Below are 287733 nucleotides of genomic sequence, written 5' to 3' on the forward strand. Positions count from 1 at the left end.
GAGCACTCCATGCTGCCCCAGCGCTGGGCTTCCCCCCACCAGTGCTGACTCCGCCTGCTCCCCCCTCGCCTCCAGCCGGTCCGGTGCTGGCAGGGTCGGGGGAAGCAGTGGGGCTCCCGGGCCGCGCCTCAGCCCAGGGTCCCATCTGGGATCCGGGAGGGCAGAGCCGGGGGACCGCTCGGCAGAGGGCTGAGGAGCCGGGGCAGGGCACCCCCAGAGGGAGCGGAGCCCCGGAGAGCGGGACGTGGGTCCCGCATGGCAGCGCCCTGGGCACCGGTCCCCACTATGGCCCCGCTGCTCCTCCTGGCTGCCCTGCTGCAGTCCCTGGGTGGCTTGGGCTGCTTCGCCCAGCCCCGGCTGCGGCACTGGGGGGCAGCCACCCTGCGGCACCTGCAGGCACTCCGTACACCCCGTGGGGCGGCCCCCAGCCTGAGAGTCCCAAGCTTGGAGCCCGCCTGGTCACAAGGTGCAGGCGCTGCTCCCTGACGGGAACCACAGCGGCCCCAGGGCGCCCCCCGTGCAGGACGCGCTGCTGCTGCCAGGGCCGGCTCTAGGCTTTTCCCACCCCAAGTGCAAAAAAAAAAAAAAAAAAAGGCTGGTTGGAATGCCGCCCCTGAAAATGTGCCACCCCAAGCACCTGCTTGGTTTGCTGGTGCCTGGAGCCGGCCCTGCGGGCGGGAAGGCATGCAAGCACACACGTACACACAAGCGCGCACATACACACGTGCGCACGTAGAAATCAGAAAATGCTTAAGGCTGGAAAAGAAGGAAGAGATGGACACTTCCTGGCTGCCTATTCAAATCAATGCCAAGTACCTGGGGGCTGCAGATCAGTCCAACCTCTGCAGGTGTCTATAGCAAGAGAGAGCTGGAGAAGGAATAATAAGAGCAAGGAAATTACTCCAATGACCTTCAGGAAGTCGCTCCCTCTTGCTTAGCGCAGGCACAACCACCACAGGCATGTGCATGCCCAAGGGAAAGGGCAGCTCTCCACCGCAGACACTGTAAAAATGGCCTCTTCTTACCCTGCGGATCTGTTCCCTATGAGTAGCAGAGTTGGAGCTGATTAGTTTGCTGATGGATACGTCCTCCCTGCTTGGTATCACAGGAGCCCTGCGGGCCGGCCACGCCACAGGGGAGGGAGCCAGCGTCTGTCTCCATGGGCCCTGCAGGCTGGCCTGGCCACGGGGGAGGGAGCCGGAGCCTGTCCCCACGGGCCCTGCGGGGCTGGGCTGGCCATGGGGGAGGGAGTTGGAGCCTGTCCCTGGGGGCCCTGGGGGCCGGCCTGGCCATGGGGGAGGGAGCTGGAGCCTGTCCCCATGGGCCCTGCGGGGCTGGGCTGGCCATGGGGGAGGGAGTTGGAGCCTGTCTCCGTGGGCCCTGCGGGGCTGGGCTGGCCATGGGGGAGGGAGTTGGAGCCTGTCTCCGTGGGTTCTGCGGGGTCGGCCTGGCCATGCGGGAGTGAGCTGGAGCCTGTCCCCATGGGCCCTGCGGGGCTGGGCTGGCCATGAGGGAGGGAGTTGGAGCCTGTCCCTGGGGGCCCTGGGGGCCGGCCTGGCCATGGGGGAGGGAGCTGGAGCTTGTCCCCATGGGCCCTGCGGGGCTGGGCTGGCCATGGGGGAGGGAGTTGGAGCCTGTCTCCGTGGGTTCTGCGGGGTCGGCCTGGCCATGCGGGAGTGAGCCGGAGCCTGTGCAGGTTCACACATCACCGACAGAACCGTTGGAGTCTGTTTGCAGACTCTCTACTGCTGATGCCGTCTGAAAAGGGATAGGCCCAGCCTGACACTCAGATCCCAGCTGAGTCTGCCGGGCTGGCAGCTACACAAAAAGCATCTTTTTATTTGCAGACTGAGCCTATTTCCTCTGGAGTCACCGAGAGACGATGAAACCCGCCAGTCATCTAGCGGAGAAGCATGGTACCTTTGGGGTCCCCCCTGCACGTGAGGAGCATTCTGGCCCCAATGCAGCACAGCCTATTGGATGCCAGTGCAGCTATTCACCTGCTTAAAGTTAAGCACATGCTGTGGTGCGTTGCGGGATCAGGGCCAGAATGCTCAGGATCAAGCCCCCGAATGCTGGGTGCTGCTGGCAATTGGGTAGAGCTCCTGGGAGGATCAAGACATCAGCATTTTTCAGTTTGGCCCAATAGGAGCACTTAAAAAGGTTTACTGGGCCCCGAAAGCATCTGTAGGGAGTTGGGGCAAAGACCATGTGTGTCCTGCTCTGCTGAGACGCATCGGAGCTCACAGCATGAGTGTTACCTGTTCTGTCTCATCCCCTCAACAGGCTAATCGGATCCAAGTTTCACAAAATCCGTCGTATTGGTCCCTAATGGTTCTTTTGCCCAGCAAAGTCTGAGAGGTCCCTTTGAGCCTCTTCCAGCTGCTGCCACCCCCAGGCAATCCCCAACGCCTACAAAATGCCGATAAGAGAATATCAAGTGTAAAAAGTTATTGACATCAGCTGAGGACCTCAGCACAGCCGGGGACCTCCCGTCTCAGTTCATCCAAAGTATTTGGATGCCTGGGTGAGGATCGGGGCCAAAATGTCTCATAGACTTGGCCGGGGGAAGGAACCAGCTGGAGTGGCCAGTGTTGAGCCTGTGTGTAAATATTACATCATTAATATTTAGGACCCACCTCCAGCGATGTCACAAAGGAGATGATGGGAAATCAGGCCCTTTTCATTCCTCTCTTATGCCCTCCTGCCCCAGCAGCCAGACTCCTCACCAGCTCCCAGATGTTGATGCTTTGGACACAGGGGCTGCAGGCTGACAGCTGAGCAGGCAGGTGGCACTGCTTCCTGGGCTGCCTCGCACGACTTCCCTGCTTGGCAGCGCTCCCTCCGGCCGCCTGCTGCATTGCAGGGGAGAAAGAAGAGTAGCACTGGGAGCACCAGGGAAAGCAGGGTAGGAGCTGGATTGACTCTACCTCAGCCTAGGACAGCCCTGAGCAAAGGACAGGTCCCCTCACATAGCAACCCAGGGCAGGGAAAAAGAAGCTGAGAATCCACAGCAGTTACAGTTCCCATAGTCTACACCCTAGACCAGCCTGGGGGCTGCTCTAATTTGCGCCATCGGACAGGATTTTTAAGGTCTTATATCTGGGAAACCTCCAAGGCTAGGAAAACCTCCCATAACCCTTTGGGAAGGAATGCTTCCCAGAGGCATACAGAACAAGTTCCTTTCCTCAGTGGTTCATTAGCTCTCATACTTAACATGCTCCCTGCGTTTTCCAGCTAGTGGTGGGCACAGCTGGGAGGGGCCCCCCATAACAGAAAAAGTCCAGCTATAAAAGCCTGGCTGCGATGGCTGGATGCAGGGGTTTTTAAAGTGTGGACCAGGAATGGTTTGAAACAGTATCCCTGGGAGAACAGCCGTGTTCTGCTGGGGAACAAAGCGCTCATTTCTTTGCTTGTTTATTTTGGATGCGCTCTGCTGTCACAAAGTTGACTACATGTCATGGCCTGTCCTGGCGCCTGCCAGGAACCACCTGACCGTCTTCAGAACCAGCCCCTCCCTCTGTGTGCCTCGTCCTACCCAAATCTAGCTTGCTCAATCCCGCAAGCCGGCAAAGGTTCTGCTGCTTCGCATCCTCCCTCTCCTCTACCCCCCAATGACAGCGCCAGCATTCGTAGCGGGTGTGAACTCGATGCAGGTCTCACAAAGCTCTAACCTGACCCGATTAAAAGAAGTGTTTGTTCTCCCCACGGGTGTGACACAAACACACTTGGCAAATGCACCATCGTATCTAGAGTGCGCTGGAAAAAACGGATTCAACAAGTATCAGTTCTAGAGCAACCCCCCAACCCTCTTATGCTTTATACGCCTCCACCACAACTTCTGCTCCACCCCAAGGCCTGGATCAGTCCCTCTTTGGCCCTGGGATTCATAGGTTGGACAGAGAGGCTATTCTTACTTCTGGCCAAATGGGGTGTATGCTGTGGAGTGACTGCCAACCAGACAGTGGTTAGAGTCAGGTAGCCAGGACTCAGTTCTGTTGCCATTTTAGGGAGATGAGTCTGATCTAGTGGTTAGAGCAGTGGGCTGGAGCCAGGAGTCCTGGGCTCTAGTCCTGCTCCCAGGAGGGAAGTGTGATCTAGTGGTTAGAGCAGTGGGTTGGGCCCAGGAGTCCTGGGTTCCAGTCCTGCTCCTGGGAGGGGAGTGTGGCCTAGTGGTTGTTTCATTCATAACATGCAAAGCTGGTTGCAGTTTAAGTCAAATTGATGACACCCTGTGGACTGTTCTGTCCATGCGGCTGGGTTGCTTCCAGCCCAGCTCTCTGCATTCCCTGTTCCACTGGTGTTCCCTCAATAACAGTGTCTCCAGGGAGCATTGGTCCTCTGATTCCAGCTTCACTGATCAGGATGCAGTGGTTAAAGCTGGAGATTAGAAGCAGGATTCCAGGAGAGGAGTATGATCAAGTCGTTAAAGCAGAGGGGTGGGAGCCTGTATTTTTGGCTCGGGGAGGGGAGTGTGGTCTAGTGGTCAGAGCAGAGGAACAGCGAGGCAGGACTGGTGGATTCTGTCCCCAACCCTGATCCAGATTTGCCAGGTGATTTGGAACCAAATCCCAGGCTGAGGGGAAGTCTGCCTGCTAGCAATCACTGGAACGTGTGTGCTCACTGAGACACAAGATGCTCTCGTTTTCCTTGCCAGCTCCCTCCCCCACCAGATGCCTTGACAAGCAAACTGGGACCATACAATCATAGAATATCAGGGTTGGAAGGGACCTCAAGAGTGTTGTCAGTAGCTACTGGTGTGGTGCTCTGCTCTTGTTCGATGATGATAACAGTCGGCTGCGTGCGTGTTCCCTCTGTGTGCTGCCCCAGCTCTGCGCGGATCGCTGACACAGCAGACCCCGAGAGAACCCCCAAAGACCACAGACTCTGATAAGGTACGAAGGAACCCGGCCAGGTTTATTGTCAAACGAAGCACAGTAAGAGTTCCCCGTAGTCTCTACAAGACATACTACGCTGTGCCCCCTGGCAATGGACCGGCTCAGTCAGTGGCGGGACTTTCCACTGCCCCCTAGGCCAGACAAAGATGCGCACTCCGGGACCTACTTTTATACAGTTACAGGACAGATTACTCATCCCTACTGACGTATTGAAGTACAGCCCCGTGGCTCATTGGGAGCTGTCTCCCTCTTTGATCATGTCGGTTCAAACAAATCTATCCATCATGTTATCCTTTTGACCCTGTCTTTAATATGCACCTGCTGTTCTTTGTTATCCCTGTGGAGTGTTCTGATGCTAGCTTGGCACAAGTTTCTCTTATTAGCACTTATGTGTGGATGCACCTGCTTCTAGCAGCCCTCTTCTCGACAACTTCTGTGAGTGGGGCCTGCCTCTGGCTCACAGCCCAGCTTTTGCTTAGCAATGCCTGGAAGTACTTTGGTTCAGGCTTCAGGCCTCACACTGGGCCTTTGACACAAGAGTTTATGTTTCAGGGCCTCATCTTACTACAAGGAGGTCATCTAGTCCAACCCCCTGCTCAAAGCTCGACCAATTCCCAACTACATCATCCCAGCCAGGGCATTGTCAAGCCTGACCTTAAAAACCTCCAAGGAAGGAGATTCCACTACCTCCCTAGGTAACCCATTCCAGTGCTTTACCACCCTCCTAGTGAAAAAGTTTTTCCTAATATCCAACCTAAACCTCCCCCACTGCAACTTGAGACCATTACTCCTTGTTCTGTCATCTGCTACCACTGAGAACAGTCTAGATCCATCCTCTTTGGAACCCCCCCCTTCAGGTAGTTGAAAGCAGCTATCAAATCCCCCCTCATTGTTCTCTTCTGCAGACTAAACAATCCCAGTTCCCTCAGTCTCTCCTCATAAGTCATGTGCTCCAACCCCCTAATCATTTTTGTTGCCCTCCATTGGACTCTTTCCAGTTTTTCCACATCCTTCTTGTAGTATGGGGCCCAAAACTGGACACAGTACTCCAGATGAGGCCTCACCAATGTTGAATAGAGGGGAATGATCATGTTCCTCGATCTGCTGGCAATGCCCCAACTTATACAGCTCAAAATGCCGTTAGCCTTCTTGGCAACAAGGGCACACTGTTGACTCATATCCAGCTTCTTGTCCACTGTAACCCCTAGGTCCTTTTCTGCACCTCTATTGCTTGGCCTGCTCCACATTTCCAACGTGTCTGGCCTTTGGCTCTGGGCCTAGGCTGCACAATGCCCCAGCCCCAGTGCAACCAGATCCCAATCCAGCCCCTGCTGAGGCCAGTGAGACATCTGTCACCGGGAGCAGGACTGGGCCCTTCATGTGCCCCCAGGGAAAGCTGCCCCCAGCAAACAGCAGGGAGGACATGTGTTGGGGTTGGTTGTTCTATCCACCCCTGCAAGCGCCTGTCCCTTTCCTCCTCTTGGGTTTGTATAAATGTGGGGCTCTCGCTCCCTCCCCTGGACCCAAAGCCTCTCACAGGTTGGCTTTTGCTGGCTACATCACACTGGGAGGATCCTTGGGACGGGCTCATCCAGACAGGGGCCAGTGGTCAGCGGTCAGCCTTCTCCATGTAAGGCATCGGAGGAAAGTGGGGGTCACTCATCAGCCAGGGGTTTCCCCAGTTCAAGCACAGCAGGTAAGAAGGGGCTAGGTACAGGAGGTCTGCCACAATGGATCAAACCATTGGGCCATCAAACCCAGCGTCCTGCCGCCACCAGCTGTCAGCGCCTGCTGCACGCAGTGCATTCCAGAGCTGCATGGTGCGAGCCCTGGTCTCTTTTCAAAGCAACTGAACAATAAGTCTCCGCTGCTTTCTACTGGCATCTCTCCCACTAGTTGGAGGCTGCTCAGGCGCTAGGCCTTCTGGGGACAAAGCCATCCCCACTGCAACCCTTTGTCTCCTGGCCATCACACCCATGGGCAGATCATCGCATGGATCTCAGCACACTGAGAGGGGAGCAAATCCCCTTTGGCTCAGGAGAGGTGGCAGCTGGGGGCGGTGGCCTGACCTGCCATGGAGGGTCCAATTGCTCACCATCCTGGAGCAAGTCTTTTATGTTTAAGACATTCCTGGGCAGTTCTGTGCTCAGAAGCCTGACTGCACCATTCTCACGGCACTGGTCCCCACAAGCTGGGAACCCAAACCCTCTCTAGCCTGGCATTCCCAGACGATCTTTGGTATTAGCTACAGCACAGAGGGTCACTGCTTAGCCTGGGGGAAGCTATTTGTTAGGAAATAGGGGAATGGGGCAGCTGAGACCCGGGGGAGTCAAGTCCTGTGGGTCTAGCAAAGATTTTGATCCAAGAGCCTCTGGATCTGGCTCTGGTTACGAAGTGCTGCTAGCCTGGGCTGATGGGAGCAACAGACGGTGCCCCGAGCCGTCACAGTGCAGAGTGCAGGCTTGAGCTGCCAAGTTTATACTTTGTTTTTCCAGAGGGTCAAGTTACTTCCAAGGTTTCAAAATTTCCACGTTTGCTCAGTGAGCTTTAACAACAACAACAAAAAAAAGTTGAGGCATTTCTGGCAACCAGAGCTGGAACTGCAGCCCGGAGGTTTCTGTCCAGGGCCCGGAGCCTGATCCTCCAAACAGGGAGGATCTGGAATCCTTTTCCAAGGGATGTGGTGCATTGTCCCTCACTTGGAGTCTTGAAAAGGAGCCTGGACGTTTGTCTAAGAGAGAGACTCTGGTCCAGCCACAGGTTGCTGAGCTCAGTGCAGGCACTGCTGGACGATCTGTGGCTTGTGTTACATGGGAAGCCAGACTGGATGATCACACCGGTCCCTTCTGGCCTTCAGCTCTGAAATGCACGAATATGGATGTGAATAATACACGTAGCAACTGGGGGCAGATCACCACAGGAGTCAAAATGGTCTGGAACAGCCACTGAACAGCTATGGCCAAGAAGTTCATCTAACCTTTCCTTGGCACAGAAAGGTGACGGGTCCACACCTGGCTTCTGCAGGCGTCTCCTCCTGACTCTTGCTGAGCGGGCCAGGGATGAGCCCACATGGATGGGAAGTTACAATGTGGCCCTGCTGGCTATCACAGTCCTGGGGTGTTATTCTACACCTGACACTACCCCTGTGCTCCCAGCCAGGGGTGTGAGCAAGTCCTGGCTTCGGACAGTTGGGGGCTGGCAGGCCAACATAGATTCTGCCAGTTAAACCAGGGTAAACTTGGAGAAATGTAATTGACTTCCAGGGAGTTAGTCTGAGCTTGAAGCTGCTCTGGGGTATTTTCCATGGCAGGCCCTCGGTTCCACAACTTTCCCCCCTGCTTCCTCCAAGCCCCTTGGAGCCTGCTGGGAGGCTTCTCGGTCGTCTCCCCCCCCCCCCCCCCCAACTGCAGGGAAGTCAGAGTGTTTGCATTCAGTGACCTAGTGCAGCGGTTCTCAACAGCGGGCTGCTGGAGGTAGTATTTAAGGGGTGGGGGATCAAGGTCCCTCACCAAAGGCTCTTACACAAAATAAGCAGTCATAGGATAAGAGGGAAGGTTCTCTCATGGATTGGTAACTGGTTAAAAGATAGGAAACAAAGCGTAGGTATAAATGGTCAGTTTTCAGAATGGAGAGAGGTAAATAGTGGTGTCCCCCAGGCTGTACTGGGACCAGTCCTATTCAACATATTCATAAATGGTCTGGAAAAAGGGGTAAACAGTGAGGTGGCAAAATCTGCAGATGATACAAAATTACTAAAAAAGAACAGGAGTACTTGTGGCACCTTAGAGACTAACAAATTTATTAGAGCATAAGCTTTCGTGGGCTACTGCCCACTTCTTCAGATGCATATAGAATGGAACATATATTGAGGGGATATATATATACACATACAGAGAGCATGAAAAGGTGGGAGTTGTCTTACCACCTCTGAGAGGCAAATTAAGTAAGAGAAAAAAACACTTTTGAAGTGATGATCAAGCTAGCCCAGTACAGACAGTTTGATAAGAAGTGTGAGAATACTTACAAGGGGAGATAGATTCAATGTTTGTAATGGCTCAGCCATTTCCAGTCCTTATTCAATCCTGAATTGATTGTGTCTAGTTTGCATATCAATTCCAGCTCAGCAGTCTCTCGTTGGAGTCTGTTTTTGAAGTTTTTCTGTTGTAATATAGCCACCCGCAGGTCTGTCATTAAATGGCCAGACAGGTTAAAGTGTTCTCCCACTGGTTTTTGAGTATTATGATTCCTGATGTCAGATTTGTGTCCATTAATTCTTTTGCGTAGAGACTGTCCGGTTTGACCAATGTACATGGCAGAGGGGCATTGCTGGCACATGATGGCATATATCACATTGGTAGATGTGCAGGTGAACGAGACCCTAATGGTATGGCTGATGTGATTAGGTCCTATGATGATGTCACTTGAATAGATATGTGGACAGAGTTGGCATCGGGCTTTGTTACAAGGATAGGTTCCTGGGTCAGTGTTTTTGTTCAGTGATGTGTGGTTGCTGGTGAGTATTTGCTTTAGGTTGGGGGTTGTCTGTAAGCGAGGACAGGTCTGTCTCCCAAGATCTGTGAGAGTGAGGGATCATCTTTCAGGATACGTTGATGATGCGCTGGAGAGGTTTTAGTTGGGGGCTGAAGGTGACAGCTAGTGGTGTTCTGTTATTTTCTTTGTTGGGCCTGTCTTGTAGGAGGTGACTTCTGGGTACTCATCTGGCTCTGTCAATCTGTTTTTTCACTTCAGCAGGTGGGTATTGTAGTTTTAAGACTGCTTGATAGAGATCTTGTAGGTGCTTGTCTCTGTCTGAGGGATTGGAGCAAATGCCGTTATATCTTAGAGCTTGGCTGTAGACAATGGAACGTGTGGTGTGTCCTGGATGGAAGCTGGAGGCATGTAGGTAAGTGTAGCGGTCAGTAGGTTTCCGGTATAGGGTGGTATTTATGTGACCATCGCTTATTAGCACAGTAGTGTCCAGGAAATGGACCGCTTGTGTGGATTGAGCTAGGCTGAGGTTGATGGTGGGATGGAAATTATTGAAATCATGGTGGAATTCCTCAAGGGCTTCTTTTCCATGGGTCCAGATGATGAAGATGTCATCTACTTGCGCTACATTGATATGATAGAGGTCTACAAAATCATGACTGGTGTAGAAAAAGTAGATAAGGAAGTGTTGTTTACTACGTCTCTGTAACGGGTTGGATCACAGAAACCCCCTTGGGAGCTGTCACCTGATGTACCAAGACTACCCCTGCTCCTGTTTTCCCTGCCAGCTCAGGACTCCAGCACCCTGTCTTGCTGAGCCAGACACTCCCGTCTGCTCCAACACAGACCCAGGGTCTGAATCACTTGCCCCAAAGCTGCAAGTTTACCTGAAAACAGCTCACAGAAGTGTGCTTGTTTTTAGCACTCAGATGCCCAACTCCCAATGGGGTCTAAACCCAAATAAATCCGTTTTACCCTGCATAAAGCTAATGCAGGGCAAACTCATAAATTGTTCGCCCTCTATAACACTGATAGAGAGAGATGCACAGTTGTTTGCTCCCCCAGGTATTAATACATACTCTGAGTTAATTAATAAGTAAAAAGTGATTTTATTAAATACAGAAAGTGGGATTTAAGTGGTTCCAAGTAGTAACAGACAGAACAAAGTAAGCCACCAAGCAAAATAAAATAAAACGGGCAAATCTATGTCTAATCAAACTGAATACAGATAATCTCACCCTCAGAGATGCTTCAGTAATTTGAAAGTCTCAGGCTGGACACAATTCCAGGCCTGGGCACAATTCTTTCCCCTGGTACAGCTCGTTGCAGCTCAGGTGATAGCTAGGGGATTCTTCATGATGGCTCCTCTCCCGCTTTGTTCTTTTCCACCCCCCCTCATTGGAAAAGCACCAGGTTAAAGATGGATTCCAGTTCAGGTGACATGATCATGTCACTGCAAGACTTCATTGCCCACTTGCCAGCACACACATATACAGGAAGACTCACAGGTAAACACAGCCATCTGCAGACAATGGTCCTGGTTAATGGGAGTCATCAAGATTCTAAACCATCATTAATGGCCCAGACTTTACATAATTACAACAAAAAGAAGAACAGGAGTACTTGTGGCACCTTAGAGACTAACAAATTTATTAGAGCATAAGCTTTCGTGGACTACAGCCCACTTCTTCGGATGCATATAGAATGGAACATATAATGAGGAGATATATATACACACATACAGAGAGCATAAACAGGTGGGAGTTGTCTTACCAACTCTGAGAGGCCAATTAATTAAGAGGAAAAAAAAAAAAAAACTTTTGAAGTGATAATCAAGCTAGCCGAGTACAGACAGTGTGATAAGAAGTGTGAGAGTACTTACAAGGGGAGATAGTCAACGTTTGTAATGGCTCAGCCATTCCCAGTCCTTATTCAAACCGGAGTTGATTGTGTCTAGTTTGCATATCAATTCTAGCTCTGTAGTCTCTCTTTGGAGTCTGTTTTTGAAGTTTTTCTGTTGTAATATAGCCACCCGCAGGTCTGTCACTGAATGACCAGACAGGTTAAAGTGTTCTCCCACTGGTTTTTGAGTATTTTGATTCCTGATGTCAGATTTGTGTCCATTAATTCTTTTGCGTAGAGACTGTCCGGTTTGGCCAATGTACATGGCAGAGGGGCATTGCTGGCACATGATGGCATAGATCACATTGGTAGATGTGCAGGTGAACGAGCCCCTGATGGTATGGCTGATGTGATTAGGTCCTATGATGATGTCACTTGAATAGATATGTGGACAGAGTTGGCATCGGGGTTTGTTACAAGGATAGGTTCCTGGGTTAGTGGTTTTGTTCAGTGATGTGTGGTTGCTGGTGAGTATTTGCTTTAGGTTGGGGGGTTGTCTGTAAGCGAGGACAGGTCTGTCTCCCAAGATCTGTGAGAGTAAAGGAGAGTAACACCACATTCTACAGGCCATTATCCTCTGATCCCACTGAGGATTACCTAAAGAAACTACACCATCTGCTAAAAAAACTCCCTGACAAAGCACAGGAACAAATCCGTACAGACACATGCCTAGAACCCCGACCAGGGGTATTCTATTTGCTACCCAAGATCCATAAACCTGGATATCCTGGACGCCCCATCATCTCAGGCATTGGCACCCTAACATCAGGCTTGTCTGGTTATGTAGACTCTGTCCTAAGACCCTACGCTACCAGCACTCCCAGCTATCTTCGAGACACCACTGACTTCCTGAGGAAACTACAATCCATCGGTGATCTTCCAGAAAACACCATCCTGGCCACTATGGACGTAGAAGCCCTCTACACCAATATTCCACACAAAGATGGACTACAAGCTATCAGGAACAGTATCCCTGATAATGTCACAGCTAACCTGGTGGCTGAACTTTGTGATTTTGTCCTCACCCACAACTATTTCACATTTGGGGACAATATATACCTTCAAGTCAGCGGCACTGCTATGGGTACCCGCATGGCCCCACAATATGCCAACATTTTTATGGCTGACTTAGAACAACGCTTCCTTAGCTCTCGTCCCCTAACGCCCCTACTCTACTTGCGCTACATTGATGACATCTTCATCATCTGGACCCATGGAAAAGAAGCCCTTGAGGAATTTCACCATGATTTCAATAATTTCCATCCCACCATCAACCTCAGCCTAGATCAATCCACACAAGCGGTCCATTTCCTGGACACTACTGTGCTAATAAGCGATGGTCACATCAATACCACCCTATACCGGAAACCTACTGACCGCTACACTTACCTACATGCCTCCAGCTTCCATCCAGGACACACCACACGATCCATTGTCTACAGCCAAGCTCTAAGATATAACCGCATTTGCTCCAATCCCTCGGATAGAGACAAGCACCTACAAGATCTCTATCAAGCATTCTTAAAACTACAATACCCACCTGCTGAAGTGAAAAAACAGATTGACAGAGCCAGACGAGTACCCAGAAGTCACCTCCTACAAGACAGGCCCAACAAAGAAAATAACAGAACACCACTAGCTGTCACCTTCAGCCCCCAACTAAAACCTCTCCAGCGCATCATCAGAGATCTACAACCTATCCTGAAAGATGATCCTTTACTCTCACAGATCTTGGGAGACAGACCTGTCCTCGCTTACAGACAACCCCCCAACCTAAAGCAAATACTCACCAGCAACCACACATCACTGAACAAAACCACTAACCCAGGAACCTATCCTTGTAACAAACCCCGATGCCAACTCTGTCCACATATCTATTCAAGTGACATCATCATAGGACCTAATCACATCAGCCATACCATCAGGGGCTCGTTCACCTGCACATCTACCAATGTGATCTATGCCATCATGTGCCAGCAATGCCCCTCTGCCATGTACATTGGCCAAACCGGACAGTCTCTACGCAAAAGAATTAATGGACACAAATCTGACATCAGGAATCAAAATACTCAAAAACCAGTGGGAGAACACTTTAACCTGTCTGGTCATTCAGTGACAGACCTGCGGGTGGCTATATTACAACAGAAAAACTTCAAAAACAGACTCCAAAGAGAGACTACAGAGCTAGAATTGATATGCAAACTAGACACAATCAACTCCGGTTTGAATAAGGACTGGGAATGGCTGAGCCATTACAAACGTTGACTATCTCCCCTTGTAAGTACTCTCACACTTCTTATCACACTGTCTGTACTCGGCTAGCTTGATTATCACTTCAAAAGTTTTTTTTTTTTTTTTTCCTCTTAATTAATTGGCCTCTCAGAGTTGGTAAGACAACTCCCACCTGTTTATGCTCTCTGTATGTGTGTATATATATCTCCTCATTATATGTTCCATTCTATATGCATCCGAAGAAGTGGGCTGTAGTCCACGAAAGCTTATGCTCTAATAAATTTGTTAGTCTCTAAGGTGCCACAAGTACTCCTGTTCTTCTTTTTGCGGATACAGACTAACACGGCTGTTACTCTGAAACTTATAATTACAACAGGCCCTCAGAGTTATGTTTTATATTTCTAGTTTTAGATACAAGAGTGGTACATTTCTACAAACAGGATGATCACACATAATCAGCTCAGTAGATTATGAGCTTTGTAATGATACCTTACAAGAAGACCTTTTGCATGAAGCATATCCCAGTTGCATTATATTCACTTATTATCAAAACTTTATAAAACTATCCCAGGTATATTATATTCACTTATTATCATGTTTTTATAAAACCACATAGACTACACAATGGCACAGTCTCATAACACAAGAACTAGGGGTTACCAAATAAAATTAATAGGCAGCAGGTTTAAAACAAATTAAAGGAAGTATTTCTTCACACAGCGCACAGTCAATCTGTGGAACTCCTTGCTGGAGGATGTTGTGAAGGCCAAGACCATAACAGGGTTCAAAAAAGAACTAGATAAATTCATGGAGGATAGGTCCATCAATGGCTATTAGCCAGGATGGGCAGGAATGGTGTCTCTAGTCTCTATTTGCCAGAAGCTGGGAATGAGCGACAGGGGATAGATCATTTGATGATTATCTGTTCTGTTCATTCCCTCTGGGGCACCTGGCATTGGCCACTGTCGGAAGACAGGATACTAGGCTAGATGGACCTTTGGTCTGACCCAGTAGGGCCATTCTTATGTGTGTGTGCACTGGGAAGGGTATTTGCGATGCTGGAGGAATTTGGGGGTGCTACAGGGTGTGTGCACACTGGGAGGGGTATTTGGGGGTGCTGCAGGGTGTGTGTGCACTGGGAAGGGTATTTGGGGTGCTGGAGGAGGTATTGGGGGGGGTGCTGGAGTTGGTACCTGTGGCCTCACACCCTAGGTAGGGGGCAGTCTCGCACTCCCTGTCACGGTGGCAGAGTGGCTGGTGCAGGCCCAGGACACAGCACCAGCCTGTCAGTCAGTGTCTCCCTGTGGGGCTCGCCTCCTCCCCAGGGTGGGGAGCCAGGGCCTGGTCCTGTCACCCTTCCCGGCTGGGCTCTGGGACTCCGCGGCGGGGCAGGTGGCCCAGCCGAGAGGCACTTGGCAGCTCCGCTAACCTGGTGGGGCGGGTGGGATCCGGCAGCCGCAGATGCAGGGGAGGGACCAACTGGGGCATGGAGATGGCTCTTTCTGAGCTACAACAAGTAAGGAAAAATCCTGGACATTTCCCATTGAAAAATCCTCCTGGGTGGAGATCAGTAGACCAAAAGAGAGGCAATGTCCAGGAAACCCAATTCCGGTGCGACCTTCGGCACAGATCCTCAGAGGTATTTAGGCACTAACGCACAATAATTTCAGGGAGATTTAGGTGCCTAAATACTTTTGAGGATCAAGGCCTTGGTTGCTCCTTGCCTCAGTTTCCCTACCTATACAATGGGGAGAATAGTGCTGCCCTGCCTCACATGGCATTACAGACTGTGAGATGTTCAGACGCTACCATGCAAGTGGGGAGCTGGTGTAAATGCTGCACTTCTATACCCTCTCGGTATGCAGACAGAAAGATAACACTTCTCCTCTAGGCTGGCAGCTGTCAGTGAAAATAGAAATGTCACCATAAATTGCAGCTCCCTTCCTGCGGCCCCCTCCTTCCCCCTCACAAGCCAGTCACGCGGCTGAAGGAGTCACATTAGCGATCTGCCCAAGGCTTCCTTCGACGGGGCTCCAGCACAATGCTGTGCAATTCCATGCTTAGTGCGGGCTTCTCAGGGAAGTGGGCCCAGCCCGGAGAGAAAGCAGGACCTTTGCCAAGGCAGGCAGATGTATGGTGGGAAGCCAGGCTGAACAGAGCATGGGTGTGAAACAGACCGAAAAGAGAGGAGGTGCAATACAGGAAACACGTGTGTGACAGCAATTCTATTACTTACTCGCCGTGTGAAATACAGAACCCATTCAGTCTATGCCTGGCGAATACAGTAGCTCTTATTCACCAATGGTATCACAAGCGTGGTTGAGGTTCCATTGTGTTGGCACTGTGTATACACACTGAGTGCGAGACAGGCACAAGAAGAGAGAGAGAGGCCCAGTGAGGGAAGTGACTTGCCAAAGGAAGAGGACTCAGGGCCCTTCCTCCTAGCCCACTGTGCCACTCGTCCGGCACACGGCCTCACAACGGGCCCAGGTCTATGGCCTGTTCTCATGCTCAGTTGGCCTTTCCCAGGGAGGTTGCACCACAAACTCCACTGGGGCTACTCGCTCAGGGAGTGCTACCCTGGGTTGTGGAATCAGGCCCTTTGCTGGCTTCATTACCACAATGCACTGGGGCAGTAGTTTGATTTAGGGTCTGACCACACTGGAGTGGGCGGGGTCATTTCAGGGGTTCTCCTGCAGCTCTGGGACTCTTCTGTTACCCTCCACATGTGCTGCCTTCCCCAGACATCTGCCCTGTATCACAGGCGGTTGGAATGGCAGAGAAAATTCTTTGGTACACCAGCAATGGGGTGGTTAAAGGGTCTGGCCCTGACACGCTCTCGGGACACCTGTACCGCTCCACTGGGCTGTTTTCTGAATATTTGAACAGTTAAATAAAACAAGCTTTAAAAGAAGAGAGAGTGTGGGGTAGTGGGTAGAGAATTGGTGTGGGACTCTGGAAACGTAGGTGCTATTCCCAGCTCTGCTCTGTGACCTCAGGCATGGCACTTTCCCTCTCTGTGCCTCAGTTGACCAGCCTACCATTTGCCTATCTTGTCTGTTTAGACTGTAGGCCTGTCATAGCAGGGATTAGGCGTCTGTACAGTACCTAGCATAGTGGGACCCTGATCTTAGTTATGGCCTCTAGGTGCGACTGGAAGGCAAATAGTAGTGATAGTTCAGGTTATCAGATGGCCTTTTAGCAGCTTCTCCCCACAGATGCAATCCCAGCACTTGCTCAGTTACCCCCATGGTGACCTGCGGCTCCTGAAATCACCTGCTTTGCTAAGTGATCTTTCACCCCTGAAGTGGAATCCTGTCCCCCGCCCTTGAAGTGCAGCTGCCTCTGGTGTCCGGTACACTGTGAAGACTAAGGTCAGTGGCCCGAGTGGGAAGTTAGCCAGATCTAAGACGGCTGTCGTGGCCGCACAGGGGTGACAAAGTGCCCGGTTATGAATTGCCTCTGAAAGGTGCCCCCTCCCCCACATATCACAGCCCCGCTTGGCACAGCTCACTCCCGCCTCCCCACCAGCACTTCCCTCAGCACCGAGCCTCCCACCTGCGCCCCTGACCAACATGCCCCACCGGCAGGTGCGGGCACACAGCCCTTTCCCTACATAGCACTAGCTCCCCCTGTCCCTGGGGCTGCTAGAAAAGGGGGCAGAGATCTCCCCAAGCTCGGTGGGATTCCATTACACTCAAGTGTAAAACAGGTGAACAATCTCGGCACCTCAGCTTATTTCTATTGGCGAGGGTGTCCTGTCCCTTTAACAGCTTGCTGGACAGAGAGACAGAGTGCGTGTATGTGCACGCGGGCTCTCACACACCCTGTGTGTGTGTGGGGGCGGGATAATGGGTACACACGGTTGCACTGTCTGACCTGGGTATGCACGGCTGCCCCTACCCAGAGTTCAGTTTTACAGCCCGGCTGCGCGTCTGGCTTTGGCCCATTTGCAGATGAGCTGCCCGACTTGGTTTAGTTGCCATGTGCGTCTTGCCCCCTGTTACAGGCTGGCTGCAGAGCCAGCCCGCATCGTCTGGTTTCCTTTCTGTTCCTCAGCGGGAAATGCTGCGGTTGCTCTCACTGAACGCTGGTAGCAGGGCATGAGCCAGACACCACTGCAGTGCACCGAGTGGCCCTTCATTGCAGCCACATTACAGGAGGGGGGAATTACAGTTTTGCCAATAGATTTGGTGTCCTTATTTGCCTTCTGCCTTTTGAGCCTTAAGGGTGCACTGGGGTCACATTTTGAAGCTTCCTCCACACCCTAGAAGTGGAGCAGGATTATTGTCCTGGCTAGCTTGGGTCTCTTTTCAGCAACGAGCAGGCGTCTCCATTTCTTTGATGGGGTGACTGGCTGAGTGCATGGGGGGAAGCAGGAGACGTGATGTATCTTGATGTTAGTACGGCTTTTGACAAAGTCCCACATGACATTCTCACAAGGAAACACGGTCCAGAGGAAATAACTATAACTGTACTATACACAACTGGTTGAAAGACTACTCAGAGTAGTTATCAATTGTTTGCTGTCAAACAGGGAGAGAGGATCTGGTGGGGTCCTACAGCAGTCTGTCCCAGGTCTGGTATTAGTCAACATGTTCATTAATAACTTAGATAACGGAGTGGAGCGAGTGCTTATCAAATTCGCAGATGATACCACACTCGGAGGGGTCGCAAGCACTCTGGAGGACGGGATTAGAATTCAAAATGGCTTTGACCAATTGAAGAATTGGTCTGAAATCACCAAGATGTAATTCAATAGAGGCAAGTGCAAAGTACTGCACTTAGAGGGAAAAATCTGATGCACAACTACACCACAGGAAATAACTGGGGCGGCGGCAGAACTGCTGCAAAGCCTCTGGGGGTTCTAGTGGCTCACAATTGAAATATGAGATGTGAGGCAACTGTGAAAAAGGCTCATATCCTTCCCGGGTATTAACAGGTGTGTTGTATGTAAGGCACAGGAGGGGCGTGTCCCACTCAGCACTGGGAGAACTCAGAAAGAGCACTGTGTCCAGTTCTGGGAGTCAGGAGTTAGGGAAGACGTGGACGAATTGGAAAGAGTCCAGAAGAGAACAAAAATGATCAAAGATTTAGAGACCCTGACCTGTGAGGAAGGTTAAAAACCTGGGCATGTCTAGTCTGGAGAAAAGAGGACTGAGGGGGTAGGTGATGACAGTCTTCAAATAAGGACCTTTCTAAAGAGAATGGGGATCAATTGCGCTCATTGTCCACTGAAGGTAGGACAAGATGTAATGGGCTTAATCTGCAGCAAGGGAGATTCAGGTTAGGTATTAGGAAAACCCTTTCTAACTCTCAGGGCAGGCTTGGACCAGGCTTCCCAGGGAGGTTGTGGAATCCCTATTGCTAGAGGTTTTTAAGAACAGATGGGAAAACACCTGTCAGGGCTGGTGTAGGTTGTACTTGGCCCTGCTTCAGCACAGGGGCTGGACTTGATGACCTCTTGAGGTCCCTTCTAGCCCTACGTTTCTGTGATTATCTCTGCTGCCCTGCTGTTCCAAAGCCAGAGAGCCCAAGTGAGAGCCTAGGAAGTGCTGGGTAGCCATTTCCCTGCAGCTCTGAGCCACTATTTGGCCCGAATGAGATGCTTTTCTTCCTTGTACTCCCTGAGGCGGCACTGTGACGCTCTGTACCTCAGGGGAACACCCTGCATCCCCATGTTCATCCTTATAATATGAGTGTGTGGTATCCAATGCAAAGTTTGTCATGTCGGGTGTCTCATAGACTCATAGACTTTAAGGTCAGAAGGGACCATTATGATCATCTGGTCTGACCTCCCGCATGATGCAGGCCACAAAGCCGTCCCTACCCTTTTCCTTGACTCTGCTGTTGAAGTCCCCAAATCCATTGGCTTAGAGACTTCAATTAGCAGAGAATCCTCCTGCCATCGATCCCTGCCCCATGCTGCGGAGGAAGGCGAAAAACCTCCAGGGCTTCTGCCAATCTACCCTGGAGGAAAATTCCTTCCCGACCCCAAATATGGCGATCAGTAACACCCCGAGCATGTAGGCAAGATTCTCCAGCCTCACCCTCATTTGCCATTATACTATTTACCTGCCATGGCACGCTGTTCCTTTGACTAAAATCACGTTATCCCCTTAAACCATTCCTTCCATAAACTTATCTAACAATCTTAAAACCAGACAGGTCCTTCGCCCCCACCGTTCCCCTCGGAAGGCCGTTCCAATATTTCACCCCTCTGACGGTCAGAAACCTTCGTCTAATTTCAAGCCTAAACTTCCCCACGGCCAGTTTATATCCATTCGGTCTCGTGTCCACATTAGTACTGAGCTGGAATAATTCCTCTCCCTCCCTGGTATTTATCCCTCTGATATATTTAAAAAGAGCAATCATATCCCCCCTCAGCCTTCGTTTGGTCAGGCTAAACAACCCGAGCTCCTCTAGTCTCCTTTCATACGACAGGTTTTCCATTCCTCTGATCATCCTAGTGGCCCTTCTCTGTACCCGCTCTAGTTTAAGTTCATCTTTTTTAAACATGTCTTCGGAAGGCTCATGATGCACTGAGCATTGTTATAGTAATGTTATAGGTTGTAATTTCATGTATATAGTTATGAGGCTGAAAATGTCTCCACATGGCTTAAAACAGGCCCAGGCAAAACTCTCCAGGAACAGAGGGGCAGTTCACACCTCATCAGGGCATGCATGGGACAAACCCAGCCCAGCCTCACAGGAACAAAGGACGCTGGCCTAGGCAGCACCAAAGGATCTGTTGGACTCTCGAGTGAGTCACCCCCCTTCCCTTGGTCAGTTTGGAACTGCAATGAGAGAATGCTCACCTGACCCTGAAGCGGGGGGGAGGGGGGGGGGAAAGAGGCGGCAAAGCCAAGAGGGAAAAAAAAACCTGATAAAAGGAAAAGACGTTTGCCAGGCTCTTCCACCTCCATTTACAGACACCACCACCAAGTGACAAGCGCTAATCAAAGGGGAGAGCCTGGTTGAAGGGCAGCCAGCCAGCCTGTGGTGAGAAGCATCTACGTTTGTAAGGGCAAAGAAAGTGTAAAGATCAGCTTAGAATGTGTTTTGCTTTTATTTCATTTGACCAAATCTGACTTCTTGTGTTTTGACTTATAATCACTTAAAACCTATCATTGTAGTTAATAAATCTGTTTGTTTGTTCTACCTGAAGCAGTGCGTTTGGTTTGAAGCATGTCAGAGACTCCCCTTGGTATAACAAGCCTGGTACATATCAATTTCTTTGTTAAATCGATTAAGTCATATAAGCTTGCAGCGTCCCGGGGGCATAACTGGACACTGCAAGACGGAGGTTCCTAGGGTTGTGTCTGGGACTGGAGATATTGGCTAGTATCATTTGGTTGCACAATCCAAGCAGCAGCTGGCCAAAAGTGCTCTCTCACGTAACTGGGAGCAGCTTACATGCCAGAGACTGTGCGTGAACAGCCTGGGAGTGGGGGTTCTCACAGCAGAGCAGGGTAAGGCTGGCTCCCAGAGTAGAGGATTGGAATGACCTAGCAGATCACCGGTCCAGATAGCACCAGAGGAATGTCACAGGCACCCTACCAGCGCACACATTCACAGAGTCCTGCACACCTGGGAGCTCCCGCACATGCTGCAGCTTATACTCTCCCTACAGCAATGGAAGAGACTCCTCCCTCACGCTAGTCAATCCACCTCTCCGAAAGGCAGGAGTGAGGTCGATGGAGGGAATGCTTCCGCCGACCCAGTGCTGTCTACATTGGGGCTCAGGTCAGCTTAACTACATCTCTCAGGGGTGTAAAATTTTCACATCCCACATGACGCAGCTGGGTCAACCTACATTTTAGGTGTCAATCAGCCCTTAGCCTAATATCCCACCCCTCTGAGCAGCTTCAAACTGCTGCTTTGGAAATGAAATAGCCTGCCACAAACATTCCCTCCTCCTCTTTCCCCCAGATTTCCCCACCCCTCAAAGGACAGTGGCCGCAGGACAATTGACATTCAGTCTGGGGACGGTGACAGCTTTGACTCAAAATGTCATGTATCAGAGGGGTAGCCGTGTTAGTCTGAATCTGTAAAAAGTAACAGAGGGTCCTGTGGCACCTTTAAGACTAACAGGAGTATTGGGCGCATAAGCTTTCATGGGTAAGAACCTCACTTGCATTTGAAGTGAGGTTCTTACCCACGAAAGCTTATGCTCCCAATACTTCTGTTAGTCTTAAAGGTGCCACAGGACCCTCTGTTACTTTTCTCAAAATGTCATGGCATTAAAGTCTATGAATTCTCCCCTCCGCGGGACTAGAACCAGGAGTTCTCCAGAACTGGAAAAGCAGGGAGCCTCCAGATTTGGCAGCGGGCCCAGTACTGAGGGCCAGAGATAGGGGTTATGGGATTTGGGAGAGAGGGGGGTTCTGTTTAGAAGGTTTTATGGTTCCCTCTGCGTTCTGTACCATAGAACGCATAGTCATAAAGGCTTCTGGCTTTACAGGCGGCAGGACACAAAAAATAATCCCAAGAACAAGTCTGACAACTCTACACAGCATTGCCATCCATGCAGTTTTTCGGTAGCAGCTGGCGGGTGGGATATCCGGGGGCAGGGCAGCGTGATGTGGCATCAAGGTGTTACTGGCTCTCATCTAGGATGACTTGCCCTGCCTATGGCTCCCTGCTCACCACACGCCACCCAGACCTGCATTCCCGGTGGCGGGGTCTGGGAAAGCACGCAGCACTAGCAGAGCCTTGCTCCCACTGACTCCTGTGGGAGGAGAGTTAGGCCAACACAGAGTGTTTTTGAAACCCCCTCCCTCTGTATGCACGGCCTCTGAAAGGACCATGGGACACAATGCATTTGTTACACTCCTTTGATGGCTTCTCCTGAGCTCTACTTCTTGATCCAGCTGTACTCCCCTTCAAAGAGCTACTGGTTTGACTTCCAATGAGGGGAGTGGAGCAGGATAATCGGTCAGAAATATTTGCTGCTTTTCCAATTTTCCCTCCCAAACACATCAGGGCTGAAGCGCATCCCACTCTGCAGCAGGGACACACTGGTCTCACAGTGATCAGCTCTCCACATGAGTGAATGCTTTCTACCATTGGAGAGGAACTCAGACTCTCTGCCCCTTTGCAACGGCCAAATGCTTTTGCCTCCACCGCTGGCAGACCAGGGCACTGGCCCCTCGCAGGATCAGTTTTTATAGCCCGAGGAGCTATGATTTAGAGATCATTTGTAGAACTTGATTCATTACATTGTCCTTCCTCTCCTGGCACCCGAGCAATTAAACTCAGGGCATCAAGAAGCTTGAGTTACAAGGAAGGGGTGTGAAAATAGCACCCCAAACTCTCCAGCCCATTTACAGAACAATTGTATGGTGTAAGCACCAGGATGGTGCAGGATGCTAGAGAGTCTTTGTTGGCACAAACCCAGGGCGGCTGCATTACCGAGGGGCATAAAGCCAGGAGCAAGCTATGTGAGCCATTCATAATGACTGCGGATCAAATGATTATGCCATAAGACAATGTCGTCTGTATAGGACTTGTATGCAACAGGAAAGAGAGCCTAGAAATCTAGCTGTGGTACTTAGCTGGACCCCTTACACAGTAGCCGAGCACCTCACACCTCCCTGTGAGGTAGAGCGATACTGTCATCGCTGTTCTTCGGATGGGAAACCAAGGCACAGAGAGACTAAGGCTATGTCTACACAGGGCTCTGTCATGGGTTTAAGCACAAGCCGCACCTTCCAACCACACACAAATCCATCTGACGGGGGTCAGCAAGCAGGACCAGCACTAGGGGGGTGGGTCTGAGCCCACATCCTGCTGTGACTCAGGTCCAAGCCCTGTCATTTTGCAGTGTGGATGCAGCTCAAGCCACACACCTGAGTCAGAAGGTCTGCGCAGTGCAGACATGTTAGCACAGCTGTGAGACCCGGGTTTACAGTGCAGTGTGGATGCTCATGCTCAGACTTGGAAACACTGAGTCCAGAAACCCGGGTCCCATGACCTGGGTTTACAGTGCAGTGTAGACATATCCTCAGTGACTTACTCCAAGGCACACAGGAAGGCTGTAGCAGAGCAGAGAACTGAACCCAGGTCCCCTGAACCCTAGGTTAGCACTGTAACCGCTGAGCCATCCTTCCCCTCAATATTAGAGTCCCATATGTGCAGACAGCATCCTGCTGATCTTACAGTGGAGGCACTGCAGCGGGACCCAGCAGAACTGGGTTCACTTTCCGGTTCTGCCCCAGACTCTTTGTTGCACCTTTCACCAGCTCCGCACCTCTGAAATGGTGTCTGCCTTGTCTGCTTCTACTGTAAGCTGCTTGGGGCAGAGACTGCATCTCCCTAAGCATATGGAGTGCCCAGCCTGGGACAGAAATGATGAGACACACCAAGCACACGAGAGTGCAGGGATTGACTCCTTTATTAGTATGACCGGCTGGATGTGAGCCCTCCCCCACCTGCCGCCTGCTGTTGCTCTCACCTTCCTGGGGAGACTGAATGGAAACCAGACAGAGGGAGGTTTTCTTGTGTAAAAAAAATAAAATCACAAAAACACCCAGACGAGTCAGTCGTGTGGGGGAAGGCCCAGCACGGAGGGGCTGGGACCCAGCTGGGTCCACAGGAAGAGTGGAGCGAAGGGCTACAATCCGAATTCCACAGCCCGGAGCACCCTCAAAAAGAGGCTTTGTCAGCAAAACTGCTGGGGCGTCAGCAGGAGTCCAGTTTGTGCTCAGCGCGTGGGGTGAACCTTGATCCCCTCATCCGCTTTCCCAGGCTGCCGGGCGCTGGTGCCCTGAGACCACCCACAGGCAGGGCAAGGCCTTATCTTTAGGCAGGAAGTGGGCAGCTCCGGCAGCCCATGCCTGCTCCATCTGATTCCTCTCACTGCCAGCAGCATAAGGGGCTGGGAGAGGGACACTGCCCATTGGGATCATGCCAGTAGAGAGATATGCTACTGCCATCGGCTAGGCAATACTACCCCCAAAGTGCCCCCACCTGCTGACAAACCCCCTCCCTGCCTTTACAGTAAAAGGAAAAACCCCGCAGGACGTACAGGTTGAGTCTTGGAGAGAAAAACTGTTTCTGCGTCTTGTTTTCAGCAGCTGCCAGCCACTGGCCGGTTCTTGGACATGCAGGGAGGAGCGGGATGCCCTCGTGCCAGTCTCACGGCTTGGTCTTGCTCAGTCTGATGTCACGCTCGATTTCAAACTGCCTGTGATCGACACGCTCCAGAAATGCTTTCCTGTCGACGTACCTGCAGGGGAGAGGGAGTCCAAGAGAAGCAGGGTCAGCACAGACTTGCCCTGGAGGGATGCTAGGCCTGGAGCCTGTAGCGTGGAACGCTGCCTTGACTGAAACATCCTGGGAGCATCCCAGAGCAACTCCCACATGTCCCCAAGTGGCCAAAGTGAGCAGCTGGGGGCGAGCAGTGTACGCTACACGACAAACCCTCCTGTCTATGTCTTTATCCAGCCTCCATTACTGAGCACTTCGCATTCTCTCCTCACCCCCCCTGGGAGGCAGGGCAGGCCTGTTCTCCGCATTGTACAGAGGGGGAACTCAAGCACAGCCAGACTAAGTGACTTGCCCAAGGTTGCCCAGGCAATCTGTGGCTGAGCAGGTAACGGACCCCAGTCTACCAACCTAGTGCCCTATCCACGCCCCGCCCCGCCCTCCAGATTATTTCCCCATCTCCTGAAGCTCTCACAGAAGTGCCTGAGAACACTGCCAGGCAGAGACAATGTCTACAAAGCACTTTGCCATTTGTTAATAAGCTGCAGCTGTATTATAATACACTCTGCCACAAACCGTACTACAGCTAGCCTGGGGGCTGCCCTACTCATTAACCTATTGCCGGAGCGAAGCGGGAGCTGTAATTGACTCATCACACTCATTTGCCTTTTGTTCCACCATGGAACATGTTCAGCGCTCAGCACAAGGTCACTGCACTCAGTATAGGGATGCCAAGACATGCCCAAGCCCCAGGCCACAGAGGAGTGGATTTGCTTAGGTTCTCTCTCACTGCCACCCCAGATATGCCTGGCACACAGAGTGGGCACAGAGTGCTAACCACTTGCAGAAAGTCCAGCTCCAAAGCAGTGGTGAAGGCTGCAGCTGAGCCAGCCACACGGCAGTGAGGGGATAAATATCCCAAGCCTCCACCTGGTTTAGAAGCTATTGGCTGGCTGAGCTGGCTCTGTCAGTCCTCTTCCCAGAGCAGCTGGCTAGCAAGCAAAGTGGCACAGCTGGCATCCTGGGTGACAGTGAAGGCAGGGACTGAATGGGCTACAGAGGCTAAGCCATTCACTTGCCTCTAGGATGGTCCCTCCAGGACAAGAGGTGGCACATCGGCAGAGGGCTGGGGGTGGGAAGCTCGCTCTGCCGCTGCCCCAGCTGTGCCTGCTTTCAGACTGCAGGGATACTTGGCTGGCACCCCCCTTTCACAAGCACTCAAGCTGCGATAAAAGATTTCTCTCCCCTCTTCCAGTGACTGGCCAGCATCAGACCTTCCTACTCAGAAGGTTTGGTGAGCAGCTTCTCCAAATGCAGTGCTATCTGGCCTGCCACCAAGCCTGCACATTGGGATGCGTCTTTGCCCCTTCCAGCCCTGCCCCAAAGACAGAAGTGCTGTGCTGCACCCGGGGCTGTCCTACATGATTCTACCCTGCGCCATCTCATGATGACAGACGCGGGTCAGCTCTGGGTGAATGCTACCGAGGGGTAGCGGTCCAGCGTGCTAGTCCTGGCCTCTCTCCTGGGGGAACCTGCACGCAGAGCCCGCTTCAGTTCACAAGTGCCCAGCAGTTGGGTTGCTTCGCACAAGTTCCTGTTTCTCACCAGTCACAACCTGCCACTCAGCTTGATCCTCCTCGCAGTGTCTGCTTAGCCAAGGCCTGGTCCTGGCCTAGCAGAGGGTGGGGGCTGAGAGTCAGGGGTGAGGCGCATGGCACAGCTTGCTGGGTGGGGGTAGGAACCCACACTGGGTGCTGCAGACTATGAACAGGGGTGCACAGCAATGGAGTGTGGGAAAACTTGCAAAAGAGCCCCCGGGCACTGTCCCCACCCTATGCCAATGGCACTAGCCCTTCACTTCCGAGAGAATGACCCTCCAATCACAGCAAACAATTCTGCGGGGCGAAGCTGGGAGGGCTCAGAGCAAAAGAAAAACCAGGGGCACCTGAGAGTGAGCCATTTTGCCCTGACAGAGCTTAACTACTCCTGGGCTGGGCTCTCCACAGCTAAAGAGAGAGGTCAGAGGCCCTTGTGGATCAAGTGCCTGCGAACACTCCAGTAGGCAGGAAGAATGGTGCTGCAATGGCTGCGAGAACTTCTGCTGAGTCAGGCTGGCCCTGGGGTGGGAACGGTACCAGCCGTGGGGTTAGCCAGATGACATGGCACAGAGCTGAGCGAGCCAAGGGGGGGGGGGGGGGGGCAGGCCCAATGCAATTCTAGGAGCTTGTCAGACTCTCCCCTGACTGCTGCCCGTGGCTCTGGCGTGCACCTTCTCACCTGAGAGCTGAACAGCAGTGCCAGTCACTGAGCGGGCCAGCCATAGCTTGTGAGGGAGGTTCATGGGGGCCAAGAGTTACGTGGGTGTGGACAGATACTAGAGGCACTTCTAGACCAATCACCCTCACTGGTGTCCACACCCCAACACGGGCACGCCTGGGGGTCAGCATGGCATGTTGGCGTCTGCACTGAGACACCTGGACAAGGGCCACATTTGCAGAGGCAGCTCAGTGGGCTTCACCTCCCCTAAACCACCTCTGGAAAATCAGCTCTATCCAGGTGCCTAACATGAGGCCTCCGTGCCTGGAAATACTGGTGGCAGTGCGGTCTTCCGGCTTAGACATGAACTAACTACCCCTCCCAACCTTCCTGTGAGGTGGGGTTCAGGTTACCCCTTGCTGCCATGGGGTAATGGATACAGAGCAAGGTCCTGCAAGAGTGGGGATTCACACTCAGAGCATCCTGGTTCCTGGTCATGTACCCAGCCAGCTCCATTTCCTGTGATGTGCAACCCCCCCCGGGGGAACGTGCCAGTCCATAATGAAGCACTTGGTTGGCCTGGCTTGGCAGCTCAACGAGAGGCATCGGCTGGGGTTGTCCAGATATGCGTTCTCCACCAGGCTCCTCGCTCTCATCTGCATCTCCTTCCCCCTCCTCTAACGTGTGTGGGAAATGAACGGGGTGAACCCTGCTGCCTTTCTCCCTGGCTTTCTTGGCTGGCCTGCTTAGTTGTAAGCCTAGCTGTGGATCCAGCCTGGCGTATCTGAGCATCTCCGAGCCAGTAAGGGATGGGAGGCAGGGCAGCGCTAGCCCCATTCACAGCTAGGGAGGCCCAGGTAGCCTTGCCCCAGGCCACAGAGAGGCGGTGGTGGAACTAGGCACTGAACCGAGGTCTCCCGCTCCAGTGCCCTACACAAGAGTCAAGGTAGCTAAAGAGGGTCAGCAAGTCTCAGAACCTGGGTCAACTGACTCCAGTATGCCAGGCTCATGCTACTGGGTTAAAAACAGCCGTGTAGATGTTCCTGCACAGACTGGGGCCTGGGTTCTGACACCTGGCAAGGGGAGGTGGGTCTCAGAGACCGAGCAGGAACGGCGACACAGTGATTTTTAGCCCAGCAGCATGAGCCCGAGTCAGTTGGGGTGGGGTGAGAGTTTGCAGAGTAGATGTTCCCGGAGCTGGAATAATAGAATCATAGATTAGGGTTGGAAGAGACCTCACAAGGTATCTAGTCCAACCTCCTCCTCAAAGCAGGACCAACACCAACTAAATCATCCCAGCCAAGCTTTGTCAAGCTGGGCCTTAAAAACCTCTGAGGATGGAGATTCCACCACCTCCCTAGGTAACAAATTCCCATGCTTCACCACCCTCCTAGTGAAATAGTTTTTCCTAATATCCAACCTAGACCTCCCCCACTGCAACTTGAGACCATTGTTCCTTGTTCTGTCATCTGCCACCACTGAGAACAGCCAAGCTCCATCCTCTTTGGAACCCCCCTTCAGGTAGTTGAAGGCTGTTATCAAATCCCCCTTCACTCTTCTCTTCTGCAGTCTAAATAACCCCAGTTCCCTCAGCCTCTCCTCGTAAGTCATGTGTTCCAGCCCCTGATCATTTTTGTTGCCCTCTGCTGGACTCTCTCCAATTTGTCCACATCCTTTCTGTAGTGAGGGGCCCAAAACTGGATGCAATACTCCAGATGTGGCCTCACCAGTGCCGAATAGAGGGGAATAATCACTTCCCTCAATCTGCTGGCAGTGCTCCTACTAATGCAGCCCAATATGCCGTTAGCCTTCTCGGCAACAAGGGCACACTGCCGACTCATATCCAGCTTCTCGTCCACTGTAATCCCCAGGTCCTTTTCTGCAGAACTGCTGCTTAGCCAGTCGGTCCCCAGGCTGTAGCAGTGCATGGGATTCTTCCTTCCGAAGTGGAGGACTCTGCACTTGTCCTTGTTGAACCTCATCAGATTTCTTTTGGCCCAATCCTCTAATTTGTCCAGGTCACTCTGGACCCTATCCCTACCCTCCAGCATATCTACCACTCCTCCCAGCTTAGTGTCATCTGCAAACTTGCTGAGGGTGCAATTCATCCCATCATCCAGATCATTAATAAAGATGTTGAACAAAACCGACCCCAGGAATGACCCTGGGGTACTCTGCTTGATACCAGCTGCCAACTAGACATTGAGCCATTGATCACTACCTGTTGAGCCCGACGATCTAGCCAGCTTTCTATCCACCTTATAGTCCATTCATCCAATCCATACTTTTTTAACTTGCTGGCAAGAATACTGTGGGAGACCAAATCAAAAACTTTGCTAAAGTCAAGATATATCATGTCCACTGTTTTCCCCATATCCACAGAGCCAGTTATCTCATCATAGAAGTGAATCAGGTAGGTCGCCCTTGGTGAATCCATGTTGACTGCTCCTGATCACCTTCCTCTTCTCCAAGTGCTTCAAAATGGTTTCCTTGAGGACCTGCACCATGATTTTTCTAGGGACTGATGTGAGGCTGACCAGTCTGTAGTTCCCCGGGTTCTCCTTCTTCCCTTTTTAAAAGATGGACACTATATTTGACTTTTTCAATCATCCGGGACCTCCCCCGATCGCCACGAGTTTACGAAGATAATGTCCAATGGCTCTGCAATCACATCAGCCAATTCCCTCAGCACCCTCACTCATGCATTAGATCTTGACCTATGGAGTTGTGCACGTCCAGCTTTTCTAAATAGTCTGTAACCTGTTCTTTCACCACTGAGGGCTGCTCAACTCCTTCCCATATTGTGTTGCCCAGTGCAGCAGTCTGGGAGCTGACCTTGTCTGTGAAGATGGAGGCAAAAAAAGCATTGACTACTTCAGCTTTTTCCACATCATCTGTCACTGGGTTGCCTCCCCCATTCAGTAAGGGTTCCACACTTTCCCTGACCTTTTTCTTGTTGCTAACATACCTGTAGAAACCCTTCTTGTTTCCCTTCACATCCCTTGCTAGCTGCAACTCCAGATGTGTTTTGGTCTTCCTGATTACACCCCTGCATGTTCGAGCAATATTTTTATACTCCTCCCTAGTCATCTGTCCAAGTTTCCACATCTTGTACGCTTCCTTTTTGTGTTTAAGCTCACCAAAGATTTCACTGTTAAGCCAAGCTGGTCGCCTACCATATTTGCTATTCTTTCTGCACACCGGGATGGTTTGTTCCTGCGCCCTCAATAAGGCTTCTTTAAAAAACGGCCAGCTCTCCTGGACTCTTTTCCCCATATATTATCCTATTCCTTCTTGTGCAGCAGCAGGATTGATTAGAATAGTCCAAACAGTCGCACCCGTAGACACCTAATGAAAGCTATGGGACTGTGCATCGGTCACTCAGCACAGCAGTGGGCCTGAGAACCCTTTGGGAACTGTCAGCCCAGCCTGACTCTGATTCTGGACTAAGTTTGCATGGCTGGCAGCGAGGGGGGAAAAAAAAAAGCCAACACGTTGCCTGTAAACAGAACACGTCTGATCTGGAGTCTCTGAAAGATGAACACGGAACCCCACACACCCATTTGTCCACAGCTGCTTTTTGGAGCATATGCATGCAAAACAAGAAACTACAGGAACTAACAGCTCCCAGCCTGCCACAGTGCAAGTTGGGCAAAGACCTCAGAGCAGGAATACAATGAGATATAGCGCTGGAAACTCACAATGACACAGAATTACTCATTCTAGGGAAGGGTTGTTTTTTAAAAAAAAATAACCTACATTGCCCAATTCATTATTAGCTATAAATAACCTGCAATAATGGAAGTGGGGTAACTATGAGCTATCTCAGATGAAGGTACATTTGCTGTAAAAGAAGTCTCTGCTAATGAGGAGAGCTGATAGTTCCCTTTGGGAGGATTTTTACTGGCACTTTGGGTCCCCTGCCAGTCATTTGCAATCACACAGTGTGACAGCCCCAGTTTTGACTGGGACAAGGAGAGGAGAAGAGATTTAGTGCAGATCCCCCGCTGGAGTTGCCCTACATAACATGGCACAGTTAAGAAGCTGTGCCACACGTTCAAGTTTCTAAAATATGATAGAGCGACAGATTTACAGCAAAAGAGATGTCTCCTTCCCCACTCCCTGTCTCAATGTCTCCTTTTCAAAAGCAGGACAGGCCCATAGGATCTGACAGAATTTGGGTTGCACACAAACCCAGATTCCATTGCTGATAAAAAATAAACCCATGGATTGAAAATTGATGACGAGGGGAGGAAAGAGACAAGGGCAAGTTAGTTGTAGCTAGAGGGTACCATTTGTCCCCTTTAGCTTTGGGATTACAGCAGCCCATGCTGTGGAGGGCAGAACAAACTGTGTTATGAAAGGGCACATCTTCACTACCAGCCGGATTGGTGGGTAGTGATTGCTCTATCAGGGATCGATTTATCGCGTCTAGAGTAGACGTGATAAAATCGATCCCTGATCGCTCTGCCGTTGATTCTGGAACTCCACCGCAGCGAGAGGCGGCAGTGGAGTCGGCAGGGGAGCAGCAGCGGTCAATTCGCCGCCGTCCCCACAGCCAAGTAAGTCGACCTAAAATACACAACTTCAGCTACGCTATTTGCGTAGCTGAAGTTGCGTATCTTAGGTCGACCCCCCCCGCCGCCCATAGTGTAGACCTAGCCTCAGCCAGAACATGAGTGCTGATGGAGCAACTTCTAACATCTTGAGAAAGCAAGCGAAGGACCAAGGCGCTGCCCTGAGATGTGAATAGCGACTTTGACAAGTCGCTGTTTTTTCTAAAGGAAGAATTTCTTCCCCCTGGCCATAAGACATACGATTACTATTTCTATAGCGTCTCGGGTTTGTCAGATGCTTAACAATCTGAGCCTTGGCTTGCCATGGGTGACTGGCTGCTTTCCTAACCATCTTCAGTTTCACAGCGAGATCTACAGAGCCTGCCCATGTGACAAATGGCAGCAGAAAGATTTGTAAAAGACACGTGAAGCATGGTTCATCAGCGCCAGGCAGGCACCAGGTACAGGCACCATTCCTCATCCTAATTGTTCTTGTTCGGATTTTTATAATGAGACATGTCAATTACTACCCATTGAATTGTGGAGAAAGGCCACTTGACAAATATCTGAGGGGATGGAGAGGATAGTAAAAGAAAAATTGGCTCATAGAAAATGGCCGGGTCACAAAAGCAGCCAATGAAAATGGTGTTTGCGTGATCTCATGGTGCCAGGCTAACAGCTGCAGTTTCACCCCCTTACCCCTCCATCATTTACTAGTAGCTTTGGCTCACTTATATGCTTGGACTCCCTGCCTTTCTGCCTTGGAGGTGAATGTGATTAAAGGTGAGCCGGTTGTCTGGCGACCCCCTGATGTTACGCATTTGACTAGTATCGATTTTTTTTAAAGAAGAGTCCCGTGTTTTCATGGCACCATGTTTCTCTTCTGTGTAATGACAAAGCCACCTGCTGATAGCTCAGTGGACCTGAGATCTGCTTGGGCAGTTAATAAGCAAGGCTAGAACCAAGCAATTAAAGAGGCTGAAGGATCTTCATGATTTCCCATAAGATTCTTTGTCCCCATGCTGCTAAACTAGTATATTTAATGCAATGATACTGAAACTGCAGGGGCCCTGGTCAGCCTGGATGTAAGCAGGTGCAGCGTCACTGCAGTCAATGGAGCTGAGCTACACCCACATACACCAAGGATGCATTTCTGGGTAAGAAGAATGTCTAAGGGTTGATAGAAGGTTGCAGAGCCTTTCATTTTATGCCATTGGTTTGAATAGGCTGCTATTGATCTGGCTGTAAAGTCCTGATGGCTGCTCAGTTGTCCATGTGAAATGAATTCTCAGGTGGGTTGTTAGTCCAGCTCCTGGTAAAAAAGTGTCCACCGCATGGACACTGGCACTACTAGAGGCAGCTACAGAGAGCTCAAAGGCTGATGGGCATGGAGATTCAACTTCCATCTATATCTTCTTGAAGGCAAGACCCTGCAAAGCCAAGCTAAGGGACGCTGGCACTGCTTGTTGTCTACCCATTCTGGGGAGCGGAGCCCATCAGAGAGCAGAGGGATCTGGCACAGACTTGCTTGCAGACATCTGTCACTCCTGGTGATGCTGACATATGCCATCTGAACTGTAAGCCTTCCTCAGAGGGGCTTTTCCCCAGAGAAGAAGTCCAGCTCTGAGCACTAACGGAGTTCGCTGCATTGAGATGACTCATCAGGTCTTGCACAAAAGCCCCTTCCCCATCCTGGTCTAACATCGCCAAAGCCTGATAAATAAGCATCTTAACCTGGAGGGCCAGATCCACAGCTGGTGTAAATCAATGCAGCTCCTTTGACTTATTCTGGCTTATATAATGGAGATATCCCATCTCCTAGAACTGGAAGGGACCTTGAAAGGTCATCGAGTCCAGCCCCCTGCCTTCACTAGCAGGACCAAGTACTGATTTTGCCCCAGATCCGTAAGTGGCCCCCTCAAGGATTGAACTCACAACCCTGGGTTTAGCAGACCAATGCTCAAACCACTGAGCTATCCCTCCCCCTTGATGGAGTGCCACCCACCCCCATCCTGCTCTATTGGCACCCACCTGTCTATGCTGGAGAGGCCAACAGGGGAGATCTAATAGGATGAATGGTACATTAGAGGCCAGGCAGCAAAGAGAAAAGACAAGGGTAATAAAATATCCATTTGAAACAGAAAATCAGATTTGTGGAGCACTGAGGCTGCGAGGTCTCCTGCAGGCAAAGCGTAAGAACAGCTTAGCATAGGGTTACATTTTATGAGCAGTCCACTAAGCTGGGGAGATTTTCCCATAGACTAGAGAAGCATTTGCGGGGGGGAAGCTATGTCTGATCTTATTTCCCTTACCCACGGCGCGTGTTATGAACTGTTTTATCTACAGCACTGCTACTTACTATTATGACGCCTCCGTTAACTGCATTGGAGTGAGCACTGCTAGACACACACAATCAATACACAACGCTGTCATAAACAGCAATACGCTCTGACAGCTGTTCTGCATTTGTATGTATCTGTACTGAAGAGGAGGAAAGCCTGAGGAGGCTGTATGGTGCCCCTGGGTGATGTTAAGAAGGAAAAAAATGTGCCTATGAAAGTGGGATATTTTAGAGCAAGCAGTAAAGGGGGCCACCATCTTTCGTCAGTAGATTGCTGGACTGGCTACTCAAAGAACCTGGTCAAGCTGCATTTGCCACCCTATCAGGAGCCATGCCAGCCAGAATCCATAAGGGTGGGCCTGAAAATCCTGCTGACGGCTTAGAGGACTGTGGGAGCGCTCAGGATAGCCAGACATCCTTCAACAGTCTATTCCTAGGACCCTTAGAGAGAGATCATCTGGTGAGCTCTCAACAGCTGCCTAGTGCTTTGGGGTTCGGTTACTTCTCTGCAGGAAGTGACAGGTTTCCTGGGTGCTTGGCAGACCCCAACTGCTACTAAATAAAGCCCTGTCTTACCCTTCTTTCCCTCGGTTGAAAATGGCCAGATCTTCCCCGATCCCCTCCTCCTCCTTGAAGTTCTCCCAGTCCAGTTTGGATTTCTCCAGCGTGCTCATCTTCTGCTTTTTGGAGCCAATCTTTCCCAGGAGGCTGCTCATGCCACTTGACCTCTTCACCCTGACAGAGACGACGAAACAGACACTCATTATTTACTGGGAGAAGACGTGATTACTGTGACGTCGCAAGTCTATATGGTTTTATAAAAATATGCTAATGCGTGAATATAATGTAACTGGAATATACTTCATGCAAAAGGTCTCTTGTAAGGTATCATTACACAGCTTATAATCTACTGAGTGTGATCATCCTATTTGTATAAATGTACCACTCTTGTATCTGAAACTAGAAATATGAAATATAACTCGGAGGGCCTATTGTAATTATGCAAAGTCTGGGCCATTAATGGTGGTTTGGAATCTTGATTACTCCCATTAACCAGGACAATTGACTGCAAATGGCTCTGTTTTACCTGTAAGTCTTCCTGTATACTTACTTGTGTGCTGGCAAGTGGGCAATTAAGTCTTGCACATGTGATCACGTCACCTGAACTATATGTTCTATATGCATCCGAAGAAGTGGGCTGTAGTCCACGAAAGCTTACGCTCTAATAAATTTGTTAGTCTCTAAGGTGCCACAAGTACTCCTGTTCTTTTTGCGGATACAGACTAACACGGCTGCTACTCTGAAACCTGTCACCTGAACTAGAATCCATCTTTAACCTGGTGTCTTTCCATTGAGAAGGAGGGGTGGGAACCCAGAGAGGGACAAAGGATTCCTGTCTTTGCAAAAGATATATAAAGGATGGAACAGATGAAAGGGGAGAGGAGCCATCATGAAGAATCCCCAAGCTACCACCTGAGCTGGAACAGGAGCTGTACCAGGGGAAAGAATTGTGCCCAGGCCTGGAAGGTGTCCAGTCTGAGGAAAAAACTTACTGAAGCATCTCTGAGGGTGAGATTATCTGTATTCAGTTTGATTAGACATTGATTTGCCCGTTTTATTTTATTTTGCGTGGTGGCTTACTTTGTTCTGTCTGTTACTACTTGGAACCACTTAAATCCCACTTTCTGTATTTAATAAAATCACTTTTTACTTATTAACTCAGAGTATGTATTAATACCTGGGGGAGCAAACAACTGTGCATATCTCTCTATCAGTGTTATAGAGGGCGAACAATTTATGAGTTTACCCTGTATAAGCTTTATACAGGGTAAAACGGATTTATTTGGGTTTAGACCCCATTGGGAGTTGGGCATCTGAGTGTTAAAGGCAGGAACACTTCTGTTAGCTGCTTTCAGGTAAACCTGCAGCTTTGGGGCAAGTAATTCAGACCCTGGTCTGTGTTGGAGTAGACGGGTGTGTCTGGCTCAGCAAGACAGGGTACTGGAGTCCTGAGCTGGCAGGAAAAGCAGGGGTAGAAGTAGTCTTGGCACATCGAGTGGCAGCTCCCAAGAGGGTTTCTGTGATCCAACCCGTCACAATTACCACCTCAAATCAAAACAGAGATGAGAAATGCTGTGTGTGAAACAGGTGGCCCCAGCTAAGGAGAACTGTTTCCTTTGCTCAGATCAACCCCATGCGTCAGAGACACTCCAGCCAACAAGCCACATTTCCTTGGAGCCTCTCATCCCATGCAGATCTGATGGGCAGAAGCTCTTTGAGGTGAAAAGAGCTTCTGCCCTGCAAGCTCACAATGCACAGCAAACATCAAGGAGGGGAGGGGCGGGCTCAGCTTGGCTCCTTACCCTGCTTTAAGGGGCTAATGGTATTAGGAGACCCATACACAACCTGGGGCAGACACAGAGCTTAAGAGTCCCCTTCTAATACATGAGGGTAAATGAAAAAGCAGGGTCTGTTGATTTGTGAGGAGCAGGGGGGAAAGAAAAACATGGAGACTGGGATGCCCTTTGAGGCTTCCACAGCAGTGGCACTCACAGTGGCCTGAATCATATCAGCCATAGCCACTTCTGCAGGGCTACCAAAGCAAGGAGGCTGCTGGTCACGTAAGTACAACAAAGGGGAAGCATGGGGGAAGGGATAGCTCAGTGGTTTGAGCATTGGCCTGCTAAACCCAGGGTTATGAGTTCAATCCTTGAGGGGGGCATTTAGGGATCTGGGGCAAAATCCGTACTTGGTCTTGCTAGTGAAGGCAGGGGGCTGGACTCAATGACCTTTCAGGGTCCCTTCCAGTTCTATGAGATAGGTATAGCTCCATATATAACAATACTAGGAAGGAGCAGCTGGCCAGCTCCCTGTAAACCAGTGATCTCCTCCTGGGTGCCCCCTTGTGGCCTCATGGCAGCCCTGCAAGTGGCCCCTCACTTCAGTTTCCTTTTGAGACCCCAGTAAGTCCATGGAAGCAGATCTAGTCCATCAACATAGTTTATTAACAATACATAGTGCAGATAGTCCCGAAGTATAATCTATATCACCCCAGTGCAAGCAGTCCTTGTTCTCACCATACCCCAGGGTCTTCCATCACAGATAGGCTCCTTATGCATCCTCTTCCACCCCAGCCCTTCCTTTTAGGGTGCAACCCCACTCGACCTTACAGGAACTCCCGCAGCCTCTCCCCTGGGAGAGCATCTTTACCAGGGAAGCATCCCTCCACCCCCAGCCCTCTCACGGTTATTCTGGGCCAGCTCTCCAGCAAGGAGACATCAGCCGGTCAGCTCCTCTGCTGCTCCCCCTTCCTTCAGCCCTCTCTGGGCCTCTCCAGCTCAGAGCCAACCAGCATCTACTTCTGCTGCTTCTCTGGTCCTGGCTCTCTGGCTTGAGGACATCAGCCAGCTAACTCCTCTTGCTGTTCCCCTGCCTTCAGCCTTCTCCCGGGAGCTGTCTTGTCTCTCTGGCAGCTCTCATCTCCTGCCTACCCTTTTTATAATCCCCCAGGTGCTGCCTTGCCCTCTTAATTGGCTCAACTAGAAGCACCTACAATGGAGCAAGAGAGCTTAGCCCAGATACACGAGGGGAGGGATAGCTCAGTGGTTGGAGCATTGGTCTGCTAAACCCAGGGTTGTGAGTTCAGTCCTTGAGGGGGCCATTTAGGGATCTGGGGCAAAAATCTGTCTGGGGATTGGTCCTGCTTTGAGCAGCGGGTGGGACTAGATGACCTCCTGAGGTCCCTTCCAACCCTGATATTCTATGAATTGCCAGCCATCCTGTTACACTTCTTGTGATGCACTATTGCCACCGCAATAAGAACTCCCCACTAGACCTCTAGACTAGCATGGGCTTAATAGAGAGGGTGAAAACATTGATTACTTTCCCCCACCAGAACACTAGAGGCTTGGATAATATGGTGTTGGAAGCAGCAGGAATTCCCAGTCAGCCAGGCAAAACTCACCCTCCATGCTCTCATCAACACATCAGCACCTCTGACTCTGCCCCCTGGGATCCTAGACCATGGCTTGCCTCAGGCTGGATCTCTGGGATCTCAGAGGTGTCTGATGGACATAAGCAAGCCAATGTGTATGGTTATGAGCAGAGGACATCTTCCCACAGACACCGGATCTGTTCCTGATGCGAGATGCTTAGTCCACCATGCTGTACCAGCAGAGGCACCCAAAGCATCTATCCAACAAGGGAAAGTGGCGCTGCTGGTTTGGCTTAGAAAATTCTGAAAAGCTTCCTGGTTGAATCAATTGTGGGAAATTCTGATCCAATCCCAAGTGTGAGTTATCCAGGATTCTTTGTGAAACGGTCTCTACTGGGTTCTCTCTCGCTCTCATGCTTCCTGGTGCTCCCTTCCCCCCGTATGTTACAGGAGGGGGTGCAGCAGGTGTTCTTCAGAGTCCAGCAAGGCCCAGCCCCTTGCTGGCGTCAGGCGGAGAGCAGCTGTTACAGCAGTGAACAGTGAAGAAAAAAAACAAGAAATCACAAATCTGTTTCTTCTCTCTCCTCTTCTTGGTAGTCCATCGAATCCGATGATGACAAATCTGTGCAGATCATCACAGATGTTGTGATGATGTTTGATGATTTGCACAGGACCTGTGCGTGAAAGCTTTTGAGTGGTAGAGCCGTTGCACGGGAGCAATCCCACTCTCTCGACCTTAGAAGCCAGACACCAATGGTACGAAAAATCGTCACAACTGGTAACTTCTTTGGTTGCAGTGGCTGGCCTTGACGTCTTTCATGCCTCATCAAGTCCTTCGCTTTCCACAAAGCGTTGCAGAACTGCCTTCTTGGCCGTTGGATCTTAGTGATCTCTTTCGCCCAGTCCGCTGGAGCTGACGTCGCATGCGGGGTCACAAATCTGTGACTCTTGGGATAAAACACTAACCTTGGTGACCAACATCATCCCCATTGTCCAGGGGAAACCAAGGCACCAAACAGGGAATAACCTGCCCTAGGTCATAAAGGGAACAGGTCTCCTGATTCCCATTCCCTTGCTCTGTACCACCAGGCCTCATTCTCTCTCTTGGCAGATTAAAGATCTGTCAGCATATCATAACTCCACTGGCTGCGAGTTGTCAGTCTCATAGCATGGGGCAATATAGCAGAAAGCACTCCCACCTGTTCAATGCAAAAAGGAGCTGAAATTCGAACCCAAGCAGTGCTGCACAGTGTGGCCCCACCACCTCCAGTCTGGGCTGGGAAATACACCTATGGTGTGAATGAGCCAGGCCAACAGGCTCAGTGTCAGAAGCAGTCAATCCTTGAAGCCAGGAATGGCAATGCGTGCTCATGTTAACCCAGCCTGCAATCGTCAGCACCCCAACCCTGTTGCACTCCTTATTTAAAAGCATTCTCCAGTCCTTCATTTCTGCACAGTTGTGAAAAGCCTGAGAGGAAACAATTTGCTTTCCAGAGCAATGGGAGTGGGATGGAGGGGGGTGCAGTGCATGCAAGAGATTGCTCCGATCCACACTGAACACCCAAACTCAAGCATATGCTTCACGTGCGTTGCTGTTCCTTGGGAAAGCATCCAAATTTGTCCTTATCAATTTATGTTTCCCTAATTTGCAAGCTTCTGAAGAAAAATAACTCAATAGTTTCTATGAGACTAAATTAGGAAGATGGATTTTTACAGGCTTCAGCCAGAAGACTCTCAAGACAAGCACAGCTTGCCACAGTACCTGCCATTTCCTGACACTGACACTGGCTGGTCTATTGGGGAGCAATGCTGCTCGGGGATCTGAATCCGGATCAGACTGCGTTTGCACGACAGCTACGGCATGTGAAGGACAGGCTCACTGTGGCAGGTGTGCATTAGAGGCCACTCCTGTTCAGACTGGTCTGGTCCACGGTAGGTGAGCTGCCCCCCAGTTCTCCTTGTCCATCGCTAGGGTACCATTTCGGCAGCAGATGCTTTTCACCTTGGATGGACACTGCTCGGTCCTTGATTGTTTTGTTCTCTCTTTCCAGCCCCAAGTCTCCTCAATGACCCATGCAGCTACTGGCAGTACTGGGGAGCCCAACCTGCACCTTCCTGAAGACCTCCTTTTCCCCTTCCCCCTCTCATTACACAGACCCCAGATTGCTACAATTCTCCTCCCATGTGGGAGGGCCTAGTTCATTTTGCCTTGATTGGCTAGCCAGGTGTCCCAGTGGAGCACAGCCAGACTAACCCTGGCCTCTGGCGCGGAGTACAGTGGCTCCACTGAGCCCTCATCCTCAGCTGGCTTGAGGAACGAGAAACCAAGGACCGGTCAAACCTGGGGGAGGAGCACACAGTGTAATCCTTCTCACCACAGAGCCCACCAGCCTCCATGTACGTGCCAATGGGACTGGGCTGAATGCACTGTGAAGGAAGGCACCCAGAGCAGGCAGTCACATCCCTACCAGGAATACATCCCAGCTGAAAAGCTTCTATCCACTTCATAACACGCACTCTTCTACTCTTAATAACCAACCTCGCTCTTACCGCCAGAGACTCAGAGCCTGCTCCCTTCTGACCCGTCTCAGTCTCTACCTTTGCAGTTTTCAAAGTACTGCAGACGTCTGTACAGATGAAAGAGACTGTAGGAGTTTTGGGAGGAGGATTTGGCAGATTGGGTTCTGGTACCTGCAAAGGCACAGGATACAGTTTGGGGCTGCAGCTGGATGTTTTGGCTTAAATGACCAGCAGTGACAGACTTGACATGTCAAACTGAGTCAATGATGCATCGAGGTGTATGGAGCAACCATTGTTTCGGGCTGCCTCAGGAAGACAGCTCTGCACCAGTTCACATTCAGTCCAGTTTGAAAGTTATCTTGACAACCATGCGGGCTTACAAGCACTATCATTAAATGGAAGCACAATTCCACAGCAAATTGAATCCTGGAACTCACTGGGTGCTGTCTAACTGGGCTGATGGCTCAGTTCTGAGCCCAGCTTAAAGCAGGGACATGAACACTAACATTCCCATTACTGGAAACATTCCTGAGCAAAGCTACAGTATTCTCCTATGTCTCTAGGGTGCCGCTGTACCTTTCTGGATGCCTCTGACATCATGCAAAAAAACCTTCCCACAGGAATACAAGGGCAAAGGAAGCAGCTACTGGCACTCTGCTTGCAAGAGAGAACACCCAGGAGCACACGATTGTGAGTTTGCCTTGCAGAAGTGCCAATTCTAATATCAGATGTCTGCTTAAATTGTGGAAAAAAAACCACAAGATGACAAAATAAGAGGAAAAGAAACAAACAAAATATTGGGCTAGTGCCCCCCACAGCATTCCCTGAACTAAATACAACTGAGTAACTCTGTATTCACACACAGCAGCTTGATACATTGAATCATGAGAATGCTTTAAACCCCTTGCTCCTGCACAAGCGAAGGGAAGAATATACATAAACACACATGCATTCCGTAGGACAGGAGGTAACTCCAGGGTGCGTAGAAACATGGATACCATGGCAACGGGCGTGAGCTGAAGAACAAAGGGCTGGTCCACACTAATCCCCCACTTCGAACTAAGATACGCAACTTCAGGTACCAAGTATCAGGGGGTAGCCGTGTTAGTCTGTATCTACAAAAACAACAAGGAGTCTGGTGGCACTTTAAAGACTAACAGATTTATTTGGGCATAAGCTTTCGTGAGTAAAAACCTCACTTCTTCGGATGCACGTAGCTGAAGTTGAACTATCTTAGTTCGAACTTACCGCGGGTCCATAGGCGGCAGGCAGGCTCCCCTGTCGACTCCGCATACTCCTCTCGCGGAGCAGGAGTACTGGCGTCGACGGCGAGCACTTCCGGGATCGATCCCAGAAGATTGATTGCTTACCGCCGGACCCGGAGGTAAGTACAGACGTACCCCTAGACAGACAGATGTTTCCAATCACCTTAGTCTCATTATTTGATTCTGCTCATCGGTGCTAGGCAGGCAGCCACGTGCAAGTTGGACAGGGTATGAGACAGGAGATGGTACATGCCAAGAGGTGTCCAGTTATTGTGATTTGTTACATGCTGATGTGCTAGGTTCTGACCAAGGTGCACAGTGAACATGCTCACTGCCCCAGCAGCTTACAAGACAAGATGCATCGTGAGACCCAGCTTATTTTTTAAGTCTTCTTCTCTTCTCCTCATTTCTAGAATGGGATGCAAAGGCAAGATTAGAGTTAACACGATGCTATGCATATGTGTAACTTGCTGGACCAATATTTAGTACAATTTCACCTGCCTTTAAAGTGGGAACTGGATGGAAAGGGTGTCTGTAAATTCCTCTGTCTTCTTTGGAAATGTTCTGTCCCTCGTACGTCCTCAGTGACACATCACAGATATCACTACACCGCTGAGAACAATCAGCCACCAGAAGGTACTACTTTCTCTTCCCTGCCCATTCTTCAGCAGATGGGCAACTACAGTGAAATCCAGCTGGGGGTTCTCTTGATGCAGACACCTAAGAAGCCTGTCTGAGATGACTTTCCCCTAATTCTGATCAATTGCAGCAGGCCGTTTAGTGCTCCAGATGCACGGCCCACAGCAACACAGCTTGGGATATGTTCGCCTTAAAGCATCAAATGCCTGCCCCACCCAACTTCCATCCATTTCCAAGAGCGGAGGGGGTCAAAAAGAAATGGATCTGGGCTGGAGAGATGAGGACACTACTGGCTCTGCAGGTCGGGCGAGGGCACTGATTGGGGAAAGCAGCTTTTCATCTCCTTGTCCCCACCCCATGGGAATTCCTGGCCATTCCCCTGCCATGATGTGCAGCCCACGTCCCACCAAGCAGGGTGTTTTTTGGAGTGGGAAAGTGAAGGGCTGTGGACAGGTGGCAGAGAACATCACAGGAACAAAACTCCTGCGGGAGCCACATGCCACGCGTGGTGCAGGGGGCTGAGAGAGAGCACACGGGAACAAGGACTCTGTAAAAGGCCCTGTCCTTGGCAGGATCTGGGAATAACCAAGGAAGAGCAAAACCCAGAGCTATAGCAGTAAATGCTACTGGAAGGCAGATAAAACCTCATGCCTCGGGGCATAAGTCAAGCACTTTAAGCACTAGGCATTAGGATGAAACCATCAGGGGAGGCAGATCTTCCCACATCTGCCTACTGAGGGGCTTCTTGCATCTTCCTGTTCAGCACCTGGTGCCGACCACACTGGAGATGGGATGCTGGTGAGCTGGGCTGGGAGTCCGAGGCAAGCTGGCTACTCCTATGTTCCTTGCGACTGGGTATGCAGGAGATGCCGTTGGACGGAGTCAGTCACCATTCTGAAGGACACATGTGAGATCTTCTCGCTCTGTGCAGCAGCTTTGAACTCCCAAAATAAATCCAACAGCAAACCCCCACAGTGGATGGGAGCTGTTGAGCTTGTGCCAAAATGGAGTAACTGAAGGCCATTAAAGTCTAATTAGGGAGTCGTACGGCATTATATGACTTGTCGGTTTGAACAGCAGGAAAAGGGGATAGATTAGCTGCGTCGTGTGCCAACTTGAGGAATTTATTACTCTTTTTATAGTCATTAAGGGTATCTGCTGTGGCATCTTTAATCATTCTTACACTTAACGGAGAGAAGGCAATTTGCTTAGGTGCAAAGGGATCATTCCATGTCTGCGTGGATTCCTGGGATCATCGTCATGACAGCAGAATAATAATCACCTACTTAGTTAGACAAGCCCTAAATTTCCATGCTTAAAACCCGGAGAGACAGTGCAGTCCCGATCCAGCAATCAGATTTGTGTAAGGAAACTCAGGTTGGTTCTGCCTGGATGTAAGGGGCCATCTGCTCACAGCCAACTGCAAGCCCTTCGGGGCGGAGGTTGGGTCTCCCAGTGTGTTTGTGCCCAGCACAGTGTGGGATCCTGATCCCTGGTAGGACGTCTAGGAACTATCACAGTGCAAATAGTAAACAATAGTGATAACACTACGCTCTGCGTTACAAGGGCGTACTGATCTGCGGCAAGGCCGATCCCAGGCATTCAAAAATCATGAGCTTGTCTCAGAAATCCCACAAAGAAAAGTACATTTGGGGTTCCTTTTGTTTGCCTTTAAGTTTCCACCAGCACCGGGGATGAAATGGAATGAAAGCTGCTCGGCAATCAATTCCCAATCCCTGCCCAGTTTCCAGTTGCTCCCAGGCTGAGTTGGGATCTTGGGACACTTTGGCTCAGCCCCCATCCCCTTCTCCCCACTGTGCATCACATGGTGGGTTACGCTCCTAAAACCAGACAGGATCTCTTCTGGCCTGCAGCAATGCAGATGACGAAGGGCTTGCTGGCCTTCGATTCATAAGCAGCAAACCCTGGATGATAAAATCTGATGCTGCTGAAACTTGGCCAGTGCGGGGCTGCCAAGTGACACTTCCCTGCCCCCCTCGATGCTCAAATTGGGAGAAGCAGCATAATCAGATGCACCTGAGAGGAATTGTTAGTGATGTGCATAGACAAACTATTCACAGGCCAAGACTTGGCCTTCTTCCTCCTTTCAAGAAGTGGTAATTAAGCATAGCTGCTAGTAACCCACCTATAATTGTATTTTTGTCAATTAACATCTTGTGAATGAATAAGTGGCCGCTGCAGTGTGGGAGAGCCCGCGCAGGCATCCAGCTTATTTTACAGCCGCTGGTTCCTGCAGGGTGCCAAGTGTGCCACAGCGGCTGAAGAACGGAGAAGAACATAAGATGACAAAGCTAGACGTTTTTCTTTGAACCCGCTTTAGGAGAGATCTTTGTGCTGCTGCATCCTCAGCGATTTGGAGAAGCCCATCAAGCCCTAGCAAGTCTTTAAAAGCGCGGCATTGCCCTGGCAAAGAGAGCAAGAGAGCCAATGGGGAATTACACTCTGTGCCAGAACACAGTGCAATCCTTCTAGCTCACCTGAGACACGGTTGGCCGAGCCAGGTTGGTTCACTGGACGCCACTGGAAGGGTGGGCGGGGGTTTCCGAGGACTCGGGTGAAGTCGCGTGAATCCATGTTATGAAGCATGGAGCCACAGTAGTTTTGTTAAAATCCCATTATAATTATAGACCTGTTGTCCATGTGTTTTTCACCAGCTTCCTTCCAGCACAAGACCTGTCCAGCCCCACACCAAGTGTTTTGGGAGCTATCCCTTCTCCATCCCACATGCAGAGGGAGCACAAGATAAAACATAGGATTTGGGAAGCAGCACAGGTGTGTACATATTCACCCTAGACCAATGCAGCTCTAGCCTATGGCCTCCTTCATACCTCTGACAGTCGCTCCACCATGGGCCCTCTTCCAGCTCACCAGGACTTTCCTATAAGCACATAATGGAGCACACCAGCATGGGATGCTGTTGAGCTACATTCAGCTCAGGCCCTAGGGTGGCACTTTGATACCAAGGTGATGGGCACCTTACATCCCCCACAAAGCACTCCCAGGCTCCTCTCCACCTCCTGCAGCAGAAAGAACACTGCATCCCTCCCTAGCACCTTCAATCGAAGATGTCCAGGCGTGGCTAGACTGACGGTTGCGGTGTAAATCTCCCAGCTCCACTGTAATGGAGGGTTTTCTCCCCTTTTCACACAGGGCAGAACTGCCCAGAGAGATTCAGTGATTTTCCCAAGGTCACCAAGGGAACCTGTGCCAGAGCCAGGCACAGAACCTCCCCCTGGCCCTGTGCCATTCTGTACCCACAAGACCCCCGGAAGTGAGTTTACCTGGAGATTTACCACTAAAAATGCTGGTTTGTAACTGCGCTCTAAACTTGGCTTTCAAGGGAAGGTGCGGGCCAAGTTCCCATTTTTTAAGAAAACACTTCAATCAAGTAATTCTGGGGGTCAGTTTTGTAACAGTCTAGGCAGTGAGAGAGCTGTAACAGGCAGGAGCGTGGCGCTACCCAGGCACAAGAGAGGGCATCCCACCCTCAGTTCCCCGTTTGCTGTGGACGGCACGCTGCACAATTCAAGCCCTCCCAGAAGACCCGTTACCTTGCTGTTGCATGGGATGGTAGGCACATGACTCTTGGGGAAATGCAAAGGGACTGCACAGCTCAAGGCTTTGCAGAGTCCCAACCATGAGAAACCTGACCCCAAACTGCCAGATTAACCCGTTTCCTGCTGGCTGCTTGTGGGGCAGAGGAAGGCTTTGAAGGCATCCCATATTGATGGTCTATACAGGGACATTGGCAATCAAAAGTGAAGGGGAGCAACGGGATGGCACTTTGCGCCACATCACAGCTACGTCAGGCGGCTCCACAGAGGCTATGTGTATTATCAGACCTTAGACCCGCTGCTACGCTCCTCACCAGCCCTCCGCCGAACTAGTGTCTGCAATGTTATTCCCATGCAGTGCAGCCAAGGAAGCTGTGTGCCTGGTCTCCACACACTGAGGTACTTGCCAATGGCACAGACCAGTTTAATGAAGTGCAATCACTTGCCTTTTCTCCCCCTTAGCTTTCACAGAGCAGGCTTGTCCCAGTACTTGCTACAGAGCACCTCTGCGGGAGCAGTGGCGGAGAGAGGCTCTGTTCCCTGGCTCTCTCACAGATGCAGGTACGCCAGGCGATGGCAGGCCATCTGTGATCAGCGGAACAAGCAGGCAATCCCTAAATGTGGGGGGAAAGGTGGGCGAGGCGAGGAACGACTTCATCTTGCAAGGAGAAGGGCGCCGAGGGGTTAATAAATAGAAATATTTGTGCCTAGCAGGGGCTGCTGTGAAGCTGAATAGTTTCCTTAACTGCAGGAAATGGTTCTCATTAGACACTAACCACAGCTGGGCAAGCTATGCAGCCAGTAAATACTTTCTCTGTCCTAAATAGAAGATTCTTACCCAATGCATCACAGACCACCAAGCCCACCCCCTCCTGTCCCAGGACAATGCGCCTGCGTGTGAGAGGCAGTCTCAGCAACACCACAAAGAGAGAAGTTGTGTAGAAATCCTCAGTTCTGGCTCACAGCCTAGACACCAGCGCCGGTTCTTGGTTGGCGATGTCTCTGAATCCTCCTCTTTCAAATGGAGCACTAGGGCCTTGGTCACCGTGGGGACAGAGCACGAGTGGGGCGTTACTCACCACAGGGCAGCCGCTCCCCGCCCAGGGATGTGGGATGGCTGGGTTACCCTCTCAGAGAAAAGCCCTGTTTTCCCAGTCCTGGGCTAGGAACTTGTGCAAATGAACCAGGCTTGGGTTACTCCAGCTTGGATAGTGACTAATCTCAAAGGTAATGGCAGGCTGAGCTCAGCTGGACGCAAAGGGCTCTGTGACTCATTCACAGTGCAGGCTACGAGTAACAATGCCACTCACGATGCAACATCCCAGTGCTACCCCTAGCGATGGCTGACACGGATCAGTGGGGGACACATTGATTGCTATTGGTTTTAATACAATAAACTCCCCATTTCGTCTCCCCCACCCCCTGGCTTCCCCGCCCAGACTCACCTACCACCTGGTCCCATCCTCTCCTGGAGATTCTTGCCTGATGGTGGGTCCAGTGCTATAGCTAGCAGCAGCTCCAGGCTCCTCTTTCACGGCCACTCCTGCTGGTGGCTGGCCGTTCTACTCCCACAGGTGGCTCAAGGTGCCAATATCTGAGAGCAGCTTCCATAGCCTTTTCTCCTCGTCTATGTGGCAGAGGATCCTTGTGGGGAGAGGGCCTGGATTTTGGTGGGTGGGCATCTCAGTGGGCTCCGATATGAGGCGGTTGATTCTACTGAGGACTGGCTCTTTGCTTGGGGAAGGGGTGAAGGAAAAGGATGGGGAGGCGGTCAGCCGGTATTTGCATTGATTGTAGTTTTAATTCTCTTCCCAGGCACCGACAGCCTTAGTTTAGGTGGATTTTTAAGACTAATTAAATAAATTTTCTAGCTCAGATTAGCAGTGACCCAGCCTCACCATCTGGGGGCTGAGCAGTGGCCTGTATGAAAGAGCAAAGTCTCCATCCAGTTCTAGCTTTGCTAAATTCACCTCGAGTAGAGGGCAGGACAGAAGGGCCACATGAGGGATCTTTCCTCTTGCCTAGAGCAGTGGCCCTGGGAGCCCCTGGGTGGCATAGTGCGGAGATGTGTGCACTGCCACTGCCCAGCCTGTGCCCATGGGTGGGCAGACAGAGCTACTTGGTCTTCAGAGCTGCCACCCAGCACCTTTGCCCAGTCCTAAATTCCCCCGAGAGCTGCAGCCAGTGAAATGAATTGTTTGACCATATGCTTGGGGAGCGGTGGGGATGGGACAGTTTTAACATGTCACATTCCTTTCTGGAAAGGACTAGCTCTAGAGTCCCATTCGCGCTGCTGGGAGGATTGGAATGGCAGGGCAGTGGCTCCAGGCCAACGTTCAAGAGTTTCCCTTAATATTTATTAAACGTCTAAGTCCCATCACCAAGAGTTGGCAATTGCTTCCCACGCTCCACTGGGCTGCTCCCCTGCCCGACTCACACTAATGTACCAGCTTCGTCTGTAGCACCCTCTGTGGGCTTTCCCTAGAGAAGGTGAGAGACATGTTATTACAACAGACCTGGGGGCTCTCCTGCAGCTCAGCTAGGACCGGCCTGTGTTTTTCGAGCTGAAGCCTATCTTCCAGTGGGAGTTGGGGATTTATACAGCGAGTGTGTCCATTTCTGGCAGTTCGGGGATTTGGTTACACCATCAGACTTCAAGAGGAAATGTGTGCTCACCATCAGATGATGGGGATAGACACAAATGGCCCCTACCGAGCAGGTCAGTGAATTCAGAAGCTCTCGGGAAAGCAGGACAGGGATTTTGAGGCCCCGAAACACGAGTCACATGCTTTCTAAAAACAACCTAGAGCGAGAGTTAGGAGTGTCTCTATGCTCCCTGGAAGCTGAAAGAAAGGGAGTATGAATGGACATACTCGTTGTCCTTGGTGTAAGCACACAGCACGCTGGAAGTCTTGCGACAGCTTGTCAGAGCATCACCTGCCACAGCAATTTCTTCAGATGTGCAGAGCACAGCCCCAGTGCACACTGCAGTGGGGAGGCGGCAGCAGTTACTTCCAGCCTGGGAGGGTAAATCACACTTCGCACAGTCGCTATATTTCTTCAGTCAAGAGGCAGCCAGGCATCTCTGTAGGGGAGGCAGAAGAAGCACTGGAAAGGGAGCTGTCACCTTTACAGAGAAAATCAAGTTGCCTTGGATTTGCTACTCCCCCATGCCTCCAGGACAGTGGGCCAAGTCTGTCTGCTCTCATAGCACCAAGTCACCATCCTCAGTGCGTCAATTCGGCTTTCCGATAAGCAGCACAGGTGCAAGCGAACGGTTATCCAGCAGCCTGGTCCTCACCTCCTCTGCCTGCATGGTTCTCCGCAGAAACCCCTCCAGATTCACCACTCCACATACGAAGCAAAAAATCTATGTACCCTGGAGACCCACCTCTCCTGCCTCCCAGAGCCACACTGCCACCTCCCCACCCCCAATGCCTCCCACTAGAACCAGCCACTTTCCTTTCCTCTCACCTGATTAAAGCCCTCCCAGGGCCAATCACTTTGGCACCCACTAGAGCACCCCCTACAGCCAGCTACTACAACACCTGCCACCCCCCCACCCAATAAGTGCCTCCAGGAGCTCCGTGCACCCTCCCTGTGCCAGGCGCCTCCCCTTGGCAGTGCACAGGGCACGTTTCGGCGCAGCTCTCCTGCTGGTACAGACAGATGTAGCTCCATTAAAGCTAACGGGTGGCAATGGAGATAGGCTGATTTTCACCAGCTGAGGATCTGGCCTCTCACATTCTGCACTTAGGACGGAAGAAGACCCATGCACTGCTCTAGGGTGGGGACCAACTGGCTAAGCAACAGTTCTGCAGAAAAGGACCTGGGGATTACAGTGGACGAGAAGCTGGATGAGAGTCAGCAGTGTACCCTCATTGCCAAGAAGGCTAACGGCATATTGGGCTGCATTAGTAGGAGCATTGCCAGCAGATTGAGGGAAGTGATTATTCCCCTCTATTTGGCACTGGTGAGGCCACGTCTGGAGTATTGTGTCCAGTTTTGGGCCCCCCACTGGAAAGGATGTGGGCAAATTGGAGAGAGTCCAGCAGAGGGCAACGAAAATGATCAGGGGGCTGAGGCACATGACTTACAAGGAGAGGCTGAGGGAACTGGGCTTGTTTAGTCTGCAGAACGGAAGAGTGAGGGGGGATTTGATAGCAGCCTTCAACTACCTGAAGGGGGGTTCCAAAGAGGTTCAATCTAGACTGTTCTCAGTGGTGGCAGATGACAGAACAAGGAGTAATGGTCTCAAGTTACAGTGGGGGAGGTTTAGGTTGGATATTAGGAAACACTATTTCATTAGGAGGGTGGTGAAGCACTGGAATGGGTTACCTAGGGAAGTGGTGGAATCTCCATCCTTAGAGGTTTTTAAGGCCCAGCTTGACAAAGCCCTGGCTGGGATGATGTAGTTGGTGTTGGTCCTGCCTTGAACAGGGAGTTGGACTAGATGACCTCCTGAGGTCTCTTCCAACCCTAATCTTCTATGATTCTATTCAAACCCCGCCCCGCACAAGTCTGGCACAAGTGACAGCAAATGTTCCTTTGTTCTGCCCACACCAGTTCAAGTTTCGATGCGCCCCATAGCAGCGAGGGATGCAGCAGAAAGGTGCCAGGCCAGTGTGGCAAAGTGCAGGCTTCTACTGCTCTGCGAGGTGCAACAGGTGCAAAGAGTACTTCTCTGCCAGGATGGCAAATCCCCACGTACTGCCCTGGTGATGGATCGAGCCCGTCAAGTGCAGCTTAGGACTGCGTTTCCAGGCCGAAGTGATAAGCACATTGTACGTGCGCCAACCCAGAGACTCATAGAGACAGACAAAACTGGCTGGCATTTCTTTTCCCTGCTTGGCACTGTTTCCCAAACTGGCACTGGATGGGGGCGGGAGGAGGGGTTAGCATGTTCTCCGACCAGCAGGTGTTTAAAAAGCCCCAAACCCCAAACGTGCCCTTAAGTGGTGGGTGGAGATGGAATACTTCAGAGGGAAATTGAGATAAAAGAGAGAGGGTGGATGCAGTTACATAGTTGGCACCAGGCTCGTTTGGAACGCAGACTCCAGGATAACAGAGATGCAGGCCAAGCCTGGCAGCAAGAAAAGGGTTGGTCAGGGCAGCATAGTGACAGGAAAACCCTGACAAGTCCGATATCTGTGCCTTTCCACACACTACTTGCCCAGGCAGGAGCAGGTGTCGAGTGTTTATATCCTGACAGTGCCGACAGATCAAGCCAAGGAACATGCTCAGAACCCAGTGGGTGCAATTCTGTGCCTGTAATCCTGCCAACGGAGTAACTTTACTTCTACTGACAGTCCACTGAGGTCTCTGGCGACTGATGTGCTTAGCATTTCCCATTGACAAGCCTGCATTGCCACTGGGACAGTGCCCTCCAAAGCAGCATGGTGGAGCACTGGCTCGAGATGGAAGATTGCCACCTAGTGATGCATCAGCTCCTCCTGCAGTCCCAGTGCACTCCTCGGAAGTCTTTCACGCAAGAGCTGACCTGACCTGCTTAGCTTAGGGGATAATCTGGGATCACAGCACAAGGCGGGATAGCTGCAGGACAAAATGAACGTTTAAGTCAGACAGCTATTGGGGCAAGAGAGGCCATAACCTCCGCAAAGCGTGGGGAAGTCCCCTGCACCAATTAAGGAGAAGGGGAGACATCTGCTTTGCCTTGTGGCCCAGATGTGTCGTGTCTGCACGCCCACACATTTGCATTCAGTTCCATTACTTTAATAGCCCCCCCGTCTACTCATGCTAAAAGATCAAAACAAAAAATTAGCAGCCTTTTATGGCATTAGCCATGAAGGGCTCATCTGACCCCCCCCGTACTCCTGCTGGGAACGCCAATCACGGACGGCACTTTTTGATCCCACCGAAAAGCGCTTTGGGTGATGCACAATCACCTGAACAATTCAACAGCAGTGGCAAAGACCCGAGTACCACTTCAAAAACAGTCACGTACTTGAGGGCAGGTTTTTTAGAAACACCTGTAACACAATTTGTTTGCCTGATTACTGAGATGCCAGGCAGACAGTCGACTGGTCATTTGAGCGTGCCGTTATCTCAAGGGTGGGCATGTCTCTAAACACCTGGGCTCAGAGCTTCAGTTGACTTCAGAGAATCAACACTGACTTACTGAAGATCTGGACTTTGCACACTAAGAATTCAAGAGAAAAAGGAATTTACATTGCTTCTGTCACAGTTCAGGGCAACTGCACCTCTATTGCTCCTCTCATGGTCCAGCATGGTCCTGGCTCCTTAACTGTCACCTCTCTAGGGCAGAGACCCGCGTCTCTCTCCCTCCCGAATGGGGTTTTTCCAGGCTGCACAGTTCTCTGTCCACACTGTGACCTCCGCAGCAAGCTAGACGACCTTTGCTTTCTCCTCAGAGGCTACAAACAGCACAATTGCCTGGAGCTACAAGTTATCACACAGCTCTTTCTAAAGCAAGCACATTTATTTGTCAGTACTGCAGAGAAAACACATTAAAAACAATAAAAGAACCTACACACATGCTGATAAGCTCACTAGATATCATCCCAACTCCAACAAAGGCAGGTGAACAGTCCATCCAACCCCACCATGGGGTTTTTCTGTGGTTACAAGTTTGTAACAGCTGTTAGAACAAACACACCCATTCATAGATTAGCCTTTCCTTCATACAGTGGGGGTAATCAGTGAGACAATGTTTCTCTCCTCAGGACGTAGCTTCAAAAGTTTGGGTCCAGGTGAGAATTTGCATTTGCCTCCCCCCCGGGTATTTCCTAGGAAACCCACTTACCGTGGTTTGTCCCAAAAGTTCCTTCTTGTCTGGCACATTGTTTAAAAGCAAGCTTTGAAGCTCACAATACATGCAAGGTTTCCAGGGGCCACATCTCTTCCCTAGAGGAGTTACACACAATCCCACAATAACACATGCACTTTGCATTTGGAATACAATGGACTCCAAAGCTATTTAAACTCAATTCACTCGCATCTCCCAAAGATACTGCAGGAAATTGCCGTATGTGTCATAGCTGCTATAAAGAGACACTTAATTCTGACTACTGCAACCACAGCCATGCTACTCCCCATGCAAGTCCTGGCTCCATCAAAGTCAGTAGCAAACCTCCCACTGAATTTAACCCAAGGGGAGCCTTGCTATTTACTTCAACAGGAAAAGAAATTGCCTCCTTTCCCCTGTTCTGCTAATGACACCAGCCTCGGTGAGTTCTGTGCAAGGCATTGGAGCCTATCTCCACGCTGCCCCCCACACATGCTCACCCCATCAGAACCACTTGCCACTACCACGACACACTCAGGATGGGAGCTGGCAAAGACAACTTCCTCGTAGGTCATTTATTTGATAGGTCTGTGTGGTTTGTTTTTAAGGGGGAGATATTGAAAAGTACAGGGTAGTTCTGACTTTTGATGGGACTTGGGCACTGAACTGCCCTGTGCTCTTGAAAACGTCCTCTTACATCCACTGTGCTATGCACACACGGATAATTAACTGTACAGTCTTGTTACTGTCCTCTCTTCCTCCCCACCCGATTCCTATCCCCCGTTTTCTCTCTCTTCCATCATGTAATTTACTAGACTGAAAACTCGTTGCGCCAGGGACTTATTTTAAGCATCTGCATGCTGCCAGGCTCCCTTTTCAGCACTCAATGAATAAAAAAGATTACATTTAATTTTTTTTAAGACTATAATAGGCAACATGTGCTAGGTACTGTGCAGACATATAGGAAAACACGGCTGCTGTGCTCTAAGCAGTTGCAATTGAAAAAGACAAAAAGGAGCAGGACATGGATGCAGTGTCCAAGCCTAGCGATCAGAGCAAGGTGGATAAAAATTGAAGATTTTTTTAAAGTTTTTTTTTAATTTGAATCGGATTTTTTTATTTTATTTCAATTAGAATCAGTTTTTCTTTTTTAAAATAAACCTGTTTAAAATGAAATCTGAATTTAATAGAAAAATGTTAAGACCTAAACTTATAATTCGGTTGTATATCTGAAACATGTTTTGATCAGAGATGTTTATGTATTCAAAACACTTAAGGTCGTTATATTTAATAAAAACAAATTGTATATGCTGTTTTGTGCGTTTGTTTCAATTCCAGTTACCATCCTAATGCAGCTTGACACAAATCATACGCAAAAAGTTATCTAGTAAATAAGCAATATCTCATTCACCATTTTCTAACGTGCTAAAAATGCACAATTAATAAGAATCTGAAAATATTAAATTATATTATTACCTAAATAAGCCTACATAGTTATAGTGAACCCTCCCAGGAAGCAAACAGATGTACCAAATATAGCATAAAAGCTCTACTTACTTGTAAATCAACATGTTTTAATGATTATATCAATCAATGAGAGTGCACACCTTTCTTTAGAAAAAAACTGAAGTACAAATGGAAAAGTTGATTAAAAAAATTGATGATTTAAATTGCCTTGGTTTAAATCAATCCACCCTGGCTTGGGGACTGAATGGCACATACCATGGAAATCCCAGGAGGGATTCTGGGTATGAGATATGTACAATTTTATTTTATACATGTATGTGTTTGTATAGAGCTTTGCATAGTGAGGTCCAACCTGGTTGAGGCTACTAGGGGCTACTGCAATATATTAAACAGCGGTGATAGCCTGTGCAGGCATACACACCCATCTCCCTAGACCAGGGATCTCAAACACACGGACATAGGCCCCGAGCGTGCCGCATCCCCGCTCCTCTGCCTACTTCCCAGCACTTCCTGCTGCTAAACAGCTGTTTGGCGGCGCTTAGGCCTTTCCAGGAGGGAGAGGGAGGAGCAGGGACGTAGCGCACTCAGGGGAAGAGGCGGAGAAGAGGTGGGGCTGGGGCGGGGATTTGGGGAAGGGGTTGGATTAGGGGCAGAGGGGGGTGGAGTTGGGGTGGTGACTTTGGGGAAGGGGTTGGAATGGGGATGGGGAAGGGGCGGGAAGATGTGGGGCGGGGGGGCCTCATGGACTAGATGAGCAGTCTGAGGTATGAAGTTCAGTATGTGAGCTCTGGTCAAGTGAAAAAATTCTTTGCTGTGAGTGAGTAGTTGGGAAGATTGTTTGTTAAAAGTGGCAACTTATTTTGTATGAATAGTTACTTTAAAAAGTTCCTACCATTACAGCTATGTTGATAGACTGTTAGTGTAGATCATCATCAGTGTTACTGACCACATAAGGAATAGTTACAGGTGTTTATATTTTATTAAAACCCCTCTTCGCATTTCAGTTTTAAAAAAGTTAATACATTGACTTTTAATAGCATACTATAGTACTCTTCATTTTTTTCATTTTAGACTATACTTTTGTATCATTGTATGAAAAGGTTTCAATGATGTGGCCCTTGGGCCAATGTACTAGTCCTCATGTGGCCCTCGTGGTGATTTGAGTTTGAGATCCCTGCCCTAGACGGTGTCAGTTATCGAATGAATGCTCCTCTCCAAATGAATAATGATAGTAACAAAAATGAATGTGCAATACTGAAAACCCTAGTGGATTACCAGTCTCAGAGAAAGGAATGTTTGTATAACCATCAAAACCACACAGACTTCTTTCCCTTGGGTTAAGCCTCACCAGGGCCCCTAAAAGAAGTACAAAAGTAGCAGTCTAACCAGTGATTAGTATAGAGAACTGGGAATCAATATCTCCTTACCCTCCTTCCCACAGCCTGGAACCTGTCACCTCTGCGAGGAAGAGAGTTTAGTTCTTTCACCATCATTACAATAATAAAGGGGCTGCCAGAAGGTGGCTGTGACAGGTGGACTGCTACACCTGGAGAGCCCAGTGGCCAGGCTCCTGACAAGATGACATGTGGGCTCCATAAGCACAGAGACCTAAGGAAGGATGTGACAGGCCAAGCGCAAGGCTGTCATCGACACGGTGAGGACTGCTCGAGGCAGTGGGAGAGCTTGCTAATGGCACAGTCAGAGCTGGATGTATTTTTGTCTAAGTCAAGTCAGCGGGGAATAAAGATTTGCTACAGGAAGACAAAATGTCATTCCAGCTTCCTGGTGGTAGCAATTGACAGAAGGTCAAACTCTGCCACGCTAAGATTCGGACTTGTATTTTATTGCTATATTTATATATTAATCCAGTGCATGGGATTTACATGGTACTTTTCAAGATATACAATGCACCCTAGCTATTCTATATTCTATTTTCTTCTGTGATCTCAAACCATTTCACAAGGGGGATAAACAGCATGATCCCCATTGACATGATGGGGAAACTGAGGCAGAGAGGGGTGAACTACCTAGCTCTTATACAGTGTTTTTCATCAGTAGATCTCAAAAGCGCTTTAAAAAGGTCAGCATCAGCACCCTCAATTTACAGATGGGGAAACTGAGGCAGAGAGGAGCAACATGACTTGCCAAAGGTCACATAGAAAGCAAATGGCAGAGATCCCCGGTCTCAACTCCCAGTCCAGTGATCCCTATGAGCGCGGACGACTATTCAAGCTTTATAAACGCTTTACAAAAGTCCCCCTCCATCTTTGATTTGCCTTTCAGAAGCATAGTTCTGGAAAGCTATGGGGCAAACACATTGCTCAAACTACAGCCATAGTTGGGGGTGGGAAGGCATTTCCCCCAGATCAGATTGGCAGAGACCCGTTTTTTTTTTTGCCTTCCTCTGCAGTGTGGGACATGGGTCACTTGCTGGGTTGAACGACAGTAAATGATGGATTCTCTGCAACTAGAAGCCTTTGAATCATGATCTGAAGACTTCAGCAACTCAGCCAGAGGTTAGGGGCCTATTACAGGAGTGGGTGGGTGAGGTTCTGTGGCCTGCGATGTGCAGGTCAGACTAGATGATCATGATGGTCCCTTCTGACCTTAAAGTTTGTGAGTCTCTGACCCGCAAGTTTCCTTTCTCAGCAGGAAAACCTCATCAGGGAATGGACGGGAGTTTCCTGCCCAGCTCAGAATGTTTTGGGAAGGGAGTGCTGCCATGGAGAGCGCACTTCCTGCCAGCGGGATGAAGGAAAATATTTCCCTGGAGCCTTTTAAAGATAGTTGCTAAGGGCTTGTCTATACAGTCAAAGTGCCCCAGCACAGTTAAACCCTTGTGTGGACGCAGCTAGAGTGGCAAGAAGGTGTTCCCAGCGGTGTAGGGGAATAAGTTATCCTGGTAGCAGGCCCCTTTATACCAGTATAACTGCATCCACACTAGGGGCATTATACTGGTATAATTATATTGGTGCAAAATCACCCCGCCTTTAGGCCTTGTCTACACTGCCACTTTACAGCACTGAAACTTTCTTGCTCAGGGGTGTGACAAAACACCCCCCTGAGCGATGCAAGTTTCAGTGCTGTAAAGTGGCAGTGTAGACAGTGCACCAGCACTGGGAGTGCAGCTGGTAGCTACTCCCCTTGTGGGGATGTTTTTTTTTACAGCGCTGGGAGAGCTGCTGTGACTACACAGCCACATTAAAGGTGTTGCCGCGGCAGCACTTTAAAGTTGGTAGTGAAGACGTAGCCGCAGTTACACCAGTACAAAAACTGCACATAGGCCAGGCCCAACTCTGGCTCCTTTACAGGATAGTGTGTGAGGCTGTTATAGCCTGCGTTCTCACTGCAAAGTAGACAGGTGGCCAGCTGAGCCGAAGAGAAACCCAGCTCAAGCCTAGGATAGAGATTTTCCAGTGTGGATGAAAGAGGGGATAAGGGGCAACACCTAGCAAACAAATTCACAGAGCAGCCCAGCTTCATATGCTGCTAAGAACGATGGGATACCCCATCAGTCATCAATCCTAGCCCACGAGCTAGTCCAGAGACGCTGTGGGTGTGGTTATATGGATCTGGCCCAGGTAGGGCTTTGCAGTGGGGACACCCCACCCAGGCTAGGCTAGCCCAGGCTAACACTACAGTGAAGACATACTCTGATTGGCAGAGATTTCTAAAGCAGTCACAATAGGCAAGCTAATTACGTTATACCAAGTGTGCATGGACCACAATGGGGGTTTAAGTGAAACAGCCCCGGCTTTTGATACTGTGAGGACAGAATGATTCCAACCCACTAGTAACCACCTATTCCTCCTCTCACACCTGACCACGGGTTCTAGGGTCTGCCCTGTACACACCGCTGCGCCCCTTTAACTAAATCAGCGAAACATCACACCTTGCATCAATGCAACTTCTGGGTGGAGACCAGCCACTTTAAATAAAAGGGAAATAAATAATCCTCTGATTTATTATGTTATATGCAAAGATGGGGTGAGGTTGAACATTGGTGTACCCACAACCTTTATATTTTTATGATGTATTTAAAACATTTATAAAAATAAACTGTGAAAAAAAACCCCTCTAAATTAATGGCACATGTCAAATAGAAGTGCTGAATTTCATTGCTTTCATCATTTGTGGGATAATTTCACCATCAAGGTGCTTTTCTTCTTTTTAGTCTGTAAACTCTTTGGGTTGGTCAACACACCAGTTTTGTACTGATTTAACTATACCAGTTTAGAAAACGGATACAGTTATATCAGACCCCCAATATGGATGTATTGCTTTAAAGGTGCTTGCATTGGCATATTAACTCAATAAGCTATCTGTATAAGCATCTTCATATGGCTATAACTTTGTCCATGCTAGTGCGTGTTCTGAATTAACTAGATCTGTTTCTAAACTAACAGTTAAATCGGTATAAAAACTTGTGTTTACACAATGGGTCAGACAACTGGTATTCTTACATGGCTGTCCATATAAGAATGGCATGCCAATGGCAGATAGAAAGAAAGGACAGATTCAGTGGTATTTTGTTGCCTGTAAAGATGAGTGAATTATCGATTTTTTGGTAAGGGGGCAGGGGAACCGAAATATCAAAAAAATATTTTTTTTTGGTTCAGTTTGAGCTGTAATTGCATGTTTTGGGGTTTTTTCTCACCGTAATCTAATCCCTCCCCACCCCAAATTTCATTGTGGTTGAACAAATGTTTTATTTGATCCGAAAAAACAATAAATCAATCATTGTGTTTTGTTTCCAGGTGTTTGTTTCCTTTTGTTTGGGTTTTTAATATAAATCTAGCTAAAGTTCAAGAGGACACATTTTGAAATGAAAAGTCATCGTGTTTTATTTTGAAATGGTCAAAACACACCCCATCAACTTTAAAAACAAATCTTTTTTGGGCTGAAACCATTTGCCAAATTCCCAATGTTTCTGTGCCCCCAAAAATGCATTTTTGGAAAATTTATTATTTGCTGAAAAAACTTCCCCCGGCTCTAATTACATGGTCCAATCTGGCATATATACCACAAGGTAGCAGTGGACTCTGTTGGTGGCTTATATTCTGCATAATTGTGGGGCTAAATTCAGCTCACTAACATTGGTGACAATTTGGAGTAACACCCTTCAGAGACGTCTATAGCTAGGCAAGGAAATAAACGCGACTTGACTTTCAAAGCTACTAAGCGCTCAGCTCCTACTGACCAATGGAGGTTGGTCAAATGTTTAAAATCAAACCATGAGCCACCACAGCTCTAGGCTGAAATTAAGCTTGGAATAAAATGTACTTAAAAGGAATTTGCCTGAGAAAGGTAGGAGCAGCAATTTTCATCTGCACAAAATTACTCCACTTTGCTACCTTAAAAACATCTAAGTTCCTTCTTGCCAAACTATTCAGATTTTAATTGGTAATTGAGTTTATATAAAAAAAAAAAATTTTTTTTGCTGGCGCACAGAACAGAAATTCTTCCCCTCTTTTCATGGAGGCAAACTCCATCCTCTTCTGTTTAATAGCAGCTCCTTTGTTTAGAATTCCAGTTCTAAGCAGCCTTGAAGTACTCCAGGAATGTCTTGGTTATGATATCCCCTCCAGACTGATGCGTTGATTCATTTCTAGCCAGCCGAGAAGCTGCTTCAAATCGCGTATAAAAAGTAACGGTAATGGAATTGTTCCAAGACTAAAGGGATTTCAAAGTGAATGACTTTGGATGATACAGCAATTGGTGTAATTCCCACACTGCTTTTTTTTTTTTTAGCCCTATGTGCCTTACAGTAGTATAACTGCATGGAGGTTGTAACATCCTACTCAGCCGAGCCTGAGAACGTGCCCTGCGCTCATCTTCCAGGGAACGGGTGCCAGGCTTCATCAGTGTGCCTGCATAAAATGACAGAGGTGGTTTGATAGATGCCTGAGCTTCAATTTTGATCAGCTTCCCACTGTGTCAGTTTAATGCCATACTCTGATCAAAACGAGGCAAGAGAGCCAAGATGGGGGCAGGGCAGAAAGGGACTGAAAGAACAATGCATCTGGCAGGCTTGTGAATGTTCAGTTTCAAAACAAAACATGCTGCTTCCCATCAGCAGATGTTTGCAAAGTCCAGCGAAAAAGGAAAAGAACTAGAAGAGAAAGACCCCCAAAATTAAAGCAGGCCTCTCCAGCCTAGCACAACTGTTTCTCTATAACAAGAAATAAGTGAGGGTTTCTTGAAACCCAATAGACCAATTGCTTCGCCATTCCACGGAAAGACATAAATTGTGCAGACTCTACACAATCTAGTGTGAGCTAGTGGTGAGCTCGCGCTGGCAGCATGTGGGACTTTGGGGGCCGATAAACATTTGTACATTGCTACAGCAGACATAAAACCTGAATTGGGAGTCAAATATGCTTAACTGCTTTGGGGGCGGGAGTACATCACCACTGCGGGCGTAAGAATTTCATTTCTTTTTACAAGATGGTTCCATTCAAAGATTAAGAAATTGCCAAATGAGAGACACCCTAGTATTTGAAGGGTGAATGTAAGCAGGAAAAGCCCTAAAGCTCCAAAAAGGGGACACAGCCCAAACAACACAGTCCAACTCAAGCGAAAGAAAGAAGTCAGGGCTAGCTACTGAAAGCGTCTTATAGGAGAAAGTGTACAGTGGGGCCGAACTTCCAGCTCCTTGCTAGCTGCAGTGCTATCAACTCTCTTATTTTATCACGAGCCTCATGATACCTGGTGTTCTTCTGGAAGCCCCCAGCTCCTGGAGTCATGTGATTAGGAGAAACTCTTGGCTTGCATTTGTTTTTGAAAGTGAGTTTCTAAGCCTCATGGTTGTAGAGAAAGGTCCTTTTTTCAAGCCTGAGTGCTCCCCAAAGGCTCCCAAACCAGAAAGCAGAGAAAAAAGCCCCAGTTTTTTTTTTTTTAAGTTCTCATTTTAAGCCAAATCTCATGAATTTTTCAGGGCGTGACTCATGGTTTCTGAATGCTCTGGGTGTGCAGTCCTGAAAGTGGATCTGTTCTCCTCCCTGGCTTGACAGCAGCTGTTCAGAAGGGTGTGTCCCTGCAGAGACCAATCACATTGGGAATATATTTATTGTAACTCCCCAGAGGAAGATGATAGAAAGAACTGAGCTTTCCTTTGCCATCTGGAGAGGTAGAAATGCAGAGAAAACGGTTACCTACCTCTTGTAACTGTTGTTCTTAGAGATGTGTTGTTCACATCCATTACACATTAGGTGTGCGAACGTCGCGTGCACGGATGTCAGAAACTTTTCCCCTTAGTGGCTCCCGTTGGGCCGGCAAGGGAATCCCCGCCAGAGTGGCGCCTACACGCTGGTGCATATATACCCCTGCCGAACCGACCCCCCTTCAGTTCCTTCTTGCCAGTGAGTCCAACAGAGGGGAAGGAGGGTGGGAAGTGTAATGGACGTGAACAACACATCTCGAAGAACAAAAGTTACGAGAGGTAGGTAACCGTTTTTTCTTCTTCGAGTGATTGTTCACGTCCATTACACATTAGGTGACTGTGATGGGGCAAGGCCAGATGGCTACAGTAAAGTAGTGAGGAACAGGTATGTTAGCCCTGGGCTAAACAAATCCCTGGTACCATGGTAACCAAATGGCAGTTGCTCCAGGTTAATCAAGACACCTGGGGCCAATTAAGATCCTTCTAGAAGGCAGGAGAGACAGCTAGATTGATTGGGACACCTGAAGCCAATCAAGGACTGGTTGGAACTAGTTAAAAGCCTCCCAGTTAGTCAGTGCAATGTGGGTGTCAGGAGCTATAGGAGGGAGCTGTGCTGTCGGAGGAACGAAGTAGTACGAATCCATATCAGGTGCAAGGAAGGAGGCCCTGAGGAGAAGGTATTGAGTGGGGGCTGCTGTGGGGAAGTAGCCCAGGGAATTGTACATGCCCTATTTCCAAAAAGTCAGCTTCCATAGCTGCTAAGTTTAGGGTCCCTGGGCTGGAGCCCGGAGTAGAGGGCGGGCCCAGGCTCCCTCCCTCCCCTCCCTGATTAATCACTGATACTGGGAGACAACAGAGACTGTGTGAGGGAGGGTTGTTTCTCCTCACCTCCTTTGCTAGCTTATGATGAAAATGGCTCAGTAGACTGTGACCCTTGCCTCTAGAGAGAGAAGGGCTATGTGGAGGGTCACAGTGAGCCTCTGAGGCTAGCAAAATCCGTCAGGAAACGCAGGACCCACGGAGTCAAGGACAGAACTTTGTCACGACTGGTGCCAGGAGTTGGTACCCTCAACTCATCTAACAACATTGTCAATTTTTCCAACCACACACTTAGCCCAGCAGAAGAATCTGTCCTATCTTGGGGACTCTCTTTCTGTCCCACCATCCCCACGAACACGATACAGTTCTGCAGTGATCTGGAAGCCTACTTTCGTCGTCTCCGACTCAAGGAATATTTTCAACGCACCACTGAACAGTGCACTGACCCACAGGAACTCTCCTACCAACACTACAAGAAGAAGAACTCTGCATGGACTCCTCCTGACGGTCGAAATGACAGACTGGACCTCTACATAGAGTGCTTCCGCAGACGTGCACAGGCTGAAATTGTGGACAAACAACATCACTTGTCCCATAACCTCAGCCATACAGAACGCAATGCCATCCACAGCCTCAGAAACAACTCTGACATCATCATCAAAGGGGCTGACAAAGGAGGTGCTGTAGTCATAATGAACAGATTGGATTATGAACAGGAGGCTGCCAGGCAACTCTCCAAGACCACATTCTACAGGCCACTATCCTCTGATCCCACCGAGGAATACCAAAAGAAACTACACCATCTGCTCAAGAAATTCCCAGCTACAGTATGGGAACAAATCTACATGGACACACACCCAGAACCCCGACCAGGAGTATTCTATCTGCTACCCAAGATCCATAAACCCGGAAACCCTGGATGCTCCATCATCTCAGGCATTGGCACTCTTACAGCAGGATTATCTGGCTATTTGGACTCTCCTCAGACCCTACGCTACCATCACTCCCAGCTATCTTCGAGACACCACCGACTTCCTGAGGAAACTACAATGCATTGGTGTTCTTCCTGAAAACACCATCCTGGCCACCATGGATGTAGAAGCACTTTAAAACAATATTCCACATGAGAATGGACTACAAGCTGTATCAGGAACAGTATCCCTGATGAGGCCACAGCACGCCTGGTGGCTGAGCTTTGTGACTTTGTCCTCACCCACAACCACTTCAGATTTGGGGACAACTTATATCTTCAAGTCAGTGGCACTGCTATGGGTACCCGCATGGCCCCACACTTTTATGGCTGACTTAGAACAACACTTCCTCAGCTCTCGTCCCCTAGTGCCCCTCCTCTACTTGCGCTACAGTGATGACATCTTCATCATATGGACCCACGGAAAGGAGGCCCCTGAAGAATTCCACCTGGACTTCAACAATTTCCACCCCACCATCAACCTTAGCCTGGACCAGTCCACACAAGAGATCCACTTCCTGGACACTACAGTGCAAATAAGTGACGGTCACATAAACACCACCCTATACCGGAAACCTACTGACCGCTATACATACCTACATGCCTCCAGCTTCCATCCAAGACACATCACACGATCCATTGTCTACAGCCAAGCCCTAAGATACAACTGAATTTGCTCCAACCCCTCAGACAGAGACAAACACTTACAAGATCTTTATCAAGCATTCGTAGAACTACAATACCCACCTGGGGAAGTGAGGAAACAGATTGACAGAGCAAGATGGGTACCCAGAAATCACCTACTACAGGACAGGCCCAACAAGGACAATAACAGAACACCACTGGCCATCACATACAGCCCCCAGCTAAAACCTCTCCAGCGTATTATCCACGATCTACAACCTATCCTGGAAAATGATCCTTCACTCTCACAGACCTTGGGAGGCAGGCCAGTCCTCGCTTACAGACAACCCCCCAACTTGAAGCAAATACTCACCAGCAACTACACACTACACCACAGAAACACCAACCCAGGAACCAATCCCTGTAGCAAACCTTGTTGCCTACTCTGTCCCCATATCTACTCTGGTGACACCATCAGAGGACCCAACCACATCAGCCACACCATCAAGGGCTCATTCCCTTGCACATCCACTAATGTTATATATGCCATCATGTGCCAGCAATGCCCCTCTGCCATGTACATTAGCTAAACCGGACAGTCCCTCCACAAAAAAATAAATGGACACAAATCGGACATCAGGAATGGTAACATACATAAGCCAGTAAGTGAACACTTCAATCTCCCTGGTCATTCTAAATTATAGATTTAAAAGTCACTATCATTGAACAAAAAAACTTCAGAAACAGACTTCAAAGAGAAACAGCAGAACTAAAATTCGTTTGCAAATTTAACACCATTAATCTGGGCTTGAATAGGGACTGGGAGTGGCTGGCTCATTACAGAAGCAGCTTTTCCTCTCCTGGAATTGACACCTCCTCATCTATTTTTGGGAGTGGACTACATCCACCCTGATTGAATTGGCCCTGTCAACACTGGTTCTCCACTTGCGAAGTAACTCCCTGCTCTCCATGTGTCAGTATATAATGCCTGCATCTGTAACTTTCACTCTATGCATCTGAAGAAGTGAGGTTTTTACCCACGAAAGCTTATGCCCAAATAAATCTGTTAGTCTTTAAGGTGTCACCAGACTCCCTGTTGTTTTTGTAGATACAGACTAACACGGCTACCCCCTGATACTTATAAAAAACCATATACGGAGGCTCCGAGGTGAAGGCCCTCAACTCAGACACCCTCCTCACAGACGTAATGGCCACTAGGAATGCCACCTTCCAGGAGAGAGCAAGAGGCATGGGGCTCGAAAGGGGGTCCCATAAGTTTGGCCAGAACCAGGTTAAGTTTCCAGGGACGGACCGGTGGGTGTGAGTAGGGAAACACCCTTTCTAGTCCCGTAAGGAATCGGGCTACCATGGGGTTAGAAAACACAGAATGTCCCGATACCCCCGAGTGGAATGTTGAAATGGCGGCTAGATGCATTCTGATTGAGGAAGGAGTGAGACCTTGATGTCTGAGGTACAGGAGGTATTCTAGGATGACTTGAATAGTGGCCTGAAGTGGCTGTATTTGCTTTGGCTCACACCAGCAGGAGAATCTTTTCCACTTGGCTAAGTAGGTCGCCCTAGTGGAAGGTTTCCTACTGCCAAGGAGAATTTGCTGTACCGGAAGGGAGCACTGGCTCGCCACAGTGTTCAACCACAGAGTTTCCACGCCATGAGGTTGAGCGACTGTAGATCCGGGTGGAGCTGGCGCCCGCCGTCCTGTGTGATGAGATCTCGGGGCAGGGGCAGGGCAATTGGGCCAGCCACTGACAGCTCCAGCAGAGCCGTAAACCAGTGCTGGCGAGGCCAACCTGGGTCGATCAGAATTATTACCGCTTTATCCCTGCAAACTTTGATGAGGACTCTGTGGATGAGTGGAAGCGGTGGAAAGACGTACTTCAGACTCCCGCTCCAAGGGATCGTGAAGGCATCTGTGACCAAGCCCGGACTGTGGTTCTGGAAGGAGCAAAACAGTGGACATTGGCTGTTGTCCTTGGTGGCAAAGAGCTCCATTTGGGGAAACCCCCACTTTCGGAAGATCGATTGCAAGACATCCGGTCTCATCGACCACTTGTGTATGCAGTACGACCTGCTGAGGCGGTCCGCCAGCTCGTTTCTCTCTCCCGGGAGGTATGACGCTATGAGATGGATGGAGCAGGCTATACAAAAGTCCCACAGGAGAAGAGCCTCTCGGCAGAGGGGAGAGAAACAGGCTCCGCCCTGCTTGTTTATATAAAACATGGCGATAGTGTTGTCTGTCAGAACTGTCATGCTGTGCCCTTCTAAAGCAGTGTCAAAGGTTTGGCACGCTGGCAAACTGCCCTGAGCTCCTTCACGTTGATGTGGAGCAGCCTTTCGTCTCTGGACCACAAGCCTTGCGTCCTTAGATCCCCTAAGTGGGCTCTCCAGCCGAGGTCTGACTGGTCTGTCACCAGCGTCAGAGCCGGCTGCAGTGCTGCGAAGGGGATACCCTCGCATACTACCGGTTGGTTGAGCCACCACAGCAGGGAGTCCAATACTTGGGCAGGAACTGTCATGACAAGGTCTAGGGGATCTCTTCCCAGGCGATACAGTCGGGCTAGCCACGCCTGTAAAGTCCTGAGCCGCAGCCGAGCGTACTTGTGCACGCCGCCATGTGTCCCAGGAGCTGCAGGCAGCATCTGGCCCTGGTTGTGGGGAACCTTAGTATCGAGTCTATGACACGCTGGATGGCCAGAAATCTGGATTGCGGGAGGCTCGCTCGTGACTGTACCGAGTCCAGCACTGCCCCGATGAACTCCAGCCTTTGTGTGGGTATCAAGGAGGACTTGGGCACATTGACTAGAAGACCCAGCCTGTGGATTATGTCACATGGGAATGGACCTCCTCCTTGGACCGATCCGTGAGGAGCCAATCGTCGAGGTACGGGTATACTCGTATTCTCCTCTTTCGCAGAAAGGCTGCCACTACTGACACGCATTTTGTGAGCTTGTGGGGGGCTGCTGCCAGGCCGAAAGGGAGAACCGTAAACTGGTAGTGGTGCTGGTTTATGGTGAACCGCAGGAACCGCCGGTGAGCAGGATGAATAGCGACATGAAAGTATGTGTCTTTCATGTCGAGGGCAGCGTACCAATCCCCCGGATCCAGGGACGGAATGATAGTGCCAAGGGAGACCATGCGGAAGCAGACCTTGACTAAGAACTTGTTGAGCCCGCGCAGGTCTAAAATGGGCCAAAGGTCCCCCTTTGCTTCGGGAATGAGAAAATAACAGGAATAAAACCCTTTCCCCCTTAGTTCTCAAGGGACTTCCTCCACTGCCCCCCATCGAGGAGCGTCTGTATCTCCTGCATGAGGAGGTGCTCATGAGAGGGGTCCCTGAAGAGGGACGAGGAATGGGGGGGGAAGGAGGAGAACTGAAACGTGTATCCCACTTGTACCGTGCGTAAGACCCAACGGTCCAATGTTATGCAGGACCACACGTGGTAGAAGCAGGTCAAGAAACATCGGGAAGGATCCGGGAGTTGGTTTGGTATGCTGTCCTTGAGCGCACCTTCAAAACATGCATCCGACGAAGTGGGCATTCACCCACGAAAGCTTATGCTCCAATACATCTGTTAGTCTTAAAGGTGCCACAGGACCTTCTGTTGCTTTTTACAGATCTAGACTAACACGGCTACCCCTCTGATCCTTCAAAACCCTTGCTTGTTGCCGGGTTGGGCTTTGCCCTGGCTCTGGCCTTGGCTAGGCGTGTTGTTCCACCTACGCCCGTTGTCTCTGCCTCTCCTACGGTAAGACTAGGACGAGGCTGGTAGTGCCGTTGCTGCGGCGGCTGGAGCTTGAAAGGCTTCCTCTGAGTGCCGGGGTGTGCATCCCCAACGACTTGAGGGTTGCCCGGGAGTCTCTGAGGCTATGCAGCCTGGCATCCATTTGGTCCAAAAAGAGACCCGACCCTTCAAAGGGGAGGTCTTGAAGGGTATTCTGGACCTCTGGTGGAAGGCCCAAAGCCTGGAGCCACGCCGAGCGCCTCATCACCACACCTGAGACGACTGTTCTGGCTGCTGCATCTGCCAAGTCCAGAGAGGCCTGCAAAGAGGTCTTGGCTACTTTCCCTCATCCACAAGGACCGTAAACTCAGGCTGAGAGCCCCGGGGTAAGGTATCTTTAAATTTAGAAACTGCCATCCAGGAATTAAAATTGTGCCTGTTCAGGATCACCTGCTGATTGGCAATCCTCAGTTGGAGGCTCCCAGAGGAACAGACCTTTCTCCCGAACAGGTCTAGGCATTTAGCTTCCTTGGCCTTGGGAGCCGGGGCTTGCTGACCATGATGTTCCCGCTCATTGACAGCGGAGATGACCAGCGAGCAGGGGGCCGGATGACAAAAGAGAAAGTCGTATCCCTTGGAAGGGACAAAGTACTTCCTCTCCACACCCTTTGCCGTCGGTGCGCTAGAAGCTGGGGTCTGCTAGACCATCTTGTAATTGGACTGGATTGTCTTTATGAGCGGGAGCACAATTCTAGAGGGGTCTTCGGGGCTTAAGATGTCCACCATAGGATCCTCCTGCTCTACCGCCTCCTCCGTCTGTAGGCCCAAATTTTGGGCAACCCTGCGGAGCAGCTCCTGGTACGCTCTGTGGTCAATTGGGAGAGGCCCTGACACTGCCATGCCAGCCACAGCTTTGTCCGGGGATGACGAGGAGGTGAGGGCTTGCTGTAACTCCTCCGCCAGACCTTCTTGCCCTTCCCCGTATGCCGGGGGCTCGTTCAGGTCCTGTCTAACTGATTGATCCTGGGACGGCACCAGGCTTGGTGCTGCTTCCGTTCTCCGGTGCTCTGGAGAAGCGTCTGGTGGCCTGGATGCCATGGCCTCCTTGGATGCGGAGGGGTGCCCGCCCGGGGACCGGGACCGATGCACCGAGTAGCCAAACCTCAAGGCTCTGGAGGACGGCCCTTGCTGCTGGTGATAGGCCCATGGTGTCCAAAAGGGCCACTGCCCTGGCATGCAGTCTGGGGCTCTCTGCTACGGGCATAGCTGAAGCGGCCTGAGTCCACCTCGGATTCTGAGGACGCCGACCTCGAAGGCCAAGGAGGTGCTGTGGAACGACGCCGTCAGGGGGCTGGGGAATGGCTCCTTGCCGATCAGGACCGAGATCGGTACCGATGCTCCCAGGACTGGGATTGTTGTCTTCTGCTTGGGCCCGGGGACTTTGGCCTAGCGTCTCCTTGGTGCTAGCTAGATGACGGCGCCGGGGAGCGGTACACTGATGGGGCCGGTGCCGCATGCTGGCTCAGATCCGGTGCCCTCTAGTCCCGTTGCGTTAGGGGCAACTGGGAGTCCATGGAGGATGAGCTCAACCGGAAGCAGTGCTGGGGCGGTGACCTCGATCGGCGCACTATTGCTGGCTTGCCTCTGGATGGCACCCTTGGTGAGGGTGCTGGAGGCTTCTCTTTACCATGGCGGGGGCTCGCCGCCGACAACTCGATGAGGTCCTGTGCCGCCTCAAAGGTGTCCAGCGTGGAGGGCTGTTCTAAGAGCTCCTCCAGTCCTTCCTCTATACTCAAAGCGCTTAGCCCGGGGCTCGACGGGCCCTGCGGCGCCGGAGCCACCAGTGCCGAAGAATGTCCTGGGGCCGCACTGCTTTTTTGAGAGCTTGGGCCCTTTGGAGGCGCCTCCTTCTTATGCAAGGAGCGCCCTCTGCCTCTAGGTTGGCCCTTCGACTGTACCAGCGAGGTCGAACGGTGCTGGGGTCTGTCCTGCTGCCTCAGTGTCGTATGCTTGCAGTGCCCTGCCGGTGCCGGATCACGAACTAACGCTGGGGCACTCCGCTCTGAGGATGCCGGCGCCGAAGCTTGATGATCCGAGGCCGAAGGTTGCAGCGCAGCCTCCATAAGTAGCTGCTTAAGGCGAAAGTCTCTTTCTTTCTTGGTTCTTGGCTTGAAAGCCTTACAGATCTTGCAGCGCTCAGTCTGGTGTGATTCCCCCAAGCAGCGGAGACATGAATACTGGGGATCACTGTTTGGCATAGGCTTCCGGCCCGTGGTACAAGCCTTAAACCCTTGGGCCTGCGGCATGCCTGGCAGCCCAGGGCTGGTGCTGGAAACAACTTCCAAACACCTAAAACAAAGAAAGCTTAACTATCTACTATTAAGAAGTGCTAACTACTGAGAACTATTAATGACTGGTAACTGCTAATTACAGATAACGATGCTAAGGGATCACTCGCAAGCGAGAGATAAGGAGTTGTTCCAATGCCGCCACTGCCGGTAAGAAGTAACTGAAGGGTGGTCGGGTTGGCAGGGGTATATATGCACCAGCGTGGAGGTGCCACTCTGGCGGGGGCTCCCCTGCTGGCCCAACGGGAGCCACTAAGGGAAAAAGTTTCCGACATCCGTGCACACAACGTGTGCACACCTAACGTGTAATGGACGTGAACAATCACTCAAAGAAGAACTTCCCTTCCCCCACTTCCCAACAGCCGGGAAATGGCAGGCAGAAAAGGCACCAGGAATTGGCTTTTCCTTCTCCCTTCCAGCAACTAGAGACAGCTTCCCAGTTCCCAGAGGCTGATATGGAAGATGGAGCCACAAACGTGGTGTAGGGAGAGCAACCTGGTAAGGCTCCCAGCACTGTCCAATTGCCACAGAGCCTCTTGCGAGGGCTGTGCCCTGGAACCATGAGCGAGTGTTTCACAGCCTTTTGTACAGGTATTTAGTGAGTGTGATGCCAGGCCTCAAATCTAAGCGACCTACCACCTGGAGCGGATGGAAAATGGCTACCATCTGAAAGGGAGATGGAGATAGTGCTGCTCTTGAACTGGAGCCCCCATCACAAAACCTTCCACCGTGCTTGGGCACTCAGGAGACCTAGGGTCAACTCCCAGCTCTCCCACAAACAGCCTATGTGGGTGTGGGCAAGGTCCCATTGGAATCAATGGGAGTTAGGTGCCTAAATAGCTTGGAGGATCTGGGTTCAGTCTCTCTGCAGCAAATCTTTTAGCTCCTGTGGTAGAAATCAGTGGGGCAGCGCTGAATGCCTTGGGCATACATCCTGCCGAGGGTTTTCACGTGGGGTTGTCACAGTCACATAACAGAACTTGTATCAGAAGTGCACATTTTCAGTGGTGAACATCATTGACCAGAGGAACAGCTTCCCAAGGAATGGGACGGAGCCCCCTGAAGTCCTTCAGTGGAGATTGGATGTCTCTTTTGAAAACACATACTCAAGTTCAACACACTATATCACACTCACTCCAGGAATCCCTGGATGAAATTCTACAGCCTGTGCCATGCAGTAGCCCAGATCATATGGCTGTAACGACCCCTTACAGCTTTCACATCTCTGACCCGCCCCCCGAGCGGTAGGCTCAGCAGAGTGTACACCATGACGAAGTGGGCAATAGAGCCTGAACTCCTCTTATCCTCTGAAGGTGACTTCTGAGATTGAGACACACTGCTCCTGCTTGCGCTGTGCCTGCTCTGTCGAGAGACAGAAAAGTTTAGAGTTTAGGGCTGTCAATCCTGCTCCATTCCTTAAGGGTCACTTAAAAATAGAGGATCCCTTCAAATGGAAGGGGGAGAGAAAAAACAGTGGGACAGCACCTGGGATTTGACAGCCAGCGGGATCGGGCATGGGTTTGAAACTCCCCAGGAGCTTGACTTTTCAGTGGGCCATTTTGTCCTCCCTGGGTCGGAGCCTGACTATGCAGAAAGGGAGGTAGGAGTGGATGACAGCAAAGCAGCGCGTATGGCTCACAGCACTCCTCCCAACAAAACAGTGAACAGTTCCCACAGGAGAAATCACAGAGCAGTTGGGAGCCAGGCTCTGCCATTGGATGGAATGAGCTCTGCTATTGTTACATAAATAGGGGAAGACCAAGTTAGATGCTGGGATCCGAAAGGTTTGGGCACTGCAGATAAGTGTCTGCAACTGGTGTGTACATGGCTCTAGTGGTTTTAAGACGAAGGGTAAGTAACACGAGGCTAGGGCAAGCCAACATGTCACTCGAGGTACCTCGTCTGAGCATAACTTGTCTCAATAACTGACTAGATGGGAGTGCAGGATTTGCCACACAAGCTCACACCAATGCTCCATCTAGGACAGCCTCTGGGCTTTAGAAGCAGCAAATTCACTGCTTCAGAGGGGGATGAGGTAGGGAGAAATCAGCCCAGACGACACCTAATCAGCTGTGGAATGCTGCACAGGGAAGTAATGTTCCCTCTGAACTTTACAGGTGATCAGATGGGTGCTCTGAAATATGAGATCTGATAATTAGTGACACCAATTTCATCTTGCTAGGCCAAACATCCCAGCATGAAGACATTTTTATCCCCAATAGAACTGCATCTCTATTCTTGCTTTTAACAGAACTTGTACCTCAGAAACCTCGCCAGTGTAAATTCAAAGCTTCCTCCCTTTTGATTCCCATAACAGCCTCAGCTCCCTGCAGTTTCTATGATCTGACCCAAGCCTTGCATACTGGGCTGGTCTTCCCCTGATCTGACAAAACCCCATTCCCCTTAAGTCTCTCTATTTTCACTCCATGCTACATAGTCCCCTCTCGTTAAAGTGGAGCCTCTCTCCTCAGCACAGGTCCTCTGGTGCCCCAACATCAGCTTCACTTCAGCACAGTCCCCTTACGACTGGATGGTAAGTCACTGACTGGCTCTCACAGCACACCCAGATCCAGCTGTCCAGACTCCTACTGACTGAATTCTCCGTCACCACACCCGACCTCTCTTCATTCCTGGAGAGTATTCCCTGGCATGTCAGCAATGAATGGGAGTCCTATCCACAAAGCAGCTGAGCTTCTCCTATCCTTCCGGGCTTTGTTGGTGATGACTGCATCGAAGGGTGAGGCCACCTTGCTCTCCTGATGAGCTGCCTTCTGATATCCTGAAAGCTGCTCATCATAGAGTTTCCTGAAGGCCTTGCGTTATATGTGTATTTACAAAAGCATCCTCTCCCCCTCCAGCCAAGAGCTTGGGATGCTGAACAACAGACAATGATTTTTAAAAACACACCACAGCATACCTGGAAAAGCCACTCTCCTGCCAATTAACACTTCAAACTTATTCCACAGGGCTGATATAAGCAAAGGACGGGAAAGGGGAAAGGACAGCTATGAAGCTAACCTTGCTCATTCTAAAACAAACACCTTGCTAAAGATTCCTTTAGCGCCTTTTAAAAGTGGGGAGAGAAGGACAGATGGCTTCACTTCACCTGTCTTGGCCTGGAGATGCTCTGCTCCTAGAGTCTCCAGCTGACTGCATCTGGATCTCACCTGCACCTTGATGGATGCACTCAATATCATATTAGATGGTAGGACACTAGTTATCTCTTCCGTACCTGAACTGCTGCTGGCCTTCTAATTCCATCAGTCTCCTCTAATTCCCTTTAGGAGCTAAATTCAGGGCTCTGGCAATATTTGCTTGGTTAGTGGGCAGAAAACCAGCCACCAACCATTTTGTGCTTGGTGTAAAACTCCTACCTCTACAGGAGACTCTACTATAGTTTTCCTTCCACTCTCAACCCAAACATCACATAGGAAAAAGCCCTACTCACAACAGCTGTAGGGCCTTGCACAGCGAAGACATGTGTCACTGTCAACAGATGAGGAACTGGCACAATGGTAAAAGGCCCAAACTCATAGAATCATAGAAGATTAGGGTTGGAAGAGACCTCAGGTGGTCATCTAGCCCAATCCCCTGCTCAAAGAAGGACCAACACCAACTAAATCATCCCAGCCAAGGCTTTGTCAAGCCAGGCCTTAAAATCCTCTAAGGAAGGAGATTCCACCACCTCCCTAGATAGCCCATTCGAGTGCTTCACCATCCTCCTAGTGAAATAGTGTTTCCTAATATCCAAACTAGACCTTCCCCACTGCAACTTGAAACCATTGCTTCTTGTTCTGTCATCTGCCACCATTGAGAACAGCCAAGCTCCATCCTCTTTGGAACCCCCCCTTCAGGTAATTGAAGACTGCTATCAAATCCCCCCTCACTCTTCTTTTCTGCAGAATAAATAACCCCAGTTCCCTCAGCCTCTCCTCATAAGTCATGTGACCCAGCCCCCTAATCATTTTCGTTGCCCTGCGCTGGACTCTCTCCAATTTGTCCACATCCTTTCTGTAGTGGGGGGCCCAAAACTGGACCCAATACTCCAGGTGTGGCCTTACCAGTGTCGAATAGAAGGGAAAAGACGGTTACTCACCGTTGTAACTGTTGTTCTTCGAGATGTGTTGCTCATATCCATTCCATTAGGTGTGTGCGCGCCGCGTGCACGATCGTCGGAAGATTTTCTACCCTAGCAACACCGGCGGGTCGGCTGTGGAGCCCCCTAGAGTGGCGCCTTCATGGCGCTGAATATATACCCCAGCCGACCCGGCGCCCCCTCAGTTCCTTCTTGCCGGCTACTCCGACAGTGGGGACGGGGGGCGGGTTTGGAATGGATATGAGCAACACATCTCGAAGAACAACAGTTACAACGGTGAGTAACCGTCTTTTCTTCTTCGAGTGCTTGCTCATATCCATTCCATTAGGTGACTCCCAAGCCCAACTTAGGTGGTGGGGTCGGAGTGAGACATTGCTGTGTGCAAAACCGCTGATCCGAAAGCAGCATCGTCTCTGGACTGCTGCACTAGTGCATAGTGAGCTGTAAATGTGTGGACTGATGACCAAACCGCTGCTCTACAAATGTCCTGGATCGGAACTTGTGCCAGGAAAGCCGTCGAGGAAGCCTGGGCCCTCGTGGAGTGAGCGGTGAGGTGCGGTGCTGAGACACCTGCCAGGTCATAGCAAGTCCGGATGCAAGACGTAATCCAGGAGGATAGGCGTTGTGAGGAGACCGGTGAGCCTTTCATTCGGTCGGCCACTGCAACGAAGAGTTGTGTCGTCTTTCTAAAGTGCTTTGTGCGGTCAATATAGAAGGCCAGGGCCCTTCGTACGTCCAGGGAATGCAAACGTTGATCCTGGCGAGTGGCATGTGGTTTGGGATGAAAGACCGGGAGAAAGATGTCCTGGTTGATATGAAAAGGAGAAACCACCTTAGGGAGAAAGGCAGGATGTGGACGAAGCTGCACTTTATCCTTATGGAAAACTGTATAAGGGGGCTCGGATGTAAGCGCCCTGAGTTCAGAAACACGCCTTGCTGAGGTGATGGCTACAAGGAAGGCTGTCTTCCAGGATAGGTACAAAAGTGAACAGGTGGCCAGTGGCTCGAATGGAGGACCTGTGAGCTTGGAGAGAACCAGGTTGAGGTCCCACGTCTGAACGGGCTGACGTTGTTGTGGGTACATCCGGTCTAAGCCCTTGAGGAATCTAACGACCATCGGGTTAGAGAATACCGAGGACGCGAGTTCCCCTGGGTGAAAGGCCAATATAGCGGCCAGGTGAACTCTAATTGAAGATATCGCCAACCCCTGCTGTTTTAGGGAGAGGAGATATTCCAAAATGAGAGGAATGGGTGCCTGCAACGGGGACATGGCTCGTTGTTCGCACCAACAGGAGAACCGCTTCCACTTGGCCAGGTACGTGGTGCGTGTTGAGGGCTTCCTACTGCTCAGCAGAATCTGTTGGACAGAGTGCGAGCATTGCTGCTCTGCCTGGGTGAACCATGGAGCAGCCACGCCGTGAGGTGGAGTGATTGCAGGTCGGGGTGACGCAGCCGGCCGTGGTCCTGAGAGATGAAATCCGGACACAACGGAAGCGGGATCGGTGTCTGAACCGAGAGTTCCAACAGTGTGGTGTACCAATGTTGTCTCGGCCACGCTGGAGCGACCAGAATTACCTGTGCCTGGTCTCTGCGCAATTTGAGCAGTACCTTGTGGACCAGAGGAAACGGAGGGAAGGCATAAAACAGGTGGTCTTTCCAGGGAAGGAGAAACGCATCCGAGAGGGAGCCCGGAGCTCGACCTTGTAGGGAGCAGAACACGTGGCACTTCCTGTTGTCTCGAGATGCAAACAGGTCTATCTGGGGAAACCCCCACTTTTGGAAGATGGAATGTATGATGTCCGGACGGATAGACCACTCGTGCGTCTGGAAGGACCTGCTGAGTCGGTCCGCTAGAGTGTTCTGGACTCCAGGGAGGAACGACGCCGTGAGATGGATTGAGTGGGCGATGCAGAAGTCCCACAGGCGAATGGCCTCTTGGCATAGAATTGACGAACGTGCTCCTCCTTGCTTGTTGATGTAAAACATGGCCGTGGTGTTGTCGATGAGAACTAACACACATCGGCCACGTAGGAGGTTGAGAAATGCCTGGCACGCCAGGCGCACCGCCATCAGTTCCCGAACATTGATGTGCAGGGCTAGCTGGGGTGCAGTCCACAGGCCCTGGGTATGGTGTTCGTTGAGATGGGCGCCCCAACCCAGAGATGAAGCGTCTGTGACCAGGTGCAGAGAGGGTTGTGGGGCGTGAAATGGCATCCCCTCGCAGACCACATTGTGATCTAGCCACCAGGTGAGGGAGGTCAGGACCGAGATCGGGACCGTGACCACCATGTTCAGGCTGTCCCGATGTGGTCGATATATTGACGACACCCAGGTCTGGAGTGGGCGAAGCCGAAGTCTGGCATGCCTGGTTACGTACGTGCAGGAAGCCATGTGACCCAGCAGGGTAAGGCACGACCTCACCGTGGTAGTTGGGAACGTCTGGAGCCCTTGAATGAGGCTCGTGATGGTGCCAAATCGGTTGTCTGGCAGGATGGCTTGTGCACGTCTGGAGTCTAGAACTGCGCCTATGAATTCTATTCTCTGGGTAGGTTCTAGAGTGGATTTGTCCTTGTTGAGTAGGATGCCCAACTCGTTGAATGTGTGCACTATTATGTGGACGTGAGCTTGAACTTGCTCCTTGGTGCGACCGCGTACCAGCCAGTCGTCTAGGTACGGGAACACCTGTATCCCTTGCCGACGAAGGTACGCTGCCACGACAGCCATACATTTCGTGAACACTCTTGGGGCCGAGGATAGGCCGAAGGGAAGGACTGCAAATTGGTAGTGCACCGCGTTTACCACGAATCGCAGGAAGCGTCTGTGAGGTGGGTAAATTGAGATGTGAAAGTATGCGTCTTTCATGTCGAGGGCGGCGAACCAGTCTCCAGGATCGAGGGAAGGGATAATGGCCCCCAGAGAGACCATGCGGAACTTCAACTTTACTACGAATTTGTTGAGTCCGCGCAAGTCCAAGATGGGCCGCAGACCTCCTTTGGACTTGGGGATCAGGAAGTAACGGGAATAAAATCCCCTGCCCCTTAACTCTATCGGAACCTCCTCTATGGCCCCCATGGCCAGGAGCGTAGAAACCTCCTGTATAAGAAGTTGCTCGTGAGAAGGGTCCCTGAAGAGGGACGGGGAAGGGGGGTGGGAGGGGGGGATAGAAGAAAACTGGATAGCGTATCCCCTCTCCACCGTGCGGAGGACCCAACAGTCCGAAGTTATAAGGGACCAAGCGCGGTGGAAGTGGGAGAGACGATCCTGAAAGGAGGGGGCTGGATCCTGGGGGATGACTGGGGCGCCGTCCTCGACCGCACCTTCAAAAGTTCTGTCTAGGACCTGAAGGTGGTCTTGGTGGCCCCTGGTTCTGACCGGGTTGAGGGCCAGCCCATCTTCTCCTACCACCTCGCCCTCGCCTCCGGGCCGAGTCTTGTCTCTGACGAGGCGGGGGGGGGGTAGAAGCGCTGAGGCTGCGGCCTAAATGGTCTGCGCTGAGGGCCCACAACATGCATCCCCAGGGAGCGCATGATTGTTCTCGAGTCCTTGAGGCTCTGCAGGCGAGAGTCCGTCTTGTCCGAGAACAATCCATGTCCCTCAAAGGGCAGATCCTGTAGGGTTTGCTGCAGCTCCGGAGGCAAACCCGAAACCTGAAGCCAGGAGATCCTGCGCATAGCGATACCCGAAGCCAGGGTCCTCGCAGCTGAGTCTGCTATGTCCAAGGAGGCCTGCAAGGAGGTCCGAGCCACCTTCTTGCCCTCCTCTACCATGGCCCCAAACTCTTCCCTGGACTCTTGGGGAATCAACTCCTTAAACTTTCCCATAGAGTTCCAGGAGTTGAAATTGTAGCGGCTCAGTAGCGCCTGTTGGTTTGCCGCTCTAAGTTGTAGCCCTCCGGCTGAGTATACCTTACGGCCAAACAAATCGAGCCGCTTAGCCTCTTTTGATTTAGGCGCTGCAGCCTGCTGGCCGTGGCGCTCTCGTGCGTTCACTGATTCCACCACCAGTGAACACGGTTGGGGGTGGGTATACAAGTACCCATAGTCCTTAGATGGGACAAAGTACTTCCTTTCCACCCCTCTCGCTGTGGGTGGGATAGAGGCAGGAGTTTGCCATATCGTATCCGCATTGATTTGTATCGTGCGGATCAGGGGTAACGCTACCCTCGATGGGGCATCCGCTCCAAGGATATTCACGATCGGGTCGTGCACCTCCACTATCTCCTCCGCCTGCAGGTCCATATTACGGGCCATCCTGCGCAGAAGATCCTGGTGAGCCCGAAGATCTATTGGAGGTGGGCCTGTGCACGATGTGCCCGCCACTGCCTCATCCGGAGAAGAAGAGGAAGATGCCTCCGGTGGAACAGGATCCAAGGGCTGGTCCTGGTCTCTCTGTTCCTGGGCTGGAGCATCACCTGCGCCTGGGTCCAGGGCGTCAGGTGGTGCGGACACAGAAGCCTCCATGCCCCCTGGCGGAGGCCGCGAAATGGTGGACTCCGGGGCCCCTCTGATGGAGTGACCGGAGCGAGAGGTCGAAGCAATTGGAGCCCCTTGCGCCTGATGGTACGCCCACGGGGTCCAAAACGACCAGTGAGATGGGCCATGAGAATGGTCCTCTGCCATCTCCTGCCAATGGCCCAAGTCCTGTTCCTCGGCTTGCCCCTGAGGGGGGTATGCCGATCTCGAGAGGTCCTCCGAGGAGTGGGACTCCGATCTCGATGGCCACGGCGGTGCCGAGAGCGTCGAGACGATTCCGATTGGCTGCGGTGCCGCACGGTGCCGGTCCGGAGATGATCTATCTCTACGCGGTGCCGGCGATCGGTGCCGGGACCGCGACCGGTGCCGATGACCTCGTCGGTGCCGGGAGTCGGATCTGGACCTCGACGAGGACCTGGAGTATGCCCGGTGCCGGGAGCGGCCTCTCGACGTCGAGCGTCGACCGTAGCGGTGCCGAGAACTACGTCTCGACGTTGATCGGTGCCGACGATCATAGCGGTGCCGAGACGTAGAGCGGTGCCGCGAAGAAGATCTTGGCCGCGAGTACGACCGGTGCCGAGGCGATATTCGGTGCCGGGACTGCGAGCGGCGTGGGGACCTGCTTCGGGACCTGGATCGGTGCCGAGGTTCCAGCCCTTGCGATGGAGGGCGCATCAAGGCAGGTTTCCCCCTCGACTGGACCGGGCGAGTCAACGGTGCAGTCGGTGCCGGTGGTTGAGGCGGTGCCGGCTCCGTGAGAGCTATTAAGTCTCTCGCCGCCGCGAAGGTCTCTGGAGTCGACGGGAGGCACTGTATCACCGCCGGTCTCGGTGGAGACGCTATCTGCACCGTACTCAACGGCCTCGGCGCCGGAGTCGACGGTGCTGGAGGCACCTGTTTCCGGTGCTCCACCGGTGGATGCGGCTCTACCCCCGGCACTGGGGGAGCCGGCGTCTTCGGCACGGATGTCCCCGTCTTATGGGCTTTTTTATGCCCCGGGGATAATGACCGGCGCCGAGGCACTGCTTGCGGTGCCGACGAGGTCCGGTGCCGGGGAGGCTTGTCTGACGCCACTCGCGTGGTCGTCATAGCCGGTGCCGCCGGGGCACTGCGCACCGAGGTGCTAGGTGCCAGGGCCTGACTTGTAGATGGAGCGTCCGGACTAAGTGCCGCCTCCATCAGGAGTTGCCGGAGCCGAAAGTCCCGCTCCTTCTTGGTCCTTGGTCTGAAGGCCTTACAGATCTTGCACTTGTCTGTTTGATGGGACTCTCCCAGGCACTTCAGACAGGAGTCGTGCGGGTCGCTCGTGGGCATAGGCTTAGCGCAGGAGGCGCACTGCTTGAAGCCGGGAGCGTTGGGCATGAGCCCGGCCCCGCGGCCGGGGGAGAAAGGGGGAGACGACCCCCTTAATCCCCTGAACTACTTAGAACAACTAGAACAACTTTTAAACTATTTAACTATAAACACTATAACTATAACTGTGATACAACAAACTAAGCTAGGGAGAGTGGAGAACAGCTAAGCAGCGCTCCACAGTTCCAACGACCGTCAGGGGCGGTAAGAAGGAACTGAGGGGGCGCAGGGTCGGCTGGGGTATATATTCAGCGCCATGAAGGCGCCACTCAAGGGGGCTCCACAGCCGACCCGCCGGTGTTGCTAGGGTAGAAAATCTTCCGACGATCGTGCACGCGGCGCGCACACACCTAATGGAATGGATATGAGCAAGCACTCGAAGAAGAATAATCACCTCCCTCAATCTGCTGGCAATGCTCCTACTAATACAGCCCAATATGCTGTTGGCCTTCTTGGCAACGAGGGTACACTGCAGACTCATATCCAGCTTCTCGTCCACTGTAATCCCCAGGTCCTTTTCTGCAGAACTGCTGCTTAGCCAGTTGGTCCCCAGCCTGTAGCGGTGCATGGGATTCTTCCTTCCTAAGTGTAGGACTCTGCATTTGTCCTTGTTGAATCTCATCAGATTTCTTTTGGCCCAATCCTCCAATTTGTCTAGGTCACTCTGGACCCTATCCCTACCTTCCAGCGTATCTACCTCTCCACCCAGCTTAGTGTCATCTGCAAACTTGCTGAGGGTGCAATTCATCCCATCATCCAGATCATTAATAAAGATGATGAACAAAACCGGCCCCAGGACCGACCCTGGGGTACTCCACTTGATACCGGCTGCCAACTAGACATTGAGCCGTTGATCACTACCTGTTGAGCTCGACAATCTAGCCAGTTTTCTATCCACCTTATAGTTCATTCATCCAATCCATACTTTTTTAACTTGCTGGCAAGAATACTGTGGGAGACCCTATCAAAAGCTTTGCTAAAGTCAAGATATATCACATCCACCATCTTCAGAGCCAGTTACCTACAGAGCCAGTTATCTCATCATAAAAGGCAATCAGGTTGGTCAGGCATGACTTGCCCTTGGTGTTCCTGATCACCTTCCTCTCCTCCAAGTGCTTCAAAATGGATTCCTTGAGGACCTGCTCCATGATTTTGCCGGGGAGCAGGTGAGGCTGTAGTTCTCCGGGTTCTCTTTCTTCCCTTTTTAAAATATGGGCACTATATTTGCCTTTTTCCAATTGTCCGGGATCTCCCCCCGATCGCCACAAGTTTTCAAAGATAATGGCCAATGGCTCTGCAATCACATCAGCCAACTCCCTCAGCACCCTTGGATGCATTAGATCTGGACCCATGGACTTGTGCACGTCCAGCTTTTCTAAATAGTCCTTCACCTGCTGACACCGCCATGGTCCAAAACAAGAGTTGGGTTGAGCCAGTATTTGGTAAGATGCTGTTCTGCTACTTCCCTGTTGGCAGAATCTAAGCTTTTTAAAATTGTGCTTCTAGTCTTTGCTGGTGCAAAGAGCCTTCCAAATGTGGCCCTACTGCAGCATGCCACAGGTGGATCTTACTTTATTCATCTCAGGATGTTGATATTTATATTGTCATTGGGTTTCAGTGTTAACCGCTTCCTTTTATCACAAATATGCTGCTACTGTGGACTCGTGGCTAGATCTTGGGTTTATGGGTGGAGCTTAAATAGATACAGCACTTCCTATGCCCCTGGTCATAATTGTTTGGAGTAGTAGGTTCTGTTCCTGGGTTCTCTGCTCAGTGTCCCCTTCCAGAACCTGGATTTTGAACCTTTGACCCACACTCCCTTCCAGTTTTCTCATTTGTTGTCCCACAAACTCAGTTGATCCCTGTCATAACTATAAAGGGAAGGGTAATAGCTGTCCTGTGTACAGTACTATAAATCCCTCCTGGCCAGAGACTCCAAAATCCTTTTCCCTGTAAAGGGTTAAGAAGCTCAGGTAACCTGGCTGGCATCTCACCTAAAGGACCAATAAGGGGACAAAATACTTTCAAATCTTGGGGGGGGAAGGCTTTTGTTTGTGTTCTTTGTTTTGGGACGGTGTTCGTTCTCGGGGACTGAGAGGGACCAGACATCAATCAGGTTCTTAAAAAGAAGGTTTTTAATTAAAGAAAAAGGTAAAAATCATCTCTGTAAAATCAGTATGGAAATCAACCTTACAGGGTAATCAAACTTAAAGAGCTCAGAGGACTCCCCTCTAGTCTCAGGTTCAAAGTACAGCAAACAAAGAGAAACACTAGTAAAAGGTACATTTACAAGTTGAGAAAACAAAGGAAAACTAACACGCCTTGCCTGGCTATTTACTTACAAGTTTGAAATAGGAGAGGCTTGTTTAGAAAGATGTGGAGAACCTGGATTGATGTCTGGTCCCTCTCAGTCCCCGAGAACGAACACCGTCCCAAAACAAAGAACACAAACAAAAGCCTTCCCCCCCCAAGATTTGAAAGTATTTTGTCCCCTTATTGGTCCTTTAGGTGAGATGCCAGCCAGGTTACCTGAGCTTCTTAACCCTTTACAGGGAAAAGGATTTTGGAGTCTCTGGCCAGGAGGGATTTATAGTACTGTACACAGGACAGCTATTACCCTTCCCTTTATAGTTATGACACGCCCCCCAAATCACAGATAGTGTTGGATGTTTGGTTCCACACTGGCTGTGATTTCTTCCTGGAGTTCTAGGAGAAAACAGAGTTAATAAGACACATGTACCTTTAGACATACTACTGATTGTATAAAAACTAACAATATGTTTCATTCCAAAAACAATTGTTAACCAGTTAACTCTGGGAAACTTTTCCGGGAGAGTGCATCAGCCACTTTGTTAGAAGCTCCCGAAATGTGTTGTATTTTAAAATCAAAATCTTGGAGAGCTAAACTCCACCGAAGAAGTTTTTTGTTATTTCCCTTGGCGGTATGAAGCCACTGTAGCGCAGCATGGTTTGTTTGTAGTTGGAAACGCCGTCCCCAAACATGTGGGCGTAGCTTTTCCAGCGCATACACAATGGCATAGCATTTCTTTTCGCTGATTGACCAATGGCTTTCCCTTTCAGACAGTTTTTTACTGAGAAATACGACAGGATGGAATTCTTGATCTGGTCCTTCCTGCATTAAAACTGCTCCCACGCCTCGCTCGGACGCATCTGTGGTTACTTGGAACGGCAGGACTGAGATCCCCACTTTGAACTTTAGGGTACAAATGTAGGGGCCTGCATAAAAACTTCTAAGCTTAATTACCAGCTTAGCTCTGGTTCGGCTGCCACCATTTTCAATGGATTCCCTCCCTGGGAAACCTTGAAAAACCTTCACCAAATCCCTGGTGAAAACAAATCCAACCCCTTGGATTTAAAACAAGGGGAAATTAACCATTCCCCTCCTTCCTCCCACCAACTCCTGGTGAATCAAGATCCAAAACCCCTTTGGATCTAAAACAAGGAAAAAATCAATCAGGTTCTTAAAAAGAAGGTTTTTACTTAAAGAAAAAGGTAAAAATCATCTCTGTAAAATCAGTATGGAAATCAACCTTACAGGGTAATCAAACTTAAAGAGCTCAGAGGACTCCCCTCTAGTCTCAGGTTCAAAGTACAGCAAACAAAGAGAAACACTAGTAAAAGGTACATTTACAAGTTGAGAAAACAAAGGAAAACTAACATGCCTTGCCTGGCTATTTACTTACAAGTTTGAAATAGGAGAGGCTTGTTTAGAAAGATGTGGAGAACCTGGATTGATGTCTGGTCCCTCTCAGTCCCCGAGAACGAACACCGTCCCAAAACAAAGAACACAAACAAAAGCCTTCCCCCCCCAAGATTTGAAAGTATTTTGTCCCCTTATTGGTCCTTTAGGTGAGATGCCAGCCAGGTTACCTGAGCTTCTTAACCCTTTACAGGGAAAAGGATTTTGGAGTCTCTGGCCAGGAGGGATTTATAGTACTGTACACAGGACAGCTATTACCCTTCCCTTTATAGTTATGACAATCCCTATGTTCTTTTTTTGGCCTTTCACCTCTGAAGAGGAGGGGGGCCTTCAGGCTACCTAGAACACAGGGATCAAATAAGCTGGAGCAGGAAGGAGGAATCTAACAGGAAGAAGAGAAGGGTTGGGTTGGATTTTGAGGTTTGGGACAGAAACCAAGCACAAGCTGTAGATCATTCATTACTCACATCCTTACCCTGCTGTTTGTTTTTATTTAAAATTGTGTTGCTTCAGAAAGCCCTGTGGAGATACAGATCTCATTTCATGAAGCCTCAGTTAAACAGTTAGACTCCAGCATATTTAGGTACAACACAAACAACTGGCTGTGCTATTCTTCAAGGCAGAATAACCTGACAAGCGTGCGCAGTTAGTATTAAACTAGATATTTTATGTGCTATATATATTTCTCCTCCAACCACTATTCTAAAGCTGCTACCATTTTAATTTATTTATTAAAACTACTGTACCCAGAATTTAAGCCACTTGACACAATTCACTGCAAATCAGTGGTCCCCAAACTGTGGGGCGCACCTCTCCAAAAATGTTTGGGGACCACTGCTATAAATCAATGACTAATATTTGAAAGGAGCAGAGATCATGGGGAATCCTGTTTGTGATTTACAGAATTATTATTGGGTTGGGCATTTGTCAAAGCGAGCTGCTCTGTGTTAGCAACAGATTCTCTCCTCCCTTGTCCAGCAGTAATATTAGTGATAAAAAGCCACCTGCTCCTGCACTACCTACCCTAGAGCAACAAAACAAGCATGGTGTTTGCCTCTTTTACCAATTCCATCCTGCTGCTTCAATCATTATGACACTGGTTTCTAGCACGATGTGTATCAGACAACAGTAGAAAGCCGGAAGGAATCTGAGCAATCTATCCCTTCCCCACACACCCTGCCAAGGATTCACCCAGCCTCCCATGATAAGGGGCATAGGCTCACATGGCATTCCTCACATGGGCACTCCCAGCTGACAATGATGCGCAGAAGGCAGCCGTACTGAAGGGAATGGATCTGGTTATTTCTTACCCTGGGATCAGGGTGGGGAAGGATTAAATATGACTCGTTTTCTCAATCAATCCCAAATTTTGTCCAGTCACCCATGGGCTTGCGCTGCAGCTACCATGCTGGTGTCTGAGTAGGTGTGGACAGCATTCCCTTTGGAGTCAGTCAGTGCTTGCCCTTCAAATGGGCAGAAGGGATCCTTGTTCAATAATGTGAGTCCTCTCAAGAGTTGAGCATGCCACCTCCAAAGCCCTGCCAGCTGCAGGAGGCTGGAAGCTGCTTCTGCAGAGTGCTCACTGGGCTAGCTTGGTACACAGTCTGTTTTATAACACAAATGAAACCAGGGTGCCTTAGGGCTCAGATTTCAGAACTGTGCAACCCAGGGGTGGGCAAACTTTCTGGCCTGAGGGCCACATCGGGGAACAGAAATTGTATGACGGGCCATGAATGCTCACAACATTGGGGTTGGGGTATAGGAGGAGGTGCGGCTGGGAATGAGGAGTTTGGGGTGTAGGAGAGTGCTCTGGACTGGGACCGAGGGGTTCGGAGGGCAGGGATTAGGCCTGGAGCAGGGATGCGGGAAGGGGTGCAGGTTCTGGCTGGAAGTGCAGGCTCTGGGGTGGGGATGAGGATGAACGGTTTGGGGTGCAGGAGGGTGCTCCAGACTGGGATCGAGAGCTTTGGAGAGAAGGGGGATCAGGGCTGGGGCAGGGGGTTGGGGCATGGGGAGAGGCTTGGGGGTGCAGGCCTTGAGTTGCACTTACCTCAAGCGGCTCCTGGAAGCAGTGGGATGTCCCTTCTCTGGCTCCTACACGGCGGCACGGCCAGGCAGCTCTGCACGCTGCCCCATCCACAGGTACTGCCCCTGCAGCTCCCATTAGAGTGCCGGAGGGAGCCATTGGAGGCATAGGAGTTGGAGCGGGGCCATGCCACGACTTCCAGGAGCGGCGTGGTGTGGCCCCAACCCAGCGCCTTAGCTGGAGCAGGGCCGAGTCGCATGGTGCGGCTTGCGGGCCTGCTTAAAATGGCTAGTGGGCCAGATGCGGCCCGTAGTTTGCCTATCCCTGGTATAACCACTGCTACACAGGATTATTTGCATGCAGTCGTTGCAGCTGCACATCAAAATGGACAGTTGGGCATCTAATTGGTCACTTGAATGTGCAACTGAGTGTGGACAATTCTGAAAATCTAGACCTCTCTGCATTATTTACCCCAAATTCCAGCCTGAAATTACCCTGCTTTTAGGACCCACTTCATGATTAAAGAGTGGCCCTTTGTCTGGAATGTTACTGTTTTAGAAATAAAAGCACAAAGGTTTTGTTTTGTTTTGTAACCCAAACTGTGGGCTGCTTAATACCAGCAGAGCAGCCAGTGAAAGCCTTCCAGTCATTAGGCAGATTATATTTAAGAGCCATGTGTACAGCTGAGCACAGAGAGCTGTTCCATAAAGGATTCAAATTGCAAGACAGCGCACCTCAGCAAGCAATCTCATTTAATAGTCAATTAGCGGAGACGTGCCCCTCAGAGCTAAAGTTCACTGAAGAAAAAAATGCAAAGGCATCGGATTTCCCCCGCTTTGGCTATTAAATCAAGACAGCTGATCCTAGTCTAGCTCAGCACTAATTGGAGAGATAGGGGGAGGGAGGAGAGCATGTGTGTGTGAGAGAGTCAGAGAGCGCGCCAGCAGTTTCATTCCAATCCACAGTATAAAAATCAGCACAATAATCTTCCTGATAATACATAATTCTGCTGACAATAGAAAGGAACTAGATAAATTATGGAGCCAAAAGACAAATCAATTTATTAAATATAAAGCACTCTTGACTCTTTAAGAGTCCAAGACATTAAATTAATATTGGGCCAATTAAAATCTTCCCAACAGCAACCCCCATGAGGATTCTACTACCTGAAACCTATATGCAGTCTCTGTGACAAGGAAACAAGTAACTCATGGCAGATTAGCACAGTGCTCATTCATTAGCCCCTCAGCCAAATTACAGGCCAGGGGAGGGGCAGGCTACCTATGCAGCCCCATGCTATTAATGAGCAATACAAGACGGAGCATACCCCCAAGTTTTACAAGCACAGAATGCTAGTGTAACCAAAAGCACATGGGCATTCTCCTCCAGTATTGCCAACCCCAAGTGTTCAAAAATCCTGAGTCAGGCTCCCAGAAAGTCATGAGTTTGGCTTAAAAAATAATACATTTGGATTCTTTTTATTTGCCTTCTGATTTCTGTGCCTTTAGGATGCACTTGGGTCACATTTTCCAGCTTTTCTCTGCAACCATGAGAGCCAGAAATCTGCTTTTTGTTTTTTAATGAAAGCTGGGATTCTTGTTTGCCTCTCAGAGCTGGGGCTTTAAGGAAAAAAAAAATTACCCATTTTAAGACTTTGTAACATTGCTCCTGTTAGATTTTGTATCATTCCTCTCTTGAAATTCAATAGGGCACTGGGTGGGAGGGATAGCTCAGTGGTTTGAGCATTGGCCTCCTAAACTCAGGGTTGTGAGTTCAATCCTTGAGGGGGCCACTTAGGGATCTGGGGCAAAATCAGTACTTGGTCCTGCTAGTGAAGGCAGGGAACTGGACTTGGTGACCTTTCAGGGTCCCTTCCAGTTCTATGAGATAGGTATATCTCCATATTTTATTTTATTTTATTATATTATGGCTCCAGGGATCTGTAATGAGGTACAGAAGTTATTAACTCAAGCTCGTTGGTTAGAATCCAGACCAGCTATTACCTCAGGGCAGCTGTCACCTACATGGAAAAGTTTGGCCATGAAACACACAGTCATAACTGGCACCTTTCTGGCAGCCCTAGCAGAGAGGCCAAGGGTTATACAGACCACGGAGTCTGAATTACCCTTTTGTCTTGAGAAGTGGATGTTCCCAAGTCAGGATTGTGGCACACTGGAGGAGGAGGAGCAGGTGGTGTGCAGAGGAAGTGTGGTTAAACAGAAGGGATGTTACACTGGCACTTTTGATCAGTACCAAAGGCGTGGTATGAAAACTGGGTAGCAGCAGGCACAAGAAAAGGAGAAAATTGGGCAGCCAGTCACCACTAGGGTGTGTGACTATGGGATATGACAGTCAATCTGGCTCTTTCTGGGTTGTGCATCATCACCTCAGATAAAGAGTATGCAGGCCAGATACTGTCCTCAGCAGTACCCATGTGACTCAACTGTCTCAACAGGGCTGTTCAAGAGTAAATCAGAACTTGGTAAATCTGCGGATGGGTGAGTAAAAATGGAACTCTCTGTCCCATAGCTGCGTTGGCTTTACAGGCCTGACAAAAATAACACAAACAAATCAAAGCAGTAAAAAACCTGCACAGATCTGACTCGACACACCAAAGAGAACAGAGCTGCAGAGTAAGATTGTGCCATTAGAGTCGCCTTTCAGAGGTGAACCAGCTTTTAATGAACAGGTTTGACAGGAGTAAAACCGACAGTCTCTTCTACCCAAATATTCGCCCCAAGGCACAGCTTGGAAAGATCCTTGCATTATGGGCAGAAAACAAGACTTCCGTTTTCTTTCCTCTCAGAAGGAAGACAGTTTCCTGGGTGGTCCTTGCTTCAAGTTGGCAGACACTGCTGTACTGAATTCCTCTGAGAAACGCAGCAAAGGAGAAAGGCAGGCTTTGGCAATTTCATTGTCAGTAACCAGTCAGGTAAAAAAAAACAAAAACACAAATACTCCTACTATTTCTTATCAGCTCTGCCCTCTGCAAAATGATTGAGGCCGAGTGTTTCCTTGCCTGGGTGCTGCTGGCTTCTTGACTCTGCATGGTGACCAAGAAAAAGGTGAGATGTCGTAAAAGATTATTTGAAAATGTAGATGGCAGGAAGGATGAAAGCAGATGCTGCAGGAGGAAGAGCAGCAGGACTTCTCCCGCTAAGTTAAGAGGTGAGCTACTAAGGCCAACAGATCCTAATCATAGATCCCCATACCAGTACTGGTACTCTAGGCTCTCCTCTCTCTCGGTCATTACCATCATCATAGCTCTAGCCATGGATCACTGTACCAGGGTTTACAAACACAGGCAGACCCTTCCCCAAAGAGCTTGCAATCTATGTTAAATGTTGAGCTGCGCTAGGCCTAGCTGCCATCACCTCCTTCCCATTCATTCATGCAAATACTAGGCAAAATGGAACATGGCTGCCTCAGTCCTGTAGCCATGAACAGTGGAGGATAGAGAACAATAAGTGAATCAGAGAGGGTAGCCATTGGCTGGTACGCTAGGACAGTAGCCCTAAACACAGAAACTGTGGGCTAAGCCATTGTGAATAAGCCTGGTGGGGGGGATGGGAGGGAATGCATTTGCTCTTTTGCAGGAAATTCTGTAATTTTGAGTTTTTTTCATCTGACTTTGAAATTTCCTGAAAAACAAATTCCAAAAACATTTTTGGTTTGTGTCGATTGAAACTTTTTGTCCCGATCTTGACTGTTGGAAACCTTTTTTCATGTAAAAAGAATTTTGTTCCAAAACGAAGAATCAAAATGTGCCATTCCGAAAATGGTGAAATTGGATGATTTGACATTACTGAAATGTTTTGTTTCGGGGGGGGGGGGGGGGGGGGGGGGCGGAGGATCCAAATTTGTGTCCAAATCAGTATTTTTCAAAACTTTTTGATTTTCAACCAAAAAAGCATTTTCCAAGAAAAAAAAAATTTCACCAAAATGTTTTTCCACGAGCTCTAATTGTAATTATCCTGCACAGGAATTGAAATCAATGGTAGTGATCAATGGCTCCATGTCTACTTGGCAGCCGGTTTCAAGCGGAGTGTCCCATGGGTCGGTCCTGGGGCCGGTTTTGTTTAATATCTTTATTAATGATCTGGAGGATGGTGTGGACTGCACTCTCAGCAAGTTTGCAAATAACACTAAACTAGGAGGCGTGGTAGATACACTAGAGGGTAGGGATCGGATACAGAGGGACCTAGACAAATTAGAGGATTGGGCCAAAAAAAACCTGATGAGGTTCAACAAGGACAAGTGCAGAGTCCTGCACTTAGGACGGAAGAATCCCATGCACTGCTACAGACTAGGGACCGAATGGCTAGGTAGCAGTTCTGCAGAAAAGGACCTAGGGGGTCACAGTGGACGAGAAGCTGGATATGAGTCAACAGTGTGCTCTTGTTGCCAAGAAGGCTAATGGCATTTTGGGCTGTATAAGTAGGGGCATTGTCAGCAGATCGAGGAACGTGACCGTTCCCCTTTATTCGACATTGGTGAGGCCTCATCTGGAATACTGTGTCCAGTTTTGGGCTCCACACTACAAGAAGGATGTGGAAAAATTGGAAAGAGTCCAACGGAGGGCAACAAAAATGATTAGGGGTCTGGAGCACATGACTTATGAGGAGAGGCTGAGGGAACTGGGATTGTTTAGTCTGCAGAAGAGAAGAATGAGGGGGGATTTGATAGCAGCCTTCAACTACCTGAAGGGGGGTTCCAAAGAGGATGGAGCTCGGCTGTTCTCAGTGGTGGCAGATGACAGAACAAGGAGCAATGGTCTCAAGTTGCAGTGGGGGAGGTCCAGGTTGGATATTAGGAAAAACTATTTCACTAGGAGGGTGGTGAAACACTGGAATGCGTTACCTAGGGAGGTGGTGGAGTCTCCTTCCTTGGAGGGTTTTAAGGCCCGGCTTGACAAAGCCCTGGCTGGGATGATTTAGTTGGGAATTGGTCCTGCTTTGAGCAGGGGGTTGGACTAGATGACCTCTTGAGGTCCCTTCCAACCCTGATATATTCTATGTTATGATTCTATGAAATAACTCACTCAACTCAAGCTCTTCCCTTCTCTTGCACCTTTCGCCAGAGGAGCGCCAGTGCGAAGGAACTCAGCCTCACCATATCCTTATAAGGGGAGCCATGGTAACATGTAAGATCATACAGCAAAGTCAGGGATGGAGTTGGGATGGAACCTATAAGAGCTGGCTCCCAGTTCCCTTCTGAAACCACCTGCTCCCCTTTCCTTACAGCTGCTGCTGTTTGGGGCACTGAGACTGTGACAAGTGGATGGATAAAAAGATGAAAGGAAATTGGTTTTTCTTTAAGAATTGGACAGCTGAACATGCTGTCGGTGTGCCAGCACATGTAAAGAGCAGCATTGAGATGCCCCAAATGGACTAAGTCTCTTCGGCTAGTGGCTGGCGACTTGCAGATCCAGATGCCATGCGAGGGAAAGTGGGTGAAAGCCAGAGGAACAATATCAGCACCCCAAAGGTTGAACAGAGTTGGACAGGTAAGTGAAGGAGGTTTCAGATACAGGGCTTTTCAACGTCTTGATTTCTGAAAGTGGGATTTTGGGCTAAAGCTTCCCTGGCTTTCAGTAACCTGCCCTCTAGATTACACAGAGGCAGGAGGCTGAAAATCAGCTGTGGAAATAAGCCATTTGGCATCTCAGACTGCTCCCCAGACCTGGTGACAGTCAAAACCAGTAACCTCTCCACTGAGTGTCAAACCAACCAAGAATCCTCCACCCCCACCCACAAAATAAGGCTCTGTTACTCCACACACACACACACACACACACAACCAACCCTCCCCACACCCCCATCAACCCACAAGCACAGGGATGAATGATTGGCACAAGGATGTTAAATATTGTTCCAGACTCCCCTGTAAAAGACTACACGGGAACTGCTAGCACCCTCCTCTTGTGCACACACTGGTATGAATGTAATCGGTGTGCCATTCCCCATCGCTACCACGGCAACCGTTGCAAAGACAGCGTCATTGTGTATACCATGTGTCATGCTTAGAGAGGACATGCAAAGGTTGTTTTTTTTTAAGCTGGTTTTGTTCCCTTTTTATGGATAATGGCAACTGAAAAGGTATTAATTCCCCGTCCCAAAATAAGCCCCCCCCATTTCTTTCTTAGAAATACTAGGAACATTGAGTCTAGTCCTGCTTAATTTTGTTGGAGGACTTCTTGGAGGTCTCAGGGATCTTTATCACCTTAACTGAAGGTTGGAGGGTTGCATCTGTAACAAAGATGCCATTTCTCCAAAATTTTTATTAGTTGTTGAGGCTAACTGCCCAAACCAAACAGAAGCAATGTTTTAAGCAGCCCTCTCAGTGGCTCAGCTTTCACCCTCTTGAGCCCTGCCAATGTCATTTCTTTTATTCTGCAGTCCCTCATCAATCTCGCAAGGCGTACAAGAACTGAATTTCTGATATCATCCACAAGAAGGAAATTTTTTTAGAAAGAGTAAAAACCTTTCCAGCTTCCTATATGCCTTGTACAAGAAGAAGCCCAAAAGGATAAGCACCCCCCTTTTCAGAATACAGCATACTTAATCCCCCATATGTCCCTGCTTGCTTTCGTAAGATTTCATTTACCACGAGAACGAACTACGTATAGGTAGTCCTGTCCTACTCACTTTTAAGAAGTCAGTGACAGGAGGGAGGAAAAGAAGAAAGACCAGGAGATCCATGATTCTCTTCCTCCACAGGTTTGGAGAGAGGAAGAGAAAACAGGACATTTGGTATTTAAATTCTAGATATTTTGAATGCAAAAAAAAAAAAAAAAAAAAAAAATTACTGGAGAAGTTCAAGCAAGGGAAATGTCTTTTCAGCAATGTTGGAAGAAGAGTTAGATCAGCCCTTTAATTTATGCAGGCAGGAACTAGCTGAGGCCGAGTGTTATTTAATTTTATTGTTAATATTCTGGATAGAGGTTAATTGCTTTGCCTACTGTTCATCTGCCTTGAAGTGAGAATTAAAAGCAATGAATAGACTGACAAGTTATCTAGCTGGGCTGTGGCTTCTGCAGCACCTCTCTCTCTTCCATTTAAATGCCCTTTTCCCTCAGTTCTTATAGCAAAATTCTGAATGAGAAGAGAATTATTTAGCCCAAGATGTTCCAAAAGTGACTAGTGATTTTCGGTGCCTCAGTTTTATGGTGCTGAAGTTGAGGCACCTAAAAGGCCTGGCTCTTTCTCACCCACAGAAAACTGAGCCCCTTTAAAATGTCTTAAAAGTTGGCCACTGAAACCCTTTTGAAAATCTTGGGCTTAATATTTATGTGACAGCACTATCCAGAGCCCCCAGTCAGGACTGGGAATCCTCTGTGCTAGCCGCTATACATACAAATTCCAAGCCCATTGGAGCTGATAACCTAAGAGGTATTGCTATATTTTTCCAAAGATGGATTAGTATGGTGGGCTGCCTCCTCTATCTTTTTCATAGCTAAGATTTTCTCTCTTTCAGACAGACTAGCTTCTGTAAGAAACGAGAGCTCTTTCATGAGCTCAGCCGGCTGTATTAACTAGTTTCTAGGCACAATGATGCCAGATGTTCCCTTGAAGAGAGAGAATGAAATTTTCTATATTTTTAAAAACAAACTTTATTTAAAAAAAAAAAAGGAATTTGTTGAAAGGCGCTAAGTGCTTCTCATTGAACAAGCGCTTGTTAAAAGCCAGGACATAAGACTGAACAAGCAAGCTGGAAGAATGCTTTCTTGATTTAAAGACTGCAAAGGATGTGAGTCCACCGTGTCCCGTAATAAATGGTTAAGAACCCTCAGTGTTCAAATTTGCTCCTTATTTCTAGCCTGAATTTGTCCAGTTTCAGCTTCCAGCTGGATGTAGTTATGCCTTTGTTTGATAGATTAAAGAGCCCTCCCTCTACTACAAAAAACTCCCTCCCTACATAGGAACATATGGGCCATCAAGTCACCGGGCTTGTCTACACATGGCAGATTTTTCACCCCAGCTTGCTGCAAACTACGTGTTATAAAGGTTCACATAAGGGCTTGTCTATAGTAACAAGCCCTTGTCCATTGTAACAGAATCAGGGGATCTAATGACAACATGGTTACACTCTGTAGAGCAGATGAGAACTGTGTCTCTGTAACAAGGCTAACCTTTGGCTGTAAGGCTGCAGCGGCTGTCTTCACTGCAATTAACTTGGGCTCCTACTCGGGCGTTGTCCCAACCCCTCTCCTGTCCACACACACAACCCTCTCACCCATGGTCAGTGGTACATTCAGCCTGGCTGGCTGGCTTAGCTGATGCTTTAGCTGAATCCCAAGTGAGGCTTTCTCTTGGGCTGGTAACCCACCCACTTTGTAACAAGGGTGCAGGCTAAACCACTTGAGTGCTGGCAGTCCTCCAGTGCTGTCCCACAATTCCCCTGCGTGCCCAGAAGGGCAGACAAGTTCTTCAGCAATTCACTGGGAAAGAATGAGAGTGGACCAGTGTACTGCAGCACAAAGAACCCTGGGACATGTCCCCCTAAGTCCTAGCAACACACACGGGGGCGTGTGGCACCAGTAAAGATATTGTAACTCAGGTAGGACCTTGCCTTGTGCACAGCCAGGCTAGGCCAACTTGGATGCCAACCACCCACGATAACTCTGCAGTGAAGACGTACCCTCAAGTTTGAGCCCAAAGCATCCTTCTGTCCACACACAAATCAGTCTGATTTGGGTCAGCAAGCACTGAGGTCATAGGAACAGGCTAGGGGAGTGGGGCAGAGCTCAAGTTCCACAGAGACTCCAGGCCTAGCCCTGTCATTTCTGCAGCATGGACACAGTTCAAGCCACAGATCCAAATCAGGAGGTCTGCTTAGTGCAGTATGGACGTGAGTCCTGGGTCCCATAACTGTAAACCCAGGGGTACACCAGTGTGGATGCTCAAATGCAAGCTTGGAAACAGCGAGTCCACAAGCCCAGGTTCCCACAGATACAGGCTCAGTGTAGACACAGTCTGGTTATGGAATCACCCAGAAGCCTCAGCTGCCAGAGAGACCTAACATCACAGGCTGCCAGTTGTCAGACTTCTGATATCTTTTTGCAAGCGGCTCAACGTACTGGTTTGCCCTGCAAAGCTCTGGCTGGACTGGAATCTTATCATTTGAGAAGCTGCTTCTCCTCCTAGGCTCTGTCTGGTGCAATGAGTAAAACCAGTAGAGATGTTCTTGCTGCCAGTCCCCAAGAGGAAACTCCAGGATTGGCAGCATAGTGTTTGCAGCAGAGGCCTCTCTCCTGCAGAACCTATCCCCTCTGGCACCTCACCGGCACAGGGAGACTTAGGATGCAGTGCAAGGCAGATGTTGAACAGCAATGAAGCGCTCCCTGCATGCAGACAATGGGGTTTTTGTGAAATAAAATAGCAAGGTCTGGCCACCTTGCCTGGAGGGTATTGTTTTAATTGTGTGCTTTTAAAAAATGGTACGGAACACAGAAGGTGCATTAATAGGCATTGTGTATAAACAAACAAGTCTCTCTACATAATGGGCATTGTTAGGTGTCTGAATGGCTCACAAAGTCGCAAGAAAGTTCAGCTACGCAATCTAAGCCCTTAGTGCTCTGCCTCTCTCTAAATACCAGGCAGAAAGCCCCCTGCAAACACACCAAGTGCATGTATTCTGCCGTGTTTGGATCCTTTTCTATTTCTTGCTGTCCATTTCCTCCTCCATTTCCCTGGCTTCCTTTCCATTGTATTATGACCCTTCGTTATTTCTTTGCGCTCTTCCTCCTCCTATTTTGAAGTGTGCAGACTGAGGAGTAGGGTGCGATGGAATCACGGCCTAACAGAAAAACAAGCTTCCTAGTGCTCAGGATGCAAGGCTATAACTGAAGGGGAAGATAGCTTCAGCCTTAACTATGGAAGGAGCAGTGCCACCCCACACCAAGAGGCCCTGCAGAAACCCAAGAGCATGTACCTGACAAGTCATTGCCAGTCACCGTGAACTTGATACTATCTACTAGGTGCTACCAGGTGTTGACTGGTTCCCTGCATCTATAACCTTGCTCAGCATATACCTTATAGGGTAACATTTTTACTCCTTTGTCCCCAGCTCAATGACAAGGGCAAGTAGGGTGACCAGATGTCCTGATTTTATAGGGACAGTCCCGATATTCAGGGCTTTTTCTTATCTAGGTGCCTATAACCTCCCACCCCCGTCCCGATTTTTAACATTTTCTATCTGGTCACCCTAAGGGCAAGGGCTAACGGGCGCAGTTAGAACAAAGCTGAGCGCTTCTGAAAATACCACCTACAACTTCCTGTCTTGTGGATGCCATTATCTTAAAGAGTGGCTTTCGTACTAAGGTGAAACTTTAACAGAGGCGCACACCCTTGACAGGCAGACAAGCCTCCATGTTCCCACCTCAACAGCCAGCCAGATGGCCTGCACGCTCACCCACCATGACAAGTTAGACCATAAAGCCTCCATCTTCCCACAATTATCTCTGACTTTCATTTCCAGATGCTCAAAGATCATCTGTGCTCATTACAGACTGTTGTCCGGATCTGGAAGCAAAGTCATCAAGCTGACTGTGGTGTCAGTTATCGCAATAACAACAAACGGATGTCAAAAAAACAGGATCAGGAAGGAGAAATGGGTGTAAAAGGGACAAATCAGGAAGGAGCAATAGGTATAAAAGGGTGACAAGTGTCGCTGTCCATACCCAAGTAACTCAAATGGCAGGCAGATCAGAACAAATTACATTCAGTTGTAAAGTATCTTCTAGTATCAAATCTTCTTGCCACAGTGCAAGAATCCCACATAACCAAAGGCAGCATGGCTACAGCTCAGCCTGGTGTCAATGGCTTTCAATCAGGCATAAGCATGGGGGGAAAAGGAGCGCAGCAAGCTGCAGCGCTGTAAAGCGCCAGTGTAGACAGTGCACCAGTACTGGGAGCTGTGCGCCCAGCGCTGGGAGCTATGCCCCTCGTTGAGCTGGGTTTTTTTAGAGCACCGCGACCACACAAGGCACGTTAGTGTTGCCAGTGTAGACTAGCACTCAATCTTTAACACCCAGAAATGTTGTGCTCCTGAAAGCTAGAACAATCAAGAGCTATTACCCTTTCACAAAGCACTGCTAAATCTCTTTACATAATTAAGATTCTCTCTCTTTTTAAATACCCTAGGTGATAAAGGGCATGGCTACACTTGAAGATGTAGAGCACCTTGAGTTAAACCAGCCTTCGTAGAGCGCAGTAGGGAAAGCACTGCAGTCTGTCCACACTGACAGCTTCAAGTGCACTGGTGTGGCCACATTTGCGGCACTTGTAGCGGCATTGGGAGTGGTGCATTATGGGCAGCTATCCCAGCATGCAAGTGACTGCAAACCCAACCTCACGTTCCAATAACAGCAAAAGTGGACTAACTGGAAAGGATTGCTCAGTCAGCTCTCACTCTGGGCTTCACGATGTGCTCTGTGTTTTCCACCAGGCTAGAATCATAGCAGGGGAGAGGAGGGGAGAAATAGAGAGAGAGGGGGGAAAAATCCACCAACTTTGGAGAAATCAGAATGGAACTTTGCAAAGAGCAGGCTACAGCTGGAGAAAAATCTCTGGTTTGATGAAAAGCTGGAGAAAGCAAAATCAAAATATATGAGTGTGTGAACACCCTCAAGGTTACCACCAGCAGCAGAAAGAAAGAAAGAAATGACCACTGAAATGCTTTATTGGAACATATACAGCCTTTTTTTTTTTTAAGTGTGAATCGCTATGCAACTTTACTAAGGAGTGGTTACTGATGTCTCCATAATACAAACATGTTCTATAGGTTACACACACAGATGTTGACCAATAAATGCTGGCGCTATATCTATCTATCTATATATATATAGGACCCTACCAAATTCATGGTCCATTTTAGTCAATTTCATGGTCATAGGATTTTTAAAATAGTAAATTTCATGATTTCAGCTATTTCAATCTGAAGTTTCATGGTGCTGTAATTTTAGGGGTCCATAAAGGAGTTGTGGGGGGAATCACAGGGTTATTGTAGTGGGGGGGAAGGGGGGAGTTGCGGTACTGCTACCCTTACTTCTGTGCTGCTGCTGACGGCAGCACTGTCTTCAGATCTGGGAAGCTAGAGAGCGGCGGCTGCTGGCTGGGATCCCAGCTCTGAAGGCAGAGCCACTGCCAACAGCAGTGCAGAAGTAAGGATAGCATGATATGGGTATTGTCAACCTTACGTCTGCACTGCTGCCTGCAGAGCTGGGCCCTCAGCCAGCAGCCGCCACTATCAGACTGCCCAGCTCTGAAGGCAGTAGCACAGAAATAAGGGTGGCATGGTACGGTATTGCCACCCTTCCTTCTGTACTGCTGCTGGTGGGGCACTGCCTTCAGAGCTGGGTGCCTGGCTAACAGCTACCACTCTCCAGCCGTCCAGATCTGAAGGCAGAGCAGAAGTAAGAGGGGCAATACTGCCACACACACACCCTAAAAATGACCCTGTGAGCCCCCTACAACTCCCTTTTGGGTCAGGACCCCCAATTTGAGAAACACTGGTCAGTGTTCCCTCTACTTTTTCCCACCCATGTGCAAAATGAATTTTGTTATGTGCACCAATATGGAAGTGATGTGTGACAAATTACACATAACAAAATACATGTGGTGGGGCTGGAACTGAGGCGTTTCGAGTGTGGGAAGGGGCTCAGGGCTGGGGCAGAAGGTTGGGATGCAGAGGTATGAGGGCTCTGGGTGGGGGTGCAGGCTATAAGGTAGGGCTGGGGATGAGGGATCTGGGGTGCAAGAGGGTGCTCCGGGTTTACAGCGGGGAGAGAGGGCTCCCCCACAGCTCTCTCTCCCCGCAGCAGCATCTGGGATATATCATATATTATCCATACCATATATACGTTAGTATGCATTAAGCACAAAGAGTATAGCAGTTATATATCCTAAACTGGCCTAAATCTTTACTATAATCCTGTTCTCTCATGCTAAGTAGCCCACAGCACCTTGCATTAGCTGAAGTAAGCTTCGGCATAAGCAGATAGAAATTGTCAAAATTAAGACATCTGTTCCATGTCCTAGTACAAGCCAGGGAAGTACCTTCACGGACCAGTACCTGGACTGCAAGAATCCAAAACAAAGATAAGGAAGGAACAGAACAACAAGTTAGGGAGCTGGGACAAACTGATGGGTTGGGTTTTAGTGATGTGTAAAGAGACGGTAACTTCCACAACCAACATATTATAATATCAGCTGAAACGTGTAACTTTGGGAACATACCTTCTGCGTAAGGTGAATGTAACATCGCTGCATGAAACAGCTTTCCAGAGACTAGTATCATATAGAACCTTTTCCCTGTACTACATTATTATTGGCTTAGAGCAATAAACCTGACTGACCGTGGTTATTTGGCCTCTGGAATATATTTCATAACGAATCAAAGTGTGGTCAAGCAATTGACCAACACAGAGCAGGGATTTCAAGAGGAACCAGGAAGTGTGAAAGCTGCACGCACCCCTGAGACTACTTTGGGAACAGTATCATTTTGAAGGTTTTCACACATGGCCTTTATTTTATATAAAAAGGGGATAAAGAATAAGTCTGAGAATATATTATTGCCCTTATATAAATCAATGGTACGCCCACATCTCGAATACTGCATAAAGATGTGGCCTCCTCATCTCAAAAAAGACATACTGGCACTAGAAAAGGTTCAGAAAAGGGCAACTAAAATGATTAAGGGTTTGGAACGGGTCCCATATGAGGAGAGATTAAAGAGGCTAGGACACTTCAGCTTGGAAAAGAGGAAACTAAGGGGGGATATGATAGAGGTATATAAAATCATGAGTGATGTGGAGAAAGTGGATAAGGAAAAGTTATTTACTTATTCCCATAATACAAGAACTAGGAGTCACCAAATTAAATTAATAGGCAGCAGGTTTAAAACAAATACAAGGAAGTTCTTCACGCAGCGCACAGTCAACTTGTGGAACTCCTTACCTGAAGAGGTTGTGAAGGCTAGGACTATAACAGTGTTTAAAAGAGAACTAGATAAATTCATGGTGGTTAAGTCCATTAATGGCTATTAGCCAGGATGGGTAAGGAATGGTGTCCCTAGCCTCCGTTTGTCAGAGGATGGAGATGGATGGCAGGAGAGAGATCACTTGACCATTGCCTGTTAGGTTCACTCCCTTTGGGGCACCTGGCACTGGCCACTGTCGGTAGACAGGATACTGGGCTAGATGGACCTTTGGTCTGACCCGGTACGGCCGTTCTTATGTTCTTATGTTTTAAATAAAGGACTCAGCACAGAAAGCCACTTTCTCCATCAGTCACCCAGGAAATCATAGAATCATAGAATATCAGGGTAGGAAGGGATCTCAGGTGGTCATCTAATCCAACCCCCGCTCAAAGCAGGACCAGTCCCCAACTAAATCATCCCAGCCAGGGCTTTATCAAGCCCGGGGTTGCTGCGGGGGGGGGGGGGGGGGGAGCAAGTGGGGCAATTTGCCCCAGGCCCAGGGCCCCGCAAGGGCCCCCATGAGAATATAGTATTCTATAGTCTTGCAACTTTTTTTTTATGGAAGGGGCCCCGAAATTGCTTTGCCCCAGGCCCCCTGAATCCTCTGGGCGGCGCTGGTCAAGCCTGACCTTAAAAACCTCTAAGGAAGGAGATTCCACCACCTCCCTAGGTAACCCATTCCAGTGCTTCACCACCCTCCTAGTGAAAAAGTTTTTCCTAATATCCAACCTAAACCTCCCACACTGCAACTTGAGATCATTGCTCCTTGTTCTGTCATCTGCCACCACTGAAAACAGTCTAGATCCATCCTCTTTGGAACCCCCTTTCAGGTAACTGAAAGCAGCTATCAAATCCCCCCTCATTCTTCTCTTCTGCAGACTAAACAATCCCAGTTCCCACAGCCCCTTCTCAGAAGTCATGTGCTCCAGCCCCCTAATCATTTTTGTTACCCTCTGCTGGACTCTTTCCAATTTTTCCACATCCTTTTTGTAGTGTGGGGCCCAAAACTGGACACAGTACTCCAGATGAGGCCTCACCAATGCTTAATAGAGGGGAATTATCACGTCCTTTATCTACTGGCAATGCCCCTACTTATACAGCCCAAAATGCCGTTAGCCTTCTTGGCAACAAGGGCACACTGTTGACTCATATCCAGCTTCTCATCCACTGTAACCCCTAGGTCCTTTTCTGCAGAACTGCTGCCTAGCCATTCGGTCCCTAGTCTGTAGCAGTGTATGGGATTCTTCCGTCCTAAGTGCAGGACTCTGCACTTGTCCTTGTTGAACCTCATCAGGTTTCTTTTGGCCCAATCCTCTAATTTGTCTAGGTCCCTCTGTATCCTATCCCTACCCTCCAGCATATCTACCACTCCTCCCAGTTTAGTATCATCTGCAAACTTGCTGAGGGTGCAGTTTACGCCATCCTCCAGATCAGGAAGCTCTTAAGAGGACGGTGATATGGAAGGTGAGCGATCAGCTGTTGTAACCTGCACAGGTTGTGCCATGTTTGTCTTTCTTCCACAGGAGAGAAGCGACTTTGTCTGTACAAAGTGCAAGCTGGTCTCCAAGTTGGAAGAGAAGGTTCGAGGGCTGGAGAAACGAGTGTCGACTCTGCGTTGCATAAGGGAAAATGAAGATTTCCTGGACAGACGTCAGGAGATGCTTCTACGGCCACAATTTTCTGAAGATTCAGAGCAGGCGCAGAAGGATTGTGAGGAGGTTTGGCAGCATGTGACCTGCAGAAGGAGAAAGAGGAGCGTCCATGCACCAGCAATGGAGATACAGGTGAGCAATCGTTTCCATGTTCTCTCTACAGGTACTAATGCTGAGAGTGGACTAGATGACCCATCTGAGGGAAGGGAGCAGAAGGAGACTCCACCGATTGGAAGGCAAAAGATGCACTGTCCTAGGGATGGGGGTTCCATGACCACCACTCCCAAGAGGAGGAGGAGGGTGGTGGTGGTCGGGGACTCCCTCCTCAGGGGGACTGAGTCATCTATCTGCCACCCCGACCAGGAAAACCGAGAGGTCTGCTGCTTGCCAGGAGCTAGGATACACGATGTGACAGAGACACTGCCGAGACTCATCAAGCCCTCGGATCGCTACCCCTTCCTGCTTCTCCACGTGGGCACCAATGATACTGCCAAGAATGACCTTGAGCGGATCAGTGCAGACTACGTGGCTCTGGGAAGAAGGATAAAGGAGTTTGAGGCACAAGTGGTGTTCTCGTCCATCCTCCCTGTGCAAGGAAAAGGCCGGGGTAGAGACTGTCGAATCGTGGAAGTCAACGAATGGCTACGCAGGTGGTGTCGGAGAGAAGGCTTTGGATTCTTCGACCATGGGATGGTGTTCCAAGAAGAAGGAGTGCTAGGCAGAGACGGGCTCCACCTAACGAAGAGAGGGAAGAGCATCTTTGCCAGCAGGCTGGCTAACCTAGTGAGGAGGGCTTTAAACTAGGTTCACCGGGGGAAGGAGACCAAAGCCCTGAGGTAAGTGGGGAAATGGGATCCTGGGAGGAAGCACAAGCAGGAGAGCGCAAGAGGGGAGGACTCCTGTCTCATGCTAAGAAAGAGGGACGAACGATGAGTTATCTTAAGTGCCTATACACAAATGCAAGAAGCCTGGGAAACAAGCAGGGAGAACTGGAAGTCCTGGCACAGTCAGGGAACTATGATGTGACTGGAATAACAGAGACTTGGTGGGATAACTCACATGACTGGAGTACTGTCCTGGATGGATATAAACTGTTCAGGAAGGACAGGCAGGGCAGAAAAGGTGGGGGAGTTGCGTTGTATGTAAGAGAGGAGTATGACTGCTCAGAGCTCTGGTATGAAACTGCAGAAAAACCTGAGAGTCTCTGGATAAAGTTGAGAAGTGTGAGCAATAAGGGTGATGTCGTGGTTGGAGTCTGCTATAGACCACCAGACCAGGGGGATGAGGTGGACGAGGCTTTCTTCTGGCAACTAGCAGAAGTTGCTAGATCGCAGGCCCTGGTTCTCATGGGAGACTTTAATCATCCTGATATCTGCTGGGAGAGCAATACAGCGGTGCACAGGCAATCCAGGAAATTTTTGGATAGTGTAGGGGACAATTTCCTGGTGCAAGTGCTGGAGGAACCAACTAGGGGCAAAGCTTTTCTTGACCTGCTACTCACAAACAGGGAAGAACTAGTAGGGGAAGCAAAAGTGGATGGGAACCTGGGAGGCAGTGACCATGAGATGGTCGAGTTCAGGATCCTGACACAAGGAAGAATAGCAGAATACGGACCCTGGACTTCAGAAAAGCAGACTTTGACTCCCTCAGGGAACAGATGGGCAGGATCCCCTGGGAGAATAACATGAAGGGCAAAGGGGTCCAGGAGAGCTGGCTGTATTTTAAAGAATCCTTATTGAGGTTGCAGGAACAAACCATCCCGATGTGTAGAAAGAATAGTAAATATGGCAGGCGACCAGCTTGGCTAAACAGTGAAATCCTTGCTGATCTTAAACGCAAAAAAGAAGCTTACAAGAAGTGGAAGATTGGACAAATGACCAGGGAGGAGTATAAAAATATTGCTCAGGCGTGCAGGAGTGAAATCAGGAAGGCCAAATCACACTTGGAGTTGCAGTTAGCAAGAGATGTTAAGAGTAAGAAGAAGGGTTTCTTCAGATATGTTAGCAACAAGAAGAAAATCAAGGAAAGTGTGGGCCCCTTACTGAATGAGGGAGGCAACCTAGTGACCGAGGATGTGGAAAAAGCTAATGTACTCAATGATTTTTTTGCCTCTGTCTTCACGCACAAGGTCAGCTCCCAGACTGCTGCACTGGGCAGTACAGCATGGGGAGAAGGTGGCCAACCCTCTGTGGAGAAAGAAGTGGTTCGGGACTATTTAGAAAAACTGGACGTGCACAAGTCCATGGGGCCGGATGCGCTGCATCCGAGGGTGCTAAAGGAGTTGGCGGGTGAGATTGCAGAGCCATTAGCCATTATTTTTGAAAACTCATGGCGATCAGGGGAGGTCCCAGATGACTGGAAAAAGGCTAATGTAGTGCCCATCTTTAAAAAAGGGAAGAAGGAGGATCCGGGGAACTACAGGACAGTCAGCCTCACCTCAGTCCCTGGAAAAATCATGGAGCAGGTCCTCAAGGAATCAATTATGAAACATTTAGAGGAGAGGAAAGTGATCAGGAACAGTCAGCATGGATTCACGAAGGGGAAGTCGTGCCTGACTAACCTAATTGCCTTCTATGATGAGATAACTGGCTCTGTGGATGAGGGGAAAGCAGTGAATGTGTTATTCCTTGACTTTAGCAAAGCTTTTGATACGGTCTCCCACAGTATTCTTGCCGCCAAGTTAAAGAAGTATGGGCTGGATGAATGGACTGTAAGGTGGATAGAAAGCTGGCTAGATCGTCGGGCTCAACGGGTAGTGATCAATGGCTCCATGTCTAGTTGGCAGCCGGTTTCAAGCGGAGTGCCCCAAGGGTCGGTCCTGGGGCCGGTTTTGTTTAATATCTCTACGCAAAAGAATTAATGGACACAAATCTGACATCAGGAATCAAAATACTCAAAAACCAGTGGGAGAACACTTTAACCTGTCTGGTCATTCAGTGACAGACCTGCGGGTGGCTATATTACAACAGAAAAACTTCAAAAACAGACTCCAAAGAGAGACTGCTGAGCTAGAATTGATATGCAAACTAGACACAATCAACTCCGGTTTGAATAAGGACTGGGAATGGCTGAGCCATTACAAACATTGACTCTATCTCCCCTTGTAAGTATTCTCACACTTATTATCAAACTGTCTGTACTGGGCTAGCTTGATTATCACTTCAAAAGTTTTTTTTTCTTCTCTTAATTAATTAGCCTCTCAGAGTTGGTAAGACAACTCCCACCTGTTTATGCTCTCTGTATGTGTGTATATATATCTCCTCAATATATGTTCCATTCTATATGCATCCGAAGAAGTGGGCTGTAGTCCACGAAAGCTTATGCTCTAATAAATTTGTTAGTCTCTAAGGTGCCACAAGTACTCCTGTTCTTCTTTTTGCGGATACAGACTAACACGGCTGTTACTCTGAAACCTTTAATATCTTTATTAATGATCTGGAGGATGGTATGGACTGCACTCTCAGCAAGTTTGCAGATGACACTAAACTAGGAGGCGTGGTAGATACACTAGAGGGTAGGGATCGGATACAGAGGGACCTAGAAAATTAGAGGATTGGGCCGAAAAAAACCTGATGAGGTTCAACAAGGACAAGTGCAGAGTCCTGCACTTAGGACGGAAGAATCCCATGCACTGCTACAGACTAGGGACCGAATGGCTAGGTAGCAGTTCTGCAGAAAAGGACCTAGGGGTCACAGTGGATGAGAAGCTGGATATGAGTCAACAGTGTGCTCTTGTTGCCAAGAAGGCTAACGGCATTTTGGGCTGTATAAGTAGGGGCATTGCCAGCAGATCGAGGAACGTGATCGTTCCCCTTTATTCAACATTGGTGAGGCCTCATCTGGAATAATGTGTCCAGTTTTGGGCCCCACACTACAAGAAGGATGTGGAAAAATTGGAAAGAGTCCAGCGGAGGGCAACAAAAATGATTAGGGGTCTGGAGCACATGACTTATTAGGAGAGGCTGAGGGAACTGGGATTGTTTAGTCTCCAGAAGAGAAGAATGAGGGGGGATTTGATAGCAGCCTTCAACTACCTGAAGGGGGGTTCCAAAGAGGATGGAGCTCGGCTGTTCTCAGTGGTGGCAGATGACAGAACAAGGAGCAATGGTCTCAAGTTGCAGTGGGGGAGGTCCAGGTTGGATATCAGGAAAAACTATTTCACTAGGAGGGTGGTGAAACACTGGAATGCGTTACCTAGGGAGGTGGTGGAGTCTCCTTCCTTGGAGGTTTTTAAGGCCCGGCTTGACAAAGCCCTGGTTGGGATGATTTAGCTGGGAATTGGTCCTGCTTTGAGCAGGGGGTTGGACTAGATGACCTCTTGAGGTCCCTTCCAACTCTGATATTCTATGATTCATTTATGAAGATTATGAACAAAACCAGCCCCAGAACCAAGCCTTGGGGCACTCCGCTTGAAACCAGCTGCCAACTAGACATGGAGCCATTGATCACTACCCGATCTAGCCAGCTTTCTATCCAACTTATAGTCCATTCATCCAGCCCTTACTTCTTTAACTTGCCGGCAAGAATACTGTGGGAGACCGTTATCAAACGCTTTGCTAAAGTCAAGGAATAACATGTCCATTGCTTTCCCCTCATCCACAGAGCCAGTTATCTCATCATAGAAGGCAATTAGGTTAGTCAGGCATGACTTCCCTTTGGTGAATCCATGCTGACTGTTCCTGATCAATTTCCTCTCTTCCAAGTGCTTCAGAATTGATTCCTTGAGGACCTGCTCCATGATTTTTCCAGGGACTGAGGTGAGGCTGACTGGCCTGTAGTTCCCCGGATCCTCCTCCTTCCCTTTTTTAAAAGAAGGGCACTACACTAGCCTTTTTCCAGTCATTCAGGACCTCCCCCAATCGCCATGAGTTTTCAAAGATAATGGCCAATGGCTCTTCAATCACATCCACTAACTCCTTTAGCATCCCTGGATGCAGTGCATCTGGCCCCATGGACCTATGTTCATCCAGCTTTACTAAACAGTCCTGTACCACTTCTTTCTCCACACAGGACTGGTCACCTCCTCCCCATGCTATGCTGCTCAGTGCAGTAGTCTGGGAGCTGACCTTGTTCGTGAAGACAGAGGGAAAAAAAGCATTGATTACATTAGCTTTTTCCACATCCTCTGTCACTAGGTTGCCCCCCTCATTCAGTAAGAGGCCCACACTTTCTTTGACTTTTTACTTGTTGTCAACATACCTGAAGAAACCCTTCTTATTACTCTTAACATCTCTTGCTAGCTGCAACTCCAAGTGTGATTTGGCCTTCCTGATTTCACTCCTGCATGCCTGAGCAATATTTTTATACTCCTTCCTGGTCATTTGTCCAATCTTCCACTTCTTGTAAGCTTCTTTTTTGCGTTTAAGATCAGCAAGGATTTCACTGTTTAGCCAAGCTGGTCGCCTGCCATATTTACTATTCTTTCTACGCATCGGGATGGTTTGTTCCTGCAACCTCAATAAGGATTCTTTAAAATACAGCCAGCTCTCCTGGACTCCTTTCCCCCTCATGTTATTCTCCCAGAGGATCCTGCCCATCAGTTCCCTGAGAGTCAAAGTCTGCTTTTCTGAAGTCCAGGGTCCGTATTCTGCTGCTCTCCTTTCTTCCATGTGTCAGGATCCTGAACTCAACCATCTCATGGTCACTGCCTCCCAGGTTCCCATCCACTTTTGCTTCCCCTACTAATTCTTCCCTGTTTGTGAGCAGCAGGTCAAGAAGAGCTCTGCCCCTAGTTGGTTCCTCCAGCACTTGCACCAGGAAACTGTCCCCTACACTTTCCAAAAACTTCCTGGATTGTCTGTGCACTGCTGTATTTCTCTCCCAGCAGATATCAGGGTGATTGAAGTCTCCCATGAGAACCAGTGCCTGTGATCTAGTAACTTCTGTTAGTTGCCAGAAGAAAGCCTCGTCCACCTCACCCCCCTGGTCTGGTGGTCTATAGCAGACTCCCACCACAACATCCCCCTTGTTGCTCACACTTCTAAACTTAATCCAGAGACTCTCAGGTTTTTCTGCAGTTTTATACCGAAGCTCTGAGCAGTCATACTGTTCTCTTACATACAATGCAACCTTATATACATACAACCTTTTCTGCCCTGCCTGTCCTTCCTGAACAGTTTATATCCATCCAGGACAGTACTCCAGTCATGTGAGTTATCCCACCAAGTCTCTGTTATTCCAATCACATCATAATTCCTTAACTGCACTGAAATGAATCACTGGGCTTCAATTCAGAAGTCTACCAACTCGCATCAGCCCTTCAAATCTTGCTTTGAGAAGCACTAGCTGATGCTGACATTTTATTGTTGCCGACTAATATAAAGACTAAATAAAAAGAAATGAAAAGGTTGCTAATTTTCAATGCTCATCTGTGCAGTTCGGTTTTATTTACTGCACTAGGGGATGTACATCAGTTCATCCAGAAGGCTTTAAGCCTAGTTTTCTTTACTTGCATGCTTCTGGATCAATGTCCTAACAGATAAAACACAAGATAAGGTATTAGTTGGTGTGCTACAGGCCACCACATCACACTAGGGAACAGGACGACCACCTCCTTATGCACCTATCTGAAATGTGCAGGAAAAACAAGCGACGTGATCACTGGGGCTTCAATTTGAGTGACATATGCTGGAAATCTCATGCTGCCAGTAGTAAAACATGCTTGGAATTTCTAAACATTCTATAATATAATAGGACAATTTCCTAACTCAGAAAGTGTTGCAACCAACATGGGGGAATTCTCTGTTAGATCAAGTCCTGACAGATAAAGAGGCACTGATCACAGAACTAAAAATGAATGGTAGCTTAGATACAAGGGATCATAGACTTGATCATATTTATGAAGAGCAAGCAGAATAAAGGTCAAACCAGTAAATATATATATTTGGTGCTTTGAAAGGGCTAATTTCACACAGCTGAAAACAATTATGAGCCAAATCAGCTGGCAGAAAGAATTTAAATCAGAAAAATGTGAACAGAAAAATATGAATTTAAGGGAGGTAAATACTAATAGAAACTGTGTAATTATGGGGGACTTTAACTTCCCGAATATAGACTGGGGAACAAACACTAGTAGCAATAATAGGGCTCAGATGTTCCTAGATGTGCTTGCGGATCAATTCCTTTATCAAGTGGTAGCTGAGCCGACGAGGGGGGAGGCCATTTTAGATTTGATTCTGGTAAGTAGTGAGGACCTTGTTGAGGAAGTGGTAGTGGGGGACAACTTGGGCTCCAGTGATCATGAGCTAATTCGCTTTAAACTAAATGGAAAGAGTACCAGAATTAAGTCAAAGACTAGGGTTTATAATTTTAAAAAGGCCAATTTTAACAAATTAAGGGGACTGGTAAGGGAAGTGGATTGGGCAAACGTATTAAGGGACCTAAAGGCAGAAGAAGCCTGGGATTACTTTAAGTTAAAGATGCAAGAGCTGTCAGAGGCCTGTATCCCCAAAAAGGGAAAAAGATTACTAAGCAAGAGACTTAGACCGAGCTGGATGAGCGACCGGCTGAAAGGGGCGATTAGGAAAAAACAGAAAGCGTACAAAGAGTGGAAGAGGGGAGGGATCAGTAAGGAAACTTACCTTAGCGAAGTCAGAGAATGTAGAGATAGAGTGAGAAAGGCCAAAGGCCGGGAAGAGTTGGACTTAGCGAGGGGAATTAAAAGTAATAGTAAGAGGTTTTACAGCCATATAAATAGGAAGAAAGCAAAGAAAGAAGAAGTGGGACCGCTGAAGACTATAGCCGGAGAGGAGATTAAAGATAATCTAGGCATGGCGCAATATCTCAATGAATATTTTGCATCGGTGTTTAATGAGGCCAATGAAGGTATTAGGGATACTAGCACCGTTACAGAGGGGCATACGGGATGGGGGATTACCGCATCCGAGGTAGAAACAAAACTAGAACGCCTTAATGGGACTAAGTCGGGTGGACCGGACGATCTTCATCCGAGAATATTGAAGGAATTGGCGCGGGAAATAGCAGGCCCATTAGCGACTATATTTAATGAATCTGTAAACTCGGGGGTAGTCCCGTTAGACTGGAGAATAGCCAATGTGGTTCCTATTTTCAAGAAAGGGAAAAAAAGTGACCCGGGTAACTATAGGCCTGTTAGTTTAACATCAGTAGTGTGCAAGGTGCTGGAGAAGATTCTGAAAGAGAAACTAGTTGAGGACCTTGAAGTTAATGGCAAATGCGATAAATTACAGCATGGTTTTACGAAGGGCAGATCGTGCCAAACGAATCTGATCTCCTTCTTTGAGAAAGTAACGGACTTATTAGATAAGGGAAATGCGGTGGACCTAATATACCTGGATTTCAGTAAAGCGTTTGATACAGTACCCCATGAGGAACTATTGGTTAAAATGAAAAACATGGGGATCGATATGAAAATCCAGAGGTGGATAGGGAATTGGTTAATGGGGAGAATGCAGCGGGTCGTATTAAAGGGTGAATTGTCGGGTTGGAGGGAGGTTACTAGTGGAGTGCCTCAAGGTTCGGTTTTGGGACCCATCTTATTTAATCTATTTATAACTGACCTCGGGACCGATTGCAAGAGTGGGCTGATAAAGTTTGCGGATGATACGAAGGTGGGAGGAGTTGCAAACTCGGAGGAGGATAGGGATACTCTGCAGGGAGACTTGAATGAGCTTGTGAATTGGAGTATCAGAAATAGGATGAAATTTAATAGTGAAAAGTGTAAGGTGATGCACTTGGGGACGAATAATAACAATTTTAGTTACAAGATGGGGACGCATTGGTTAGAAGTAACGGAAGAGGAGAAGGACCTAGGGGTCCTTGTGGACCGCAGGATGACTATGAGTCGGCAATGTGACGTGGCGGTGAAAAAAGCCAATGCGGTCTTGGGATGTATTAGGCGAGGTATATCTAGTAGAGATAGGGAGGTCCTGCTTCCGTTGTATAAGGCGCTGGTGAGACCTCATTTGGAGTACTGTGTGCAGTTCTGGTCTCCCATGTTTAAAAAAGATGAACTCAAACTGGAACGGGTGCAGAGAAGGGCGACTAAGATGATCAGAGGAATGGAAAACCTGTCATATGAAAAGAGATTAGAGGAGCTTGGGTTGTTTAGTCTGACAAAGCGAAGGCTGAGGGGGGATATGATTGCTATGTTTAAATATATCAGAGGGGTTAATACAAGGGAGGGAGAGGAATTATTCCAGTTTAGTACTAATGTGGACACGAGAACGAATGGATACAAACTGGCCGGGGGGAAGTTTAGGCTTGAAATTAGACGAAGGTTTCTGACCATCAGAGGGGTGAAATATTGGAACGGCCTTCCGAGGGAAACGGTGGGGGCGACGGACCTGTCTGGTTTTAAGATTAAGTTGGATGAGTTTATGGAGGGAATGGTTTAATGATAAAACATAGTAGCCAAGGAAAACCAAGCAATGGTACATGAACAGCATAATGGCCAACAAGGGTCAGGCTAGAGACTCTTGCCTATATGCTCGGGGTATTACTGATCGCCATATTTGGGGTCGGGAAGGAATTTTCCTCCAGGGTAGATTGGCTGAGCCTCTGGAGGTTTTTCGCCTTCCTCCGCAGCATGGGGCAGGGATCACTAGCAGGAGGGTCTCAGCCGATTTAAGTCACTAAAACACAGGATTGGGGGCTTCAACGGTAGAGTCCAGGGAAGGGTCTTGCGGCCTGCAGCATGCAGGGGGTCAGACCAGATGATCATAATGGTCCCTTCTGACCTTAATGTCTATGAGTCTATGAGTCTATGAATGAGAATTGGGAATTGTTTACAAACACTTTTCTAGATGCCCAAAAAGCCACGATCGAGAAAGAAGGTTGTATTGGGTAATATCTGACCAGGTTTAGAGAGGAAATGAAGGAAACTGTAAAAAAATATATATATATATTTATAAAACAAATGGAAGAAAGGGGAAGTTGATAGTAATGAATATAAATCAAAATCCAGGAACTGTAGGAAACTGATAAAGGAAGCAAAGGGACACAAAGGGACCTATGGCTAGCACGGTTGAAGGAAATAGGAGAGTTTTTTAAGCATATAAGGAATAAAAAAATCTTGATAAAGGTATTGGACCATTACTAGATGGAAATGGTAAAATTACCCATAAAAATGTAGAAAAGGAAGAAATGTTCAATAAATATTTCTGTTCTATATTTGGGGAAAAAACAGATGATGTATATTCTCATCATAAGGTTATGAAAACCCTCTTTCCATTCCACTATTATCTCTGGAGGATATTAAACAGCTGCTGCTAAAGTTAGACATTTTAAAATCAGCAGGTTCAGAGAATTTGCATCCAAGAGTTTTAAAATAATTGGCTGAGGAAATCACAGGACTGTTAATGTTGATTTTCAATAAGTCTTGGAACAATGGGGAAATCCCAGAAGACTGGAAGAAACCTAATGTTGTACCAATATTTAAAAAGGGTAAATAGAATGACCCAGGTAATTATAGGTCTGTCAGTTTGACATCGATCCCAGGCCAGATAATGGTGTGGCTGATATGGAAATTAAAGGAGGATAATATAATTAATGCAAATCAACATGGGTTTATGAAAAATAGATCCTATCACACTAACTTGATATCTTTCTTTGTTGATAAGATTCAAGTTTGGTTGATGAAGGTAATAGTGTGGATATCTACTTAGATGTCTGTAAGGCATTTAACTTGGTACCACAAAAGGTTTTGATTAAAAAAAACTAGATTATATTAACATGGCACATTAATTGGATTAAAAACTGGCTAACTGATAGGCCTCAAAATGTTATTGTAAATGGGAAATCATTATCACACAGGTATGTTTACAGTGGGGTCCAACGGGGATCTGTTCTTGGCCCTACACTATTTAATATTTTTATCAAGACCTGGAAGAAAACAAAATTATCACTGGTAAAGTTTGCAGATGACACAAAAATTGGGGGAGTGGTAAATAACGAAGAGGACAGGTCACTGATTGAGAGCGATCTGGACTGCCCAGCAAACTGGCAGAAACCAATGTGTGTTTTAATGGGGTAAATGTAAATGTGTACATCTGGGAACAAAGATGGTAGGCCATACTTACAGGATGGGGGGCTCTATCATGGGAAACCGTGATTCTGAAAAAGATATGGGAATTGCGGTAGATAATCATGCAACAATGTGGCCAAAGGGCTAATGCAATCCTGGCATGCATAAACAGAGGAACCTCAAGTAGGAGTAGAGAAGTTAGTTTACCTCTGTATTTGGCACTGGTGTGACAGTCGTTGGAATACCGTGTCCAGTTCTGGTGTCCAAAATTCAAGAAGGGTGTTGAAAAATTGGAGAGGGATCAGAGAAGAGCCATGAGAATGATCAAAGGATTAGAAAATCGGCCCTATAGTGGTAGAATCAAGGAACTTAATCTATTTTAACAAAGAGAAGGGTAAGGGGTAACTTGATTACAGTCTATAAATACCTACATGGGGAACAACTATTTAACAATGGGCTCTTCAGTCCAGCAGGGAAAGATATAACATGATCCAATGGCTAGAGGTTGAAGCTAGACAAATTCAGACTGGGAAATAGAGGATAAATTTTTGAGAGAGAGAGAGAGAGATATTAACCATTGGAACAAGGTACCAAAGGTTGTGGTGAATTTTCCATCACTGGCAATTTTTAAATCAAGATAGGATGTTCTTTAAAAAGATCTCCTTTAAGCATTATTTTGGGGCAGTTCTCTGGCTTTTGTTATACAAGAGGTCAGACTAGATGATCACAATGGTCCTTCTGGCTTTCGAATCTATGAACTTATTACTTTTTTAAATGGTTGGTTACCTATTGTGGAACACCAGATCTCCCATGGATCTTGGGTGCACGGCACAACCATCAGCCTGATGCCCCAATGCTCATGAAGCATTATGCTACTCTGGACTGATTGCATCCCTCTCCCCCGCTTTGTGTTTTACTAGCACTTCACGTTCAGAACCCTTTATTCCTGCACACTCTGTGTTTCTAGACTTGTCACATAACACTGTATGTGCGTGTGAGCGACAGATCTGCACTTAAGGTGCGTATGAGAGATCTACTCGCACAACAGCATGACAGCTTGCTATGACACTGCCCTTCATGTAGGAGGGGGGACTAGATGAATCACTCCAGAGTTCACCCCTCCATGCTCAAGACGAGAAGTGTCACAGAAGATCAGCCACGGTTCATCCTCAAACACAGAGATAGTGATTTGGAGAGAAAGTTAAACAAGGAGAAACAAAGCAACAGGCCATTATGACGACACTGGTATAAATACAAATGTGTGACATGTGAATAAAACCCACCAGAACAAAGCTCAAGTATCCCCTCCTCCATTTCTTTCTCTTAGATATAAATAGATCCAGTTTTTGACAAAAGACATAACAAGAACCAGTGGTGGGTTCTCTGAACCAGCATGTCAAACATCGTATCGCTGCAGATATCACAAGTCTGTGCAGGCATCCCCGGCTCTACCCCCAAGATAAAGTCATGGGCTGGTGCTTAGAGCTTTTCCTCACAAGACTCTGCTCCTGGCGGGGATGGCAGGCACAGCTCCCCATTTAAAAAGATAATTTTTTGGCCGCTTCTCCAGAAATCGAATGGCAGCTCCGAGGCCATGTGTGTGTATGGGAAGGGCCTGCATGTCCCGAGGCAGCATTACTGAACATTTAAAACTACTTCAGACTGAGACGTTTAAAACCCAGTATAGCTAACCAGAGGGGACATGCCAAAACTACAGTCAAGTCACTCAGGCAGTGACCTCACTTCAAACACCTTTAACGTGGCTTGGGACCATTCAGATCAGCTGGCTAGAGAGCGTCCGAGCTGCTTCAGGTCCCCTTCCAAGCACAGATAAGGCCTAAGCCTGAGCTTGCTGGCAACCTCTGGCCAGCAGGGCTGCAGAGCTCCCAGGGATCCAGAGGACACTCGAGGCCAGGCTCTGCTTAGCACTCTGCCCAGCTGCCCACCATCCGGTCCTACTTTGACTACAGAACAGCGCACTGAGATGTTTTTTCCTACATGGTACTTGGCTGTGAAATATGATGCGACCCCATAAACTCTAAATATACGGGCACCCTAAAAGAATCAGCTTTCCACACTGGCCTGAGAAGCATTCACTGTAAAGCCATCAATCTGGCTTACATTGCCAGGGCTATAGTTAATGGCTCTCCCCTGTAGTAAAATTACACACAACACAGGCCACATAAAACAAGCAGAGTCCTTAGCTGGCAATCGTTGCTGCCCTGCAACGACAGCCTGTGGCTGTTGCATGGGGGGAAAATCATACAGCAAACGGTTTTTACAAGCACTGAATCCTACTGAGAGTCGCTTCAGAGTTTCTGGGGCAGCTGTGGTCTCGTCTCAGGCTCTTTCCATTAGCCGACTCTTGAGACAGAAAATCAGGAGACTGAATATTTGCAGTGGCTGATCTCTCACCATCCCACTCTCCTGGCTGTTAAAATCTAAGTGAGTGAAACCCCTAGAACCAGAGTGGCACATGCACAAGAAATAAACACATTTCTGCTTGAGTTTTTAAACCCAAGGCCCCTCAGTTTATGCCACCCCCTAACCAAGGGCCAGAGCACAATTTGGATTTAGGTTCACAATCCAGTCAGCATCATCTTGTTGGCTCCCTATGGAACAATTCAGATAGAATCTCATGCCCAAGCAGGACATTCAGTTTGTTTATAGGCATTTGGATGGTGCTCTCCACCATAGCATTGCTTACGGAAACATGCAGTGGCCTAGAATAACCCACAGGTCACTACGGTACTAGGATATTGGAAACTGTGCACATTCCCATCCCAGGCAGGAGTAGTCTGTGAACAGAAGTGGGTGGAAGAAGAGTCTGGGATCTAGCCAAATAACTTAGGATTGTTATGCTGGAGGTTGGGTGGCTCCTGGCAAGCATGTCTCATCTGCAGGCAGTCACAAAGGTCACTGAAACTGATGGCTATGTTATCTGGTTTCCACTCACCTTAAATGTGGGAACAATTAAATGTCCCTTTGTTTAACGAGAGCTAAAACAATGGAAGCCACTGCACAAAGACTAGACTGAATGAAAACACAGGGTCTGATTTTGTTGCAGCTGTCTGTGTGGATGAAAAAGAAACCAAGAGCAGATAGAGAGAGCAACAGAAAGCAGCCTGAAAACAGGAGAGAGCAAGCAAAGCTCTGGTACTGAGACCCAGAGAGAAAGCTGAAAGAAAGTTTTTGGGGCAGAGCTGGAAAGGCAGGCTTGGAGTTGTGAACAAGGAAACTGTTTCCTGTTGCTTGATCCTACTGCGTTCAGAGAATTAGGACTTTGTGTACATTCTTTGTAAATAAACAGGACTGCATCAGAGACAACAGTCAATTTCTCCTCCTAGTGGAGCACCCAAGTGGCCCCAAATGCTGGGTAACCATCTGGGCCAAGAGGAGCAATAGCATCTTTGTGCAACATCCTGGGTCCCTTCCACCCAAACTTCCTCAGTGTTTTGGAACAATCAAAGAAGAGAATCCATCCCAAGCTTTACACTGAACCTCATATCTGTTAGGATGAGATTTCAAGGGAGCTAAGTCAGTGCTGTGTGGATACCCATGCGATGCAGACGCAATCAATAAAGCATACAGAGCAGCAAGATATCATAGGTGATTTCAGGAACTCCCAGTTAACCTGGGATACAAGCCTACGTTTGAAAACAATTATGCCGTTCCATTAAGAAGGCAGAACACTCCTTAAAACAGCAGCGCTGTCCCAACCCAGAGCTTGCCCAGTGCTCGGGGAGCGGACACTTTTTACAGGAGCGGCTATAAAGAGATTTGTTTGCATTGAAAAAGAAGGATGAGGACAGATCGCCCCACAACATCATTTGCTGCCTAGGACCAAGAAGCTCATGCTAATATTCTGCTACCCCACTGGAGGTTTAGGAAGAGAGCCAGGCAGATAAACTACTCATTCCTCCAGGAGCAGAAAGAGATCCTATTCCCTGCCCTACAATCCAGTCTGGACCTATAGAGAACCACCACACATCCTGATCGCACAGTGCTGGCCATGTGTAACTTCCCCTTTAAAGAATTCTCCAGACTGCTCAAATGCAACAGCCATGTAACACGAAAGAGAGGAAACAGAAAGCAGCGCTGGGTGACTTGGCTTGGTCTTTAGAGAAGGCCCAAAATGCCTGACGTATTTTTTACAAATCTATTTGCAGAGTCCATGTAATTCTCTAGAAGTGGCTTGGTTTCCAACACAAAGGCTCCAGCACTCTTTCGACTGGGGAAAGTGAGAGAGAGAGAGCGCGAGCGTGTGTGTGTGGAAAATTTCCCACAATGCAATGGCCAGGCACTCATGGCCAGGCCTTCCAATAAAGCACCATGCACGTTTCAGGGAGAGAAAGGAACAGGGATCTGTTCCAGCTTTCCATAGGGTTAGTCCAAACAGTGGGGAGGGAGAAGGGAAAAATACCATCACGGTGCTGTCTTAAAGTAACTGCAACTCAAAAAAGCAAAAGGGCCTAGATTGTATGATCCATTGACAAGAGGCAGTGGGGGAATCTGAAGCCCAGTCTAGTGCATCAAGCAGAGATGGAAACCGAGACACCATGATTTGTATTACAGCAGCAACTAGAGGCCCTAACAGAGAGCAGGCCCCCAGACTGCTAGGTGCGGTACATACTGAGAAGCAGTCACTGCCCTGAAAGGCTTGCACTTCAAATAAACAGGGCAGTCAGAGGATGGCAAGATGGTATATACTGTAGGTTCTGCCTATAAGCAACCTCTCGGTTGCCAGCAGAAAGTTGCTATTAAGTGGAAGTCAGGCCTGTAAGGCAGCAGCAGCCAGGGACGAAGCACGATGACATGCCTTCCCCAGGTGCAGCCCCTCTCACCACTACTGCCCTGCCCATAGCCTTCCCTGCCCTTACCTCCTGTATGGAGCCTGTGTGCAGGCAGGTTTCTGGGGCTGCAGCCCCAGATGGCAGCATTGGCAGGGGCTGAGCACTGGCTGCAGCAAGGGAAGGCACATGCCAGCCCATTTGCCCTAGCTGCAGCCCTGCAAACCGGCCTGCAGGGGATGCTCCACACGTCCCAGTGCTCCCTTCCCTGGTTGCAGCCTTGCAAACCTGCCTGCAGGTGAGGCCTTTCTTCCAAAAAATGTTGCTAATGAGCAACATGCAAGTGCCAATATCTGAATCCCATTAACATTAAAGTCAATGGGCCAGGATTGGTGCCCGGCAAAACGCTATTAATATCCGGGCTACTATTAAGCAGAACCTACTGTAGTCAGGCAGGTGTATAGCATTGTACAGATGGGGAACTGAGACATAGGGATTAAGTGTCCTGTCCATGGCACTCTGTGGCAGAGCTGAGAACTGACACAGATCTCCCAAGGCCCAATCCAGTCCCCAAACCACACGATCCATACAGAGCTCCCCATGCACCAGTTGCTCTATCAGATCGTCTTGAACAGTTGTTCCACCCGCTGCACCGAGACGGTTGCATGGTGTAAAGATGGTCATGCTGTGTGCCAGCCATCATGCAATCAAACAGTAGGATCGGTTTAGAAAGCATCCCTTTCGCCCCTCTCCCAAGCCAGTTTAATATCCTCCTCTTTCATGAGCTCACACCTCCACTCCCTTGCAAAGCTTCTCCAAGTTAGCAGCAGAGGCAGGGACAGAGTTCCTTAAGTGCCGGAAAGGTCAGCCTGCCTCTAGCCAGGAGGGGGGAAATTAAGGCTGTTGGCAGAATTCCCACTGGCTTTGCATTAGGAAAGCCATGAGATGAAATCTACAGCAGCCTTTTCTTTTTCATTTTTAACCCCTACATCGCTGCCAAACGTACTCCAAATAGCTTCCAAAGTATTACAGCTGATCACCCATCGGAACACAAGCATCATGGCATGCTGCACACCACACCCCCAGCAGCATGGCATGGTGGAAAAGCTCCCCTCCAATCAGAGAGAGCTTCCCATTTGGGAGCCCCCTTGGCTATAGGAATAGAGGGACACATTTACTTTGCCTTTTTACACTCACTGCAGGTCTGGGATCTCCCGTCAGCCTTCCTGTAGCTTTTGGGAAAAGGGAAACCATTCACATTATTAAAGTTAACCAGGGCCAAGTCCCCTTGGCCATTTCATATATTTCAATCTACCGCAGGCCAGCAGTCAATAAAGGTTGGTAGCATCAAACAGCTGCTTGGACGCTTATGTGAAGCTTGCTGGGGAGTCTCAGTCTTGGGGTCCATGCTGTGCACATCACTAACCGAACAGGCTCTTCAGCAGAGGTGCTCCAGGAAAATTAATTCCCCGCTGAGTTCTAGCAGCAGGCCCCTCCAGATCAGGACTGAGGCATGCTGGCAGAGGGAAGCTTGCGCCCAAGCTGTACTTGTTACCTAGCTCAACAGAGGGGCTGTTAATATGGCAACTATCCCCAGCAGTAAATCTGCTTTAACGAGCAGAGCGTCGGCAACAGACCTGATGGGCTGAGACCCCAAAGTGTTAGGAAGGGTTTGAAAGTGCTCACTCAGATGGGAAGGGAGAAACCAGCACTTGTAGCCAACAAGTTTCACAACTCAACCCAAGAAGACAACTTCATTCAAAATGCCACCTGAGCCAACTTGATCAGTTCCATTTTCTAAACCTGTAGCCAGCAGGAGAGAGTAAAACCCTGGAGGCAAATCAAGCGTGCAGAGAACAAGCAGACTTGACAATGTCACCTACCCAGTGCTCTCTATGCCAGGCTATCTACATTCCAACAGGGAAGAGAAGGAATTCAAGGCAAAGAACATTTGGTGGAGTGCTAGATATGCTGCAGTCAAAGATGTCCCTTTATCACACTACGGCGCAGCTTCTCCCTCTCTTAACCCAGTTTATATTCTGAGAGGGAGGACAGGATTGATGTGGCTTCCTGTTATCCAAAAGGCTCCCAGACATTAATTGGAGGAAAGCAGAATGTATAACATTATCTTCCTGTGAAGGAAATATGCACCATGTCCATAAGGAAAGAGGCACTACAAAAGCAGAACAGACTGCATCACCACCTTGGTGGAGACACCCTAAGCCATGTCAATTTGAAACAAAGACACTATTAGCACCCAACTGCCAGTGCCATGCTTTAACCATTAGGCAATGCTTTCCCTCACTTCCCATTCCAATACGGCAATGCCCAGCATGAGAAGATACAGGGGGCTCCCTCTGCATGTTTGCAAATGGTCCAGAATAAAAATACAGCCAGCTCCATTAGCAGCTGGTTTCCACCACAGTTCTCAGAGAGAGAGAAATGCATGTGACACAGGAGATGGAAGTAGAGGAGAGCAGGCTTCTCGGAACCCCTGCTGCCTGGAGGGAAAACTGCCCCCCAACTTTCATCAGAGAACTATCAAAGGACCCAGTTTGGAGGGGGTTGTTTGTATTTTATAAGACAGATGCTTTAGAGAGTTTAAGTCCTCAAATAGCTGAGATTCCATTCTGCTGAGGTCAGACAAGAGTAGGAAAAGAAACAGCTGATCCCAGTTAGCCTGGTCTGGGGAACCTCCTCAGGCCGATCAAGGCAAAGAAATACAATGAGGCATGGAGCAGCCTGGGCTCTGCTAAGCCAAAGTTAACCCCCACCACACACTTGCGAAACTGGCAGTGGGGCAGGGCGCCAGGGGGCCATATTCTCATCTCACCCTGCCGTGACTCAGGCATCACTCCATCCAAGCGGGTGGAGTTTTACCCATTCCGCACATGGGCAAGAGAGAGGAGACTGAGGATCCGTGATCTCCCTCTTGGAGGAAGATGTTGGCTGCATTCTTTGCTTTGAGCCCAATGTACCAAACACAAAGGAGGGGAAAACAAGAGAGCTCTCCAAACTCAGTGGCTCCCCTCCCCCAGTTTTCCCGCAGTCCTGAGAAAATGCTTAATGGCAACCCCGCAGTGGGAACTGGGGGGTGGGGGGAGGAGATCCTGAACAATAACCTGGCCTAGTTAGTAGTCTCAGCTAGGGCGAGTCTTGTGCAGTGCTAGCAGACTCAGCTCCTGGTGACTTCAACGGGGGATGCTCAAGGGGTCATGCTGCTTGGAATGCCCTAAACAAGATAATAAACAAGGCAGCTGCACCCTTGTTTAGTCAAGCTGATGACACCCATTCTTTCCCAGCCTTTAAATGCTGTTCCTTCCATGGCAATTAATCTCAATGTAATAAACAAAAGTGTAACATTAAAAAACAATAGCCCTGGTGGATCAAAGAGGAGTCAGTCAAGAAATCAATAGTCAGCAGAAGCTAACAAGGAATAATTAGAAAGTGCCCAGGGAGATGCAAAGAAATAACAATGACAATAATAAAAACAGACCAGAGACCTGTATAGAGCTCGCTCCATTGGAAAAGCCAATACCACATTGAAAATAGTTAATCTTCCAGACCCAAGTGGAATTAATAAGAAATATGTAAAACTAGCTGTGGGGCACAAGTCGCACCCTGGCAGCCTCACCTCATTATGAGAAGAAAAATATATATGTCATGTACTATTCGCCTCCAGACAGTTGGCACCAGTGCAAGGAGCCAGGATTTCTCATCCTAGCCGGGAGTATACTGCCCCCTAGAGCACAGCCAGGGCACCGGGGAGAAGCACAGGCAAGGTTCTTGAAATCGTCAGTGAGGACTCAGCTGTGCAATTACATAGTGCACTATTAAAAAGAAAATCAAGTCCAAGCAAGCCGAGCTCTTTGTCCTCTGTGCTACTGTGATGGTTACAGGCAGACCTTCTTTTTCACTCCTCACTGGCGAGCTCTGTCACCCCTAAATGACTGACAGCTCAGCATCAACCCCAAGCACACAGGAATCAGGTGTTCAGAAGAAAGGAGGCAAATCAAGCTGCTGTGAAATCAGCAAAGTGTTCCAGGCAAACCATAGCATGTGGTAGCCATGAGGCACAGCATTCTTTTGCTGCTCCAGTTTTAATGGTGTAGTACCACTGGCCTCCTTAACCAACATCCACTCTGAAAATGGATGCGCTCAAACTGCTGCACATCCTCCGTAGCAGACTGGCAGAGACCAAGATCCTGGGAACACAGGACTCTTTTGTTGAGGAACTGCAGGCTCAGGTGCTAAAATGCTCCATTAAGACCCAGAGGAATTACTTCTGAGCTTATGAGGAGGATTGGGTCCAATTAACTCCAACCAGGATCTAAAGGAGGCTGATGCGCATCTCTAGGCAGAGGAGCCCTGGAAAGAAACCCTAGGAACAGCCCCGCTTGGGGAGCAAGTTTAGCTGAGGTTTATGGGGTTTGGGATGCAGCCCACTCACATCCTCCCAGAAAGAGTCCCACAGCTGCTCCTCCCACTACCTTTAAGGCTGGTGAGGAAACAAGGCCTGGCAGCACTTCTGCTGGGATGCGGCCACATGGCCCAGTGGCAGGCAGGGGAGTCAGCATTGCCCATCGCAGTACTGCTCGGATGGCAATCACCTGTGCAGTGGTTTTCCCCCTCCATGTTTCTAAAAGCAAAGGGCAGACTCTCCTCAGGCCAATGAAGAACTGGCTGAAGCAAACAGGGAGATCAAAGGTTGTGGAAGAAAAGCGTTTGACCGGAAAAGAACTTACTGGGCAGGTATTTCTCTGGCCTTTGCTCTTATTGAAGATCCTCGTGGTTGGCTAGGAGTCACATAGTTTCAGCATCTCTTTCAGCCTGATCCTGCAACGAGGTCACAACCCCGCGAGCCAAATCCAGCTCTTGATGCTAACGTGCATCCCTCCCATTGAAGTCAATGGGAGTGGCACCAGCCTGCTTCAAAGGTGGATTTTAAAAGGCCTGGGAGGTCACAAACCCAGCACTGTAATTAAACAGGGAGGGCACAGCTGGGTTGAGAGAACAAGCCCTTCTTTAATGACAAACAGCTTTGGTAATAAACAAACATGAGAACAAAGCTGGTGGAAAATCCCTTGCCCCTTCCTGGCTTATGTTCAGCCCAAGTACAAACATCTCCCCCCAGCCCCTTTTCTAATCAAATACACTGATTAAAGCAAAATCAAACTTACTAGAGTGAGGAAATTCAGAGTGGAAGCAACTTTGCTCCTTAACCAAGGGGCGCAGATCAAGCAGCATGGATGGCTGCCTATATGGAGGGGTGAAGGAAGATACAAGAAAGCATCGGGGCACACATATTAGGGAATGATCTTTCTCAGTCTTTCGCTGAACTCCCTTGGTTTGAAGTCAATGCTATTCACATGCTATGTGATTCCAGCAGCCTGTGTGGAGGTTCCTCCAGCTTCATTTTGCATCCTCATTACCTTGCATACTGAAGGGCTTTTTTAAGAGAGTAGAGTACTCATGTTATAGACCACAAAGGCTCTACTGTGTCACCAAGGACTACTAGGGACTAGCTAAGCGTGCATGTTATTGACTAGACAGACTGTAATGGCTTCCCCAGTGCGAGCTCAGATGCACAGCAGTAAGAAATACTGCAGGAAAAACAATGCGGCTTTTTGGCATGGCATTTTATGGCTGAGAGCCCTTGCCCAATTTTAGTGATGGCAAATAAATGCTGACAGCTTGTGGCGGTGACCGTAAATTTTAACAAACTAGCACCGCAATGGTAATGCAACCAGGTAAGTGGTGTAAAGTGGTAGTCTGATTTGCCAGCAAATCACTAATGAATATCACTGGGGGCATCCATGCAATCGTCTGTAATCGTAATTTAGAAGCCAGGGGGTCATTGTGGGACAACTCTAATGCATCGGGACTGCAATAAGGAAGAGGCTGGGAAGCATCGGATCTATGGGAACCAAAGAGAAGGGCTCCCGGGGACTGACCTTGTGAACAAACTCTGCTGAGGGAACAGGGTTGGTTGCCTTTTATTCCTGGCTTTAATTAAAGCCCAGTGTTTAGTTTGCTCCTCTCCAGAACTGCTCCCTTCCTCCGCCCCCCTCCCAAACCATTGCTTTTTATAGCATGTCTGGTGTGGATGTCAAGCGTGACAGAAATGCATTTTCAGCTCCAAGTGTCCCTTCCCCAGGACCAGTTAGTTACCAGGGCTTGCTAAGGTGGAGATGAGAACAGGATGTTTGATTTTGCTACCATTGCTTTCCTGGATTACTTCAAGCTGTTTAGATAAAGGAAAATAAATAAATATGGGGCAGGCTGGCTGCATGCAGAATCAAAACAAACTGCTTGCAGGATGAGGGAGGAAAAGCCTACAGAGAATCCACTCTTCGTTATTATAACTATCTTACACTTCAGGGGTCTAAAAGTACAATCCAGTCAAAGAGCAGGTCATTTCACAACCGACACATACTCCTCTTTGGGATCATTGATCAGTTACTGGATCTCTGAAGGCTCCAACAACAGCACAACTTTAATTACTGAGGATTTGTATATCAGTAGCTTCTAGAGACATTAGTCAATATCAGGGCCCCACTGTGCTAGGTGATGTAATACACAAGGGGCAGACAGTCCCTGCCCCAAAGAGCTCACAGTGTGCTAAACAGACCAGACAAAGGGCCATGTTATCATCTTCAACCAGACTGCTCCTTTCCTCGCACACAGAGCTTTCATGTCAGAGCGGTCTGGAGATCCTCACTCCAGAAACACAGAGTCAGTGCCCAGACACTAGCTGAGCTCAGTGTCTGGAAACTGAGCGCATTTTTTAACGTATAGGTGCCTTATTCCGGCTTAAAGACACAAATCGGGCCTGTTAGTAATTTTCTTACCTGAAAGTACATTGGCTCGTTTCCAAACTGGGAGCAGAATTCTCTGAAGCACGTTTACCTTTGTGCTTAAAGGAAAGAGTCCCAATGGATGGTCAGAGCAAATGCACCAGGATGGATTATCCCCAGTGACATGTACAAAGAAATTCACGTACAGTAAAAGTCTACTGGGAAGCCTGCTTACAGCAGCATGATATTAGGATATCATAGCAGTGCCCACTGGGCCTGTAACAGACTTGCATAGACTGACTTTGCAACAGTCTAGCGCCCTTTGATTTTTTTCTACTTGAGCTCATTCCAAACACTGAACTAAACAAAGCCCCACAATATTATGCATTTGACATCATGACAGTATGCCGTAGGGCTTAAAGTGTTTTGGGGCATACACACCAGCGAAGGGGATGTCAGAAGTGCTTTTGTCTGTGTTAAGTCATTAGGCTGTGCCACAAACTGCTGGTCAGCAGCTAAATGTTACTCTACAACACCAGACCATGCATGACATGCCTCCCCTCCCTGGCACGCTGCCACCCAACTCGACAACCTCAGTTCATGTTTTCAGCAAGCTGTTCCTGGTCTCTTCACTCAACTAGGCAGGGGTCTAGTGATAGGCAACTGGCCCTACTTCATTCACTCCAGAAGCAGAATGTTTTAAAGGAGTGCACTCATTACTCACTCAATATATTTGTGTGGGGTGCTAAGACTTCTGGGGGCATGATCCTTTGCGCTACAGTAAACTGAGTCACATTACACATTATTGCAAAGTGTATTGTGAGAGAACTTGTCTGTCCTTTCTTGGCACTCAGGGGGAATTGTGGGGAGGCAGTGCAGGAGTTGCTAATCTGTGCCCACCCTGCACACTTCTTATGTTAACAGCTGACAAGTTGTGCTCACTTGAGCCCTGTATCTCCTGACAGGCAGCCAACTCGAGTTCAAAGCACCCACATTCCAGTGAAGGGTGCATGTGTGTGGACAGGATTCAAGTTAGAGTTAACTTTGTTGTGAAGACTGCCCTACATGACAAGCACACTACTCCAGGATTCTGTCACAAGTGACAATACTAAGCTTATATACACATTCGTTCCTCTAAGGACCAGACTCATCCAAGGAGCATTAGTCCTCATATTGGTCTATGTTTACATTTCCCCAATTTAGCTAACGGGCAAGACGATATTCAGACAGAGAATTTCAGAGTGACGATCCAGCTGCAGATACTGAAGAACTCAAGCTCTACCAGTTAATATCAGAATTAACTCACAGCAAGAAACTGTCCTTTCAAACCCGCTTTAGGCTGATGAAATAACAATGTAGTGGTTTTCATTCTACCCACATTCCGATCAAACTCATTATAGGTCTCTTCAAACACAAAGAGATGGCTTAGGCCTAGAAAAAAAACCACCAATAGAACGTGGAAGCATCTCTTTTGTGCCCTAGCTAGGCTGCCCTGAGTTTTTCAAGTCGTTCATAAGGACGAGTGTCACCGATCCATGGAGTGGATCTGACAGTCCCTTCAGACCTTTAACATCACCTGTTGGGTCGAGATGATGTAAGAACAGAATTAGAGCCTGATCCTGAGAAACTACTCAGGTCCTACTGAGTCCTGGGAGTTGTGCATGCTCAGCGCCTCACAGACTCAGGTCTCCAGCACTCAGTCCTGCCCACTGAAGTCGATGCAAAGCTTCCTTTGGCTTTAACAGCACAGGGTTGGGCCTTACTCACCAAGTGGGGCTCCCTCCTCCCCACAAACTCAGGCACCCTCTGGATGTAAAACACATGCACTCACCCAGAGACTGTCGGAAGGGAAGTAGGAGCCACTAGCTGCGGTTTCTCCTTCTCTTGCTGCTTCAGAAAGGATTTGGCTTCTTTTGAGGCAGCATCCACTTCTTTAGTCACCCTGTGGCATGGGAGAGACAAAGCCATGTCAAAGTCAAAGTCAAAGCAGAGACTCACACAGAATGTGAATCAGAGATCCAGCAAGGGAGCACAGAAAATATCTGTATCAAAGGTGACACTGGGCCACATGGATTGTGTTAATTCCCCTTCTATTAACCGCGGAATCAGCATGTCTTGTTGAGATCCCATTCCAGTTGCAAACTGTCTGTATTCATGTCATAATGAAATGATAGCAAATTAGAGCTAACGGGGCTTTAAAAATGAACAGAAATGTTTTTGTTCATTCAAATAGGCCCATCTCACCAGAAGCTACTGAATACCCCAAATGGGTCACTGGAGGCAAATCTGTTCTTTAATTGGGTGCTTGATTTCCTCATTTGCTGGTCTTCTGTGATAGCATCTCTCCCACCCACACTTCCCAACCAACAATGGACTGGGCTGGCGACTACCCGTAACTGATGCTGGAGCAGAGAACATGTCTATAGCGACCACACTCCGACTTAATGCTGAAAGCAGAAATTTGCTACAATTTTCTAGCTGCTATTTTTGTTTCAGGCCTAGAGGATACAAAATATTGAACTTATTAAAAAAAAAGTCAGCATTGCATCTGCTATGGATGAATACAAATATTAGAAAGAAAATATCCAGAAAACTACTCTAGAATGAATCATTCAAAATATCCAGCTACTTTAGCCTCCTCAGTTTGGCTGCCTGCCCCTAGCAATGTGTGTTTCAGGCACTCAGCTGCTCCTAATGAGCTTGTCCTGTTTTTTCAAACTAAAAGCCTCACTCCCTTATACAAAAGCTAAAGCCTCTCACAACCCCCTTGCAGTTCAGCATCCACAGCCTGAAAACACCCTAAAGAAAGCGGTGTGCCCCCATGCCGCCAATCACTGCTCCCTTTGGACAGCCTCAGCCCCACCCACCGCCAGACCTCACCTCCATTCATTCCATTTGCTGGATCTGCCGGCTGAGCAATCTCATTTTCAGGTCAACACAAAGGCTGGTTCTCTCAGAAAGTGACTGTGTAAAAATCTCTTCCTCTGATTTCTAAGACCTGCTCCCTGGCAAAATCCAGATCCACCGCTGCTAACTTTTTATTCCTCATATCCCTGCTGAGCCAATGCAGCTACGAAGAGCAAGCTGGAGCCTATTCGGTCCCTACATGGGACATGAAACAATTGCTGACTATAGACTCAGACCTGAAGATTATTGTGATCATCTAGCCTGACCTGAGCATTGCAGGCCACAGAACCTCACCCACGCACTACTGTAATTGATCCATAACTTCTGGCTGAGTTACTGACATCCTCAAATCTTGATTTAAAAACTGCAAGTTACAGAGAATACACTCTAGTTCAAACCAGCGAGTGACCCTGCCCCACGCTGCAGAGGAAGGTGAAAACCCCCCAGGGTCCCTGCCAATCTGACCTGGGGGGAAATTCCTTCGCAACCCCAAATATGGCGATCAGTTAGATCCTGAGCACTTCAACAAGGCCCACCATCTAGACACCTGTGAAAGAATTTTCTGTAGTAACTTAGAGCCCTCCACATCTAATGTCCCATCTCTGGCCGCTGGGGATATTTGCTACTAGCAGTTGCAGACTGCCTAAAATGGCATGCATCCCATCTCATCATGCCATCCCCTTCATAAACTTATCAGTCTTAAAACAAGCTAGGTTTTTTGTCCCCACTGCTCCCCTGGGGAGGCTGTTCCAGAACCTCACTCCTATGATGGTTAGACACTTTCATCTAATTTCAAGCCTAAAATTGTTAATGGCCATTTCCACATTCTCTCTATTTGTTCTTGTGCCCATATTCGCCCTTAACTTAAATAACTTCTCTCCCTCTCTGGTGTTTATGCCTCTGATGTATTTATAGAGAGCCATCATATCTCCCCATAGCCATCGTTTGGTTAGGCTAAACCAGCCAAGCTCTTTGAGTCTTCTCTAGTAAGGTAGGCTTTCTTTTCCTCGGATCATCCTAGCAGCCCTTCTTTGCACCTATTCCAGTTTGAGTTCACCTTTCTTAAACCTGGGAGCCCAGAACTGCACACAGTATTCCAAGTGAGGTCTCACCAGTGCCTTGTATAATGGTACCAACATTTCCCTGTCTCTACTGGAAATACCTCACCTGATGCATTCTATGACTGCGCATCACATTGACATCTAATAGTCATCCTGTGATCAACCCATACACCCAGGTCTTTCTCCCTCTCTGTCACTTCCAACTGATATGTTCCCAGATTATAGCAAAAATTCTTGTTCTTAGTCCCTAAGTGCATGCCCTTCAACTATTAAATTTCATCCCATATCTATTATTCCAGTTTTCAAGATCCTCCAGATCTTCTCGGATGACATTCCGATCCTCCTCCATATTGGCAATACCTCCAACTTTGCATAATCCCCAAATTTTATTAGCACAGTCCCACTTTTCATGGGAAGGTCATTAATGAAAATGTTAAATAAGACTGATCCCTGAAAAACTTCACTAATAAGCTGCCTCCAGCCCAACAGTTTCCCTTTCAGTATGACCTGTTGTAGTCTCTCCTTTAACCTATGTTCCAATCCATTACACCAGAGCACATAAAAGGAATGCAATGAGGTTACACAGGGGTCACTGAGGTCAGAATCTGCAACCATTTATTACAGTTGATGTGCGAGAGGAAAACCCAGCCTAACTCTCAGATCCTTGGATAAGTTTCCAAGACTGGCAGTGAGAAAAATGTTTTCGACTTGTTGACTTAGAGACATTGACAGGGGAACAGATGATGAATTCCCACAGTGCTGTTTATACAGTCAACATTCAGCGACAACAGCACTTCAAGGCCAGCAGGAAGTGATAAGGTGAGGGGATGAAGGAAAAAGACCTTCATCTTCTTCCCTGAAGCCCAAATATGGAGAGAAAGGAATGTTGAAAAGTAAATTAACATCTGTGCTAATTGATTCTTGCCCCAGCCTTGTTCATTCAGTGCAGAAAGAAGAGATTAGCTTCATTTTAGCTTTGCCACCTGCATTTCCAATGGGCAGCAGTCATGTGGACTGAAGTCCGTTTCAAAGCAAGGAACATTTAGAAGTGTTTGCAGATCAGATTGAAAGGGGAAAAATTAATTCAGGAAGAAGCAAAATCCTTGTTACAGCAGCGTTACAATTTAGAACATCCAGAAGACGCTGCTCATGCACAGCCCTCAGAGATAATGTTCATGTCGTGCTGTATTTATATACCAACGGTTATTGTACTTTTCATTAATTTCATTAGACAGAATAAACTCATTGCCTTTATGTGGCAATTAGCTGGAACTCCCCAAGGAGGCCTATCAGCGGTGGATGCCGGCCTCAGATTAAAACCATCACAGGGTCTATTTTTAAATGCACCAGCTTGGGGAAGTGGCTCAATTCCTCTCACTGCTGTGCAGCAAAATAGGCTCTTGTGCATTTTGCACAAAGATGACAGCTCATGTAGACACTCTCCTGGCTGTTATCAGCCCCGCACATGCTTTCACCAAGTCCTGAAGCATGCCTCCAAGGCATAAAGACAGTGACAAACAGCCATGAGAAACATCAAAGCAACCCAAGGGATACAGGAGTTCAAGAGACATGGAACGGAACTCTACGGAACTCTGCGGCTCTAGGCCCCCTGTTCTCCAATCTGCCAGAGGAGCTTTCCACTGGGGAGCCAAACTAGCTGTTCAACTCCTTTCTGGAACTTGATAGCCTTGGCCTGGGGAAGACGGCAAACAGAGAGCAGCAGTCTGGGAATAAAGCAAGGGTTACAGGAGGAAAATTGGAACTGGAGCATGCCACTATTAACTCTGTATGCTCCAATCAAGAATAATGGCCCATAAGCTCTTTGGAGCAGGGACAGCATCCCTACAATACGTTTGTACAGCATCTAGCATAATGAGACACTGATCCTGATTGACCCCCATCACTCACAATCTTTACTGGATTTATCCTCATTTGCACCCATGAAGCAGGGCAACCCTATTACCCCATTATACAGATGAGGAATGGAGGCACAGAGAGACTAAGTGACTTGCCCAAGGTCACCCAGGCAGTCAGCAACAGAGGAGGGAAGTGAACCCAGGTCTGCCAAGTCCTAGGTTAGCGTACCTAATAATAGCAGTGATTGCATGGGAGCGTATGGTTGCTTTGAGTAGATCCTCTCCTACTGGTGCTGCCTTCAACGACACACAATTGGGAAACAGCTCATAATATTCTGCACATCTGGAGCTCTTTTTCTCAGGCAGTGCGCCAGCATTTAACCTCACAACCCCAGTGAGCACTCAGTAATGCTGAGCGAACTGCAGTGCACAGGATAAGCCACAGTACATGCCCAAGGTCACAGAGCCAGGAACAGCACCCAGGAGTCCTGGCACCCTCTGCTCTGATCTCACCATAAGACACCATCAGCCCAAATTATTAGGAAAGAAACTGGCCAAAGAACACTATGAAGTTTAAGATTCCCAAGAAAATACCTGACTAGATTTGCTCATGTACAATGTGACAAAAAGCATATAGCAGGGATGCCCAGTGAGCACAGTCACATTAGCTGAGCTTCCACAGTTCACTCCACCTAGTGCTAAACCCAGCAAGACTACGGCTAGGTCCCTCAACGAGAAAGCAGGATCAGTACCAAGGAGGCCCTCTGCGCTTCAGTGGGAGGAGACAGGCTTGCTTCACACCTTGGCTTAGAGCAACAGCAGTGGTGGCTGGATGTACAACAAAGCACTTTGTCCACAATTATTTACCACTCCCTCTGGGCTGTCAACAGCTGCTCTGAATTTATTTTTAAAAAATCATTAGCCATCACAGCACCAAGATACAGATGCAGTGCGCAGCCTGTTTCGCCAGCGCCACCCAGCTGGGGATGGAGACAAGCATCAGGAAACGAATTAAAATGGAGATAATTATCTTTGAAGATCATTCCATCACAAGAGATCTATACTGCCTCATAAAATGACACAAAAGCAATTCGGCAGCAAGGTACGGCTGGGCCAAAGCCGGCAGTGACTTTGCATCATTCCAATGTAAGTGACAAATGAAAGAATATTAAAAGGCTCTGATGGGCAGCTGCTCAGAGCACGTACATTTCTTCCTTCCTCAGATCCCTGGCCAAGCGAAAGTAATAATGGAGGCCAGGTTCTCAAGAGAGAATAGCTCACCATGCACTAACCTAGGCACTCCCTGCTCTGCACTGACAGAACTGGGAGCTGCTAATCCATCTGGAAGAAATAACAGTGATTACTAAAGAAAATTACAAGACATTTTGCTACTAAATACTTGGTAAGTAACTATTTGCCTGGCTGTTTACCAGGATCCTATTCACACTTTCTTACCCAGGAATAAATATGAAAATAAATATATTGTCAGCATTAAAATAAGTACAGACGTGTCTCGCCCACTCACGTACCCTGTAATTTGCACACACAAATCTGCTGACTCTCCTCATTTCTCCATAGAGATTTAATACAGTAGCTGAATGTTAAAATGAATCTCCTCAGACTTGTACAAAATATAATAATATGAACATTATTGCTATTTGTATGGCACTAGCATAAGGAAAGGCAGTGTTGCCTCGGGGATATAGCAATGGACTGCACTCAGGAGACCTGGCTTCTATTCCTGACTGCCTCTGTCCTGATGAGGACCTTATGCCAGTCACTTCCCCACTCAGTGCCTCAGTTTCCCCATCTTTAAATTGGAGACGATACTACTGACCTCCTTTGTTAAGCAGTATAAGATCTACTGATGAAAGGTGCTAAATAAGAGCTAGGTATTATTAGTGCCTGGGAACCGCTGACACAGGGCACAAGACAGCACCTTCCCCAAAGACCTTACATTCTAAGTACAGTACTAACGATATCACATTTACAAGCTACATATGAGATTGAGTGAATACTTGAAAACTAACCTAAGCCACCTTTGTCAAACAAACGCATAAAGCACATTTTGCAGTGCAGTGACCTTGCTTTTGAGATATTAAATTGTGAAGCCCAGCACTTCACAAGTCTTCCAGTCAATAGTGAGGGTCTGACTACAGGGCCTGAAAAAGTTTAAGGACACCCTCCTCCTATCTGGCTAGTAGTTCTTTTGATCCAGCTTTATAAATAATATTTCATTCATAGATCTCAAAGCACTTCACAAGGAGGCCATATTATATATGGGGAAAATTAAGGCAAAGAAAAGGAAAGCAACTTGCCTATAGTCATTAGATAGGTGAGGTGCAGAGCTTGGAATAGAGCTCAGGACTACGGAAAGCAGCATGGGCCGAGGGATGTGCTGGCCACACCTTCCCGCAGCCCCCATTGACCTGGAGCGGTGAACCGCAGCCAGTGGGAGCCGCAATCAGCCGAACCTGCGGACACGGCAGGTAAACAAACTGGCCAGGTCCGCCAGGAGCTTTCCCTGAACAAGCGGCGGACCGGCTTTGAGAACCACTGCACTAGACCACATTGCCTCACACAACTTCACCATGGACAGAGAATATAAATACAATTTCCCGTAATGCAGCACCTCCTGTTTTTACCAGGAGCCTCATGCAGACGGACAAGCAACCCTTCCACCCTACGCTGCGTCCCCAAACTCAAAACCTAAAACCAGTATTCTAACAACAATTTCTTAATGCTTTCCACAGATCTGGTCTGGTCTACACAGAGATTTTGTACCACCATACTAATACATCTTCTAACATGGATGCAGTTATACTGGTATAAATGTGCTTATTCTACTGCACCCACATTAGGGCAATTTTATCGCTCTAACTGTAGGGCTACAGTTAAAGTAGAACATCCTGTGTGTGTAGACAAGGCCTTAGAGTTACTGTACAGTATGTCTTCACTGCACAGTTAACCCAGGTGGATTAGCACCCAGGTTGGCCTAGCCCGGGTGTGAGCAGCCACACTCCAGAACCTCACTGATGCTGCACTCACCCATGTGTACTGAGGGTGTATCCCAGGGTTCTCTGTGTTGAGATGCTCTATAATTCTTTCCCAGTCAACTGTGTCAATTGTGGGAGAAACTATCTATACCTATCTCATAGAACTGGAAGGGACCTTGAAAGGTCATCAAGTCCAGCTCTCTGCCTTCACTAGCAGGACCAAGTACTGATTTTGCCTCAGATCCCTAAGTGGCTGCCTCAAGGATTGAACTCACAACCCAGGGTTTAGTAGGCCAATGCTCAAACCACTGACCGTCTGTCCTTCAGGGGGAATTGTGGGAAAGCTATCTTTGGATTGTGGGAAAGCTCTCTCTGAAAACTCATGGTTATCTTTGAAAACTCATGGCGATCGGGGGAGGTCCTGGCTGACTGGAAAAAGTGCCCATCTTTAAAAAAGTGCCCATCTTTAAAAAAGGAAAGGAGGATGATCTGGGAAACTACAGGCCAGTCAGCCTCATCTCAGTCCCTGGAAAAATCATGGAGCAGGTCCTCAAGGAATCAATTCTGAAGCACTTAGAGGAGAGGAAGGTGATCAGGAACAGTCAGCATGGATTCACCAAGGGCACGTCATGCCATACTAACCTAATTGCCTTCTATGATGAGATAATTGGCCTGTGGATGAGGGGAAAGCAGTGGACATGTTATTCCTTGACTTTAGCAAAACTTTTGATAACGGTCTCCCACAGTATTCTTGCCAGCAAGTTAAAGAAGTATGGGCTGGATGAATGGACTATAAGGTGGATAGAAAGCTGGCTAGATAGTCAGACTCAACGGGTAGTGATCAATGGCTAGTTGGCAGCTGGTATCAAGCGGAGTGCCCCAAGGGTCGGTTTTGTTCAATATCTTCATTAATGATCTGGAGGATGGTGTGGACTGCACCCTCAGCAAGTTTGCAGATGACACAAAACTGGGAGGAGTGATAGATACGCTGGAGGTAGGAATAGGATACAGAGGGACCTACACAAATTAGAGGATTGGGCCAAAAGAAACCTGATGAGGTTCAACAAGGACAAGTGCAGAGTCCTGCACTTAGGACGGAAGAATCCCATACACTGCTACAGACTAGGGACCGAATGGCTAGGCAGCAGTTCTGCAGAAAAGGAAAAGGGTTACAGTGGATGAGAAGCTAGATATGAGTCAACAGTGTGCCCTTGTTGCCAAGAAGGCTAACGGCATTTTGGGCTGTATAAGTAGGGGCACTGCCGGCAGATCGAGGGACATGATCGTTCCCCTCTATTCGACATTGGTGAGGCCTCATCTGGAGTACTGTGTCCAGTTTTGGGCCCCACACTACAAGAAGGATGTGGAAAAATTGGAAAGAGTCCAGCCAATGGCAACAAAAATGAGTAGGGGGCTGGAGCATGACTTATGAGAAGGGACTGAGGGAACTGGGATTGTTTAGTCTCCAGAAGAGAAGAATGTGGGGGGATTTGATAGCTGCTTTCAACTGTCTGAAAGGGGGTTCCAAAGAGGATGGATCTAGACTGTTCTCAGTGATACCAGATGACAGAACAAGGAGTAATGGTCTCAAGTTGCAGTGGGGGATGTTTAGGTTGGATATTAGGAAAAACTTTTTTCACTAGGAGGGTGGTGAAGCACTGGAATGAGTTACCTAGGGAGGTGGTAGAATCCCCTTCCTGAGAGGTTTTTCAGGTCAGGCTTGACAAAGCCCAGGCTGGGATGATTTAGTTGGGGATTGGTTCTGCTTTGAGCAGGGGGCTGGACTAGATGACCTCCTGCGGTCCCTTCCAACCCTGATATTCTATGACTCTATGACTATCAGCACTCAAGTGGTTTAGCTGAGTCCTCGCTGCAAAGTGGGTGGGTCCCAGCCCAAGTTAAAGCATAACCTGGGTTCTAACCGATACTCCCAGCAAGGTCAATTAACCTGGTGTTAAAGCACCTCTAAACCCTGGTGTAACAAGGAGGCTGCCACCCAAGCACCCCTTTGTGGCCAGGGGTGCCTCTGCAGTGTCCTGCCTCCTGTTTCCCTTTCTTCAGGGCTCCTTAAACCAACTCCACACTGTCTCTCTGCTAATCGCAGCCCTTCTTGGGGTCTGGTTTCTCCATCAAGTTAACAAAGTTCCCAAAAAGCAAACACAAAACCAAATCTTCCACCCAGCCTTAAGCTGGGTGCTGCCCCTCCGCCACAAGGTCTGAGCAGCTGGGAAGATGCAAGGCCTGGCTTGCCTTCCTTTTCTTCTCCCAAAGGAAAACAAAATGTTCACCTGGGTGTTCTTCCCCAGCACCAACTCCCTTCTTCAGTGACAACCGCAGGACAACCCTCTCTCCCCGCAGCTCCCCTTTAGCTCTCATCTCACTGAACTCCCTGATGCTTTACTACTGTGACCATATAGCAAGTGTGAAAAATCAGGACGGGGGTGGGGGGTAATAGGAGCCCATATTTTAAAAAGCCCCAAATATTGGGACTGTCCCTATAAAATCGGGACATCTGGTCACCCTACTTTACAGCCTGGTGCAGCCCTTCCTCATTAACTGGCTCCTCTGGGAGCATCTGCTCTGGTACAGGGGCGCTGGAGTTATTTCAATCACAGGGGGTCAGCCAGCCCATGACACCAGGTAAAGGTTGGTATGTGCGGACACAAGGGGGGGTTGGGCTAATACCTGGATCACAGCTAGGTTAACTGCAGTGAAGACATGCCCATAGTTACCCCTAGTCATTGGGCAGCTGTCAAAAAAAGAAAAACAGACACCCCTCCCACCCCCGGCCATTTCCCATACCAAGGAGCCCTTGCCTCTGCAAATAAACTGGGAAACAGGAGAATAAGATTTTCAAATATAAATCAGGGTTTCAGAGCTATCCACTCATGACAACGACCCTCTTAGCAACAGCAGCAACTAAGCCAATACAGCCTAGTTTCAATATTGCTTTTATAATGTTGAGTCAATTTGGATAAAACATTGAACTTAATCTATTAAACCCTCACTTGTACTTGAATTCAATGGAAGAGCGGGGCTATAACATACTAGCTCTTCTCTGGTCCAATTTCTGGCTTCAGGCACAAGTGAAACAAGTTTTGTGCTCTCCGCCTGGTCCTGGATTGATACTGGACCACATTCCACACCCTGTTACACAGTCTGACCTTCTGCCCCTGGGAGGCAGAGGGCTGGAAATGCAGAATGCTGCAGTCAGGACTCAGGGGCTTTGGCAGTCGTATGAAGCTCAGGCCTGGAACAGCAAGGGGGTCCTTATTGAGCAGAGCTGTGTGTGTGAGAGGAAGAAAGGCACAGAACGGGTGTCCAGTACTAGAAAGGGAGGATAACATCAGGCCAGGAGAGAAGCCCATGTGCAAAGCTCTATGAAGAGAGCATGCAGAGCATCTCTGCACTACGCCTGGGTTATGACCAACCCACCCCTTATGCTACTGGGCTCCAAATTTGCACACAAGCCTTTCCCGACAGAGCTCAGCACAACAACGCTGGCGACACTGGCCAATGCAGCTTTCTTCAAAACAACGAAAGTGATGGGTGAACAAAGATGCGTAGGCTAAGAAGGTGTGTGCCAACACTGGGGAAGAAAGGAACTCCTACAGTCCAGCCAGACCCTAACTGCAGCACTAACCCTCCCTCCGCCTTTCTGTGCTCAGAGTGGCTCAGCTGGAAAATCCCAGCTCTTTTGCCTGTCACATCTCACAACAGCCAGCCCTGCTCAGGGATCCTGCTCCAACCTACACGTGCTGGGCAATCCTAATACTTCTCACCATTTGTGCTAGGGAATTGCGGAAGGGGAAAATTTGGCTAGTTATCCCGTTTTCAATAGTACCAGCTGGGTTTGGCCTATTTTACAGGCCACCAGCTTTCTGTAAGCACTGCACAGCAGACGCTCATTTGTTGCAGGTTTTTATAAATCACTTTCCACCTCTCCTTTGGACTATACAGAGAGGAAATGTTTCCCCTTCTGGATCTCACATGCCCAAGCCTAATTGCTTGGGTGCTCTCCCCAGAGCTAGCTGCACTTTGAGAATTAAGGGATTCCATCCTGCAAGGTGGTGAAGCCATGGGAGTTGTGGGTGCTCAGCCCCTCACAAGATTAGACTCTCAGCGTCAAAGTAATGGGTGTGTTGGGCCTGTATGCTGGCTCTACTAATGTGAAGAGGCCCAGGAATTCCCCCTGGCAGGAACAGCCACACGCCATCGTACTTGAGGAGAGAGTGCACAGCTGGGCTAGGTCTATGCCCAGGCTATCCCTGGCTGTCTGGCCATGGCACAAAGCCACCTTTACCTCCCCCTCGGTCCCTGGGCCAAGCTCAGTGCAGGGATGAACTGGCCCCTTTGTCTCTTCCACGCGACACCCACTGCTGCTCTGAGTTAGATGTTACTCCTTGGCCCTCAATAAAAAAAAAAAAAAAAAAAAAAAAAAAAAAGAGTACCCATCAAACCCAGCTGCTCCAGCCAGTCAGGAGAGGCCATGCCCTGGAGAGCTGAATGGGAAAGGGGCTGAACATCTCCTTAGCCCACAAAACTTGGCCAAGATCACAGCTGGACAGAAGGTGGCAGGTGACCCCTGAATCATCAACCTTACATTTCTGGAGACTCCAGGCAACTCCCACCCCCCTTGTTTATATGGCTGAGAACAGTCCCTTTCTCCTTCACGATTTCTCACTCCCTGTGTTCCTCAAACACCAGGCGTTTCCTTCCCTTCCCACCTGAGGTAGTACTGCAATGGGAGTCTGCTTCTGTCCCACTGACAGCAACAGCCTCACGTAGGCAGCTGGCCTATCCCCTCAGCCCAGGAAGGCCTGAGCCCCTGGCCAGAGTCTGCTTCAGGCCCTCGTCTCAGAGCTCAGCCTTATTGCTTCCACATAAACCTAGTGCAGCATATCAAGTAACCTGGCCTCCTAAGCCAGGGCCTCCTTGCGGGGGCCGCTCTATTCCCTACAGATTTCCACTCTACAGGCCACTTGCCTGAGAGTCATCCACAAACTGGGCTCTGTCCTCCTCAGCCGGAGCTTCAAACCAGAGCCACCCTGCTCCCAGCTGTTCTGTGTTAGTCCCCCTACAGGGAGTCCCCATGCTCCATGGCCTGCCACAGGAGCCAACCCACTCCCTGTAGCTCTACCGCCTGCAGAAGCCTTCCTGCTCCTCTGCCCCCAACTGGGCTACATGCAGCTTTTATAATCACCTGATCCCTAGCTACCTCCCAGCTGAGACTGATCAGCTAACAAGTCACAGGTGAGGCTGGGCCCCAACTCCCCTTAAAGGACCAGGCCCCCAGGACACCTCCCTAGCACCCACCAGACTCCCCGACTCTTCAAATCCCAGAGCTTCTCCCTCTGGCCCACCGGCCAAGGCACCTCGCAAACAAAACAATCATACACTACTGGGCCACTAGGGGGCAGATTTTCAAAAGAGTTCAGCACCACTGTTTGGAAAATCTGGTCTGTGTCAGACTGGGGGCAGCTGGGTGCTTTTTAGAAAATCTGGCCTGCGTTCTCAGTCTCCATGTAAGTCAGCACTGCTCCCCTACCTGTCTGACACAGAGCAGCCTTGTGCTTACGTGCAGAGATTAGTCTGCAGCGATCCAGCCTGTCGGTCTTTTGTACCAACCACTCTATAGGAAAACAAGTGGCACTGATTTGCTTAGGAGTAAATAATTCCCAAACCAAATTCTAACTCCTAAACCTTTAGGACAACTGTCACCTTGAGGGCTGCTTTTCAGAATCCCATTTTCTTCTAAACAGACAAGATCTAGCTGTTGAGGCAGATGAAATTTAAGGACTACATTATTTTCACAGAATCGTAGGACTGGAAGGAACCACGAGAGATCTAATCCACTCCCTTGCATTCATGGCAGACTAAGTATTATCTAGACCAGGGATAGTCAATAGGCGGACTGCAGGCCAAATCCGGACCACCAGATGCATTTGAACGGAATGCAAAATCTTTTTATGTACTTTTTGTTATCATTTTTTTTTCCTCATTATTTTCTCTGGCGTCTGGATCTTGACTATATCTTGACCAAGAAATGTAAACCGTGACAAAAAATAATTGACTACCCCCAATCTAGACCATCCCTGACAGGTGTTTTTCTACCCCGCTCTTGAAAATCTCCAATGATGGAGATTCAACAACCTCCCCAGGCAATTTATTCCAGTGCTTAACCACCCTGACAGTTAGGAAGTTTTTCCTAATGTTCAACATAAACCTAATTTTGCCTGAATGTGCCTCTTCCTTAGGAGAGGTCTGACTCCCATGAAAAGCAGAGTTCCTATTATTGAATTATCCACAGGATTAGAGATGGAAGACACTTAACAAGGTCAAGAGATCAGGTGGATGAGGTACAATCTTTTATTAAATCAACTTCTGTAAATGAGAGAGAAGCTTTCGAGCTTACACAGAGCTCTTCTCCATGTTTGGGAAACATACTCATGGTCACAGCCAAATACAAGATGGAACAGATTGTTTAGCATAAAGTAGTTAACACAATTCTGAAAAGCAGACCTCGAGGAGACTGTTTTCTCAAAGGTTTATGAGCACTAGAACTTTTTAAAATGGGGAAAAAAACTTCTCTTTGTCTGTGTGTTGTCATTCTCAGGGAAAGAGCGGAGACACAGAGCAGCAATGCTGTAAGCAGCTTTAAAACCAGGTATAAAAAAAACACCAAATCATACCTCAACCCTACTTATCTGAAAACCCAAATACGTAAGTAGATCAGAAATGTTTAGAAAGATGCGATTAGGGTTATCTCTGTTTATTTCCTATGGCTAATGGATTCCTCTGTGCTAACCCCAGATGCTTTTGATTTGCTTGTAACCTTCAAGCTGAACCTCAAGAGAGCTATCTTGATGTTTAATTTTTGTAATTGTTTCTTTTAAGATCTAGCAAAAAGCCTAAGCTCCAAATGTATTTCCTTTCTTTTTGTTTTTAATAAATTGTACCTTTTTTAAGAACAGGATTGGATTTTTGTGTCCCTAAGAGGTTTGTGCATAGGTTACTTAATTAGCTGGTGGCAACAGCTAATTTCCTTTGTTTTCTTTCTCAGCTCTTCCCCAGAGGGGGGTGAAAGGGCTTGAGGGTACCCCACAGGGAGAAATTCGCAAGTGCTCCTTCCTGGATTCAAGGAGTTTTTTTGCATTTGGGTGGTGGCAGCGTTTACCAAGCCAAGGTCAGAGAAAAGCTGTAACCTTGGGAGTTTAATACAAGCCTGGAGTGGCCAGTATTATTTTTTTTAATCCTTGCGGGCCCCCACCTTCTCCACTCAAAGTGCCAGAGTGGGGATTCAGCCTTGACAAATGCCCCAGCCAGAGGCGGCAGGTTTGGATAATTTTTGGTGGTGCCCAGAACAGGTCCAAGTCCCACCCCCGACTCCCTGCCTAAGGCTCTGGGAGGGAGAGTTTGGGCGTGGGAAGGGGTTCAGGCTCTGGAAGGGAATTTGGGTGCTGGGTGCAGGCTCTGGGCTGGGGCAGAGGGTTGGGATGCAGGAGGGGGTGCAGCCTCTGGGAGGGAGTTTGGGTGTGGGGTGCGGGCTCTGGGATGGGGCAGGGGGTTGGGGTGCAGGAGGGGGTCGGGGGTTGGCGCTTACCTCCAAAAGCAACCTGCACACCCCTCTGGCAGTGGCTCGAGGGCAGGGCATGGAGACATGCCGCACTCCGCCGCCCCCCTCCTCCCCCCGGGCCATAGGGATGTGCCATCCGCTTCCTGGAACGGTGCACAGCGGGCAGGCGGGAAACCGCCTTAGGCTGTGTCTACACTGCCACTTTCAGCGCTAAAACGTTAGTTGTTCAGGGGTGTGCAAAAAAAGCTACCACCCCTCATTCGGGGTATCGCTCTCTCCTGGCTACACTGGCCACATCACAGCATTGCTGCGGACACGCTCTAGTGTGGGCAATCCTGCTGTGCTGCCAGTGGCACGGCAGTGGCAGGGGCCTCCAGGCCCTTTTAAATCACCCGGCGGCAGCAGGAGGGGCTGGGAGGCATGTGGGAGTGGCAGGAGGGGCCGGGGGAGAGAGACAGCCCCGAACATTGGTAGAGCTGGGCCCCTGGGCCCTGAATATTCATGGAGCCTGGGCACCATGGGCCCATACAACTCGCCACTCCTGTTAGTTGGTTCCTTAGCCAAGCTAGGGGGATGGTTGCAGTTAGCTCTTGTAGATTTTCTTTGTAAGTCAATGCAATATGGTGCTCTCATCTTGTTACCTGGATTTGCAAGGAGGTACAATCAAAGTCACAGATTGATCAATATTCTGCTAGTCTCTCTGATTCTTCTTGTACAGCAGATTTACTTTCATTATGGGAAACGTCCCTCACCTGAGGAAGGGGTCTCCTGGGTCCAAAAGACCACATGCTAAAACTGCACCTTAAAACTACCAATATCTGGACAAAGATGGTGAATGCTATGGTAACAGATGCTACATACTATAACCAGAGAGAAAAATATCACCCAAAGGAGAACAGACTAGGCCTGGATTTGTTTGTAAGTTGTTAATGACATAACAGAGTGACAAGTCCAGCTTCCCTTCCCCCAGTCTCTTGTGGGAAACACAAAGGTCCTCCGGGGTTCAAAGTCTGGCAGTTACTAAAATGTCATAAGCTATTCTTTGTCCTGGGTGGAAACCCAAATCCGCGGTCTGCAAAGCTGGCTCTGTCAGCATCTATTCAGACATCAAAAGTACTTGTCTAAGGCCATAGCTGTCAGGAACAAGGAGGTGGTTTGGAGACAAGGGGAACACAGCAAAAAAGTTACAGCAAGTTTGGCTCGGAGGCCTTTGGAATAAAACCATAAAAGAGGCTCTTGGTCCCTGTGTATAACCTGATAGCAAAAGAGCAGCTTTGAAACATGGACAGCTCACTCAATTCCTTAGGCTTTGAGATCCGTCGACACTAGGCATGTTTCTTTACAGCCAAGCTGAGTCCAAGTGGTCACACTATCAACTGATACTACCAAGGAAAACACCTATTAAAAAAACAAAACCCTTCTTCCACCTGCAGCCCAACTATGTTGTCCAACCCTTCCCTTTTCTGAGTTTGAGGCACAAACCACAACAGATCAACTAAATCTTGGAAACTACTGTCCTCTTCTAAGATCTAATGCACAAGAAGAGTATTTTGCATGCACTTTGCCAGCATTATGCTGTTCAACCCCCCCCCAGGAGGCAAGTAGTGTTGTCTTCCTTTTCCAGATGGGGAAACGGACGCACAGAAGAGCTGAAGTTATGCCATCACTGCTTGCTGCAAGGTTCTTACACTTTCCTCTCAAACATGTGGTACTGGCCACTGTTATAGGGATAAGATCCTTGGCCAGATGGACCCTGATCTGATTCAGTCTGGATCAGACTTAGCCAAGTGATACAAAAAATCCGCAGCAGACAGGGAAAAGAACTCAGATTTCCTGACTATTCATCTTGTGCTTTAGCTGGTGTGTTACTGTGGTCCTAAATTTGGTATAAATACCTCCGTAGCCATAGGAGGAGTTTCCTTCTCTACTACATTGAAGATGCTTTTCAAAAACTTTCCCCCCATAATATTCCAGTGCCAACTGAAGACAAGGCACCAGCAGCAAATAAAAATACCCCACCAGAAAGCAACTGAGAGGGGAGAGATGAGGAGTAGAGTCCATCATCAAGTTCACTGTGCATGGTCATGGTGATGGAAGTCCTCAAAATAGCCAACACAGATTGGAAAGATCCAGCTGACAATTCTGAAGATGCTTTGAGATTCCTTCCTTGAGGGTCACACACACAGATGAGATCTTTCATTTTCCTTACACTGGTTAGTTATTAGCTTTGGTGATCTGGCAAACTGTTTGCACAAATGTATGAATTCTGGGTGATATTATGAAGGGTTACTAGGAAAAGTAAGAAAGAATTGAGGGGAGTCAAGGCGGCACCACCTCATATAGCCAGGTGAAGGGTTATGGTCGCTAGGTGTGAACGCTGCCTCCTATGGGTATTGCTAGGCAAAATTCTCTAGCTCCAGTGCACAAACACCTAAGTGGAATATACGGCTGCATCTACTCGGAGAAGAAGTGCCAGTGAACCCCATGCATAATGTATAAGAGCATAACTGATGCCTGCATTTAATGACTTCAGCTTTGGTCAATAGTTATCCATCACTATTAGCTAAAATCTCATTTGTCTATATTCTCTGAAGTTTCAGAAAGGTTATTGAAACTTGCCAGGAGACCCTTTCAGAAGCTTTATGCATCTCCTCAGAGGTATCATACTTTTACTTACTGGGTTCCAAAATCAATAGCTGCTTTTGAAATTGGAGAAAAACAATATAAACTGCACAAGTCTGAGGTATCCTCTGACCTCTAAGAGCAATAACATTGCAAGGACGGACACAGCACAGAACTGTGCTGCTGACACGTCATAATGCCAAGATCAGCGGGTTAGGCATCAGCTGCAGCAAAGCTGCTAGTCATTTTTTCATTTTAAAGAGCAAAACCAATACCGAAGGCAATCATCCCTGGAACCTACTTGGGGTTGGCTTCATTCCCAGGATGGCTTTATTCTCTTTCAGAAATCGTGGGTCCAAAAAGACTTCTGGTCTCTTAGTATCTAGGCCAAATGTCTAGAAGTGCTATAGAAAAAACGCTCCCAGCTTTGGGGATGCTATGGGGAGCAATGGGGATAGGTGACAGTCATTGAACAGCTCTGATAGTATTTCCTTTGGAGCCTGCTCTATCTAGCTTCACTCTGCAGGAAGGATGGGAGCTGAGGATCCCAAAAAGACTGAGGATCAGGGCGTTCCAAGTGGGGAGATCCTTAAGGCGCTGTGAGGAATGTAGAGGCAAACCCCAGGAAACACAAATCACAAGGAAGCAACTAGAATAGGCTCTTCCTGATCCCCTTCACCAGGTTAGGGGATCTGGAATTAAAACGGACACAAGACAGACCAATCTTCTCCCATCCAGATATCTAGATGGGTGTCTCCCTCCCCTACTTCCCACTGCCCCCCCACAGCCTTATTTCAAGGTTTTCACATGGATCATTGTAATCATCTAGTCTGACCTTCAGTATAGCACAGGCCATAGAACTTCCTCCACAATAATTCCTAGAGCAGATCTTTTAGCAAAACATCCAGTCCTGACTGAAAAATGGTCAATGATGGAGAATCCACCATGGCCCTTGGTAAATTGTTCCAATTGTTTCAATGGTTAATTACCCTTATTTCCAGTAAACAGCAGACCTCCATATATCAGAGCTGGATGTAGCTGTCTCCATACATCTCTTGCCATCCACTTTGAGGGAATAACTTGAGGACAATGCAGGGCATTCCAAACTCCTGCCAGTCCAGAAGGAAGCCATGGGGTTTGGTTTTCAGAGGGTGATCCCTTGCCTGGCTATGCACTGGGCTGCTACTAAATTGCTCAGATCAGTCCCATGAAGTAGGTTTAATAATTAAACAGTCCACTTTTGCAGGAAGCCCTTGTAAAGCCCCGGGTCCTACAACCCTTTCTGTATAAAGCGACAGGAATCGGAGACTTTTGGACACAAAGAACAATTCTGCTAGCACTTACTTGCCCCATCATTCACTGATAACATAAGACCGGCTGTACTGGGTCAGAACAGAGGTCCATCTAGCCCAGTATCCTGTCTGCTGACAGTGGCCAATGCCAGGTGCCCCAGAGAGAGTGAACTTAACAGGTAATGATCAAGTGATCTCTCTCTTGCCATCCATCTCCACCCTCTGACAAACAGAGGCTAGGGACACCATTCCTTACCCATCCTGGCTAATAGCCATTAATGGACTTAACCTCCATGAATTTATCCAGTTCTCTTTTAAACACTGTTATAGTCCTAGCGTTCACAACCTCCTCAGGCAAGGAGTTCCACAAGTTGACTGTGCGCTGTGTGAAGAACTTCCTTTTATTTGTTTTAAACCTGCTGCCCATTAATTTCATTTGGTGGCCCCTAGTTCTTGTATTATGGGAATAAGTAAATAACTTTTCCTCATCTACTTTCTCCACATCACTCATGATTTTATATACCGCTATCATATCCTCTATCATATGCTGCAAAAGCTTTTCAGAAAAAAAACAATCTGCATGAAGATCAGCAATACACATCAGCCTTGTGCGCCTCATCTATAGCATCAGCAACTGAAGGAAAGACATCAAAGACTGATCCCCACTTCTGAATGGCACTAAAGGACACTGTCCTCTTCTATTCATCCCTGCACAATACCTTGGGAATGACACACTGAATCCAAGATTCTCACCAACATCTCCAGCAAGAATTTTGAAGGCTCTCTCAACTTCTCGCTACTAACGGCCTGGATATCCAGAGGAGCGTCAGAAGCCAGACTGGTAATGCAAGAAGAGGGTTAATCATCTGCTCTATCCTAGGCCTATCCTGACAGGTTTAGGTGATGCATCCGGCCGAGCTACACTGTGAGTGACCATAGAGTTGGAGGGCATCTGGCTGAGCTATACTGAGTGACCATAGAGTCAGAGGACAGGAGGGTGGCAGGACAATTACAAGTGGTTTAAACACGGGATGGGGAAAACACTCTAAATCCTGAAAGTCACTGCAGTAAATCCCTGCTTTAAAAAAAAGAAGTTTTATTTTATTGCTCATGCTTGGCATTTCCCAACTCTTCCCTATACTTGCTGGTAGGAGATAGGGGCTCAGCATGCTGTACTGACAGACTAAGGCTACGTCTACACTTGAGGCGGTGCTTAGAGGGCCAGCTAGATTGGGTATAAACAGAAGTGTAGATGATGAGACATGACTTAGGCGAGTCAAGTGCTCCACACACCCAGCTATATACCTTGCAGCACTCTCTGCAGGCCAAGCAGCACCTCTCATGCCTACACAGCTATCTTTAGCAGTGTAGCTCCCCACTACCAGAACCTTTCACTGCAGCGAGGAAAGGCTCTGGCGGGGGAAGGCGGTGAGAAAGGGTCCAGCAGCCAGGAGGGAAGATTCCACGCTGCCAGTGCCTTTCCTTGCCACAGTGAAAGGCTCTAGCAGCAGGTAGCTTCCGGAGCCTTTCCCCGCTACCAGACACAGCGTGTAGCTACACATACAGTTCTGTACTCTACATGCTGCCATAAGTGTAGGGATAGCCCAACGGAACCGAGGGGCAGAATTCCATCCTATGGACTGTGGCAGAGGGAGCAGACACACCCTTGGGCTCATTCTTCACTCAGCCACCTAGCCTGGGAGGCAGAAGGGATATCACCCTACGCCGGGGGTCCTGGCTGCTGTGGAAAGAGCAGGAGTGAAACTGCAGTTACCGGGAGGGAAGGCAGAGCTGAGCAGGAATGTGAAATACTGCATGGTGGTAACTAAAGAACCCCCCAGGGAGCAGGGAAGGTACTTTCTAGGGGGCAGCTCTTGGCAGCATGCTAAGAGCTCTCACAGGCCAGATCCACTGTTCTGCAGTTCCCCATCTCGGTAAGGGTCAAATACATTGGGCTTAATGCTGCAGTTCTGCAGACACAATTCCCAGCCTCAATCTCAAGCCTGCACATAAGGGGTCTGCAGCATCAGGCTCGATGTGTGGTTTTATCAGATCAGGCAAACCCTTAATGGTTCAGATCCTCAGCCCCACTATTCCCCAGGCTTTGCTTTCCCTACCACAAGTCATGGCCAAACCTGACCTCCTTCACCCTCCAAAAGAACCCTCGCCCATCTCTAGGACCCCAATCCAAGAGTAACTGCCCCAGAATGATCCCTGCTCTATTTCCTTAAGGTGGACTGAAAAGCTGTTAAGCCATGAGCTACCCAATCAGTGACTAAATTCATGTGTACAACTGAAAGTTACAAAGACATTTATAAACAGTACTGATTGGAAATCAGCCTCTTTTACTTACCAAGTCCTAAGTTCAGGGTTTGATATTTCACCTGCCACAGGTGACAATCCCAAACTCAGCAATTATTTTAAAGTTAAATTCACAGATCTATTTGGTCACTGATCAGAACTCCTAGGCAGTTTTTAAAAAGTTTGTATTTCACCTTTAAGAGATAAATGCCTCCACTGACCCTTCTTCATCCCTGAATTCCTACCTTCAATAAACATACCACTGGCCCCACTGAGAGGTGCAACCCCAGCTCTGCACAGAGAGTCAGCACTCCTCCTTGATGCAAAGAACTGACTGCATCAAGCCATGTTACATATGGACCGGGGGACAGTGAGGTCTTGGTGCTGACCCTGGCTTGCTGGGTAACTTTGAACCATGTCACTTAACCGCTCACTGCCTCAGTTTCCACATCTATAAAAACAGGAATTACGCTCCTTTAGAAAGTGCTTAGACATAGTTAGATGGAAAGTTCTGTAGAAACTAAGCATTTTTTTCCTTTTGCATTTGCAAAACCTCCTGTCCGAAAGGGCTTTAAACACACCAGGGAGCCTTCTGTTACCCGTGCTTCTACTATACATCCAAATGTGATATTTTAATAAACCCAACTTAAAGGGACAGTGTAAAAAAGCAGACTCCATATGACTGGTTTTCCTGACACTGGAGGCAAAGAATCTGTACCAGCAGGTGTTTTTCACAGCTATTTAATTAACAGGACAGCTCTTTTGGTGAAAGAGCCAGTAGGGTCAGCTTGTCCACTGCCCTAGACCATTGGTTCTCAACCTTTGTGGGCTCAGGACCCAGTTGTAAATGTTTATGTACTGGCCCAACCTAGTAAATAGTCTGGGGGTGGAGGCCTTGGGAGTGGTTTTGGTCAGATCCTGCCTCCCAGGGGGACTGGATCCTGCCCGGCACTCACCCCACGGTGGCAGCTCCTATGCTGTGGACTTGGCTCTCCACTCTGGGCGTTGCAACCTCAGGGGTTGCAGCGCTAATGTTTGGCCCCACCCCCCTGACTGAACCAAATTTGTGTGAATGGAGTTGTGACCTGGCTCATGGAGTTGCAGGGCTACTCACTCAACTTTGGCCTACCCGGACTGCCATCATCATGACAGCTGGGCCAAACCTGAGTGGCGCTGGGAACCCAGAGGTTGCAGTGCCTGGAGCAGGGAGGCGAGCCCAACCAGCCCTGTGGGAACTGCACACAACCCTTTGAAACATTCCAGAGACCCAATTTTGGGTCCCAACCCACATTCTGAGAAACCCTGCCCTAGACAGTACAGTGGACATTCTAGCAGAGGGCTTAAAAACAGTGGTAAGCTTTAATGAGCAGCCCAGTAGCCAGAGCAAAGCACTTTCAGAAACATCCTGAATTAATCAGCAAATGTGCAGCTCAGGAACATTTAAGGAAGGTTGTAGAGCCCCCCTCAACTGATGATCTTGAATCAGTTCTGCTACACTCTGAGCCATCTTCTGTTGTCAACTAAGTGATTCTTCAAATATTTTCTCAGATAAGAAACCACTATCCCCATTTCCATCCAGCCAAGGGCTGCGGTAAAACTCCAGCTGCAATGGGCCTCATGTCCAGGGCTCTATGGTCTTGCATTCCTGGCACAGCAGTGCCAGCGAAGCTTCCAGCATCCCTGCGGCTGCAGCTGAGCAATCAGAAAGTAAAGGCACACGTTGGGCAAGCTCCCTACACAGGCATCCCTGCCAGGAGTGGATTAGATCTGAACTTTGGGGAAAAAATAAATGCACCTCCTCACTGTGTGTCCAGATGAAAGTGGCTTTGATTCCAAACTTGGGAGAAGACTTGGGACAAAGTCAGTCTTAGGGAAATTTTTCCAAAGAGCTTCTCTGATGGAGCCATCTGCCAGGGAGGATGAGAGTCCCTCAGGGTAAGGGTGGGAAGAGAACTACTCAAGGGGCAATACAAATGGATTCTAATTGCATTAGAAACGCTTCCACAAAGACAACAGCAAGTCCCTCCGCGAAGTTAAGAAGAGGAACCAACTGCAGGGAGCACATTGCTTACATCTAGCCCTTGTGTTTCAAACAAGAGACCCGGACATTCTTCACTTTGTCCCACCTGTTTTGGGATTCCTCTGGATCCAGCAGGCACCGCTCCTTGCTGAGGGTACAATGAATGCTGCTGTTTATAACCTTGCATGGAGCCACCTGGTGCACAGAATGAAGTGTGGTAGCTGCCAACTGCAATGCCTGGGGACCTGCAGGATACTCATTTGTTTTTTCGATGTGGCTTGTCTCGTGTGGGTGCGCGTTCATGGGCAGCTGGATGTGGTTGTCCATGGGGGAGCTAAGGGGGCCAGTTGTTTCAATAGCCCATACACAAGCACTATTTAAAGCAAATGCGTGACTGCGGACAGGACGAGGAGTGGTGGCAGTGGTGGGGAGCCTGGAGAAGTTAAGGAGGCTGGGTGGCTGAAACTCAAAGGGATAGAGCCAAGGGTCTAGAGAGCTGGTTTCCAAAGCCCAGGCCAGTCAATCCAGATCGCGTCTCTAGTTGCATGGATATCACCTCTACTGATGGTACTTATACGGCGCCTATCACCATAGTCTGTGAGCACCTCACAGTCTCTCAATACAGTTACCCTCCCGTCCTTGTAAGGTAGGGAAGTGCCCTGCCCACTGGACAATGCTTCCTCTCTGTAATTAATGTCCTCTGAAATGAGCTCTCAGATTAGCTCCGTTTCTGATCGTCATCAGAACTGGCTTCTCTCTGGCCTCCTCCCAGCCGCCTGGATTCTAACCTGGCCCGTGACACATTGCAGTGATAGCGTGGATTCATGGCCAGCTCCATTCAAACTAGGTGAGTTTTACTGCGATTCTGGATGAGCACCAGCTCCCTTCCAGCTGGAGATTGGTTTCTGTACCCAGTGCCCAGCAGTAATTGACAGAAAGGCCAAGAGCCGCAGAAGTTGCGGCAGCCAAACAGAACACAAGCCTCCTGATAGGGGCTTTTATCTGTAATTAGAATGGCAACAGAGAACTGCTGCTTATTAATGCAGCTGCACGCCTTGCATCATGAGGCAAGTTCATAAAGCAGAGTGCTTCAAAAGGGCTTCTCTCCACCCGGGCGCTGCGAGACGACGCTAAACTTTCATTGAGAAGTAAACGGGCTTTGCAAATTGCTCCCACTGTCCACGATTTACAGCTCTCTGGGTGACAATCGCCCGCTGCTCCATGCCTATTGCACACAAAAGGGACATGAAAAGCTGACAATGAACGGTAGAGACAGTGTCAGAACAGGGGAATAGGTGCCAAGGAGAAATGGAAATCAGCCATCGAAGAACGATCATGAATAATTCCAAGACTGAGATGCGTCAGCTCTGAATAGTAATAGGTAAACTATTAATTTAGAAAATAGCGTAGGCCATAAACTTGGTCCTTTATTTGGCATTTTTAATATTCTGAACCTACTAAGAAGCTTCTCTAAACTAGCAAGTGTGATCCAACAGCAGACTTAGTCTAATTAGATTAATTAATCTAATATAGGAAAGGGTAGTTTCTCCTGGGCCTGGAATCATGGAAAATCCTACATGACACAATGGGCTGGACATAGAGGTGCCTTCCCCACCCCATCCCCTAGGAAGCTTGGGGTGGTTATGTATTAAACACCTTGTGTTGCACATTAGATGTGTTTTCTCTGTATCTGTATAAGAATAAAAATAAATGGTTTCCTAGGCAGTAAGAGTTTCAAGAAAAGAGCATTGAGATCTGTACCTCAAAGCTATCCAGGCTTAAATCTTGATCTAAATTCTATAGTTTTCAAAAAAGGAACCATTCCCGAAATGCAGCCTCAGCCCACTTAGAAAGCAGCATAACAGACACTTGCCAGTTATCTCCCCAGGAGAAAAATTCAGCAATTGGTTTTCAGGCCCTTTCTATAAGCTACCATTGTGCACAAACAGCATCATGTTCCTTTAAAGAAAAGAACGCCCCCACTTCCCCAACCTAGCACTGTTCAGATGGGTGTTCATCGGGGTGATTCTCAAGTCATGATCCATGGAATCTTTACTGGCTGCCTGCAGTATGGGATATTTTGAGATGCAAGTAGCTTGGGGTTTGGGGCGTCAATTACTCTGATGTCAGAATGACTGGAGCTTCAGGCATGGTTATTCATAAAAACAGGGAAAGGAGACTAGAAAGATGTTCCAAGGAGCTAAGAATCAGCTGCATCCCACTGGAACGTCGCCACAAGCTATGGATGGCATTGTCCTGCTGGTCTATCTCGAGCCACCCCGAGCTTTGGGGACTTGTTGATACAGGGCTTGCTTTAAACAATATAAAGCAAGTTAACCTTGGTGGTTTGCAGGGTTACACCAAATCCCCAGATTTGATTTATTCTAGAAAGAAGTCACAGTTTAACTAGTAACTGAACTCATTTCTCCAACAGACCCCTTAGAGATGAGCCCACTGCTGAAAAATGGGAGGCTGCCAGAAAAGCAGCACCTGCAGGAAAAAGATGCCTTACCTTAATGTAGGGTATTCAGGATGTAATATTAAAATGCTGTAGCTGGAATGAGTGGATATTGATGTTTAAAGCCCTGAGCTCAATATTTGAGCCCCTTGCTAAATTTTATTCCCCCAGGGCATGTCACTCCTTTTGACAGGCAGGAATAAAATAATTCCTCCCCAATCCCTCCTCCCCAAAATTATCATCACCATGGTGGGCGAGGGAAGTGAGAATTCTTACATCCATTTTGCAAGACCTAGCTATTGTGGTAATGGGCCCCCTCCATATGCCCAAGACAGATTTAGAGACAGATCTGAGGCCTGGAGAAGCTCACAACACCCATGTCTCCCTCACAGTGCTGTCTTGCGGTTCAGCAAGAGGCTCTTTCCTGAGGGACAAGAGAGAAAAATTAAGGCTAGGATCTGGGCCGGCTCTAGGTTTTTTGCCGCCCCAAGCAAAAAACATTTTGGCTGCCCCACACCCCAGCCCTGGGCTCCCTCTCCCTCCCGCCCCCGCTCCTTGCTGCCCCACCCCTAGGCTCTCCGCCCCAACCTGCACCCTCCTGCTGTCCCAGCCGTGGGTCACTGGTAACTCGCTCCCAGGGTGGGTCATTCAGCAGGAATTTTGGATGTGCACAGAACACAGACAGGATTGGTTCCCATATGGTTACAGAACTGCAGTAAAGTGGAACAATTTTCAGCTTGTGTGATTGGAGGATGTCTGGATGCATATTATAAGACTGTCCTCCATAAATGAGGAAAAGTTGAGGTGCCTTTATTATTTTTTTGTTCCACTCTTTGTTTCTATAGGGAATTTGCCAATGCAATCACTGTCTTCCTTTTAAACAAATAAAACTAAAAAACAATGGCTGCTGAAAATAGCAATTCCAGTCCTAAAAAATCACTGGGAAGCATTTCTTGCTCAATTTTATCCTACTTTTTCTACAGCAAGTTACAGTGGATCAGTATATTTGATTTGGGAGAAATGAAGTAACAGCTGCCCAAATTGAGCTTGAGCACTCCTGAATTTTGAGGTGTTCAAATCTGGAAGGCAGGTGCTAGATTCCCTTTCTGAATATTAGCTATATCTGGAAAGGAGAAGTCAATTTCTGCTTCCATGGCTCAGAAGTGGAAATCCTCCTACGTGCCTGGTACTGTATCTAAAGCTGCTCAGGTCCTCTAGCAGAGCCTCCCCTCCCTTACTTTTCATTTTAAAGTCTAGTGGGATCCATGAACCTCCCTTGCTAGGCTTCAGATAGAGAGGGGCACTGTCCCTTTTGTCCACCCAATTCCTTCTTTGGGGGCTGCAAGGTGAGGTCACACCAGTATCCCTAATCCAGTCTGGGGAAGTCTTCTGAAGGGGATATCTGGGGCAAAGCCTTCTACTCCTGGGCTGGGCACACTTGTCCCCCACTCACAGTGCCACCCTGTTCTAGCAGTGAGCTCTCCATTCACAGCAAGCTACAGCATGGCTTAGCTACCTCACTCCCTCCCCCTCCCTTTCCTGTTGATAGCTGCCAAGGGATTGCTGGGAAATGTAGTTCTTTCCCTGCTCCAGGGCTGGCTCTATACTCTATAGGCAGGGAGCTAGGCAAGGAACTACAGCTCCCAGGGTCCCACAGGTTCTCCGCTTCTGCAGCCTTGCGAGAGGGGAGGAAGTGAGTTTAAAAAAAAAAAAAAAAAAAAAAGGATGGCCAGAATGCCACCCCCTGCAAATGTGCTGCCCCAAGCACCTGCTTGTTTTGCTGGTGCCTAGAGCCGGCCCTGGCTAGGATTGTCAAAGGAGAATAAGTTCACCTAATTCTGCTGGGCTCCTTTGACAATCCCTGCTTTAAAGGCATTAATGCTTAAGCACTCTTCCACCCATGGAATACCGGTGTTCTTAAGAAAACCTACAAGGTACATTTGCCTATTAATCAAAGTCCTCCTTTAAACTATACACTTATCATACTCACCTATATGCACAAGAGACTTGAATCAGCAATAGCAACTGCAGATCCACATCCTGCAGATTTCAGAAAAATTCAGTAATAGTTTCTTGCTGAGCAAACCTTTTATACCTCTAATTAGACTGTATCCTGAATAAGAGACATTTGTGTGATGTGAAGGGAGGAAAGATTCCTTTGGTAACTGAGTGCGAACACGGCTCTGCAATGCTTCATTTGGCTGAGAAGCTGCTTTATCCAAGTAGCAATGTGGGTTTTTAAACTGGCAACCTGCAGTGCCATTGATTAGTCTCTTTTCATTTAAGAGCACAACTGCATCTGAACTTCTATTTCTCATACGTGTGGGTAAGAAATAAGCACATATGCAAAGGTTCAAGTCTTAAAACAATCCTGGAGAGAAGCAATGGAACCTAGCACTTAGAGCAGAGGACTGGGAGTCAGGGCACCTAGGTTCTCTTTGTGACTGCAACAGAAGCTTTTGGGAAAGTCCCCTGCCCATCCTCCAGAAGGTAGACAGTATCTCCGTTTTATACACTGAGGCACCGCAATTGGGAGGCTTACCTCATCATATGAAAAGCACTTGGAGATTCTCTAACAGAAGATGCTACCTTCAGAAAATACAAGGTATCAATTATTTCAACAGTACTAATTCCATTGAGAAACAGGTCTAAGTTTTGTGACTGGCTCACTGTCTTTCACTCAATCACCCATAATTAAAAGCAATGTCACTGGGAGCAGATTATCCATGCTTCCCTCTCCCTTCTTGGATAACATTGGGGTGTTATTCCTTGGATTTGGCTCCCCCTGGTGGAGAATTCAATTCCATACGTTTTAATTTTTCATGGGGTCAGGGATCAGCATTTTGCCTTATTACCTAGAGTGACGATTCTATTCTGTTGCCAACATCATTATCTTTACCAGGCCATAATGCAGCCAGGCATTATGCAAGCTTCACCAACCCAGCGCAGCCAATGCTCCTCAATACTAACTTCAGGCACTGCTAACATGCTTCTCACTGTGGCATTTAAAATAAGGAGTAAGAGGCATCACTGCTGTCCCCCTATGACCGAATGCCCTGAACTTCCTGACACATCATCCTGCAAGGTGGCTGAATTCCATGGGGTAGGGGCTGGCAAGCCATTTTCCAGCATCCCTCATTGAGGGAAGGTCTAAGCAAAGTAGTGAGTTTACCCTTGTGCTCTGAAGATGGCCAACGAATAAGCTCCACAGAAGGATGTTCCATCACTGTCCACTGAGAAACCTGCCCCTGCTACCATCATCATCATCATCATCATCCCATTAATAATTTAGATAATGGCATACAGAGTACACTTATAAAGTTTATGGATGATATCAAGCTGGAAGGGGTTGCAAGTGCTTTGGAGGACAGGATTAAAATTCAAAATGATCTGGACAAACTGGAGAAATGGCCTGAAGTAAATAGGATGAAATTCAATAAGGAGAAATGCAAAGTACTTCACTTAGGAAGGAACAATCAATTGCACACATACAAAATGGGAAGTGACTGCCTAGGAAGGAGTACTGCGGAAAAGGATCTGGGGGTTGTAGTGGATCACAAGCTAAATATGTGTCAACAGTGTCACACTGTTTAAAAAAAAAAAAAGCAAACATCCTTCTGGGATGTATTAGCAGGAGTGTTGTAAGCAAGACATGAGAAGTAATTCTTTCGCTCTACTCTGTGCTGATTAGGCCTCAACTGGAGTATTGTGTCCAGTTCTGGGCACCACATTTCAGGAAAGATGTGGACAAACTTGAGAGAGTCCAGAGAAGAGCAAGAAAAAATGATTAAAGGTCTAGAAAACATGACCCGTGAGGGAAGATTGAAAAGGCTTATTTAGTCTGGAGAAGAGAAGATTGAGGAGGGACAAGATAACAGTTTTCAAGTACATAAAAGGTTGATACAAGGAGGAAGGTGAAAAACTGTTCTTGTTAACCTCTGAGGACAGGACAAGGAGCAATGGGCTTAAATTGCAGTACCAGGCCAGTTTAGGTTGGACATTAGAAAAAATGTCCTAATTATCAGGGTAGTTAAGCACTGGAATAAACTGATGAGGGAGGTTGTGGAATCTCCATTATTGGAGATTTTTAAGTGCAGGTTAGACAATCACTTGTCAGGGATGGTCTAGGTAATACTTAGTGCTGCCATGAGTGCAGGTGATTGGACTAGAAGATCTCTCGAGGCCTCTTCCAGTTCTATGATTCTATGAGCTTTGTCTTAAGCTCCCTCAACTGCAGCCTACTTGCTGATCCCAGCACTCTCACAGGGATGTGAAGGGAGACACAGTCCAAGAGATAGTCAGGCCTTTGCTCATGGAAGGCTTTGAAGACAACCAGCTCCTCAAAGCACACCCAGTGTCAAATAATCCATTAGTCCAGCCCTAAGTCTGTCAGTTTTATAAGGGGGTTGGCTAGCAGCAAAGTGCTACTACCCCTGTGTCTTGTCTTTAACAAGACTTCATGGGTCACCCAGAGCCACAGTGAACTGCAGTACAATTTGCATTACAAGAGTTGTCCATGGTCAGTTACAGAACTAGAACGGCACACTGAGAACAAAAGGAGCATCTAGCGCTGCTCTGCACCACCAACATTTTAGCAGAAAGACAGATGTTCTAGCCACTCATTTTCCAAAGGCAACATACAATAACTTGGACATACCAGCTAAAGGCAAACTCACCTGACCTCTTCACCTGCAAAATCAAACACTTTGGTGATTGTCACTTTTGCCATGTCTTTTGGCTTCTCTGGCTCTTTTGCTTCTTCCTGGAGTTTGCTCGAACTCTTCTCCTCTGTAGTCTGAGAAACACAGCAATGACAAAGCAAAGAACTTGAAACCTGCAGTGAGAGTACCTAATTATGTCAAGTGGCCTATGGACCGCCCCATCAGTCAGTTGGCACTGAATTTACAGCTCAGATCCTGGGTCCACTGGTCACTATCCAAAGCAAGTCACCCACAATAATGGCAAAGGAGATTAGTGGCTCAGATGGTAGATTTAAATTCGCCACTTGGATTCTAATCCTCATTGCAGGGCCAGGATTGGAACCTCAAACTCTTCTACACACCCAGCAGAAAAGCCCGAGGAATCCAAGGGCTGCCCTTTAAGGGACCGAATGCAAAAACTAAAGTTATAAAGTTCAGAAATTAGGTTAGCATCTGGAAATTCTAAATTAAGCTTTTTACTACCAAATTACACTCACCTGGCCCATAACCTTTCAACAACTAAAAGCAATGTACTAAGGTTTGCTTCTAAACAGGGAAAACAAAGAGAAAATACATCTATACAAAATGGTTATGTCACTGTTGCAGTAGAGCTCTTGAGAATTTTCTGATGACTGATTTGTCATCCTTATATTAACACTAGTTTTTGCATTTAATTGCCTTAGTTAATTATTATACTTCGTTTTAAGGAAAAGTCTTCAGATTTTTAACTACCAGGTACTGGGTCAGCTTCTGGTCAGACAATGCCCCCAGTCAGAAACAACTGCAATTTACAAATGACAACTGCAAACTTTTCAAGCATGCCTGTAATAGTTTTGTGTTCTATCCACTGTACACGTGCCATACATTTAAAAACAGACATGACTTTAAGAAATCCCAAACCAAGATTTCCCAAACCTAGCCCGGGCTCTACACTGAGAATTAACCTGCATGCGGAACTTTCAAAGTCCACCCATTTTTTAGCAATGAGCCTGCAAAAAAGCAGCGATTAGAATAGTGTATTTTTTTCATGATCTTATTTTTAAAACAATCCTGAATGTAAGTGACTTAAATGCTCAACAGGCACCACTTCACCTTTGGGAAGAGACCAAGCATGAAGATTTCAACCCAACTGGAGATTTTTTTCCCTAAAAGTTATGAGCAAATGAAAACCAAGGATTATACAACTGAAGACATTTTGGAGCCTTCAGATGCAGCTGTATTCTGAAGGGTGGGTCTTTATAAATAGCCTTGTGGGGATCTGTATTTCGTGTCTCTCAATGACTCCAGCGCATGTATGCTCAAGTTTACAAATGTTTTTTCTAGCTGCCAGCCCTGTACACTCATACTGGGATCTGAGAGTCAATCTGGGTTCCTTCCTTTCACTCACTACTGCCTCTACTTAAGGTTCTGGGGGCAAACTGTGCCCTGACTCCTGTTCTTCAAGGACATGGAAAAGTGACATTAGGAAAATAATGTCAAGTATCGGGGGTAGCCGTGTTAGTCTGTATCTACAAAAACAATGGTAACATACATAAGCCAGTAAGTGAACACTTCAATCTCCCTGGTCATTCTATTACAGATTTAAAAGTCACTATCATTGAACAAAAAAACTTCAGAAACAGACTTCAAAGAGAAACAGCAGAACTACAATTCATTTGCAAATTCAACACCATTAATCTGGGCTTGAATAGGGATTGGGAGTGGCTGGCTCATTACAGAAGCAGCTTTTCCTCTCCTGGAATTGACACCTCCTCATCTATTATTGGGAGTGGACTACATCCACCCTGATTGAATTGGCCCTGTCAACACTGGTTCTCCACTTGCGAAGTAACTCCCTGCTCTCCATGTGTCAGTATATAATGCCTGCATCTGTAACTTTCACTCTATGCATCCGAAGAAGTGAGGTTTTTACTCACGAAAGCTTATGCCCAAACAAATCTGTTAGTCTTTAAGGTGCCACCAGACTCGTTGTTGTTTTTTTAGGAAAATAATGTATTTTAAGGGTTTTTTTATTGCAATTTAGCAGCTGAAAGCCAGGGGGCGCTAGCTCCATGTGACCAGCTACCAGTAAGTGCCAAACCACTTGGATTAGTCAAGTTCATTAGTTTCACATTCAGGTTCTTGTGCTGAAATGTTTACAACAAAGTATATCCTGACCAAAGGACCCAAGATCAATGGGCTTTATAATGTCGGACTTCTGCCATGGAGAAAAGGACAGTTGGGTCAGAGACTCCACAGCCAAGCAGTTTATGTTAAAAAGCACCACTCTGGAGAATGGCAGCATGGAGATGAGATCCCCTTTCATCCCAGAGTGACAATCCAAACCTGCAGCATCTTCAGGACAGCCTGGATTGCAGGGGGTCGTGAAGGACATTGGTATGTTTTACGCCTCATGTTTCCCCTGCTCCTAATCGTCCTTTTATGAAATGCACATGGAATCAAAGAGGAACAGTGCTGCACTAGAGGTACTCATGCAAATTACACTTGCCATTTGCAGCTGCATGCAGCCCATGGTAGGGGGAGTCAACCTGCCCAACATTTAACAGGAACCTGACAAGCCATTGGCAGCTGGCAGCTCCAGTTCCCCTCCTTCCCATCCTGAACCAGACCTTCCCATCCCACCACCATACTGAAGGGTTTAGCCAGTGCAACAGGCTAGATGAAGCGTCCATGCCAAAGCCAGTGAGGAGATAGGCCTTGTACCTTGTAGGGATGCCTGTGCCCAATTGTACGCTCAGAGAAAGGCAAAGAAAGCTGCTGCTTAGCACCAAAAGCAGCCAGGACAGGTCAGCACCCTTTACTCTATGGTGTCACTTCTTTTCAGCTGGAATGAAAGACTCTGGCTTCAGCACTCCGACTGGTGCCAAGAGCTCAACCCCATTTCTGACACCCTTGCCCTACAAGGCCACATTGGGGGTAGGGAGAGTCCATTGAGTGTTTTGCCAACACTCAATACTAACTAGAACTACACCTCCACCCCAATATAATGTGGTAAAGTAGTGCTTGGGGGGGGGGGGGGAGGGCTCCGCACTCCAGTGGACAAAGCAAGTTCAATATAACGCGGTTTCACCTATAACACAGTAAGAATTTTTGGCTCCCGAGGACAGCGTTATATCGAGGTAGAGATATATTCATCACCATCTGCAGATTTTAACCCTCTGGATTCTTTCCCCGGCTCCATACAATAAAAACTGCCCCAGCCAGGTTTCTCCATTACCTTGTTAGTCTGTGGACTGGTCAGCTGAGCAGCAGCCGGTGCTTTAGATTTCTGTCCCACATCACTGAGGAAACTGGCCCACAGAGCATCCTCTTTCTTCTTTTTCTCCTCCTCCGCCGCTCTGCCTCCTTTCACCTGCCTTAGACTGTCAGCCTCCTCTTTCTCCTCACTGTCGCTTTGTTGATCCTTCGATTCCTCTCTTTCCCCTAGCACTAACAAGAGGCCTCCTCTCTTCCTTTTCCTGGGAACAGATGACAACAGAAATGCTGAGATAGGGCAAAGCCCCACCAGTAGAAACATGAGCATGGGTGAAGTGACTTAACGATTCTGTATTTAAAGACTGCTGGATTCTAACCATGAGGCTTCCATTTACCTTCAAGGGGAGACACTGAGCTGGAACCCCACACTGGTCAGAAAGTTGAAGGGCAAGATTCAGAGAATCTCTTTAAATGCTCCATTATATGGCAAAAGCTCATGCTACAAAGGCTGGTGGGGATGGAGAACTTGGGTAAGGAAGTAAGTGTTCTAGAGCAGTGGTTCTCAACCCGAGGTATGCGTACCCCTGGAAGTATGCAGAGATCTTCCAGGGAGTACATCAACTCATCTAGAGATTTGCCTAGTTTTACAAAAACAACAAGGAGTCTGGTGGCACCTTAAAGACTAACAGATTTATTTGGGCATAAGCTTTCGTGAGTAAAAACCTCACTTCTTCGGATGCATCCGAAGAAGTGAGGTTTTTACTCACGAAAGCTTATGCCCAAATAAATCTGTTAGTCTTTAAGGTGCCACCAGACTCCTTGTTGTTTTTGTAGATACAGACTAACACGGCTACCCCCTGATACTTGACACCTAGTTTTACAGCAGGCTACATAAAAAGCACTAGTGAAGTCAGTACTAACTAAAATTTCACACACACAATGACTTATTTACACTGCTCTCTATACTATACGCTAAAATGTAAGTAAAATATTTATATTCCAACTGATTTCTTTTATAATTATATGGCAAAAATTAGAAAGTCAGCAATTTTTCAGTAATAGTATCCTGTGACACTTGTATTTTTACATCTGATTTTGTAAGCAAGTAGTTTTTAAGAAGAACAGGAGTACTTGTGGCACCTTAGAGACTAACAAATTTATTGCATCCGAAGAAGTGGGCTGTAGCCCACGAAAGCTTATGCTCTAATAAATTTGTTAGTCTCTAAGGTGCCACAAGCTTGGATGCATCCAAAGAAGTGGGCTGTAGCCCACGAAAGCTTATGCTCTAATAAATTTGTTAGTCTCTAAGGTGCCACAAGTACTCCTGTTTTTTGCGGATACAGACTAACACAGCTGCTACTCTGAAACCTGTACATTTTAAGGTGAAACTTGGGGTACGGAAGATAAATCAGCCTCCTGAAAGGGGTACAGTAGTCTGGAAAGGTTGAGAGCCGCTGTTCTAGAGGAAAGAGCCTGGACCTGGAAGTCAGGAACTGGGCTCTATTCCTGGCTCTGACACTGACTTCCAGCGTGGCCTAGGGCAACTCATCTAACCTCTGTCTCCACATCTGTCTGCAGAACAGAGATAATGCTCTTGGAGAATCTTCCCTTATAAGTTTGGCACTTTTTGTACTGTCTTTGCAGGTAACCTTTAATACTAACCAAAGAGAAAAGCTTAAACTACACCCCATTTTCATGACTGAAGTGAGGGAGGGTGATTGCAGCTGACCCCAGTGGCTTAGCAATGAAGCCACTGACAGACCCGTTATGATCCCATTAAGATGGGGTGGATTTGGCATTTACCTGCACACAGTGCCTTTGGAACTTTTTTTGCCTTTTTCTTTGTACGGTTTCTCCTCGTCCTCGTCTTCCTTGACCAACTCGCTCACGTCATCTTCACTGTACTCCCCACCTGAAACCACACAGCAGCAGGACCCACAATCACCCAAGAAACAAAGGAAAACAAGGGCGCTTCTGCTCTTGCTACAGGAAAAAATGGTTTCAAACAACCTAGTTGCCAAAATTAGAATCGTAAGTATGTGGCACATCCAAATCTTGCCAGTGGAACCTTCTCCTCTGCCTGCCCACAGAAAGCATGCTGGTGAAACAAGCTATAGGCATACTGCGTTCAAAGGTTCAAAGCAGTCAGGCTTCAGAGGGAAGTGCTCAATTCTATCATGCCACTTATTTGTCTTATCCACCTGTCAGGACTTGTCTTTTAGACTCTGCCATTTACTATGTTTGCACAACACCTAGCATAGTGGGGTCTCAGCCTGGTTGGCCTATGTGACAATCAATGTCCAGACACACCAAGGGGAGACCAGAAAGTTTAAATCCCAAATATAAGCCATTAAACCAACTGGTTGTATACTTTGTTGTCGTATTATATAAATACATCAAGTAAGATCTCTCATAAAAGCTTGTAATGTTCTAACTTAATAGTCATTATTAGATACGTAAACAGACCATGGTGATGAATTTATATATTTATGTATATAGAAAACTGGGCTCATAAGCTTCAGTTACAAAATCACAGCAGGGTGGCGTAGCTGACAAGCGGGGAGAGGCACCTCCCAAACAAGTTGTTTACATTAAACCACCTGTAAATACCCATTCATTATCCAGCCCAGGAAAAGACAAGGATGGACCATTTGAGTTAATGGAAAGACAATGAGACATCCCCAGGTATCATGTCAAGAGGGAATTTCCCCACGAATCAACCATAATCTAAGGGCATATCTACACTACAAAATTAAGTTGACCTAATTTACATCAGCATATAGCCGCTGCAGTAATTGCTCATTGTGTTCGTGGTGCACATTCCCACCAGGAGCACGTATATCAATTGCACTGTCACAATGTGGGGCATTGTGGGACGGCTTCTGAAAGCGAGTAACAGTCGATGTAAGCAACACAGTGTCTACACGGACACTGTGTCGACCTAACTACATCAACCTTGACTCTATGTCTCTCATAGAGGAGTTAAGTCGGTGTAGCAGGGCAGTTACGTCGGCGGGAATAAAATTTTAGTGTAGACACTTCCAGAGTTAGGTCGATGTAAACTGCCTTTGTCGACCTAACTGTGTAGTGTAGACCAGACCCGAGATAATTAAAAAAGGAAAAAGCCTTTTAAAAAGAAGCTTGGAGAGGAGGCTGATCATCTAGAAACTGAGGGACAGCTTCTTGACAGAATGCTGCCCATGGACACGAGATTCCCCCCTACAGCTTAGTGGGAGTGCCGGAAAGCTGTTAAAAGACAATAGGTAATTTGTATTAGACAAGGGATTTTATCCAATAGAAAAGTATAAAGCCTGAGGGTTGCATCTATATGTTTATTTTCTTTGTAACTTATGCATGTCTGCTTTCCCTTACTAGTTCATCTTGGAGTCTGTAGGTTTCCTTTTATAAATTATTGGTTTAATTTTATCCCATGCAGGTTCAGGTGTACAAACTGTGTGGAGCATGTACACCAAAATCAACTGATAACTGGAGGGCTGTTTTCACACCTTTGGAACTGATGAACCATAGGAGAATGGTCTGAGCAGCTGGTAATTAAGAACTCATGGAAGATGGATTTGGGGAGACTCCAGGTGTTGGGGTCACCCTACCAGAAGTAACTAGACTGGTGAGGACCAAGGTGAGACCATATGCTTGTGGGCTGGCTGTATAACGTCAGGGATCTGAACCATAGCCGCACTGCACCAAGGCACCTCCAAGTTACAGGGCAGGGGGTGACAGACATCTTACCAGTGTGGTAAAACATCAGCCTATTAGGCGCTACCACAATATAAATGCTGATGCACATGGAGACTAGTTCACCTTGGAGTTGCAGGTGATGCTCTGCACGCTGTCTGCAGATCTCATTATGGGCGTACACCCTCACTCTGCACAATCTGAGCTTTTGTTTTTAAAAAAGCTAACTTTCTAGCCACTATGGTAGCCAAGAAATCCTTCCAGATGTGAACCAAGTGTAATGATGCAGTTATACCAGCCTGAGTCCATAGACAGACTGCCTCTATTGGTGCTCAGAGCTTCCTTGCAACTGCAGAATGAAACTGACTCATAGAGACTATTCAGAGTGCCCTGGGGCAACAGTGAAAACTGACTAGAAACAAGCCAATTTCACTTTGAAGCTGCTCTGGAGAGTTATGACCAGCAGCAAAGAGAGGCCCCGAAGGCAGTAACTGGAGGAGGCCTCAAAAATCTGAGGCTGGCCAAGAACAGAGCAACAGACTGACACCCTTTGCAGCAGCCAGGAGTCCAGCTGGCCCTCCTGGGCCACCAGCAAGTGCTCTGAGCACGTGGCCAGCTGAGGCCCAGGGTACCCTAAAACAGGCTGGCTGGAGGCACAGCTCACACTGCACACTGTGGCAGGGATCATGTGGCTCCTTGAACACAATGAGCTAATTGCCTCCTTTGTAAAGCGCTCTGGGACTACCCACGAGAAGGTCTGGATAAGAGCTAAGTTATTGTTATTACTCCAACAAAAGCCGCACTCGGGCCCCCCCGGCACAGCCTCCCCCTGCCATCATAGCCCCCAATGCCCCTCCCCCACCACGGCAGCCCCCCCACCCCTTCCCCTGCCAGCGTAGCTCCCCACACCTCTCCCTCTCCCATCATAGCCCCCAATGCCCCCCCCCCCAACGCCGGGACGCTGTGCGCGGAGGTTCCCCGCCCCACCTGAGGGCACATAGTCCTCGTCCTCGGCGGAGGAATACTCCTCCGAGTCCGACATGCTACCGGTTCCAAGCCAGCCGCTCAAGCCGCCAGCCGGCACCAGAGAGACGTGGCAAAGCGGCCTAGAGCGCCCTCCGCGATTCGCGCCTGAGCTACAGAATCAAAGGGGGTTGGCTAGAGCGCCTGTTGGTGCTCGCGTCCGTGGGGGAGGTACCATAGAGCCACGCATTGGGAGGCTTAGAGCGCCCTATTGCGATAGGAGACACCATAGAGCTATGCGCTGAGAGGCTAGAGCGTCTCCCGTGATCTCTGCGCGAGCCATAGCGGAACTAACCAGCCCTCACCTCATTGAGGGGAACCGGAAGGAACATCCGGCGCTACCTGGATGCGGAAATGGCTTTTCCACTGTGCGGCGCTTTCTGTCCGAAAGAAGCACCAGGCTGCGGCTGGGACCAATACGTCCTAGCATGCATTGCGCTCCCCCGCCCCCCCCGCTAGGTACTGTACATCTCTGGGGGCTGTAGTTCCTATGGGACTCGTCAGCCGTAACAGCTGTGAGCCAGATGCCTGGGTTCTGTGCCCAGCTCTGTCGCTGACTCGCTGCGAGGCTATGGGCAGGTGACTTTGCCTCTCCACCCGTTTCCTTTGGGGATAATGTCACTGGCCCACCTTGCTAGAGGGGCCTGAGGCTGGATTAGCTGTTGTCTATGCAGTTGCTGCACCATTCAGACAATCTGTTTCCAAGCTGTGATTGTACCAATGCTCGGAGGCTGATAACACACACAGGGCCCCCGCGCCATCCATCTCCGCTGCTACCCTATGTTCCTTTATTGCCTTAAAAATAGGTGGCCAGTTAATTACCTGCCCTGCCCTTGCAGCACTTGGGCTCAGGCTTTCAGAGCGAAGTCACTGCACGGGGGTGGCCAGGCCTTGGGCTGAGAGGCGCGGTGAGCCCGGGCCCCCCGCGGCAGCTATAGGCTCACGTCTGCAGTGGAGGGAGGCGCCGGTCAAAGCTAGAGGAGCCGCGGGGGGCAGGTCTGCGGACGGTGCCTACAGCCTGAGGCCCCACGTGGACGATCGGTTCTGTATCGCCCGCTACGGTCCTAGTGCCGCCCGCTCCTCCCGGCAGCACTCCCCGAGCACGGAGCAGCTTCCGACGCACAGAGAAAGGCGGCTCGAGCCGGGGGCGCGGCGCCCTCCTCCCGCAGGGGGCGCATTTGCGAGAGTGGCGGGGCAGGGCGGGAGGCACGTCCGAGCGGCGTCCCGCCCCTCTAGGCACAGTGGGGTGATGGGCGGAGGCCCTTGTCTGTCATGGTGAGAGCCGGGACCCGAGGAGCAAGCCGCGGTGCGATTGGAGCACAGAGCCGTCTGTTCCGCGGGGCGGGGTGACGGGTGCCGGGAGGCGATAGGCAAGCTCAGGTGCGGCGCCGAGGCTGCTGCGTGCCTTTAATGGCGGCGGCATGGAAAGTGGCGAGCCGGGCGGGCTCCTGCAGCAGATATTGAGCCTGCGTCTAGTACCGCGGGTGGGCAACGGCACCCTGTACACCACCCCGCTGGTCAGCTTCCCAGGTACCGGCCCGGCCCCGCCCCTTTCCGGGTCCCCCTTCGCCCAACCCCTCGGGGACCCCGGCCCCCCTCCCGGTCCCATGCTCCGGTCCCCCGCCCCGTCTTGCGGGACCCCGATCACGTCTATTCTCCGGTCCCGTCCTTCGGGACCCCAATCCCGCCCTATTTTCCAGCCGCCGCAGTTCCCGCCCCCATCCCTTCTCCGGACATGCCCCTCCGCGCTCCCGCTACACCCACATCCGCCGCAGACCCAGCCCTTCTCCTCCGGGGCCGATTCCCCCCCAGGATGGACCTGCCCCCATCCGCCCAGGACCGCCCACGGGCACGTTCCCCTCTTCATCAGTCTGGATGCTCTGGTCACATTCTCTCCTCTTTACTCTTTGTCTGAACTAAGCAGTCCCTGGCTCTGGAATCACTCCTGGCCTTTCAGAGTTTTCATTGCATGACTCTAAGCCCCCGCTGCAGTCTGCTCTTTAAGAAAGGATGACCAGAACTGAGCAAATGTAATTGAGTTGGTGCTGAAATCATCTGCCAGAGCCTGCCCCTAGAGCTCCTACCCTTGCGATCACTGATTAGGTGATGGCCACACTGGGAATCTTTTGTAAAAATGTCCTGTAGGTAGGTAGGTAAGGTTAGAGAATAGAGTTGTGGTGTCTCTCCTGGAAAGAAGCTCATCAAATGGTTTTGCATTGCCCCTAGATTCAAGCCAAAGCCTGCCAGGCCTTCAGCAAGTTCTGAAACATGGTAAATGCTTGGGAAGCAGGTGTGAGAAATGGTGACTAAGCATTCTTAGTGATAGTAATAGGTCAAGGGCCAGGGAATGCTCAGATGCAATCAGGCAGTGACTCCGACCTTTAAAATCAATTTGCTTGATTGTGTCCTATATGCACCAGCCACCAAAATCATGCTTCCATTTTAAAACCGGTAAGTAAACAGGGCCGGCTCCATGCACCAGCGCAGCCAAAGACCCGGACGTGCCGCCCCATCCCATGGGCTGCTATTGGAGCAGCCCATGGGATGGGGCGGCACGTCCGGGTTTTTGGCTGCAATTCGGCGGCGGGTCCCTCAGTCCCTCTCGGAGGGAAGGACCAGCCGCTGAATTGCCACCGAAGAATGAAGTGGCGTGATAGAGCTGCCGCCGATCGCGGCTTTTTTTTATTTTTATTTTTTTTCTCTTCGCTGCTTGGGGTGGCAAAAAAGCTGGAGCCGGCCCTGTAAGTAAAAACTGTTCCCTCCCTCCCCCAGGCAAAATGAATGTAGGTACCAATGGGGTCACTTGAATCAAAGGCTATTAGCCAGGATGGGCAGAGATGGTGTCCCCTAGCCTCTGTTTGCCAGAAGCTGGGAGTGGGGGGATGGGAAAGGGGATAAATCACTTGATGATTACCTGTTCTGTTCATTCCCTCTGGGGCACCTGGCATTGGCCACTGTCGGAAGACAGAATACTTAGCAAGATGGACCTTTTGTCTGGCCCAGTATGGCCATTCTTATGTTCTTAATCCCCTTTTTTATTGGTCCCCTGTATGGATGGATATCTTTGGCAGTACAGTTGCTTCTCCAGCTTTCATGACATTTGACACCCCATATAGTGAATGGCATTTAAAATAGAGGGACTAGTTTACAGTATGAGCAAAAACGGGCTGCAGGCTTACAGTATACATACAATATCACATCTGATGCATGCAGTCTTTGTATAGTTTGGAGGTCTGGAGCGAAGCCTTTTCTGATTATTACAGTACAGTATTGCTAGTTGAAGCAAGTGTAAAAAGGGGCTGCTCTTTGGTTAGTTGTTGAGAGGCTGGATGCAAGGGTGGCTTTGCTTGCATTAAAAACTACTAGTCATCTCATTCCAGGTTTGGTATCGCTTCAGGCACAAATGCAGGTTGTGTTTTACTGAACTTCCTTTCGTTCCAGAGAACAGTGAGACGGAATTCAATTTTGTTTACTCAGTAGGAAGGCTTTTCTAACAGCGATCTCATTGGGAAATTTAAAAAAAGAGTCCTTGGCTATTTCTCTCACTTCTACACTTGAGACCTCGTTCACTGCAGTATTTAAGCTGCTTTTTTGCTGTGAATTTTTACTTTGAATCTCAAGATTCAAAGATCAGAAGGGACCATTGGGATCCTCTAACCTCCTGTGTAACACAGGCCAGAGAACACTCCCAAAATAATTCCTAGAGCAGATTTTTTTTAGAAGAACATTGAATTCTTAAATCAAGACTACATATTATTTTGAGTGCAGAATATAGAAGTGGCAAGCTTGTTTGATTAGTAAACAAAACAAGGAGTTACAGATAATGCATTTTGTTTGGACCAACTCTATTAAAATAGGTAAGCTGTTGAGACTCCAACTGCATTAAATAATGGAAAATGTAACAAGCAATAGATGCATAGCTGTAGTGTCAAATTCAATTCAGAGGTACAATTAATAACTTTTTTTGAGGGAGAGTTAATTAATTTGTAGAGCTTTTGTTATTTTAAAAAGATTAAGCAAGCCTTGAAAGTGCACATCCATAAAGAGCTTGGTATTATAATACAATAATATGTAATAAGACAAAGGAGAAGTACAGCAGGAGTTACTGTAAACATCCTTAGAAATTAGGAACAACAGTGGTTCTCAAAGATCATCATGTTTAGTCCTCTGGCAGAGCTATCAGGACTCCAGTCCCCACACTCTCAAAACAAACAAAAAAAAGTTTCCAGAATCTGTGGTATTAACACTTGTCACATTACAAGACTTAAAATTCCTTGCTTGGTTAACCTGAAATAACTTCTGCAGAAGTAGTACAGGAGTCTTTGTCAGCAAGCTTACAGGTTGAGTTCTGCTTCATCATGGTAAGAAAAACTCAATCAGTTTTTCTGCCATCTTAATTTAACTGCTTCCTAATGATGCTAGAATCCAGGGTATCCTCCTGGAGAGAGAACTGCTTCTGAAGTACTACACTTACACAAGAGTAAAAAATTGCCTTCTGTTTCTAGGCATCCCTATTGCTCAGGTTCAAAGGCAGCTGATCTCTAAAAGAACAGGTGCAGAGCAGTAGTAGTCAAAGGATCAAAACAAATTGCAAGTAATAGCATAGATTTCTTTATTATTGTACTATGCTGTTTGACTTAAGGATGTGATTTTCAAACAGCCCTTTAGTGCTAGAAATCCAGGCGGTTAACAAATTTTCCAGCAGAAATCGAGCACATAAATAACACAGGATATTTATGCCATAGCACTTGGGTTTTTTTTCCTCTCAGGGTCAGTACTAGAATTTTTTAAAAATATTCAAATAAGATTTTAAGGGTGCCCTAGCACCAAAACTTGCTTCCATGTTGACTGTCTGGGTGAATCCATCTCATATTTAGTCAGTTTACAAATAAAACTGTTCCTTAATTGCCAGTCCTGCAAACTCAGCTGGGGATATGCAGGTCAAGATGGCTGCTATCATCGCTAGGGCCCTACCAAATTCATAGTCCATTTTGGTCAATTTCATGGTCATAGGATTTAAAAAATCATAAATTTCATGATTTCAGCTATTTAAATTTGAAATTTCACAGTGGGGTCCTGACACAAAAAGGGAGGGGGGGGGCGGATCACAAGGTTATTGTAGGAGATGTTGCAGTACTGCTACCCTTACTTCTGTGCTGCTGTTGGCGGCGGCACTGCCTTCAGAGCTGGGCAGCTGGAGAGCGGTGGCTGCTGGCCGGGAGCCCAGCTCTGAAGGCAGAGCCGCCACCAGCAGCGGCACAGAAGTAAGGATGGCCTTGTATGGTATTGCCACCTTTACTTCTGCGCTGCTGCCTGCAGAGCTGGGCCCTCAGTCAGCAGCCGCCATTCTCCGACCACCTAGCTCTGAATGCAGCAGCACATAAGAATGGGTGACATGGTATGGTATTGCTATCCTTACTTCTGTGCTGCTGCTGGCAAGGCACTGCCTTCAGAGCTGGGTGCCTGGCCAACACCCGCTGCTCTCCGGTTGCCCAGCTCTGAAGGCAGCGCAGAAATAAGGGTGGCAGTACTGTGAGCCCCCTAAAATAACCCTGTAACCCCCCTGTAATAACCCTGTAACCCCTTTTGGGTCAGGGACCCCAATTTGAGAAATGCTGGTCTTCCCCATGAAATCTGTATAGTATAGGGTAAAAGCACACACAAGACCAGATCTCTCAGTCTGTGGCATGTTTTTCATGGCTGTGAATTTTGTTGGGCCCTAATCATCACCAATAACAAAAGTGACAGATCACATCCTGCCTGCAAGGGTACCTGTATAGCCCTTGTCCTGAATGGGGTTGCATGAGTATAAAAGAGGGAAGAATTTGGCCCTGCAGTTGTTCCACTCTGCACCAGCCAGCGTAGAATCCAGCTGTAGTTGTGTTGACTCATTGGAGTAAAAAGCAGTCAATCATGTTATTGTCACAAAATTGAGCAAGTCTGACTCTATACTGTGAGGAGCAATTTTCCTGACTAAGGAGGTGCTGCCATTCTTATTCAGTGTCACTTTCAAGCTAGATCATGGGGTTCAACGCATAGTCGTATCCCTTGGCCATGCCAAAGAAATTCTCTCCTGATCTCTTCCTTACCTTCCCCCATCCCCACTAAGAAGGCTCATTTTGTGACAGCGATACGGACCAGTACAGTATTCTGTCTAGTTACTGCTTTTTCAGGTTCTTATTCCAAAATATTTTGGTGTTACTTTGATCTCCCTGCAGCATTAAATAAGTTTTGGTAGCATGAAGAGATTCAGAGAATTGTGCCTGTATCTTGGCTCCTATAATAAAGAAATGATCAGATTATAGATGCTCAAGGCATTATTACAGGGCTGTTTACACTTGTGATGCATTGTAGTTTTGGAATTGATGAAACTTTCAAATTGTTCTGAAGTTAGGGCAGGCGTTTGTAATGGCTGAATGTTGTCTTAGCATTGCTATCCCCAGTACAGAACAAACTTCTGTAGCTGCCCGTAGTGAGGTCACAGCTTAGTCCCTTACATCATGGACACCCTTAGGGTACATGGTCTATATCTTGTTTCCTCTTAAACTCTTTAGAGCAGGAACTTTGTCATCCTGCGTGTTTGTACAGCACCTAGCACAGTGGGAGCCCAATTCTGATAGGAGCCTTTGGTAGCTGCTCTTGTGTTCAGGTAGACGGTGAAGTGTCCTGTCTGCGTCAACCTCCTTTTTCCTTGCCTTGCAGAAATGTGGTATGGTGTATTCCTGTGGGCGCTGGTGTCCTCTCTCTCTTTCCACATTCCTGCGGGATTACTGGCGCTCTTCACCCTCAGACATCACAAATATGGTAGGTTCATGTCTGTAAGCATCCTGTTGATGGGCATCGTGGGACCAATTTCTGCTGGAATCTTAACAAGTATGTTAGACATTCCAAAGTACTCGTTTGACTGATGGGTGTCTCTTAGTGAGAGTTCACTTCAGAAGCTTGCTGAACTGGGATGCTATTTCTTCCCCATGGGAAAGGAGCTAACATCTCAAAGTAAGGATCCTGTTCCATGTGTTTTAATCATAGAATATCAGGGTTGGAAGGGACCTCAGGAGGTCATCTAGTCCAACCCCCTGCTCAAAGCAGGACCAACCCCAACTAAATCATCCCAGCCAGAGCTTTGTCAAGCCTGATCTTAAAAACCTCTAAGGAAGGAGATTCCACCACCTCCCTAGTTAACCCATTCCAGTGCTTCACCACCCTCCTAGTGAAAAAGTTTTTCCTAATATCCAACCTAAACCTCCCCCACTGCAACTTGAGACCATTGTTCCTTGTTCTGTCATCAGGTACCACTGAGAACAGTCTAGATCCATCCTCTTTGGATCCCCCTTTCAGGTAGTTGAAAGCAGCTATCAAATCCCCCCTCATTCTTCTCTTCTGCAAACTAAACAATCTGTAGCAGGGCATGGGATTCTTCTGTCCTAAGTGCAGGACTCTGCACTTGTCCTTGTTGAACCTCATCAGATTTCTTTTGGCCCAATCCTCTAATTTGTCTAGGTCCCTCTGTATCCTATCCCTACCCTCCAGCATATCTACATCTCCTCCCAGTTTAGTGTCATCTGCAAACTTGCTGAGGGTGCAGTCCACGCCATCCTCCAGATTAATGAAGATATTGAACCAAACCTGCTGCAGGACCAACCCTTGGGGCACTCTGCTTGATACCGGCTGCCAACTAGACATGGAGCCATTGATCACTACCCATGGAGCCCGACAATATAGCCAGCTTTCTAAACACCTTATAGTCCATTCATCCAGCCCACACTTCTTTAACTTGCTGGAAAGCGTACTGTGGGAGACTGTATCAAAAGCTTTGCTAAAGTCCAGGAATAACACATCCACTGCTTTCCCCTCATCCACAGAGCCAGTTATCTCCTCATAGAAGGCAATTAGGTTAGTCAGGCATGACTTGCCCTTGGTGAATCCATGCTGACTGTTCCTGATCACTTTCCTCTTCTCTAAGTGCATCAGAATTGATTCCTTGAGGACCTGCTCCATGATTTTTCCAGGGACTGAGGTGAAGCTGACTGGCCTGTAGTTCCCTGGATCCTCCTCCTTCCCTTTTTTAAAGATGGGCACTACATTAGCTTTTTTCCAGTCATCTGGGACCTCCCCGCTCTGATCGCCATGAGTTTCCAAAGATAATGGCCAATGGCGCTTCAATCACATCCGCTAACTCCTTTAGCACCCTCGGATGCAGCACACCTGGCCCCATGTACTTGTGCTTGTCCAGATTTTCTAAATAGTCCTGAACCACCTCTTTCTCCACAGAGGGCTGGCCACCTCAACCCCATGCTGTGCTGCCCAGTGCAGTAGTCTGGGAGCTGACCTTGTCCGTGAAGACAAAGGCAAAAAAAGCATTGAGTACATTAGCTTTTTCCACATCCTCTGTCACTAGGTTGCCTCCCTCATTCAGTAAGGGGCCCACACTTTCCTTGACTTTCTTCTTGTTGCCAACTTACCTGAAGAAACCCTTCTTGTTACTCTTAACATCTCTTGCTAGCTGCAACTCCAAGTGTGATTTGGCCTTCCTGATTTCACTCCTGCATGCCTGAGCGATATTTTTATACTCCTCCCTGGTCAATTGTCCAATCTTCCACTTCCTTAATGGTCTCTTTCTCTAGTGCCTTCCACTGAGGATTTCAAAACAGGCTCAAATGGAGCACAATTAACATTGAGCTGGATGATAAATGTGGAATCTAACTGTGGCACGTCTAGTCACTTTCAGACTTGAAATATATTTAAAATATTTTACAGTGATCTGTATGTTTGCCTGAAACTGAACAAAAGATTCTGAGTTATGGGCACAAAAGATCCTGGTCTACAGAGTCTCACATCGCATTGAATAAACAGTTCATCTAAAGAAGCCCCATACAATACGCCATTCAATGAGGCATTAGCAAGATTTTATTCCTTCCCCATTCTACTTCTGGACTGTGCTTGGTATTGCATTGCAATGTATGTGTAATGTGCTATTGCTGTCCTTCTCAGGATCCAGTTCAACATTCTCTCTCTGTCTGCCATACTCCCACCTTGTACTGGGAGTATATGTCTGTCTCAGATATAATGCTATTCCATAGTTAAAACTACATTAAAAGAACGCTGATGTGTCTCGCCAAGTGTACTGTGCTGTTGTAGGCATTAATGAAGTGAAGAGTTGGAAAGAATCACTCTCTTTATTCAGCAGTTAAGACTAGTCTTCATTTCAACATTTTTTTTTTTCTCCAACTACTTAGTTTTTAAAATGTACTTCAAGTGTTTGGTTTAAACAAATGTCTGGTTAATGACTGGAGACTTTACAAAGACCAGGCAAGATTTTGTTTATATTGCTTTTTATAAGCACAGTTATTTGCTAGCATATTTTCTTTTATTTAGATGTAAAACTCCAATGTATTCAGTGGTTTGCACATCTAAATAACCCAAACTGAACATACAAAAATAGACCAGACTGTGAGATTGGCCCTTGCTGTCCATTGTGGTGTATAACTTAGTTTCTATTTCAAACTTGCCATAGCACATTAACGCTCTTTTCTTATCAGGTGCAGCTATTGCTGGAGTTTACAGAGCTGCTGCAAAACAAATGATCCCCTTTGAAGCACTTACTCTAGGTGTGGGGCAGACATTCTGTGTGATGGTGGTTTCCTTCTCACGGATTTTAGCGACTCTGTAGCATTCCAGCAGAGACTTGAGGCTGAAGATCAAATCGGGAGGGGAGAAGATTTTGACTGCGTGGCAGAGGTAGTCCATGAATGTGGCAATTTTTCAATCTCTGGGCAGAAAACAGCATGAGACGAAGATCCTGGACGTACCTGGAAGGTGTTATGTCTTTGGTTTTCTAAAGGCCTGGTTCCATCGCTGATTTGGTAGCAGAATAATTTAAACTAGGAAAGAGATCTAATCTGAGGGGTTATATGCTCCCAATGAAGTTCCTCAACACAAAGTTAGTTTGTTTATACTTGGCTTCTGTAAAGTACAAAAGCAGGCACAGTAAAAAGGCTTGTCTTGATTTTCTTGTAGTACAGCTGTGTACACGCTTCCCTGGAAAATAAGGGGTTAAATATTTCACAGATGCTACTGCAAGCGTTCTCTTCCAACCAGAATATACTGTTTGATCAGTCTTCAGTCTGTTGTAGACTTGGTTGAAATTGAAGCTAATTTATTAACATTTATTTTGTTACACTTTGGTAACATTAAGTGCCAAGGTTTTTTTGGGGGGGGAGGAGTCATAGGATGGGGTGGGGGGGTTCGTAGCATTTAGTATAATGTTGAAAACAATGAACTGTTGTAGCAACAGAAAGAATCCACAATGTGACATAGAGAGGTTCTGCTGTAGAAATGTTACTACTGAATGACGTGGCAGGTGCAGAGTGTAGGGAATGCTTTGACCTCTCGCTACTTTACACTTTGTGATTGAACCTTTTTAAAACACTTTTTAAAGATATATTAATTGGCCTTTCTAGCCCCCCTCTTTCTAATGCTAAGTGTTGGGCTTAGTGGGGGGAGCAGCAAAAGGAAACTTCATTTTAGATACTTGGAAATGGAAATTGGTGCCAGATTGCATTCCCATTCATTGCTGAAGCAGGAGAATTATTGTATGTTATGGGGTCACTATTGATAACATCCTATTACAGTGAAACTTATCAGCCATCATATACTTCTGCTAAGGGGGAAAATGGTGGTGAATGTCCACTACCACAGCAACAAGTAGTTGGAAATCACGTGTGTATCCCTCTTGATCTCCAAGCCTTGAAAAAGCCTGACTTTGATTAAGCTTTTGTTAGTTCTCCCTTTAAGTACCTAACATGTTTACAATGGCATGATGGTAATTCAAGTCTTAATTTGATGTTGTAATAATCAGAGGTCCAGAGATTTAGACTTCTGCACGTGGCTTCCATGACTGCACAGTTGCAGTCACAGCATGTGCCAGCTGTGTGTCTTAACGGGCCACTTGCACATGCCACTATGGTACCTGCAAGCACAGACTGTGCACATCCTCCGTTCTAAATATCTGGGCCTAACCGTCTCTGAGATATCTCCAGGGATTGGATGCCTCCTTGGGGATCCCAGAAAGTGCCGTGGGGATTTGCCCTTTCTTCAGCGACTAGTACTGCCAGGAAACATGATCTCTTCTGTTGTTGTTGTTGTTGTTTTTTAAGAAAAGGATTTTAAACTCCTTTCTCTCTCTGCCCTGTTGACAGAAACACTTGTGCAGTAAGGGCCCTTGTACAGCCACGTGCTTTCTGTGGGGCTGGTGTATCCCTGGTTCTCTAGAGCCTGGGGATTAACCCTAAGCATTCCTTTAAGGCTATGTAGCCATCTGCAGCTTCCCCACTGTTTGTCATGGTGCCAAGGGCAAAGTATTTGCATTTCCAGATCAATTAATGGAGTCCTTCGGCTTGCTACAAGGGAAGCATCAGATGTGCCCATTAGTAGAGCATCCGCTACTCAGGAGACACTTTTAAAAGTGGTTTGTTTGCTTTTTTTACTGAACTTGGTTTTAATTATTTTATTAACAAACCAGGCAAACCAGATTGCCTATTACATCTAAATTCCTGCTTCCTTTTACAGTAACACCCATCACTTCCTCTGAACCGAGTGCCATCTACCATAAACAGTCAGAAGAGAGGTAGTGCACTTGTCGCAGCATAAAGAAAATAGTCTCATGTTGCCCATCATCAGTTACCTGGAGAGGCAGTTTATTGTGATGCCTTCCTAGAATCTGTCTAAACTAGACCAGTCAGCATTAGTAAAAAAAAAAAATACAAGCTGTGGTGTAATCTTGAGAGAGGCTTTCATGTGAATGCCTAATCTTGAGGTGGCAAAGGTTCAAATTTTATGTAACTGCTGTTGTAACATGCTGAACACCAAGTAACTTGTACTAAACACTGGGACTTCTAAATGTATCCTATGTGTGTTATGCTGCATGCACAGGGCTGTCATTATTATCCTTGTATCCCTCTCTCCTGGTGGCTCGGGCTTGGATTATCTTGGCCACCTCAGACTTCTTCCCAAGAGTCTGAAATGAGCTATGTAAAAGTCACCTTATATCCTGTCCTCTTTCCCACTTATCTCCAATATCTGCACACCATAGCCCATGTCCTAAACACAGCTTGCTTGCACGGATGACCCTGAATTTTGTTGGGTACAAAATTCCTTTGTCTATAAAGGCTTGTGCCACGGGGCTTGGGTCAGGTAAACTCGATATCTTAGAATCTTTTCTTTATGGGGGCCACTAGAAACAGGCGTTCCAGACATCTGCAGTGCTCCCTGTGCCTGTGTTCCCACTCCCGTGTTTGGATTCTCAAGAGCAAGGATCATGCCCTATGGGAGAGTTTAACAGAAAAGGCTTAATGATATCTTGACACGAAAGAGCAAAGAATCTGCAGGTCTCACACGAGGACAATCCAGGGGGATAAATGAAGCTGGAGAGCAGGTGCTCTCATCTAAACAGCCAGTTTTGTTGAACCAACAGTCGCCCAATCTAGAGGGTTGGAGAGGAAACTTTGTCCTTCTGCTGACTCTTCCTGTAGGGATGTGAAGGAAGCAGGGCTGGGAGGCGGGAGCTGGTGCCAAAAAGTTCTAAAAGATCTCTCGGCTCACAGGTAGCGCACTGCTGCTTTCCATTGCCACTCACTAGCAGAGTGCTTTTGACCGTTAATTGCTGTGGTTTGGACTTGAATGAAACAAACTCAGAATTATGAGCTGAAACAAACATGAGGATAAAATGGCTTAGAGCAACTGGAAGACGTAGAAGCTGTTCTATTTTCTACCTATTTAATTTCCTTAACTACCATTTATCTGCTTATCTTGAAGAATGTGAATATGCATCTTCAGTAGGTGTTGAGTATTGAATGATTTGTTATCTGTAGTGTTTATCTGAATTTGTCCAGGTCCAGTGAATTTTTCAACGGTCTTGTAAAGGTGACCAGCCTTATCAAATACTGAGTCCCGTGGGCAAGGCTGTTCATATTGTTTTGGTGATAGGGGAAACTTCATAGTGCTCTGCTATCTTCAGTGTTCTCCGGTCTTATTCTCCACCCTCTGTTGAAATGCAGAAGGCTACAGGGGAGACATCCTTCTCTCTCCTTTCCCACGCAATAAACCTAACCCAAAAGGAGCTCTTGTGAGCTGATATAACAAATAATTATTAAAAGCAATGTCTGTCTTCCACCCCCACCATCAAATGTGCTTGCTCAGTTCCTTAATGACCTTTCAAACTTAATTAAGCAAGTATAAGAAGCTCACAGTTAATCTTCAGTTGGTATGAATGGATGTAGTGTCATTGAAATAAATAGGGCTATGCTAGTTTACAAAAACTGAGGATCTGGCCCTCAGCCTGTACATAAAAATATTTACCAGGGGGCAGGGAGGGACTGAATCTTAAGAGCCAGTGAAGACACTGTAATAACAGTTCGTGCCTAGAAGGTAGCTCTTTGTCACCAACTTTTTAATCGAAGATCTGTGCAGCTGTTGCATGGGGCTGTTAAAATGACCCAGACTTGTTTTGGTGCAGTGCAATTCCTACTGCATCATGGGGCAAAATGACCAAAACTAGCAAAGAACTTGTAGAAAAATGTGAAAGCACAGGTGCTGTTGACTGACTGACGAAGGTGCATTTCACCCTAGGCCAGAGGGTCTAATCAAAGGCTTAAGTGAAGCAAAGAGCCTGGCAAGAGGCCTTCTGCACTGGAGTCATTTTATGCCTGGAGCAGAGGTTCATGGTCCTGCTGTTCATATGTGTGCACGTACTGTGTGCTGGTTTGAATCAAATCAGCCTCCCTGTGTATCTCACTCACTGCTACAGCCAATATGAACAAATCTTTGTATAACAGAAAACAATGTAAAAGTAAATTCTATTTTTCTACTGACACTTCTAATGCTGGTGTTGCTGTTTACCAATAAACTCTAATGATTGCTGTGAAACAGACCTGTATACATCCTCTTTTTGGAGTGGTGGGAGGGTGGATAGTGATGCCTCACATTCAACTGTTTCCTGTTCCTTTGTTTTAGTGAGCTAATAGAGATAGAGAATTAGGTGAATTTCCAATTTGTTCTATATGGAAATCCACACTATCTAGCCTGTGCCTGGAGTCTGTTGTTTCAGTAAGCTCAGCTGGATTGTGCACACTTAATTTACTGTCTATAACTGCTATTGTAAGCCTTTGCTTTTCAGCAGAGGCTCTCCAAATGCTAAACAAGGGTCAGGCAGCATTAGGGGGAAAACTGAGACTAAGCGATATGCCCAAGGGCCCACCAGCTCAGTGGCAGCTGTCTCCCCTCTAATTACTAGGCAATAATTTCCTTTAAAGAAATGTCCTCCTTGTGTCCTGAACCCATAACCCAAAAGGCTTCATTGCAGGACTGAGGAGAGAGACTCAGTAACAGCGCTAGTTCAGGCAGAGATATTTATTCATGAGATGCAGACGGGTGCTGGAGTGTCCTGTGTACACTGCTGGTGAAATCATTCCTGTAGGCCAGGCTCTCACCATGGCACATTTCTTCCTGTCCAGTCCACTACAATCCCATGGTGTTTCTCAGAGAGGATGGAGAGCACCTTCAGAATCCCCTGCATGCTGTCCTCCACCGTCAGCTCTGCCTGCAGCATGCACATGAAAGGGGGAGAATGAAACTCCACTTGTGTTTGAAGCACCCGCCCCAGGGAAGTGGGCTCCTGGCTAAGGTGGCAGCTGGCCCACACCTTCCTGTGCCCGCTGCTTCCTTCTGGGATCATAGCTAGCAAATCCAGGCTGTTGCTGGGGGGCCAATAGTTGCCTTTCTGGAAGCACAGATCTTGTAAACCTGTGTGGGGGTGGGGTGGAAATACGGACTGGAGGAGAAGCTACAGCAGCTGCTGGACCTCCCAAAGTTGGAAGCAGATAAAGTTCTCATGGGCAGGTAGAGGCACAAATAAGAACAGGAACTAAAGGGGGGAGAAATATTGGAGGGGGGGACAAAAGGACCTGGGGACACAGATGAGGCAGGACGGGGGATGCAGGTGGAGCATATGGGACCCAAGGTCATAGGTGAGATGCAGACAGACACTGGAAGATGGGGAGAAAATTGACTGGAAAGGGAGGAAGATTTAACCCCATCATATTTCCAGAAAACACAAACCACATCCTCAGTTATTCACCATCCATCTGCAAGAATGTGGGTTGCAACGGGGGGGGAAATCACAATGGTCTTGTGCCTTGATGATCCTGGGGCCTACTAGCGAAGTGACTACAAATGCAGGTTTTACTAGGACGCTCCCAGCCTTCACAGTGTCCTGCAGCCCTGCAAATGTCTGAGGACTCCAGAAATGTCCTGGCTTCTCACTTCATTGGTCAAACCCTGTTTATTTTACAACTACACAATGTTTGTTCAAAGTGGGTGAGTCTGCAAGTGCAAACAGGGCAGTGGGTGCAGTGGCTGGAGTGCAGAGAAAAGCCAAATGAGCACAGATGTTATCAGTGCAATTCATTTGCTCCAAGTGAATGTGAGCAGAGCATGGCCAGGGGATTTGATTTGGATGATCCTAAAGGTCTGAGTCTGGCTAGCTTTTCCCACTAGCAAACTTGTCTCAGTAGCAGCAGCAAAGCAAAGCGCCACTCTGGTTTGAGAAATGGAAAGAGATAGCAATGAATGATTTGTGTCGTGCTTCTGGTGCCTGGATGCCTATATGAACCTTGGGCTAAATTCTCTTCTTTGCTACACAAGTGCCACTCCATTAACGTCATGGGGGTGGCACAGGTGTAACTAAGGCAAGATCAGGTCCCTTTGACTTAGAACAGAGATGAGTGAAATTCTAGATCTCTTCAGCTGCTTTTCTTCCCTGGAAACTAAAGTAGAAGCTACAAATTCTCAGCTGAAGTCCTGGGTCGGCACCTGGGTCACCAACATTGGTCCCACAATGTTGATTTTATACACGGCCAACATATCTGCAGCAGTTGCTGACTCCAGAGTGCTCTCTGGCATAACGCCAGCATTTATTTATCAGCAAATTCAGGCCAGATCCTCCCAGATGGGCCTCAGCTTTCTCTGCAGCAGCCTGGATGCTCGTGGGGTCTGTAGCTTCTGGAGAGAATGATGATGGGATTTATTATGAGCATGGGTTGGTTCCATTCCTGATACTGTGTGAAATAAATATGGCCGAGGTTACGGTGGTTTGTGTTGAGGAGAGAGAGATGTCATCCCTTACCAGCCGAGCTCTCGGGAGATACTTGTAGAGATGTGGCTGGTTCCTTCAAGCTATCAATATATCCCATACAAAAAACTGCATACAGAGTTAATTAGGTTACAAAGTCAAGCCCTCAAATTTAAGATTTGCAGTTTTATAATTGTCTGCACAACCTTAATTTTGTTCCCTTGCCCATCCAACTGTGCACTGAAGGAGGCATGCAGCCCATGGGAAAAATAGTATGTGGTCATGTAATTAAGAACTGTATCATGATGCAGTAGGTTGCACAAGCAATCTTAATTCTGGCATCTCCTAACTTTTGGGTGCTTGATTTTGCAATCTAATTAACATTCTTTTAATGTAGTTTTTTAATCTCATTTCCTAGGGGGTTTTTAGAGAATGAAAAAGCTAAAAAGAAACTCTTATTTGCACCTGTAACCACCCCACTTCATACATCATGAATACAGCTTTGAATTGTGAATCCTTCAACACAGACTTCTAACACTTGTCTACAAAACTACATACATTTGCTAGCAATAGGAGAAGGTTGTTATACTGGAAGGGGATGAGTTGGTGTCATCACATTCATAGAATATAGAAGGGACCTCAGGAGGTCATCTAGTCCAACCCCCTGCTCCAAGCAGGACCAACCCCAACTAAATCGTCCCAGCCAGGGCTTTGTCAAGCCTGACCATAAAAACCTCTAAGGAAGAAGATTCCACCACCTCCCTAGGTAACCCATTCCAGTGCTTCACCACCCTTCTAGTGAATTTTTTTTCCCTAATATCCAACCTAAATCTCCCCCACTGCAACTTGAGACCATTGCTCCTTGTTCTGTCAAATGGTAATACTGAGAACAGTGTAGCTTCATCCTCTTTGGAACCCCCCTTCAGATAATTGAAAGCAGCTATCAAATCCCCCCTCATTCTTCTCTTTTGCAGACTGAACAATCCAAGTTCCCTCAGCCTCTCCTCATAAATCATGTGCTCCAGCCCCCTAATCATTTTTGTTGTCCTCCACTTGGCTCTTTCTAATTTTTCCACATCCTTCTGGAAAAATTGGAAAGAGTCCAATGGAGGGCAACAAAAATACAGGGAAGCCTGGTTTGCTCCCCCCCCCACGCCCCTCAAAAAAATCAGGGGCTCTTGCCACATGTGGTGTCCCCAGAGTGGGAGCTGCGCTGGTGCTATGTATCAGATCAGAGGAATGGTCAGACAGGGAGCCCAGCTGGCTCCCTCCTATCCCCGCCCCACCTCGCCCTGCTACAGCAGCTCAGGCATCTCCTGGTCATTTGGCTGTGAGCCCCCACAGAGGCAGGCCCTAGGCGAAACTTCCACCTTGCGCCCCCAGCCCTGCGGCAGCTCCCCTCCACCCTGAGCCCCCCCCCCGCGGCACTTCCCCTCTTGCCCTGAGGCACCCCCCTGTGGCAGCCCCCACCCCCTGGCATGGGAATCTGTGCGGCAGCTCTGACCCGGGGAACCCCTGGGCTGTCGGCGGCGCGCTGACCCAGGGGTTCCCCTGGGCTGTCGGCGGCGCGCTGACCCGGGGGTTCCCCAGGGCTGTCGGTGGCGGCTCAGACTCCCTCTCCCTCCCAGCGCAGCGGCCACTGTAAAAAAAAAAAAAAAAAATTGGGGGCACCGCCTTTTGGTGCCCCCAAATCTTGGGGCAACCGCCTCGTTGGCCTAAATGGTAGCACCAGCCCTGCACAGAGGGGAGATTGGGGGGCTGACTCTTAGGAGGGAATCCCACCCCCGAATGCCCTGGCTGATAGCCACAAGACGTGAGTGGAAGCTTTGACTCAGGGGCAGGGCGGGCTCTAGGTTTTTTGCCACCCCAAGCAAAAAAATGTTTGGCTGCCCCCAACCCCAGCCCTAGTCTACCCCCCCGCAACCCTCTGCCACCCCAGCCCTGGGCTCTCCCCCTCCGCCACCTGCCCCAGCCCTAGGCTCTCCCCTCCCACCCGCACCCCCTGCTGCCCCAACTCTGGGCACCTCCCTTTCCCCCCACCAGTGCCCCCCCACCCACACACACCCTGCCACCCCAGCCCTGGGCTCTCCCCCCTCCACCCGCACCCCCTGCTGCCCCAGCCCTGGGCTCCCCTGCTCTGAGCAGGGGGTTGGACTAGATGACCTCCTGAGGTCCCTTCCAACCCTGATATTCTATGATTCTCCCCTGCCAACTGCACCCTCCTTCCGCCCCACTCCTGGGTCACTGGTAACTCGCTCCCAGGGCAGGCCATTCAGCAGGAATTTTGGATGTTCACAGAACACAGACAGGATTGGTTCCCATATGGTTACAGAACTGCAGTAAAGTGGAACAATTTTCAGCTTGTGTGATTGGAGGCTATCTGGATGCATATTATAAGACTGTCCTCCATAAATGAGGAAAAGTTGAGGTGCCTTTATTATTCTTTTGGTCCACTCTTTCTTTCTATGGGGAATTTGCCAATGCAATATCACTGTCTTCCTTTTAAACAAATAAAAAAGGCAATGGCTGTTGAAAATAGCAATTCCAGTCCTAATAACCACTGGGAAGCATTTCTTGCTCAATTTTATCCTACTTTTTCTACAGCAAGTTACAGTGGATCAGTATATTTGATTTGGGAGAAATGAAGTAACAGCTGCCCAAATTGAGCTTGAGCACTCCTGAATTTTGAGGTGTTCAAATCTGGAAGGCAGGTGCTAGATTCCCTTTCTGAATATTAGCTATATCTGGAAAGGAGAAGTCAATTTCTGCTTCCATGGCTCAGAAGTGGAAATCCTCCTACGTGCCTGGTACTGTATCTAAAGCTGCCCAGGTCCAGAGCCTCCCCTCCCTTACTTTTCATTTTAAATTCTAGTGGGATCCATGAACCTCCCTTGCTAGGCTTCAGATAGAGAGGGGCACTGCCCCTTTAGTCCACCCAATTCTTTCTTTGGGGGCTGCCAGGTGAGGTCACAGCAGTATCCCTAATCCAGGCTGGGGATGTCTTCTGAAGGGGATATCTGGGGCAAAGCCTTCTACTCCTTGGGCATACTTGTTCCCCATTCACAGTGCCACCCTGTTCTAGCAGTGAGCTCTCCATTCACAGCAAGCTGCAGCACGGCTCAGTTACCTCACTCCCTCCCCCTCCCTTTCCTGTTGTAGCAGCCAAGGGAATGCTGGGAAATGTAGTTCTTTCCCTGCTCCAGGGCTAGCTCTATAGGCAGGGAGCTAACCAAGGAACTACAGCTCCCAAGGCCCCCTGTTGGTTCTCCGCTCCCATGCTGGCTCCCTGTGCCCCTGCAAATGAGCTGCCCCAAGCACCTGCTTGCTTTGCTGGTGCCTAGAGGATTCCAGGAGTCAGACTGGGGCTGGGACCTGCTCCTAATGGGCAGTTCTTTCCAGGAACTACAGTCAGCTGTGTCCCCTTGATCAGCAGAAGGGGGAAGCAGAGAACATGCCCTGGGCTGGTTGTAAGGGGAGGGAGGTAACAGGCTGGGCTTCGCCCCAGATTCTCCATTCTTTCAGCAGGTGGCACTTTTCTGCTGGCAAAGGGCGCTGTGGGATTTGCTGACTCACTGGTGCAGCTGGCGGTTTGCCCTGCCCACTGCTCACAGCCTGCCTCAGCCAGGTACAAAGGCACCTTTCAGTGATAACAGACAAGCCTGGACCTAGCACCATCTCTGGGCTGCATAACTCTGGGGCTTGGTACAATCAGGGGGAGTTTACCGTTGCCATCTACGTGCAAAGCCAGAATCAGGTGCGATCACTTACTCTGCAGGGCTTTGTATTCGCTGCTGCACAAATAACAGCTGCTGACAGCAGGGATTAGCACTGGGTGCAGCTGAACTGGACTGGGCTCTGACTCAGCTGCAAGCATAGGAAAGGAAAACTGTTCTGCCCCAGGTCAGATATTTTTGGGGGGACAGTGCAGGTTTAGATGCAAGATAAGAACAGTTCCCCTGGGAAGAGAACAAAAGAGGGAAGGGTTGGAGCGAAACACACCTGGGTGTGCTTAGCTGCACAGTCTGTAGTTTGAACTGCTGAGCCATGTAGACATACAATCACAAAAGGCCAGATTCCCTGCTGGTGGAAATTGGCTGGTATAAAAGTTCAACAGAGCTGGGCAAAAGGACTGTGAAGGAGAGTTAGAATGTAAAAAGAAGAACAGGAGTACTTGTGGCACCTTAGAGACTAACAAATTTATTAGAGCATAAGCTTTCGTGGACTACAGCCCACTTCTTCGGATGCATATAGAATGGAACATATAATGAGGAGATATATATACACACATACAGAGAGCATAAACAGGTGGGAGTTGTCTTACCAACTCTGAGAGGCCAATTAATTAAGAGAATGGCTGAGCCATTACAAACGTTGACTCTATCTCCCCTTGTAAGTACTCTCACACTTCTTATCACACTGTCTGTACTCGGCTAGCTTGATTATCACTTCAAAAGTTTTTTTTTCTCTTAATTAATTGGCCTCTCAGAGTTGGTAAGACAACTCCCACCTGTTTATGCTCTCTGTATGTGTGTATATATATCTCCTCATTATATGTTCCATTCTATATGCATCCGAAGAAGTGGGCTGTAGTCCACGAAAGCTTATGCTCTAATAAATTTGTTAGTCTCTAAGGTGCCACAAGTACTCCTGTTCTTCTTTTTGCGGATACAGACTAACACGGCTGTTACTCTGAAACTAGTTAGAATGTAGCGCATTTCTAGGGTGTTTGGAGAGACTATACCTAGTAGCAGTATCACAAGGTTTGGATGCTTGTAACGCAAATTTCTTGGAAGCTAAAAGATATTGCATTATGGAACTACCAAAGTATGGTCAGAACTTAGGGGAAAACATTTACAAAAAAATCAATTCTTCCCCCCCCCATTTTGCAGTGTTTGAAATGGAGTAATCTTCCATTTTTAAAAATTTGTTACCTTTTAAAAAATGTTAAATTTTCTTTTTTTCCTATTTATTTCTTCCCCCGCCCAGCCCCTTCTTTCCTCTTTCTCAGAAGGTGCAATAAAAATGACTAATATCCAGAGTTTTGTTTGTTTGTTTTCTCCCACTCTGTAACTTTTCAAAACTTCTCTAACTTTAGAAAAGTTTGCAGAGCAGCAACAGAAAAAAGCGAACTGTGGGATTCTGGATCTTTTCAAAACTCCCTCATCTTTTAAAGGATTCCAGAGTAATAAAGTCGCAGCCTTTCCTTCTTCCACTCTAACTTTTCCAAAGTTGAAAAAAGTATGAAAAGTTTCAGAGTAGAAAGGGAAAAAAGAGAGAAAAGAAAATTGGACCTCCCACTCCAATCTATTCATTTAGTGGGGAAAAAATTAGAGAAAGGGAGAAACTTAAATATGAAATTTCAAACATTTTGGAGTTTTCAAAAACTGAAAGGAAAATTCTCTTTTTTTTTTTTTCAAAATTTCCTGTCAAAAATGACATTTTATTTTGAAAAGTTTGATTTCCTAGGAAAAAAACCCTTTTTTGTTGGGAATATACAAATTCTAACTCCTCAGAGAGCGCCTAAGCTAGGCTAAACCCCACTGCCCTATGGCACTGATTCTACTGTTACACACGTGTGATCCCCTTCATTTGAATGGGGTCACATGAGGGTAAGTGAGAGCCCACATTGACCCTGGGTCCAGTGATGTCTGGGAGCTCCAACCTAAATGCCAAATTTGCAAAGGCTCTTTAGAGCACCTCCCTACGGGGTTGTGCAGCTGTTGGTACCCGATCCCAGTTTGCCAGGCTGCTACAGTATATCGCAATAAACAGATATGTGCTTGGGGACTGATGTGGAATGAGTCAGTATTTTGGACTTTAATGGGGGTGAGTTAATAAAACAACAGGGATTAAGGCTACAGAATCCTGGCCGTGGGAGCCAGAGTTGCATAAGAGCAGGGGGTGGGGGAGCAGCATCCGAGCAGCAGGGTCTGGAGGCACTGGGATTGGAGAGGACAGAATGTCTCTGGGGCATGGGGAGTGGAGTTACAAGGTGCAGGGCAGTGGAGAATCAGGCCCAACACAGAGTTGGGTAAAAGTGGGGTCAGCCCAAATCTGACCTCCTATTGCGACAGGCGAGGTTCCTGGACTTAACAGGGCCGGGATTTCTGGGGTGGAGGGGAACATGCAGTTGGCAGGCATTGTGGAAGACAGGCCCAGGCTGCCCTACATGCCCTTCCCTACCCCATAGGTCCAGGTGCAGGGTGCATGATGGGGTATGTGGAGGAGCCAGAGGTGAGCTGTGGGAGAAGGAGTGAGCAGCAGCACTGTCATCCATTGGGCAGTGCAGGGGGGCTGCTGGTTGCCTATATTGCTGCATCATGGGCTGGTTCAGCCCTGGACTGGGAGGGTACAAATGTGGCATAAAACCACCTTTCTCCACCCCTGCCCCCTTCAGTAGATCTGTGAGGTTTATGTTAGTCCACAGCAAAGAACAGCATCCAGCACCCCCAAACCTGCAGCCTTGTCTAGATGAGAGAGGTCAGTCAACTGAATTGTCCTCTAGTGTAGGGTTACAATATTTGAACATTGAAAAAAGAGGACACTCCATGGGGGTGCCCTTCCCGGTCCCCATTCCAACCCTCTTCCCCAAAGTCCCCGCCCCTTCCCTGCCCCATTGGACCCCTTCCCCAAATCCCCGGCCCCGTCTCCTCCCCCTCCCCTGAGCGTGCCACATTCCCCCTCCCTCCAAGCCACGCGAAACAGCCGCCTCCTCCCCGGCTCCAACTTTCCCTGCTCCCGCCGCTCTCCAGCCCGTGCGCCCCCGGCTGAGCGCTTCCCCCACGCAGCAGCAGCTGGAGCTGGGTGGGTTGAGGGTGGGAAGTTGCTTCGGGCCCCGGGCCTGCCCCCGAGCTGGGCTTCCCAGCCCCAACAAGCTCCTACCTGCAAAGCTGCATCCCAGCCGCGGGCTCCCTCTCTGGCCGGGCTGGAGCGGAGAGGTGCTGCTTGTGTGGCCCGGGCCTTGCCCCTGGGCTCAGGGGGGCCTCCACCCCGCTCCCAGCTGGACCTGGCGAGGCTGCAGCAGCTCAGGCCAGGCAGCTGCGGGAGGTGCTGCAGCACGGGCCGGGGGGAGCTCGGGCTCCCTGGAGTCGCTGCCATGCGCCGAGAAACTTTCCCCGCGCCGGGACCCTCCCCCCTGGCAGCAGCTCCGCAGGGGGTGGGAGGGGGAGGCAGTCCCGGCTGCACGGACCACTGGTGGGCGGGGGAGACTGAGGCTTTGCCAGAGCCGTGGGGGATGCTCGGAGGAGGGAGAACCGGCCGCGGGTCCGTCCCCCCCACCCGCAGCTGGCTGCAGAGACGACACCGCTCCTAGCCGTGGGGTGCAGGGTTGCTGCAGCACTGGGGGGAGGGTTGCAATCCGCAGGCTGCAGTGACCTGACACCCCAAGAGGAGAGGGGGCAGTGGGTAGGATTATCATATGTCTGCATTTTCCGGACATTTTTATATATTTAAAAAATCCTCCCAGACGGCGATTAACAACTAAAAAGTGGGACATGTCCGGGAAAATATGGACATATAGTAACCTTACTCTAGTGAGTAGGAAATGCCTTTGCACCCACACACAAATCTAGTGCAATTGGTTTGACTGGCCATCGGTCATTTCAGTTTCTCCAATAGTTTGCAGGGGTCACCTTCAGCTGATATTAGCTCAATGAGCAGAGTCCCTGTGAACACCTCTCCCTGTCAATAGGGTGACCAGATGTCATGTTTTTTGGGGACTTTTTCATATCTACTTGCCTATTACCCCCCTCCCGCATCCCTTTTTTTCACAGTTGCTGTACCAGTCATGGCAGAAGTAGCCTGGCCTGGCTGGTCACCTTTGTGTACCCTGCTGTGGAGGGGTCATCTTGCCTGGGAGCCCCTTACCCATACAAAAAGCCCATGGAGAGCTCACTTGCAAGTCATTTTCAAAGTGAGCCCCTTCTCCACTTGGACCTAGAGAGTGACATCTGCTGTGGACAGAGCACTGGACTGGGACTCAGGAGACGTTGGTTCTATCCCCAGCTTTGCCACTGGCCTGCTGGGTGACCTTGGGCCCCTCGCTGTGCCTCAATTTCCTCAGGTGTAACGGGGAGAAGGATCCTGACCTTTATAAAGCCCTTTGAGATCCACTAATGAGAAGAGCTAGCTGTCACAGAGTCACTGGGCGATGCTCTGGAACTACTCCCTAGGAAGCCAGTTAGGACTCTGGGGGAGCCTCCTCTCTCTGAGCAGACTGTCGCGAGGGCAAGAAGCTTACACAGCTTCGACCTTCCTGGATCTGACCTCAGAGCATTCAGCATCCCCTTCAACACCGTGTGCTTCCCGCAGCGAGGTCACCCGGGCGGGGCTCCAGGGGAAGCCAAAGGACCCTGCACCTCAACTCCACAGTCAGCAGTGCCTCTTAGCCAGCCAGTAAAACAGAAGGTTTATTTGTCGAGAGGTACACAGCATAGAACAGAACTTGTTAGCACAGAAATTAGTGATTCTTAGCCAAGTCCATCTTGGAGCATCCTGGGCCGATGCCCTGGACTCCCCTTCTTCCAGTCCCACGCTACAGCCTGCCTGCTTCCAGCGACCTGCCCCCCAACACACCCCTTGCTCCTCCTCCTGGTCTTTGTCCTGCTTCCTGGGCAAAAGGTGTAACCTGATCACATCTCCCTCCTGGGTCTCAAGTTACAAAGGGCACTGGCCATAGCCTATGTACAGACAGCGAGCAGAAAGCCTCAGCAAAAATCACACACCCAATTCCCACCACCAAAGTATTGGTGCAGTATACAGGGAAACTGAGGTACACACAGTCTTAGTATAGGACAGTAAGACTCACATGCAACATAACAAGATAAATAAAACCCCACTTTGTCACACTAGCGATTGTCATCCACGTCTCTGGGGTGAGGAGAACATGTAGTCCTGGCAGGGTACCTGCTGCAGGAAAGCCAAAGCCATCCCCACAGTGTCTCAGCAGCTCCCTACCGTGGGCATTGAGAAGCAGAACTGGTGGAGGGGAAGGTACCTCAGAAATGTGTCTACAATAACCAAAGCCCACTGTGGCAGGCTGACTGTGACCCATACGACCACAGGCACCAACTTTTTTCTGCACCAGTGGGTGCTCGCGCTCACAGCCCCACTCCCCGCCCCAACTCCACTCCTGCCCCAAAGTCCCCACCCTAACTCCACCCCTCCCTGCCCCTATTGGACCCCTCTCCAAATCCCCACCCGGCCCCGCCTCCTCCCCCAAGTGCGCCGCATTCCCCCTCTTCCCCCCTCCCTCCCAGGCTTGCCGCGCAAAACAGCTGTTTCGCGGCGCAAGCGCTGGGAGGGAGGGGGGAGAAACAGGACACGGCGGCGCGCCCAGGGGAGGAGGCAGAGGCAGAGGTGAGCTGGGGCAGGGGGGTGGGGTGGGGAGTTGCTGGTGGGTGCAGAGCACCCACAAATTTTTCCCCGTAGGTGCTCCAGCCCCGGAGAATGTGCCTATGTGCACAATATGCATCCATTCTACATAGAACCAGTCCAGCTTCTCAGTCAGGATCCCAACACATGAGCTCTGGGAGGACAGATCTGCTGTCATGAGGAGGATGACCTTACCCCCTTCCAGCCCAGGACTTGGACCCATCCAGCCAGGAGTTGTTTCTGGACACAGATATGAAGGCCCTACTGCTGCAAGTAGGGTGATCCGGTCCGGTCCGCCATTCCAGTAAGCCACTTATAGCCGGTACAGCATACTGAAAGACACAGGAAGAGCAGAACGTGCGGCTGCCCTTCTTCGGTGTGGCCGTACCGCCCCCAGTCCTTCCATGGTACTGCATACCTTTGACTCCTGTTCGGGCGGTACAGCCACGCCAGTGGCCTCACGTTCTGCTCCTTTCACTGCTACAGTTCCTGGAAGAGCCCTGAACCTCAGGGCTCTCCTGGGAACCACAGTGGCAAACAGAGCAGAATGTGCAGCTCCTCCGGCGTGGCTGTACCGCCTCCAACCCTTCCTCACCCCCAGGGCTTCCATGCAGCTGTATGCCTGCGTTTCCTGTCCGGAGTCTATACAGCAGGCATGCTGGAGGACAGGGTTTGGGGCGGGGCTGGGCTGGAGGCGATATAGCTGCACCAAAGGATTTGCTGGCATGGGGCTGCCCGACGTTCTGCTCTTTTCGCAGCTGCGGTTCCCAGGAGAGCCCTGCGGTTGAGAAGTCTCTGGCACAGTGGGAGAAGGACAGAAGGACAATCATTTTACTGAAATTTGACTAACCAATCCTAACATATTGTAACATAATTTTCTAACCAATTATATCTCACTATTCTAATTAACTTACACCTAGCAACATTAATTATATAGCAGACAGAAACAATTAGAGAACCAGACTGATTGACATTAGAAAAGTGGGAGCCACAAAGATAAAACACACAGAAATGAGGGTTTCACAACCACAACGATTGATAAGTGATTTCTTGCCACATAGGTTGCTATCAAACTAAGGCCTGGTCTACACTACGAGTTTAGGTCGAATTTAGCAGCGTTAATTCGAATTAAGCCTGGACACGTTCACACCACGAAGCCCTTTTTTTCAACTTAAAGGGCCCTTTAAACCGGTTTCTTTACTCCACCTCCGATGAGGGGATTAGTGCTAAAATCGGCCTTTGCGGGTCGGAATTGGGGTAGTGTGGACGGAATTCGACATTATTGGCCTCCGGGAGCTATCCCACAGAGCTTCATTGTGACCGCTCTGGACAGCACTCTCAACTCAGATGCACTGACCAGGTAGACAGGAAAAGCCCCGCGAACTTTTGAATTTCATTTCCTGTTTGCCCAGCATGGAGAGCACAGGTGACCACGCAGAGCTCATCAGCACAGGTAACCATGATGGAGTCCCAGGATCGCAAAAGAGCTCCATCATGGACCGAACGGGAGGTACGGGATCTGCTCACCATATGGGGAGATGAATCAGTGCTAGCTGAACTCCGTAGCAGTAAACGAAATGGCAAAATATTAGAAAAGGTCTCCAAGGCCATGAAGGACCGAGGTCATAACAGGGACACACAGCAGTGCCGCGTGAAAATTAAGGAGCTAAGGCAAGCCTACCACAAAGCCAGAGAGGCAAACGGAAGGTCCGGGGCAGAGCTGCAAACATACCGCTTCTACGCGGAGCTGCATGCGATCCTAGGGGGTGCAGCCACCACTACCCCAACTGTGTGCTATGACTCCGTCAATGGAGAAACACGCAACAGGGAAGCGGGTTCGGGGTACGAGGAAGATGAGGCTGAAGATAATGTAGATAGCTCACAGCAGCAAGGAAGCGGAGAAACCGGTTTCCCCAACAGCCAGGATATGTTTGTCACCCTGGACCTGGAGCCAGTAACCCCCGAACTCACCCAAGGCGTGCTCCCAGACCCTGAGGGCACACAGGGGACCTCTGGTGAGTGTACCTTTGTAAATACTACACATGGTTTAAAAGCAAGCGTGTTTAATGATTAATTTGCCCTGGCAATCGCGGCCAGTACAGCTACTGGAAAAGTCTGTTAATGTGTGTGGGGATGGAGCGGAAATCCTCCAGGGACATCTCCAGAAATATCCCCTTCATGTACTCCCAAAGCCTTTGCAAAAGGTTTCTGGGGAGGGCTGCCTTATCCCGTCCGCCATGGTAGGACACTTTACCACGCCAGGCCAGTAGCACGTAGTCTGGAATCATTGCATAACAAAGCATTGTAGCGTATGGTCCCGGTGTTTGCTGGCATGCAGACAACATCCATTCCTTATCTCTCTTTGTTATCCTCAGGAGAGTGATATCATTCACGGTCACCTGGTTGAAATGGGGTGATTTTATTAAGGGGACATTCAGAGGTGCCCGTTCCTGCTCAGCTGAACAGAAATGTTCCCCGCTGTTAGCCACGCGGTGGGGGGAGGGGTGAAGTGATCATCCCAGAGAATTGGGTGTGTGGGGGGGGGTAGTTGGGTTTGTGCTGCATGTTAACCCAGAAACCGCAGCCCCTCCTTTTACATTGAAAACCCATTTTAAATGGCCAACCCAAGGGGTGCTTGGTATGGGAAATGAGGGCGCTACTGTTTGAAACCATTCCCACATGTTAAGAAGGTTAAAAAAGCCAAAAGACTGTGGCTTACCATGGCTGCCTGCAAGCCGAAATCTGTTGCCTGGCATTGCGTGAGTGATCTCTCACACCAAACCGGCAGGCCGTCAATATAAGATGAAAAATGCAACCTTGTAATGAAAGCACATGTGCTATGTAATGTGAACAGCAAAATTTAACGTGAAAGAGTGTACCCATTGTTCTCTAAAATGTGTCTTTTTAATCACCTCTCCCTTCTCCTCCACCAGCTGCAAATGTTTCTCCTTCACAGAGGCTAACGAAGATTAGAAGGAGAAAACGGCGGACTCGGGATGATATGTTCTCGGAGCTCCAGGTGTCCTCCCACGCTGACAGAGCACAGCAGAATGCATGGAGGCAGTCAATGTCAGACTACAGAAAAGCACAATATGAACGAGAGGAGAGGTGGCGGGCTGAATTGCGGGATGAACAGAGCAAGTGGCGGGCTGAAGATGATAGGTGGCATCAGCTTGCAGACAGAAGGCAAGAATCGATGCTCCGGCTGCTGGAGCATCAAACTGATATGCTCCAGCATATGGTTGAGCTGCAGGAAAGGCAGCAGGAGCAGAGACCGCCGCTACAGCCCCTGTGTAACCAACAGCCCTCCTCCCCAAGTTCCATAGCCTCCTCACCCAGACGCCCAAGAACACGGTGGGGGGGCCTCTGGCCACCCAGTCACTCCACCCCAGATGATTGCCCGAGCATCAGAAGGCTGGCCTTCAATAAGTGTTAAAGTTTTAAACTGCAGTGTGTCCTTTTCCTTCCCTCCTCCCCCACCCATCCCAGGCTACCTTGGCAATTATCCCCCTAGTTGTGTGATGAATTAATAAAGAATGCATGAATATGAAGTAACAATGACTTTATTGCCTCTGCAAGCGGTGCTCGAAGGGGGGAGGGGAGGGTGGTGGGGTGGTTGGTTTACAGGGAAGTAGAGTGAACCGGGTTGGGGGGGCGGAGGGTTCATCAAGGAGAAACAAACAGAAGTTTCACACCATAGCCTGGCCAGTCACAAAACTCGTTTTCAAAGCTTCTCTGATGCGCACCACGCCCTGCTGTGCTCTTCTAACCGCCCTGGTGTCTGGCTGTGCATAATCAGCGGCCAGGCGATTTGCCTCAACCTCCCACCCCACCATAAATGTCTCCCCCTTACTCTCACAGATATTGTGGAGCGCACAGCAAGCAGCAATAACAATGGGATTTTCTTTTCGCTGAGGTCTGAGCGAGTCAGTAAGCTGTGCCAGCACGCTTTTAAACATCCAAATGCACATTCCACCACCATTCGGCACTTGCTCAGCCTGTAGCTGAACAGGTCCTGACTCCTGTCCAGGCTGCCTGTGTACGGCTTCATGAGCCATGGCATTAAGGGGTAGGCTGAGTCCCCAAGGATCACAATAGGCATTTCAACATCCCCAACGGTTATTTTCTGGTCCGGGAAGAAAGTCCCTTCCTCCAGCTTTTGAAACAGACCAGAGTGCCTGAAGACGCAAGCATCATCTACCTTTCCCGGCCATCCCACGTTGATGTTGGTGAAACGTCCCTTGTGATCCACCAGGGCTTGCAGTAGCATTGAAAAGTACCCCTTGCGGTTTATGTACTTGGTGGCTTGGTGCTCCGGTGACAAGATAGGCATATGGGTTCTGTCTATCGCCCCACCACAGTTTAGGAATCCCATTGCAGCAAAGCCATCCACTATGGCCTGCATGTTTCCCAGAGTCAGTACCCTTGATATCACCAGGTCTTTGATTGCCCTGGCAACTTGGATCACAGCAGCCCCCACAGTAGATTTGCCCACTCCAAATTTATTCCCGACTGACCGGTAGTTGTCTGATGTTGCAAGCTTCCACAGGGCTATCGCCACTCGCTTCTCAACTGTGAGGGCTGCTCTCATCCTGGTATCCTGGCGTTTCAGGGCAGGGGAAAGCAAGTCACAAAGTTCCATGAAAGTGCCCTTACGCATGTGAAAGTTTCGCAGCCACTGGGAATTGTCCCAGACCTGCAACGCGATGCAGTCCCACCATTCTGTGCTTGTTTCCCGGGCCCAGAATCGGCATTCCACGGCATGAACCTGCCCCAGTAACACCATGATTTGCACATTGCTGGAGCCTGTACCTTCTGTGAGGTCTATGCCCATGTCAATTTCCTCATCACTCTCGTCGCCATGCTGCAATCGCCTTATCGGCTGGTCCTGGTTTTGCTTTGGCATGTCCTAGCTCTGCATGTACTCCAGGAAATGCGCGTGGTGTTCATAGTGCTCATAATTGCCGCGGTGATCTGAGTGGGCTCCATGATCCCAGTGCTATGGCGTCTGGTCTGAAAAAAGGTGCGAAACTATTGTCTGATGGAGGGAGGGAGGGAGGGGCGAGTGACGACATGGCGTACAGGTACAGGGAATTAAAATCAACAAAGGTGGCTGTGCATCAGGGAGAAACACAAACAACTGTCACACAGAATGCCCCCCCCCCCCCCAAAGATTGAACTCAAAAGCCTGGGTTTAGCAGGCCGTTGATTTCACAGAGGGAGGGGAAGCAAATGAGTACAGAACAAATCTATTTTTTACAACTTAAGCTGGCAGCCGACGGTGCAGCATGACTGATAGTCCTCGGCATCTTCTGGGTGCTTGGCAGAAAATAGCGTACTACAACTGATAGCTGCCATCGTCATTGGGAAGACAGCAGAATATGACTGGGGGACATACGGAGTTTCAGCCATTGCAGTACGACGATGACAGATACCAGTCGTAATACACCATCTACTGCCAAAAGGCAAGGGGCTGCTGTGTAGCAATGCAGCCCCAGGTCTGCCAGCCCCACGTCTGCAAGCACCCAGATCGCTGATGAAGGCTACCAGTCATACTGCACCGTCTACTGCCAAAAGGCAATTAGCTGCTGCTGTGTAGCAATGCAATACCACGTCTGCCGGCACCCAGATGACATATGGTGACGGTGAGCTGAGCTGAGCGGGCTCCATGCTTGGTGTGGTATGTTGTCTGCATAGGTAACCCAGGTAAAAAGGCACAAATCGATTGTCTGTCGTTGCTCTGACGGAGGGGGAGGGGCCTGACGACATGTACCCAGAACCCCCCGCGACACTGTTTTGCATCATTCAGGCATTGGGATCTCAACCCAGAATTCCAATGGGCTGCGTTGACTGCAGGAACTGTGGGATAGCTACCCATAGTGCAACGCTCCGGAAGTCGACGCTAGCCTCGGTACTGTGGATGTGGTCCGCCGACTTAATGCACTTAGAGCATTTTATGTGGGGACACACACAATCGGCTGTATACAACCGATTTCTATAAAACCGGCTTCTATAAATTCGAACTAATTTCGTAGCGTAGACATACCCTAAGTTTTCTTTAACCAGCTTAAGATCTGTTTCTTTATCTGGTGGCAATGGGCACTATCAGGACAGGATCATCTTCCTAACAGCCCAATAGCACCTTATTTCAATGTGACTGGTTTGGGATGTGAGGATGTGACCATATGCTTCTCAGCTTATGGCTTCCCCTGCTGCTTAGCCAAAGGCCTTAGCCTAAGAACAAGGCTTCAGACTGTCACAGTGAGAGAAGGCCCTTACACCGGCAGACTGGGATTTTGATTCTTTGTTTTTATACCCCTGTAACTAGCTAAGTGACAAAAATACACCCAAGTTCTTAAAGTATAGGCCTTTACAGGCAGGCCTGAATATCTATACTCTAACAAGTGAAAGCAGATGTTGACACTGTGACTGGAAGTTTGTAATGCTTGGGAGCTGTAATCTGAACATCACTCCATTTGTGTAAGTTTCTTATAGCCTCTCTTTGACCCAAGGACCTTTTGATGCCAACTGGCAGCGGGAATAGAGCACACGAGGTACAGGGATTCCATGGGTTCTCTAAAAGGGGTCATGTAAGGTCTCTACAGTGTGACACTGGCTTTCAGGACATCAGTCTTTGTGAGAAGTATGAAAGGAAAATATGTGAAGCGTTAAAGATAAATAGAAAAATAATGTTCTCTAAGTCTGTAGTTAAAAGCAGGTCACTCAAAGGTAGTGTGTCCTGAGGCAAACTTCTCCAGACAGAAGTTGGATGGGTGGACCATTGTGTATTGTGTGTCAGACAACAGAAGTCATTAGCATATTAAGTCAGATGCTAATAAAGGGCTAGCAGAGATTTCAGAAGGAAACTAGCAGGGAGAGGTAAATGGGTGGGTACCCTATTTTCAGATAAACATCAAAGGTCTGTTCTGGTATATTTGTGGTGCAGAGACACACTCTGGCCTCGTTCTGTCTGTGAAGACAAGCTGCCAGTGATCCTGATCTTATGAAAGGAGGATCTTGGCCAATCCGGTGGAAAATGTTGAGAAAAGGAGTTGGGGCAAGCTAGCTTGTCAGAGATGGGACTGTCCTGTGAGTTAAGCTTAGGTCTAGAATGTGTGTGATGGTTTTGTTTTATATGTAACCCTTTGCTTCCAGCTGTGGCAGGAGCTGGGTGTGGCATTGAGGGCAGAAGCCCAGCTGAGGAGGAGAGAGGGGAGAACTTTGCTGTCCCTCTGGTTGCTTGAGAGGGGAAGAAAGGCCTCGAGAGAGACAGATGTACAGTCAGGCCAGGGAGGGGCTGTGGGAAAGGGCCTGAAGGAAGGCCAAGGTGGGAAGGAGTCCAGAGAGGCAGCGAGGAGTCTGAGGAAGCAGAGCTTAGCTGCTGGCCACAGGGTCCCTGTCCTGGAACCCAGAGGGGGGGTGGGGCTGGGCTACCCAGTAGACACAGGAAAGGTGGGGCAGAAACACCCTGACACACAGGGAGAAGGGCTGGTAAATTTGGGGCTGGGCCTCCAGGCAGAAAGCCCTGGGAAGTGTTGCTCCCCACAAAAATTGGAGAAGGTCTCTGCAGAGCACAGGAAGGAGAGAAGAGTCTACAGAGGAACAAACCTGGGAGTTTGTATTTGAGTTTAGTTCATTGGATTCTGTTACCTAGGAAGGGCTGGGACTGAATGTGACCTGACCAGAGGCTGAGTCACCAGGAGAGACAACCACCGCAGGGCCAGAGCAGCTGTCAGCGCCCTTTCCCAGAGCCTCAGTGCAAGCCAGAGGCTCTTGACCATGCTGGTCGTGACACTCTGTACCTTGGGGGAACAGCCTGCACCCCCATGTTCATCCTTATAATATGATTGTATGGTATCCAATGCAAAGTTTGTTATGTCTTCGGAAGGCTCATGATGCACTGAGCATTGTTATTATAGTAATGTTATAGGTTGTAATTTCATGTATATAGTTATGAGGCTGAAAATGTGTCCTCATGGCTTAAAACAAGCCCAGACAAAAACTCTCCAAGAGAAGAGGGGCAGTTCATACCTCATCAGGGCATGTATGAGACAAACCCTGCCCAGCCTCACAGGAACAAAGGACACTGGCCTAGGCAGCAACAAAGGATCTGTTGGACTCTCAAGTGAGTCACCCCCCTTCCCTTGGTCAGTTTGGGACTGCGATGAGGTAATGCTCATCTGACTCTGAAGGTGTGGGTGGGGGGGCAAAGCCAAGGGGGAAGAAAGAACATGATAAAAGTGAGAGACCTTTGCCAGGCTCTTCCTCTCTCTTCCACCTACATCTACAGACACCACACAAAGAGACTGAAGCGCTAATCAAAGGGGAGAGTCTGGCTGAAGAGCAGCCAGCCAGCCTGTGGTGAGAAGCATCTAAGTTTGAAAGGACAATGAAAGTGTTAAGATCAGCTTAGAATGTGTTTTGCTTTTATTTCATTTGACCAAATCTCACTTGTTGTGCTTTGACTTATAATCACTTAAAATCTATCTATTGTAGTTAATAAATCTGTTTGGTTATTCTAACTGAAGCAGTGTGTTTGGTTTGAAGCATGTCAGAGACTCCTCTTGGGATAACAAGCCTGGTACATATCAATTTCTTTGTTAAATTGACGAACTCATATAAGCTTGCAGCATCCAGCGGGTATAACTGGACACTGCAAGACGGAGTTCCAAGATTTGTCTCTGGGACTGAAGATATTGGCTAGTCATTTGATTACAAAATCCAAGAAGCTTACATGCCAGAGGCTGTGCGTGAACAGCCCAGGAGTGGGGGTTCTCACAGCAGAGCAGGGTAAGGCTGTCTCCCTGAGTCAAGGATTGGAATGACCTAGCAGATCACTGGTCCAGACAACACCAGGGGAATGTCACACTGCGATAGTGGCTCCATGCAGCAGCTGCTGCACAGGCAGGACAGGTGCTTCCAGCCTGCTGCTTTCCCCTCCAGGCAGAGGCCTGGAGGGCATTGCCAAGGAGACCCTGGAGAGCTTAGGGTGGGGAGTGGGGGGAGGTGACATCATCTCCAGCAGAGGGGACAAACAGCTGGACTCACTGCTTCCTCCTTCTGTCAGTAATGTGTCAGCTCAACAGCTGCCAGTGCACCCCTCCGTGGCTCCCTGAAATCTGCAGGCATCTAATCAACTCTCTCATTAATGATCTGGAGGATGGTGTGGACTGCACCCTCAGCAAGTTTGCAGATGACACTAAACTGGGAGGAGTGGTAGATACGCTGGAGGGTAGGGAGAGGCTACAGAGGGACCTAGACAAATTAGAGGATTGGGCCAAAAGAAATCTGATGAGGTTCAACAAGGACAAGTGCAGAGTCCTGCACTTAGGACAGAAGAATCCCATGCACTGCTACAGACTAGGGACTAGGCTGCAGTTCTGTGACCATTTAACTGGCTAAAGCTTTTCTAACATGGCTGTTTTCATGAATGAAATGGCTTTTTTGATTTTCTCATCTGGCTTTTCTTACTTGTGATATGTTGAGGGTCAGATTAAATATGCACAGATTTGTGGGTTTCATTTTACAGATTTCACAGACAAAGCAAAATCCCAGTACCAATGAGCAAAAAAGAAAAAGGGGATCATATCTGGGACATGGCCAAATGGCTCTGTTTCATCTGTGGAGACAATCAAGTCATGGCATTCAGGTACTCAACACTTTCAGTAAAAAAGTGAACCAACATGAGCTGCTGATTGCCTGAATTCTACCTCTGATGGCATGATCCTACCACCCAACCATGAGCTGTTTACTCAAAAATCAAAATGGTTGGGCAAAATATCGAGACTGTTTTTTCCACCCATAATAATGTTCTAAGAAATTGAGTCTTACAACTTCTAAAACATGTAGGAAGGCTCAAGGCAGGGGAATGCTTCAGAGAGGAATTTAACTGTGGCAGAATGATCATTTATTTAATTATGGAAATTAAGTAAACTTAACAATTTCCTTTTCTTGGCATCTCTAAGTTATAATGTATAGATACAATTTAAAAACACACGTACATTATGGAGGAACACAAAACGGACACCGTGTAGAATCAAGCAGGTGGGTTTATAACACACAGCGCTGGCAGAGTGTCACCTTGCTTATTAGGCTCAGAGACACTGCCAATCAATTGATTACAGTAGATTATATGGATTTTTCATGGGCGGAGGAAAGTGACGGGGTAGGTAGTCCCAAACCCCTGGATAGGTCTAGCAGCAAGACAAGATAAGCACAGTAGCCAATAGTCAAAGATTACATAATGTCTCCACCCATGGTTTCAGGTTAACAAGTAACATACAATTAGTACTTCAAACAATGTATAAAATATATATGTTGAATTCCAATTTGGGAAATGAAGTAGCCCTTCTGATTGTCCAACCTAGGGGTTAAAACAAAAAGACAAATGAAAAGTACATGGCAATAAAGATTGTTTTTCGGTTGCTCATTTGTGTTTCTAAGGCAGGCACTGGTATCTGTGGGAAGCAGTAGGGAGGATGTCATATCTCATACTGACATGCTTGAACCCTTTCCATAAACTCAAGGTTGATGTGTGGGGAGAACCTCTCTTTCTACAGAAAGAATGGACAGGCATAATAGGCCTCTTTCATTCCTTTGGTCTGTTTGCAACTTCAGATAAATACACCAGTTATGGCTCCCCACCTGCCTTTTGCTGTCCGAGCTTATCTTAGCAAAAAGCAAAGTTGTCTTTTATTTGTTCTGCTTCTTTTAGCTAATATTGTTCACTGTTTACTAGGCCTCTGGCCTCTTGACCAAACTCTGGATTTTGGGCCTATAAAAAGAGCGGACTGTCTATATCAGGTTGTTACATAAATAGCACATGCATTCTGTCCCTTCACATTATATTTAAAAGATTTGGATAGTTTAGCTTTTAAATGCTTTATTTTGATTCCCATTTTATTTCTTTTGCTGAAGAAGCTGAAAAGATGACCATTTTAGAAAAAAGAAGGCACGGTGTGGAGGAACATGTTTCTTCAAATAACAGAGGGGATTCTTTACTGCGCTCCTTCATGCAGTTAGAAAACTATAACTTGTCTTTTTAAACTTTGATTTTTGTATTGTAAAACTCTTGTAGATATGGGGATATTATACTGACCCCCAAATTCTCACATCAGTTTCCAGGTTATCATTTGTACAGTGTAATAGGGTTTAAATTAAGAGGCCTCCTTGCAACTAAAGTAAATGGGTTTTCAGTAAACATAAAAGGCTATGAAGAAATATATTATTTTGAATAAACGGAATAAGTAAAATTACTATAAAGGTTAGGCATGTCTTTCATTAGGGTCTGTCTATCATTTTTAAAGACAAATGCTAAAGATATTATTTAGAAAGAGAAATTTGATTCCTGGAACAGAATTAAAAACAAATAAGGTTAATTGCAAAATTTTCTTAGATTTTTGTAAACACCTGATAAAGAATCCATGCTAATTCTAATTAGTGTTTTAGTTCTAGTTTACATTTGAATATGTTGCAATGAATAAAGAGCTAGGCTTAGAGTGACTGGAGAAAAAAGTGCTGTGTTCACAATGACTCAGGAAAACATGGTGTGATTTAGGCCTTGTCTACACTGGCAAGTTTCTGCGCAGTAAAGCAGCTTTCTGCGGTGTAACTCCCGAGGTGTACACACTGCCAAGCCACTTAATGCACAGAAACTGTGCAGTTGTAGCGCTGTAAAAAACCCACCCTGACGAGAGGCATACAGCTTTCTGTGCCGGTGGTACAGCGCCGCGGTGCCAATGTAGACACTGTGGTCGATTACAGTGCTATGATTGGCCTCCGGGAAGTGTCCCACAATGCCTGTTTTCGCCTCTCTGGTCATCGGTTTGAACTCTACTGCCCTGCCCTCAGGTGAACAACTGTCATCCCCAACCTGTAAATTCCTTTGGAATTTTGAAAGTCCCCTTCCTGTTTGCTTGGTGACGTGTGCAGTGGTCTCAGTGCATCTTTCCAGGTGGCCAGGCTTGCTCCATGCACCAGACGATCCCCTGCTTGGAGCAATGCTGAGCAGCTGGACCTCATCAGCGTTTGGGGAGAGGAAGCCATCCAGTCCCACGTGCCGGTCAAGAGTGGACCTAGCCAGGAGGAGGAAATCTTGGACGAGGATGTGGAGGGGGAGGGGGACCCAGCGGCAGAGGACAACTCGGATGTGAGAGATGCATGCAGCCAGGAGCTCTTCTCTACCCCGGAGGAGGCTAGCCAGTCACAGCTGTCGGATTTTGGCGAAGTGCAAACAGGAGAGGAGGCCCCTGGTAAGTGGCTTTGATTTTGGGAATCGCTGAAGTGAGTTGTTGGGGACAGGAGGGTTGCAGAAAGCAGGCTTCTGTCTGTATGATACAAGTATCACCATATGCCTAGTCTGAGCGGCGGAACAGGGTGTTGATTGACTCTCTCACTTCATGGGAATCTGCCTCAGAGATCTCCAGGAAACTCTCATGGAGATACTGGGCAGTCTGGTGCCTCAGGTTCTTTGGCAGAGCTGCTTTGTTTCTTGCCCCATTTACGATAACTTTCCCGCGCCACTCTGCCGTCACTGCGGGTGGAGGGGGGTATTCCTGCACACTGGGGCCAGTTTTGTTTAATATCTTTATTAATGATCTGGAGGATGGTGTGGACTGCACTCTCAGCAAGTTTGCAGATGACACTAAACTAGGAGGCGTGGTAGATACACTAGAGGGTAGGGATCGGATACAGAGGGACCTAGACAAATTAGAGGATTAGGCCGAAAAAAACCTGATGAGGTTCAACAAGGACAAGTGCAGAGTCCTGCACTTAGGACGGAAGAATCCCATGCACTGCTACAGACTAGGGACCGAATGGCTAGGTAGCAGTTCTGCAGAAAAGGACCTAGGGGTCACAGTGGACGAGAAGCTGGATATGAGTCAACAGTGTGCTCTTGTTGCCAAGAAGGCTAACGGCATTTTGGGTTGTATAAGTAGGGGCATTGCCAGCAGATCAAGGAACGTGATCGTTCCCCTTTATTCGACATTGGTGAGGCCTCATCTGGAATACTGTGTCCAGTTTTGGTCCCCACACTACAAGAAGGATGTGGAAAAATTGGAAAGAGTCCAGCGGAGGGCAACAAAAATGATTAGAGGTCTGGAGCACATGACTTATGAGGAGAGGCTGAGGGAACTGGGATTGTTTAGTCTGCAGAAGAGAAGAATGAGGGGGGATTTGATAGCAGCCTTCAACTACCTGAAGGGGGGTTCCAAAGAGGATGGAGCTCGGCTGTTCTCAGTGGTGGCAGATGACAGAACAAGGAGCAATGGTCTCAAGTTGCAGTGGGGGAGGTCCAGGTTGGATATCAGGAAAAACTATTTCACTAGGAGGGTGGCGAAACACTGGAATGCGTTACCTAGGGAGATGGTGGAGTTTCCTTCCTTGGAGGTTTTTAAGGCCCGGCTTGACAAAGCCCTGGCTGGGATGATTTAGCTGGGAATTGGTCCTGCTTTGAGCAGGGGGTTGGACTAGATGACCTCTTGAGGTCCCTTCCAACTCTGATATTCTATGATTCTATGATTCTATGATTATCCAATATTTGTTCCCCATGACAGTATTTACAGACGGTGAGCAAGTCACCCCTTAACCGTCTCCTTGTTAAGCTAAATAGATTGAGCTCCTTGAGTCTATCACTGTAAGGCATGTTTTCTAATCCTTTAATCATTCTCCTGGCTCTTCTCTGAACCCTCTCCAATTGATCAACATCTTTCTTGAACTGTGAACGCTAGAAGGCACATATTATTCCAGCAGCGATCACACTGGTGCCAAATGCAGAGGGAAAATAACTTCTCTACTTCTACTCATGATTACGCCGATCAAGGGCCAGGACCCCATTGTGCTAGGAACTGTACAAACACAGAACAAAAAGACAGTCCCTGCACTAAGGAATTTACAATCAAAGTAGGAGACAACAGATGGATATAGACAGACAGAAGGGGGGAGCACAAGGAATCAATGAGACAATATTGGTCAGCATGACAGGCAGTGGTCTGAGCCATCTCACCAGGGCCGGCTCCAGGGTTTTGGCCGCCCCAAGCAGCCAAACAAAACAAAACAAAACAAAACAAAAAAGCCGTGATTGCGATCTGCGGCGGCAATTCAGCAGGAGGGCCTTCGCTCCGAGCAGGAGTGAGGGACCGTCCGCCAAATTGCCGCCGAACAGCTGGAGGTGCCGCCCCTCTCCGAAGTGGCTGCCCCAAGCACCTGGTTGGTAAGCTGGTGCCTGGAACCGGCCCTGCATCTCACTGCCTAATCGTTGTCAATTTTTTTGTAGCCATCATGGCAAAGGAGAGTTAACACCCTCTTCAGATGCCCAGCAATGAGATTCTGAATGGCAGTTGCTATCTGACATAATAATAAGTGCACTCTCCCTTTCTACAGTGCCTTTCAGCCCCGGCTCTCAAGCAGTGAGATCTCAGCAGCTTCAGGCCTGGTCAGTTCTTGGGTAAGAGCCCTCCAATGAAATCCTGGAATGGTCCTATGGGTTTTGTGAGTAGAACACGTTCCTCTGGAACCATCCTGGAGGTGAATGCTTGGCTGCGAGGATGGTGTCGCCAGGAGGGCTTTGGCTTCCTTGACCACAGGATGCTGTTCCAGGAAGAAGGACTGCTAAACAGAGATGGGGTCCACCTATCGAGGAAGGGGAAGAGCATATTTGGCTACAGACTGGCTAACCTTGTGAGGAAGGCTTTAACGTAGGTTCGACTGGGGCAGGTGACCAAAGCCCACAGCTAAGTCAAAAACATGGAGACCTGGGAGAAGGGTCAGAATATGGGGGGAGCATGGGCTGTTATAGCAGAAATAAGGGAGAGACAAGACAGAACTTGTGGGGGGGAGGGGGCGAATCCAATCAGTATCTTAGATGTCTGTATATTAATGCAAAAAGTATGGGGAATAAGCAGGAATAAGTTGAAATGCTAGTAAATAAACACAACTATGACATAGTTGGCATCACAGAGACTAGGTGGGATAACACACATGACTGGAATATTGGTATAGAAGGATATCGCTTGCTCAGGAAGGACAGGCAGGGGAAAAAAGGGAGGAGGTGTTGCCTTATATATTAAAAATGTATACACTTGGACTGAGGTTGAGATGGAAATAAGAGACAGACTTGTTGAAAGTCTCTGAGTAAGGATAAAAGGGGTAAAAACAAGGGTAATGTCATTGTAGGGGTCTACTACAGACCACCTAGCCAGGAAGAAGAGATGGATGAGGCTTTTTTTAAACAACTAACAAAATCATCCAAAGCACAGGACTTGGTGGTGATGGGGGACTTCAACCAACCAGACATCTGCTGGGAAAATAACACAGCAGGGCACAGATTATCCAACAAGTTCTTGGAATGCATTGAGACAACTTTTTATTTCAGAAGGCGGAGAAAACTACTAGGGGGGAGGCTGTTCTAGATTTGATTTTGACAAATAGGGAGGAACTGGTTGAGAATCTGAAAGTGGAAGGCAGCTTGGGTGAGAGTGATCATGAAATGGTCGAGTTTATGATTCTCAGGAATTATAGGAGGGAGAACAGCACAATAAAGACAATGGATTTCAAGAAGGCGACTTTAGCAAACTCAGGGAGTTGGTAGGTAAAATCCCATGGGAAGCAAGTCTAAGGGGAAAAACAATTGAAGACAGTTGGCAGTTTTTCAAAGAGACATTATTAAGGGCACAAGAGCAAACTATCCCACTGTGTAGGAAAGATAGGAAGTATGGCAAGAGACCACCTGGCTTAACCAAGAGATCTTCAATGATCTAAAACTCAAAAAAAGTCCTACAAAAAGTGGAAACTTGGTCAGCGGCACCGGAGGCAGCAAACAGGGCGGCTAACAGGGGAGTTTGAGAGGGAGTTTGCAGGGGGAGGTAAAGGGGGAGGCAGGAGGGCGCGGCGTGGTGTGTGCTCAGAGTCCACAGGTGCTGAGGGCTGAGAATGCAGCAGCCATGAGCCAAGCAGCAGCAGCAGACAGAATGCAGATGGCTGCATGTGGAAGCTGTGGTACGTATATGGTCCTAGCAGGGGAGCTGGAACACAGGTATGTGTGTATGAAGTGTCGCCTGATAGTGTTACTGGAGGAAAAGATTAAGGGGCTAGAGATGCAGGTAGATACCCTGGTGGAGTTTAGGCGGGGGTTTGAGCAGCTGATGGAGGACAGACAAGGAGGGGCTGAAGGAGAATGTCCTGCACTGCAGGTAGAGGCAGAGGACGGTGAGAGGGGAATGGAAGGGGGAGAACATGGGAGGTGGAAGCATGTGACTGTGAGAAGCAGGCCAAGGAAAAGAAGGGCCAGTGAGGGGGGAATAGAACTCAGGAATAGGTTCGAGTGTTTGGATAGCGAGGTGGAGGGGCAGCAGGTGGCGGCTGAAGGTGGGAGAGTGAGGAAGAAGAGAAGAGCGGCTAGTCCAAAAGAGAGAGGGGAGGAGTTGATGGAGACAGCACCAATTCTGGGCCCCGGGAGGAATCAGGAAGGCATAAGGGGGAGCATAAGGGAAGACAGGAACAGGCACAGGTCAGGACTAGAGGGATTAGAGACTAGATTACTAGATCGCACTGTTGCCAGGCGAAGGCAAGTGTATGTAATTGGAGACTCTTTACTGAGGAGATTGGACAGGCCTGTGACCAGGGCAGACCCGGAGAACAGAAGGGTGTGCTGTCTACCGGGCGCAAAGATACGCGATGTGGACCTGCGGTTGAAAAGGATCCTAAAAGGAGCAGGTAAGAACCCCTTGATAATCCTTCATGTAGGAACGAATGACACGGCTAGGTTCTCGTTAGAGAGAATCAAGGGAGATTATGCCAGGCTGGGGAAGACGCTCAAGGAGATAGAGGCTCAGATTATCTTTAGTGGGATTCTGCCCGTTCCGAGGGAAGGGCAGCAGAGGGCTGATAGGATTGTGAGAATAAATAGTTGGCTAAGAGAGTGGTGCTATAAGGAGGGCTTTGGGATGTATGGCCACTGGGAGGCTTTCGGGGACAGACACCTGTTCTCGCGGGATGGGCTTCACCTGAGTAGGGAAGGAAATAGACTTCTGGGAGGGAGGCTGGCTCATCTTATCAAAAGAGCTTTAAACTAGGAAATTTGGGGAGATGGTTGGGAGATGCACAGTTAATCTCCACGCCAGATTCCAGTATGGAAAAGGTGAGTAAAATGAGAGGAGACATAGCCAGGCAGATGAGATTGGACATAGGAAGGACAGGGGGGACGGACACAAGGAGGCCCGCAACATATAGTGCTACTAATGGGAGACAGGCTAAACGACATACATTAGGGTGTTTATACACCAATGCCAGAAGCCTAGGCAATAAAATGGAGGAATTGGAGCTCTTGGTCCAAGAGCTGAAACCAGATATCGTAGGAATAACAGAAACGTGGTGGAATGGCAGTCACGACTGGAACACAGGTATGGAGGGGTATGCGCTGTTTAGGAAAGACCGGAACAAAGGTAAAGGTGGGGGGGGTGGCATTGTATGTCAATACCGGTAGTGAAATAAGCTGTAAAGAAATAATAGTTGATGGATTAGATAACACAGAGTCCGTCTGGGGAATACTCACACTGGGTAATAGGACTACTACAGCCTCTCCGGGGATAGTGCTTGGGGTGTGCTATAGACCGCCGGGATCGACCCAGGATATGGATAAGGAACTATTTAATGTGTTTAGAGAAGTAATTACTAATAGAAACTGTGTAATTATGGGGGACTTTAACTTCCCGGATATAGATTGGGGAACAAACGCTAGTAGCAATAATAGGGCTCAGATGTTCCTAGATGTGCTTGCTGATCAATTCCTCCATCAAGTGGTAGTTGAACCAACAAGGGGGGAGGCCATTTTAGACTTGATTCTGGTAAGTAGTGAGGACCTCGTTGAGGAAGTGGTAGTAGGGGACAATTTGGGCTCCAGTGATCATGAGCTAATTTGGTTTAAAATACATGGGAGGAGTAACAGAATTAAGTCAAAGACTAGGGTTTATAATTTTAAAAAGGCCAATTTTAACAAATTAAGGGGACTGGTAAGGGAAGTGGATTGGGCAAACGTATTAATGGATCTAAAGGCAGAAGAAGCCTGGGATTACTTCAAGTTAAAGATGCATGAGCTGTCGGAGGCCTGCATTCCAAAAAAGGGAAAAAGATTACTAAGCAGGAGATCTAGACCGAGCTGGATGAGCGACCGACTCAAAGGGGCGATTAGGAAAAAACAGAAAGCGTACAAAGAGTGGAAGAAGGGAGGGATCAGTAAGGAAATGTACCTAAGTGAAGTCAGAGAATGTAGAGATAGAGTGAGAAAGGCCAAAGGCCGTGTAGAGTTGGACCTAGCGAGGGGAATTAAAAGCAATAGTAAGAGGTTTTACAGCCACATAAATAGGAAGAAAGCAAAGAAAGAAGAAGTGGGACCGCTGAAGACTATTGCCGGAGAGGAGATTAAAGACAATCTAGGCATGGCACAATATCTCAATGAATATTTTGCATCGGTGTTTAATGAGGCCAATGAAGGTATTAGGGATACTAGCACCATTACAGAGGGGCATTCAGGATGGGGGATTACCGTATCCGAGGTAGAAACAAAACTTGAATGCCTTAATGGGGCTAAGTCGGGAGGACCGGACGATCTTCATCCGAGAATATTGAAGGAATTGGCGCGGGAAATAGCAGGCCCATTAGCGATAATATTTAATGAATCTGTAAACTCGGGGGTGGTCCCGTTAGACTGGAGAATAGCTAATGTGGTTCCTATTTTCAAGAAAGGGAAAAAAAGTGATCCGGGTAACTACAGGCCTGTTAGTTTAACATCTGTAGTGTGCAAGGTGTTAGAGAAAATTCTGAAAGAGAAACTAGTTGAGGACCTGGAGGTTAGTGGCAATTGCGATAAATTACAACATGGTTTTACGAAGGGCAGATCGTGCCAAACGAATCTGATCTCCTTCTTTGAGAAAGTAACGGATTTATTAGATAAGGGAAATGCGGTGGACCTAATATACCTGGATTTCAGTAAAGCGTTTGATACTGTACCCCATGAGGAATTATTGGTTAAACTGAAAAACATGGGGATCGATATGAAAATCCAGAGGTGGATAAGGAATTGGTTAATGGGGAGAATGCAGCGGGTCGTATTAAAGGGTGAACTGTCAGGTTGGAGGGAGGTTACTAGTGGAGTGCCTCAAGGTTCAGTTTTGGGACCCATTTTATTTAATCTATTTATAACTGACCTCGGAACCGATTGCAGGAGTGGGCTGATAAAGTTTGCGGATGATACGAAGGTGGGAGGCGTTGTAAATTCGGAGGAGGATAGGGATATCCTGCAGGGAGACTTGAATGAGCTTGTGAATTGGAGTATCAGAAATAGGATGAAATTTAATAGTGAAAAGTGTAAGGTGATGCATTTGGGGATGACTAATAACAATTTTAGTTACAAGATGGGGACGCATTGGTTAGAAGTAACGGAAGAGGAGAAGGACCTAGGGGTCCTTGTAGACCGCAGGATGACTATGAGTCGACAATGCGACGTGGCGGTGAAAAAAGCCAATGCTGTCTTGGGATGCATTAGGCGAGGTATATCTAGTAGGGATAAGGAGGTCCTGCTTCCGTTGTACAAGGCGCTGGTGAGACCTCATTTGGAGTACTGTGTGCAGTTCTGGTCTCCCATGTTTAAAAAAGATGAACTCAAACTAGAACGGGTGCAGAGAAGGGCCACTAGGATGATCAGAGGAATGGAAAAACTGTCGTATGAAAAGTATCAGGGGGTAGCCGTGTTAGTCTGTATCTACAAAAACAACAAGGAGTCTGGTGGCACCTTAAAGACTAACAGATTTATTTGGGCATAAGCTTTCGTGAGTAAAAACCTCACGAAGAAGTGAGGTTTTTACTCACGAAAGCTTATGCCCAAATAAATCTGTTAGTCTTTAAGGTGCCACCAGACTCCTTGTTGTCGTATGAAAAGAGACTAGAGGAGCTTGGGTTGTTTAGTCTGACCAAGCGAAGGCTGAGGGGGGATATGATTGCTATCTTTAAATATATTAGAGGGATTAATACAAGGGAGGGAGAAGAATTATTCCAGCTTAGTACTAATGTGGATACGAGAACGAATGGATATAAACTGGCCGTGGGGAAGTTCAGGCTTGAAATTAGACGAAGGTTTCTGACCGTCAGAGGGGTGAAATATTGGAACGGCCTTCCGAGGGAAACGGTGGGGGCGACGGACCTGTCTGGTTTTAAGATTAAGTTAGATAAATTTATGGAGGGAATGGTTTAATGGTAAAACATAGTAGTCAAGGAAAACCAAGCAATGGTAGGTAAATAGTATAATGGCTGACAGGGGTCAGGCTGGAGACTCTTGCCTATATGCTCGGGGTCTTACTGATCGCCATATTTGGGGTCGGGAAGGAATTTTCCTCCAGGGCAGATTGGCTGAGCCTCTGGAGGTTTTTCGCCTTCCTCCGCAGCATGGGGCAGGGATCTCTAGCAGGAGGGTCTCTGCCGATTGAAGTCACTTAAAACAGGATTGGGGACTTCAACAGCAGAGTCCAGGGAAGGGGTAGGGACGGTTTTATGGCCTGCAGCATGCAGGGGGTCAGACCAGATGATCATAGTGGTCCCTTCTGACCTTAAAGTCTATGAGTCTATAAATTGCAAAGGAAGAATATAAACAAATAACACAAGTATGTAGGGACAAAATTAGAAAGGCCAAAGCACAAAACGAGATCAAACTAGCTAGGGACATAAAGGGTAACAAGAAAACATTCTACAAATACATCAGAAGCAAGAGGAAGACCAAGGACAGAGTAGGCCCATTACTCAATGAGGGGGAAAGACGATAACAGAAAATGTGGAAATGGCAGAGGTGCTTAATGACTTCTTTGTTTCGGTTTTCACCAAGAAGGTTGGTGAAGATTGGACGTCTAACATAGTGAATGCCAATGAAAATGAGGTAGGATCAGCGTCTAAAATAGGGAAAGAACAAGTCAAAAATTACTTAGACAAGTTAGATGTCTTCAAATCACCAGGGCCTGATTAAATGCACCCTAGAATATTCAAGGAGCTGACTGAGGATAATCTGAGCCATTAGCAATTATCTTCAAAAAGTCATAGAAGACGGGAGACATTCCAGAAGACCGGAAAAGGGCAAATCTAGTGCCCATCTATAAAAAGGGAAATAAGGACAACCTGAGGAATTACACACCAGTCAGCTTAACTTCTGTATCCGGAAAGATAATGGAGCAAATAATTAAGAAATCAATTTTCAAACATTTTAAGATAATGAGGTGATAAGTAACAGTCAGCATGGATTTGTCAAGAACAAATCGTGTCAAACCAACCTGATAGCTTTCTTTGACAGGGTACCAAGCCTTGTGGATACGGGGGAAGCGGTAGATGTGGTATATCTTGACTTTAGTAAGGCTTCTGATACTGTCTCTCATGACCTTCTCATAAACAAACTAGGGAAGTACAACCTAGATAGAGGTACTGTAAGGTGGGTGCATAACTGGTTGGAAAATCATTCCCAGAGAGTAGTTATCAGTGGTTCACAGTCATGCTGGAAGGTCATAACGAGTGGGTGCCCGCAGGGATCAGTTCTGTTCAATATCTTCATCAATGATTTAGATAATGGCATAGAGGGTACACTTATAAAGTTTGGGGCCGATACCAAGCTGGGAGGGGTTGCAAGCGCTTTGGAGGATAGGATTAAAATTCAAAATGATCTGGACAAACTGGAGAAATGGTCTGAAGTAAATAGGATGAAATTCAATCAGGACAAATGCACAGTATTCCACTTCGGAAGGAACAATCTGTTGCACACATACAAAATGGGAAATGACTGCCTAGGAAGCAGTACTGCAGAAAGAGATCTGGGGGTCATAGTGGATCACAAGCTAAATATGAGTCAACAGTGTAAAAAAAAAGTGAACATGGTTCCGGGATGTATTAGCAGGAGTATTGTAAGCAAGACACGAGAAGTAATTCTTCTGCTCTACTCCGCACTGATTAGGCCTCAACTGGAGTATTGTGTCTAGTTCTGGGCACCACATTTCAGGAAAGATGTGGACAAATTGGTCAAAGTCCAGAGAAGAGCAACAAAAATGATTAAAGGTCTAGAAAACATGACCCATGATGGAAGATTGAAAAAATTGGGCTTGTTTAGTCTGGAAAAGAGAAGACTGACAGGGGACATGATAACAGTTTTCAAGTACATAAAAGGTTGTTACAAGGAGGAGGGAGAAAAATTGCTCTTCTTTACTTCTGAGGTTAGGACAAGAAGCAATGGGCTTAAATTGCATCAAGGCCGGTTTAGGTTGGACATTAGGAAAAACTTCCCAACTGTCAGGCCTGGTCTACGCTACGGGTTTAGGTCGACTTTAGCAGCGTTAAATAGAATTAAGCCTGGACACGTCCACACAACGAAGCCCTTTCTTTCGACTTAAAGGGCCCTTTAAACCGGTTTCTTTACACCACCTTCGACGAGGGGATTAGCGATAAAATCGGCCTTTGCGGGTCGGAATTGGGGTAGTGTGGACGGAATTCGACGTTATTGGCCTCCGGGAGCTATCCCACAGAGCTTCATTGTGACCGCTCTGGACAGCACTCTCAACTCAGATGCACTGACCAGATAGACAGGAAAAGACCCGCGAACGTTTGAATTTCATTTCCTGTTTGCCCAGCGTGGAGAGCACAGGTGATTAAAATCAAGAAAGGTGGCTGTGCATCAGGGAGAAACACAAACAACTGTCACACAGAATGGTCCCCCCAAAGATTAAACTGAAAAGCCTGGGTTTAGCAGGCCGTTGATTTCATGGAGGGAGGGGAAGCAAATGAGTACAGAACAAATCTATTTTTTACATCTTAAGCTGGCAGCCGACGGTGCAGCATGACTGATAGCCTCTGCAGTATGACGACGACGGATACCAATCGTAATATACCATCTTCTACCAAAAGGCAAGGGGCTGCTGCTGTGTAGCAATGCAGCCCCACGTCTGCCACCACCCAGATCGCCCTCGGCCTTTTCTGGGTGCTTAGCAGACAATACTGGGCAATTGGCAGAAAATAGTATACTACGACTGATAGCCATCATCATCGAGACAGTAGCATGTCTGCCCAGGTGCCCATGATTGACAGCCACTGCAGTATGACGACGACGGATACCAGTCGTAATATACCATCTTCTACCAAAAGGCAAAGGGCTGGTGCAATGCAGCCCTACGGCTGCCAGCCCCACGGCTATTAGTCATGCTACACCGTCTACCGCCAAAAGGCAGTTAGCAGCTGCTGCTGTGTAGCAATGCAGTCCCATGTCTGCCTGCAACCAGAGGACGTATGGTGACGGTGAGCTCAGCTGAGCTGAGCGGGCTCCATGCTTGCCGTGGTATGTTGTCTGCACAGGTAACCCAGGTAAAAAGGCGCGAATCTATTGTCTGCCGTTGCTGTGACGGAGGGGGAGGGGCCTGACGACATGTACCCAGAACCTCCCACGACACTGTTTTGCATCATCCGGGCATTGGGATCTCAACCCAGAATTCCAATGGGTGGCGGAGACTGCTCCAGAAGTCGACACTAGCCTCAGTACTGTGGACGCGGTCCGCCGACTAGAGCACTTAGAGCATTTTATGTGGGGACACACACAATCGGCTGTATACAACCGATTTCTATAAAACCGGCTTCTATAAATTCGAACTAATTTCGTAGTGTAGACATACCCTCAGGGTGGTTAAGCACTGGAATAAATTGCCTAGGGAGGTTGTGGAATCTCCATCTTTGGGGATTTTTAAGAGCAGGTTAGACAAACACCTGTCAGGAATGGTCTAGATAATACTTAGTCCTGCCATGAGTGCAGGGACTGGACTAGACGACCTCTCGAGGTCCCTTCCAGTCCTATGATTCTATGCTCCAACATGGTTTGCAACTTGTTTCTATAGTGCCTGAGTGGCAGAGGGCCAAGAATCTGTCCTCGTATTTAAAGATATTGGTATGAACTGGGTGCAGGGGTGCCGGAACAGGGGGTAGGGCCACAGTTTGGGCTCTAGGAGGTTTCCAGAGGGGTCACTGATTTTCAACTGTGGCCCTCCACCTTTAGAGCGCTTGCGCCGCTCCTGACTGGGTGAATCCTTGTCGTGGGTGGAGACAAAATCTTGTTCAAACTGATATGTGAACACGCCCGTCATTTAAGACAGGGTAAGAGATCGTTAGGGGGCCACACCCAACACAAGGTCTAATAGAGTCTGCCCATAGACTAGCTTCGTTGTGCACCAGAGCTTCCCAGAACGCAGATGTTAAATGTGTGCCGGGCTTGTTAGAACGATGCCAATTCAACTGCAACCCACTTTATCTGGTTTTCTGCTGCAACTAGATTTACTAGTTCGTGGTGAGCTCATGCTAGGTCACGGTCCCAGCTGGGCCTTCTGGATAATGTGTCTTCTGTGTGCTCAAGGAGTGTGCCTGCCTGTTTCAATAGCCTCGGCAAAGCAAATACATGCATGTTGGAGCGTGTCTCGTAGCACAGTCAGAAATCCATCGATGTTTGTTTTCTTGCTGCTCATCAGGGGAACTGGTGCAAAAGTCTTACGTGCTGCAGCTCCTTCTCAAACCTCGGGCCTAGCCCAGGGTTGCCAGGCATCTGGTTTTCGACTGGAACGCCTGGTCAAAAAGATCAGCGATGCAGGGGGGCTAAGGCAGGCTCCCTGCCTGCCCTGGGTCTCCGCAGCTCCCGGAAGCAGCTGGCATGTCCCTGAGGCCCCTAGCCGCAGGGGCGATCAGGGAAGCTCCGTGCGCTACCTCCGCCCCGAGCTCTGGCTCCGCAGCTCCCATTGGCCAGTAACCGTGGCCAATGGGAGCTGCAGGGGCAGCGCCTGTGGGCACAGAGCTGCCTGGCCGCCCCTGCACCTAGGAACTGGGCCGGACATGCCAGCTGCTTCTGGGAGCCACGTGGAGCCAGGGCATACAGGGAGCCTGCCTTAGATCTGCTGTGCTACCAACTGAAGTAAGTGCTGCCCGGCTGGAGCTTGCACTCCTCACCCGCTCCTGCACCCCAACTCCCTGCCCCAGCCCTGAGCTCCCTCCTGCACCCAAACACTCTCCCAGAGCCTGCACCCCTCACCCCTCCTGCACCCCAACTCCCTGCCCCAGCCCTGAGCTCCCTCCTGCACCCAAACACCCTCCCAGAGCCTGCACCCCTCACCCCTCCCGCATTCCAACTCCCTGCCCCAAGCTCCCTCCCACATCCAAACTCCCTCCCAGAGCCTGCACTCATTTCTGCACCCCAAACCCCCTCCTGTACCCCAACCCCCGGTCCCAGATCAGAACCCCCTCCTGCACTCTAACTCCCTCCCACAGCTTGCACCCCAACCCCCTGCCCCATCCCGGAGCCCACACCTCCTCCCGCGCTCCAGCCCTGAGCCTGCTCCTGCACTCCGAACCCCTCGGCTCCATCCCAGAGCCCCCTCCTGCACCCCAATCCCCTCATCCCCATTCCAGAGCCCGCACCCCCTCTCGCACCTGAACCCCTTGCTCCAGCCCAGTGAAAGTGAGAAAGGGTGGGGGAGAGTGAGTGATGCAGGGAGGAGGGATGGAGTGAGTGGGGGGCAGGGCCTTGGAGAAGGGGTGGGGCATCAGGGAAGGGGTGGGGTGGGAGGCGGGGCAAGGGTGTTTGGTTTCCTGGGATTAGAAAGTTGAAAATGGCGAGAGCCATCCAAGGGGGATCGGTATTTACAAGGGTAAGGAGAGCACCAGATCTGCCAGTTGAGAGCTGCATTGAGGTGCGGGGAGCTTAGGGCAGAGAGCTCTTTGGGGAGGAACATAAAGAGTGGGGGTGGGTGCACCACGGGAAAGTCCCAGCTATTCTTCAGCATGTTCATAAGTCCCTCCTTAAGGACAGCATCATCCTTTACTTCAGATTTCCACCAGGGAAGGGCATGAACTTCATGAGCAGCTGCTTGGATTGACTCTGCCACTTCTAGTGACTCCCATTCGGGGACCATCCAAGCTGGGTTTCCTCACCTTGCTTTTCCACTCAATCTCCTCCTGATTTACCTGAAAAAAATTCCCAACCACCCTCAATCATTCCCTTTTTTAACGAGCCTGCGTGGGAAGCAGGAGAGAGTTTGCATTAGGGTAAAGCTGTAGCATGAATGACTGCTAGGTAAATATGTATGCAGCGGTGGTGTAGCTGGGTGGGTCCCAGGATATTCGAGAGAGAAGGTGGGTGAGGTAATATCTTTTATTGGACCAACTTCTGGTGCTGAGAGAGACAAGCCTTTGAGCTACACAGAGCTCTTCTGCAGGTCGTTATTTGCTAGGCAAATAGTGAGACTCTTCTGACTAACCATGAGCTGGGTTCTCGGAACCTCGCGGTGCATACAAATCTTCGGGGCTGTTACTCTGTGTCTGGGGCTCCTGTGTCTCCTCTTCGGGACGGAAACAGGCTGTTTGTCTCAGGCCCACAAGGGTACGTCCTGACTGGGTTTTAGCCCCTGCTAGCTGGGTCTCACACAACCGCACCGAAGTTTTACATAAAGTTATGAAATGGGGAAGTGTGGAAAGAACCCAGCAAACCAATTTCATTCACGAATGACTGAACACAAGTACAGCTTAAACTACGGCTCATGGAGCCTGAGTCTCTTTGCTGCCCAAATAGACTCTGCTTAAAGAGGAAAGTTGGTCTTGTGGTTCAGGCACATGACTGGGGGTCAGGCAGGTCGGATTCGATCCTCCCTGATCTTGGGAAACTCCGCTAAAGCCAAGTTTCCAGAGGGGTCACTGATTTTCAGGTGGGCACTTCGGGCTGGATTTTGCAGAGGGATTGAGCCACTGGTTTCAACGGGAGGTGTGAGTGCTCAGACATTCTGGAAATCAGGTGTTGCAAGCCAAGTACACAAAAGCAGGGACTGCTCTTGAAAATGCCGGCCAGACTCGCTGGGTTTCATTTTCCTCATCTGTAAAACAGGAATAATTACCTGCTTCATTGAGATGTGCAAAGTGCTTTGAGATCCTTGGATGGGAGGTATTACTAGATTACAAATCGTATTTACTTAACCCAGCTAAAAAAGAGGTGTGGATCTTTGAGGTGTCCACACAGCAGCTGGAAGCATGGGTTGCAGTCCCCCCCACCCCCAGACTGACACACGCTAGCTCTGCTTGAGCGAACATGCTAAAAAAATCAGTATGGCCACAGCGTCCCAGGCTAGCCTTCTCTCAGGGGCTTGGGTGGGTTTGGACTTGGGTGGCTAGCCCAAGCTGATGTTTTGAGCACAGTGCGAGCCTGTTGACCCACACTGGGAAGCCCACTCCCAGCTGCAAGTGTAGACGGACCCTGTAAGTTTTGGGCAAGGGTTTAACCTGTCAGCTGAATTCAGTGAATTTGGAAATATATTTAGTCATTTTGTGCCAGTTTGACAGTGCTGGGGACCAGCGTCTCCTGTTTATCCACAGACCAGGTAGGGTGGCAGTGACAGTGCTGCCCATTCCGGTGCGACCATTTCTAGAGGTGTAAAGAGAGGTCAGTCTGCAGGGTTCATTCAGTGCTTGGCCTCTGAGCCCAAATTGCCATCAACGGGGCCAGGGGCATTGGTGGCTTCTGTGATGCAGAGACTCCTGTCTGCTAGAGATTGGATTCAGCCCCACCAGTGCACAGCACAAGGGGCACCAATCACCCATTGGGTTGCAGTGACTTGCAGGCACTTCCAAAGTTAGCAAAGGCAGAAGATTTCACATCCCGCACTGCCACTGGATTGAATTCAGCATTGAATTACACGTCCGTCGGGGCAGATGAGCACTTTGGTCCGGTTGTATTTATATTGTGCTGGGCCATCTGCCAGCCTGATGGCTGTGTTTTGTGATGCTAAAGAAGCTCGCAGTGCACTGTAATAATGAGCGTACAATGCTTTGCCATGCTCTAGTTTCCTCTCTCTGAGGAGCTCAAAGCATTTTTACAAACAGTGACAAATTAAATCTCACAACCCACTGAGAGGTAAATCACTGGTATCCCCATTTTACAGATGGGCAAAGAGAGGCACGGAGAGGTCACGTGACTAACCTAAGGTCACACAGTGAGTCAGGAGTCCTGACTCCCAGTCCTGTGATTTAACCACAAGGTACTCTTGAGTTCTGCCTTTTCAGTTCTCCTTATGGGAAATGTGTTTACATTGGAAACATATGTTGCTTCCAACACCCTAGCACATTCAGCAGGAGTCGGATATACAACCCCCCTCCTCCTGGGAAAGCAGCTGCTGATAAGGAGATTGGCAGGAGAGATGTGATAACAGGCACACCCCTATGTTCTCTTCCAAGGGAAAAGGAGAATTGCCCAGTCTCCAAGAGAATGAAAAATAAAACAAAACAAAACAACACAGGTGGGAATTTTGGGTTTAAAGAGACCGTGCGGGCAAAACAGAAATTGTTCAAAACACAGCTAAAATGTCTGGACACAAAATAATGGCCCCATCCTGACCCTAGGGCAAAATGCTCACTGGGAGCTGGATTGGCCCATGAGTTTTTGGTACCCACAGCCAGTCTTGCAGTTCGCAAGACCCCAAGCTAGAACCAGCTGCTGGAAGGGCTGGATCAGTCTACGAATTGCTCCCCTGTGTGGCTGGAGATGAGGTTCTCCATCCCACGCTGGTATCACAGCATGATAGGGAGACAGGCCCTAGGTGAGCTGTCCTGGGACACTTGCATCTGAAGAAGTGAGGTTCTTACCCATGAAAGCTTATGCTCCCAATACTTCTGTTAGTCTTAAAGGTGCCACAGGACCCTCTGTTGCTTTTTTACAGATTCAGACTAACACGGCTACCCCTCTGATACTTGCGTTCAGATTGTGTGTAAGGCTGACCCCGATTGTACTCATTTGCCAGGCTAACAACTTGATTCCTCATCCCCTGTTTGTATGGGTCAGGACTTGGCTCTGTCTTTAACTGAAGTATATTCTCCTTATTTTTCACCAGTTAGCTGCTGCCCTCCACCCTAGAGATGGCAGCATTCAGATCCTGATGTCGGTTACACGGAGCAGCTCTCCTGAGGCAAGGTGCCATAGGTTGTAGTCTGTAAAATGGTGTGAAGGTTTCTGTAGATTGTCAGCAGCTGCTTCCTGGTCTGCTGTGCGCTCTCTAACCCGGCTGGCTGGGAAATCGTGACTGCTGTTCGGAGCCGACTCAGCTCCCCTGAGCCCGAGGGTGGGGGCAGCTGAGTCAGATGCAGTAGCGCATCAGGGCCCAACTATAAAGGCAGGAACGGGCCAGCTACAGGCTCCGAGGCCCGTGGAATCAGTACCTGGAGGTGCTTGGGAACAATTGCTGTAAACCACTAATGGCGCTTCTCACCCTCCAGCTTGCTAGGTGCTACTTCAGCTGTGTTTGAAACCATTGCATGGATGCAAGCCACCACCAACCCTTTCAAATGTGGTTATGAACCCTGGTGAGGACAGGCCATACAGAGCTTGTTGGGCCCCAGTTTAAAAGCAAGTGGCTATCGGCTCCTCCTTTCTCACTTGACCTGCTGCCCGTGTGTGTTCAGAGTCAGATCGGCTCACTTTCATGAGTAAAATGAGTGCTTACTACTTCTCTCTTCCTCAGTACTTTGGTCTTCACCACTGTAGCCTCTGAGCACCTGCTTTATACGCCTCTTCTCCTTGCAGAACCAACGCAGCATCGAGAGAGAGAGAGAGATCCGGATTCTAGTCTGCGTTGCTCCTGGTCAAAAGAATTAACGAAACGGTGACGTTATGGGTATTGTTTCTTTAAATCTGTAGCAATCCGCCAGGCAGCACTGAGGCTTGGGGAGCTTCTAGGCAGAGCTCTACAGTAAAGCAGAGAGAAACAGAGGAGCTTTAGGGTTAGCATTGCGTTGCTTATTCTAATAAAGGTCCATGTTCCGTGTTGGAAGAAAGTGATGCTCTCTAGGATTCTTTGCCACTGGCACATGACGGTGTCCGAGATAAACTCCTTCTGGAGCAGGATCAATAACAGGAAAAGAAAACTGCCAAAGTTCAGCGCTCCCCGGCCCTTTGGGTTTGACAAGCCCCTGGACTGGCCCGAATGAAAGGAGTTTCACCAAATCCCGAGCCGCGATGAAGCTAAACGCAGAGCGCGGTGAAGTACAAGGCAGCTCACTGTGATCAGCACTGGTGAGTAAAGCTGGAAATATTTCTAAATCATTTATCTTCGTGGAGGAAAGAAAAAAGAATCACGCCTAAAAACTGGGGTGAGCATTTAATTCCAAAAAGAATTTGGCTCCAGGGACACTTATAGTGTTGCTTACTTTCACAAATTTTATCCCGACTCTCATGGTATTTGGTTGGTGTTTTTTTTCTTAAAGCCCCAGCTCCCAGATTCATGTGACTATTCATATTTTTAAAAGGGTAAGGTCTGGGCTTCAAAAACATGATCCGAGTGTAGCTCAAAGGCTCAAAACACAGAAGTAAGATAACAAGTAACCAAACTTCATTATTTTTGGTTTCAGTCTCATGATTTTGAAGCCAATCTCATAGTCTTTTTTTGGGGGGGTGACTCATGATTTTGGAACACTTGGGGTTGGCCGTACTTAGACTGCTTTTCTCATAGGGTGAAGAAAACGTGGAGGCCTTTACAAGGTTGTATGCAAATCTGTAAGACTCTGCTATGCTTAAAAAACAACACCCCTAAAACCAGTGCACACATCCCTACAACGTCCTAGCTCCAGGATCAGTATTGTTGGCAATGCGTTAATCTGTCTCTCAGATCTCAGGCTGAGTTTGCAGGGCGGGCAGCTAGAAAAACCACCTATTTTCCTGGAGAGCTTTGGTCGCACACAACATGGTCTGGTGCTTAGGCCTTAGCTGCTCTGTGCCTCAGTCTCCCATCTGTAAAATGGGGATGATAGCGTTTCCCTATTGCACAAGGGTGTTGTGAGGGTAAATATATTAAAGATTGTGAGGCCCAGCTCCCCAAAGGTATTTAGGCACCTACCTGACGTCGATTTCAATGGGAATTACGTGTCTAAGGGTGTCTCTACACCGCCCACAGCAGCAAGCCTCCGAGCGCACGTAGACAGACTTTGCTGCCTTGCGCGCTCGGCCTCTCGCGCTAACCAGCGGGACCTGGTTGTTTCTTGCAGGTCCCCTCCTCCCCCCAGGATGACCAGACGTCCCGATAAATTTGGGACTGTCCCGATATTTAGGCGTTTGTCCTGCGTCCCGACTGATGTTTAGTCGGGATGCAATTTGTCCTGATATTTCATGGCGCACCCCATGTGTCCCTATATTTTTTTCCTCTCATCTGGTCACCCTACTGCCCCCATCCTCTCCTGCCAAGGATCGGAAGCTCTTTGGGGCAGCGGCTGTCTTGGTACCGCTGCGGGACCCAGGCCTGGGGGTCCTGAGTGCCATGGTCATCACAGCCCTAATTCTGCTAGGGGTGCGGTGAGCAGGGCCGGCTCTGGCTTTTTTGCCGCCCCAGGCCAGAGCGCCGCGGGGAGGGCGGCGAGCCCGGCCGGGGCTCCGCTCTCCCCGGCGGCCAGAGGCAGGGCCGGGGGGAGGGCGGCGAGCCCGGTCGCAGCCCTGCTCTCGGGCCGGAGCGCCACACCGCCCCCCTCCAGGTGCCGCCCCAAGCACCAGCTTGGTGGCCTGTTGCCTGGAGCCGGCCCTGCCTGTGTGTACCCCACCTGTTGGGCTGTGACATCTGGTGGCCAAATAACACAGTGCACTCTGTGTGACCCCTGGTGGTCATTTAGGGCAGTGGCCTGTGTAAACCCCCACCACTGTGGCAGTGCCCCCTGGTGGCACCACCTCTGGGTTAGGCACTAGGGTTGGTAATATGGGTGCGGATGGGTCCACGCTGTACCAAGAAGCACTGGAATGGCTGGTGTTCTGGGTAGAGGACTCCACCTGGTATTTAGCTGTGACACTCTGAGCACCTTTACCTGCCCTTTAGAAGAGCCCTGCCTGGCTCAAACGCTTGTCTCTCTCCCCAAAAGAATTTATTCCAATAATAGATATTACCTCCCCGCCCTGTCCCTCGGCATTCTGGGAACATGTGCGTGGCCACCTTCACTGCCTTGGTTGCTGCAGCTCTCCAGCCCCCCTCCACCCGCCAATCCTCCCATCTTCCCCTGACCCCAACCTCCCAGGGCACCCTACCCAGGGCCGGCTCTAGGCACCAGCAAAGCAAGCAGTTGTTTGGGGCGGCAAATTTGCAGGGGCGCAAGAATCCAGCATGGGAGCTGAGAACCAACAGGGGGCCCTGGGAGCTGTAGTTCCTTAGTTAGCTCCCTGCCTATACTGCCAGCCCTGGAGCAGGGAAAGAACTACATTTCCCAGCATTTCCCTCAGCCGCAATTAACAGGAAAGGGAGGGGGAAGGAGTGTGGAACTGAAACCTCACGCTGCAGCTTGCTATGAATGGTAGGGGCAGAGCCAGCTCTAGGTTTTTTGCTGCTTCCCCACCCCAGCACTCCCCCTGCAACCCCGTGTTGCCCCAGCTCTGGCCCCCATCTGCACCCCCCTGCTGCCCCAGCCCTGGGCTCTCTCCCCACCCGCATCTCCTGCCACCCCAGCCCTGGGCTCTCCCCCGCTGCACCTGCATCCCCTACCACCCCAGCTCTGGCCCCCACCTGCACCTCCTGCCGCCCCATCTCTGGCCCCCATCCACCCCAACCCTGGGCTCTTCCCCCCCACACCCGCACCCTCTACTGCCCCAGCTCTGGTCCCCACCTGCACCGCCTGCTGCCCCAGCCCTGGGCTCCCCCTCCCCCGCACCTCCTGCCACCCCAGCTTTGGGCTCTCCCCCAAAGAAAGAATTGGGTGGACTAAATGGACAGTGCACCTCTCTATCTGAAGCCTAGCAAGGGAGGTATGTGGATCCCACTAGAATTTAAACGGAAAAGTAAGGGAGGGGGAGGCTCTACTAGGACCTGGGCAGCTTTAGATACAGTACCAGGCACGTAGGAGGATTTACACTTCTGAGCCATGGAAGCAGAAATTGACTTTTCTTTTTTCAGATATAGCTAATATTCAGAAAGGGAATCTAGCACCTGCCTTCCAGATTTGAACACCCTCAAAATTCAGGAGTGCTCAAGCGCAATTTGGGCAGCTGTTACTTCATTTCTCCCAAATCAAATATACTGATCCACTGTAACTTGCTGTAGAAAAAGTAGAATAAATTGAGCAAGAAATGCTTCCCAGTGGTTATTAGGACTGGAATTGCTATTTTCAACAGCCATTGCTTTTTTTTTAGTTTTAGTTTTATTTCTTTGAAAGGAAGACAGTGATTGCATTGGCAAATTCCCTATAGAAACAAAGAATGGAACAAAAGAATAATAAAGGCATCTCAACTTTTCCTCAGACAGACATCATCTTCCTTTCCAAATGCAAGCAGATGGACATCATACCAAAAGGACTAAAGGTAAAAAATCCATTACAATCTACATATCACACAGACTATGCTGAAAGACTGTGTCACACACTCTCAAAGAAACTGCGAAACCACCTGATCAGCATCCTATACAGCAAACAGGGAAAGATTAAGAATGAGCTCTCAGAACTGGGTACTCTCATAAGAAACCAACCTTCCACACAAACTTTACAGACTTTACAAAAACTAGACAAGCCATTTACAAGACAAACTTTGCCTCTCTACAAAGGAAAAAGGACACTAAACTATCTAAACTGCTACATGCCACAAGCAGCCACAACAGTAGTTCCCTTAACCCACCCAGCAATATTGTTAATCTTTCCAGCTATACTCTTAGCCCAGCAGAAGAGTCTGTCCTATCTCGGGGCCTCTCCTTTTGTCCCTCCAGACCCATGAATATGATACAGTTCTGCGGTGACCTAGAATCCTACTTTCGACGTCTCCGACTCAAAGAATATTTCCAACATACCTCTGAACAGCATACTAACCCACAGAATCCTCCCTACCAGCACTACAAAAAAAAGGATTCTGCATGGACTCCTCCGGACGGTCGAAACAACAGACTGGATTTCTACATAGATTGCTTCCGTCACCGTGCAAAGGCTGAAATTGTGGAAAAGCAACATCACTTGCCACATAACCTCAGCAATGCTGAACACAATGCCATCTACAGCCTCAGAAACAACCCTGACATCATAATCAAAAAGGCTGACAAAGGAGGTGCTGTCGTCATCATGAATAAATTGGAATATGACTAAGAGGCTGCTAGACAGCTCTCTAACACCACATTCTACAGGCCATTATCCTCTGATCCCACTGAGGATTACCTAAAGAAACTACACCATCTGCTAAAAAAACTCCCTGACAAAGCACAGGAACAAATCTGTACAGACACATGCTTAGAACCCCGATCGGGGTATTCTATTTGCTACCCAAGAACCATAAACCTGGATATCCTGGACGCCCCATCATCTCAGGCATTGGCACCCTAACATCAGGCTTGTCTGGTTATGTAGACTCTCTCCTCAGACCCTACGCTATCAGCACTCCCAGCTATCTTCGAGACACCACTGACTTCCTGAGGAAACTACAATCCATCGGTGATCTTCCAGAAAACACCATCCTGGCCACTATGGACGTAGAAGCCCTCTACACCAATATTCCACACAAAGATGGACTACAAGCTATCAGGAACAGTTTCCCTGATAATGTCACAGCTAACCTGGTGGCTGAACTTTGTGATTTTGTCCTCACCCACACCTATTTCACATTTGGGGACAATATATACCTTCAAGTCAGCGGCACTGCTATGGGTACCTGCATGGCCCCACAATATGCCAACATTTTTATGGCTGACTTAGAACAACGCTTCCTTAGCTCTCGTCCCCTAACGCCCCTACTCTACTTGCGCTACATTGATGACATCTTCATCATCTGGACCCATGGAAAAGAAGCCCTTGAGGAATTTCACCATGATTTCAATAATTTCCATCCCACCATCAACCTCAGCCTAGATCAATCCACACAAGCGGTCCATTTCCTGGACACTACTGTGCTAATAAGCGATGGTCACATAAATACCACCCTATACCGGAAACCTACTGACCGCTACACTTACCTACATGCTTCCAGCTTCCATCCAGGACACACCACACAATCCATTGTCTACAGCCAAGCTCTAAGATATAACCGCATTTGCTCCAATCCCTCGGATAGAGACAAGCACCTACAAGATCTCTATCAAGCATTCTTAAAACTATAATACCCACCTGCTGAAGTGAAAAAACAGATTGACAGAGCCAGATGAGTACCCAGAAGTCACCTCCTACAAGACAGGCCCAACAAAGAAAATAACAGAACACCACTAGCTGTCACCTTCAGCCCCCAACTAAAACCTTTCCAGCGCATCATCAGAGATCTACAACCTATCCTGAAAGATGATCCTTTACTCTCACAGATCTTGGGAGACAGACCTGTCCTCGCTTACAGACAACCCCCCAACCTAAAGCAAATACTCACCAGCAACCACACATCACTGAACAAAACCACTAACCCAGGAACCTATCCTTGTAACAAACCCTGATGCCAACTCTGTCCACATATCTATTCAAGTGACATCATCATAGGACCTAATCACATCAGCCATACCATCAGGGGCTCGTTCACCTGCACATCTACCAATGTGGTATATGCCATCATGTGCCAGCAATGCCCCTCTGCCATGTACATTGGCCAAACCGGACAGTCTCTACGCAAAAGAATTAATGGACACAAATCTGACATCAGGAATCAAAATACTCCAAAACCAGTGGGAGAACACTTTAACCTGTCTGGTCATTCAGTGACAGACCTGCGGGTGGCTATATTACAACAGAAAAACTTCAAAAACAGACTCCAGCGAGAGACTGCTGAGCTGGAATTGATATGCAAACTAGACACAATCAACTCTGGTTTGAATAAGGACTGGGAATGGCTGAGCCATTACAAACATTGAATCTATCTCCCCTTGTAAGTATTCTCACACTTCTTATCAAACTGTCTGTACTGGGCTATCTTGATTATCACTTCAGAAGTTTTTTTTCTCTTAATTAATTGGCCTCTCAGAGTTGGTAAGACAACTCCCACCTGTTTATGCTCTCTGTATGTGTGTATATATATCTCCTCAATATATGTTCCATTCTATATGCATCCGAAGAAGTGGGCTGTAGTCCACGAAAGCTTATGCTCTAATAAATTTGTTAGTCTCTAAGGTGCCACAAGTACTCCTGTTCTTCTTTTTGCGGATACAGACTAACACGGCTGCTACTCTGAAACCAGTCTTATAATATGTATCCAGATATCCTCCAATCACACAAGCTGAAAAATGTTCCACTTTACTGCAGTTCTGTAACCATATGGGAACCAATCCTGTCTGTGTTCTGTGAACATCCAAAATTCCTGCTGAAGGGGAGCGAGTTACCAGTGACCCAGGGCTGGGGCGGCAGGAGGGTTCAGTTGGCGGGCGGGGGGGGGGGTTGGCAGCCAAAATTTTTTTTGCTTGGGGCAGCAAAAAACCTAGAGCCGGCCCTGACCCCACCTGCAAACCCTACGGGGCCTGGGGTTGGGGGGCTCTAGGCAGGGGAGGGGAAATCCCAGGGCCATAGCTCAATAATCCTGTGAGACTACCCCTGCAAGAAGCAGTGGGGTGGGGAGTGAGGTAATGCATCATGGGAGACGTAGTGTCTCCCCTGCCTCCATCTCCCATCTGCCACTGCGGACCCCATGGCACCATGGGAGATGTAGTTTCTCCCCTGACTCCATCTCCCATTAGCCCCGCCTTCCCATTTCTAGAGTGAGGGGCCGGTGGTGCGAGGCCGAAAGCGAAAGCTACTGTGACGCTGGGGAGGGGCCGCCCTTGCTGGGAAGCACCCCCCGGGAGATGACTCCCTGCCCCGCTCGCCGCTCTGCACCATCCCCAGTGCGCGCGGGGGTGCAGGGTCCAGCTTGCTGCGCTGCAGCAGGGACCCCCCCACGCCGCCCCTCCTCACTCCCCCCACACCCCAATACTTGCCAGGTGCCCCCGTCTCAATGCTGCCAGGCCTCCCCCTCTCCACTAGCTACCAATCCCCCAGGTATGGAAGAGGAGCAACCTCCGCCCACTGTTCCCGTTGGGAATCTGTTAGAGGGGTTACTGAGTGCTGTCACGTCCGGTCACTGTTCCCAGTTGGACTCTAATATTGAGCGCACCGGGGCAATATAACTTCCAGTAACTGTTCCAGGTTAGACTCTAATAGAGGGAGCACCGGGGCAACATATCCTCTAGTTCCTCCTCTCCCCCGTTCCCCCCGCGAGCTCGGTTTGTGGCTCTTGGGGGATCGGCGGCGCCCTATACCCCACAGCTGCGGCCCGGCCGTGCCAGGGAGCCACCCCGTGGGCCCATCTGGCTGTACTGCCAGCGCTGCCCGTTCCCCAGGGGCTGGGCCAGGCCCTGGCCTGGGAACACCCAGCGCCTGTGTGGGGCCCTGCTCGAGTGCACCAGGGCTTGCACCAGCCCGGCCAGACCCTCTAGGGCAGGGGTTCTCAAACTGGGGGTCGGGAGGTTATTATATGGGGGGTTGGAAGCTGTCAGCCTCCACCCCAAACTCTGCTTTGCCTTCAGCATTTATTATAGTGTTAAATGTATAAAAACGTTTTTAATTTTATAATGGGGGTGGCACTCAGAGGCTTGCAATGTGAAAGAGGTCACCGGTACAAAAGTTTGAGAACCACTGCTCTATGGGCCCAGTCATGTACAGGCCACGCTGCTGCCCTCTGAGCCCAGAGCCCTTGGGAATCACTCTCCACAAAGTCTGCAGCACAAACAAGTGTCCGGGCGCTGTTCATTAGCAGTTGAGGCTCCTAAGGGCACCAAAACAAGCAGCCATCAAAGCTGTGTGGGGAATTGGAGTCAAGTGTTGGTGTTAGGCCCAAAAACTGAAAAACATGTTTAACTCGGCTTCTGCTTGTTATCCCAGTAAACATGCTTATCTCAGTTCTCACTGTCGTTTCCCATGCATGAAGCTGCACGTATACAGGATGTATAGAAGATATATGGAAAAGGGGAGGGGGTTGGACGGACCCTGGGAAAGGAATGTGAAGGACGGGAAGCTAAACAGATGTATCCTGATTACTACTAGAACTGAATTTAAACAAAGCATAGGTTAGCAGAATTTAGACATGCTAAGTTGTTTGTCTCTCTGTATAAAAGAAGCCCAGTTGTGCTTGTAAGATGTGTTCCTCCCTCTGGCATGAGTCGAGGGGGACACCCGCTCAGCTGACTGATCAATAAAGAAGTTGAAGCCGTCTTCTCGACTCCCGTGCCTCCTTGGGGTAATTGGGCAGCTCCAGGGGGAAACGAGCCCATTTGGCTAACAAATGGCGACCCAGATGGGACTTCTCTCCCTGTAGAGGGCACTGACCGACGGCCGAGGGCGATTCCGAGGAGTGGCCACCTCGAGCTGTTGCTTTGCTCGGGCCTCGGATCGTCACAATCGGCCGGGGCGGCTGCGTCCTCTCTAAAGAGAACTCTGAAGGACACGGAAGCAAGACGGCTTCAGAAGGAGGGGAAGTCTGACTGCCGGACGCGGCCACTTCGGGCGGTAAGTGCGTTTACCTCCTGGGTTTGAGGAATAACGCCCCCGAGGTGTGGGTTGGACATGGTGGAAATCCCCTAGGCAGCCTGTATACGGGAAGGTATGTTAACATTATTGTAGCTTTGTAAATGTCTTGTTGTTGTTGTTTTTGGTTAAAGGGTAAGCAAATAATGGCCAATGAGTAACGTAACTAACTCCACAAGTCCATGGGCCGTTTTTAACAATTATTGGGACTTGGAGCAACCTCAGGGATTACTCTTGTTTATAGGAAGGGTAATCTTGTTTCTCCTCTTAATGGTGTGTTGGAAACCGAGATTGTAACTGATTAAAGGATCTGTGTGAAAGATGAATGAGTGCTGCTGACAGGTCTGAGGCTTAAGCTGACTTCAGCCGCCCCAAGACTCCTGCAAGGGGAAACCCGGTGACCAGGATATCTTGATTGCAAGGGGGGTCAGCCGAACCTCGTGACCCAGCGGATATCTGAGTTAGAACTAGATCTATACCTCTTCCCCCTCTTGATATCTCTGTCTCGGAAAACTCTGGGTAAAGCATAATGGGGTCCGGACAAAGCACCTTCTCCTGGACACCCCTGGGATGTATGCTGGATAACTGGAAGGCGTTTAGACGCCAGGCTAATTATGGAATTGTATTATGTAAAGACAAGCTTGTAAAATTCTGTACTCTTGAATGGATGACATTCGGGGTGGAATGGCCCAAGGGAGGGACGCTCAAACCAGGGGTTGTACAAGCAGTACATAGCATTGTGACCTGGGATGGGCATTGGGACCAATATCCCTATATTGATATTTGTCAGGACCTTGTGGCCAATCATCCCCCATGGTTGCAAAAATGTAGATCACAAACTATTAAAACCTTAATGGCCCGTGCCCCTGTTAGGAAACCCTGTTTCCCTGTTAAGAAATCTTGTCTGCGGGCTGTGATTCCCTCTGCCCCTGATCCTATGCCCTCTCCCCCCTTTGTATCCCGGCCTCCTGGCTCCGGTATCCTCAATTGAAATCCCCACCCCCTCCTCTGAGGATAATGGCTCAACTGAAAGGGGTGAGCCAAGCGACCAGGACTTTTCCAAACGGGAGCCCCCTCCGATCTCTCTGAGCTCCCCGGTGTCTAACCACACCAGGAGCAAGGGTGGCCCGGTACTCCAAGGGCCCCTGCAACAGAATTATTTGTGTCCACTGCAGGAAACTGTAGCCCCTGAGGGTAATCTCACTATGGTATATGTTCCCTTTACCACTAGTGATCTATATAATTGGAAGCAACAGAATCCCCCGTTCTCGGAAGAAAGGGGCCCACGTTTTAGCCATGGCCCAAAGGAAAGGATATGAAGAAAGGGGGGACAAAGTTAAGGGATGGCCAGGGCCACCGGGGAAGGGGCGGGGCCCCCGCCTGGGTCGAAATCAGTGCGCTATCTGTAGGAAAGAGGGGCACTGGAAGAATGAATGCCCCCGGTGACAGGCCATGGGAAAGGAACATAAAGATAAAACCCCGTCCCTTCCCATCCTCTACAACAGTACAGGACGTTCAGGGGAGGAGTCTTCCCCATAGGGGGGTCGGGGAACCCAGCGGCCCCTCCTGACAGCACAAGCTGCCAGCCTGGATCCCACAGTAAAAATTAAAGTGGAGGACCGCCCAATTGAAGCCCTTATTGATACTGGGGCCACTCTTAGTTTGCTCCCCCTTAATAAGGCTCCCCGAGAAGAGCTCAGGGATGTGCCATAGTCCAGGGGATAGAGGGACAAACTACAGCTTTGGAAAAAACTTTGCCTCTCCTAGTAAAAATAGGGGACCGTCAAATTTCCCATCAGTTTGTTTGCAGTCCCCCCCTGCCCCATAGCGCTGCTCGGACGAGATATCCTCACTAAATTACAGGCGGAGATCTCATTCGATAATGGGACAATGGAAGTCAGAATCCCTAAGCAACAAGCCTCTAATTACCAGATGGCTCTCATAAATGCTAGAGATCACTCCCTGGAATGTAAGGGAAGTGTTGGAAGCCAGCTGCAAGGGGGGGGGGTAAATCCCAAGGTCTGGGCGGAGGAAGGAGGCGTGGCCCGAGCCCGGAATGCTACACCAGTGCATATTTCCCTTAAGGAGGAGCAGCCCAGTCCGAATTCGACAATACCCCCTTAAGCTAACCACTCGGATCGGGTTAAAACCCCTGATTCAAAAGTTTTTGCAGTGCGGGTGGTTAAAGGAAGACACGTCCCCATACAATACTCCAATAATGGGGGTGCCTAAGCCTAATGGAAAGTATCGGTTGGTCCAGGACCTAAGACAAATTAACAAGTTAATAGCAGAGACTGTTTGCCTTTGAGTGGGAGGACCCAGATACCCACTACAAAGCTCAATACCTTTGGACCGTTGTCCCACAAGGACTTACCTGTGCACCCGAGATTTTTGGCAGCCAGTTAAAAAGGGACCTCACCCCATTCCTGGCTAAACACCCTTCATGTAACATAGATCAGTACTGCGATGATCTGCTCTTGAGTACTGAAACAGAGACAGTCTGCAAGGAGCAAACTGTAGAGCTCCTCAATTACCTTGGGGTACAGGGATATAAAGTATCAAAGGAAAAAGCTCAGTTGGTTAAGCAGCAGGTCACCTTCCTTGGATACCACCTCTGCCAAGGGAGTCGCAGTTTGGGTAAAGAAAGAATCCAGGTTATACTTAACAGCCCTCAACCCCGGCACCCCCGAGAATTAAGGGCTTTTCTGGGATTGACTGGCTTCTGTCGACTCTGGATCCCTGACTATGGGGGAAAAGCCAGACCACTATATGAGTCTTTGACTAAAGAAGGTCTGCTCCACTGGAAATGGACCAGGGAAATGGAAAAAGCATTTCGAGAGCTTAAAGAAGGCTTGGTTCAGCCTCCCGCTATAGCCCTCCCAGATTCCCGGAAGCCATTCACCCTATACGTTCATGAAAGAGGAGGGGAGGCAGCTGGAGTCCTGTGCCAAAGGTCAGGACCAACCTGGCGACCCATTGGATACTATTCAAAGGTCTTGGACCCTGTCGCCAAGGGGTGGCCTGCCTGCTTATGGGCCGTTGCAGCAACCGCTCTCCTTGTACAGGAGGCTGAAAAGTTTACCCTGGGGGGGGGACACTGAGGTTGTGGTTCCCCACGGGATGCCTCAAATACTGGGGACAGGCGCTGGGGAAAAGCATCTAAATCCCAGTGGACATACCAGATATGAGGTAGGGCCCTTGCTAGCCCCTAACTTAACCTTTAGGACAGTAAGCTCCCTCAACCTAGCTACCCTATTGCCTGACCCTTGGGTTTCCTATGAGACCAGCCCCACTCATGACTGTATTGAAGTCTTGCAACAGGTGTCCCAGGCACTCAGTATACAATGGAAGTTGCATACACCCTGGAGGCCGCAAAGCACGGGACAGGTGGAAAGAATGAATAGAACTCTCAAGGATACCCTCACTAAACTATGCACAGAGTCTAGTTTAAAGTGGCTTGATGCGTTACCACTCGCCCTTACCCGCATTCGAAGGGCCCCACGTAAGGGTCTTAAGCTTTCACCATTATCCCGGGGTTCCGGGAGGATGTAAACTGGGAAATGGGGAAGGACTCCTTATGGAAACAGGTCTCTGGGTTGCAATCTGTTTTGTTACAGCTGCATCGACGCGGTGCCTTTTCAGGCCCTTCCCTTGGACCAGCCCGTGTACCTGTTCCAGATCGGTGATCAGGTCCTCGTCAAGAAGTGGAAGCGTGACCCCCTTACACCACGGTGGGACGGCCCGCACACTGTCTCGCTCATCAGCCAAGCTGCAGTCAAAGTTCTTGGGAGTGACAAGTGGGCACACCATACACAGGTAAAGTGGTTTCTGAACCCTAACCCGGAGACTGAACTAGCGAAAGAGGACACCGGCCCTCTGCCCGCCCCGGCTCCGGATGCCCGGGGTGGCACAGGTGAAGACTCCACCTGGGAGTATCAGTACTTGGACGGACTAAAGGGACTGTTTAGAAAAAGATAATGAAATTATTGTTAATATCTTTGTTTATGTGCTTCCACCACTATTATGGTTGGGAAAATAGGTTTTTACAGCTGGGGGAGACAATAGCAAAATCCTTTAACCTCAGTAACTGATGGGTACGCGGAGGCCCAGGGGAATTAAATGAATGGCCTTGGGTAGCCCAGCCGGTACAGCCCAAATGGTGGCTCAGCAATTTAAGTATAGTCCACGATGGAACGGGGGTTTGGACTGAGGATAGTAGCCCCTGGCGACTGTATTCTTCTGAAATGGGTATTCTCTGCCTTAATCGGACAAGGCGAGAGGGAGTGTACTTGGGAGAAAGCAAGTGTGATTGGACTCTATCCCCAGGGTTTGATTGTTGGGACCCTTATTGTCATCTGTATGACTGTTCTAAATATCAGGGGCAATGGAACCAGACCCATGTGAGGCTCACCAATAATAGTTGGGTGCAATGCTCCAAACAATACTACCCTACGGCCGAAGGTTGCAGGGCGGTAGGACAGGATGGGTTCTTTGACGCCCTATTCACGAGTTGCCAGGTAGACAATACCACTAGCAAGGACCACGGGGTACGGTGGTTTCAAATGGGCATGGCAGAATCAGAATGGAACTCGAGTATGGGGTTTTAAACAATTCTGGTCTAGCACCAATCAGCCAAAATGGGGCTGCGATTGTGTCTGGAAAGCAGGAGCTGGGGCATGGAGATGTGATTATTGCAGTTCAGCTGATGGAATGGTGGGGGGGACCTTTAGGCCAGGTAATCCTTTATATTTTGACCATCTAGAGGACGATGAGAATGAGGAAACCTGGGATGGCCCCTTTGCTAATGGAACCTGGGCTCTAAAGGGCCATTATTGGATCTGCGGGTCCTATGCCTACTGAAGATTGCCTCCAAATTGGTCTGGGATATGTTATGTTGGATATATAAGACCCTTGTTCTTTCTATTACCCCAGATGCAGGGAAATAAATTGGGAATTAAGGTTTAATTAGAGAAAGGCGGTTCGTGGATTCCACCCTGACCGCCGGAAGCTCCCAAACATGGGGGGCTCAGGAGTGGTCCCCTGAGAGAATTATAAAACATTATGGTCCAGCTACATGGAATCCTAATGAGTGGATCTCAGGGGCAAGGGAGCCCATTTACAACTTGAATCGGATAATTAGGCTGCAAGCCATTTTAGAAATAATAACTAATCAGACGGCTGCAGCTCTTGATCTTTTGGCCGATCAGTCCACTCAGATGAGAAATGTGCTTTACCAGCACCATCTAGTTCTTGATTATTTGCTGGCAGAGGAAGGGGGAATCTGTGCAAAATTAAACTAATCTAATTGCTGTTTACAAATAGATGATAATGGAAAGGCGGTAAAACAGCTAACAAAAGAAATGAGGAAGCTAGCCCATGTCCCGGTCCAAACATGGGGTGGGTGGAATATGGACTGGTTCACGTCCTGGTTACCGCAACTGGGATGGCTCCGAGAAGGCCTTCTTCTCTTTGTACTCTTTATTACAACCCTATTAACCCTAGCTTGCTTTGCTCCCTGTGTAGTTGCATTAGTCTGACGAATGGCTAATCAAATTATACACCAACAAATGATGGCACTATACCAGCCGGTGAAGGCTGAGGATTGGGGGCCATAAGGCTCTCAAAATGCTTTTTAGGGGGGAATCTTGTTAGGCCCAAAAACTGAAAAACATGTTTAACTCGGCTTCTGCTTGTTATCCCAGTAAACATGCTTATCTCAGTTCTCACTGTCGTTTCCCATGCATGAAGCTGCACGTATACAGGATGTATAGAAGATATATGGAAAAGGGGAGGGGGTTGGACGGACCCTGGGAAAGGAATGTGAAGGACGGGAAGCTAAACAGATGTATCCTGATTACTACTAGAACTGAATTTAAACAAAGCATAGGTTAGCAGAATTTAGACATGCTAAGTTGTTTGTCTCTCTGTATAAAAGAAGCCCAGTTGTGCTTGTAAGATGTGTTCCTCCCTCTGGCATGAGTCGAGGGGGACACCCGCTCAGCTGACTGATCAATAAAGAAGTTGAAGCCGTCTTCTCGACTCCCGTGCCTCCTTGGGGTAATTGGGCAGCTCCAGGGGGAAACGAGCCCATTTGGCTAACATTGGCACCATCAACATGACCGGTTGAGCCCCTCTGCAGGGCTTTTCCTTCACAGGTTCAAAGGCAGGAGTGTGTTGTCATCCCTGGATTACAAACTGGGAAACCAAGAACTCTTTCTAACAGCCCTTGACTAGCATGTGGTGTGTGTGATGGAGGCTTTACAGAGCAGGAAGCTACTTCACTGCCTCACCCTGTTTGCTTTTCTTTTTCATTAGCCTTCTCCCTAGGGCAAAGCATAGAGGTACTCGATAAAGACAGAAAATCGCTTGTTTCATAGTAAATCTGCAAATATGTGACCAAAAATCCTCCTTATTTAGAATAATATGGAAACTGATCCTTGAAATTAAAATGAAGACACTGGGTTTGATTGTTAATTATTCCTGCCCCCAGTAATAAAACTTTCAGGGAAGCTCCATATTAATCAATTGTTTATAAAGGACACATTTGGGGGTTAGGCAGGGGATAGGCATCTGGAAACCTAGAGGGAGGCAGCAGAGCACATGCATGGAGGCAAAGACTTAGGCACGTAGGGAATTTGTGCTGCAGAAACTTAGGCACTAAGCAGCCAAGTGAGCCAAGGCACCTACAGGGTTGGGCAGCAGCCAAGCAGCAGTTTCGTAGGTCTCAGCAGTGCCTAAAAATGGGACTCAGGCACCGAAGTACCTTTGTGAATACCACCCCATGTCCCTATCCTAGGAGGCCAACAAGTACCGTTCTCCCCCTTCTAACAGAGGCGGTAACTGAGGAGCAGAAACACTGCTCAAGCTCACTTCTAGCAGAGTTAGGAAGAGAAGGTCAGTCTCTCCTGGGGCAGACTCAAGTCACTCCCGCTTAGCCATTGCCTTCTGGAATGACTGTGCCAAATCTATGTGCTTAGCTTAGGGTTACCATTCGTCCGGATTTACCCAGACATGTCCTCCTTTTTGTGTTAAAAATAGCGTCGGGGGGGGAATTTGTAAATCACTAAAAATGTCCGGGATTTCCCCCCCATGCAGAGCAGAGCGAGCGGCTGGGAGGGCTGCAGGAAAGAGCCTCTCGCATGGGGCTCTGGCAGCCAGAGCCCTTCCCCCTGCAGCTTGCCGGGCTGGACTCTGGAGCAGCTGTAGAGCTCCTCCTCCCCCCCCCTGCATTCTGAGCCGGCTGGCCTGCCGGGCCGTTTGCATCGGCCTCGGCAGCTCCTCCTCCCCTGCAGCCCAGCGCCCCGCTCCGGCAGCACTGTGCGGGGGCAGGGAATGGGTTGTGTGTTGCGCTGGGGAGCGCAGCCACGTGTCCGGCTCCGCACAGAGCCCAACACCATGTTCTGAGCGGTGGGGTTAGGGGGCCAGGGGGCAGGAGAAGGGGCAGGGAGATTTTGGAGGGGGTAGTCAAGAGACGGTGGGGGCTTTTTGGGGGGTGGAGAAGGTTTTGGGCAGTCAGGATACAGGTAGGGGGTAGGGTCCTGGGGGGCAGTTTGGGGGGGATCTTAGGAGGGGGCAGTTAGGGGACAAGGAACAGGGAGGCTTAGGTAGGGGGTGAGGTTCTGGAGGGCAGTTAGGAGCAGGGGTCCCAGGAGGGGGCAGTCAGGGGACAAGGAGCGGGGGGGGGTGTTTGGGAGTTCTGGGGGGGCTGTCAGGGGACAGGGGTGGGGAGAGGGATTGGAGCAGTCAGGGGACAGGGAGCAGAGGGGTTTAGATGGGTCGGTAGTTCTGGGGGGGGCTGTCAGGGGACAAGGAGCAGGGAGGGTTGGGAGTTCTGGGGGGGGCTGTCAGGGGGTGGGGAGTGGTTGGATGGGGCGTGGGAGTCCCAGGGGTATGTCTGGGGGTGGGGGTGTGGATAAGGGTTGAGGCAATCAGGGTAGGCTCCTAGGGGGCCAGTTAGGATGGGGGGAGGGTCCCAGGAGGGGGCAGTCAGGGGACAAGGAACGGGGGAGGGTTGGGGGTCCTGAGGGGGGCGGGAAGTGGGAGGGGCAGGGGCGGGGCCAGGGCAGGACGGGGGCGGGGCTCCTCCCATCCTCTTTTTTGCTTGCTGAAATATGGTAACCCTAGCTTAGCTATGCTGTCTTATGCAATGGAGCTACCCCTGCCCAGCCACGTGAACGAGGCAAGAGGCTGCAGGAAGAGCTGAGCATTGGGCAAGTCTCGTGAAAGCAGAATGTTCAGAGGGTTAGGGCGCTGTGCCGGGGATCGCATATGTGGGGCAGCCCCTGAACCTCTGCTGTAGAGGGTCCAGGGAGCAGAGGGGCCAGGGAGCCATAAGAAAATGGGTGGTTGTGTTTGTTCTTTATGCTTTAAAGCAGCAAAAAATATTTTTAACTTTGGTGAACCCTCCTTTCCAGGGTGTTATAATTCAGCAACCACTTGTCCAATTCACATCAAATTTGATAGAAATAGTTTACTTCAGCCCCAGATTTAAGGTTCCAATTTTGAGGCTGATAGGATCTTCCTGTAGTTTATAGATGTAGGGTCAAAAATCAGGGTTATAAAGGAAACTATTAGAGTCTTAAACTATGGAGTGACTATCATCACTCCATCATACTGGGATGAAGCAGCCTCTTCCACAGTGGGAATGACTCTGCTCCAACCGGGATGTGTGTGAGGCTAAGCCGTCTAGGTCTGAGAGGATAAGCACATTGCTGTGTGCAGATTTCCATGAGGTCTTTAATTTCATAGCACCATCTAAACGATAATGGTGGCTTTCTGCTTTACAATTTCACTTGCATCTTCAGCCTTGCTACATGCAGGAGAAAAGAGTAAATTCTGCTGCTGTTTAAAAAACATCACCATAAAAGTGCACAAGGACAGATGATCCTGAACTGATTCTCTTTTCCTAAATTATTTTTGCTTTATACTATAACTTTAATTCTTTCATTGTCAGGCACCTCCCGGACTAAGGGTCCATTTCACTGACTGTGAGAAGCTGGAAATGTCCCAGTGACCCTGTAACTGCTGGGAAGTTTCTCCTGGGCTCATGAGGTACGTGGCAGAAAGTTCTCATCCTTTAATTTGTTTTTAAAATGCTCCTTTTTCCACTTGAAAAGCTTCACTAATGACTTTAGATGTTCTGTATTTATCCACGTGACCCAGACCCAGACCCAGAAATTGCAATGCCTTTTCTCACACTGCATTATAAAAACAGATACAAAATACATTTGTTCTTCTTGGCTACTTTCTCTTTGTAATTTTACAACCAAAAAGTTAGTGATTTTTGTGATATTTTTCAATGAATTTTGCAAATGCTAGTATTAAGGCCTTTGTCCAGAATATTGGACTGTAATTTGAGATGGTGAACAGTGAAGCAGAGTTTTGCTATGTCTTGTAACATGTCTTTTGACAAAAACAGTAGCAAACACGCACATTTTGATGCAATTATTAATTAACACATGTCCTAGGGTTCATATTGTGCTCAATGAATTTGTATCCCAAATTACAGCACATTGCTCACTTGGAATTTGTTTTTTCTTTTCCTTTCTGGTGTGTGAATCAAGTTACAATGAAGATGAGAATTTCCTTCCACTCGCATTGTGCCATGGGCAACCCCTCTCTGTCCAGTTACCCCCTTTTCTTTTTTACGGTCCATGTTTCTACATTGGAATCAGGTAGGAAGCCTCTTGTCACAGAGTGTCTTCTACTTTCTCTCAACAGTTTGAATACCATTGATCTTTTGTTATTTTGAAACAATTCATAATAAGAGCATTTTATGTAAATTTGAGAAAGAAAATCTTTTTTTTTTGGGGGGGGGGGCAGGGGAAGATATTGATTTTTCTCCCTTTTTACTCCCCTTGGTCTCAGTGTAACCTGTACTCAGTGGACTTTTACATCATATTTCACCTTAAACTTTCCTCCTGTCTCATCTTAAACTTTTGCGACTCTACCTATCACTATTGAATATTTTCATTAATGACTTGGATAATGAAGCTGGGAGAGGTTGCTACAACTCTGGAAGACAGGATAAGAGTTCCAAATGACCTGGACAAATTGGAGAATTGGTCCGAAATCAACAGGATGGATTTCAATAAAGACAAGATCAAAGCACTTCACTAAGGAAGGAAAAATCAAACGCACAGCTACAAAATGGCGAATAAATGACTAGATGGTAACACTGCTGAAAAGGATCCGGGGCTTACAGTGGATCACCGATTGAATATGAATAAGGCTATGAGTCAGTCATGGAGGTCATGGATTCCATGATTTTATGGGACCTCCATGACTTGCTGAAAATTATGATTCAGCTCCGGGCGGCAGAGCTAAGGCTTCAGCCCTGGGAGGTGGAGCTCAGGCTCCAGCCCCATATAGCGGGGCTTGGGTTTCCATGATTTATTGCTTATTGCCCACATCTTGCCCATGACTTTTATTAAAAATACCCATACCAAAATCTTAGCCTTAAATATGAGTCAACAATGTGATGGAGATGCAAAAAAGGCTAACTAAGATTTTAAGTGATTATAAGTAGCAGGCATAGAAATCAAAGTTGGTTACCTAAGTAATAAATATAGAAATGCAGTCTAAATTTTAACTTTAACAGACTAAGTAAGATTTGAATCAAGTTGTCTCTCACCCTAACAGATCCTACAGGTAGCTTACAGTTCCTTAATACACGGACTGGACACCCTTCCAGCCTGGGACCATTCTCTTCCAGACGATCTTCCAGGTGTTGAGATGGAGGTTGCGGGGAGAGAGGCCAAGAGATGATGTCACTGTCTCTCTTTTATGCTTTCTTCAGGATGCTAGAAAGATCCTTGCTGTAACGTGAGTTAGGTTGCCCCATTGCATATGTGCCTTCTACAAGAAGTCTCTGAGATAGAAGGCTGGGTGTTGATGAGCCATTAACACCTGTCTGGCCAGCGATGGCGGCTTCTTTGTCCCTACTGAAAGTCCAGCTGTGGGCATCTCTCAACCTCATAACATATTTCAGTAACATGTATAGCAATACTTCATAACTTCACATACAATGATAGTACATAAAATCCACAACATATAAAGGTCCAACAGATCCACACTTTTAAAATGACACTTCACAAGGCATACTTTTTACAAAACAAACCATAATCACATGATCATAGTGAATATGAGGGGTCCAGGGTGCTAATTTGAGGTAAAGAGTGTCACACTGATCCATCCCATCTTCCATTCCTTGTTGGTTTTTTGCTTTCTCTTAATAGTTTGAGATGCTTGCTCATCCAACTTGGTCTGTAACCCTTCCCTACAAATGTTTCCCCTTGCTTGAGATTCAGGCTTCAGATAGTTTCTGCAACTTTGACTTAAAGTAATTCCAAGCCTCCTCCACAGTCAGATCCTTGAGTTCCTCAGTCTAGTCCAGTTCCCTAATTCCCTTACTTTTTTTAATTTGCTCTTTTGAAATTAAGAACCCTAATTGCAGATCTATTTTTTATCTTTCCATTTAGTTTAAACTGAATTAGCTCATGATCACTTGAACCAAGGTTGTCTCCTACAACTAGCTGTTCTAAGCGGTCCTCACTACTCATGAATGCCAAATCTAAAATAGCATCAGCTCTTTTGGTTTGGTGGCTATTTGGTGAAGAAATATTTGGTCAGCTATCACATCCAGGAAAATCTGGGCCCTACTATTAGTAGCACTTGTCCTCCAATCTATATCTGGGAAGTTAAAGTCTCCCATAATCATAAAAAGGTCTCTATCCATATCCAAATCAGATGTGTGGGGGGAGGGGGTCTCTAGCATACCCCAAGCACTATCCAGGGGAGCCTCTGGTAGCTTTCTTCTCCAAAGTGATTTTGACCCAAACAGACTCTGTTTTATCCATTCCATCACTTCTGATTTCTTTACAGTTTAACTCCTTATTAATATACGATTCTACTCCACCACCTTTGCCTTTATTTCTGTCTTTCCTGAATGGCACGTACCCTTCAGTTCCTGTACTCCACTCATGACTACTATTCCATCATGTTTCTGTTAACCCTATAATATCTGGTTTCTGCACTGGTAGTTCTAGTTCCTCTATTTTGTTACCCAGGCTCCTTGCATTGGTGTACAAACATCTTAACTGTTGCTGCTTGGCTTCACTCAGATTCCTCACCCGATTGAGTACAGTTATTCTACTTACAGTATTGCCTACTTGACTTTAGCTTCATTGGTATTGGCATTATCTTTCCTCTTACTGTCCATTCTCCTACATACTGCTCTTCCTTTCCCCATTGGAGTATTCTCTCTTGACTTTCCTGCCGGTCAATATTAGAATAAGGCATGAGGATTACATGAGCATCTCCCAGCAGTCTCCCCCCGAGTTCCTAGTTTAAAGCTCTTTTAATCAGTTGTGCCGTCCTCCACCCCAGCAGTCTATTTCCCTCCCTATTCAGGTGGAGTCCATCCCATGAGAACAGTCCTCTGCCCGTGAATGCATCCCAGTCATGAAATATCCCAAAACCGTCTTTGTAGCACCACTGCCTGAGCCATCTGTTGATCATCATAATCTTGTCTTGCCTTCACTCTCCTCCTCTAGGGCCAGGCAGAATCCCACTGAAGATCTCCTGAGCCTCCATTTCTTTAAGTGTCTTCCCCAGCTTGGCATAGTCTCCTTTGGTGCATTTCAGTGAGAATCTAGCAGTATCATTTGTTCCCCATGTGAAGGACAATCAGTTAATTCTTTACTGCTTCCATTAGAATTCTTTTCAGCCTCCGGTCCACATTCTGTATCTTAACTCCTGGCAGACAGCACATTCGTCTGTTCTCCGGATCAGCTCTGGTGACAGGCCTGTCTGTTCTTCTTAGTAGGGAGTCCCCAATCATGTAGACCTTCATTTTCTTGGTTTTGTTGTGATTTTCTGGCCTTCCTCCCAGGGCCAGCTCCAGGGTTTTTGCCACCCCAAGCGGCGGAAAAAAAAAAAAAAAAAAAAGCCGCGATCGGTGGCACTTCGGCGGCAGCCCCACCGCGCCGCTTCATTCTTCTGCAGCAATTTGGCGGCAGGTCCTTTCCTCCGAGAGGGACTGAGGGACCTGCCGCCGAATTGCCGCTGAAGAGCTGGATGTGCCACCCCCTTCCATGAGCCGCCCCAAGCACCAGCTTGCTGTGCTGGTGCCTGGAGCTGGCCCTGCTTCCTCCTGTTCCTTCTGATTGCAAGTCCTCTTGTCTTTTGTTCACACTTGCAATCTTTTGTGAGTCATCCTGTATCCTTCCCCTCTTCTTATAGGACTAGCCGTTCTCTTCTTCCTTGACCTCCCACCTTCTGTGACTGCCTGCTGTGCCCCTTCTTCATTTTCCAACTCAGCAAACCTATTCCTGAGCTCTATTTCTCCTTCATTAGCCAGTCTTTCCCTCTGCCTGGTTCTCATAGTCACATGCTTCCAGTGGCCGCATTCCTCATCCAGCAGTCTCCCCTCAGAGTTCATCAGTGCAGCTTGCATCTGCCAGTCTTGACTTTTCCCTTCAGCCTTCTCTTGTCTTCCCTCCATCATCTGCTTGAATCCCCATCAAAACTAAACAACCATAGTTTCCACTTGCATCTCCAAGTCTCTGATCTTCTCTTCCATCTAGTCTAACAGGTGGCACTTCATACAAACCAAGCTCTTTTTGTGTACCCGCTTCTGGATAATTTACATCCTGCAGCTTCCACATCTGATTGTCTTCATTGTCTCACCCATTCCTTGTCTCACTACCACTGCTGCCTCTGTATCTGTCACAGCCTTCCCACCTAAGCTCCTGTCATGGAGAAAATAACAAATCTCCAAACAAAATCCCCCCTCACCCCGAACACCAAAGCAGAAACAGACCACTACACACTCCCTTCCCCAACCTCCCACTCAAACGCCCCTGTTTTCAGCTCTGTTTGCTGGTTCCTGTGCCACTGGATGGCTGCTTGGCTGCCTTTATAGACCCCCAATCAGAGAAGCCCCACTGCCTAATCAGGGAAGCCCTGCCCCCTAATCTGAACTCTGCTTCTCTCACAAAAAACTATGCCCTACCAGCCTCTGCAAACTGAAGAAAAAAGGAGAAAAAAAAAAAGAAAAAAATCCACACAAACCTACAAAAACTCACTCACTGTCCCCTATGGAATAGGTGCTTGCCTCCTTCCTTCTCCTCCCACTGAACTCCCACTCAAACTCCCCTGTTTTCACCTTTTATTTATTTATTTACTTATTTTTGCTGGCTTCTGTACCAGCCATTGGATTGTGTTATAGCTTTCTCTGCTAAATTGAGCTCATTATCAAGTCATTCCTTAATCTTCTCATAGCTCTTCTCTGAACCCGCTCCAATTTATCAACATCCTTCTTGAATTGTGAGAACCAGGACTGGACACAGAATTCCTGCAGGGGTGTCACCAGTGTGAAATACAAATAAGTTCTGTGACCTGTGTTACACAGGAGATCAGACTAGATGATCACTTCTGGCCTTGGAATCTATGAATCTGTGATGCAAAAGTTTGAATTGCACATTATACAAATAAGTCAAATATATGAAACAGAGTGATTTGAACTGAATGTGACTGACACATGCTGTAAATTCATTTTGTGTGATGTGCTACCAAGCAGAGAATGTCATAAGTGGAAGGGGTAAAGAAGGATTTTGTACTATATTTGTTTGTTTTTCAAATATCTATATTTGAAAGGATACATAGCAAGTTACAAATATAAAACAAAGTACTTTTTTTTTTCAGTTTAGCTTATGTCACTGGGGAAGGGGTTTAAGGCAAACTGAAAAAGGTCACTATTATACCAGAATAAGGGGGTCCACATAGGAGTTATACCAGTATAATTACACCTGGATAACCAGTAAAACTTTCCCATGTAGACCAGGCCTTAAGCTCCACAGCATGTCACAGACACAGCCTCTCCTTTCAGGTGTTCTGTATCATCCTTCTCTCTAGAGGCCACCTGCCTCGGTTCCAGTCTAGCAAACAGTCTTCCACAGGTTAATTGTTCTGGTTTCAGCCATTAACCAGCTCACAACATTTAGAGACAGAGATCACCCATTTTTTAATTCTCTCTGGATTGGTATTGACTAGGAAAAGGGCTGAGTTTAGCTCAAGGGTTAGCTAACATGTGCTAGCTAAGCCTGTCCTAACTTGACCTGTTTTCCAGTGCAGATACAGTGAGACACCATTAGCTCAGTTTTAGCTGGTCAAGTTGCAGCCTAGGCAGTTGTGAGAGATCACCATTCATTACCTATGAAAGCAATCCAGCTCCCCTCTGGTCTAATTTTCTGTGTGTCTTGGTTCCTTTAACAGTGAATTTCAAGGTGATTGGACCTGATCATCCCATCATGGCCTCTGCAGGTGAAGATGCCCTGTTACCCTGTCACCTCTTCCGTAACACAAGTGCTCAGAAGATGGAGGTGCGCTGGTACCGATCCAAGTTCTCTGAACCTATCCATCTGTATCAGAATGAAAAAGATCAGGCTGAGCAGCAAATACCAAATTATCAGGGCAGAACAGAGCTGCTGAAGGATGGTATTGTGAATGGAAGCGTTGTCCTGCGTATACGCAACATCACCCCCTCTGACCATGGGCAGTTTATCTGTTTCTTCCGATCAAGCAGATTTTATGCGGAAGCCACTCTGGAACTGAAGGTGACAGGTCAGTAACTTAGATTCATAGATTCATAGATTATAGGACTGGAAGGGACCTCGAGAGGTCATCGAGTCCAGTCCCCTGCCCGCATGGCAGGACCAAATACTGTCTAGACCATCCCTGATAGACATTTATCTAACCTACTCTTAAATATCTCCAGAGACGGAGATTCCACAACCTCCCTAGGCAATTTGTTCCAGTGTTTAACCACCCTGACAGTTAGGAACTTTTTCCTAATGTCCAACCTAGACCTCCCTTGCTGCAGTTTAAACCCATTGTTTCTGGTTCTATCCTTAGAGGCTAAGGTGAACAAGTTCTCTCTCTCCTCCTTATGACACTCTTTTAGATACCTGAAAACTGCTATCATGTCCCCTCTCAGTCTTCTCTTTTCCAAACTAAACAAACCCAATTCTTTCAGCCTTCCTTCATAGGTCATGTTCTCAAGACCTTTAATCATTCTTGTTGCTCTTCTTTGGACCCTTTCCAATTTCTCCACATCTTTTTTAAAATGCGGCGCCCAGAACTGGACACAATACTCCAGCTGAGGCCTAACCAGAGCAGAGTAGAGCGGAAGAATGACTTCTCGTGTCTTGCTCACAACACACCTGTTAATACATCCCAGAATCATGTTTGCTTTTTTTGCAACAGCATCACACTGTTGACTCATATTTAGCCTGTGGTCCACTATAACCCCCAGATCCCTTTCTGCCGTACTCCTTCCTAGACAGTCTTTTCCCATTCTGTATGTGTGAAATTGATTTTTCCTTCCTAAGTGGAGCACTTTGCATTTGTCTTTGTTAAACTTCATCCTGTTTAACTCAGACCATTTCTCCAATTTGTCCAGATCATTTTGAATTATGACCCTGTCCTCCAAAGTAGTTGCAATCCCTCCCAGTTTGGTATCATCCGCAAACTTAATAAGCGTACTTTCTATGCCAATATCTAAGTCGTTGATGATGATATTGAACAGAGCCGGTCCCAAAACAGACCCCTGCGGTACCCCACTCGTTACGCCTTTCCAGCAGGATTGGGAACCATTAATAACAACTCTCTGAGTACGGTTATCCAGCCAGTTATGCACCCACCTTATAGTAGCCCCATCTAAATTGTATTTGCCTAGTTTATCGATAAGAATATCATGCGAGACTGTATCAAATGCCTTACTAAAGTCTAGGTATACCACATCCACCACTTCACCCTTATCCACAAGGCTCGTTATCCTATCAAAGAAAGCTATCAGATTGGTTTGACATGATTTGTTCTTCACAAATCCATGCTGGCTGTTCCCTATCACCTTACCACCTTCCAAGTGTTTGCAGATGATTTCCTTAATTACTTGCTCCATTATCTTCCCTGGCACAGAAGTTAAACTAACTGGTCTGTAGTTTCCTGGGTTGTTTTTATTTCCCTTTTTATAGATGGGCACTATATTTGCCCTTTTCCAGTCTTCTGGAATCTCTCCCGTCTCCCATGACTTTCCAAAGATAATAGCTAGAGACTCAGATACCTCCTCTATTAGCTCCTTGAGTATTCTAGGATGCATTTCATCAGGCCCGGGTGACTTGCAAGCATCTAACTTTTCTAAGTGATTTTTAACTTGTTCTTTTTTTATTTTATCCGCTAAACCTACCCCCTTCCCATTAGTATTCACTATGTTAGGCATTCCTTCAGACTTCTCGGTGAAGACCGAAACAAAGAAGTCATTAAGCATCTCTGCCATTTCCAAGTTTCCTGTTACTTGGGCTGCTAATTTGAATTCCCAGCAGAATAATAATTTATTTTGATGTGGAACTTGATGTGTCTCATTTTCATGCGAGTATCCAGAATTCCCTTCTATCTGCCAGTTATTTCCCATCAGTTGTTCAGGAGCCTATGCCCTGGGCATAAGCTAACAGATTTCAATGTGTGTCTCTCCACACTCTGGGTGTTCTTTTCACATCTTTGTTGTGCAAGAACTGTGAGAAAATCTATAAGTACCTACATGGGAACAAATATTAGATAATGGCTCTTCAGTCTAGCAGAGAAAGGTGTAACACAAGCTAATGGCAGGAAGTCGAAGCTAGAGAAATTCAGACTGGAAATAAGGCATAATTTTTTAATAGTGAGAGTAATTAACTATTGCAGTGGTTCTCAAATTGTGGTCCGCGAGCTCCATTCAGGTGGTCCGCAGATAGTTCCCTCTAAGGCCGCACATGAGAGAATGAAGGGCCACCCACCCAGGCGTGGCTCCACTAATTAGGTGCCTGGACCCTGGAGAAGACACACATGTAAGGTGAGGTTGTGGCCTTGGGGGGAATAGGGGGTAAGTGGGAGGGGGCAGTGGGGTGAGAAGAGGAGGTGGGGGGAATTTGGGATGTACAGGGCTGCAGCAGCCAGAGAAAGGCGACTTTCCCCAGCTCCAGGGCTGCGGCTGCTGGGGAGGGAAGGCCCTCCTTCCCAGCCTCAGCTGTCTGGCTGCTGGGGCTGGGGAGAGACCCCCCTCCTTCCCAGCCTCAGCTGTCTGGCTGCTGGGGCTGGGGAGAGACCCCCCTCCTTCCCAGCCTCAGCTGTCTGGCTGCTGGGGCTGGGGAGAGACCCCCCTCCTTTCCAGCCTCAGCTGTCTGGCTGCTGGGGCTGGGGAGAGACCCCCCTCCTTCCCAGCCTCAGCTCTCTGGCTGCTGGGGCTGGGGAGAGACCCCCCTCCTTCCCAGCCTCAGCTCTCTGGCTGCTGGGGCTGGGGAGAGACCCCCCTCCTTCCCAGTCCCAGCTCTGTGGCTGCTGTGGTGAGGGAGAGACCTCACTCCTTCCCAGCCTCAGCTCTGTGTCGGCTGTGGTGGGGGAGAGAGGCACATCCATCGCATTAGAAAGGTAAGAATACTGATATTAAAATATGAGTTGTGTGCTTTTATTTGTAGAACAAAAAAAATGTTAATTATCATTAAGGTGTTTTTTTATCCAACGCGCTTTACAATAGCTAGTTAATGGTACAACAACGTTTGGAAAGATCGTTAAGTGGTCCGCTGAGACCCTCAGCAATTTTCAAGTGGTCCCCAAACAAAAAAGTTTGAGAACCACTGAACTATTGGAACAACTTACCAAGGGTTGTGGTGGTGTCTCCTTCACTGGCAATTTTAAAATCAAGATTGGCTGTTTTTCTAAAAGATCTGCTGTCAGAATCATAATGGTCCCTTCTGGCCTTGGAATCTATGAATCTGTGAATGAACCTAGGAAAGACTTTTGAAGACTATTAGACCTTTAATTTTGGAGAAAACAGAAGAGGAGATAAAAAGGTGAAGAAAAATGCTTGAAAATCAGCTCTTGTTTCTTGCCACACAACTTCTAAGGGTGTGTGCAGGAGAAAGAGAAACACCCTTTTCTGATGACGTGAAGTGTCCATCCTAGAAAGGGCTGGAAACTACAGAGAGAGCAGCACCTACAGCAGCAGGACCAGATCTTTTCTTTCTTCTTTTGATTATGTTTCTTTGTCTTTGACCTACACTGACTGAGATCCAAATCCCCTTTGGGACTCGTGTGAAGTGAGGGGTTTCCCCTGGAAAAATACTCAGGGCTCAGAGAGGGGGTAGCTCCAGGTTATTACAACAAAGGCAATGCCGATTCTTTGATTAGAGAATGAATTGTCAGTTGCCTCCCTGCCATGCTTTGTGGGGACATTCTATGAATACTTGAGAGTCCCCAAGCCAACTCCCCCCAGTGTGCAAACAAGGCCTAGCAGAGCCCCGTGTGATATTGCTAGATACAGGATTGATTTCTGGGAGCTGTAGTCTTTGAGGTTAGAGAACTAGCAGGAAGGCAAAGCGCATCTGTATGTGCTGAGGCCAGGGGCTGCTGCAGCAGCTGCTTCTGGAGCTGTTTGATGTTGGATTTCACTTTTTTGGTCTCGGCCTCCACTGCTCAACAAAGTGGTGACTAGGATGGCTCTCCTGCCCCTGAATCCACCTGCACCCTTTCTTCAAAGCCTAGGAGAGCTTCCAATTGCTTTTAATGCTTGGATAAGAGTATCTGAGTACGATGTCCTTGCAGCTAATGACAGAGAACTCTCTGAAGTAAGAAAATGTGCTTTGCTTATGTAAGTGCCTTGGAGCAGAAGGGCAGCTATATGTTACACTCTTCCCTTCTGAAGAATAACTATGATACAGCACTCTCTGCATTCATTTTTGTGTGTGTCTAAAGTGAATGTGGTAGCTGCATGCTATAAATTCCACCAGCGTGGAAACCAGGGGAATTGACAGATCAGTATATTGCTGCTTTAAGGGAACTGATTGTCACATGGGATTTTTGGCAACATGGCAGATGAAATTATTTGAGATCGGCTCATGGAGAAAACAGCTGTGCCTCGTATCAGAGAACATCTACTGCTTGAACCAGAATTGAAATGGCAGAAAGCTGTAACCATTGCTAATCACATCGAGTCAGCAATGGTGGAGGCGAATAGAATGAGCTCAGGGAACAGCAGGTGCGATGCAAGCCGTGCAACCACTACATCTGGACTACAACAAGGCAACTGAAAAATTAAAAGGGCAATGTAAATGAGAAGTAACATGCCCAGTGATTTCAAAACACACAAGGAAAAGAATGTCACCACTGTGAATGTAACACCCCACTACAGACTACACAGGGATTGGCAACTTTTGGCACGTGGCCTGCCAGGGAAAGCCCCTAGCAGGCTGGGCCAGTTTGTTTACCTGCCGCATCCGCTGCTTTGGCCGATCGCAGCTCCCGCTGGCCGCGGTTCACCATCCAAGGCCAATGGGGGCTGCGGGAAGGGTGGCCAGCATATCCCTCGGGCTACGCCGCTTCCTGCAGCCCCCATTGGCCTGGGACAGTGAACCGCAGCCAGTGGGAGCCGCGATCAGCCGAACCTGTGGACGCAGCAGGTAAACAAACCAGCCCAGCCAGGCCCGCCAGGGGCTTACCCTGGCAGGCTGTGTGCCAAAGGTTGCCGATCCCTGGACTATACTGGAAAGCTTGCAGAGCTCAGTGGCCTGCAAAAAGAGCGGACATTTCCCTAAGGTATGCTAAAGCAACCCAGCCTAATCAACAAGTCCGTGCGGTTACCATGCCAGAGGTAACTTACTGCATTGGGTGTGGATGGAAGCAGCTCCACAGACACTGGATAAAATACCGTGTGCTGTTCATGGCTCTGCTGCAGGAGTGAAGCCCCAGGTGGTGGAAGGAATGTTGAACACTGGCTCAGCACTTTCTAGACCACCTGAATTGATTTGCTTGCAATACTTTGGACATGTATCAGTTACTGAACTGAGCTTACACCTAGTGTGCTACTTGATGAACCACATCCCTGTGCTTGGTTGACTACCTGCAACCCTGACATTTGATACATAATGTGTACCGGCAGAATTCTGTCCTATGCCTGGGGTACTGCTATCCTAAACAGCGAGTGTAGGCAGGCAATGGGCACATTGCTTTGACCCCACCTGGCACCACTACAGCACAAACTCTGGTCTCTGCTCTTAACGAGGATGGTACAGAGGAGCCCCAGTGGCTGTGCATTTGGATTTGCTCACGAAATTAAATTTTGACCTCAAGTGACAGCTGTATGACAGAATTTCCCTCTCTACCATTCTCCGTCAGGGATGCTGTAGCACAAGAGGTTAAAAAATTAGTACAAAATGGTGTTATTGAAGAGATTGCATCATCTGAATGAGTCTCATCAATAGTAGTGATAAATAGAAAGGCTGGAGGTGTTTGTCTTAGCATAGATTTAAGGGAGCCTAATAAAGCCATTGTGATTGACAGCTATCCACTCACACATAGAAGAAGCATTGGTGGATCTTTGTGACACAAAGACATTTTCTACTCTCGATCTACAGAATGCATATCACCAAGTTATACTACAGGAGGACAGAGAGATCTCACAGCATTATTACACTTGAGGATCTATTCCACTTGAAACATGCACCATACGGACTTGTATTGGCACCCAGCATTTTCCAAAGAATAATGTCAGTGATTCTGAAGAATCAGCCTGGAGTCCAGTATTATTTGGATGAAATTATTGTGTTTGGGAAGACTTGCGAGGAACATGAAAAACATTTCCATGCAGTACTAAATAGGGTGACCAGACAGCAAGTGTGAAAAATCAGGACAGGGGATGGGGGTTAATAGGAGCCTATATAAGAAAAAGACCCCAAAATCGGGACGGTCCCTATAAAATCGGGACATCTGGTCACCCTAGTACTAAACCACATCAAAACTGCAGGGCTGAAACTGAATTTCGCCAAATGCCAATTCTGACAAACAGAGTTGTTATTTCTGGGGCACATAATTTTGGAGACTGGATTGAAACCTGACCTGGACCACATCATGGTGGTTAAAAAACACCACCTCCAAGAGACACACAAACCTTACATGCTTTCTTAGTTTTTATGTCATGGTATGCCAAGTTTATTCTGAACAACACTTCAGTCACCGTTACAAACATACTCCAGGGAATCTCGAGCTTGGCCTGGATGACTGTTGCACAAGTTGTTTTGAAACAGTGAAAGATTTGATTGAAAATAGTCCAGCACTTGCATTGTTTGACCCTGCCTCAGACTACAGACTGTGAGCAACACTTACTCAAATCCAGGATGACAACATGGAGGACACTGTTGCATTTGCTTGAAGAACACTTACAGAAGCTGAGAGGAAGTATTCATCTGTTGAAAAGAAAGCACTTGCTTGCTATGGACTATGGAAAAATGGAGAACTTAGCTCTGGGGCCAGACTTTCAAGTCGCATACAGATCATAGCTCTTTGACGACACTGTTAACTTCTAAAGGACTTGGATGAGTGGGAGGCCAGATTGCTAGATGGTCAGCAGACTACTGTCTTTCATGTATGTCACAGAATAAAGGCTGGGAATTCAAAATGTGATGCTTGTCCTGCCTGCCCTTGCCGACAGATGGTGACAATGTAGTTGCACTTATAGCAGGCACCCCCACATCCGTTACACAAGAATAATTCAAAGCTGCTTACTTAGCATGCCCCATTCAACAAAGATTGCAGGAACAGCTGATAACAAAATGGCTACACAACCCCAAATGCTTGATCCAGCTTTGCCCCTGTCAAGGCTGTATCCCCACTTTGAACTTTAGGGTACAAATGTAGGGGCCTGCATGAAAACTTCTAAGCTTAACTACCAGCTTAGCTCTGGTCCGCTGCCACCATTTCCCAATTGGATTCCCTCCCTGGGAAGCCTTGAGAAACCTTTCACCAATTCTCTGGTGAATACAGATCCAAACCCCTTGGATCTTAAAACAAGGAGAAATTAACCATCCCCCCTCCTTCCTCCCACCAACTCCGGGTGAATACAGATTCAACACCTTGGATCTAAAACAAGGAGAAATTAACCATTCCCCCTCCTTTCTTTCACCAACTCCTGGTGAATACAGATCCAACCCCCTTGGATCTAAAACAAGGAGAGATTAACCATTCCCTCTCCTTCCTTTCACCAACTCCTGGTGAATACAGATCCAACCCCCTTGGATCTAAAAACAAGGAAAAATCAATCAGGTTCTTAAAAAGAAGGCTTTTAATTAAAGAAAAAGGTAAAAATCATCTCTGTAAAATCAGTATGGAAATTAACCTTACAGGGTAATCAAACTTAAAGAGCTCAGAGGACTCCCCTCTAGTCTCAGGTTCAAAGTACAGGAAACAAAGATAAACACTCTAGTAAAAGGTACATTTACAAGTTGAGAAAACAAAGGAAAACTAAGACGCCTTGCCTGGCTATTTACTTACAAGTTTGAAATAGGAGAGACTTGTTTAGAAAGATATGGAGAACCTGGATTGATGTCTGGTCCCTCTCAGTCCCGAGAGCGAACGCCCTCCCAAAACAAAGAGCACAAACAAAAGCCTTCCCCCCACCCCCCAAAGATTTGAAAGTATCTTGTCCCCTTATTGGTCCTTTAGGTCAGATGCCAGCCAGGTTACCTGAGCTTCTTAACCCTTTACAGGGAAAAGGATTTTGGAGTCTCTGGCCAGGAGGGATTTTATAGTACTGTACACAGGACAGCTGTTACCCTTCCCTTTATAGTTATGACAGCCCCTTTACTGTAGCGTACTCAAAACAATTCTGTACTAGACGGATGGGTATTATGAGGTACTGACTGGTTGATTGTACCCGACACACTGCAGACAAAATTCATACATCTGGCACATGATACACATCAAGGGACTGACAGAATGAAAGAGTGTCTATGTGACCTGTATTGGGGCCAAGAATGCATGCTCAGGTTGAAGCAGCTGTAAAAACGTGCATTACTAGCCAGCTCCATGACAAAATGGTGGTGATCATGTGCCACCATTACAGCCTGTTCTTCTTCCAGATGCCATATGGGAAAAGCTTGCCATTGATATTATATGTCCATTATTATATTTATATGTCATCTCTGCTACACTCATCAAGTTCGTGTCGATTGTCTTTAGCAGGGAAGGGAACCTGAAAAATTTGTGTTGGACAATGGAACACAATTTTCCTCACTGGAATTTGAAACCTTTCTGGCAGAAGGGAACATAAGTGGCTCTGTTGATATGGGGAAAGTCGTGGACGTGATATAGCTTGACTTTAGCAAAGCAGTCTCACGCATTCTTGCCAGCAAGTTAAAGAAGTATGGATTGGATGAATAGACTATAAGGTGGATAGAAAGCTGGCTAGATCGTCGGGCTCAATGGGTAGTGATCAACGGCTTGATGTCTAGTTGGCACCCGGCAACAAGCGGAGTACCCCAGGGGTCGGTCCAGTTTTGGGCACCCCCACTACAGAAAGGATGTGGACAAATTGGAGAGAGTCCAGCGGAGGGCAACAAAAATGATTAGGGGGATAGGGCGCATGACTTATGAGGAGCGGCTGAGGGAACTGGGGTTATTTAGTCTGCAGAAGAGACGAGTGAAGGAGGATTTGATAGCAGCCTTCAACTACCTGAAGGGGGGTTCCAAAGAGGACGGAGCTCGGCTGTTCTCAGTGGTGGCATGTGACAGAACAAGGAGCAATCATCTCACGTTGCAGTGGGGAGGTCTAGGTTGGATATTAGGAAAAACTATTTCACTAGGAGGGTGGTGAAGCACTGGAATGCGTTACCTAGGGAGGTGGTAGAATCTCCATCCATAGAGGTTTGTAAGGCCCAGCTTGACAAAGCCCTGGCTGGGATGATTTAATTGGGGATTGGTCCTGCTTTGAGCAGGGGGTTGGACTAACTGACCTTCTGAAGACTCTTCCAACTCTAATCTTCTACGATTCTATGACACTTTAACATTACATGTAGAAAATAATCATGTATTACAATCAAATTGATTGAGAAATTGAACAATTCCATAGAAGTTTGAAAGACAGTCTGGAGACAGCTATGCTGGAAAGAAAAGTGTGGACAACCTTCACTACGATTACTTTTAAATCTACAGGGCTACACGCCATGCCACAACACAAAAGTCACCTGCTGAATTATTGCACGGTAGAGAGATGCATACTAAATTAAACATTGCTGGATTACATGGGCCTATATCTGATATATCATTGCTGCCGGATATCAGACAAACAGTTCAATGAAAACCACAAAAAATATAAGATGCAGATAAATGCTGTGGGGTCAGGGAACTGAAATTCAAATGTGGCTTGTTTATAGAAGTATGAAAACCTGGAATGTTAGGAAAAGGAGAACCCAGGTTCACTTCCCCACTGAAAATTGTTTCTAAAAAGGACTATGACACTCCGTACCTCAGAGTAGCACTCTGGAACTCCCATATTCATCACTGTCATAGAATTATGATATGTTTTGTACGAAGTTTGCCTTGAGAGGTATCATGTTAAAAGTCTTGATCTGTTGAACATTAATATCCTGTTGGATTGTATGTGCTATCATGGTATAGGAAGTTATGAAGTTTTGCTATGTATGTGTTACTGAAATATGTTGTGAGGTTGGGAACACCCACAACCAACCTTTCAGGTGCAACAATGGAGATATCCCATCTCCTAGAACTGGAAGGGACCTTGAAAGGTCATCAAGTCCAGCCCCCTGCCTTCACTAGCAGGACCAAGTACTGATTTTGCCCCAGATTCCCAAGTGGCCCCCTCAAGGATTGAACTCACAACCCTGGGTTTAGCAGGCCAATGCTCAAACCACTGAGCTATCCCTCCCCCCCAATGGAGGAGGCAGACAGGGGTTAATGGCTCATCAACACCCATCAAGGAAAGGATCTCAGAAACTGTATACAATGGAAACTTCTCAGAGAGAACACGTAGACAATGGAGACTGCTTGACCAATGGAGACTACCTGATCCCCACACCACAGCAAAGGATTTTTCCAACAAGCTGGAAGAAACTATAAAAGAGGGGAAGTGACATCATCACTTGGCCTCACTCCCCCCCACAACTCAACACCTGGAAACATGTTTGGAGGACAAAGACTTTGTATGTGGGAGGGTGGTTTCAGGCTGGAAAAGAGTCCCAGCCTGTGTATTGAGGAACTATACTATCCTGTTTAGTTTATAGAACTCAGATTGTGAATTTACTTTTATTTCTTAGGTAACCAACTTTGATCTCTACATTCGCTACTTATAATCACTTAAAATCTATCTTTCTGTAGTTTATATTTTACCTAAAACAGTGTGGTTTGGTTGAAGTGCTTGGGAAATCTCAGCTCAGTTTACATCGAAGCAGGGGCAGTCTGGGTAATGAACTTATTCTGGTTAGGCTTCTGACCAGGGCAAGATGGTACAGCTCTGCAGTGCAAGGCTGGGGAGCTGGGGGGAATTGGCTGGGGAGCTGGGGGGGAATTGGCTGGAGCCTCCCTATTGTTGGTTCATGAATGACTGGGAGAAGCATTCATGTAACTCAGCTGGGTGTGTTGCTGTCTATGGATGGCTGTGTAAGGGTAGTGCCTGCCAGGGGTATGTGGCTTGACACAGCATCACAGTGTGAGGGGCACCCCATGTTGGAGGGACAGAGGGCTCAGTGGTCCCACAGTCCATGTTGCACCCCAGGGACCCGGTCACAAGGACCTCACGCTTACAAGCTGTCAGATGGTCAGTCTGGAGCACTATTCATCTTGCCCCTGCTTACTAAGACATAGTGCAATGTTTCAGACTATCTAACTAGCCCTTTGCTGCTGACAATACAGGATAACTGACAGGATATTGGGCCTGACAAATATGCTGTCAGAGTCTGACAGCCAACTGTATTGGCTAGAGACTGTGTTCTGTAATTATTAAAGGAACAGTCTTCTATTATAACTAGAATTCTAATTACAGTTACATAACTACTTCTTAGTTATTGTTTATTTGCTAATTACATTATTTATGTTTATTATAGTAGCAGGTTATTGGATTAGTATTACTGCCGTAAGATTGAGTTTGTTCTAAGACGAGGGAAATGTGGTGTTGTTAGATCCAGCATTGATTGCTGAGAGCTGTAGTCTTTGTTTAGAAGCCAACAGGAAACAGGAAGTGTAAATATGGGTGTTGTTTCATTGTTGTCATAATAAACCTTGTTGGATTTCACCCTTTTGGTCTCAGCTTCCACTGCTCAGCAAAGAATGAGATAATATTCAGTTAGGTAATAAATACACCATGATCTCCCCAGGCAGAGCTGCCAAGCAGCTCCTGGTGCCTTTTCACGATGAGGCTGCCAGAATGTGACTTAGGGCTTTCCTACACTAGGGGGGCTACAGTGGCACTCTAGCTATGCTGCTGCAACCCCATAGTGCAGATGCAGACTAAAGCGATGGCAGGGTTTTCCCATTGCTGTAGGTAATCCACCTTCCCAAGCAACAGGAGCTAGCTCAATAGAAGCACTCTATTGTAATTCTTCACACCCCTGAGTGACATAGCTGTGTCAATCTACATTTTAAGTGTAGACCAGGCCTTAGAGCCTCTGGCCTTCTCTGCATGGGAAAGTTGTATCAGTTTAAATTAAATTGGTTTTTAATCCAGTTTATTTAGATGAGTGCAAACTCCTATGTGGACGCTCCTACATCCATTTAAAGCTGGGGTCTCAAACTCAATTTACCTTAGGGCCACTGCCAGTCCTCAAATCCTCCCAGTGGGCCACTAGTGTCACTGAAGATGGTGCTCAGAAAAGAAAACGTTTATATTGTATTTTTTTATTTTGAGTTTCTTAGAAATAATAAAACTGTTATGCAACTTTATACAATTCTTCGCCTGCCAGAGAGTTTTTAGTGTTTGCCAGACACCTGGCAATGCTTCAGTTGTGTCAGTTTGTTGATGTTTGGCTTCAGTGACTGTGCAGTTGAAACCTTCAGGATTGCAGCAAGGTGTGCAGCAGATAGTTGTGTTCGGTATTTTGACTTGTTTATATTCATTGTGGAAAAACGTGATGCTGCCTCGATGGCTGACTCTGCCCGGCAACTAATGATGCTGCCTCCATGGCTGATTCTGCCCAGCAACTAATGATGCTGCCTCCATGGCTGATTCTGCCCAGCAACTAATGATGCTGCCTCCATGGCTGACTCTGCCCAGCCATTAGTGATGGTATCTCTGTCCCTCTCCCCCAGCCAATGGAAGCTGCAGGGGCCGCGCCTTCAGCAAACATTGCTGGCAGCATGTCTGCATGCGTTTCTCCTCCGCAGGCTGCAGTGGGGAGGTTCTTGGGCCACAGATGGCCCGCAGGCCGGGACCTTGAGACCCCTGGTTTAAAGGCAGCTATCACTGGTTTAGTTAAACCTGTTCCAAACTGAGTTAAAATAAACAATAAAACAAAAGGCCTCTCTTACACAAAAATCAGTTTCATGTGGCTTTTTGCACCAGTTTAACTAGATGGTTTTCAACTTACACCTTGTGTTAAATCACAGCAGCTTCATAAGGTCTTTGTTTAGCAACGTAGTCACGAAAACCTGCAGCAGCCCATGGTGCTACAGCCCAGGTCTACCCTAGGAGTTTGTTCCTAGTAGCTATGCCAGAGTACACTGTCTTCAGATGTTGATAGATATTTGGCTGTGTGTGTGTTCTTTCAGCGTGCTTTCCAGCTCTGCGCAGATAGCAGGGACAGCAGGCTGTGATTGAACCACCCAATAAATTCACAGACTCGGTTTTCAGCAAAGGTACTTGGTCAGGTTTATTGCTGACGAGGCATGGTACTAATGCCCTGGCTCAATGGTTACAGGTACACTAACACATGTATGCCTGTGGCAATGGACCAGCACAGTGAATGGCCCCGACTTTCCATTTTCCCCTCGGCCAGACAAAGACACCCTCTCTGAGATACATCTTTATACACAGATACAAACAAGTTACTCATTACTCCTGATGTATCAGGGTGCCACCCTCTGACCTATTAGGGTGCCACCCATTGATGTATCCAGGAGCCACCCATTACCTTGTACATGTTGGTTCGATCAAAAAATCTCTATCCATCATGCTGTCATCTTGACTTTTTCCTTAAGATGGCTCAGCGTGTTCCTGTTCTCTTTGGGGAACGTGTTTGCTATCCAGATGTTCTGGTGCCACCTTTCTGGAATGTGTTTGCATATATTTGTGCCTAACACTACTTAGGAATGTGTGTTTCTGCAATATCAGCCCTATTCTTGCCAGATTCTGTCTGCTTGCAAGCAGGCAAAACCCGACTTTGCTTCTTTGCTTTATATCAACAAAACTACTTTAGTTCAGGCTAGGGTGACCAGACAGTGAAAAATCGGGACGGGGATGGGGTGTAATAGGAGCCTATATAAGAAAAAGACCCAAAAATCGGGACTGTCCCTATAAAATCGGGACATCTGGTCACCCTAATTCAGGCCTCAGGCCCCACACCAGGCCTCTGATACAAGGACTTATGTTTCAGGCCCTCTTCCTACTACATAAACTATACCAGCAAAACGGTCCTGGTGGTTTATACCAGCAAAGTGACTTTGTACCACCTTATTTCACCCACCCTGAGCAAATCAAGTTTTACGGGGAATGGTCACAGCTTTGCCAGTATAACCGTATTTACACTAGGGGTATCTTGCTTTCTAGCATTCCCAGGCAACTGAGAGTATCTTCCTTATGAGTGTGCTACAGAATTCAGGAAACAGAGCAGGACCAGGGATATAAAGTTTAAACCAGAACTCTCGTTATAACATGACAAGATGGCTCCTACAAACTTTCAGCATACAGCCTCTGCGTGTATCTACTTCATGTGAGAGACCCCTGATAATGGGAGGCCATAAATACAATATACTGCTGCATCACCCTTGCTTCATTCTTTAAACTTGTCCCAATAAATAACTGAACTTCTCAAACAAACAGGCCAGAGGCATGAGTAGAGAATTACAGCACTGATTGCTGTTAAATCTTCATCTGCTTGGGTCTGAGACTGTTAACGCTTAAGCTGCTGGCACTTATTTTTACCACTGGCGCAATCTATCATCTCTATGGGGGGAGGGATAGCTCAGTGGTTTGAGCATTGGCCTGCAAACCCAGGGTTATGAGTTCAATCCTTGAGGGGGCCACTTAGGGATCTGGGGCAAAATCAGTACTTGGTCCTGCTAGTGAAGGCAGGGGGCTGGACTCCATGACCTTTTAAGGTCCCTTCCAGTTCTAGGAGATAGGATATCTCCATTAATTTATTTTATTGTTATTTATTTATGTCATCTCTGTAGACAATTGTCATACGAATCCTGGTCGCAAATGTATGTGTGAGAGAGAGAGCGCGCGGGGGGGGAGGCAATAGGCCACATGTCCTCCCGTTCCTTACTAGGGCTATGGAGTAACTACTCACCTGCTACTGCAACTTGGCACTTAAGGTTTCTAATCCTCAGCCCCTCATACATTCCATAGAGTCACAGATGTTAAGGCCAGAAGGCACTTTTATGATCATTTAATCTGACCCTCTGTATGACACAGGCCAGAGAATTTCTCCCAGTGATTCCTGCATCCAGCCCAGTAACTTATGGGTGAGCTAGAGCAATTATTTATTAATGTATTTATTTTTAAGGAAGAGACTTACAATTCTGATTGAAGGACTACAGGAGATGGAGACTCTACCATGTCCCTTGTTCCAGTGATTTAAGTACACACATGGTGAAAAATTTGCACCATATTTTGTCTGGCTTCAACTTCCTGCCACTGGAATTGTTATTTCCTGGAGCTCACAGCCAGTTTAGTTGGGCTGCTCGCTCTGTTCAATGATACACCTTATCATTTTATCCTGGATGTCTGGAATGTGTTTTCCAAAAAAGTAACTGTTGTGCTATAAAGGAAGCCCATGATATGCAGGGGGTTAGATGAGATGCTCTAAAGGTCTCTTCTGGCCATAAGTCTACTAATTTTGGAAAAACTGAGTGTAGCATTGGGAGCAGCCTCTGCTGTTTTACTGTCTAGCCGGCTTGCTTCCTAGAATGAACACGCATTGAGTGGGGTGATCCACAGAGAGCAGCTCAAACCTTCAAAGTGTTAGGCCAGCAGCAGGACATTAGCACTTCAGGGGATGGGTGGGTGTGGCAGTGACATCACAAAGGCTTTTTGCAGGACCTGAGCCTATTGGTCAAAGGTGGTAGGGAGGTGGTGACCTCACAGAGAGATGCTGACATCAGTGAGGCACGACGGCGCGCAGGGCCAGGGAAACCTCAGAGACCCCTGTGGCTTTGCTTCAGCAAGTCTCCGTCTCGAGGTCTCTCATTCAGGACTGAGAGAGTATTAGGGTTCACGTACGTGAGCACGAGGAGGAGCCTTTTTCGAGTTTTCTCCTTTCCTTTTACTGATTTTACTAGAAAACAGACATACCTGTTGAGAAGGTAAGAGCCTCGGAGAGGTTTGTAACCTGTTCAGTCTGATCCACCTGGTGCCAGCTGAGTTCCAGGCATGGAAAACACTAGTTCAAGGTGGCAGAATTTTATAGCCCACCTGGGATTTTGTCCCGTGGAATCACTGGGGACATTAGGGTTTGTCCTTTTCATTTTACCTTTCCTCCATCCCTCCTTCCTTTCTCTTCATCTCTTACTTCTTTTGTCCTTTCTCCTGTTCCCCTCCCACCACCAGGAGGTGTGAGTGTGTGTGTGTGTGAGTGTGTGTGTTGCGTGTTGCGGGGGGGTGCTCTGAATCTCCTATTGTGGGAGGTCCACCCAAGAAAGTGGGGTTGAAATAGTCTTCAGACAGTGATCCCTACCAGTGACCTGGGCCTTCCTTTGGGCTCTCTGGTGAGAACTCTCAGCCTCCCGCCCCTCAGTCTCTACCCTGATTGGTTGAGCAGGGGGTTATTGACAGGGAGGAGACTCAGGTCCTTGTTGTTCTCTTTTAAGAACAAGTAAATAAATCATAACCAGTCATCTGTTTGACGAATTTTGCTGCTTCTCTACATTAATTGTCTCTGCGCAGTTCATGAACTGTTGTTGGTCTGGAGCTCATTTGAGAGCACTTTATTCAGGCTCTGGCTTTGGCAGGGATGGGGAGGGACCAAAAAGGCTGGTTAGTGAGAGGCTGCCTTGACCCCAGACTCACGCCCGCTCCCCGCTCGGTTCCAGGCTGTCCAGGATCCTGAGGATGTTCAGGAAGAAGGCTCTGCAGGTGGCCCCAGAGCCTGAGGGAAGCAGCTGCCATCTTCCCCAGAGGCAAAGCGGCTTCTCCGTCCCTGCTGGCGGGGAAGGAGCTCCCCGCCGAGCGAGGAGGTGGAAGTGCCCAGCCTTCTGGCAGAGGAAAGCCACTCCTGGCGCAGGCGCTGAGGTGAGAGAGCCACCGGCCAGGCCGAAATGGAGCTGGCCCAGGATGCGGCTGCGCAGGCAGGACCCAGCCCAGAAGGGGAGCCGGGCAGGGTGGCTCTGGGGCTTGTTGTGTGGGAAGCACCGGCCCCAAGAGCCCAGCCCTGATTCTCAGCAGGAGGCATCGCCCTGCCTAGTCCCTGAGGACCTTCCAGCCTCCCCAGGGCAGGAGGTGGAGGATCCCTGTCGCAGCACCAGCAGCTCGGCCCGCTCCCCATGGGACAGCAGCAGTGCCTGGGACTCGGGCAACAGTGAGGCTGATGGGCGCTGCTGCTTTGTTCCAGGTGAGGCGCCAGGCTGGGCTCAGGGAGGGGTGAGGAGGGGGCTGTGAATACCCTGGGCCACGCACTCGACCAGTACTATGGGGGCGGGTCCCCAGCCCAGGTGTCTGGTCTGAGCCACGTGAACCCCACTGACACTAGATGCTGCGATCCTGTGGCTTAGCATTAGTGTCTGGGATGACTTGGGGCAAGATCTCAACCTCCCCGCAACCCACTTCACTGCTGCCAGAATCCCTCCTGACCCCCCTGCTAGAGCCGCCTCCCTGCCCAACCTGGGTGGGGGTGGAGAAGAGGGTTCTGAGAACTTGAGCTATGGTTTGGAGGTGGATCAGCTGTCAAGGGCACTGAGGGGGAGGTGGTAGGAACTCACCCTACAAGGAGGGGGTGTTACCAGATGTGCCCATTTCTTTGGGGTATGCTGATTTATTCGGGTTACTCTTCTGGGGAAGGGGGTTCTGTAATTCTATCAATGTACTGCTTGTGTCACTTGTTTTTTCATATGAAGCTCTACTTCTCCCTTCTGCAAGTCCCCTCCCAGTGGAGCTATCCTGCAGGACCTAGGCTCCCTAGGGCTGGGTTACTCCAGCCCCAGAACCGGATGAACACCCACACACCCACACACCCACACATACATTAACAGAGCAAGTGTGAGCAGACTGGGTCAATCAGCACTGTCAAGCTGACCCCTTATATGTCTCTGGACTCACTGGGCTGGATGAAGCAGCACTTTCAAGATACCTCTCCTTATATGCCCCTGGGCTCCATGGACTGGGTCAAGCAGCACTTTCAAGCTGTTACCCTTATGCGTCCCAGATTCAGCACGTCTCTAACCCCATTCCCCCAACACAATTGTACTGGCAGTAACCTACTTGATGAGCAAACCCCACAGTATTTTGGGCGCTGCAGGGATCTTTAGTTTAGGTAAAAGAAGCGTTGCTGTAGAGTGAATGGGGGAAGCTAAAAACACAAAAGAGTAAAGTTCAGCAACAGAGAGAGAAGCAACCAAGTTAACCATAAAAGTTATTTATTGAATAATAGTGATAACTACACAAGGAGAGCTAAACCAACATAACATACATTATTAAAGGTTAATACCTAAGGTAGAAAGGAAAACACACAGAGAGAAAGAGGGGGGATCTCACCCACTCCATGAGGCTTGAACTGGTCGCAGTTCCCAGGTGATGGTGGTTGCAGAGGGTCCTGAATGTAGGAGACAGGCAGAGCTGCCAGCACGATCAGCCAGGAGAAGATGGAGTTCCAGTGGAACTGATGCATAGTTTGGATCTAAGCATCAGAACCCTGACTACAGAGTGAGTAGGGTTATTTGTAGAGAAATTGCAGTTGTTCAAGGGAGAACACTAGATTTGTTTATAGGTAAACTGATGAGTCAAGGGGTTTCTTTAGACTAGACAATAGGAACTGATCACTCTTGGCTATGGGTGGTGTTTTCTTCCAGGGAGCTCACAATGCAACTAGGCTACTTCAGTATTTGGATATCAATTAAGGATTCATTAATAGAATTGGTCTGATAATTGCTGAGCCGGGTGTGTGCAGCTATAGGTTCATTAGCATCTGGAGCAGAGATTCCCATGATGCAGTGCTTCCCTGCTTTTTCTGGTCCCAGAGTTCACTGTGGTTCTCTGTTCTCCATTTTGTATGTAAATTCAGATGTCTTCCGTCTCATCTTTCATGCAGATGAGGCTAGGGGAGTTGTCTCTGCTCTCCATTCTGTAGGCTAATGGAGATGTCTTTATCTTGTCACCCTTGTCAGGAGGGGGTCTAGGTGTGTCACCCAATGCCCTTCACTGCTCTCTGCAAGTTTTTTCCTCTGATGGATTTTAGTTTAAGCAAAGGTGGTGGGGGGGTGTCTTTCATGAGTCAGGCTGGAGACTGCACCCTGGTTCCCCAAGAACACAGAGGTGTCTGGTATCAGGGAGTTGGCACTAGAGGTTACTAGAAAGGACAAGAAGACTCCATTCTGGGGTTCAGGAGGTGAATTCATCCCTCAGTGGTGGGCAGGTGCTGGGTGGAAATACTGCTGGTTCCAGGTGGCCTTAATTCCTCCTGATTCCTCGGGGCGTTTGAGTCTCTGACAGGTTCTCGTTCCCTTGCAGCAGGAGGACGTCACGGCCAAAGTGATGCACCAGCTCCGCATCATCCGGCACTTACGCCAGGTGCCTGAGACACTGCAGGGGCTGTGCCTCTGAGGCCATCAGCAACTCCCGCTCCCTGCTGCAGGTACTGCTCTGGCTCCCTGTAAATGGGGAGCTAGTGGAAGGGGAAATGGAGCCCCCTGGCAGTCACTAAAAGGGAAAGTGGTGCATTCTCCATCTCTTGATGTCATTGAATGAAGACTAGATGACTTTCTGGAATGTGTTTTCCAAAAAAATAACTGTTGTGCTATACAGGAAGCCCATGATATGCAGGGGGTTAGATGAGATGCTCTAAAGGTCTCTTCTGGCCATAAAGTCTACTAATTTTGTTAAAAGTGAGTGTAGCGTTGGGAGCAGCCTCTGATGTTTTACTGTCTAGCTGGCTTGCTTCCTAGAATGAACAGGCATTGAGTGGGGTGATCCACAGGGAGTAGGTCAAACCTTCAAAGTGTCCGGTTAGCGGCAGGACATTAGCACTTCAGGGGCGGGGTGTGTGTGGCAGTGACATCACAAAGGCCTTTTGCAGGACCTCAGCCTATTGGTCAAAGGTGGTGGGGAGGTGGTGACGTCCCAGAGAGATGCTGACATGAGCCAAACAGGATAGGGGCGCAGAGCCAGGAAAAGCTCGTAGACCCCTGTGGCTTAGCTTCAGCAATTCTCCTTCTCGAGGTCTCTCTTTGAGAGAGTATTAGGGTTCACGTAGGTGAGTGCGAGGAGGAACCTCTTTCGAGTTTTCCCCTTTCCTTTTACTGATTTTACTAGAAAACAGACCTCCCTGTTAAGAAGGTCAGAGCCTCGGAGATGTTTGTAACCTGTTCAGTCTGATCCACCTGGTGCCAGCTGAATTTTAGGCATGGAAAACACTAGTTCAAGGTGGCAGAATTTTATAGTCCACCTGGGATTTTTGTCCCGTGGAATCACTGGGGACATTAGGGTTTGTCCTTTTCGTTTTACCTTTTCCTCCATCCCTCCTTCCTTTCTCTTCATCTCTTACTTCTTTTGTCCTTTCTCCTGTTCCCCTCCCACCACCAGGAGTGGTGTGTGTGTGTTGCTGGGGGTGCTCTTCACCTCCCCTTGTGGGAAGTTGATCCAAAACTGTGGGCTGAAATAGCGCTTGGATTCCACTGACACTAGATGCTGCCATCCTGTGGCTTAGCATTAGTGTCTGGGATGACTTGGGGCAAGATCTCAACCTCCCCGCAACCCACTTCACTGCTGCCAGAATCCCTCCTGCCCCCCTTGCTAGAGCCGCCTCCTTGCCCAACCTGGGTGGGGGTAGAGAAGAGGGTTTTGATAACTTGGGCTGTGGTTTGGAGGTGGAACAGCTGTCAAGGGCACTGAGGGGGAGGTAGCAGGAGCTCACCCTACAAGGAGCGGGGTTGGCACTGGAGGTTACTAGAAAGGACAATAAGACTCCATTCTGGGGTTCAGGAGGTGAATTCATTCCTCAGTGGTGGGCAGGTGCTGGGTGGAAATACTGCTGGTTCCAGGTGGCCTTAATTCCCCCTGATTCCTCGGGGCGTTTGAGTCTCTGACAGGTTCTCGTTCCCTTGCAGCAGGAGGACGTCACGGCCAAAGTGATGCATCAGCTGCACATCATCCGGCACTTGCGCCAGGTGCCGGAGACACTGCAGGGGTTGTGCCTCTGAGGCCTTCAGCAACTCCCGCTCCCTGCTGCAGGTATTGCTGTGGCTCACTGTAAATGGGGAGCTAGTGGAAGGGGAAATGAAGCCCCCTGGCACTCACTAAAAGGGAAAGTGGTGGATTCTCCATCTCTTGATGTCATTGAATGAAGACTAGATGCCTTTCTGGAATGTGTGTGCCCAAAAAGTAACTATTGTACTATACAGGAAGCCTATGATATGCAGGGGGTTAGATGAGATGCTCTAAAGGTCTCTTCTGGCCATAAAGTCTCCTAATTTTGGAAACACTGAGTGTAGTATTGGGAGCAGCCTCTGCTGTTTTACTGTCTAGCCGGCTTGCTTCCTAGAATGAAGACGCATTGAGTGGGGTAATCCACAGAGAGTAGCTCAAACCTTCAAAGTGTCAGGCCAGCAGCAGGACATTAGCACTTTAGGGTTTGGTTGGGTGTGGCAGTGATATCACAGAGGCCTTTTGCAGGATCTCAGCCTATTGGCCAAAGGTGCAGGGGAGGTGGTGACCTCACAGAGGGATGCTGACATCAGCCAGGCAGGACAGGGGCGCAGGGCCAGGGAAACCTCAGAGACCCCTGTGGCTTTGCTTCAGCAAGTCTCCTTCTCGAGATCTCTCTTTGAGGTCTGAGAGAGTATTTGGGTTCATGTATGTGAGCACCAGGAGGAACCTCTTTTGAGTTTTCTCCTTTCTTTTTCCTGATTTCACTAGAAAACTGACGTCCCTGTTTAGAAGGTAAGAGCCTCCGAGAGGTTTGGAACCTGTTCAGTCTGATGCATCTGGCGCCAGCTGAATTTTAGGCATGGAAAACACTCGCTTAAGGTGGCCAAATTTTATTCCCCACCTGGGATTTTGTCCCTTAGAATCTCTGGGGACATTAAGGTTTGTCCTTTTTCTTTTACCTTTTCCTCCATCCCTCCCTCCTTTCTCTTCATCTCTTACTTCTTTTGTCCTTTCCCCTGTTCCCCTCCCACCACCAGGAGGGGTGTGTGTGTGTCGTGGGGGGTGCTCTACAACTCCCATTGTGGGAGGTCCACCGAAAAATGTGGGGCTGAAATAGTGCTCAGACAGTGATCCCCAGCGGTGACCTGGGCCATCCTTTGGGCTCTCTGGTGAGAACCCTCATCCTCCCGCCCCTCGGTCTCTACCCTGATTGGCTGAGCAGGGGGTTATTGACAGGGAGGAGACTCAGGTCCCTGTTGTTTTCTTTTAAGACCAAGTAAATAGTCATAACCAGTCATATGTTCGACAAATTTTGCTGCTTCTCTGCAGTTCATTATTTTCTCTACCATTCCAGTTCTCCTAAAATACTTGCTGAATAATTACTATGAACTCTTGCTGGTCTGGAAGTCACTTGAGAGCACTTTATTCAGGTCATTCAATGTCTGAAATTCAAGATCCGATGGTTAGTTTGAAAATCAGGGCTCTTGGGTCCTATTCCCAACTCTGCCACGGACTGGCTGTGTGACCTAAGACAAGTCAATTCTCCTTTCTCAGCCTTAGCTTTTCCCTCTTTCAAGTAGGGATAACAATCCGCCCCTACCTACCTCCCGGCGGGTGCAGGATGGGGATCTATTGGAGAGTGTCACTAGGAGCAGTGCATAAGATGAGGTGTCCTATCATGTTTACTCAGATCAGATTATGACATAATAGAATGGCTGAAATAGTCTATTTTATTTGTATTTTATTATGTTGCAATTGTTAAGAGCAGCAACTACTTAGCTCAGACTGAAACATCTTATCTAATTTTTGAGATCTAAGTGTCTCCTCTTTGTGTGCGACGAGACAATTTAACACACTGTGACACAGAAGATGCTTTTGTTTTGCAACAAAATATTTTTATAAAGAATTTTCATGCCACTTGATATGATTTCAAGAAACAAACTGGTTTAGTTTGAATGGTATTTTCAGACAGAAACGGTTTCAATGAAATTTCCCCACCATCTCGATTCCTGGGCTCTATCCCTGTCTTTGGGGGGTTTGCTGTCTGTTAGAACAGGAGTCTGATTTGGATAGGGATAGAGACCTCTTCAATGTTTTTAATGAAGTAAATACTAATGGGAATTGTGTGATCATGGGAGACTTTAACTTCCCAGATATAGACTGGAGGACAAGTGCTAGTAATATAATAGGGCTCAGATTTTCCTAGATGTGATAGCTGATGGATTCCTTCACCAAGTAGTTGCTGAACCAACAAGAGGGGATGCCATTTTAGATTTGGTGTGGGTAGTGAGGATCTCTTAGAAGAAATGGTTGTAGGGGACAGCCTTGGTTTGAGCGATCATGAGCTAATTCAGTTTAAACTAAATGGAAGGGTAAACAAAAATAGATCTGTGACTAGGGTTTTTGATTTCAAAAGGGCTAACTTAAAAAAATTAAGGAAATTAGATAGGGAAGTGGATTGGACTGAAGAACTTGTGGATCTAAAGGCGGAGAATGCCTGGAATTACTTCAAGTCAAAGTTGCAGAAACTATCAGAAGCCTGCCTCCCAAGAAAGGGGGGAAAATTCATAGGCAGGAGTTGTAGACCAAGTTGAATGAGCAAGCATCTCAGAGAGATGATTAAGAAAAAGCAGAAAGCCTACAAGATGTGGAAGATGGGAGTGATCAGCAAGGAAAACTACCTTACTGAGGTCAGAACATGTAGGGACAAAGTGAGAAAAGCCGAAAGCCATGTAGAGTTGGACCTTGCAAAGGGAATTCAAACCAATAGTAAAAGGTTTTATAGCCATATAAATCAGAAGAAAATAAAGAAAGAAGAAGTGGGACCACTAAACACTGAGGATGGAGTGGAGGTTAAGGATAATCTAGGCATGGCCCAATATCTAAACAAATACTTTGCCTCAGTCTTTAAGAGGCTAATGAGGAGCTTAGAGATAATGGTAGGATGACAAATGGGAATGAGGATATGGAGGTAGATATTACCACATCCGAGTTAGAAGCCAAACTCGAACAGTTTAATGGGCTAAATCGGGGAGCCCAGATAATCTTCATCCAAGAATATTAAAGGAACTAGCACATGAAATTGCAAACCCATTAGCAAAAAATGTTAATGAATCAGTAAACTCAGGGGTTGTGCCATATGACTGGAGAATTGCTAACATAGTTCCTAGCTTTAAGAAAGGGGAAAAAAGTGATCCAGGTAGCTACAGAATAGCATTGGTCCTAGGACTGACCCTTGGGGAACACCACTAGTTACCCCTCTCCATTCTGAAAATTTACCATTTATTCCTACCTTTTGTTCCCTGTCTTTTAACCAGTTCTCAATCCATGAAAGGATCTTCCCTCTTATCCCATGACAACTTAATTTACATAAGACCCTTTGGTGAGGGACCTTGTCAAAGGCTTTCTGGAAATCTAAGTACACTATGTCCACTGGATCCCCCTTGTCCACATGTTTGTTGACCCCTTCAAAGAACTCTAATAGATTAGGAAGACATGATTTCCATTTACCTAAACTATGTTGACTTTTGCCCAACAATTTATGTTCTTCTATGTGTCTGACAATTTTATTCTTTACAATTGTTTCAACTAATTTGCCCGGTACTGACATTAGACTTACTGGTCTGTAATTGCCGGGATCACCAATAGTGCCCTTTTTAAATATTGGCGTTACATTAGCTATCTTCCAGTCATGGATACAGAAGCTGATTTAAAGGACAGGTTACAAACCATAATTAGTAGTTCCGCAATTTCACATCTGAGTTCTTTCAGAACTCTTGGGTGAATGCCATCTGGTCCCAGTGACTTATCAGTTAATTCCAAAACCTCCTCTAGTAACACCGCAATCTGTGACAATTTGTGAGATTTGTCACCTACAAATGCTGGCTGACGTTTGGGAATGGCTGGAAGGTGAAAAGAGACAAATTCCTATGACAAATAAGGCACAAATATTCAACAGCGAGGATGATTGACCACAGGAAGAAGCTACCAAGGAAAGTGGTGGATTCTCCGTCTCTTGATGTCATTTAATAAAGACTAGATGCCTTTCCGGAATGTGTTTGCCCCAAAAGTAGCTATTGTGGTAGACAGGAGGCCTGTGATATACAGGGGGTCAGATTAGATGCTCTAACTGTCTCTTCTGCCCATAAAGTCTACTCATTTCTGAGAAACCGAGTGTAGTATTGGGAGCAGCATCTGATGTTTTACTGTCTAGCCGGCTTGCTTCCTAGAATGAACACTCATTGAGTGGGGTGATCCACAGGGAGTAGCTCAAACCTCCAAAGTGTCTGCCCAGTGGCAGGACATTAACACTGCAGGGGAGGAGTGGGTGTGGCAGTGACATCACAAAGGCCTTTTGCAGGACCTCAGCCTATTGGTCAAAGGTGCTGGGGAGGTGGTGACCTCACAGAGAGATGCTGACATCAGCCAGGCAGGACAGGGGCGCAGGGCCAGGGAAACCTCAGAGTCCCCTGTAGCTTTGCTTCAGCAAGTCTCCTTCTCGAGGTCTCTCTTTGAGGACTGAGAGTATTTAGGTTCACGTACATGAGCGCCAGGAGGAACCTCTTTTGAGTTTTCTCTTTTCTTTTTCCTGATTTTACTAGAAAACAGACGTCCCTGTTTAGAAGGTAAGAGCCTCCGAGAGGTTTGGAACCTGTTCAGTCTGATGCATCTGGCGCCAGCTGAATTCTAGGCATGGAAAACACTAGCTTAAGGTGGTCGAATTTTATTCCCCACCTGGTATTTTGTCCCTTAGAATCACTGGGGACATTAGGGTTTGTCCTTTTTGTTTTACCTTTTCCTCCATCCCTCCCTCCTTTCTCTTCATCTCTTATGTCTTCTGTCCTTTCCTCTGTTCCCCTCCCACTACCAGGAGGACTCTGTGTGTGTGTTGTGGGGAGGGGTGGGCTCTGCAATGGGAACAGGGACAATTCTCCAACTTTGGGCAGTCGAGAGCCTGGGTGAGATAAGGGGCGTTAAAGCCCTTTGTGAAGGAGAAAGGGGAGTTTCACGGTGTTGAGCACCAAGGAATTCTAAACTTTGCTAAAACATCTAGTCTGCAGAAACCAGAAATGTTCGCGGCCACATTGTAACCATTGTCTCTTTTAAAGCCCATTGAGGGATGTGAGTCCCACCCTTTTAGGTATCTGGGGTGCTGGGAGAAGAGAAGAGGTGCCTGTCTCCATTTTATGGCCACAACAAACTAAGTCCTGTGCCCCAGTTCTCGTCAGAGATCGCTGAAAAAGAACGTCTTCCCATCCATTAACATACCTGGAAAGATACTGGAACTCCTTATTAAACAATCAGTTTGTCAGCACCTACAGGACAATTTGGTTCTTAGGACTAGTGAGCATGGACTTGTCAAGAACAAATCATTCCAACCCAATCCTAGCTCCTTCTTTGGCAGGGTTACGGGCCTAGTGGAGGTGGGTAAACAGTAGATGTGATCCATCTTGGTGTTAATAAGGACATTCTCACAAACAAACTAGGGAGATGTGGTCTAGATGCAATTAGTATAATATGTGTGCACAGATGGTTGCAAGCCCGTACTCCAACAGCCCAGAACCAAACACTCCTCCTCCTGGGCAGTGCGCTCCGACCTCTAATGGTCAGATGCTGCTTAGCACTGTCAGAGCAGCTTTTGCTGGGGGATTCTCCCAGCACTTTCCAATAGTGGGAAAGTATGAAATCCCCATTTGACTGCTGGGGACAGAGCCTAGAGCGGGGAGCAACTTACCCAAAGTCCCACAGGTCAATAGGAAACCAGCAATGGAACCCAGGAGTCCTGACTCCCAGTTCCCTGCTCCAATCACTCCAGCAGAGCACACTCCCTCTCAAAGCAGGGGGACCGGACATGAAGGCCTGGTTGTAATTGCCAGCTGTGGGAGGGAGTGTGCAGCAGTGGTTAGTGAAGGGGCCTGGAAATAAGGACTGCTGGGTCCCATCCCTGGCTCTGACACTTGGTGTGACCCTGAGCCAGTAGCTTCCCCGCCCCAAGCCTGGTTCTCATCAGTTGGGTTGGGGTCGCAGCCCCTACAGACCAGGGGGGTTGGGAGGCTCCAGGAAGGTGTGTAAAGTGCTGGGATGTCAGTATCCCGGAGGCGCTGTCACCCCCGCACTAGGCCAGTGTTCTGCACCCCCTGCTGCTGGCCGAGTTTCTCTGTCCCTTGGCAATAAGACAGACTCTTGTTTTCACAGCCAGTCGATCGCCCAGTGCTATCACATTGCCTGCTGGCTGGGCAGGGTAACTCCTCAGGTCACCACCACCCTCTCCAGCCTGCCTTGGCTTTGGGGAGTGAGGAGAAGGGCGAGGGATGACACTGAACATCCTCCATCCATCGCTCCATCAGCAGAGCAAGTGAGTGGCATTAGGGTTCCCCGTTGGCGTCCCCTGTCTGTCTGGGGAGAGGCAGAAAGAGGGGGAAAGAATCTTTCCCAAAGGAGATTGGATTTGCAAACCGCCCCCAGGAGCCCCTCGCTCTCGACTGGAAGTGTGTTTGGAAAGGTCCCAGCAATGGGGCTCCCAACCCTTCCCTTGTGGGAGACCTTTCCCCAGGCTGAGCGTCTCTGAGCTGGGCCAGACCCTGTGAGCTGCTGAGCATGGAAATCAATGGGAAAGGCGGGGGCCCTGGCCTTGCTCTGCCTCGGGACTTTGACGTGGGGAATGGTTTCCCAGGAGAAGTCCGGACTCCTGGATTCTGTTCCTTCTCTAGCCTGGAGGGGAGTGTGGCCTGGGACGGCAGGAGGGAGCTGCTTGTCCAAAGTGACTGAGCCCAGTGATGGAAAAGGAGGAGACTCCCCGGGCATTGCAGCCCCAGGGGTGACGAGGGGGAACGCTGGGAGCAGATCATGCAATGAACTCCTGCCAGTGCGTGTAGATTGCATTACGTGCACCGCTGTGGGGGGAGGAAGAGCTGCTCTGGCTGGGGCAGGGTTGGGGAGGGACCAAACAGGCTGGTTAGTGAGAGGCTGCCTTGACCCCAGACTCACGCCCGCTCCCCGCTGGGTTCCAGGATGGCCAGGCTCCTGAGGATGTTCAGGAAGAAGGCTCTGCAGGTGGCCCCAGAGCCTGAGGGAAGCGCTGCCATCTTCCCCAGGAGCAGAGCGGCTCCTCCGTCCCCACTGGTGGGGAAGGAGCTCCCGGCCAGGCCAGGAGGTGGAAGTGCCCAGCCTTCTGGTGGAGAAAACCCGCTCCCAGTGCAGGCGCCGAGGTGGGAGAGGCCAGGTCGAAATGGAGCTGGGCCAGGATGCGGCTGGGCAGGCAGGACCCAGCGCAGGAGGGGAGCCGGACTGGGTGACTCTGGGACATGTTGTGTGGGCAGCAGCGGCCCCAGGAGCCCAGCCCTGATTCCCAGCAGGAAGCATCGCCCTGCCCGGTCACTGAGAACCTTCCAGCCTTCCCAGGGCAGGAGGTGGAGGATCCCTGTCCCACTACCAGCAGCTCGGCCTGCTCCCCATGGGACAGCAGCAGTGCCTGGGACTCGGGCAGCAGCGAGGCCGACGGGCGCCGCAGCTTTGTTCCAGGTGAGAAGTCAGGTTGGGCTCAGGGAGAGGTGAGGGCGGGGCCGTGAACACCCTGGGCCCAGGCCCTCGATCAGTGCTATGGGGGCGGGTCCCCAGCCCAGGGGTCTGACCTGAGCCACATGAACCCTACTGACACTAGATGCTGCCACTTTGGTCCTTGGTGCTCCAGTTGGGGGGAGGCACCTCTCAGGGAGTCCAGGACAGCGTGGGGGGGTCTCTTTGCTATGGGCTCCTGAAGGAGTTGGGGGCTGAAGGCATCACTGAGAGGGGGGAGTGTGGGGCCCGAGCTGCCCTGGGTCCCGGTGGTGGGAAGGGGGCACATTGCCCCACCGTGCCCCTGTCCTTCCCCCAAGTGGCAGCAGGCGTCACCCTGTCCCCTTCTCTCCCTGGTGCAGGGACTGCCAGGGACTCAGGGGACGAGGAGGAGGAATGGGTGGACGTGGCCACAGAGGAGGCTGCTCTCAATAACAGCCGAGAGCAGCTCCAAGGCGGAGAAAAGGTACAAACGTACCCCAGCTGTGCTGGAACCAAGACTGTCCTGCCCCTTCCCAGCACCTGACCCCCTGCAGAGGGTCTTGTCTCTGATGATCCACCAGCCCTAATGGGGACCTTTCTCCTCCATGATCTGGGACCCCAGAGGTGGGGGTGTCTGTCACACACCAGCCGGGTCTCCTCCCCCCACAGTTCCTGACCCTGCTTGTGGTGGAGTGGTGGGTGATTTGGACAATGGGCGGGTCCCCACTATCCCCCATTCAGGCCTGAGTCCTGCAGCTGCTGTGTGGGGGCAGGGAGGTCCCTGGCTAACTGGCTCTCTCTCCCCTAACCCCACTCCCGGTGGGTGCAGGAGGAGGCCCAGCAGCTCGTGTTCCTGCACGCCATCCACCCCGCGTCTCGCTGCACAGCAGAGAGGGCAACACACATTGGAGCCGCACTGCTGCAAGGTGGCTGTGGCGGAGAGGATTGTGGTGAGCGAGACACGGTGCCCAGCAGCTGGAGGAAAGACAGAGACATGGGAGGGGCAGGGGTCTCCCCAGGCCAATGGATGGGGGATTGTTGGTGCTGGAGGGGCAGCAGAGGGCAGGGATTGCTGAGGCTGAAGACTGGGGAGAAGAGACGGGAGAAATTCGGAGAGTGGTCACTATTGGGCAGGAATCGGAGGAGCGGGGGGCAGGTGGGGGAATCCTGCTGGCTGTGTGGGGCCCTGGCTGTGTAATCTCCTCACTGAGAAGTGTCAGTGTGGCCCGAATCTCACACGCTCCTTTGTCTCCTTTGGGTCTCACAGGAGCTCATTGAGGAGCTGCCTGATAACTCTCTACCCGGCGCCATCCTCGCTAACTCCCTGATTGCTGTGGGCAACCTCAGGTACCGAGACCCTCCGGCCCGGTTCCCCTAACCCCAGTGCTGCTCAGGCCCAGGGCTGGGAGTCACTGCCCCTCCCACTCCCAGGTCACTGCCCAAGGGTGGCTCCTCTGGCAGAGGTGCGGGCAAGGTTCACTCTCTCCTGGCTGGGCTGTTCTTTTCACTCCAGTAACATTGCAACGGCTTTGGGGAGAGGCCCACTCCCAGGATCAGATACAGGAGGGGCAGCAGGGTCCAGGGAACAGGGGCTATTCCTGCCCTGCCACTGTCTGTCTGAGAAACCTTGGCCTTGTCATTCCCTGGCTCGGTGCCTCAGTTTCCATTCTCGCCAGCCTGTGCCTATTTCGCTGCAGTTTCACCTGCGTGTTGGTGCCAGTCCCATCCCCGCACTGCACAGTCTTATACCGGCTCCTCTCTCTTGCCAGCACCATGACGCCTGCCGTGGAGCCAGAGCTGGAGACCCACCTCCTCCGAGCTGCCCTGCACGCCGTCTTCACCCTGGGCATGGAGAAGAACACCACCCAAGTGCAGGTAGATCATGCTAAAGTCATGGATTGAAGAGCCAGCTGTCATCCTGCCATGAATCCTTGCTAATTGCCTGCAGTGGGATGTGAATGAGAGAGGCCAGGATATGTGTTTGGGGGTCTCACCAGTGCTTCCCAGAGACCCGTCTTCCCATCCTGTGGCAGGTGTAGCCCCAGTTTCCCTAACTCTGACCCATGGCTCTCCCTTGCTTTCAGGATCTGCCTAGGGTCTTGCCAGACCTCCTGAACGCCATGCTGGGGAACCTGCTGGCAGAGTCCCCAGACACCGACAGGCTCCAGTACATCTTGGAGGTGAGCCCGATGAGAGGGGTGGGGGCAATTTTACCTTCACTCTTAGATCCATTTTCCAGTCTGTCCTCCTAGCCGGGCCCCCAGTGGGCATCCTTGGTCAGGGCAGTCAGTGCAATGCCTCCTTTCCCGACAGCACATTAACTACTGGATCATGTCCAGGGTTCCGCGAGAGAGAGCCAGGGCCATTAAGAGCAGCACGGCCCTGCTCAGATTCACCATCACCCTCCCTGAGTTTGACATAAGTGACCTCTGACCCCAGCTTCCTGACTCCAGGCGTAGGTGATCTGGCTCCGACGGGCTGTAGGATCTGCTGCTGCAGGGGCTGTGGGTTAGGAGTGTTCCTTTTGGGGAGGCAGAGTCAGAGCAGAGAGTGAGCCTGGCTTGAGTCAAGTTCTTCTTGTCCTAGTTAAGTGGTGACTCTGGGCTTTTAAGGGGACTGTGCTCCAGGTTCATGCCTCCCTGTCATCCTGGAGCAGCTGGGGAAGCAAGTCCTCATGGAGGGCCCTGCCCACAGCCCTGTGCTCCAGGCTTCCTTGGGGGCAGAGGAAATTAAGGGTCTGGCTCTAGCTCCTACCCTCTAGCATCTCCTGCAGAGGGGCTGAGGGGAAGGAGAGTCCTGGCCCGGGGGGGACTGGGAGCTGACAGGAAAATGCTGATGGAGTCCCCTCTCCCTCTCCCGTCCATTAGAACTCAGCGGAATTCCCCAGGATGGGTCACCACATGGCACAGCTAGCTCTGTCCGTCAGTGACCCAGCCAAGGACATCAGCCGGCAGGCCAGGGAGGGGGTTTACTGGCTCTACCAGCTGCTGCTACACCAGAGGGGTAAGGAACCCAGCTGGGAAATGGCACCCGCTAGAAGAGTGAGACTGGGACCCCAGCCAATTTCTCTCAGACTGACCCCGGCTGGAGGATGAGTCTCTCTATCTCTTTCTGTGTTCCACACCACGCCCTGCAATTCTGTTGGGCCGGGCATGCAGCGAGGACTCTGCCCACTGTGCAGCCACCAATGGGATTGGAAGGACACAAGCCCTGCAACCAGAAGGACAAATGTGTGTGTGTCTCTCTCCCTGTCACCTACTCCCTCCTGGGGGAAACCCAGCAGCTGATGGGGGACAAGGTGAGCAGCTGCATTAGACTCAGGAGATTGGGGCGGGGCCCAGGCCTCATTCCCATCCTGTGGCCATTCGCTGGCCTGGCACAAGGAGCCTGGTGGGGAATGAAAGGGAGAGCAGGTGCGCCTGGGAAGCGAGATGAATTCACCTCCATGAGCAGGAGCGAGCCAGCTTGTCCCCGGAGCAGCTCCACCCAGCTCTTTAGCCAGGCTAATTAATGACAAGCTTTGCCTCATCCCAGACTTATGTTCTTAGGACAGGGTGCTATCGCTCTTGGGAAGGGCAGGAGAGTCCCCCAAGTGCCCTCTGCGAGACTCTCCTGTCCCACAGGGCCGCACCCAATTCCTAGTGGTCTGGTGTCTGTGTCACCCGAGCCACCACCCAGAGTTGCTCCCATCACTGGCAGCCTGGGAGGCCAAGGACTGACGGGTGATGGCGTCTGACCAGGCAGGGCTGAGGCACATGGGCAGGGGACGCTTGTCCTGCTGCTGGCAAGGCTGGACCCGTTCTGGAGAGAACAGGAGGATTCAGTCAGCAGTAGGGTTACCATGTCTAATAAATAAAAAAAGAGCACCCTCCATGGGCTCTGGCCCTGCCCATTTCCCCATCCCTAGCCCCGCCCTAACTCCGCCCCTTCCCTGCCCTAACTCCTCCCCCTCCTCCCTCCCACTCCCAGCCATGGGGAAAGGGCTGCCCCAGCGCTACTGGCTTCACGGTTTGCCGGGCAGGTCCCAGACCCTGCGCCCCCGGCCGGCGCTTCCCCAGCACAGCTGGAGCCCGGGAAGGGAAGTGCCTGGCCGGCGGCTCGGGGTCCGGAGGCACGGGGGGCTGCCCGAAGCCGGTAGCGCTGGCTCAGGCAGCTCGGCTCTTAAAGTCTGAGAGGGGAGGAGCGGAGCAGAGCAGCCGCGGGAGGGGAAGTGCCCGGACACGTTTGGCTTTTTAGCAATTCCCCCCGGACGGGGGTTTGATTGCTGAAAAGCAGGACATGTCCGGGAAAAACCGGACGTATGGTAACCCTAGTCAGCAGGGGCTGCCGATCCGTCCCATTCACCAGGGCTGCCATCCTGCGGCTTCAGCATTAGTGGCTGGGGTGACTTGGGGAAAGGTCTCAACCTCCCCACATCTCACTTCACTGCTGCCAGAATCCCTCCTGTCCCCCCCGCTACAATCCCCTCCCTACCCAACCTGGGTGGGGCTGGAGGAGAGGGGTCTGAGAACTTGAGCTGTGAATTGGAGGTTGAACAGTTGTCAGGGGCACTGAGGGGGAAGTGGCAGGAGCTCCCCGTACAAGGACAGGGGTTGCCACTGGAGGTCACTAGGAAGGACAACAAGACTCCATCCTGGAGGTCAGGAGTGGGAATCCATTCCTCAGAGGTGGGCAGGGGCTGGGTGGAAATGCTGCTGGTTCCAGGGGCCGTTAATCCCCCCTGATTCCTCGGAGGCGTCTGAGTCTCAGAGAGGTTCTCGTTCCCTTGTAGCATGAGGACGTTACGGCCAATGTGATGCGCCAGCTCCGTATCATGCGGCACTTGCGCCAGGTGCCCAAGGCGCTGCAGGGCCTGTGCCTCTGAGGCCACCAGCAACTCCCGCTCTCTGCTGCAGGTACTGCTCTGGCTCTCTGTAAATGGGGAGCTAGTGGAAGGGGAAATGGAGCCTCCTGGCACTCACAGAAACCCTCTCCCCTCTCTGTGGAGCAGGGTCCTTTCCTCTGCCCTCAAATTCCTTCATCTGGGACAGGAGCTCTTTCCCTCACACACATTCCCCTCCCCCCTTTCCTTGATCTACCCCCATCCCATTCCCCCTGCGCCCAGGCAGAGCTCTGCCTGCCCCATATGGTGCAGAAAGGCCTGTGATATGCAGGGGGTCAGATTAGATGCTCTAACTGTCTCTTCTGCCCATAAAGTCTACTCATTTCTGAGAAACCGAGTGTAGCATTGGGAGCAGCCTCTGCTGTTTTACTGTCTAGCCGGCTTGCTTCCTAGATTGAACACTCATTGAGTGGGGTGATCCACAGGGAGTAGCTCAAACCTCCAAAGGGTCTGGCCTGCGGCAGAACATTAGCACTGCAGGGGAGGGGTGGGTGTGACAGTGACATCACAAAGGCCTTTTGCAGGACCTCAGCCTATTGGTCAAAGGTGCTGGGGAGGTGGTGACCTCACTGAGAGATGCTGACATCAGCCAGGCAGGACAGGGGCTCAGGGCCAGGGAAACCTCTGAGTCCCCTGTAGCTTTCCTTCAGCAAGTCTCCTTCTTGAGGTCTCTCTTTGAGGACTGAGAGAGTATTAGGGGTCACGTACGTGAGCGCCAGGAGGAACCACTTTTGAGTTTTCTCCTTTCTTTTTCCTGATTTTACTAGAAAACAGATGTCCCTGTTTAGAAGGTAAGAGCCTCCGAAAGGTTTGGAACATGTTCAGTCTGATCCATCTGTTCCACAAGTCCTTCAGTCCAATCCACTTCTCTAACTAATTTCCTTAATTTTTTAAAGTTAGCCCTTTTGAAATCAAAAACCCTAGTCACAGATCTATTTTTGTTTACCCTTCCATTTAGTTTAAACTGAATTAGCTCATGATCGCTCAAACCAAGGCTGTCCCCTACAACCATTTCTTCTAAGAGATCCTCACTACTCACCAAAACCAAATCTAAAATGGCATCCCCTCTTGTTGGTTCAGCAACTACTTGGTGAAGGAATCCATCAGCTATCACATCTAGGAAAATCTGAGCCCTATTATATTACTAGCACTTGTCCTCCGGTCTATATCTGGGAAGTTAAAGTCTACCATGATCACACAATTCCCATTACTATTTACTTCATTAAAAACATTGAAGAGGTCTCTATCCCTATCCAAATCAGACTCCTGTTCTAACAGACAGCAACCCCTCCCCCCCCACCCCCGAAAGGCAGAGATAGAGCCCAGGAATCGAGATGGTGGGGAAATTTCATTGAAACCGTTTCTGATCGAAAATCCTATTCAAACTAAACCAGTTTGTTTCTTGAAATCATATCAAGTGGCAATGAAAATTCTTTGTCACAATGTGTTAAATTGTCTGGTCGCACTCAAAGAGGAGACACTTAGATCTCAAAAATTAGATAAGATGCTTCAGTCTGAGCTAAGTAGTTGCTGATCTTAACAATTGCAAAATAATACAATACAAATAAAATGAACTATTTCAGCCATTCTATTATGTCCTAATCTGCTCTGAGTAAACATGATAGGACACCTCATCTTATGCACTGCTCCTAGTGACACTCTCCAATAGACCCAGCAGTCCTTATTTCCAGGCCCCTTCACTAACCACTGCTGCACACTCCCTCCCACAGCTGGCAATTAGAACCAGGCCCTCATGTCCGGTCCCCCTGCTTTGAGAGGGAGTGTGCTCCGCTGGAGTGATTGGAGCAGGGAACTGGGAGTCAGGACTCCTGGGTTCCATTGCTGGTTTCCTATTGACCTGTGGGACTTGGGGTAAGTTGCTGCCCCCTCTAGGCTCTGTCTCCAGCAGTCAAATGGGGATTTCATACTTTCCCACTATTGGAAAGTGCTGGGAGAATCCCCCAGCAAAAGCTGCTCTGACAGTGCTAAGCAGCATCTGTTTGCTTGTGAGAATGTCCTATGGGACTGTGTCAAAAGCCTTATTAACACCAAGATAGATCACATCTACTGTTTACCCACCTCCACTAGGCCCCTAACCCTGCCAAAGAAGGAGCTAGGATTGGTCTGGAATGATTTGTTCTTGACAAGTCCATGCTCACTAGTCCTAAGAACCAAATTGTCCTGCAGGTGCTGACAAACTGATTGTTTAATAAGCAGAGGCTGCTCCCAATGCTACACTCGGTTTCTCAGAAATGAGTAGACTTTATGGGCAGCAGAGACCGTTAGAGCATCTAATCTTACCCCCTGCATATCACAGGCCTCCTGTCTACCACAATAGCTACTTTTGGGGCAAACACATTCCGGAAAGGCATCTAGTCCTTATTAAATGACATCAAGAGATGGAGAATCCACCACTTTCCATGGTAGCTTCTTCCTGTGGTCAATCATCCTCGCTGTTGAATATTTGTGCCTTATTTGTCATAGGAATTTTTCTCTTTTCACCTTCCAGCCATTGGGTCTTGTTCTGCCTTTCTCTGCTCGATTAAAGAGCCCTTTAATACCCAATATTTTCTCTCCATTAAGGCATTTCAACACTTCAGTGAAGTCACCTTTCAATCTTCTTTTGATAAGCTAAACAGGTTGAGCTCTTTCAATAGTTCACTAGAAGGCATTTTTCTCCAGCCCTCAGAACATTTGGTGGCTCTTTGCTGCCCCAGCTCCAATTTCTAGGACCATCTTTTTCAAAGGAGGACACCAACACTGGAGGCAGTATTCCAATAGCAGTCTCACTGCTGCTGTGTCACCTCCCTATCCTACTCACGGCTTTGCTCCTACGTCTAATGATGGCTTTATCCCTGTTCACCACAGCATCACACTGGGATCTCATGTTGAGTGGCTTCTCCACTCTGACCCCTAAATCCTTTTCAGAGTCACTGCTTTCCTGGATACACATCCCCATTCTGGAGGTGTGGCCGGCGTGCCTTGTGGCTACGTATAGGACCTTGCATTGGGCTCTGCTCAAACTTGTTTTCTTTGAATGGGTCCAGCTGGCCGAATGAGCCAGATCGCTGTATATCACTGCCCTCTCGCCATCAGGAATTACCACTCTGCCTGTATTTTGTCACCCCCCCAATCTTATCCGCAGTGATTGTATGTTTTCTCCCAATTCATTGATAACAATTATTTTAAAAAATTAGTCCTTGAGAGCTTCTTCAGACCCTGAGTACCCAGGACCTGCTCCGCACAGCACAGTGAGAAAGGCCGTCCAGCCCTGCTGGTACATACGGGATAAGCACAGAACAAACACACTTTAGGAGCTGTGTTGTCCATAGGCTCTGACCAAGATGTGGGGGTCAGCAGATTACAAATGCACGAGAGACCTATAGTGTAGACAGGTCCCAACTGTGTCTTGGTTTCCCACCGTGCTCTAAGTTTAGTCACAGCCTCCATGTCTTTTCCCCCGTGTCCCTTAACCCCACGTCACTGCAGAAGAGAGATTTTCTGGTAGCCAGCTGGCTCTCCTGCATGTGGATGTCGTTCCAAAAGACGTGCTCTGGCTCAGTTCCATGCTATGGTTGGTTGAAGGAACCACTTGGTCACATTCTAGGCCCTGAGTTATACAGGAGGGGCGACTAGATGCACATAATGGTCCTTTCTGACCTGAACCTCTATCAATCGCTACATTTTCTGCTGCTAGGAAGAGAACTCTGAACCTATTTTCTCTCATTCATTTTCAGTCGGAATAATTTCAATCCAGGCCAAAGGATTTCCTCTTCCATTGTGTCTTCAGCACCTTTGCGAGCAAAGAGTTACTGTTACCCACAGGTTTCCAGTTTCAACCTGTCCCTGGGTGAGATGGCCAGGAAAGGGGTTGGAGCTCAACTGCACCTGGCCCAGGTGATGCAGCTCCCTAGGGTGAAGGGAATAAGTGTGGGGGTCACGTGACAAGACGCAGCCTGTGACTAGAATCATAGTCTATCAGGGTTGGAAGGGACCTCAGGAGGTCATCTAGTCCAACCCCCTGCTCAAAGCAGGACCAATCCCCAGACAGATTTTTGCCCCAGATCCGTAAATGGCCCCCTCAAGGATGGCACCCTGGGTTTAGCAGGCCAATGCTCAAACCACTGAGCTATTCCTCCCCAGGGATAGGATCCAGGCCTGCTGAGAGATAGAAGGGCAGCCTGTGCTCAGCCAGGAGAGAGACCCCAAGGGAAGCAGGCATGGGAGGGGCTTGGAGAGTCCTTTAAAGGTCAGGGACAAGCTGGGAAGGGGCCAGGCTGAGCACTAAGGAACAGGCCCTAGGAGGGAAAGACAGGGCAGTTTAGGAGATGGGGCAGATAGTCCACTTGGTTTCGGCTCCCAGGACCAGACACCCAGCGGTGAAGGTGGTTGTCGGGGCTTCTGTCCTTCTTCCCCAGTGTAGATTTGATAGTGGAGAAGACTGATGCCGTAAGGGGGAAGTGAGTTACCCCAAGGTCACCCAGTGAGTTTATATCACGAATGCATACTCGGAAGGATCCAATAGAAACATGGATTTTCCAGTCTCTTCTTTCTAGGAGTCCCCAGGGCTAAGGTAAAACCCCTGCTGCCCCTCCCCATTCTGCTCACCTCCAAGATGTGCTGGAGTTTGTCTGTGCTGGGGGGTGCTGTCAGCAGGATCGAGAGCTCGTCATCCATGTTCTCTGGGCAGGCCTTGCTCAGAGCCTGCCAGCGGAGGGAGACCAGGGGTCAGGATTATGGAACCTGGGGTGAAACCTGCCAGGATGACAGCAGGCTCTGTAGTCCTTGCCCAGAGCAGCTCTCTGCAGAGGGCCTGGTGCACAGCAGTGTAGGGAACAGCCAAGCTGCTAGGGATGGGAGCTGGGCTTCCTGGCAGAGTCCAGCACCCAAAGCCCAGCGTCTGCAAGGAAGGGATTCCCCACAGAGGGGTAACATCATCTCCCACACACAGGGAGTCTCCCCCTGACACTTGTTTCATCCTATGGCCTGTTCCCATCTCTGCCCACCACACTCCCAACTCAGCAGCTCCAGCTACCGAGGGGAGCACGAACCAGAGGCCTTCCTGCTCCTGGGGCAGAGGAGTAGGTTGATGATCTACCTGGATGTGAGCGTTGGCCTTCCCCATGCCCAGGGTCTAGACTCCATTCAGGGCAGCGCACAGGAACTGCGATTCCTATTCTGGATCTAGTGGCAGCTTCAGTTTGCTGGCAGGAGACTGTACATGAGACCTTGCAGTTGTGGGGGTGACACAGGCACTAACATGTGCATGGGAGTTTGAGCAACAGGGCAGAGGCCTGTGTGGGGCAAGGAGGGCAGGGATTTGGGAAGCAAGAGCAGAGGATCAAACCCTTTCTTAATGTGGGTCGGGATGATCCCCATTTCAAAGATAGAGAAAGTGAGGCACCAGGTGGGAGAGTGACCTGGCCAGGATCACGTTACCGCTCAGTGGCAGGACTGCAGACAACCCGTTCCCTGATCTCCTCACTGGACGCTGCTGCCCCTCCTGTATGACCCCTCCAGCCATCCTCGCCCACAGGCCATCCCCACCACTCTCCAATACCAGGCTGTTTCCACAATGGAAGCAGGCTTGTAACAGAGTTCACTCACCGATAGGTGTCCCTTCCTTCAAGGCCTGGGGTCACAGATTTCTTGGGCTAGCACGCCCGCCAGCAGGTTTTTGGCTGGGAACACAGCCCTTCGGCCAGGCGACCATCTTTTAGTCCCACTCTTTCCTGGGTCGCACTCATCCCAAACTAAAAGTCAAAAAATGTCTTTAACTGAAACAAGATCCTCTGTCCCTTGGGGGCTTTTCCTCAGCCTGACTTTGGCTCGGCCTGCCCTTGCTGGCCTTGGTAGCCCTTTCTATGGCCCTGTACATCCCCTTCCTTAGAGACCGTGAGAGAACCAGTCCTACCCTGGATTCTAGGTTCTGCCCCAAGGCCCTGTACCGAACAGCTAGGCCTGCTCCTGTACCTTTGTTGCGGTTTCCCCTGGTTTCCCCTCAGCTGGAGCTCACTCTGTAATCCATTTGGCCTAGCTCCAGGCTTTATAGCCCACAGGCCAAGCCCCCCGTTATATACCCTCCTCCTTAGAACCTGGCCCACGCGGGGGCAACTTCTATTCTTGCATTCTATTCCAGGCATGCTCTCCTTCCCTGCTCTTTTTGTCCATGGGCATAGCAGACCCTGGGTTGATTTCCCTTTGCAGGATCTCTCACAGGTATTGCTGCTGCTGCATCTGTAGCTCCACCTGCACTTCCTTCTGCGTCTGCTGGTTTTCTAGGAGCTGCTGGAGAAACCCCTAGATCTGCTTTGGCTGCTTAGCCAGTCCCTGGAACTGAAGTGGGAAATCCAGCGACCAGCTTGGTCCCTTGATACACCTGCTTGGGGGAGGGATAGCTCAGTGGTTTGAGCATTGGCCTGCTAAACCCGGGGTTGTGAGCTCAATCCTTGAGGGGGCCATTTAGGGATCAGGGCAAAAAACTGTCTGGGGATTGGTCCTGCTTTGAGCAGGGGGTTGGACTAGATGACCTCTGGAGGTCCCTTCCAACCCTGATATTCTATGATTCCTTCAGCAACCAAGACTTCCCTCACGGATCACAGGGGGAACTCAATCCTGCCAACTATGCCAATCATAAATGAATCTACTCATCGTTAGGTGCCCCCCGGCGGCCAGGCATGGCATCACAGCCCTCTCGCTGGGCTAGCGTCCCCCATCCATGGTCGCTCCAGCACCACGGCAGTTTCTCTGCCTGGTAACTCCGGCCAGGTCACCACCTTTAGTCCACCCTTCTGGGGCCCAGCTTGCCTCACACTAAAAGTCCAAAGAGCTCTTTCCACAGACAGAAGCCCTTTTGCCGTCGCTGGGGCACTTGCTCAGCCTGTAGCCCCCTTGCTGAGCTTGGGAACCCTCTCCAGGTGCGTGTACGCTACCTCCTCTGGGGCTGGTAGGGGAACCCAGTCCCACCCTGACATTGATAGCAGCTCAGGGCCCTGGACCCAACAGCTAGGTCTGCACCTTTCTCTTTGCTGCACTTTTCCAACCTCTCTTCTCAAGTTCCCCTCCAGGCTTTCCTTGCTGCTCTGAACTTCCTATCTCGTTCTCAATCCTGTTGCTACCCCAGCTGGGCTGTATCACCACTGAAGTCTGGCTCTTTAGGGGGCAGATATGGTGCCTCTCAGTTCGGGCTCATTCTGCAATCAGCTTTCTGTGAGTGCCAGGGGGCTCCATTTCCCCTTCCACTAGCTCCCCATTTACAGAGAGCCAGAGCAGTACCTGCAGCAGAGAGCGGGAGTTGCTGGTGGCCTCAGAGGCACAGGTTCTGCAGCGCCTCGGGCACCTGGCGCAAGTGCCGCATGATACGGAGCTGGCGCATCACATTGGCCGTGACGTCCTCATGCTGCAAGGGAACGAGAACCTGTCTGAGACTCAGATGCCTCCGAGGAATCAGGGGGGATTAACGGCCCCTGGAACCAGCAGCATTTCCACCCAGCCCCTGCCCACCTCTGAGGGATGGATTCCCCCTCCTGACCCCCAGGCTGGAGTCTTATTGTCCTTCCTAGTGACCTCCAGTGGCAACTCCTCTCCTTGTACGGGGAGCTCCTGCCACCTCCCCCTCAGTGCCCCTGACAGCTGTTCCACCTCCAATCCACAGCTCAAGTTCTCAGACCCCTCTCCTCCAGCCCCACCCAGGTTGGGTAGGGAGGGGACTGTAGCGGGGGGGGGGGCAGGAGGGATTCTGGCAGCAGTGAAGTGGGATGTGGGGAGGTTGAGACCTTTCCCCAAGTCACCCCAGCCACTAATGCTGAAGCCGCAGGATGGCAGCCCTGCTGAATGGGACAGATCGGCAGCCCCTGCTGACTGAATCCTCCTGTTCTCTCCAGCAGGGCCGGGTTTAGGAAGGGCGGGGCCCAATTCGAACATTTTTGGCGGGGCCCCGGCAGGGATGACTAACAAAAAAAGTAATGTAAAAAAAAGCCTTTAATTTCTTCCATGTATTATTTACTTTCCATAACTATATAAATAATAAAATTATATATTATGTACATTGCATCATATATGCTGTTGATCGGTTATTAATGAGCTCCGTTTCACGTGTGTGGGTCCCCGCCACTCCCTGGGGGTGTGCTAGGGTGACCAGATGTCCTGATTTTATAGGGACAGTCCCGATTTTTGGGTCTTTTTCTTATAGGATCCTATTATCCCCCACCCCTTGTCCCGATTTTTCACACTTGCTGTCTGGTCACCCTAGTGGTGTGCACATGTGTGGGTCCCAGCTGCTCCCTGCCCCCCTCATTGAAGCAGGTGTGCAGGGTTACTGCCCTGGGAACTGCAGGGCACCAGTGGACATGGGGCTGGCTGGAGGCAGGGCAGGGTCTCACTGGAGGTAGGGTCTGGCTGCAGGCAGGGCAAGGGGTGCGGGGCTGGCTGGAGACAGGGGTGTGTGGGGCTGGCTGGCTTTGGGCAGGGCCGCAGGGGGGTGCGGCAGGGGTTGCCTGGAGACAGGGCAGGGGGTGCGGCAGAGGCTGGCTGTGGGCAGGGGGTGCAGGGCTGGCTGCAGGCAGGGCAGGGGGGCGGGGCTGGTGCGGGCAGAACAGGGTGGGCGGGGCTGGAGGTATGGCAGGGGTGCAGCAGGGGCTGGCTGCGGACAGGGGGTGCAGGGCTGGCTGGAGACGGGGCTGGCTGCGGGCAGGGCAGGGGGTGCGGGGCTGGTGCGGGGCTGGGGTGCAGCAGAGGCAGCTGGAGTCCCGGCCCTTTAAATAGCCCCCGAGTCCCCCGCTATCCCAGGGCTCTGGGGGCTATTTAAAGGGCCCAGGGCTCCCCTGCTTCTACCGCCCCGGCCCTTTAAATAGCCGCGGGAGCCCTGGGGAAGCAGCGGGGCTCCAGTGGCTATTTAAAGGGCCGGGGTGGTAGAGGCAGCAGGAGCCCCGGACTTTTTAAATAGCCCCCAGAGACCCGCAGCCCTACCCCAGGGCTCCAGCAGTGGGGGTCTGGTAGCAATTTAAAGGGCCTGGGGCTCCAGCCCCTGCTGGGATCCCTAGGTCCTTTAAATTGCTCTTCCCTGGACCTGCCACCCATTGGAATCTGGAACGATTCCCTCCGAGGTAACACCCGGGGCAGCCAGGGCAGGGCAGGGCACCGCCTGCTCCCCTGGAGCGTTAGGGCTTTCAGGAGTCAGAGGTGTCAACGGAGCAGGTTGTGATTGTACGTTAAAGCAGCGAAGAAAGTTGCGGGGGCAGAGGAATTGGGTGCTGTGGCCCCCCCATGCCTGGGGCCTATTTGAAAGGCAGCTGTCACACTGTCCCCTTTATCGGGAGTGCCCACTACACCCATCTCATGTAGTCCTCGGCACGAGAAGGGGGAGCATGTTCCCAGCTGAACGGCGTTCGTCCAGGACTCACCGACCCCTATTCCAGGATGGGGGAGTGACCTGAGAGAGAGGTCACCATGTAGCCTGCAATTATCAGTGGCTTCTGGATTCCTCTGGGAAAGGGTTAACCAGGGGCTTAGTTTAGTCCACACTTGGCTTTCTCGGCAGTGCTGGACTCTGGTGGCAGGGAGGGGTCCAGCTCGCACCCTTTTACCTGGCAGGGAGAGTGACCTAAAGGTTAGGATGTTCTCACAGGCTATCGTAGTTACTGGGACCTTGGCAGGGAGGATTGGTGGCTTGTGGGGCATCGGATACCTCCCCTCCTCCTAGAGCTGTGCAGTAACCAGAACATTACCCCCGCGAGGAGAGGGTTTCGGGGACCCTGGGATCTTGGGAGCCAGGGCTTCTCTCAGCAGCCTGGAAGCCCAGGCCCCCCATCAGCCTGTCAAGCAGGTGGGCAGGCGGGCGAGCTGGCAGGGAGCCAAGCAGCTTTCCGTGCGAAACCTGCCTGCTTTCTGTCTGAAGGTTTGTCCAAATCGACCTGTTCCCACGAAACGTTTGGATTTTGACAAGCTGGCAATTTCTGATGGAAAAACAGTTCCACTGGCAAATTCTGACCAGCGCCTCTCCTGACCGCATAGCTCCCTGCATCTTTGCTGAGCGTGGAATCAGAATGGACTTGACACAGGTGTTTGTGCCCTGGGACGCTATCTCAGCCCAGCTCCCCCAGTGCTCCAGCGCTCACATTCACTTAGTGGTGACGTCTGACCCTGGGGAGATGAAAGGCCTTTGCAGGTTGTTTCCTGCAGTGTGAGCTTTGGCTGGAGGCTTCTGTCCCCAGCCATGGCACGAAGGAATCTGTCTAGCCAGGCTGGGCGTCCTCCCTCATCTGTGGTCAGAGGTCACACGGGCCCTTCCAGTGACAAGGTGGCAGCATCTGGCCCTGGGAAAACAGACATCTGCTGTGTGCTCACCCCAGAGATTTTTTTCTTTCTGCAAACTGAAGAGGCCTCTCTCCTGTAGCCTCAGCAGAGGCTGCGAGGAGGCCAGCAGGCCCTGTGGCCCCCCGCAGACTGGGGGAGGCCCTGACCAGTAGCTCTAAAGGCCAGAAGACCCCACAGGACAGGTGGGGAATGGGACTGTGACGTTACGTTGCTGTTGCATGGTTCCTTTCTCCTCAGCTGAAGAAGAAACTGAGCCCTGAAGCAAGGCACCAGACTGGCTTGTCCGTGCGGCTGACCCAGTGTTCACCAGAGGGGGGAGAAGGAACAGTGAGGCTGGTGGGTTCTTTCTTCTAAAAAGAAAAAAAATCAGAGCATGTTTTTACATCTGGCTTTTGACTCCCCGGCCAATGGGTGTGATCATCCCAGGTTGAAAAGTCAGCCTGTAATGCCCGGCTCCTGCTGGCTGCTCCAATGGAGACTCCACTTCCCCTCTCCTCCCCGTAAGGCAGGGGAACTGCCAGCCACTGCCTGTTACTGTCTGCACCCAGCAGCAACACTCCTCTGCCTCCCGCTGCCCTCTCCTCTGCTGTGGTCCCCCGTCCCCTACTCTGGGACCCTCTCTGCTATGGGGTCAGACACGCGGGGAGAGCAGGGCAGGTCTGTGCCCTCAGCCCCGGGGCTCTCGCACAGAGCTTTGTCCTCAGGCCCAGCCCTGAACATCACGGCGTCAAAGGAGCTTCTCCCACTATCACGGCAGCTTCTCCTGTTGGTGCCCAAAGCCCGGGACTCACACTCAGCCCCTGAAAGCAGGGCCGGCTCCAGGCACCAGCCGACCAAGCATGTGCTTGGGGCAGCACCTGGTAAGGGGCGGCCAATCTTGGGGTGGTGGGGATTTTTTTGGGGGCTGGGAGTTTGGTCGCTGGGGGTGGGGTGGGTTGTTTTTGTTTCGTCGGCTGGGTGTGTAGGGGGCACTGGGGGGTGGGATTCGGCAGCAGTGCTCCGGGGGGGGGGGTGGCACAGCGGGGCGCTCCGCGGGGGCGGGGGCGCTGTTTGGCAGCGCGGCCCGGCGGTGGGGTGTTTGGCGGCGCGGCGCTCGGTGGGAGATATGTGTGGCGGTGGGAGGGTTCAGCAGCACGGTGCGGCGCTCCGCGGGGGGGGGGAGTGTTCGGTGGCGCTTGGTGGGGGGGTTCGACGGCACAGCATTTGGCAGCGCTCCGCGAGGGGGGGTGTTCGGCTATGCGGCGCTCCGCGGGGGGTGGGTGTTTGGCGGCGCTCTGCGGGAGGGGGGTGTTTGGATGCGTGGCGCTCCTCGGGGGCCTGAGGGGTTCGGCGGTGTGGCGCTCCGTGGGGGTGGGGTGTGTTCGGCAGCGCTCTGCGGGG

The 287733-nt window shown here is 48.8% G+C and overlaps 4 protein-coding genes across 7 annotated transcripts; 3 read left to right on the top strand and 1 right to left on the bottom strand.

The window, feature by feature from the left end:
• Nucleotides 1-23898: 23898 nt before the first annotated feature.
• On the bottom strand, nt 23899-163399 carry CFDP1 (craniofacial development protein 1). Of its 2 annotated transcripts, XM_054049261.1 has the most exons (7): nt 163264-163393; nt 160387-160495; nt 158606-158846; nt 155365-155483; nt 125431-125541; nt 34458-34616; nt 23899-24750 (listed from the first exon to the last, which is right to left on the bottom strand). In XM_054049261.1, the coding sequence occupies exons 1-7, from the start codon at nt 163316-163318 to the stop codon at nt 24660-24662; spliced, it is 885 nt and encodes a 294-aa protein (XP_053905236.1). In that variant the 5' UTR covers nt 163319-163393; the 3' UTR covers nt 23899-24659. The 2 variants fall into 2 exon arrangements, with proteins under 2 accessions (XP_053905236.1, XP_053905237.1); XM_054049262.1 differs by lacking the exon at nt 34458-34616 and having other exon boundaries at nt 163264-163399.
• A 1254-nt stretch (nt 163400-164653) lies between these two features.
• TMEM170A (transmembrane protein 170A) lies at nt 164654-177222 on the top strand. 2 transcript variants are annotated; one of them, XM_054048769.1, is made up of 3 exons: nt 164654-164829; nt 170002-170103; nt 172839-177222. In XM_054048769.1, exons 1-3 carry the CDS (start codon nt 164721-164723, stop codon nt 172967-172969), a joined length of 342 nt encoding a protein of 113 aa, XP_053904744.1. In that variant the 5' UTR covers nt 164654-164720; the 3' UTR covers nt 172970-177222. The 2 variants fall into 2 exon arrangements, with proteins under 2 accessions (XP_053904744.1, XP_053904743.1); XM_054048768.1 differs by having other exon boundaries at nt 164656-164829; nt 170002-170172.
• A 12533-nt stretch (nt 177223-189755) lies between these two features.
• LOC128848645 (mediator of RNA polymerase II transcription subunit 15-like) lies at nt 189756-192290 on the top strand. The gene is made up of 2 exons (XM_054048688.1): nt 189756-190812; nt 191731-192290. The coding sequence occupies exons 1-2, from the start codon at nt 190257-190259 to the stop codon at nt 192231-192233; spliced, it is 1059 nt and encodes a 352-aa protein (XP_053904663.1). The 5' UTR covers nt 189756-190256; the 3' UTR covers nt 192234-192290.
• Nucleotides 192291-236261: 43971 nt separating this feature from the next.
• LOC128848650 (myelin-oligodendrocyte glycoprotein-like) lies at nt 236262-252849 on the top strand. Of its 2 annotated transcripts, none has more exons than XM_054048694.1 (4): nt 236262-236341; nt 236854-236964; nt 242567-242914; nt 252308-252849. In XM_054048694.1, the coding sequence occupies exons 2-4, from the start codon at nt 236859-236861 to the stop codon at nt 252379-252381; spliced, it is 528 nt and encodes a 175-aa protein (XP_053904669.1). In that variant the 5' UTR covers nt 236262-236341; nt 236854-236858; the 3' UTR covers nt 252382-252849. The 2 variants fall into 2 exon arrangements, with proteins under 2 accessions (XP_053904669.1, XP_053904668.1); XM_054048693.1 differs by lacking the exon at nt 252308-252849 and adding an exon at nt 248737-250394.
• Nucleotides 252850-287733: the final 34884 nt, after the last annotated feature.

This window comes from Malaclemys terrapin, chromosome 14 (assembly GCF_027887155.1).
Source record: "Malaclemys terrapin pileata isolate rMalTer1 chromosome 14, rMalTer1.hap1, whole genome shotgun sequence".
NCBI classification, from domain to species: Eukaryota; Metazoa; Chordata; order Testudines; family Emydidae; genus Malaclemys; species Malaclemys terrapin.

Bases quoted from the DNA above. Each gene is read 5' to 3' on its own strand.
- CFDP1 (XM_054049261.1), bottom strand. From the start codon at position 163,318: ATGTCGGACTCGGAGGAGTATTCCTCCGCCGAGGACGAGGACTATGTG. The intron at 125,542-155,364 runs GTGAGTTTGCCT...CCCATGCCACAG, and splicing joins TTTGCAGGTGAAGAGGTCAG to GGTGACTAAAGAAGTGGATG. The intron at 34,617-125,430 runs GTGAGTGCATGT...CGTCTCTGTCAG, and splicing joins TCCCTTCCGACAGTCTCTGG to GGTGAAGAGGTCAAGTGGCA.
- TMEM170A (XM_054048768.1), top strand. From the start codon at position 164,721: ATGGAAAGTGGCGAGCCGGGCGGGCTCCTGCAGCAGATATTGAGCCTG. The intron at 164,830-170,001 runs GTACCGGCCCGG...CTTGCCTTGCAG, and splicing joins CCCGCTGGTCAGCTTCCCAG to AAATGTGGTATGGTGTATTC. The intron at 170,173-172,838 runs GTATGTTAGACA...TTTTCTTATCAG, and splicing joins TTCTGCTGGAATCTTAACAA to GTGCAGCTATTGCTGGAGTT.
- LOC128848645 (XM_054048688.1), top strand. From the start codon at position 190,257: ATGATGGAGTCCCAGGATCGCAAAAGAGCTCCATCATGGACCGAACGG. The intron at 190,813-191,730 runs GTGAGTGTACCT...CTCCTCCACCAG, and splicing joins GGGCACACAGGGGACCTCTG to CTGCAAATGTTTCTCCTTCA.
- LOC128848650 (XM_054048693.1), top strand. From the start codon at position 236,859: ATGAAGATGAGAATTTCCTTCCACTCGCATTGTGCCATGGGCAACCCC. The intron at 236,965-242,566 runs GTAGGAAGCCTC...TTCCTTTAACAG, and splicing joins TGTTTCTACATTGGAATCAG to TGAATTTCAAGGTGATTGGA. The intron at 242,915-248,736 runs GTCAGTAACTTA...CTCGATCTACAG, and splicing joins TCTGGAACTGAAGGTGACAG to AATGCATATCACCAAGTTAT.